Source organism: Platichthys flesus, chromosome 19 (assembly GCF_949316205.1).
Source record: "Platichthys flesus chromosome 19, fPlaFle2.1, whole genome shotgun sequence".
Taxonomy (NCBI): domain Eukaryota; kingdom Metazoa; phylum Chordata; class Actinopteri; order Pleuronectiformes; family Pleuronectidae; genus Platichthys; species Platichthys flesus.
The window spans coordinates 18,882,331-19,170,688 of NC_084963.1; the positions used below are offsets into that span (position 1 = coordinate 18,882,331).

The 288,358-nt window shown below is 41.2% G+C and overlaps 11 protein-coding genes across 20 annotated transcripts; 5 read left to right on the forward strand and 6 right to left on the reverse strand.

The window, feature by feature from the left end:
* Positions 1-6,623: 6,623 nt before the first annotated feature.
* LOC133975440 (unconventional myosin-XVIIIb-like) lies at positions 6,624-54,163 on the reverse strand. 6 transcript variants are annotated; one of them, XM_062413386.1, is made up of 44 exons: positions 54,008-54,162; positions 49,923-50,108; positions 44,523-44,666; positions 42,814-43,206; positions 42,333-42,396; positions 41,384-41,496; positions 40,228-40,395; positions 39,345-39,555; positions 39,122-39,264; positions 38,939-39,039; positions 38,464-38,527; positions 37,561-37,705; positions 36,505-36,675; positions 35,744-35,834; positions 34,344-34,536; positions 33,745-33,825; positions 32,981-33,101; positions 32,719-32,866; positions 30,905-31,088; positions 30,683-30,818; positions 28,497-28,606; positions 28,329-28,394; positions 28,113-28,241; positions 27,200-27,343; positions 26,945-27,034; positions 26,713-26,832; positions 26,438-26,543; positions 25,260-25,384; positions 25,012-25,166; positions 24,062-24,185; positions 20,310-20,510; positions 20,117-20,227; positions 18,664-18,768; positions 18,018-18,179; positions 17,811-17,924; positions 17,398-17,514; positions 16,619-16,702; positions 16,241-16,378; positions 15,968-16,153; positions 10,963-11,096; positions 10,126-10,167; positions 8,858-9,013; positions 7,525-8,486; positions 6,624-6,823 (listed from the first exon to the last, which is right to left on the reverse strand). In XM_062413386.1, exons 2-43 carry the CDS (start codon positions 49,959-49,961, stop codon positions 7,547-7,549), a joined length of 6,369 nt encoding a protein of 2,122 aa, XP_062269370.1. In that variant the 5' UTR covers positions 49,962-50,108; positions 54,008-54,162; the 3' UTR covers positions 6,624-6,823; positions 7,525-7,546. The 6 variants fall into 6 exon arrangements, with proteins under 6 accessions (XP_062269370.1, XP_062269369.1, XP_062269372.1 ...); XM_062413385.1 differs by having other exon boundaries at positions 6,624-6,846; XM_062413388.1 differs by having other exon boundaries at positions 6,624-6,846; positions 49,919-50,108; positions 54,008-54,161.
* A 3,870-nt stretch (positions 54,164-58,033) lies between these two features.
* On the reverse strand, positions 58,034-118,255 carry grk3 (G protein-coupled receptor kinase 3). The gene is made up of 21 exons (XM_062412445.1): positions 116,121-118,255; positions 102,504-102,580; positions 87,904-87,977; positions 87,644-87,745; positions 85,973-86,047; positions 84,212-84,273; positions 84,063-84,114; positions 82,698-82,789; positions 82,496-82,595; positions 81,880-81,958; positions 80,441-80,571; positions 79,167-79,261; positions 77,724-77,831; positions 73,506-73,572; positions 69,595-69,695; positions 68,961-69,027; positions 66,876-66,971; positions 64,191-64,353; positions 63,966-64,102; positions 61,935-62,048; positions 58,034-61,844 (listed from the first exon to the last, which is right to left on the reverse strand). The coding sequence occupies exons 1-21, from the start codon at positions 116,231-116,233 to the stop codon at positions 61,683-61,685; spliced, it is 2,067 nt and encodes a 688-aa protein (XP_062268429.1). The 5' UTR covers positions 116,234-118,255; the 3' UTR covers positions 58,034-61,682.
* Positions 118,256-119,863: 1,608 nt separating this feature from the next.
* On the reverse strand, positions 119,864-122,157 carry cryba4 (crystallin, beta A4). The gene is made up of 6 exons (XM_062413013.1): positions 122,059-122,157; positions 121,405-121,448; positions 120,857-120,975; positions 120,585-120,726; positions 120,282-120,424; positions 119,864-120,113 (listed from the first exon to the last, which is right to left on the reverse strand). The coding sequence occupies exons 2-6, from the start codon at positions 121,441-121,443 to the stop codon at positions 119,966-119,968; spliced, it is 591 nt and encodes a 196-aa protein (XP_062268997.1). The 5' UTR covers positions 121,444-121,448; positions 122,059-122,157; the 3' UTR covers positions 119,864-119,965.
* Positions 122,158-125,498: 3,341 nt separating this feature from the next.
* On the forward strand, positions 125,499-129,872 carry crybb1 (crystallin, beta B1). Its single transcript, XM_062412910.1, has 6 exons — positions 125,499-125,658; positions 126,022-126,165; positions 127,206-127,324; positions 127,491-127,623; positions 128,169-128,311; positions 129,487-129,872. Exons 1-6 carry the CDS (start codon positions 125,548-125,550, stop codon positions 129,662-129,664), a joined length of 828 nt encoding a protein of 275 aa, XP_062268894.1. The 5' UTR covers positions 125,499-125,547; the 3' UTR covers positions 129,665-129,872.
* Positions 129,873-130,886: 1,014 nt separating this feature from the next.
* Positions 130,887-145,207, forward strand: acads (acyl-CoA dehydrogenase short chain). Its single transcript, XM_062412909.1, has 10 exons — positions 130,887-131,006; positions 139,267-139,427; positions 139,744-139,893; positions 139,984-140,095; positions 140,972-141,123; positions 141,228-141,398; positions 142,782-142,919; positions 143,387-143,482; positions 143,567-143,623; positions 143,715-145,207. The coding sequence occupies exons 1-10, from the start codon at positions 130,979-130,981 to the stop codon at positions 143,865-143,867; spliced, it is 1,218 nt and encodes a 405-aa protein (XP_062268893.1). The 5' UTR covers positions 130,887-130,978; the 3' UTR covers positions 143,868-145,207.
* Positions 145,208-147,123: 1,916 nt separating this feature from the next.
* On the reverse strand, positions 147,124-148,398 carry cldn5b (claudin 5b). Its single transcript, XM_062413506.1, has one exon. It carries the CDS (start codon positions 148,248-148,250, stop codon positions 147,603-147,605), a length of 648 nt encoding a protein of 215 aa, XP_062269490.1. The 5' UTR covers positions 148,251-148,398; the 3' UTR covers positions 147,124-147,602.
* An 11,645-nt stretch (positions 148,399-160,043) lies between these two features.
* septin5b (septin 5b) lies at positions 160,044-175,634 on the forward strand. The gene is made up of 12 exons (XM_062413471.1): positions 160,044-161,854; positions 162,025-162,035; positions 164,731-164,821; positions 166,183-166,269; positions 166,402-166,525; positions 169,506-169,640; positions 169,731-169,848; positions 171,030-171,131; positions 171,451-171,547; positions 171,664-171,799; positions 173,641-173,743; positions 173,921-175,634. The coding sequence occupies exons 1-12, from the start codon at positions 161,812-161,814 to the stop codon at positions 173,981-173,983; spliced, it is 1,110 nt and encodes a 369-aa protein (XP_062269455.1). The 5' UTR covers positions 160,044-161,811; the 3' UTR covers positions 173,984-175,634.
* A 2,392-nt stretch (positions 175,635-178,026) lies between these two features.
* mctp1b (multiple C2 domains, transmembrane 1b) lies at positions 178,027-209,540 on the forward strand. Of its 4 annotated transcripts, none has more exons than XM_062413413.1 (21): positions 178,027-178,693; positions 194,900-195,020; positions 195,104-195,246; positions 195,375-195,454; positions 196,662-196,785; positions 198,606-198,644; positions 199,252-199,416; positions 199,525-199,655; positions 200,098-200,284; positions 200,369-200,462; positions 200,572-200,674; positions 201,286-201,388; positions 202,027-202,128; positions 203,729-203,803; positions 204,737-204,856; positions 205,160-205,270; positions 206,064-206,117; positions 206,200-206,309; positions 206,635-206,744; positions 206,830-206,927; positions 207,451-209,540. In XM_062413413.1, exons 1-21 carry the CDS (start codon positions 178,172-178,174, stop codon positions 207,520-207,522), a joined length of 2,664 nt encoding a protein of 887 aa, XP_062269397.1. In that variant the 5' UTR covers positions 178,027-178,171; the 3' UTR covers positions 207,523-209,540. The 4 variants fall into 4 exon arrangements, with proteins under 4 accessions (XP_062269397.1, XP_062269398.1, XP_062269399.1 ...); XM_062413416.1 differs by lacking the exon at positions 178,027-178,693 and adding an exon at positions 194,737-194,823; XM_062413414.1 differs by lacking the exon at positions 198,606-198,644 and having other exon boundaries at positions 178,028-178,693; positions 199,249-199,416.
* Positions 209,541-217,339: 7,799 nt separating this feature from the next.
* LOC133975277 (arrestin domain-containing protein 3-like) lies at positions 217,340-227,597 on the forward strand. The gene is made up of 8 exons (XM_062413186.1): positions 217,340-218,009; positions 221,580-221,661; positions 223,149-223,296; positions 224,222-224,324; positions 224,443-224,699; positions 225,292-225,445; positions 225,522-225,676; positions 226,400-227,597. The coding sequence occupies exons 1-8, from the start codon at positions 217,730-217,732 to the stop codon at positions 226,475-226,477; spliced, it is 1,257 nt and encodes a 418-aa protein (XP_062269170.1). The 5' UTR covers positions 217,340-217,729; the 3' UTR covers positions 226,478-227,597.
* Positions 227,598-235,927: 8,330 nt separating this feature from the next.
* On the reverse strand, positions 235,928-269,711 carry LOC133974882 (myocyte-specific enhancer factor 2C-like). 2 transcript variants are annotated; one of them, XM_062412691.1, is made up of 11 exons: positions 269,498-269,711; positions 266,200-266,308; positions 256,909-257,082; positions 248,198-248,401; positions 242,705-242,848; positions 242,425-242,614; positions 242,286-242,330; positions 241,953-242,119; positions 240,736-240,865; positions 240,521-240,644; positions 235,928-239,721 (listed from the first exon to the last, which is right to left on the reverse strand). In XM_062412691.1, the coding sequence occupies exons 3-11, from the start codon at positions 256,960-256,962 to the stop codon at positions 239,373-239,375; spliced, it is 1,407 nt and encodes a 468-aa protein (XP_062268675.1). In that variant the 5' UTR covers positions 256,963-257,082; positions 266,200-266,308; positions 269,498-269,711; the 3' UTR covers positions 235,928-239,372. The 2 variants fall into 2 exon arrangements, with proteins under 2 accessions (XP_062268675.1, XP_062268674.1); XM_062412690.1 differs by having other exon boundaries at positions 242,425-242,617.
* Positions 269,712-282,063: 12,352 nt separating this feature from the next.
* On the reverse strand, positions 282,064-285,978 carry cetn3 (centrin 3). The gene is made up of 5 exons (XM_062413543.1): positions 285,822-285,978; positions 285,152-285,287; positions 283,345-283,459; positions 283,023-283,214; positions 282,064-282,594 (listed from the first exon to the last, which is right to left on the reverse strand). The coding sequence occupies exons 1-5, from the start codon at positions 285,836-285,838 to the stop codon at positions 282,551-282,553; spliced, it is 504 nt and encodes a 167-aa protein (XP_062269527.1). The 5' UTR covers positions 285,839-285,978; the 3' UTR covers positions 282,064-282,550.
* Positions 285,979-288,358: the final 2,380 nt, after the last annotated feature.

Here is a 288,358-nt window from a genome sequence, read left to right on the forward strand (position 1 = left end):
AGTCGTTAAAGACTCTACAGCTTGTCCAAAATGCTGCAGCACGTGTCCTGACGAGAACAAAGAGAAGAGAGCACATTTCTCCAATATTAGCATCGCTACACTGGCTTCCAGTTAAATCTAGAATAGAATTTAAAATTCTCCTCCTCACCTTCAAGGCCCTTAATAATATAGCGCCTTTATACCTTAAAGAGCTGTTAATACCTTATAAACCCACTAGAGCACTCCGCTCCCAGAATTCAAGCCTACTTGTCGTCCCTAAATTCTCTAAAAGTAGAGTAGGAGCCAGAGCTTTTAGCCATCAAGCCCCTCGGCTGTGGAATAATCTACCACTTTCAGTTCGGGAGGCAGACACCATCTGTTCGTTTAAAAGTAGGCTCAAAACCTTCCTTTTTGATAAAGCTTATAGTTAGAGCTAATTAGTGCGCCAGAACGTTACTTGTTCTATTTTATGACACATGACACACGGAGCTTCTCTTTCCAGCTTCTCCTTCCTCTTCTCCATCCCTATCCCCCTTCCCCGGAATCCCTTTGCTTTATCACCCGCAGATCCAGGGCCTCTGTGGCCGCACCATGGATTACGGTTTGTGGATCGCGCACCGGGGGTCGCGGTGTTGGATCCAGTGTGGCGGATTCTGAGTCATGTGGGCTGATCGTGGTGCTGGTGGCGGACCCTGTGTCGCGTTGGCATTGGGCACGGGCGGTGGACCAGGACCGCAGTGGTGGCTTGTGATGGGTCCTCCTGGTGGGCGGCGGTGGACGGTGACTGAGGACTGAAGTGGCGTCTGGTCTGGATGGTGGATCGTGGTCTAGATGGTTGCTGAGCATGGACTGTGCTTCATCAATGCTGCTAGAGACTTTGATTATTGATGATGTTCTCCTGCACGTGGCATCTATTGCACTTCTGTCCGTCCTGGGAGAGGGATCCCTCACATGTGGCTCTCTCTGAGGTTTCTACATATTTTTACCCTGTTAAAAGGGTTTTTTGTAGTTTTTCCTTACTCTTGCTGAGGGTTAAGGACAGAGGATGTCACACCCTGTTAAAGCCCTATGAGATGAATTGTAATTTGTGAATATGGGCTATACAAATAAAATTTGATTGATTGATTGATTGATGTCATGTCCTCTGTGTGTGGACAGAAAACCACCCACTACTCAGGGAACTCAGTCTGTTGCCGATAGGATCTACCTGACAGTTATCATTCCCTCCACAAAAGGCCTATGGGATGTTCCCAGCTTGTAAATCGATATGACGCTTACCTATTCTACAAAAGCCTTTATTCTTAGAAAATCTATTATGGTTAGGAGGAGCTAGAGTATCAACACAATGAGGCGGCAAAGACGGACAGGTGAGGAGATTGTGGTTTTTGTGTTCACTTAGATGACTTAATGGGCCTGACAACTACCGTGGTCTCATTTAGCCACTTATTAGCAACCGCAACGCATGCTGAGTGGGGTATTTAGATATGTAAACTAAAATAAAATAAAATGCAAGCTTGTTAAACTGACCGTATTTCAGGCAACTAAATAGGAATATATTCAACAAGAATGTCTCTCAGTATATTGCATACCTTGTCGAAACCCCAGGTTCCCTGATATTTCTATTCATCAAGATCCAAGAAGAAAGTTAAAAAAGGCCCTAAATGCCCCCGGATCCGGATCTGCAGCAAAGTCAATGTGTCCTTCGTTTCCCATGTTCCATCCTTCGACCGATTTCAGTGCAAATCCATTTAGTTGTTATGTGAGATCTTGCTTACAAACAAAAAAAGTGAATTTCAAGATGCAAATCTGTATTGGTTCAATCAATGTGACTAGCCTGACCCATAAAATACATTATCAGTGACAAAGGTAGTTTTAAAATAATATTACAATGGTCATGTCTTTTTTGTCCACCTAAAATGTTAATGACATTTTCCAACATGTGATTGTATGATGGAAAATCCTTATTAAAGTGGAAACACTGTGGCGATATTTGAAAGACAAAACAGCAGAACTATAAAAAGGTATCCGCAGCATTATTGCAATAGACCAAGTGGAAACCAAATAAGAAAAGCAACTGTTTCTAAATTCATTATAGAAGTAAAAATCTTAAGATACATGATTTTAAGATCTTTGTTTCAGAGACTTTTGGTTTTAGCTGTGCTGCTGCTCTCATACATGTTCTGCCTGCTGCAGATGGTTGTTATTGGACTTTCTTTAATTGTTACCTCTAGCTGAACTGTGGCTCTGCAACAGATGGGAATACATATATATACAACCAATAGGAAGTATATCCAATAATGCACTGACAGTCGTGGCTCTGTCCAGTCGGAAATCACGAGCAACTGGCCATGCTCATAAGGTTATACGGTCAGGTCTCATTTAGTGTAAATGCATCTATGCATTCATGAGCTGCCATGTACATGATACGTTTGGTTTAAAAGTGGTTAAGTGCAGCCACTTGACCATGTGAGCTTATGGGTGCCCTATATATGGCAAATTGACTCCTCTTGTTTTATTTTTCCTGTACTATGCTGCTCTTGATTCCCTGCTCTCTCTCCCTTCTGGGCTTAAACTCTGTTCTATCAGTAAAGGCTTAAGCGGCAAATAAAATAAAATATATTGTAAAGGAAGTTAACTCCCAAGCACACCACATATACGCAACAGCAACATGAATGCTGCAGAGGTAAACAATGTAGCAGATTGGTATCAAAGGCATAATGTCTGAAAGGAAAAGACGAAACTGTAGGAAAACAACATTTTCCTCAGAAGTGTGAATATAAAAAGACGAGTAACAATATATGAACTCGTCCAATGAATTTTCATGGCAGCAAACACATTGCAACTCATCAACTCTAAGGTCTCGTAAATTCTGAGCTACAAGGTTGTCATCAGCACATTGGGTGGGGGGTGGTTTTATGAACTCTTCACCACCCTATATAAAGGCAGCAGTTGACTGGATGACGTTTGGAAGCTTTTCACCTGAGTGAAACCTGAGTGACTTAATCCTTAGAATGGCTGCAAGGTGAGGTTGAAGAAAGTGGATAACACGCTGTCCTGGCCTCTCTTTATCAGCTGTGTCCTTGATCAAGGCACCATCTCCTTCACCTCTCCAGCTGCAGTGTCCTGCGTTACACTCAACAGCTGCCCACAGAGAAGAATATGCAAAACACAGAGCTGCTACAAAATAGAACAATGTTCAAAAGTCTCTCTGGAAAAGAAATTGCTGAAAGATAAATGCAATAAATGAAGCGTTGGCAAAAGTCACATAAGAAAGATGTTTTTTTCCCTCTCTCACTCTGCCTCTATTCCTCTGTGAGGGACATTCTGCTGTTTCCTCCTTTTCCAATTTTCTCTCTCACAGTTACATACCACGCTTTCCAAGCTGCGTGAGGCTCTACAGTCACAATTTCAACATTATCTTTTCTCAAGACAATCCCTCCATGGATGGTGTTCTTTAAATATCATTGCATTTCTGTCATTCTGCATTTTAGATTCGCTGTTGCACAACCGATCATCTACAGTCAACAACCACCTGCTGGCTAGACTCAGTGGGATCCTGTCCTATATCCCCTCTTCATATGGACTTCTCGACGGTGGAGGAATCGCCAAAATCTTGTTGCTAACCTCAATAAAGCAGTTCTAAGTAGACTTGCAGTTCTCTGCAGTCAAAGTCCACTGGGTAATGTCAATGCTGGGCTTTGGTGTTTTGAGCTTATTAACTTGAGTATGTCCTACAAGTTTGCTGACTGATTAATCAGATCAGACAGGAATGAAATTCCGGAGAGGGGAACAGATTCAGAGGGAGAATGAAAGGCCGAAATACTCTCAAATTCTATTTTTATTTGTGTAGCACATATTGACACATTTTTCATTTGTCCAACAGAGATAAAGGGAGCAGTAATTACAGTTGTAATCATAGAGGTATTGTCAATAATGGTAGAATATGTGAAGAGGTTATAATATTTATTTAAGCAATCAAATTGTAATCATAACCAGATGCCACCACGAGCCACCATCCACCGCCACCATCTAAAATCAACTGCCACCATGATCACTATCCACGATCCTGTAAACTATTAATGTCGCTATCCACCATCCACCTTCACGATACCATCATGATCATGGTCCACGATCCACCATCATAGTCATCATTAAGTGACTTCTTAATTTAGTTATCATGCTACCATTTGCTTATTAGTAAGGGGGATCACCAAAGTCATTAGAATGAATTGACTTTCTTTTGTACTCTCTGTTTCTTTATTTTAACATGGCTTACTTTGTGTGTCTGGTTGGTTTACTTCCAGTTGAGTCTGCCACATTTGTGCTCAACCCTAATGCCTTTCACCACTGTCTAATATCCCTGCCTCTCTTGTGTATTTAGTTTGGGGAGAATGTGTCTCAGGAGGTAAAGCAGGTTGTCCACTAGTCAGAGACGGTTTAATTCCTGGTTCGTGCAGTCCACCAACCTGTCAGTGTGTGAATGAAAGACAAAGCACCAGGTTAATGTGATCTTTGTACCTTGTGCGTCTGCCCATTTCCTTGTGTATTTTTGTGTTGTTGATTGTATGCCTGCCTGTCAACTGGAGCTTCCTCTTTTCATTGCATTTCACCACTGCACCCTCCTGCCTTAGTGATTAGTCTGTGTTTGGCTCCTTTTATTTTAAGTCATAAGACAGGGAAACATAAAAGGGATAGTTCACCCAAAATGAAAATGTGCTCATTGTCTACTCACCACTTTGCTGATGGAAGTGTGGGTCAAAACATAACGTGTCTTCATACTGCTCCTGTGTTGTCATCAAAGTGTCTCTAAGCCCCAACATTCAAATTCAACTTGAAACTGGGTCTTTTACACATGTTTTTAGCCTAAATGTCATCTGTTATCCTAGTTACTGCTGCAGTTAACTCGAAAACTCGCCATAGCTGAAGTTAAAGAAATGGTCACCATTTTCTTCAATTGGATTGGATTTGGCCGCAAGGCTGTGTAGCCCAGAAAATCAATGTTTTGTGGACTCAAGCACTTCACCCACCCCTCCGTCAGCATAGTGGTGAATACATCCCTTTAATGTCTTTACAAAGAAGTTGTAAATGCTGTGAGCTTTGACCTCCTGGTGGTGATAGAGGAAAAGTTGATGGGGGCATCAAAGTCATTAGGATTGATCATCTGGGCACGATGCGTGTTTCTAGAAAACAACATGGCAATAAAAGTAATTTGCCATTAGTGAAAACATGGATGGTGGTAGCGAGGTTAAAGATACCAAGAGTATCTGTAAAAGGATCGACATGGGTAATGGTAAATGGTCTGTATTTACATATAGCTTTTGTCTTGATGAGCACTCAACAGTGTTGTGCAAGTTCACACCTCTCATGAACTAGTTCAAAGTTCAGTTCACACAAGTAAATATGAATAGTTCACGTTCATAGTTCACCATTTAAATTCTGAACTAGTTCATAGTTCAGTTCATTTCATAGTTTAAGGTGGAAAGTGAGCCATTTTTGTAAGAGGCCAGAGCTGGTGTGTTGCTGGTATGGCCTGCCCCTTTAAGGAAAGTTTGTAGTGTGTGACGTAGTGCACCTGGGTATTGTGGGAAGAGACGTTAAAAGTGTGTTTATAACGAGAAGTGACGGACCACCTAGAGGTGATGCGAGTGTTGCTCCTGCTGTATATCAGATAAATAAAGTGGCCGCATTCCAAGTAAAGAAACATCTCCTCCTCCTTATTCACGGAGCGGTCCGGACGGCTGGTTACCGGCCAGACAGCGAGCCAAGATAACCCGTGAGCCGAACTCCAGACTACGGCTCGGAGCCGAGACACTGGCCAGAGAAGAAAACACTTGAACTACGTTGCTTGTTTGGTGTGCATGTGCATGTGTGTGTGCGATGAATCATGGGTAACGCAGTGCCAAGTCGAGTTACTTGGTTCAGGTTAGGCTACATCGCGGACATTTCACGGGCACTGAGCAACGACATGGTGCAAGCATTCGATTTAGACAGCGTCTCTCCTTAGGAGATGGAAAACATTCTGTAACGTTTTAGGTAGACCTCAGATAATATTGTAACGGACTGGTAGTTAGGTTTATGTTCTGTTTGACTGCTATGTGTTTGTTATGACTTATGTTCAGCTAACTACACCATGTCAATAAGTATTGGGATTTCCAGAGGGTCAGTGATTCAATCGGGGTGGGGTAAGTGACAGTTCTAGACCAATGGCTGGAGAGTTACCTGGCATGACAGGCTCTCATTGGCTGATGAGTTGGCATGTCAAGGGGGAATGAGGAAGGGGAGTGAAGAACAGAGTGGTGGATGATAGGAGTGTCGGAGTTACAACAATAAGTGTGTCGTGTTCGCTGGACTTTAATAAAGTTACACATAAAGAGAGAAGTTTTCTGTTGTCTATAAGCGAGGACGCTGAAATATGAACGTGTTCACCGTTCAAATTCATTATTTGTAATTGAGTTGCGTTCAGTTCATCGTTCTCATAAAAGTGAACGTGTTCAATGAACGCGGTCTTTTGCGTTCGTTCATGCACAACACTGGCACTCAAAGCACTTTATAGTGCACTTTCTTGCCATTCACCCATTCACACACACATTCATACAGTGCATCTCTGAGCTTCACTTTTTAGATGCGGAAGAATACACAAAACCTTTTCTTCATGTTTTTTTTATTCACATACAAACACTATCTGAAAAATACACTTGATTGAGTGCATGTGGATTGAACAAATGTATTTTCAGGTCATTTACAGAGTCAAAAGAAACATCCTTGTCGACTCATGGAGCATTTCGTTCAGCCTTGATTGCAGCAGCTCCCGCAGTCTTCGGTTTTCTTTCTGTAGAGCTCACAGCTGGACGTGGACACACAAGGAGGCTGACGGTTAGAACAGGAAAGAGGACGTGTGAGATGGGTTTTTCACAGTATTTGTATATGCAGCCAGATATGCAGGTCTGGGCTTGTATTTACAGAATGCCTCCACTGAAATTTGAACAGGGACTAAAAATATCCCAGATGTACCTCAGATTTGTATGAATCACGCTACACCTACTCTCAGCACCTGCTCTCATTTGTATAAACCAACGTCAATGCTTTCAGACACTCGGAGCTGTACCAAGAAATAATGACAGCTTCCTGTAGCTTTTCTCAGAGGCTTCAGCTGCATCTGTTTTCTGATAATATTTTATCTCTGATCTTTTTCTTTATCGGAGCATCAAATTATAAATTTTACATGTTTTACAAATCAGTGCTAAAGAGTGGGTGCATGGTCACGATGATATGAGCTCCAATGTCAGCTTTCTGACTTTAAGTAATATGATATATTTACGACAAATGTCTAAATAAAATCTCAATGCAATCCATCAAATAACTGCGCCGATCTGAACCAAACTGATGGACTGATAATAAGCAGTAAAAGCATACAGAGAGTCTTATGTTATGATGCTTTCAGGAAACACTTCGTGAACCAAACAAAGCCTGTAATTTGGATGTTATAACCATGTTTGGCTTAAGATGCTTTCAAGTTCAGTAACTTTATGTATTGTGTCTACACACCTGAGACCACAGCTCTTCTGCTTCAATCAATCTCCTTCTTTAGGTATCTCTTCATGACTGAGGCCACGTCACCCCCCTCACTGCCCTCTGCCTCCAGTCTTTCGCCGTGCGGTTTTTCAAACCTGTGTCTTGGTCCCCCACCCTGGGAACTTCCGCCTGAGCTGGAGGAATCCGTTTCAGAGCTTTTCCTGCTGCGGGTTGAAGGAGGCAGCTCTCCGAAGTGGACGCTCAGCGCCCTCCTACCTCCTCTAACGGAGCTCGCCAGGCTGCTGGTTGACTGAGCTCTCCGAATGGCAGGCAGGAAGTCGGATGCTGCATCGTCACCCATCAGACGACGGTTTTGGAAGACCATGGGTTCCGACCCCAGCGAGGCCTCACCTCCGTCCTCTGTGACGAGACTCCCCAGCATGCACCGCCTTGGTGGCTGCGGGGAGCATTGGATGGAGGTCGTCACAGAGCGAAGGGAGTTGTCTGGGTCCTCCTCAGGGATGGACAAGGGGGGGGGTTGATGGCGAGCGGCGCGGGAGGAAGACAAAGTGGAGAGGTGAGGCAGTGAGGGAAGTGAAGTGAGGGAATCGCTTGAGTTGAAGCGAGAGAGCCTGGCTCCAGCTGTAGAAGCGCCGACAGATGCCTGAGAGACAGTGATGGAGCGAGAACTGGCAGCGCGTTGCAGAAGTGGGGAAGGTGGTTTGAGGATGCTGGGTCCAGGTCTGTGCTCCTGGAGGTCATCGGGACCAAGAGAGAGGGCTGAAGCCCTACGTCTGAGAGTCGAGGCTCCGGTTGTTTGATAAATCGGCAGAGAGATGGCACTGCTTGTTCCATCGCCTGCATCGCCGCCCGCTCTGCGCTTTCTAAGTCCATCCAGCAGTTCTGACAGGGCGGAAGAAGAAGGGGCTCGGCTGAGACTTTTGGTACCAACTTCTCCAGCCTCAGAGCCTTCGTCTTCGGGATCCTCGCATGAACTTTAGAGGAATAAAAGAGACACTTTAAATGTAAGTCCATGGTTGCAGCTCCTATGACTACTTTAAGGAATGCAGCTAACAATTATTTTCCTTACTTACGTTATTTGCTTAAGTCGTTAAGTCTATGAAATTCTCTTCAATATGCTTTTTTCACTGATAAACAATCCACAACCATAATATATCTAATTTACTGTGCTACACGACAAAAAGCAAGTCACCATATTTTACAGGCTGGAACCACACAATGTTTGCCATTTCACCTGAAACAATTGTTAAATCATCAAAAGAGTGATTAGTTCTGTTTTGACCATCCTATAATCTTCGTAGCTCTTTAAACATGTGTGCATGTGGAGACTGGATATCGGGCCCACCGAAAGCTGTACGTGCTCATGGTGTCAGCAACAGAGTGACGGCTGCTGTAGGAAGAGCCAGCACCACGGGATGCTCCTCTTGGAACGCCTAACCAGCCACGAATCCCCTCACCAACATCCTCCGTCCCGATAGAACCAACACTGGACACTGAGTCACTACAGAAGAAGGAAGATCCACAAACTTTAGCTGCAATGGTTAAAGCTACTTTCAGGTTCCATTCCACTCTGGTTTGAGTATTATATCAGCATGAAGACACTTAAAACTTGCACAATATAGACAATCCATCACTGAGCAGCACATACGTGCGGTTTGATGTTATATACATTAAACTGCAGGTTAATTCCTTTTCGATCAGTTGTATGTTAGCCAACTTGTTCTTATTGGTGTGTTCAAGAGCTAATGGCATAACAGGCAAGTGGAGATGATGAGGATTAGAATTAAAGATGTTTTATTATTGTCTAAAACGTTTGCTTTTTTGAAAAGCCACCAGTGGTCGATGGACTGTTTGTAGCCATGCAGGCAGCCATTTTCACTTGTGCTTTTATTCACAACCACTTTAATTAACTTTTAATCATCACTGATATCTGTGAGTGATGAGATCAGGTAAGAGTCTGACAGGTGAGGAGAAATGAACGGTCAGAGGATCACACAGGTTGGTTGTTTTATTTGGAGGGAAAACTGCACGCTGCAACCGTCCTTCACAGATCAAGTCCTTGACCTGCAGTAGTCAACTTTTCGCTGTGTGCACTAATGCCACATTCACATGATGTGGGAATGAGAGTAGATTTGAGTTTTTAAGATTTTCAACACATAAATGTCAGATCGAAATTCAATCACCCGGTTGTAATCGTGGCCGGGATATTGACTATTAAGTAACTAGTGATTACTTGAAATCTGATGACACAAACCTATTATAACCTGTGAACCTTGTAAACCAACGGAGTGGTTTATTGAATGTGATCTGGGTAAACTCTCAACCAGATAATCTGATGATCTCCTTGATCCATAAACCTTGTTAGAAATGTTACTGTGTATCCAGATCTCAGCAATTACTTTGAGTGAGTACGATGTCATTACTAATGATGGGAAACACTAAAAATATTGCATAAAACTATTCATTAACATGTCAACTTCTGTTTCATATTTAAAAAGGTCTGATGTGATGCTCACACACCTGCACAGTAACATATAGTGTAAAGTCAGAAAGGTAAAGCCACACAAAGACACACACACCACAGACCTGTGTGCACATGCACAAGGTTCTTACAGTTCCTTCGTTCGAGTGAGGGACTCCACAGCAGTTTGAGTGCTGGAGTAAAGGGCAGAGCGGTGAAAGGTTTAGTTTCAAAGATGGAAGAAGAACTCAGATCCTTCAATTAAAAGAACTGAAACTACTCCATTTAAAGTAAGAGCAAGCATTGGACATAGTACTTAGAGTGCATTACTATGTATTTGTCTGTTTCACACACACACACACACACACACACACACACACACACACACACACACACACACACACATTACTGATGCACAAAGCATTTTACTGTTGTAGTTAGTAGTAGTAAGTGATTGTCTACCACTACGTTATGACTGAAACTGCAGATTGTTTTCATTATGGATTAATGTGCTGATTATTTTCTCAATAATCAGATTGCACAAGAAAATAGTTAGACCCAAAGTGAAAACTTTACTGCCCAACATCAATCCCTCAAAACTTTAGATTTAAAAAGTTTGGCACGAAATTGTTGTATTTAAAAAACTTTGAAATATTACATGAAAAATGTGTTTTTAAGTTAGTTGATTAGGTATCTGTCAGTGGACTAATTGTCCGAGACCTACTTGTATGTATTGTACTGTTGTGTAATATCATCTATAATAAAGCCACATATTGTATAAGCTCCCTTATAGCTTTTATATACTAAAATATGAAATTGTGAAGTAGCAAGACACAAAGCTGCTAGATGAATGTGGTGGAATAGAAAGATATAAAAAAGGGTTAGGGTTAACCTTCACCTTCAATTTGTACAGTTGAGTAAATGTAGCATTTAGACATAAAGACATGTTAATTGTGGCAGAGAACAGAAGCCTTGCTGCAGTCAAATACCTTTCAGTGTCACTCATATCGCTCGACTCCACCTCCTCCAGAGCAGCCTGCAGATCCACGATGCGGCGGATGGACGTCTCGAGGTCGGCCTGTAACACCTGTCTGACCGCGGACAGCTCCTCCACTTGCATTTCCTGTAAGCAAACATTAAGAGATTATAGGATGCATGTCGATGCGAGGACAAACAACACGCTCACCTTCAGCGCCTTTGTGTTCTCATCCCCCCCCGCCAGCCCACAAGAACCCAGAGGCCCAATCCTCCACAGCAATTACCTGCATTCTTGCCCATATTACCTCATCAGTCAAACACTGAATGCCCAGTGCCACGTCCTCTCTCAGAACCAGCCTGTGGTGTTGATGTGTACCACTCGAGTTATTTAGAGGAGAATTGTTTTGTACGCACACTAACACTGGGAGAATAGAGTGATTTATTAGGTCATCTTGTTTGTTGTTGCTCCTGTCTCTCTCACACATGCCTGCACAGACAAAAACTCACACCCACAGACACACTTGTCTAAAGGTCAGTTATGGGGATTGTCATTGACATAAAACAATTCATAGCCCCTTACCCAGACGCTAACCTCCACCTGGTTCTAACCTCGCGGCAAAAACCATGTGTTAACCGCTGAACAACCCTGTGAACAACGATGGATTCCAACCAATATATGTCCACACAACCATAGAAAGCCCTGCGCAAACACAGACACAGACACAGACACACAGACACACACACGCACACACACATGCTTCTAGGCTTGCTTCTAGGCTTTCAAAGTTATTGGCTTTGTTGGCTCTGAGGCGGCGGGTGTGGGTGCAGTGGTTGTCATAGTGACACATACAGTAAGCATGTATCAGTGTGTCTGTGTATGTGTGTGTGTGTGTGTGTGTGTGTGTGTGCCCATAACCTTGAGAAGACAATGAGGATTAATCACAGTCAGAGAGGAAGCAGGATGAGCGAGAGATGACGTTAAGAAGGTGGGGGAGGTGGGTTGAGGAGGACTGTGTGTGTGTGTGTGTGTGTGTGTGTGTGTGTGTGTGTGTGTGTGTGTGTGATGTTTTGTGCTAATAGCTGAATAATTATTGAAGCTTTTACTCCTCAGCTCAGAGGTCACTAAGAAATCTGCAGTGAGCAATATGAAGGTGGATGAGTCTGTAACTGAGCACAACTGGCATCTTCAGAGAGTGTGTGATAATGTATTGAACTATTTGTGTTTTAATGTGTAAAAAATATTCTTACAGTCTACAAGTACACAGTAGCTCTGATCATGATTATTTCAGATTCTGTTGTTGTGGTAGAAGTAAGACTAAATAAAAAAAATATCAGGTTTTTATTGATTTTTAACAAAGGGAAATTGTGTTTTAATATACTGGGTCCTTTTGACCATTTATGATATTATTGGGCTCTCTTGAGAGAATTATGTTGAGATCTGGGAAAAAGAAGATTTCAGAACATTGTAAATTAGGAACTAACCAAAATCTTATCTAAACAACCTACTTCTGATGTAAAACTTAAAGTGAGTGATGCTAAAATGTTATTTATGGTTCAGTACAGAAGCAAGAGACTGCTTTGTAAACTGCGATGGACAGAACATACAGCTCTTATCAAAACCAGCTCTGACAAAGTGATTTCTAAAAGGTCAGTGGAAGACGAAGTATTCAGATCCATTACAAATAAATAAATAAAAACAATGAAAAACACTACACAATTTCATATCTTACAGGCTATCTTCAGGCCCAACAGTCCCCCTATGAAACCACATTTAAAATTCACTACATCTAGATTTTTATTCTGATCATTAAATTGTCATGTATCCATGAATACCCCAGTGCCATACATAGTCCCCTAATCATGCCTGATATTCATCAAGATCCATGAATTGCTAATAAATAAAAAAGCCCAATGTTGAAGAAAGTGAAAAAAACTCCTGGATCGTCTCCTTGATCTGGATCAACAGCAAAATCGTATAGATTCTTCCTTTAGCTCATGTCCCACCTTACCACAAACGACATGGCAATTGGTTGAGTACTTAATTAATTAATAATCCTGCCAACTAACAAACAAACAAAGCAGACATAACCTCCTTCGCGTAGGTAAATATCACTGTTGGTATGGCGATGTCTAGTTACCAGTGTCAAAAACTGAGCAGAGAAAAGCAGATTTGACATCTCGGTGTTATAGAAAATTTGAATAATCTTCATTTCTTAAGTTCTTTCAGATGTGCACAGATCCTCAGTTATCCAGATCATGGCTTTCCAGAAGGCGATGAGTCGAGGGCAGTTCTTTTTACTGGGAACAACACATGTCTTTGCTCACTTAATTAAAAACAGGAATGATACTCAAAGAATAACTTATAACATATAAAAAAAAATATTTAGCCAGTTTCTTGGAGAGTGTTGTATCTTTTCTTTCTTATTCTCCTACTCTATGTACTACAATACACATGTTCAATATATTGCACATAAACCTATATTACCGAGAATGATATGTGATATTTCTCATGTTTGATATGTACTTGAGAGGTGATGGGCCTGAATGTGGTGATGTGTTTGGTAGTTGTCCTACGTCGCACTATAACAGAGGTTCAAAGATAGTTGTCACAGTTTTGTTGCGAACACAGATAGACTGGGACCAAATTTTGACAGTGTTGGGAATTTAGGAATGATGCACTAATCTATGCAACACTGGCACAAAACCCAAATGGTGCTGCTATGTGTCTGCTGCCCGAAGGATACTAAGAATGGAGCTCATGTGGTAGAAATGGAGCCTGTTCATTGGTGCTCTGCTAAGGCTTTAAGTGGGCAGAAGAGTTTGTATAAAGAATTAGAGAACATTAGCAGAGGGCATAGTAGTGGATGACTGGGTCGAACACAGAGGACTGGGGTTGGAATTATACTGCTTGACTTTGTTAACTTATTATTTTGAAAATGTTCACTCTAATTATTTTCACTTGATTGGGTTCAGGCAACAAAGCTAGCTGGTAACGTTGCAGAAGCCCATGTGATCTATCCTGTGAGTGTCCTGTATTAACTTTGTGTATAACAAATCAAATTGTGATCATTTGCATACATATTAGGTTGACTCTCACCGTGTCAACAACCTCTGCTCCCCTACGTCATTGTTTACCACGATACTAAGGTCAACACTACAAGGTCAATACTTAATTTAAGACAATTACATACAGTTAAGTGCATTATTGATATTAAATTGCTTTATATATATACACAACACCGATGACCTCTTAAAAGTTAATTGATTATAGTTTAGGATAGAGAATACAATTATTTATGATGTTAAGCACCTGTGTCGTTGTAAAAAGTCAGATTCTGTCTCATCCGAGTAAATACAAGAAAATCAGTTCCCTCACATCTCTGTATCAGCTCATTTTATAGTTCTGTCAAGGTCAGACTGCTGAGAGAGCTACTCCATGATTATCCAGCATGTTTTATAACCAAATCATGCAAGACATCACAGTTCAAAAAGAATGATTACTTCCCTCCTCCTGCTGCCATGAACAAACTTAGCTTGATCAGTATCAAAAGCGATGTTTTCTCATCTTCCAGGTAGTATACCAGAGGTTGTTTAAGTTAATGAGAACAGCAGATGTGTGACTGCTTTGGAAGTGCACTATAGTTTCTGTCCTAGCCTGGAGGACGTGTTTTTTTTCTTGCCAGAGATTTTAAGTACCAGCATTACTAAATTATTGTCTCACAGCTTGTATATGAGTAACGCCTGTTGGGGTTTATATTTAGTTGCCTCGGTGGTGCCCAGGTATTGTGGGGGCGATCTGTCTGCATGTGAATTCCAAAGACGTGGGGTGGTGAGGAACTATTCGGCTCATGGAATTCTCTCGATTCGTGGACAAGGAGCCTCTGGTTGTGTGTGTGCGCGATGAAGCACTTGTTATCTACTATTGATGTATTTTTCTTACAAATATCTGTAAAACACTAAGATCTCAAAGTTTTCAACATTCACCACAGTAAAGATAATGATTATAGATTAGTTTTTAGCATTTATACAGATCTGTATCATGTTCTGTCCCACTCAATGTTACCTAACCAAAAATATACACATAAAACAAGGCACTGTGAGTCTGAATTCAATATTGATTGGTCAGTATGTGTGCTAATCGATTTATGTTTGACTAGGCTGTTGCTAACCTGAGTGATCGGAAAGCATTATGCTATGATGCAGGAGGTTTGGATTTATATAACCTGTCAGTATGCTATTTTGCATTCAACGCGTCTATGAAGCCCTTCATAGAAGTGCTGAAATCATTTCTGCCCCTCCTGATGGAAAAAAATTGTGCGCGTGCCAAATAAATGTGCTTGGGTTTGACACAAATATATATTTCACCATGCTTTTTCAGGTTACACACAAACCATTGTATTAGAGGGAGGCTGAATGTTTGAACAACATGGCAGGCCATACAATGACTGTTGAGGTATTTTAACCCCTTTCATGGCATAAGAGGAAAAGGTCAGAACAGGCAGATTATGGCATTAGGATTCATCTTCAATAGACCTTGAATATGTGTGGCAAATTCAATGATGGAATGCAATACTCCACTATTAAACTCAACTGTCAATGTCATGATGGAGCCACAGGAAAAGTCATGGTACCACCAAGGTCAGTATAGGATTCATCCACTGGTGAACAGTGAGTAGTCCATATAAAAGTCGTTGTTTAGGAACCAACGTGTACTGAAACTGAAAAATATAAATAAAACCAACAATGATTATAACTATCACCATATTTTTCTTCATGGTTAGAGAAAATCCTCATCCTTCTTCAGTTAAACAAACCATTTCAAAAACCCATGATCTGAAAAGTGCTTCATCATGAAGCTGAAATCAAAATTGATGCTTTGTGTACATGTGGGGCACCACTAAAAACCTCAGTGGAGGAGTGCAAGCCAGACCAGATAGGAACAGCAACATCTGTGGTGATCTATGGTCGGATTTGACTGTGGTGAAACTGAATGCAGTAGTGGTTTGAGCATCTTACCATCTCCATGCGTCTGCGGCTGCTGTCCTCCTCCCTCTGGCTCAGATCTTCCATCTCCAGCCTCATGTCGTGTAGGCGCTGCTGGTAGTATCGAGCGTTCTCCCTCTCCCGAGCTTCAGCCTGAGCACTTTGCTCCAGCTCCTCTCCCAGACGCACCACACTGTCCCTCAACCGCAACACCAGCACCTGCAGCATAGAATTGAGTCAGGCTTTAAACATCAAACACATTGTTACAATTGAATTTGTTGTAATGGGGTAGGAATATGGTCTGACCTCAAACCTCTTGACCTGCCCTCTCTGAAACTCCAGTTTATTCTCCAGGTCACATACACGTGCCTCCTGTTTACTGACGATGCTACGCCCCACAGTGGATGACTCCAAGAACTGCACCCTCGACACTGACTGCTGGAGCTGCATCACAAGGAGGTGGAGAGAGAAAGGAGTGAGCCAAAAACATTTAAAGCAAATTATGCAGCCACAGATCAGAGAGTGTGGCAGTTCTCCATCTGAAGCTTGCAGTTTTATTTAGACCTGCAACAAAGAGATGAAATGATCCAGACGTTCATGGCCATCCCGTATTATCCAGCTTCAATAGCACATATGATTCACAAATCTCTACAGCAGCATACATTTTCTGATTGCCAAACAAACCTCTTCCTGGAGAGAGTGTCTTTGTTTCTTCACCTCCTCTAGTTCAGCTTGCAGCTCTCTGATCTGAGAGATGTCACTGGAGGACTGAACAAGAGAGTGTGAGAGAGATTGATCAGTGATCAATGAAGGCAGACAGACTAACTGTGAACCGTGCACAAAGACTACGTCACACTGCAAGCATAAGTAATCAATTCAGATTTGTTTCTAGATCAGATTTCGTTTTTTATGTAGCACATTATCTTTTCAAATCTGGCCAATATCAGAGTCCATGGTGAACTGGTCATGGTACTGATGTGACCCGCATGCGGAGAAGAATAACTGCAGCACACTGTAACTGAAGCAAACAGGAGAAGAAGTTGGTATTAAACATGGAGGCCACATAGTGTTTACGGTTTCATTTTCCAGATGAAGCAGGCAAATGTGGAAGCAGATGAAGAGTAGACTAATGAAGAGAAGGAGAGCAGAAAGTTCAGAGGTGTGTGAGTGGTGGGATTGTGACGTGAATGGCTTCAATTAAACAAATTGCTCAAAAATGTCTGGATGTCGAGGGCTACATTCATCTGTCGGCGCCTCTCCACAAGACTTTGCCTGCGCATAATCACGAGGAATGACGATCTAAAGTGACATAACAGTTGCAATGAATTCTGATACAGGTCCCATGGCTGTTCAGACTGAGGTTGCATTTTAAAAATCTGATCTGTATTTGCCTTAAAAAAGCAACATATGAAAGTGGCCCAAATCTGATTTGATTTCATTAACAATCCAATTCAAAGCACAACCTGTGCAATGAGCGCTTTGTGCTTCTTCATGAGTTCATTGAGGTCTTCCTGGTCCTCCTCAATCCTCTTCAGCAGGTCCACCTTCTCATGCTGCAGCATGGTCAACTGCTCGTCCACCTGGACATACACAGACAGGAGGCGCTGAGGTTATAAGCCTTAAAGTAAACCTGCATTTATCAGAGCTTCACTTTGATCAAATCACAATAAGAATATGCATTTTGTTTGTTTTAACCTCGGCTATCCATATCATATCAATTGTAATTTTAAATTACTCTTTTAAAGGGCTATATAGATATTGCTATTAATATTATTATAAGATAAAGTTTTTGGTTCATATGTCATTATGTTAGCAGATCCCATGTTCATTAAACAGAATAATGGAAACATCAAATCATTGTCACGGCCACACTCACCATGCTCTTCTGTTTGCAGATATTTTCCAGTTCAATCTGAGTGTTCTCCAGCTCCTGGGAGAGAGAGGTCTGAAGGCTCTCGGCCTCGAGACGTCTCGCTTCACTCTCCTCCAGCTAATTGGATATAGAGAGAGAGAGAGAGTGAGTGGGAAGGGGAGGTAAGCTGCACACTCAGGTGATTGTACAGTTTATCACGGTTAGGTGTACCTGACAGTGGAGGCGCTCTATCTGCTCCTTGCTGCCATTGGGGACGTTGTGTCCGGCACTGTCGACAGTGGCAAGAAGCAGCTGAGTGTCAGCCAAAAGGGCGTGCGTCCTCTTCAGGTCTCTCCTCAGCTTCTTCTCCACATCGAAGTCTCTGTGTCCCACCTGCAGGATGAGAGAGAGCTCAGACTCATCCCTCCGTAAAAAAGATTACCCTAAAAAGGTTCTGTGTCATACCTGGTAAAAAATGTAATCACACTCTTCAATCTTAATGGCTAAAAATACTTCAACCTGAGCTACTTGCCAGCTCCTGCACAGATCACTTATCAGCAGCTCAATTACATCCTCATAATGAGAAAGAGAGGATCGCCTCTTGGCTGCATATGCTTGTTTTGTGGTGCCTGTAATGTCGGCATCACACAGTCATCAGCTAGAGAACGTTAACCCACAATGTTAATCATCTGTGATGTTCCAAATTTGGGTGGACAATCTTTCTGTCAGAATAAACTTCCCACACATTAAACCCAAAGGAGATAGAGATATAAAGTATATGTGATGCAGTTTAAATATTTCTGCAATATGAGATTTTACATGAGCAGCTCAGTGTGTGTGTGCATGTGAGTGTGTGTGTGAGTGTGCGTGGGAGTACCTGGTCACACAGAGTTGCAATCAGTCCTTCCAAGTCGTGCTTCTCATGAATCACCATCTGTTTCTCCTCATACTCCTGCTCTAACTGCATCTCCAGCTGCCTCAGCTTCACACACCGCATACACATACAACAAAAAAACATAATGAATGACCAGTCTGAATTAGTTTTTATCGTCCCCGGCAGAAAATGTTCCCTGCAGCCCGATGCATAATGATAGACATAAAAACATCATCATGTGTGGAAGGGTATAAACATAAACAGCACAAAATAACGGAGGAGTTTGGTGCTTTAAACTTTCTGCCAGAGGGATGAAGTTCTTCATCAAGGACACCAAGAGGACACACCATTGAGTGTGACCTTCCTTCCAACCAGCAGGTCAAATACTATGTCCACTAACTTTCCACATTTCTAATATGTAAATCATATTCTGTGCTTTGCCACATCAGGAAACTCTAGATTGTTCTAGAAGCCTGTTACTCTTTGGATCTGGCATCAAGTAGTGACACAGACACTTATTTCATATTTCATTCACTATCATATTAGACTGACTGACTTGACTGAATTAAATTAAACCAACATTTTGCTAAAGTCAAAAAATCAGCCACAGTTTTTGTGGGGTGGGGTTAAAAGGGGGTTAAATCTTTATGTTCCATCATTGATGTAAAAGTAAGAAGTAAGGCTAATTCAGATTAGTAATTTTAATTATAAAAAGGCACAACTCCACTACCTGATTTACATACACAGTGAGGTTTCTTCAACAAATTCGAAGCCACTTTATGTTTTACTCTGGGGGAGCTTAAGCTATAATATCAAAAGCCACTACTTTCATGCTTGATTAACTGTAACCATGTCTTACTTGAGAAAGTAAATGATCACATATGGATCGACTGACCCTGTTTTATATGGGGGGGGGGGGGGGGGGATAAAATCTTGAAAAAGATGACGGCTACTCAACCTCTACCAGGTTCAGTCACTTTTCTACTATTACAGATTTAGAAATTATTACTGATGGATTACAATACAAGCAGCATAATAGTAAAAGCATTCTAATCACCATTAGAGCAACTTAATTTAATTCTCATAATTTCAGCTGTTAAACAAATGTATAGTCAAAGGCTTGTTTCCCTCTTAATTGTGGAATAGAAGAATACATTGGAATAATAGTGAAATATTACAGTATATAATGGTGGACTACAAGTGGCCTCTAGCTTAACTTTGTTCTACAGTACAGTACTTATATAAATGTACGTTTACATTACAGACCGCTGGTTTAAAGCTAAATGCATGTTAGAATACATAGTTCACCCCAAACTGACATTAGCAAGTCAGATACCATGCTTGATAAAACAACTGCAGACTTTATAGACTGAGAGGGGACCAGTAATCTCTGTAGGGCAGTAAGATATGAATGGTGGTGCGATGTCATGACATGATTGGATTGTGCCACACCCACCCGTCTCTGAGAGGACTTGTGCACATCCTCTAGCTCCTCCTCTTTATCTTCCTGCTCTTTCTGATGCATCTGCTTCATCCTCTCCATCTCCATCTCAAACCGCATGTGGATCTACCAGAGAAAAGAGAGAGGAGGTGAGAATGGTAGCGCTTGGTGAATAGATCTGAGTGTGTCTCAGTGCCCTGTACGGCACCTGCTGCTGCTGTCGTATGTTGCCGGTGAGCTTGGTGACTTCCTCCGTCCTCTCGCTGGCCTGGCTCTCCAGGAGTCTGAGCTGTTTCTTGAGGTCAGGCAGTGAATCTGAGGCCAGGTCCACGGGCAGGCTGAGGTCACGGATCTGGGCGCACAGCTCCTCCTTCTGCTTCTGCAGACGACCCACCTCTGACTGGCTCTCCTGCACACACCCACACACAGGCAGAGCCTTGTGTTAGTGGCATATAAATGTTATGCTCATCCTTCAACTTAGAAAATTCTCTTTTTGTCCGGTGGTTACATCAGCGTCTCCAGAGCCAGTGAAGGTTAAATGACCTAATCTTGCTTAAATTGCTTTGGCAGGTTTTGGCCACATGGGAGATGAAACTGAAACTTGCTCCAAGACAGACATGAAAACAACTTTAAAAGAATTACAGCACAGTTTATTGTGGAAATAATCTGGTTTTTAACTGGACAACAAATACTGCCATTATTTAACAGAAGATTGTTGCACACTCATTTATTGGAGAGTGACTCTGTAGTATAATTTGTATTAACACAGGCTAATTATAATGACTAATTATAATGATAGTAGGGTGCTTGTAATAAAGATTTCCATATGGCCTCGGTTTGTGCCTTGTATGTATACAAGCAAACATTTGAGATGTTGTGGTAACCATCAGCTTGTTAAACCCTGTTAACTCTGACTGTCTCTGACGTCAACTCCCTATCTACTCCTTACAATACGATATTAATACTTCGCCATTTCTGAGTGACTGAATATTTGTTTGTAAATTTATCCACATGTCTACATGAATTTATCCAAGTGTCCAAAATCTCACTTTATTGCTCAATATTGAGGTTAGCACTATGAGTCTATTGTACATTGCATTCACTATATATTTGAATGAATGAGTGAATATTGGGCTGGTTTCCGACACAGCCGCTGTAACTTGAGAAATGGATTCAACGTGTTTTTTACTGAGACATTTTCATGCAGAGGGTTGGACACATCTTTATGAAAACACACTGAGCCCAATCAAATACAAGTTTTTTTTTGTTGCAAAAGTTACATTCTTACTTTCAAATATACCTATTATTCCATCTGGGACAGCTTGGAATTTAATTACATACATTCAACGATAAAAACTAAATGTTTTTCACTTTTATTTTCTTGTCTGAGTGCTTATTCCTTTTCTGTCTCTTTTACCAATCGTTGTTTCCACTTGTTCATATTTGCTTAATCTTACTTGCTTGACGTTTCATTACATTCTTATTGTTTCCATAAGTCCCTGTGGCTTCCTTCGTTCCTCGCACATTCAGTGTTTGTATTTATGTGTGTTTCCATACAGATGTTTTTATTTTGATGTGGACCAGTGAGGAGACTGAAACCTTCCTTGAATTATTACAAGAAAGAAACGAAGTGTGATCTCCATCTTCGAGTTTTCATCACTTTAATACGGTCATGGTGTTCCTTCCTTTGACCTTTGATCGACGCTTCTTTAATTCATATAATCTTTTTGCACCCTCCCCTTCTGCAGTAGCACGATGGCACTAAGAGACACAAACACCTACTTCTTATCTCAAAGATAAGACGATTGGAAATATGAAGTGTTGTTTTCTTTACCCTAGAATGGATCCTTTATATTTAAATACTTTATATTTACATCAGGAGCAGTCCTCTCTATGTTTTTTTTTACAGTAGCCCAAATCTTTTGAGTTTCTAAGACAAATTAAGGCGACCTCAAGTTTTAGCAGCAATATGCCACTTCCCCACTAGACTTTACTACATTCTACACACTGAAACTTAAAAAAATACAGGAATGTTTACTATTTTTATTCTGGATTGCCTGTAGAATATCAGATTAACCTTCAGTTTGGGTAAGTCATGTTTTAAATGCACTGTGGAGTGCACACAGCTCCCCTAACATGACTCATCAATCTACAGTGAAATCTGCATCATTTAACTGCAGCAACAGCATGTCATGAATCAACTGTGACAACCATCATTTCCACAATAGGTGATTTGCTCTTTTCCATTTTAACTTGATGAATGACATTTGACATTAAAGCCCCCTATTGTAACATCAGTGCGTTTCTTTGTTAATGTCAGCTGTTTGTTCCAACAACAGGATCACATTCTGACACACAAATAGCTCATTGTGTCATTATGCTATTAACACCAGTGCACTACAGCAGTGAATAGTGTGAAGTAGTTTTCATTGTGAACTCGTTATTCATCAACCAAACCTACAGTTTGTGACAATGGAAGATGAGTCCACACATGGTCCATGCTGTTTCCGAGGCACATTTCCTGGATGAGTTTGCATAAACTAACACATTGATACGGTGGCCCTGAGAGCTCAACGAACAGCAACTTAAGAAAACACATGCAAGTTGACAAAACACATTCAAGTTGACAAAACACAAGCAAAGTAAGAAAACATCTTCATCAATTTCACAACACAACACATTACAGAAACGCGCTGCAAATAGACACATGCGCTGCAAATAGACGAACGCCCAGCAAATAGAGGCGACAACACAACAGAAGTGTTTCCAGAGGACAGCTAAAAGGGATAGACACAGGAGACACTAAAACGTCCAATACACCATACAATTTCGGTTCCGCACAGGCGTCAACAACCCGCGGCTCTGGAGCCGAATGCGGCTCTTCAGCCACTCTGCAGTTGCTGTACTGTACAGTGTTGTGCATATGTTTCGCCAACGCTGAACTTAACGAATCAGTTTTCATATTATTAACGTGATCGTAACGATGAACGTGATTGAACGTCACGTTACTTTTTTTAATCATCATCGTATCAGGCCCTCATGAAATACCAGGAGGGGGCGTGGGTGTGTGTTGTGTGTGTATGTGTGTGTGTGGGTGTGTGTGTGTGTGGGTGTGTGTGTGTGTGTGTGTAGCGAGCTGACCGGTCTCGGGTCTCGGGGCACGGACCCCGCCCACTCGCTCAGAAGAGGGGGCAAAATGTCTCTTCTGATAGTAATGGTTTCCTCCCCCTACTCACTATGGACAATACATGGCTTCACAAACAGGGGCTTGCTTGTTAGCGCTGTTTATTCAGTTTAAGAAGAGAAGACGGCATGTCTCTAGATCGGACCATCTTCAGAGCTCACTGTGGCTCTCTCCGAGCAAGTGGGCGGGGTCGGAGCCCCGGTGCGCTGGCCACACACACACACCCACGCCCGCTCCTGGTATTTACATGAGGGCCTGATATGATGATGATTTAAAAAATTAACGTGATGTTCAATCACGTTCATCGTTACGTTCACGTTAATAATATGAAAACTGATTCGTTAAGTTCAGCGATCGGGAAACATATGCACAACACTGTACTGTACAGCCACTGCAGAGGGACTGAAGAGTCGCGTTCGGCTCCAGAGCCGCGGGTTGCCGACCCCTGTGCAGAACCGAAATTGTATGGTGTATTGGACGTTTTAGTGTCTCCTGTCGCAGCGTTGTCCATCCCTTTTAGCTGTCCTCTGGAAACACTTCCGTTGTGTTGTCGCCTCTATTTGCTGCCCGTTCGTCTATTTGCAGCGTGTGTGTCTATTTGCTGCGCGTTTCTGTAATGTGTTGTGTTGTGTTGTGAAATTGATGAAGATGTTTTCTTACTTTGCTTGTCTTTTGTCAACTTGCATGTGTTTTGTCAACTTGCATGTGTTTTCTTAAGTTGCTGTTCGTTGAGCTCTCAGGGCCACCGTACATAGAAAATACTGATGAATACAAACCTGCAAGTTGCGGCGCAGAGTGTATATTTCAGAGCCCAGAGCGGCGTTTTCCTGACAGGCTTTGTCCTTCTGCTCTCTCTCGTTGTCAGCTTCCTTCAGAGCCTGAGTCAACTCATTGTCAAACCTGAAAAAATACAATGAAACAGCAAGGCCAGCCGGATGCTTTAGGTGAAACATTGTATGTAAAACAGGAAAAATACTGCAGATTTCTTTTTCAACAGGCCAAAAGTAAACATGGACCCTCTGAGAATAAAATTGCACATTCAGATTTTCATAAGCTCCTTCATCCTGGTCATCGGCAGTGCAGTTGTTTGCAGAACAAAACAACATTGGAGGGACGATGCATATTTTTCACATAATTTGCAGAGAAATGTGTTCTCCATTCCACACGTTTGTGGTCAATATGAAGAAAATCAGCGCTGGAGATACCTTTCCAAGTAATGCTCCCATGCTGAGAATCTGTCCATGCGTCATCGAAGACAGTGCCCTCTCTGTTTTTCTCTCTCTCTCTTTAAGCTGCTAAAAGCTGCACTATGTTCACCAGCTGCTCCCTGACTGTGTCTATCTGCTGCTTGCTACTGAGCAGGTAATGGACAGAGGCGTCTTACAGTTGTTTACTCTGAGTAGTTGAAAACAAGTCTGTGAGTGCAGTGACAGTGAAACCAGAGCAGTAAACAGAAAAACAACGAGCTGAAACCCACTGTGAAGTTCTGTGAAACGAAGGTTTTGATATTTAATACATATAAATATTCAAAGATAATGCATATTGTACACTAACATTTTCTGGCCAGTTCAATTTCATATCACTGTGTAGATATTTGTGACAATTTTAACTAATCTCATCATCAAACATTTAAACCTTTTGACTTCACAAGTGCGTACGAGGCAGGATGAGATGATAAAGCAATTAAAATGACGTGACACTTCAAAAGGAACAGGTGGACACACACCTTCTCTGTTTGCGGTCCAGCTCATGCATGCGACTCTGCAAGCTGTCAGTGAGGACTCGGGCATCCTGAAGGTCAGAGGTCACGCGGCGACAGTGACGTTTCAGTTCAGTCCCACTCCTCCTGGACTGTTCCAGCTGGGCCTGCAGTGTTGCCACCTACACACACACACGTAGATACACAGGGCCATTCTCTTCAGATATTTAATCTTCCATCCACGTTGCCTTGCACGTCAGAGTGTCCTGCCTCACCTTGGTATCGAGCTGCTGTCGCGTCTGTCTCTCAGTCTCCAGTTTTTCCTCCGTCTGCTTCAGTCGTCTGCGGACAAACTCAACCTCGGTCTGGCAGCACTCCAGCTGCATGGCCAGCTCACTTTCTGTGTGTGGGGGGGTAAGGATGTGATTCTGTCAGGGGTGATGGTGAAGGTCACATTTAATCAGGTGAGACTTCTGTTTGTTTTCTTGCAGCTAAGCTGTTGAAGATGTAATTAATTCAACAATGTCAGCTGATTTGGTAGTGTCAAAAAACGAATTTTAACTCTGATCAGTGTGGGTGTATCACTTGTAAATTGTTCCTAATCACTATGCAAATAAGGAAACCATCTCTTCCTCCTCTGCCATTTACTCATGTAGCTTGTGAAAACAAAACAGGTCAATCACCACATCACATTTTGGACGCTTTTCTTGGCCTTTTTATCCCTCCCTTTAGTGGACAGGACAGCTGGGGCTCAGGAGTTATAGCGGGTCATCCACTAAAGAGAAGGTTGGCAGTTCATACCCCGTTTCCACGTGCCGAAGTGTCCTTGGGCAAGACACTGAATCCCAAATTGTGATCGATGTTTGATAGAGAAAGCGCTGCACAGAGATGCACCGTGTGGCAAAACTGTAGTGTAAAGAGCTGTGAATGGACATTATGACTAGAAAAGCTCTATATAAATACAGAGAATTTACATTTTCACATTAAGTCATTATAATTATTTAACTATTATAAGATTGAATAAAGTCCAGAAATAACTTAACAGTAACTACAAGGTAAGGTACAGCTGATTAAAAACACATTTAAGTTTAAGTTAATAGCTTCAACTTTAAAATGTATTTAAAACATTCAAAACACTCTTATGCCGCTGATAGGTTTATATCTGCTCTATTATCAGTCAACACTGCAGAAGCTTTTATATTACATGAACACTGAGCTCAAGAACCAGTGATACACAGGTTTGTGCAGATTTGCAAGCAAATCTAAACCCATGAGTTCCTGCACGAAGTTGGTTGTAGACATTTTTGTTGACAAATGCCAATTACATTTTTAATTTCTCTAACCCTCTCCACAATCCCTCCATGTTCCCCCTGGCAATTGCAGAAGCAGCAGACAGGTTTAGTTTTCTATGTTCTCTCCTTCTTGTGCAGTCAGAGTGAGTATAGTTCTTTACCTGTCGCTGCTCCTCTGTGACTGTCAGCGTTCTGAACTTTCTGTTTCTCCTCTTCCAGCTGCTTCTCCAGTGTGTCCATGGTGACTTTACATTGGTCTACACGAGCCTGATGTTTGAAGGGAAAGACATGTTTGAGAGTGAAGATGATGTAATAGTGTCGAGTGAGTAACAGACGTGTATGCAAACAAGCAATGCAGCAACTTAAGGCAGGGGGTTAAAAGGGAGGACACAAATAGTACTTTATGAGTAATAGATTACTTTCTCAGCCTATCTACCTGCAGCTCCTTGTTTTCTCGGCTGAGACGAAGTCTTTCTGACCTCTCAACATCCAGAGCCTGTCCCACCGCATCGCCACGGAAACGCTCGTCACTTAACTCAGACGTCACAGCTGTAATCTGCACACATGGATCGGACAGCATGATTGTGTGTTTGTGTGTGTTTGTGTGTGTGTGTGTGTGTGTTTGTGTGTGCGTGTGTGTGTGTGTTGGTGTTTGCTGCAACATAAACCTTGGTCTCCAGGCTGTCTGCAATCTGCCTCAGCTCGTTCCTCTCCTTCTCTGATTTCTCCAGACGCCGTCTCACAGCTGAAACCTCATCCTGACAAAAAGCAGAAGAGCTTCTCACAGCAACTGACGACACATACTGTATCTACAACTAATCATCACCTGGCAGTGTGCAATATCTGACAGTGTTTATGCACAATGCATGATGATGATGATGATGATGTTCTTGTGTGTGTGTGTGTGTGTTTTCTGGTTGTACCTCTTTGACCCTCATCCTCTCATTGTCCATGTTGACATCGAGCAGAGGACGAATTCGACAGAAAAGTTTCCACCAGCTCCACGTGGACACGACCCTCAGCACCCGCAGGTTCCTCTGCAGACAGCTGACCGCCATCTGGTGCACCTGGACACACACACACAGACACACAGACACACACACACACACACACGCACACACGCACACACACACACGCACACACACACACACACACACACACACACACAAACACACACACACACACACACAATATAAAATAATCCTAGTGATGTTTTGTGTGTTTCATCTAAATTGTACAAATTGTTGTTTTTTCTTAACCTTAGAATGGGCCTTTTATATTTAAATTTGTGTCACAAACTGACATTTGTTCCAAACAAAACAGCTTGAAATTGGTTGAAACTCTATGGAGTTCTGAAACTCTGTTGGGTACCGAAACCTTTAATTGTGCATTGACATACTGTTTCACATGTGCATTAAGAAGACGTGGCTACACGTATCAAGTCAGCCCTGGTCACATTCAAGATTCACCCTTGAGGTAAAACAGCAACATGATGCAGTCTGGTTAAATAGAATTGTGTGTTATTTTATTGAGTTTTAGAAATAAAGCAACATGTCACAAATCCTTTGTTTTTAGCTAACCATTGCAGGGTTGCGACTTACTGGAGGTCAGTTATCAATGAGATCGCATCACTCTGAGAGAGAGGGAGTGTGTGTGCGTGTGTAACAGAGAGAGAAAGATAGGGTGTGGACAAAATATAAACATATATATATATGCATATATATGTAATTTCAATTATAGAGCTGTCCTTGCCATGATTATGAGGAAGGATTGGAGAGAAGGGGGTCTGTGTCCATCCCCCCCGACATCCTCCCCTGCGTACAGAGCGACACTAACCTTGAGTTTGCGGTATTTTTGGCGGGCCAGGTGTCCCGAACAGGAAGCCTGTAGATTCAACAACCAGCCGGTGACCTGCTGGTCCCTCTGCTGCTCCAGGTAACGCAGCACACCTCGCTTCATGAACACCTGAGGAGCAGGAAGAAGATCCATGAGTCATATTAGCTGCACGCATGTTCCGCTGTCTTGATTAAACATGGTCAAACTTGTGCTCACCCTACTAGCCCCCACGACTGTGCTCTTTCTTTCCAGATCCAACTCCACCAGCAGCTCCTCCACCGCCTGAGATGCAGAGAGGGAGAAGAACAACTTATTGATTTCTGATGAAGATAGCAGACATGGTTGTTGTGTTAACGTGCGAGGTGCCGTGATTTGCCATCTGACCTTTCTCTCATCATGGCTGACAAACATTGAAGCATAACGTTTCATAATTGGGGGAGACAGTGCCTGGAAATGGCACCTGAAGTCACTCAGAGTCATGTGGTCTGGATAACCTTTTGAAGAGAAGCAGACAGAGAATGAAATCAAGAATTTAAATCCAGAATTTTTTTTTAGCCTATAGATCTTGGAAGGGTTGAAAAGTGTGTGGATGATAAAACCGGCTGCTCTGTGGGATGAATCTTTTTTTCTATACCTGCAGAATCAGTAGCAGCACTAAAAAACTAATTAAGAGAAGATTTACTGAACTTGAACAAAGCAATAAGGAGACACTGGGTATAAATAAAGAAACACAGGGGATACAAATTATTATTGTAAGACACAAACACAACCTCTTGTGTTTGTTCGACACAAACTGTGCAGGTTGCTGTGATACAGTTCACACTGCGACTTTGGAGAGAGGACCGAACTGAATTTTGAAAATGAATTCATGACCAATAAAAAAAGACATTTAACATACAGAACTTTGTGGTACGACCAGTATATTATAGTGGTTTCAGTAGGCAATCTGTTACACAACTATAATTGTTGTAACTATAATTGTTATAACTATTGTCTTGTCATTGTCAAAAGTCTCTCGATCAAAACGAAAAGAAAAGACAGAGTTTGGTGACATAGCTCAGGGAGAAGAGTTGGTCATCCTCAAACTAGAAGGTTGTCCAGTCCTCATACGTCCTTGGACGAATGGATAAATGTGGCATGGCCTGTAAAGCGCTTTGAGTTGTTTACAAAAAGTTTTATAAATACAGTCCATTTACTATTATCTTCACCAGCATTGTCTTCACCGCAGACTGTTTGGTTGAAAGGGCCGCGTGCTGAGCAGCCACTAACCTTTACTTTTCTTCTACCTCAAAATCCATTTCACTACATATAAAAGCAGAAATACTTTGGCCTGCAGAGTCATATTAGTACAGGTCAAATGAATATTGTATGACTCCTGACTATCACCGGGTAATGTCTGACTATGCATCAACAGACTAAAGACAACCTGAGTTTAAAACACGGTTATCTTCACAAAGCAGCATCTGCACAAAATAGATACAAACCACATCCATACAAGAACTGCTCCCTGATCAGTACTACGCTTGAAACCTCAATGCAATTATCTATTACTGTTAATCTGTGGTTCACTGGCTCCTGTTTTCTCATCTATACGGTGCCAGTCCAGATTAGAAAAGAGTTCATTGGGGAAATGTGGAGCATTGACCTAAACGGCTAAAACTGCTCAGTTGGAAGTTAATCCCAGAGGTAGAGTGTGGGCTGCTTCGGCTTCTTAGGTTAATGAGTCTGAGTTTGTTTTTTATATTTACAATCAAACATCTTATGAATATATATTTTTTTTAGGACAAAGGTTTGTGCAAGAGTCTTTGCCTGGTAGACTTCCTTTATTTAAAATAAAGTATATACAAAATAACTGTAATCTTGTAGTCATTTTAACAATTTCTCAATGCATGTATATAGACCTATACCAATCATATAATCTTCATGTTGTACATTAAATATCTCTTTATTTATCATATTCATCAGTATTTAAATAGATATATATGGTATATAAGTAAATATAATATAACATTTGAGTTTAACTGTCTTCTCAATCATTCAGTAACTGTTTACACAAAGTCACAGATATCATATGGTTAGTTATTGCTATTAACCAATGCATTAATGAACAGTAAAATAGCATGTGCTTACAACAGCATTATGAACGCCTTGGAGAATAATTGCACATAATAAGTGGTTCATCCTCTCAACTGGATATCATGTAATATCTATTGTTTCCTTCCTGTGACGAGAAAAGATGACAGAGATGTTCTTACAGGGGATTTGAAAAATAGCACATTGTGTTTGGCAGCCATAACCAAAAGCGTATCCATATATCTAAATGAATATGTTTAACATATTGAGTGTGAAGGCTACCCAGCAGACTAAAGAAATTACATTAAGGAGATAAGTTACGCTAAATCAACAACACAAAGCATTAATCCAGGAGCATGACTTATTAAATCCTGCACAAACCTTTTTATTCTGGGACACCTCTGGGATTCTGCACATTGTAGTGCGTTTTGAACACTTATTGATTATCTGTATCCTGCTTAGAACTGCAAAACAAGCTCCCCAGTGTGACCTCTGACCTGTGCGGTAGAGTTGCAGGGCCTGCAGGATCTGTGTGGAGTGCAGTTGTACTCTCAGAGCTGGGACATCTGTATTTGCACTCACACACTGCAGGAACACCGGCCTGGCTCGACGAATCAGGTTCACCAGAGCATCCTGTCGGGAGGGGCCAGGGACAGACTGAATGCACAGAAACTTTGGAAATGTTCTGAAGGACAGTATGCATGCAGTGGTGCACTTACTGCCTGTAGTTTCACTGCAATACACTGGGAGTGCCGTCGTATGGCTGCCATTCCCCCGCTGAACGTCTTCCTAATGGTGCCGTTCCTCTGCAGAGAGCGCTGGCTGCCGCCCTCCAATCCCCCCAGACCTCGACACAGAGGGGTAAAAGAGGTCCTGGGGGTAAACATGGCTTTCACCACCCCTCTGCAGAAAAATAGAGAGAGGAGTTGGCTGTCACATTTGTTTTACAGTCAACAGATGCAGTAATCACATTAGTTACTGCTAGGGTTGCAAAATTCCGGGAATATTAAAAGTTGGATACTTTCCATGGGAATTAACGGGAATATACAGGAATAAACTGTAAATGTTGTGGGTAATTTACACTAAATGTATTTACCTTGTCATATAAAGGCATAAATATAAACATTTTGTTTTGTCATAGGCTGATTTGAGCCCTGAGGAAACTTTGGGCATTTGACTATATGCTTCTGGATTCTCAACATAGGTTTTTGCAAAGTAGTTGCAAATGTACACAGCCTTTCCTCCTACATTGGCTGGGGTGAAATGTCTCTACAATTGAGATAGTGCACATGGCATTGTACTGTAGAATAAGATAGTTAGTTAGCCAAACTATTGTAATCGTCTGTTAAAATATTTTACAATTGATGGATAAATCAATGGAAATAGGCTAGATGAACAGAGGAACAACCCTCTATCAGCATGCTAATATATTGTCCCCAGTAATATCATCGAAACTTACCTGACTTGTCCTGCACACTACAGCAGGCCTCAATAGCCCTGCTGTAGTGTACAGGATGCTGGCAATTATCTGTGCATGTGATGGAGTGCAGGGTTTAAATTCAACGTGCAGTGTGTGCTACATTCCATACATCTTTAAAATAGAGTTTTGAATGATGTTTTTATTGCTCAGCGTTGAATTTGCATAGTTTTATTTTTTTCAAAATTCCCAAAATTCCCGAACTTAACTTCCAATGGAAAGTTTCCGGAAATTTAAAGGAAATTGTCCGCCCCCTTGCAACCCTAGTTACTGCACACATTGTGTTCAGAGCTGTCTACAACTGAACCTGCCGACCGACGCCTATTCATTTATTTTGATATATGTATTACTTCTGGTTTTGTTGCGGTAGCAGTGTTATTTGTTAAATGTTTGTGGAGAGTGTTTTAAACTGGATCACAATCTGAATCTACAAGTGTATTTACAATTTCAACAGCAGAACACAGTGAATGTGTTTTGAGATGGACAACGTGTACTGAGATGTGTAATTGTGTGCAGATTAGCAGGAGGAGAAACATTTTCATACACATCATTCACACCTTTCACTTGCCCCGGGTGACATTAACATCTAATCACGTCTATTCGCGTCTTTCACATCCTGAATAATTTCCTTTGTGTCTGGTGTGAACACAGCATAGTCCAGTGATTGTTGCCAGTACATCTGTGGGTACAGTGCTCACATAGCTTATTTGGTAATATGATGCCAGTTTGATCAAATGTGAAGAAATCTGGGCTAAAAAATGGGGCTCAAGTTGTAGCATACCCTGAAGGCCTGAATAGCAACAAATACTTAAAATCCCCTAAAGCATGATGGGAACTCAAGCCTTAAGATTTCCAGACATGGTACTTAACAGTACATACAACTAAAATAAAACAGGCTTGTCCAGATACTCTTACACATACTGTGTGACAGTGACCCCAGCCTTCTGGGTGAAATGCAAATCTTTCCGGTTGCAGGAGTCAACTATGAGACGTTCACTTAGACGTGACATGAGCGTGATTCAGCGTTCTGCATCCTGGACCTTCAGACAGACTCACATGGTGGAGTTTTGCAGCAGACAGATGGCGTTGAGAGCAGATGGGTTGTTATGGATCAGACCGAACCATCCAGTCAGGTCATAGCGGACCGGGTCAAAGCCCATCAGGTGGTTCACCTCACACTGCAGCGGCTGCTCACACTGACGCACTGCATGGGTATACACATTCTCATCATCCAATGCCGTATTGACACTTTGACTTACTCCTACACACACTGGGAGAGACTCTGTGCTTGTGATGTGTTTCTAGTTTTTCTTCTTACCAGTGTTGCTGTAATACTGGCAGACTCTCTCCAAGGCATTGTTCTCACTGGGGGCTGGTGTCACCATCTCCTCATCCAGAACCCATAAAAGACCTCTAGGGTCTCCATCTGCCGCCCGGACCTTAAAAACACAGACACAGACACACACACACACACACACACACACACACACACACACACACACACACACACACACACACACACACACACACACACACACACACACACACACACACACACACACACACACACACACACACACACACACACACACACACACACACACACACACACACACAAGCTTTCATTGATATCTCCCTTCTCAGAAAGAATGTCTTCATCTTTCCAACTCCACAAACTTGACAAACATCCTTAAAACAGGATCATGTTGAAAAATCTTTCAAAAATCATTGTTATTTCATCAGACAGCACAACCGAGCAAACAAACCTTCACCTACCATATTATTTGGGCTATCCCAGCCAAGGTTTACTCAAACAGTCCAATAACGCAAATTTTCCTCAAGCGATTTACAATCTGTACAGTACAAAACACATTCTATACCATGACTTTTAATTTGGATGAGAAGGAATGAAATGACCAAAAATAGTTTTCCCATGACCGACAGATAGGTGCAACAGTAACAACACCAAAACATTATATATGGATTGGAAATAAAATAGAAAATACAAACAAAATCCGGATAAGATTATGAAGCTATAACTCTCATTGCCATGTTGATGTGTGCTCAGTGTTAGCTGTGTACCTGTGGAGGCAACTGGTCGATGGCACACACTGCCTCAGAGGGGGTGCTCTCTGGACACTCAAACTCCACTGGAATCCTCTCCTGTAACAGACAGCAACATTTTTATTACTATACCATTCAATGGCCAATCTTGTCTTGAACTGGTTTAAAATTCCCTGTTCAATAAAGTTGCTATGAAACACATTTACAAAAGTAATTATTTACTCTTCCTGCATTTCTTTAGGATACTTGATGATTCCACTTCCCTCAACTACATATTGTACCTTTTACACCACTATATTTGAGAGCTGTAATTCCTTTTTACTTTCAGATTTGTATTTATTTATTGTTTGTTGTATTGTTATAGATTAAACTACTCAATACAATGTTGGGTGAGAAGTCCAAATTCGACCAGCAGCCACTTTAAAATGCTGCTATCCAATTGCTATCCAATTCATATACACAATCAATAATATAACAACAGTATTATGTCGTATTCCTTAGTTTTTTTTGTGTGTGATTTGAAAACACGTATTTGCCAAATTGTACCTGAGAGAAATGAAACGAAAAGACAAGCAAACATGTAAATTTGGATAATTGGGAGTGTATGCGTCCATGACCTGTGCGTATCTCTCCTGTGTGTGTCTGAAGGTGTGTGTGTGGTAATGCTCCAGCAGCCTCTCCTGCAGGTAGTTGTGGCAGAACTCAGACCAGCCGGCCCCTCGCTCCTCTGCAGAGTATCTCGGGTTTCTCATGCCCGGCGTGTCCACCACCATCATTGAGGCTAACGTCAGCTGCTGACCCCTCAGAGCCCTGCCAACAAAACACATATCCCGTGTCACAAACAGTGTGCTGTGCATATAGGCGCGCTGCTTTATGCTATCCGATGTCGATGGTTAAGCTGAATAGAAAACACATGAATGTCTCCAAGAGGATAACATCATCTGAATCAACACACACAACTACCTTGTAGTGGTCTGTGAAATAGAAATGTGGCCAGAGACCGAGGTCCCAATCATCTTATATACAAATGCAACATGAGCCCAGGGAAATATCAGTATTGTCCTCTTTTGTCCATATGTATTAAGTTTAAGGCCATACAACATTTAGTTTACACCTTTGATTATTATGTTGGTGGTTCTGAATAAAAACTTTCACTAAATACAATTCTTCTGTTAGTTGTAAAGTCCATATTTTAAGCTCAATCAAGAACTAATCTGAATATAATATAAAACATATATATACACACACACACCCTCACAGACAGTGCAAACCAGATTTCTTCTGGAAAAAAGAACTGAAACAAACCTTAAAAGTAGTACAACATGAGAATGTTCAATAAAGACATCACATTTTTTAACCTTCATTCTACCTCTCATTTGGGCATTCCTCTTCATAATGCCATGTCAATCTAATTATTTGTATTAAAGAAGGGATCCTATTCATTTTGTTCATCCTTTTATTTTTCTTTACTTTTTGTTGCTTTGCAATGGCATAATGTATTTTTTCACTCACATATGTGTTGGTCATCTATATAGTCAATATATACAAATTTAAATTGAGGGCACCTGCTTGGCTGGTATGTCTGCTCTTGTTTTAAAGTTGCTCTGTAATTGTGTCTTTCACACTCTTTGAAATAGGCTTTTTCACTTTATTGTGATGAGAAGATTGATACCATTCTCCTGTGTTTGTATAGATATGATGATTCTGCAGCAGCCAGTTAGTTTAAATATCATACCTTAGCTTGGCTTTCTGCTGAAAACTGAAAGCAGGCTAACTCAGGTAACCTGGCTTGGATCAAATCATTGATTCAAACTAATATATTTACTGTCTGATAATGTTGCATTTAATATTAGCAGGTTTATAATAAGGGCAGCCATGGCTCAACAGGTAGAGTGGGTCATCCAGTTACCAGAGCGTCAATGGTTCGGCTGTATAATACATAACAGCACAGCACATAGATGCACTGCAAAACCATTTAGCATTTCTTGTGCAGTCAGTTTGAGATGTGTCCATGTACCTGTTGATGAGTGAGACTATGGCAGTGAAGAGTTCTTCATAGAGTCCTGCAGCCATTCCTTCAACACACTGAGCAGCTGTCATCTTGGGGCCTGCAAAGAACCGAGGGGGTGAACACATTTGTTATGATGGTTTCCTCATTCTGTGTGTGTTTCTTTTAATGAACATGATTACAGACGGTAAAGCCTTATTTGCTGCACTTAACATTCAACTGTGACCCAGTGACATTCCTTGACAACTCTAGTTGGCGAAAAATTCATTAGAGATATCCATGGGCTGGCAGGTGATCCTAATGGCTTTCTAAAAATACTACATTTCAGTTCATGCATTTTAGGATAGCTAAATAAATAAATGAATAAGCATTTCAAACTTAAAATAAAATAGTAATTCTTTATTTAACTGGCATATAATTAGTCATTGACTTCCTAAATACTTTCCTAAAAACAACTGTAGTTGTTGAACTGTAATTTAATACATTAGCAGAGTATCCTGGAGAAACTTTACACTAAATCCACTTTTCAGTTATCAAATCAAAATATGAAGGGTACAGCACTGCTAGTGCCTCGCGAGTGGGGTCTCCTCTCTCCTTTTTCCTCATGCTAACAATTGTGTTATTCATTATGTGTCATTGTGCAGGATCCCAGAGTCATTATCCTCAGTCTGATCTATTTAACGTAAGTTCTCGGAAGGACTCCCTCAACCTCTGGCCTACCCTGGTTTTGCCTCCCAAAAGTTGGCCCCTTCAGTGAGTGTGTATCTCACCCTCGTCTGAATCGGCAGCAGCGTTTCTCTCTCTGCTGCCCCCGGTGGCTCTCTGCAGCAGCTGTCGGAGGTGATGTTTGAACACGGCCGTGTGCAGCTCCTCGCCCTCACAGCCCAGAACGCTGCTGGCTGCCTGAGCGCTGTCGAAACTCACAAATTGTCTCCTGCCCACTGTGCAAACAAAAGGAGAACACAGAGAGAAGACACAATGATGACAAAGTCCACAGAGGGAGGAGATTAGTGGCATTAGTGACGTTTAGGAGCATTTTAGTGCATTTTAATTACAGCTAATGGATGGATGAAACTGTTGACATATTTTGATTTGAAACTTGTGGAGCATAATACATATTTGAGCAGTTTACAGGATTTAAAAACTTTAATGAAATGGAGTTTTGCATAAGTGATGATCTTTTAATGTTGGCAACATGTTGGCTATTTCATGTGAGAGACGTCTCCATGAATGTCTCTGTCTGAGTTTAAAATGGTTCAGATGAAAACGGGTGATGCTGTGTATTTCAGGATTCAGCAAAACATTTATGTCCTGTTGTGTGTTTGATCACAGCCCACCCGCTCACTTCTAATCTGATTGTATCATAATCGGATTTTGTGTGTGTGTGTGTGTGTGTGTGTGTGTGTGTGTGTGTGGTCAAAGTATTACTCGATTTTATGGGGGTCTCAATCTGTTTAGACGGTGACATTACGGGGGAAATGTCTTCCATGGTGAAAAAAGGTGTTGAGGGTTGCATTAGGGTTGACCATTTTGTGAGACTCTAAAATAGTCTATATCAGCTATGAACAAGAGTCTGTAACGACACCTTGATTGTAAAATCTCTAAAGACGCCAGATGCCACAAACTGGTTGGGTTGACGATGGGATTTGCACTTATTTACACTTTTAAAGTTAAAAGAAGGTGAAGGTGTAGAGTATAGTTTGATATTGACGATGGCTAGTGAATGTCCTCAAAAGTGTAGAAGCACAAACATGTGTGTGCCATGCAGACTCTCAGCCACTGAGTAGGTGGGGATGAGGAAGATGATGACGATGAACGAGTGATACCTTTACAGGCCCCGGCAACTCCCAGATGATAGATAGAAGCCAGAACGTGCCATATTGCCTTCTGCTCGCTGGCGGTGAAGCCCAGTGTTTCCATGGAAATCAGCAGCTTGGTGAAGGCAACAGACGCACGCTGTTTCTCCTCAACCTGAGAGCAGGCAGGGAGGGAGAGAGGGTTGGTGTGTCTACTCTGGGAACATTTGCCACGTAATGAAGTGGAAGAACAGCTGAATCATGTCTCATCTTCACAGCCCAAGTCTCTTCAAGTGGTTCATTTCCTCTGCATCATTTGACCTCTTCACCTTTTGACTCACCCTTAAGTGAGCGCTGTGGCCATAGTGAGGGTGTAAACAGTTTGAAAGTCTAATTGTGAAACTTAGATAGATATAATATATATTTAGCAAGTCATGCCAGTGCATTATTTAAAGAGATGCTATATGAAGAGGTGAAGTCGATTTCAAACATTTTTGGGCCCAGGAGATGGTGTTCATAATTCCTGCAATGTGACTGGCTGGCAAAGGGGTAGAGCTGCAACGGCTGTGACTCTAGTCTCCATTAATTGGGTTTCTTTCTGCCAGCTACATTATGTGACTGATCACAGCTTCAAAATCCTGCGAAGATCTCTCAATGGTTTCCAGATCTTTTCACCCAGCTCTCCATTCTTTCCACACAAGTACACCTACAGAAGAAACACTGTGCCACCAATGACCTCTGCCTGGAAATCCAGTTATAGTCCCGTACATGGAAAACCATGTACGGGAGGCAGAATGGACAAAAGGTCTCTCAAACCAAATCCTGCTTGGCGTCACCAGCTGCGTTTCTTGTAAGTCTTTCCCTCCACCTCCTCATACTCACATAACCCCCCCCCCACACACACACACACACACATACTTGCACTTACTGTACCTTGGTGGGATTCACAATGCCAAAAGAGTTGGATTCTGGGAGCTGGTGCAGCTGCAGTTCTGTCCTAATGAAGAATTAACAACAGCGTTAACAACAGTTAATATGATAACAAAGACAATATATCTGTGCCAGAAGTACAGATAGATGGATAGATGGATGGATGGATAAATGGATAGACAGACAGACAGACAGACAGACAGACAGACAGACAGACAGACAGACAGACAGACAGACAGACAGACAGACAGACAGACAGACAGACAGACAGACAGATAGACAGATAGATAGATAGATAGATAGATAGATAGATAGATAGATAGATAGATAGATAGATAGATAGATAGATAGATAGATAGATAGATAGATAGATAGATAGATAGATAGATAGATAGATAGATAGATAGATAGATAGATAGATAGATAGATAGATAGATAGATAGATAGATAGACAGATACATGATACAATAAAGATTACCTCATCTCTGTGCTGTGTCCTGCCAGCATCTGAGAGAAGACCAGGAAGTTACTTTCTCCTGCAACTTTCTGACAAACTCTCCATTTGTCCAGCATCATAGTCTGATGGGGAAGGAGGGGAGAGGGTGAGAAAGTGTGTGTGTGTGTGTGTGTGTGTGTGTATGTGTGTGTGTGTGATGCATGCCTGCAGGTGTCCAGCAGCAGCCTGTCCAGCGTGGTTAAAGTCCAACGAGAAGACTGTGGCGAATCTCGATGAAGCATCACTGTGCTGGGAGCTCACACAACCAAAAGACCTCAGGACTGTGAACATAGCCTGCACGCGCTCCACTAGAGTTAGAGAAAGGAAAGGAATGAACCATCTGTATAGTACGGACTTGAACCCTCATCCCTACAGCTGCTGTGCTCACCACTGAGGTTCTCTCCAGTGGTGCCGGATTGTTTGAGGAGAGCATTTGTGAAGGCCTGGCACACCGTGGTCTTTCCTGTGCCGCTGCGTCCCACCGCGCACACGCTGTGGTCTCTACGGCTGCCCACCATGGACACATATACTCGCTTGACCAAGGCCGCCAGAGCAGGAGGAGCATCCCACACTGTATCACCTCGCCGGGACTTTGGGGTCTGACACAAGATAGAGGGAGAAGAAAGAAGGAATGAATATGGTTAAGAGTCGTAAAAACAACCAGATGATTCATTGATTCAGTGACTAATGACTTGATTGACAGACAGTTTTCTATCTGTTAACTGAATATCTTTGGGGTTTTTAACTGCTGTTAGAGGGGAAAAAATTTATCAGAGGAATCTGGGAAGGTAGGCTGGACAATTCATTAAGTAATTCAGTAATATGGACCAGTTACACACCATCAGTTAATGAAGATAGTTTGTTTTTTGTTAAGGGAGTATTAACCCATTCTGAATAACTGTCAAATATTTAACATTTGTAAATGACAAATAAATTATTAGCTGGTTTAATTCTGTATAAACATTCTTTTAGATTTTAGAACATATTTTGAAACAGCTACAAATGTTTTAGCATTCAAAACAAGCTGGTGTTCGTGACATTTTAGTGTTGATGTTGTTTGAGAATTAATGGTTTAGTGCTCAGCAACTTCTTTTTAAGCTAAATGTTAAACATTGTCATCTAGTTTGATGATAAAATTAATATTAACAGGGATTCGTAACAGTTGTTCAGACCCAACAATACATTTTGTAAACAAATAAATGAACAGATTAATCCAAACCCTGATGAGAAGATCAATGATCCAGTATGAAAGGGTGGACGTCTGCCCTCACCTTGCTGTGGGCCTGTAGCGGAGGCCAGAAGTTGACCAGGTTGGGTCCTGCTTGTGTGAGCGGCATGTTGGCTTTAGCGCGACTGGACAGCGTGTGAAGAACTGAACATTCATTCACACACTGCAGGTCGCTCAGATCCTCACACAGATCCAGCTCTGATGGATTACACTGCACAGGGGGAGGAACGGTCAGTCCATAAAGCTGTTCAGGGTTCACCCCATGTATACTTAACCATATATAAAAACACAGGTAGGTGTTAACACAAACCTGTGATCTGACCCTCTGAAAAGCGTTTCATCTTTATAACACAAATCCTGCTGGGTGCGTAGAGTCAGATTTACCAGGCATTGACAAATGAAAAGACACTTCCCAGATGCATCATTGATCCAGTGTAGCGTCCAGTGTTTTAAGAACTATTAATTCAAGTCAGACTGAAGTGAAAGATACAAATAAAAATGCTTCCCTTTAAGTTCCAGATTTATTTTTTTAATTTTTTTCAGGGTAAGACAACAGAACATTACACGGCACATTTTTTCTCTCCATTTCATCCAATTTCCTCTTTGTTAGTCCCTGTTTATATATTTACATATTGTCTCTGCTCACCGTCAGTCCAAAGCTTTTTCACTCTCAACTTAGCTCTTCTTGGAGGTCCATTTAAAAAGTTTGATGAATTCTGCATTTGGTTGATTCAACCTCTTCAGCTTCAGTTTGGTAATTTTCTTTTACAACTTGTTGTCCTGCAATGCTGTACAAAATGTCTGCCACCATCACATGGTTTATACGCGCCACTTTCTGGTAGAGTGGTGTGTGGAAGTCAGGTACGGTTGTATAGGGAATGACAACGTCAAGGAAGTGGTGGAGCCCTGGACTTTCACCCACCTGACTCTCATTCTTAGACTATTACCTTTTGTTTTTATTATATATATATATATTCTCGGGTTAGGCTAAAATAACAACATCCAGGTCTTCTCCCATGTGATATTTTGAGGTGGTCCAGAATAGACCACAACCCCAGGTGTAAATCGTAGAGGTGAATGCAAATCGCATTGTAGGACATCTGGATTTTCACAAACTTTGTTGTAGTGCAACATTAAATCGATTTTCCTTGAAAAGAAAACAGACAGAAAAAAATTTAGAAGAAAAAGAACCAAAGTACCTTCTCGATTTCAAGCTCTGTCACGTCATGCTGCGATCCATCTGTCAGCAGGCGGACCCTCACTCGGCCCTCTGGAAGTTCAGGTGTGCCTTCATCTGGTTTTAGCTGAGTGGCTGAAATGAGAGAACGGTAATCAAACTCGTTTATCAATGCATCCACTGTCAACAAGCATTTATATGTGTCTCTAAACATAGCCTGAGCCCTGCGTATAATATTATTATTATTATAGAGTCAGGGGTCAGGGGATACAGTATGTTGAGATACGAAGATCTAATGGGATAGTGTTTTGCACTGCAGTTATTAGATGGATGTGAGAGTACTGGATAAAATCTACAGATGGATATGGAACAGATCCCGGCACATATGGTCCACAGCAGCACGGGGAGATACACAATGACTTTGCTGCAGCTCATTTGTAACACGATACAAAGGTAATGTAACAGACGAGAAGATTACAAGAGATTTTGTTAAGATAAGCGGAGTCATCTACTAATCCTGACCAAATTATATCCTATTCACACTCACACAGAGCAAAGCTGTGACAATAAGTTAACTTACAGAAAATAACCTAACTCTAACCCCCATTATCAGTGTAATTTTGTTTCTGTGTTAAATAAACATAAATATAGTTAGATAAGCTATGTTGGTAATCAATTTAATGTTTAAGGATTTAGTTAATGTCTTGTATTCTGTTTTTCTGGGTTTTTCATTCTGTGGTGGATTTTGTGTTGATGTGTTTGTGTTGACAATGTTTGACCTTTTCAGAAATTTTCTGAAATGCTCATTTACACTTTCATAACCAGCCCCTTAGACAGCTGTGATTCTGTCATCTTTATTTTCATATTTGCCCCTCAATCATGGATTGAGGGGCGGGATCTGACGTTATAGTGCTAGTCCGAACCATAGAAGGATCGATAGATCGATAGATAACGTTGATTTTGTATCTCACCAAGCGTGTACCCATCCTTTTGGACACACCACACAGTTCCAGCTTCATACCACACGTCTTTGACCTGAGAGAGAAATATGGACACAGCAGTGAGGCAACAAGGACACAGAATACCTCTAACAAATCCTCTGTGGTTCCTGTTACATGAGTTGTACGACAGAGTCTGAGCCACTTCAATAATCTGACATATCCAGTTTTTAAATAAACTTTAAATGTATGTGTAACCTCTAATTAAATATCCAAACCCAACTAAATCTTTGTTTTGTATGTTGTTGGGTTGCCGCAAATATTACAAATCCAAACGTGGATTAATCTGCCAATGAAATATCCAACACAAGGGCTTTACTCATCCAGTAAATTGAATTTCATTATTAATTTCCCAAAATGTATTTTATTTTATTCATTTGATATAATTAAACATTGAGTGAATAATAACTCCAGGATTAGTCTATATTATAAATGATGAAAGGTACATACATACCTCTCTTTTGTGCTCTGTCAAAGCTGTGTCTGCTTGCCTTCCCTCCGGCTCCAGCCTCTCCTCCATCCCCTGTTCCCTCTCCACCTGCTTCACCTCGGCTGTCCTCTCCTTCTTCTGCTCGGCCTGTGGGGTCTTCTTAATCTTCTTCTCTATCCTCATATCCGGCTGCTGCTTTGACGGCTCTGGCATCGCCTCCAGTTTGGTTTTCTGTTGACCATCAGGTTCGGGAGTGAAGATGTGTTTCTGAGTCGGGGACTTGCCATCCGACGGACATCCTTGTCTGTTGTTGCTGATGAGTTGTTCGGCTCGGAGCGCCATCTCAGCCTCAAGGATCGGAGGAGTCTGATCTGGGACGAGGAACTGTTGCACAAGGTTGTCGCTCAACTTTTTGGGCTACAGGGGTAAAAATGAAGACTCAGAATCAACCTTCAATGAAGTTGATGGAGAGATTTGAGCTAGCTCTGTCAAAAAGCAACAACTTCCAGATACCTGCACTTATTATAATGTTGTATCTTGATTTGCAATTACAAAATTCATAATTTAAAGTACCAATCATGTTTTCAGAAATGGCAGGGGCCTTGGACATTTTCCATTGAATTTCAATTTAATATATCATAATTTCTGTTCACTATGGATAACTGCATTACATTACCTGTCTGCTAGCTTGCTCAATTGTTAGCCTCTGTGCTTCTCGACACTAAAAGTAACATTGATCAAATTGTTCCATGTTGCTGTTTCAGCTGTGGTGTACTCACTGCTGTAACTACTTAAACAAGCCCAATGTGTGACTTCTCCATATAAAGTCTATGATGCTTCCCATATACTGTAGGTACGACTAGTTCATGAGAGTTAGGGTTAGGGTAAGGGTTCCATACGAGGGGGGCTGTCCAGGCTGTACCCCACACCTCCCCATTAAAGGAATAACGGTAAAGATGAAGGATAGATGTTCAACATGGTTTTATAGGGCCAACAGAAACATTAAGCTACTCCAACAGTGTTTTTAAGGTTATTTAACATAGTATATATTTGGCAGCTAACACACTACAAGGGATGGTATGTCCCATATCTGAATGTTTGGAAATCTGGTTAAAAAAACAAACAGCTAGCAAACAAATGTGGGTGAGTCAGCAATTCTAGCCTTCTTAGGGCCTGAACAAAAGTAAAGGGAAAACAAAATGTTCCCATCTGTAAAATGTAAAATGTACTAAAACAAATGTGGGCCTCTTTTGGCAAAAATACAGAGCTCTAAGCAAGTTGTAATTTGGATGTGACCCAAAAACGGCTCATGAGGTAATTGGTGATTATGGCCAAAATAGCACCAAACAAATTCGGGCCACCTTAGGTTGAAGTGTGGTTTATTGCTGTGGCTTATTTGTGGCCCAGATCTGGCAAACAGGAGCGAACCACCCTATTGCCTTCATTTCATGTGCTATGTGGGCCGGATTTAGGATATGCGGAATGTGGGGTGTGGGCTAAATGTGGTGGTTGGGGAGAGGGGATTTGTTATCTTTGGTCAGAGCCACTCTAGCTATTTTCCCTACAGTCATTATGCTAAGCTAAGCTGGCTGTCTCCATTCTTGAAAGGTATCAATCTTATAGTCTAATAATGCTTCGCAACTGAGCAAATAAGCACATTGACCAAAATGTCAGGTTATATTTTTACGAAGCTCAGAGCTGATGTGAAGGAAAACAAAAGAGGAGCCACTCACGGCTCTGTCGTCTTTGACCTCTGGCTCCTTGTATTTGGTCTCCTTCTCTGAATCCCTGACCAGCTGTTTGAGGAATCCGCCCGGCAGCGCTGACAGAGGTGGTGGAGGGACGGCCACGGCCACCGGCTCGTTCTCCTCCTTTATCTGTGGTTTAAACGATGGGTGAATGCAATTAGACAGGATCATTGTGGGATCTGAATACACACATTAGAGTTACTGCTCTGGTATGCATCATTGCAGGTGGATGTGGTTGTATTTTTCCAGGTTTGGATTTATTTGTCTTTGAGATTTCTGGCTCTGGAAATTAAACATGTGTAGCCATGCTCCCAGGTGATATCAAATATTTATTTATTGAATCATTATGTACATCCATGAACCTACCTGCACGGCTAAATGAGATGAACTCTTAGGTCCATTCTGCACATTCACCAAATACACGTGTCAATCTGAGACTCTATTATCAGAATGCTCAGCTAGAAACAGGCAGGTCGCTCAAAATATTTTTTCCATTGTCAAAGACTGAGTTGGTGTCTTCAGCTATATTTGAGTAGATCTTAATGTGGTTTCCATCATGTGCGCTCTCAGCTTTAGGAGGAACTATGAGTAAGTGGCTATGACGCGAATCATTAGGGAACCAGACGTGCCAAACTAGAAAGGTGGCCAGAGGCCTGACATTTAACTAATAGTTATCAGCGGCTGACACAATAGGGAACAGAATAAAGGTCAGCAGGACAGCTGTTTCACATTCTTTGACAAGCTACAATATGCAATCAGGAGAAAACCTGGAGACGAATCAGCCTGAGTCATGCCTAATTATAACATTTTGACTGTTGGAGGGTGATGTTGCCTTAACACAGACCTTAACACAGACATGAGCAGGCTGTGAACTAAACTCCACAACAGGATTTGTTTGCATACTCATATGTCTCAGGAGTAGTTCAAAACACGGATGAAGGAATTAGTCGTACTTTTTAATTTGAGTAAAGATTTAAGTAAACTGAAAAATAAATTTGTTCTGTCTTTTTTTTTTTACGTTTACCATTATCCAATGAATGTCGCATTATTTCAGGTAGTTAATACTTCATTGGGGAATTGTTGTAAAACCTTTCCAGTAGAACAGCTGTACTTGTATTTTGTACGGTGGTGGTTCTACATGGAATTGCGCCCCAGGCGAGACCGAAAAAAATCAATGCACACAATTAAGCACAACATAGTATAAGGTACAAATGCCCCAAAAAATTTAAAATAAAAAGTGAATGCAATTCGCTTCCGTATTCTTCTGTTGATTCCTTTTTTTATCTTGGCATTGAAATAGGCCATCACTTCTTAAAATAATTGATTTTGTCCTGCATTGTTAAATGTTAGAATATCAAATTTATTCAAAAGGCTGTTATGTGGGGTGGAACTTCTAGCTCTAGGTCCAACCCTCCTCCTTTGATGTGTGCCGCAGGATGATGTACGCTTCAGGATGAAGTGTGCTGCAGGACGATGTGCACCGCGGGATGATGTGCGCCAATCGTGCGGTGATGATATGCGCCGCCGGATGATGTGCGCTGCACGATGATGTGCGGTGATGATGTGCGCAGCAAAATGATGTGCTTCTAGTGCTAGGTCCAATCCTCCTCCTTTGATGTGCGCGGCAGGATGATGTGCGCCGCAAGATGATGTGCGTTGCACGATGATGTGCGCTGCAGGATGATGCTTGCGCAAGACGATGTGCGCCGCAGGAAGATGTGCGCCGCAGGAAGATGTGCGCTGCAGGACGAAGTGTGCCTCAAGATGATGTGCACCGAAGGACGATGTGCGCTGCAGGACGATGTGTGCTGCAGGACAAAGTGTGCCGCACGATGATGTGCACCGATGGATGATGTGCACCGAAGGATGATGTGCGCCAAGACGATGTGCGCCGATGTGCGCCCAATGATGATGTGCACTGCAGGATGACGTGCACCACGGCGCCTCAAGACGATGGGTGCCTCAAAGGCGATGTGCGCAGTCGTGCGCCACAGGATGATGTGCGCTGCAGGATGATATGCGCTGCAGGATGATGTGCGTAGCAGGATGGTGTGCGCCACATGATGATGTGCTCAACAGTACACCGGGGGGCTGTGTGGCCTAGTGGTTAGAGTAATGGTTCTTCAACAAGAAGGTTGCCGGATCAAACCCCACTCTCTCCCATCTGCATGCCGAAGTGTCCTTGGCAAGATACTGAACCCCTAAATGGCCCCTCATGAATGTTGAGTGTACTAATTGTAAGTCGCTTTGGACAAAAGCGTCAGCCAAATGACATGTAATGTGATGTAATGTAAAGTATGATGTACGATCATGTATGATCATGTACGATCATGTATGATCATGTATGATCATGTACGATCATGTATGATCATGTACGATCATGTATGATCATGTACGATCATGTACGATCATGTACGATCATGTATGATCGTGCGCTGCACGATGACATGCGCCGCAGGATGATGTGCGCAGTCATCCGCCCCAGGATGATGTGCGCTGCAAGACGATGTGGGCCCCAGGATGATGTGCGCCGCACTATTAAGTGGGGTCTACGTCCAACCCTCCTCCTTTATACAGGCTTGGGTTCCACACTAGAGGTCTGGAAATGTCTCGATACTTAGATGCATCACGATGTGGACTCTGCATCGATGAAGAGACTGAACTTAATGATTCATTAGGTGCTGAGGACGTTGCTCAGTCGTGCCAGTGACAGTGAAATCAATTTTTTTTTTTTTTTTAAGTGCTTGCGCAGTCCCCCATGTGACATGAGAAGGTGCCCGGTTTGCCCGTGCCCAAAACCGCTACTGATATTGTACACACATTTTTTGTATTACGATCTAAAAACTCTTTACAGATGTAAAAGTATGGATATTTAATGCAACAAACAGTTTTCGTTTCAATGTCACAAGGTTAGAATGTATCGGGGTGAAGGATGAACCGTTTAAAATACAAAGATATTCAGACTTGCTGTCACAGAAAAGCAGAAAATCTTCATTTGGGGTGTAGAATAAGAGCCTATTACATTGGGCTTGCAATGATAAATAATTAATAATCAAGTTGTGATGCTGATGATTTTTTTTCAATAGAGAAATCAAAAAATATTGTGGCACATCAAGATATTAAGACAGTTATACCAGTTACTTAAATTTTGTTTTTATATAAAAGAAAACATCTAATGTGCTAAAGGTAAACCTTTATTAGAATTGTAGTTTTTTCTTCTTCAATAAATAATTTAACGACATATGAAAATATGAAACTATATAAAGTAATAATGTTAAATGAGAAAGACAAACCACCAGAAGAAGTCCATAACACCAAGCCAATCATGTTGTTGAACATTGGATGTAACTACTATGTTTTAAACCGTATTTTGGGGGGAATTCCCAAAACCTTTTGAGTGGTTTTGAGTGGTAATTCTATTCATGCACAACAGACAGTACAGTAATAGCACCGTACTGTACCCATGGAGCCTCACAAGCGGCAAGAGCAGCCTGTAAAGCCTGAAACATGCTTCTGGGTTTTCACGGGCCCGTAAGCGCAAGAGCCCTTCCGGGTCCCTTACGTGCTTATGTATCCCTCCTTACGTGCTGACGGGTGTCGACCCCCTTTTCTAAAATTTACGGCAAAGCTCCGCAAGCTCACTCAGCAGGCTGTGATTGGTCTGCTCTACATCCCTTCTGGAGCTGCATTTCCGGTTTCATGCCCCCATAATACCGGCAGAAATCACGGAAGATTTAGAAGAACGAATATGGACCAAATATAAGAGCACTTGGCATAAGATATCCGATAGTATGATCACTTGTATAACCTGTCACTGACTGGCGGATTTGTCCGCCAGAAAAAGGCTACGAGGAGCCGCAGTGGCTATGTAAATAAACAATCGACGAAGAAGAAAGAAGGCGTCTCTAAGGTCGTCTTCGACAAAAAGCTTTACTCCGCCTAGTGTTCTGGCGCGGAATGGCTTTGTAAGACGAGCAACGGTTGGGGAAGCATGAACGAAAACGAGTCTTGCGCCACAGCGGCGTGAAAAGACGCAGACGCAGTGCAGAAGCATGTTTCAGGCTTAAGGCCAGAAGAGCAGCCCCTGCTCCTGAAGCAGCTACAACAGTGAAATGCTGCTGACGCATCAACAGTGTTGGTAGTAACGCAGTACAAAGTGACGCGTTACTGCAATTCCACTACTTTTAGCGGTAACAAGCATGTAACGAGGTATTTTTTAAAATCAAGTAACGCAGTTACAATTACTGAAATTTAAATGAGTTTGTTACTCGCGTTAAGTCGATCGCGATCTACCGGTCGACCGCGAAGGAAGTGTGGGTCGATCGCACTGGACAAGAGGCAGTCATGAGGACGCTCCGGCGCACGTAACAGTTCTTTTTCTTTATTTCTCATATCTCTGTATCGCTCACGGCGGAATTCCATCCCGATGCGCACACACACAGGTGAGCACACTCCCACCAGCGGACAGAGAGCTTCCGCGGCCCCCACCTCACCCAAAAAAAGCTGTAAACCTAGGGGAAACACTGACAGCGTTGGCGTGTCTATTACATCTGTCCGCTCCGTGAGAGCTACAGGCAGTTACGCAAGGTGAGCCTGATTCTCTCTCCAAAGAGGAAATAGGCTCTCAGATCATAAGTTTGAGAAGCTTCTCCTCACTTGTATTTCATTGGGCCTAATGTGGTAAAAAAAAACACTGTTAAATGACTGAGACAGTTATTTTGTATTAGGTTAAGTATTAAAAGGGATTTTTGTACTACTGCTTTATTTGAAGGCCTGTTGCCCTGTTGATTACAAAAAATATGTTTATTGTGTTTAACTGTTCAGTACTATTCATATTCATTACATTTAAAAGCAGACATAAAAGTAACTTAAAAGTTACTTTCCTTGGTAACTAATTACTTTTGATATGCAGTAACTGGTGAAGTAATTCAATTACTTTAAAAGAAGTAACTAGTAACTGTAACTAATTACTAATTTTCAGTAACTTGCCCAACACTGCGCCCAACACTGCGCATCAATGATGCAGGATGGACATCTATTATTGACAATCAGGAGACTTATTACTTGCTATACCTTAAGTTTTCTGGACTTTTAAATGTAATGCAGTATTTTAACATGTTGTATTGGGGCTTTCGCTTAATTAAAGGATCTTGTGTTTCCTTCTCCTCTGTTGATTAATGCACTTCTCATTAGTGACTTCTCATTAGTGCATTCAATATCTATGACTACGACCGTTCTACCCTTCAGCCACAGTCGATGATGTCATGATCATTCAGGGTTAGAGTCCACTCACAACAAAATCAAAGCTACATTCTACATGCGCCACACACAAAGAGTCAGTAGTACATGTTGAAAAAACACCACATGCAACAAATCTGCACCTCCCTTCTTCTCCCACAGTTTTAAACGTGAAGACAGGGCCATGGCTGAACAGGGGGTGGGATGGTGGAGGGTAGCTCAGGGTTGGGTGTGCAGGGGGTGGGGATCACAGGGATGTCAGCCAGCTGGGATCTCAGATCGGCGTTGGAAATGGTGGTGGTGTGTGTGTGTGCACAGAGAAAGACACAAAACCTGACAAAGGGGAGAGATGGTTGAAAGTGAAGAAAGGGACAGATAGATAGACATATGAAGCCCCCCTCTCTCTTTCTCTTACTCCAGCAGCCAGTTAAATGATGAAAAGTGTCAGATCTGCCTTTCAACTTGGAGATTGTAAGAAAAAAACTCACAAAGACAATATTATTGCGTAAGATCACATCAGTCAGGGAGAAGCCGAGTTATCAAACCCACACGTCCTGGTAATTTACAGTTTCCCATACTGAGACGTGTCGCTGCTACGTTCGGTCTGTTGAGGCATCAGTGTCTTCTAAGAAACTGTCTCCTCATCCCTCAGTTAAGAGGTTGAGAGACTCTATTGTCACATGCTGACATTTCCTTTGTTTTTCTTTTTGTTTTGATGTCATCGGTAACAGTTTTGTGAGCTGTGGCTCCACAATGTTACACAGGAAGCTTCCAATGTAAATCATGATTAAATTGGGTTCTGATAAAGAATAAAAACACAAAAATACATTGTCAGGATGTAGCTTTTAGCTGCATGAATCTATATCTCAATTAACAGTTGATCGTTAATGTTAGGCGATATTTCCATCCAAACATAGCACAATATATCAAATATAATCAAAGAAATTCCTACAATTTTAGTTAATGGGATAGTTCACCCAAAACTTAAGACTCACTCATTATCTACACAGCAGTGTGCAGATGGAGGGGTGGGTGAATGTTTTTTTGGGGTGAACTATCCCTTTATGTTTGTTTGGATCTTCTACTGCAGTGGTTCTCAACCTTTTTTCAGTGACGTACCCCCTTCGAAGAAAAAATTCTGCCGAGTACCCCCTAACCAGCGCAAAGCATTTTTGGTTGAAAGAAAGATGTAATGTGATTTATTAAGCCTTGTAACTAGACACATTCAAATTTAAAACTCCATCAATGTCCATAACATTGCTCATTTGTAGTGGTCTCTCTTGAACTATTTCGAAATAAAAAGATATAAAAATAACTGAAGACTTTTATTATTATCTCAATATTAATAAAGATTTGTGCACCTCAAAATAATCAACTTAAAGTGACCTCTTTTGGGATCATAATAAAGATGTGTTCTCAAACTGAACTCATGAACTTAATTATAGCAATTATAACACTTCTTCCCAAAAAATAAATCATTAACTTAGTTTTAAATAAAAGATTAGCTCAAAACATTTTTTTTTAATATTTATCATCTTAAAATATCTTCTTTAAGGATCGAAAAGAATACTGACAGGTAGCTTGTTTCCGTTTGCTTTGGGGAGGCTTTTCGCATCGTGTCTTGAGATGACCTGAATTCAGAAAGTCCTCTTAAAAAACTCAGGTGGCTTACCAACATGACTTTCATGTTTTGTCTGGAGAGACCGCTGAAGATGTGGTGGCTTAATGCCACTGTTGGCTAATCTCTCCCCACAGAAAAAACAAAAAGGGTAAATAACCCAATCTATGTTATTGTTAATATTATTGAAGTGTCTTTCTGTTATTTTATTCTGAAATATTTGCTCGCTTTAAGGCCATACAATTTCATTTCCGCTTTTGTATTACATGCTTTTATTTTGAAAGGGTACCGGTAGAGACGCGGATTTCTTGTTATGAATCATTAACTTCACAACGGAAAACTTTTACGTTTTAGCGCCCCTCCGAAGAGGCACAAGATCTCACGGTGTTGTTTAGGGAAGGCTCTCTTCTCTGGTTTCGCCTTCTTTGGCGCTTTACCCTCCGTGTCTCAGCAGCATTGCTGCTGCACTTCAACTCGACTCCATTGTTGAAGTTTTCAAGGCAGGTGATGACAGGTGGCGTGTGCCAGGTTAGGTCAAACCATCGGTATGGGGGAGACTCTGTTTTTTTAGGATAATTAAATTGAAAAGCCTACTGAATATAAAATTTAGTTCATGAACTTACACTTATATATGATTGAATATTTGTTAAATAACAATTTCTCAAGGATTTTTGAATGGATGCTAATTTTAAATATATATATAAAAAATATCTCAAGTACCCCCTGGAGTACCTTCAAGTACCCCCAGGGGTACGCGTACCCCCATTTGAGAATCACTGTTCTACTGTAACATGAATGAGATGACAGTTGGATAAACAGCTAGGGTGAATGATTCTATAGTTGCTGCCACCACACCACTGAAGAAGAAGAGGACACAATTACATCAAAGGTCTCCATGCTCAGAGGGTGGAAAACTGTGTGGGAAACTTGGTTGAAATGTGACATTGGAACATTATCAGTTTTTGGTTACACTCCGGTTGCCGCACACATTTGTTTTTCGACTACAAATTGTAAAAATGTGTACTTTACCTGCTCAGCAGCAAACAGCATAGACACACAGTTAAAGACCAGCTGGTGAACAAAGTGGGGCATGAAGCAGGCATAGAGCCAGATACTTCCCTTTGGAGGAGGTGGAGACCAAACACAGAGATACAAACGGAGGAATACTGGACTTAATTGATCCATCCTGACCACTGCCTGTCTAATTCAATCTGTGGGACGAGTGTCTGAACATATAGTCACAAAGGGCCTGTCGCTTATTGTTAGATTAGGCTGTTTTTGTACATTGTGACATGATGTGGTGTGTCTAGGTGACACACACTACGGGCAAGGGGCAAAGTCAAGTAAGATAGCCACGCCCGTGGGTAAGACGCATTTCAGACTTAATCATTTAATTTAGACCGAAGTCTAAACGATACATCTCCCCCTCTTTGAAGATACACGATGAACAGCAGTGAGGTTACTGAACTGAACTGCTCCGCTTACAACAAAGAATCCCGGCAAGGTTGCCTACAGACCACTGCTTTTAGCCTGAAACAGTGAGCTTTTAATTTATACGCTAAAGCGTTTTTAATTACCATTGGATCAATGGCATTATCATTGTGCTATACCATAACTCCACAGTATGGAGGGAAGGCAGGAAAATTAGTCCTGAGCATTTACCCGGTAATTTGATTCAACTGCATTAGCATGGATGTTATTTGGATATTATATGTTTGTCAAATAGTTGCAGGCAATAGAACTGGTTTATTTCAGATCTCAACATTGTTATTGGGGCTGCTGTAGCTGTAGGGTAGAGTGGCAGTATAATTATTTTTCGCCTAGGGTGGCGGAATTGCATGGGCCAGTCCTGATTGTGGTGTTCCCCAGAGGTCTATTCCTGGCCTTTTTCTTTTCAATTTATACTTAACAATTATGTTAAGTTAACTGGACTAATAAAAACATGACTTTGTGCTTTCATTGTGCACAAAAGTCGATCTTCATTCTGCGATAAACTTTTCCAATTATTTTTGTAACAAAGCATATATTGTTGTTATATTGTATTTACAATCTTGTTGTGTTTTGTTAAAATAATTGTAATCTGCACATAAAACACAATGATTTTTGTTAAATGTCACAATTATGACACCCTGTAGATCACACAATACACCAAGCAGCACATAAGGTGGCTGGTTGTGTCAGTGCCTGTAAACAACTTGATGACTTCTTTGAGAGACACTGAGGCAACAACAACAACAACAACAAGAACAAAATATTATATTAAGTTGAATCTTCATCCATCAGGTTTATACTTTTCCCAACTCAGTTGAAACTCTGAATCAAACCCAAATAGTTTGATTACAGTACCTGAATGACAAACAGTACTTGTTTAATAGGCCACTGTAGATCCCACACAGGAATAGACATATTCACAACTTTCCTGGGACACTTCATAGTAAAAATCTAAAGACGGTGTTATATTCTGTCTTAGGTCAATGTCATATCACACCCGTTAATGTTCCACACAGGCCCAGTCAGGCCCCTCTGTCCGACAAGTCATCTATAAATAAAACGTGGAGATGGTCATTAAAATCTCTCTGGACCGTAACAACACACAGAAGACAAAACAGCCTACCTTCAACAATGGCAAAGAAATGGCCCAAAGATCCTGGAGGGTAACTGCAAATCCTATGAGGCCAAGTGAGAGTCCCACTGTCACACAAACACCACCACTGATTCACACGCCGGGCAAGACAGACTGAGTGGGGCATGGAGCAATAGTCAGAAATAGAGTGACACACGGGGCTCTGCAGCCACACACACTGATAAGCAACAGGACATGGTTGACAGACGATTCCTCTATAAATATCTGCAGGCACGGGGGGGGGGGGGGTGAGAAGTCCCTGTTTGGAGACCTGGTGAGACCTGGTGGACACTGACTGAGAAGTGAGACCCATCAAGGAAACATGAAACAATCCATATTTCCGACAAAGACCTTGTTTTTAACATTATCTCAAACTTGTTTCCTGACGTGTGTGAATGTAGGGGGGGTGGGGTGGGGTGACGTTTGGGGTTGACAGCAGACACCGGCTGTTCCCCAACAGAGGACACAAGTGCACATGTGCGGATCTGCACCGCGTCAGCTGTCCAGTTTGATGGACAGCTCCAGCTGGGAGAGAAGGGGGAGGAGGAGGAGGAGCCTCCTTGTGTCTGTGAGGACCGGGGGAAATCACAGAGTGATAGAAATGTTTGTCAGGGCCCAGCGCAGCTCTCATATCTCAACAACTAGTGTACGGATTGTCATGAAATCTGCTTCAGATATTTATGGCACTCATCTGTTTAATCCCACTGACTTTGGTGAAACTCTGACTGTAGCGCCACCAGCAGGTAACCTCTTCATTGTGTCCTGGGTTCACGTTGACGTTGATCTTTTTCTGATCGGTTCATCTTTGAGTCAAACTGAGCAATATTGCCAGTTGTGGAGACAGTCCTTCAGGGTGTTGCAGAGATATTGTGCTCATGAGAATGGACGGACGGAAGGAGAAATAACAAAAAAGTGGATGAACAACCAGAAGAGAAAAGAAAAGCTCTTTTGTCTGTCGCGGGTTCAGGAGTGGATGCTACATCATAATGCTGTAAATCATAATACAAGGCTTCAACTGAATATGATGACCTCAAAGTTCAGCAGTGTTATAGCCTAATCGCTACTTTAGCTAATGACGACTCAGTTGACTGCAAAGCTTAAAGTTTCCTCTGTTTATCTGAAAAGCGAAATATATAAAGACGAATAATCTCAGAAAGACCTACCATTTTAGTCTGTAGCATTATTTATCAATGCATCTTAAAGGGAGAGTGCCCTTGGGCGAGAGTATGTGTGGTTTTCCAGCTCGAACGTGCCCTGAAAGGTTATCAGGGGACTTAAATGCTTAAAAGATGGTGTAAATGACGTAGTTTTGAGTCGAATATGAATGTCGACACCTTTATGATACCACACGAGGTGTATGGAGGCATGTTGTGTTTTTTTTTTTATTTGAAGAAGGAGCCCTGTTTACTTGAATTATCCCTGAAAAGTGTTTTATGGAATCAAACACTTCACCCACCCCTCCATCAGCATAGTGGTGTATAGGTAAAGAGTACATTTAAATTGTTCAGTGAAATATCCCTATAAGCTATTTCAATACATGGTATGTATTCTTCTTTTATTTGTTTCTATTATTTTACACACTTGAATAGATCTTCTTTTTTAGCTTTTTTTATAATGTTTTGTGGTTTCTGATTTATGATAGCTTTTCTTCCTGTTTTATTTACACAATCATTCATTCTCTGTGGGGCTGTCTGTGTGTGTGTGTGTGTGTGGGGGGGGGGGGGGGGGGTGTTCATCTCATTAACTTACCTGCATTTACTGCTGAAGATACACCAGGAGGGGTCACTGCTGCACTTAAAGTCTTGTTTAGTGTTGCAATGGGACCAAACGTCAATAAGCTATAGACTAATAGAGTCTACCTGGTGCAAGACAAACACAATCAACTTAACAAACCAATCAATTTGAAGTCAGATAAACACTGTTTTTGGTAGATGAAGCTTGTTTGTTATTTTCCAAGTGAAAGAGGTCAAAAGCTAAATTCTATTTTTCTCATGTAACATTTTTCTAGGCGTCATCTCAGAGTGACCCAGCTCAGCATCTCCACAGAGCTGTGGGTCTCTTCTGACATTGGTTCTCATTTTTTTTTAGCTTTAACTATTAGTTCAGCCTCAGTGTTTACAGATGCAGCAGGGAGCTATTTACATCAAACAAGGTGAACACAATCCACACAGTTCACTAGCTCTCTTCTTTCCTGTGGCAAACAGCAACAACACAGAGACTGACGGGCCTGAATATTAAAAAAAATCATATCTGAAAATAAACATACTAGAGACAAATGTAGCTTTGAGTCAGACACAGTGAGCCAGTGGATCTGTGGTTGTTTGGGCTTGTGGTGCCTGTACTGGACAGAATGGCTGGTTCCCCCCGATTGGGGCCCCAGGGGTCCAACGCAAGTGCAGTTAAGCTCCTGCTGACACCCCCACCTACAACGAGTATATGCCTTGTTCAAGGTAAGTCCCCATTAAAGGTTCAGTATATTGGATTTAGTGACATCTAACACAACGGACAGTGGCCTCCAAGTCAAATTAAAGTATGTAAGACCCTCTGTAGAGCCTGTGCTTGTTTTGACCATTCAGGGCTACTGTAGCAACATGGTGGACTCATTCTGAGGCTGCCAAAATACAACATTTCCTTAGTTTCAGGTTTTTATACACATTATATTACATGTCTACTGATAGAGGAGAGATTAATCCTATTCACTGATGCGTTAAGTCCAGTGCAACCAGTGGCCAGAATAAGGTGTCGATCTTGCAATCCTATGCACAAAAATAATTAATAGGCACATTTATGATAATTTTGAAGCTGAACCAAAAGGCCAAACGGAGTGCAAAGCTCTAAGGATGATTCAACGAGCCAAGAGAATAATGTGACCCACATCCACACTGCATTCAGCACTAGTCCTGAGCAGCTTCTGTGTGCTCACACTAAAAAAGTGACAGAATGAGGAATTCTCAGACATGAAATCTATCATATGATATGGCTGAAAGCTCTAGAAAAAGCAAGGAAGTGGACCTTGAGTAGGGAATCTTTTGTCAAAGTTGTTCACGCTATTAGAAGTCCAGCGCTTTTTCCACATCACACTCTTCACTGCGGATGGAGTTACCCTGCAGTAGTGATGGATGCTGACGTACGTGTTGAGTAGATATTTTGTTTTCATATACAGTTTTGTAAGTATTTTCTTCCTCTCTTTTTTACTTCTAGTACATCCTATGCATGATATGACTGAAGGCTACAGACAGCAAGTAATTGAACCAAAAATAAAGTTTTACTGAGCTGCAGCGCCCTCTGCAGCCACTAGAGGTGAATCATTCTGTGCTGCGCCTGGCTGGAGCAGTTCAGTGGTTTTCATGCTCACCGGCTTGTTGTCTTTTTGACTCATTGACATATCAACATTACTCTTAAACTTGCCAGTACGTTTTAGACACTGCCTCTCACTCAGTAAAGCTGTTTTCAGGGTCCAGAGCTTCTCCTCTGGTTTGCCTTTCACACATGAACAATAAAGGAGCGTATAGGCGAGGGGTGACGTCTGGATAGAGGACGCAGGAGATACCGTACAAATTCCACCGTGTAGATCACATGCTATTTCTTTTACAGCAAATTGAGACCACTATCAGCCCTTACTCAAAATTGACATATTCATCTACTTCTTTGCCGTGTACTACACCTCTTTGTTATTGTGAGGTAATGGTTTTGTTTTTGCTTCTTTCAGTTTTGTGTGTCGTTTGTTTGAAACATCATCTTAGCACCCACTCTGTCCCGAACATCTGACTCTTACATGTGAGAGCAACCAGTCTCCCTGTTACAGCTCAGTGTGATAGCCACAGGATGTAGAAGATGTTATTCTAAAGTAAAATTTTTATATAAAGCTGCTATAAATTGAGATCGTTTTGGTCAAGCTAGTTGAGGTCAAACATGAACTTTTGAGCAATTCGAAAATCATAATAATTGAAAAAAATCTGGCCATAATATGCCCCAGATAAAACGTAGATACACAGCAAAGCAAATGTGACAGAAGGCAACACGGAAAAAGTATTTTTATTCATGAACTGTTTTTACAAGCAGTCCAACACGCAACTTCCTATCTGTCGCAAAAAAAAAAAAATTATGAAATCAAATAAATTTACTAATAATCATTGAATAATATTCTCAATTATATATCAGTATTATCATAACCTTAATGGTAATAATAACAACCCAAAGCCAGTAGTATTTGTGTTTGTCTGTGGCATACGAAAAACAAAACAAAGAGTTTCTGATGGGCGCAAATCAGAGGATTTCTAGAGCGAGCTCTCGGCAGAGAGCTCCAACATGTGGAGGAGAGAGAGCGCCCCACACACTCAATAAATATGAAAGAGCAAAGAGTCCGGTATTCAAACAAAAATAATCATCTGGAACTCGCAGGTACAATATCTAAAGTCTTTATGTGCAAGATTCAAGCTGAAGTCTTCACCACAAACAATTATACTCACATCAAAAAAAAAAAAAAAAAACGACCTCCCCTGAACAAGTTCATTTTGTTTTCTACATTAAATCTTTTAAATAAACCTAGAGCATTTTGTCATTTCATATACACATATATTTATATATACTTTGATTTTTTTTCACCTATATGCCAACCTTTTTAAATTGACTTGTGTGTGTTAGCGTGTGCTGAGAATCTGTGTATGACAAGAAAAAAAAACAAAAAAAAACACCGGATGTACATATAAGCGATTATGACGCACAGGTATGCTCTTACACTCACATGTTATACATACAGTGTGAAAGAAAACTCTTCAGGAGGAAGTTGGGAGTAGAGCTGGACAATGTGTGTGTTGTGTTGTGTGAGCGTGTCCCAATGGCAACATGGTAGAAAGCCAAAAAGCGTACAAACACAAAAAAAACACTCTTCTCCAGATAATGTTTGGTCACAGTTTTGTACCCTTCAAAAATCCCACCGCAAAGTTTATGTGTGTGTGTGTATTTATGTGTTTTTAATTTTTTACTTTTCATCTACACCTCTGCCATGTCTATTGTGAGAAGGGTCAAAAGTTGAGAAAACAAGGCTTCCCATTGGTTCCACTCAATCAGCAACAGTTATTTGGCACATTTAACAACTATTAAGTAACACATTGGGCTAAAAAGGTGCAACAACATACATTTCAATGAAAACAATAAAAACCATTTTGGTTTACAAAAATAAAAGACACCTTGAGAGGTGACAACATTTCTCTATAAGATCTCCCCCTGACTGGTAAATGCTACAAAGAAAAAAATGTAATAATCACAATGCACCCTTAATCAACCCTTTTCCTACTGCAGGTCATACATCACAGCTGTGGAAATGCATGGACATTACAGACAAGGACACTGTACTGCATGAAGACAAATTATAACCCTGAAATTTATAAAGACACTAGTTCCTGTTCCCACTGCTCTGCTGTGTGTTCTTCAGCACTACGATTGTGCGCGTTGCTGCCCTCCGCCTACAAACTTCAATGAGGTCGACGACAATGCGGGTGATACCATGAAAGCTCCCGATAATTAGAAGGATCATAGAGAAAGACAGAGGAAAAGTCCAGCCTGAAACACTGCTGCTGTTGATGTGTCACACTAACATGCATCCGTTATGGTCAGAGCTGCGATTTAAGCTCTTTGCAACAGCGAAGTCACGTCGACTTTTGTTTCTGAGTCACACAGCAGGAGCTTTACCTTCACCTTCACCTTCACCTTCCTGGCTATAGAGAAACACTGGTGTGGTGGATGCTCCCTTTTCTTAGAATATGGACCGTAAACTCCAGATTTTATGCCTTTTTTGTCACATGTGATTGTAAACATTATTTCTGGGGATTTATGAATACATCTCACCAGATTGTGAGGTATTATAACAGGAATTTGCTAGTTAATAGAACCATTAAATATAGATATAGAAAAGGAAGGGCAGATTAATTCACAGACCAGCTCAATATGTTTCTTGATATTTTCCCTCTGCTCTTAACATGTAGAAGGACAAGCGACTAGCTGCTGTCCACAGGCATTTAGGGAAAATGTAGGCCAATTCGACCAATACAGGAATATATGAAGATGAGGCAGGTTGAAGGAATCGGCGCATGAACTAGCTATCAAGAAAAGAAGAAAAAAAAAAAAAAAAAAAAAAAAGCAACAACCTGAAATGCCGCTAACATCATTGTGTTTGGTCTGTTTGAAGGTGGATTACTCCTTTAATTAGTTTCAGATCTTCCTCTTTATTTCCCTCGCTGCAACCACACCTTCAGTTACTTCCACTTGCCGCTGAGATGGAGATACAAGGCGCACGCTGCTGTACACCAACACAGAGCGTGTTGTTTGACCCTAAAGAGGATTTCCCCTCCTCATATTCAAACACACACAATCCAACTGAGCTAATGCAGCCACGCCAGTGACTGAAAGCTGTCACGCTTCTGCCTGTTCCCAACCTCCCTCCCCCGCCCAACCTCCCCCTCCCAGGAAGAAAAAAAGCCTCTTCCTCTTCCCTAAAAGGCAGGACAGATTCACAAACAGGCAGACACAGAAGTCCCCGATAATGCAAACACATTAGACTAGAACACTGGAGATGCACAGAGAAAGGGTTGTTTATATACACTCTTCCTCTCTTCCTCCGCCCCTCCCTCCCCTACATTCGCTATCATCTCTTTCTCTGCAAGTGTACCCTTCATACACAATAGTTATACCGTTCGCTGTGGTTACCAATTCCCATGTATACCAGTCTTCATGGTTCCCATAGCAACCGGCTGCAGTTTGTCAGCCAATGAAATATCAGTCTCTATGGTAACTGGCTGTACAAGAGCCACTCTGAAAGAGTCTGTGGTCCTTGTACTTCCGGTTTTCTGCACTGGAATGATCAACCATCCCCACTACTGCAGAAAACCCCCCTCCTCTGTGTGTCTGGGCATCTGCCACAGAGCAGGTCCTTCTGGGTGCTCAGTTGACTCAAGTAAATATTGATGTTGGCACTTTATGCACTTAATGTAATAATGCAGAGAGAAATGGTTAGAGGGAGGGGTGAGAAGAACCAGTGGAGCAGCCTTTATCTCTCTTTCGCAGAAATACATCCCCCAGTAAAGCCTGGTCTCATCTCATCTGAGCGACAGTAATCAGAGCTTTAGCTCCTTGGGTTTTTCGAGGAGTCTGCCAGGCTACTGGTTACGAATTCACCTGATTCAAACATAGCAAGGTGGGTAGTGGTGGGGGGACAAGGGGAGGGGAGTGATAAAGGGAAAGAGAGGAGCGTTACATCCACTTTAATGCAAAGATTCTTCATGTGCAGAGTCCTCCTTAATGTCGTCTCTCTCCTTGCCTGGTCCTTTCTTCCTCTCCATGACTGGCAAGGTCCCATGGCGGAAAAAAAACTATATCGTGCTCATGATTGGTCATCATGTTGAAAGTGTGTGTTCTGCAAGAGGCTGGTGGGCATGCTCCGCTGACACACTGCGAGGCGTCGTGGGCGATCGGTGGGAAGGCGTCAGAGCAAATGTTATGTGGCTGATGAGGAGGGGGGAAGGGAGGGAGGTGGAATGCAGTGTGTTTGTGTGAAAGTGTGTGTGTGTTCTGTGTATTTATATATATATATATGTGTGTGTGTGTGTGTGTGTGTGTGTGTGTGTGTGTGTGTATATATATATGTATATGTGTATATGTGTGTGTGTATTCACAGGCCATTGCTATTGCGGTGCGTGAGGGGAGGTTTGGAGAGCTCCACCACTCCGGCCCGCCCTTTCCCGATGACTTTTGGGGCACGACGCAGCAGCTTCTGGGCTTCTGTGAACGCTTCAGTCAGCTCTTTCTTCCACTGCACAAACTCGGGATCACTCTGCACACAGAACAAAGATAAAATCAAATCAAGGGATCAGCTCTCTGTCTTCATCCTGTCGACGCGGTTGGAATATAAAAGCAGTCCTACCTCACACTGCAGGACAAACTGCTTCCCTCCTTTGATGCGCAGCAGGATACATTTCTTGTCTTTAATCTGCGTTTCCTCCACCGTCACTATCTGCTCCATTGTCAGCAGGTTTTGCTGTAAACAAAATTGGCCAATATGAAATTAGCTGTGTAAAAAGCACAGAGAGGAACACAGATAATGATGCATTAGGGCCGCAGCTGAGAGACTACAGTTGCACAGTTGGCTTCCAGTTGGGTGAAAGGCAAAAACAAGTTCGCTAATATCCTGGAACAATAATAATATCACAAAAATGTAACACACAGGCTACAGCCACACACTAATGCATCTTGGTAAGAAACAGCCTTTTCAAACCACAACGGTCTCTTTCCATATGAGAGTTTTAGCTCTGTATCAGTTATAACTCCTGTCCGTATGTCACATGACCATTCATGTACACTGGGTCTGTGCGTGAAGATGTAAACAGGAAGCAGATTGTCTACTCTGCAGTCTGTTGCTAAGTTACAGAAAATTGTAGAAATGAGGAACAGGGATTTCATTTTTTGGACCAACGACGAGGTGGAACTGTTATCGACAGTTAATGTGAACAACACTTTGCCTTCACTGCTGGTGAAGCTGTGACCCTATAGGACCAATCAGGAAGCGAATACAGGCCACTGTGTCATTCTTTCCATTGGTGACTATCCAGACTAAAATGCATAGCCGGAGTTTCAAACTAAAATTGGCAGGCCATTCAACGTTATCCTTTTCAGGCATTTGAAAAACTCCACAGTAGTGTGGAGAAAGTAAGCGAACCAAAGCAACAGTGATGACTTTTAAAGCTAAAATGTAGTAGTGTGGATGTAGCCAGTCACAGCTTTAGACCTGTGCAATACAAAAGACCTGCATGGTCTCAATTACATTCTTAGAGTTTAAAATGCTGTTGACCCCAGTCAATGCTGTTGACTGGGGTCGGTGGTTTTGGAGCCTGGACCGGTACCGACTGGGTGGGGCTGAGTGACGAATCCGAACCCATATGACTCACACGGGGGGAGGAAGTACGAAACAAACCGTTTCAATAACATATTTCTTAGAATGGACTGAGTGACTGCGCATTGACTGTTTTCATACTTTGAAGGTCCCTGCTGACCACCTTCAAGTAACTGCGGATAGTAAAAGCCCAGAAAATGTATTTTACGGTATATGGGCCCTTTAAAGTAAAACGTTCTACCGGGTAATTAAGTTCAATTTATTTTCAAGGACAGTAAAAATCCTTCCTTGGATTAATAATAACATCTGTGCAGCAGTTTAACTTATGACAAGACATAAAACTCATGACCTGGATCCATCAACCAAAGTGAACGTGGACTATCAGGATTAGTTAAGCTGTTTGAAAATGCCCTCACATGTGAAGTCAGTGGTCCTGCACATACTCTAGGTACATATGTCCACAGGTTTTTACATAAATATCAGATCTATTTCTACATGAAACTATCTGTATTTGTCAAACTTGAAAAGTGGCATGTGACCTAATATGAATCTTTGAGCAGTGACATTAAAAATCCATTCCGTGTGAAATTCTAAACCAATGTCAAAGATACTGAGTTGATTCTTGTGTTAGTTGGGGTTCAGGGGTTAAATACAGGTTCTAAAAACCAGCTCTGCACCAAACAGAGGTCCAGCACTCGACCGCCTCTCAGGGTGGCTCTCCTTTTAGTTCAGCTACTCGCAGCAGTTAGATGAGGGCATAAAAACTGAAACTCTCTATTGAGTCTGAAGCAGATAGGTGGACTATAATCTACAGTGGGGACTCTGGGGACACAGAAGGGGCCAGGACTGGTTGTTTAACACTCACCCCGTCTCTCTGCATTTTAAAATGATTTAGCCAGTTGCCCTTCAAGTGTGGAGACAGACAGACAACATTCATACACAAACAGAAAAATTTGCAGTAACACAACGTCATTGCTTCAGGACAGACAGACAGACATCGAGCTCGCACACAAGAACGTGGACGTGGACATGTGAGGAAACGTATGTGCTATGAGATACACTCACCCGCGACTCGCCCTCCCCCCTCCACTCCACACGATTGGGGAAGAGATAGAAGTATCGACGCTGCCACTGAGTTAGGAACGGGTTCCCCAGCTTCAACATGTAGCCATGCATTATGCAATCTTTACCCAGGGCGTAGTCTGCACAGATACACACGGTCAGAACTTCTGCTGGTGGGTTTGTGTGTTAAAATATGTCAACTTGTCATTTCCTGCCAATAATAATTACCCTCCTCGTGGCCCAGCTGCTTGTTCTTAGCCCTCTTGCGAGCCTCGCTCTTGTCTGTGTCCGAGTTGACGGCCTCGTAGACCGTCTCTGCCACCTCCTGCTGCCAGCGCTCCGAAATGACCAGAGGAAAGTTCTTGTACAGCTCCTGGTCACTGTCCAGCAACTGGAGCACAAACAGAGAGGAACAGAGAGCAGGACGTTCAATGGTGTCTGAACTCTGAGGATTTAATAGTCGCCTGGTAATAGATACAGAGCTCATTTATAAAGTTTACAGGAAGTAAATGACATCAGTTTATCACATTTTCTACTTTTTAAAATGAATGGAATTAAAATAAGTATTTCATTATATATTTTATATATGTAAATATGTTAATGTTCAGTTAATATCAGTTGGCTTCTGGGGTTTAATGTACTTCTTTTCAAATAAAAAACATTCAACTGTGGATTTCCTCTTATATTTATACGTGAAAACATTATACGGATATCATTGTGGTTATCTGACTTTGGCAGGAAATTCAAAATCAAAAACAAACAAGCAAAACCTTGAAACACTTTTAACATATATTTGTTATATTTTTAGATTAGACATAGTCTTGTCATGTGAAAGAGTCAACACTGAGTAAACAGATTCATTACCTGCTGCTTGGAGCTGACATTTCTTGACAATTCACTACCTTCATGAAGGCTAAGGTATTTTATTCTGCTCATCTATATCACTCAAATATTAAAAGCACCTCTCAGTATAACACTTGTTCAAAGATGCTGCTGTAAACTTTAACTGTCTCTTTAAGAAACTCCGTGCTCTTCTTACACTTTCACACAGAAACAGTCATTTGGTTCTGACTGGATTAACATCAAGGGACCAGAGCTGTGCACTTTCCCTCCTCCGTCTTGATGCTCTCGTACTACAATGCAGTTATGTGTGTCATTGCTGCAATGTTAAAGACGTACGCTATCCAGGGACACTTCAACAGGCACGTTTGCCTTTTATTTCCCTGCAATGTGGTGTCAGAGGAAGAATAACTGAAATTGCAGCCACATTAATGTAAATGAGGGAGGAAGACAAACCCAGGGAAGTAACAACTACATACACGATGTCGTGAATTGATTAATTTCAAACCATCCGTTGCTTCAAAATCTAAAGCAAGAGTGAAAGGATCAAGAGCTCATCAACATCCTGTGAGTCAGGAAGGTAAAGTCAGTTCACTGACGGCTGTCGGAATGACATCTTTGCGAAATGCTTGCACATGCAGGGGATCAGAAAACAAACCAGGAAGTACTTGCAGTCTTGGGTTGTTGTAACAGCTTCTATAGCTCCCACAGGAGAGCCAGCAGGCTGCAGCGTTTTCTGTGGTAACCGTTAAAAGGTTTATTCTAAAGAGTATGGACAGCCTGTTTCTTAGGAAAGGAAGCAGCTCAATGATCTGGTTTCCTGTCTTTCTTTGGATAATGGAAAACACTGACATGATTCATAATATAAATCTGGTGCGAGGCTTAACGGTGGTGAACAGTGTGTATAAGAGTTTCTGAATGGATGATAATTTTTGAAAGAAAAAAAGAAAAATCACAAACCTAAAAATTATATTTATCACTGAGCAGCTTTGTCTGTTCACACTGTGGGCCTTAACTAGGTACATTTCTATTATTGAGGAATCTGCTGATTATTTCAGTGAAACCTACCCCTATACTTACCTGTGGTGATGTATTTAAATGTTTTGTTTCATATTTGTTTCATATTATCAGATTTGCAATTTATGAAAATTGTATTATACAAAGAAAAGCAGCAAAGCCTGAGAGGCTGTAAAATGTTGTATCTGTATACTGTTGGCTATCAGTCTGGCTACAGCCCAAAGCAAGAAAACTAAATAGCAAGAATTACAGTTTGAACTAGAAACTCTGATAACAGTGCTGTGATAAAAGCGAGGAATAAATGTCAGTTTGGCTGCTCTCCAGTTCCGGAGCTCTCTCAATAGTCTGACTGGCCATCAGCCACGTTGAAGGGCTGCTTTCCTGACTTTGACTTTCCACATTTACTCAGGTTTTTCCACAACCTGCCATGTCCACTACATTGGCAGAGCCGTCAATGGCTACTGCAGAACTCTTCTTGTTTCTATAGTGAACTTGCACGCATACTTAATTGAGCCTCAAGTTTCCTGCCCGGTGTCAGACAGAATTGCACAAATTGAGGCTAATAGGGAACCAATCCAAATGCAGATGGTGGAATTATTCTATATTATCTTATTATTATAACATTGCTTAAATCATCATTTAAAAGGGTTAGGGTCACCTGTAAGAGCTGGCTTGGTCTGCATTTGTGTTTTTACTCTACTTATTCTCACCTGTAGTTAATGTGTTGCATTTACTAAAGAGCTGATGGATGTGTACAAAAGCATGGTGTGTACAGCTTGTGGAAATCAGAGGGTGAGTAAGCTAAAGTCCTTTTTCTGGTTTCCATCAAGTTACTTAATTTCTAGAAACAAAAAATGTCCATATTTACATTATTTGTATCAGTGGTGACTTGTTTTCTCATGCTGCTGAGCAAACACCCTTTATTATTTGAGCAATAAATGCTCAGAGGGATACAGGACACATCTGTTTACAGTGATGGGACACACACAGAATCCATCTGTGGAGGAAGAGAAGTGGGTAGAAAATGTAACACTGGGATGTGTGAGAGTGTTTTACCTTGATGCCCTTGGTATCCTCTTCATCAAAAGAGCCTATGTCAAAAGCATCTGCGGCGTTCACCTCACCCCTCGGGGGGATTAGCGGGGGAGAGTACTGGAGGCAGAGGGAGAGAACAGAGACATGATATTCAGAGCGGGACAATCTAAGAAGACGTGGCAGGAGGACAAACAGGAGAGTGTGAGCAACACAAGCAGACAACAGTTCCACAGCAGTGCTTCCCTGAAGTGGTGAGGTAACCATAGCAACAGTAACTGTATGGACTGATCACTAGTGTAGCGCTGTACAGAGTTGCACTAAAAATGAAACCATTACTTGACCTAATGCAGCACAGATACAGCACAATTCAGCATCTTATTACCCAGGGTCGATGTTTACCATAAACTATTTTCTTTAAAAGACCTTGATATCAATATTTTCATGTTCTGCTTTTTATGAGTCATTACAGGCAGTTTCTGTTTATTTCTGTACAGTAAAAGGGCAAAATCAAGGTGAGGACTTGGAAAAACCAGAGTTTTTTTAAAACCAAACATAAAGTCTGCATTAATTTAGGTAAAACAAAATTGTCCGGACCAGAATATTTAACCACTTACTATGGCTTTCTATTTGATGGTGACAACAGCATGAAGCGACTGAGTAACCCCTGCTCTTCAGTTAGTCACATCTTACAGAGCCATCTGCCCTGCAAACCTTTATCTCAACCCCACTGCTGCTGCTCCCTGTCGCACCAGATAAATCAGGTAAATATGGCGGCTGCGTGACAGCAGTCCTCTCATTGGTAGCCAGATGAAATACAAGTTACTGAATATAGCTCCAGTGATACATTTACTTGAGATAAGAAACATCCAAGCAGTTATAGAGAAGAACAGGATTATGACCATGTATTAATTTATTAGTGGCATGTTTGCCCTTTGTGAAATCAATGCATGAAATTTGAATCCAAACTATAAGTCAAAATCAATGATGTAGGCTCCAGTGGCTTTGTTCAGTGCATTTAAATCTGAGTATTATTAATCCACTTTAGTAGGAGGAAGGTCTGAAAGGTCTAAACTACTGTGCCTAGCATTGCTAATGCAAGGATAAAAACATGAATGCAGATTTGATGATATGATGGGATAAACCTGTAATTGAAGGCTGTACTTACCTGTTTACATACCATATAAAATGCAACCAGAAAGATACAACTCTACAGCAGATATTTAAAAATGTTGAAATTTTGGATCTAATTCCATGTATTTAATCTGTGTAAGTGCAACAGACTGTACTTTGTACTGTAGTGGGACTGATGTTATTCTCTTCAGTAACAGGAGAAAGTCCACAACTAGAGCATCACACTGAGGCACAGGAGGAATTTCAGTGTGACACTACTGATAGAGCGATTGAGGCTGTTTACTGTCTTCAGTTCTGGTTCCACACACAACAAATCTGACTTCAACTGCTCTACAGTGTTGTTGAATTTATCATGAACAAATTATGTGTTTGACCAAACTTGTTTGTTCTTCTTTAAAATTTAACATTTGTGCAAAACACATTCATTAAATGTTTGGAATATTTATATTGAAAAAGGGGTACAAAGCATGTAGAGCAATTAGGTGTCAGTTCTCATTTGTTCAAACATCCATTGCACATTTGGACACAACTAGAATACCAGTCAGAAGAGTGCATACTTTCATTTTGTACCAATTGCACAAAATTATATTTATCTAAGTATCCTAAATGTGCCTAATTCTTTCCATCCATCAAGTAATTACTTGCTGGAAAATCAGTTAAAATATCAATAAATGTCAACGCAAAAGAAAGTGACACAAATATTAGGTCCGTCCCCTGATCTAGATCCACACCAACATTTTATGGGATCATCCCTGACCCTCATTCCACAAGTCTGTGGTAATCCATCCACTTGTTTTTACGATATCCTGCTAATAAACAAACACTGATAAAAATCATAACCTCCTAGGTGGGGGTAAAACAAATTCGACTGGATTCAGTCACAATATCGCCGCAATGAAGATTCTCACTGTGGAATAAACCCCTGGAGCACAAAGATCAAAAGATGATGAAAAGAAGAAAATGAAGCTCACTCACCTTCTGGAGGTACACCTGCTGCCAGTCAATGCCTTTGAAAAACTGATGCTCCTTCACCTCAGGGGCTCTGCATGTGTACATGTGTGATAGAGAGAAAGAGAGGGAGGGGGTTCAAAAATGTACATTAAAATGTGTACACTAGGTGGCAGTGTTTACCACATGACTTCCCCTCTGACAAATAGTAAATGGTTTTGTGTTTATATAGCGCTTTTCTCGTCTTGCCCAAGGACACTTAGGCATGCAGATGGGTCAGACTGGGGATCGAACTGCCGACCTTCAGGTTGGAGGATGATCACTTTACCCCTCAGCCACTCACACTCCTGCTATTTACCCAAATACCCAGTGCAGACAGTGATCCATCTCTCCGGTTTAGTCCTACGCTGATGCGAAATGACAGCGCTGATGAAATTAGATATGAGCTTGTCTTCTATAGGATGACTTGATGTCTTGTCTCTAGCTGATTTCACTGGGCTGTAAACCACACCACCCCACTGTTTTTGGCCTTAATGAGCACATCAAACTAAATCTGTCTGATTGATGAATTCATTCCCACCCCCGTGGATATGAACGCTGAGATGTGACCGGGCTTAATGTGAACTTTATCCTTGTGTGTGTGTTTGAGTGTGTGTCGTACCCTCGGCCCTGGCAGCCGAGCCTCTTGGACACATCCCTCTGCAGCAGCCCCTCCAGCAAATCTTTGAGCTCTGCAGTGAAAGAGTCTGGCAGCTCCACATTCTGTAGGAGAAAGAGGGAGAAATGAAGAGGGGGAGAGATTGAAAGTGAGGAATAGGGAGTTTGAAAATAGATCTATAGAAACATCTTTTGCATCTATTAATATGGATGGCACAGGCTTTCTTTCACACCCTGTCTACCATCAGTTAAAATACCTGTATGTGAAAGTATTAAAGAAGGCTCATGTTTATGGGATTTAATAATTATCTATACATATTGATTGTGCAGCATGAAGAGCTTATGTAAATAGATTTAGTTACACTACAACAATTGTCTGCAATGAAAATCTGATATATCATCAACATGAAATAACGTCACATTGAGTCTATGAGTAAGGTATGATTCTGAATTGCTGAGCGTATTAATAAGCAGGACAAAAGTACAATCTACAACACTGGCAAGCACCCCTCTCTCTCATCTCAGGCAGTGTATTTTCTTAAAGGGATAGTTCAACCAGAAATGAAACTTTTTGTACTCAGCCCTGTACCGATGGGGGGGTGGGTGAAGTGTATGAGTTCACAAAACACATGCCTCTATATTAAGTGTGTGGTGTCAACCAAGTGTCCGGAAGCCCCATACATTTATATTCGACTCGAAACAAGGTAATTTAAGTCTAAAAGTTCAACAGAAGTGGCTAAACTACCGGATGTTAGCATTTCCGACAGTCCCTGAATCCACCTCGTCTGAAGCTATGGGCAGACATGTAGTCTTAAAATACAGTGTACATGACCTCGTTTCGAGTCGAATATGAATGTTGGGGCATCCAGAGACTTGGATGACAAAACACAAGCAGTATGGAGGCATTTTATGTTTTTTTTCTACTGTTTTATTTCGTCTGAGGAAGGACTCGTCATTGACATTTATCGGATTGGATTCTTCTCGAACAAATTTTACCCCAGAGACTCCAGAAGTGTTTTGGCATAGGCGTAGGGGTTAGGAGATAATGAGTGAATTTTTCATTTTTGGATTAACTATCCCTTTAACCTCCCTCCCTCCCTCAGCTCTCCAGTAACCCCTGGTAAGACAATTCACAGTCAGAAAAACTCTAGTACAGCACTAGGCCGCCTCCACCCTTTTATTTCATTCTATTTTATTTTTTTCGCTGACAGACTTTACACAGCAGTTGGCGGAGATGTCTCAGAGTTCAGATGTGCCATCTATCAGGATCTGCTCCATCCCTCCTCCTATCCATCTCTTCCTGTCCTTCAGCTCAGTTCTCAGCCTTTTCACTTCTGTCTGCTTCTATCTTGTTTATGTAATGAGACAATTCATCATGTTTAATAAACAGTAAGACATAAAGAGCAGTATTTTTAGCCTGGTCGGGGCTTGATCATTGTAACTGTCTCTCTCCCTCACATATGCACACACGCTGACAAGGATTAAGGGGATAAATCAGAGTAAGTGGCTGGATTAAAATCATAATCTGAATTTACTGTGATATGAAAGATCATACTTTCTCTGTCTGGAGGTTCTGCTGAACCTGCTCCTGTATGTGCATGTGTGTTAGTGTGTTTGTGGATGGGGGCGCAGGGTGCAGCTATCCCCTCTCAGTTGTTCCATGTCCTGACGAAACCCATTAACGGTCACAGATTCTTGACACCGTCCACTGTAATGGACGAGTGCTGCTGGCGCGCAGAGTGAAGAGGAGCAAAGCTGTGGTGAAAATTCACTGTTCAGTTTGTGTTTGTGAATGTGTCTGTGCTCCAACATGAGTCGCCTTTTCACAACTCCAGCTTGGATTTGAAGAGGAAAGAAATGGGGTGGGCGAGAGCAGATATGTCACTGGGTGGGCTCAATGAATACTATTCATCCCATGTGTTTGCCCAATCTGACCAATGACATTAAGAATCTCAACAGTATATTCTTTAAACAGAGATAAGGAGCTAAACGCAGTTTGTACTGGAGTACTGTCATCTTCTAATAAGAAAACAAAGACACACACAAACTTTTTTCCCCCCTGATCCAAGTTTTTTAAAAATGACTCTCTTCCCATAACCATTCTGACCCCATACTTAACTGACCTTACTTAAATGACGATTATATTAAGTGTTACTTAAACACAGTTGGTGTAGACTTATTAATCTCACACACTATATTTATACAAACTTCTTGTTTCAAATACTGAAGTTTCTGCTTCAAAAACATAAAGTCTTTGAGTTTCATTTATTGATGTGATAGTAATGAGAGTTCAGTTTGGAGAATATCTCCCATACTCGACACTAAGATGTCTCACTATGCTGGATTTGTTGGAGCTGCAAAAGCACTTGCACACAGTGTTGTTACAGAGTGACAGTTCTCCTCTTGCAAACTATCTTTGACAAGTCCTTAGAGTAATTTGCGGAGAGACACAAAATCCGACAACATACGAGTTAAACTCAGACCTGTCGACAGCTTACTAAGTTAGAGATGTGAGGCAGTAGTTCCGTGTTTGTTTGTTTTTTACACAGCACTGTTAATGCTCTCTGATGATCAATTCCGCGGGAGCGCAGTTAACCTGAACATTGGCTGACAGCCCCAGATAATCACATCCAAGAGTCAACAAATTGCTGCAAATGTTTGCTCATAATTAGGGCTTGGTATGGAACTTCTTCGGTATATGGACTGACGTGTCTGTGGCATCGGGTGTTGATCTACACGTTTTCTCAGCCCAAGTTGATAAACGTTGCATATGTACCTCGTAGGCAAAACATTGAGAGTAAATTTGCCATCATTCATTACTATGTATGATTTTATATTTGGAAAAAAGAGGCTATGAAAAACACTTGCCACAGTTTACTTTAAATCATTCAGTAAAGAAAGTGGTGAATCTGGATGAATCCTTTTGCTCAGCTTTTTGCAAAGGGCGTGTTGTAATTAAAACCTATAAAGCCACTTTATCTGGACATGCTTCAACACAATAATTAACAATGTTAATTCTTCCACAAATTCTATTCTTCCTGTCAGACACTTTACTGAAACGTCACATCTCCTTGTTTGTGGCGTGCTGCCCCAAGGTCTCCCCATCACATTTAAGTATGTTGCATACGAGACCAGTTTATAACACCAAATTTATAAACTGAGACTGCACAGTAAAGCTGAAACATCCTAGTAAACGATCAAGGCACATTTCTGAGCGGATGGGGACTTGAAACTTAATTAAAAACACACAAAGTCAAAACTGATGAGAACAAATTCATTATGCAGCCACTTTATTCGTTCTTTTTTAAACAATGCCTGGACCACAGTTCCCTGACTCCCTGAGCAAACCGGTGCTGAATGTGGCTACAAATCCGTTTGACCCAGGGAGTGTACTTTAGCTGTTCCAGCTTGGCTGATAGATCAGTTTATCTAAGCCGAGTATCTGTCATATGCTTCATCTCCTGTGTCTTCCCATGACACAGGAAAGTAAACAGACGGCCGGGTGTTGAATGGTAGCAGGCAGACACACTAAAGGATGACCCAAAAATGTGCACAACAATGGCATTCATCTCTGTCAAAGGATGTGAAGCTCGAACGGATAAAGAGTGCCACCAGAATGTGGCTCACACTGACACAACTGTGTCTGGTAAGTAGCGTGCATTAGGTATCCTTATAGTGTTTGTTCACACACAATACAGTATGCATAAGGATTTAACATCTGTGTGCATTTTGTATTACTGTAAAGTAAACAAAGGCCAAACCCATATGTTCAGGGCTAAGTAAAGACTCTTATGTGCTTTAAAGTGTGTTTACTCATAGACTCCTTGCAACAGATGTATCCGCCATTGTGTACACCTTGTGTCAGTGCTGTACCACTGACTCGTAGCAAACATGTTGCATGTAGATGTGTCTTACCATGGTGAGGGTCATGCGGTCAATCTCATGCTTGTCTTTGGTCTTGTGCTGTCTGAATGGACTGTGCCTGAGCAGGAGAGGGAGGAGAGAGAAATAGACAGATATTGACACTCGACCACACACTGTAGATGATGGGGAAGGGGAGGGTGAGGATGAGGTGAGGTGAAGAAGGAAATTATGAGGAGGGATGGGAGCTGGACGTGCAGCACAGCAAGAGGAAATTTAAATCACCCACTCGCTGCAATCAGCCAATTAGCCATCTAAGGGTCAAAATGCTGACTGGGAGCTTAGAGGGCAGATTTGGGAAACTGCAGAAACCGCTTTTAATTTAGAGTCCAACAAAATTGGGAGGGATTTGTCTCTTCACTGCTCAATGCTCATCTACTCTGCAGGTTGAGTAGTTGCCTCATATTCAACATGACAGTCTGTACACATGTTGTCACCACGACTGCGTCACAACTGTGCAAGATGCATTCACAACATTTAAAGGTGTGTTATTGAAAACCCACTGAAGATGGTTGTGGTCCAAACCAATAATACCAAGTACTGATGTAGTGATGACCACCAAGTACTTGTGTAATGATGCATTGAGTACTGAAGAGTACTCCTACGTTGGTGCATGGGTTGATGGCATCACAGCTGGTGTGGTCCCAGCGCCAGATCTAGGATTTTTCTAAATCAGGGGCGATTAAGAGTCACAATATACACAGAATAATAGTATGTCTAACATCTAAAATGTTAACTTTTTTCAGGACATTTAGTAATTCAAAAAGCTTAGAAAATCTAAATTCTTCAAAAATGTTCATATTTATAGATACTATTATAAAGTAAGTGACACGTTAATTTAATAAAAAACACTACTGAAAGGAAAGGGACATACAATCATATTTAGCTGGGACACTGCCCCACCTGTGCCTACTTTTATTATAAAGCCCAAGGAGATGTATCACTAACTGAATCAAAGTCTGACAGAAGTGTAAAGTTGCCATGAAGTATATTAGTCTTGAACCAGGTTTCAAGGAGCCTCTTTTCCACTTTTCCCTGAATGGAGCTTGGGAAGTTACATTGAAAAGTCTTCCTTTGTGTTTGAATATGACTCAGTTTTGGCTCCAGGGAGGTTCAAAATTAATGTAATGTGAAGGTTTTAAAATAAATGAATTGCCTCCATGAGCTGTGTCAAAGCCACCGATTCAGCTCTAATTATAATAATAATAATATTTTAACAACAGATATTCAGTTGATTTTTACCAAGATTTACCAACGTGGCATGAATCGGATGGCCTGCAACAATACCAACATGTCACATTTTATTATTCTCATATTAAGGGTTATAACCCTAACCCTATCCTTTCAAGGCTGTAGTCATGAAGTGAACATTGGTGGGGGAACAACATCTCAAACTCATTATTAACCCACCTATGATAAAGCAACTGCAAACCAGCACTAACACCAGCCTGGAACTGGAACCTTGTTCACGTTGGTGGAAAAGGGATATTGGACAAACCCCATGCAGCGCTGCTAGGTACAGTATACGAGCTGCACTACACCATCATTATTTAGCTTGTTGTCATAACATAACAGTTTAACTATTGTTATTTATCAGCCAGTTTACTATTCAGTTCATTGGGGGGACAATTTGACCATATTTAAACATGGGGGGAGGGCTGCATGACTACAGCCCTTTCTTTTAGCTTTCACAGCACATTAGCACTTCCTGCATGTGTGCTCCAGGATTGTGTTGTAATTTTTTGTCTAAATGCTGAAAAATCGATTTCAGGAGCAGAGCAGCGACATTGGAGATTTTTTTACAGGCAATCAAGAGAAGACTCCTTCAGGGGCCCATATATAACAAATGTATGAGCCTCTGCATCCAAGACACAGAGAGAACCATACGCCGCTCTAAAGCGGGAGACGGTAGTTAAGTTGATCAATACATCAAAATCCCAACTTGAGGGTTGTAATCAGACAAATTATTCCAGGATCCATATAGTTGTGTGTGATAAAGCATGGAGAGTTTAAAGAGTATTCAAAGGTTTCTGACTGGAATGTTGAGTTTTGTTGATAAAGATTCATTTTCAAGCAGTTACTCCAACAGGCCATCATACTCAGATTCATGAGGGAGCAAAATATCAGACCTATCAGATCCTTTTGATGGGTAAATCTTTTTTTATTTCACCATATTGGAAGGTGCCACATCTCATTGCTGAGGAGATGCATATTTTTTTTAATTATTTATTATAATATATATTATAATACCCATTATATATTGTATTATACTATATTATTGGTTATATGTAACTTATTTATCTTGTTAAATTTGAATGTTATTGTTATCATTATTGTTCTTTATTTAATTATTTTGTTGTTTTGGTAATATAAATTATTCCTATTATATTATATTATTACTACCACAGTACAGTACAACACCACATCCTTTCGTCTTTCTACTCCACATCACTCTACTTCAGACCACAACTTGTCCAAGCCAATTAAATATGGACATATTCTAAGGACCTATGCAGACATCGCTCGCTCACATTGCAAGCACACACACTCACACAGCACACGCATGTTTCCATTTCACAAAAGAAAATTGTTGTGAATTGTGAACTTGGATCGGAAAATTGTGTCAATTGTTTTACAGACCTCCAAAATAGCCGATATGCAGTGTATGGAAAAATTACCTGCGTTGTTTGGACAAGCTCAGTTCTGCAGCCTACTCGATCTCACAACGGGCATTGGTGTGTTAGAAAGCAGGCTCAAACTCATGGGTGCTAGTGCCTGTTGCACTGTAAGGAATCATTTCAAAGTGACACAGAGACATTGGAATAGCTGAATTTCCTGGAGTAAAGGACTAAAATTACTAAAATTAAGCTCGTCATTGTGAACCTTTCTTGCTCTTCTGTGACAGGTTAGGTTAGAGGTTCAAATGTGAGGAAGCTACTCACTGCTTGTTACCATTACATCTGCATCTAACAATCCAGATCAAGTGTCAGTACTAATTTAGGGTTATTCTGCTATGCACATTCTGTGGAATGTTTTGATTCTAACAGTACAACACAATTAGTTGACTGTGTATCTGTTAACTTAACATTGTAACAGTCTGTCATAGATTTATGGTGCATTTTTCAAACAGATTTCTTGATTTAGTCTTTAATCATATACTGGTCCATATACCACCTTAGAACAAAAAATGTCCTGCAGCCAAACCTACTTGCCAACCCCTGATATACATAATACTATACTATGATGTACGTATTATTATAACATGACATCAATTAACCATTTTTAAATGTCACAGTTATCACCAACACTGGTGCAAGACCACACCACTACTTGATTTGTGGATGGTAAAATGTGTGTGCACAGATCACCTGATACGCTCGAAGGGAACCAGTTACGTTTGTGTGTGGCATTTATCGACTCTTCACCTGCTCTTCACTTCTCCAACTCCACACGGATCCACAAATGTATGCTGCCTTTAAGTGCTGGTGGATACCTGGGATATCTGTACTTTCAGTAAATTCATGTGTAATTCAAAAGTGGCAAAGATAATATAAAAAAGAAAAGGATAGATAATTACCCCTGGAATGGACGTTTATAAACTACAAGCCTTTATATGTAAATATGTTTAGATATATACATATGGTTTAAATGAGCTTATGCTTGGTCATGGTGTGCGTAGAAAACCTGAGCCTAACCTATAACCACTGTTTGTGTCGGAGTCTGTTGTACAGTCAAAGTGCGTCTTCCTGCCGTTAGAATTGTGTTGAAACAAACCAACCTTTCAGTGAAGACCAAAACAGTGTTCAAACATCAATGGAAAGACACGTCACATGCTTTTTCTCCTTGCTCAGACCTGCCAACAAGCCTTCTCTCTCTATCTCTCACTCTCTCTCTCTGAAACCCCCCCCCCTTTTACCTGATTTCTGACCTACTGGGCTTGGACCTCTGGCATTTACACACTCGAGATCAAACAAGCACACACATACACACACAGACTCACACAAAGTCAACATCAAACACACACCAAACAGACGACGAGCGGGCGAGAGATGCAGAGAGCAGGGAGAGCAGATTCAAAGAGTTCTACTCATAGTGGCAGAAGAGGTTTGAAAGCTGTACATGAAGTCAGGATGTGGTGGGAGTAAAGAGCAGAGAGTAGAAACAGAAGATGAAAGATGAAAGGAGAGCAGAGAGAGAAGATGCAATATTTACCCTCGGAGGAGTTTGAAGAGCATGCAGCCTAAGGAGAACCAGTCGGCGCTGCTGTCGTACGCCGTCCCCTTCTGAAGAACCTCTGGAGCCATGTAACCATGAGTACCGCTGCAGCAAACACACAACAGGTTCATGTCAAACACACGCTCATTACTTTTTACAACTGCGAGAGCAGAATCACACACGACAGTCTCATTTAGACAGACTTCATATTAGAGGGGAAGGAGGGTGGTAATCAAACATTTCCCCGGCCCCTCGTAATGAAAGTTGTTGTTGTGGATGGTGTTTCTGCTACCGGCAAATTACGGCAGCTGGATTTGTGAGACACCACAATTTGCAGGAAAGCATGTAACCATCGACCCACAAGCTTTTCACTCAACTAAAATAGAAGTGTATGATCTGGAAACTGGGAAAGGAGAAAAAATGTAGTAAAAAAAGTGCTGTCAAAGCAGAAGCTACTTCTTTTTCCTAACAAAATGGTTGAACACACATGATGACGCAATGAGTGCTGAGCCAACATTAATCACTTGATCTGGCCAAAGAAATACCACTTCTTTTTTTTGGTTTGGTTTAGAACTACTTTATTGTAGATGTGTCTTACCGACTTTAAAGTATATTATAATCATAAATCATTAAGTGTATTTCTTATCTAGGGTAAGCTGAATTTGTGGTATTCTAACAATATAAAACTAACCCGAACAAACTTTTTTTAGGGATAAAATTCTCATTTTCTTTGTAACCCTAAAGCCTCTCCATGCCCTCCTACATCAGGCTTCTTTGAGAAGGTGGGAGCCGATCAGTCAGGCATTGGTTTATGGTGACTTCTAAAATTGCTATTACTTGCTGAGAAATATCTGTGACCTTGTCACGGACACGGTTAGTCACAAACTTTGGGTCATTGTTTTCATGAGATAAGAGAATGATAAGATTGTTTGAAGATTAGAGCTCCCTGCTTGACTATTAATCACTTCATGTCAAGGAGTTGACTTTTGATGTGTATCAGATCAGAAACCCTACTGTTTTGTACGGGCTAACAGAACAGTTGTGAAAGATCTATGCGGTTTGAAAAATGATATTCTACTTCTCCCACTGCACTCTACTGAGCAGATAGAAACAGTGCCATGTATAATATTTATTAATTTGGATTTATAACCAAAACAGGCATATGTGGTTTAGAAGTCATTAAAATCACTGACTGGTGCAGGTATTTTTAAATCATCCCGCCGAGAGATAGAAATCCTGTGAGAATGTTTTTCAACTCAAGCTTTTATCCAGTTGTATTTCCGTTAACCACTCACTATGCTGTCTTTGTTGGTTTTTACTTAGCCAAAAAAGTCTCCATATCACCGCAGTGTGTGATTTCAAATAAGATTGTGTCATTCTGGATTCACTAACATTCCCACCTTGAACCTTTTGTTTAACAGAAGCTTCAGGAGCACTTACACACTGGCGTGGGGTTTCCTCTTGGAGAAGTCGCAGGCCAGGCCGAGGTCGGAGATACGAACATGGCCGTGTTCATCCAGTAGAATATTGGCTGGCTGGGAGAGGGGACAAAGACACATTGTCACAGAGGGACTGACAGGGTGATAGCGATGGAGAAAGCAAGAGAAAAGATCTCAGGGATAGAAAACAATGTTTGAGTCACAATTTAAGTTACAATTTCCGCTCAACAGGAGAAAAGTCTGTGTGGATACAAGTAATAAAGGAAAGCCCCCCTTTCCTGGTTATCCTCTGCTGTTTGGCAAAACTGTGCCTCACTCACTCTCCTTCCAACACTCAGTCTCTTAATATTATCTGCATTGTTCTGCACTGTTTATTAAAGCCCTAAAACTGTTCCCTGACTTCCAGCAAAATATATCTATTATTATGGCAACTAGTCTAAACAGGGGACTTGGAGGAAAAACAGAGGACAGTTGAAAACATGGCTGATCTAAATCTATGGCTTTGAAACAGTACGTGTGGGGGGTGTCGGGGGGCAGGATCAGTGGACTGGGATGTTCAGAGTTATACTCCATTTAACTTGTCATGCTTCTCTCCGTCATGATTTACAACATTCTCTATAACACAACTACGACATAGCATCTCTCCTGAGCAGGGCTGCAACTGATGATCGCTCTCAGCTCCAAGTCCATAGGTTCCTACTGCAGATGTAAATGTTCTAAACAGGAGCTCAATGTAGTTATTGGCAAACAGTCATAACTGATTAGTTAATTTATTTGGAAATTATCATCAATCTACTAAGTCTTAGTTTAAAGATGTATTGTGTGCATGTGTCTGTGTCAGCATCAACAGTGAATGGGGGGCGAGAGAGAAAACATGGGCAAGAAGAGTAGTCAGGAGGAACTGAATTTATTAATGGGCACACGTGTATATATATTTATATTTATATATATATATATATGTCTATATATATATATATATAAATATAAATATATATATATAGAGTTGAATGAATTCTTGAGGAGGTAGACCATAATAAAGCATAACAGCTAAATAAAATGTCTATCGCCACCAAAGATTGGCCTAAAAAAAGCACAAAACAATACAACAACAACCAAAGATGGACCAAGCCAAGCCAGATATATTCATCCATCTAGACCCTTGTCCCTGTGGTGAAAACAGTTACTGATTTACTGCAAAATGTCATAACTCAGGGGGAACGTTCCTGCAATAAAAATATAGCTTCATAAAAAAGACAATAAGAGTGAGAGATTTACCTTCAGGTCTCTGTAGACAACGAATCGGTTGTGCATGTGTTCAAGACCCAGGATGATTTCAGCCGCGTAGAAACGCATCTCTTTCTCACTGAACACGCCGTGCTGAGACAGATGGTAGTGCAGGTCGCCCCCTAAACACAAACACAGGCAGGAAGAGAGTCATACACAAGAAGGTGCGTGAGCATGACCTCATAACAACTCATGTCCCAATCGATATCTGTCAATAAGTTGTGGTAATCTTCACAGGGGAGAATGTTAGAACCACTCAGAAGCCATCTATGACTCTTCTCTCCAACCCAAGGGTCTCAGCTTTAACATGTATCGACTTACTGTACTCGTAGCACGACTGCACACTGAAAGATGTTGAGCTTAGACTTGAGGTGAGTCATGCTTTGATATCGAGACTGTCTAGGAACGCTGAGTGGAGCCTCTGATGAAGCGAAGAAGCTGTTGGGTCAGCGACAAGATGAGTAATCCAATCTTTCCTTTTCATTTTTTTGGGGCATTTGTGTCTTTACTTGACAGGAACAGTGAGGACAGACAGGAAATGGGGAAAAGAGAGAGGGGGAATCATAGATATATATAAAGTCTAGATGTCTCGGCCAACAGAGTCGAACGTCCGCATATGGCGGCCATCTTGCCACAGGCAGCTCACCCACCCATAACATTGTGTTGTAGTGGTACGTACTTTTTAAATAACCAGAACTTGCTAAATTCTCAACCGATTTTTAAACGGTCGGTTTGTTACAAAAGTCAGAGATGTAGTTATGACACTGCATACTTATGAATAATAATGTTATTTTCTAAAAAATAGAATAATGTTCTGTATAGGTACAAGATTTCCCTTTACAAATATACATCAAGATTGTTTTTTAATTTTTTTAATTTAGAAAGTACATGTACCACTACTAACACAATGTTATGGGTGGGCGAGCTGCCTGTGGCAAGATGGCCGCCATGTGCGGAAGTTTGACTCCGTTGACCGGATACGCGGATGAGACATCTAGCCTTTATATATATATATATCTATGGGGGGAATGACATGCAGTAAGAGCACTGGTCAAACCAGGCATCTGTGTCTGTGACGTTAGAGCCCTCACCGTTCCACTGTCAGATCATCCAGTGATTAAAACTCAGTCACAGAACAGACTGGGTGGGGCCAGAGTTTAATGAAGACACGTGCATGTGTTCCTGTACTCATACCTTGTGAGGACCACTTTAAGCATAGACCCTACAGAGTGAGGATATTTTGGCCTGTCCTCACTTCTTCACGGGGTTGCTTGAGGTGTAAAGGGGTTTTAGGGTTAGAATAAGGTTTAGATTAAGGCCTTTAGTCTAGAGGGTTAGGGTAAGTGGCTAGGGAATTATTTATGCCAATGAGTATCCTCACTAAGCCAGATGTACAAAACTTGCATTTGTGTGTGTGTGTGTCACCTTACCGTTCATGAGGTCCAGGATGAAGCACAGCTTGTCAGGGGTGTGAAAGGCGTACGTCATACATACGATGAATGGGCAGTCCTAAGGACAAACGGAGAGTCAGGAGTAAAGTGAGAAACTGTCTTTCTGCCCTTGCTTCTCTGCAGCAGGTGGATGTGCAATGAACATGAGTTTGAAACGAGGAAGCTTCTAGTTTGGGTTGTAACAGCGATTTGCAAATCCATCACTGACTTTGTTTGTGTGTGACGTCCTCTGAAAGTTCTTTATTCAAATGAACTAGTTTCCTTCTTATTTACTAAACAGGGTGGCCCTGAGCATTCAGTATTTATGGTGGGTGATCCATTAACCAAAAGGTCAGTGGTTTATATCATGTCTCCCCACTCTGTATGCAGTGCAACATCGGTAAGATGTTGCAGGTGTCATCAGTTAAGGGGTAAAGTATGATAGAGAAAGTGCTGTATTGTATGAATGTGCGTGGGGTATATAATTGATATTTGTTAATGTATAGGCATACCTGTCTAATAAATTCAGAGTGGTTAGAGTAAAGAAATCTAGATGTGTAGAATAATTGAGCAGCATGGCAAGGGAACTATTCAAACACTGTAATGCATCACTCACCCCTGTGCTGACTAATGACAGCATGATTCTCTCATTGAGCGCTAGAGTCTCCCCCTGCTTCATCTTGATCCTCTTCTTGTCCAAACACTTCATGGCATACCTGACATTAGAATGACAAAACAGCCACAGCATGATTGTGTGTTTTTCGCCTCCAGGCTGTATTTCACCCTTATCCATCGACCGTGCTTGCAGCATTTCTTACATCTTCCCCGTGTCGGCCTTCCTGCAGCCGTACACCTCTCCGAAGCCACCTCTGCCGATGATCCGATGCACACTGAAGTCATTCATGGTCAGCTGAAGGAGGAGAGAGTGGACATGTGAGTCTACTGTGGGGGTAGCTGATAAATCAATCAATAATGACCCAGAATTTAAAAAAGTCAGAAATATTGCAGGGTGGTTGTATTCGCCAAGCAGCACAGTTTCCATCTATATAAACAAAATTTCAAGATGCATCATATGAGTTCACCATGACCTTTGGCCATCAAAATCGAATCATTTAATCCTTGATCTGAGTGAACATTTGTGCCAAATTTAAAAGATTGCCCATGAGTTGATCCAGAGATAGAGTATACCATTCGGGAAATGGCAATCATGTGCTCGAGGTCAAAGTGACCTTGAGCTTTTGACCTAGACCACCAAAATCGAATTACATTGCCTCAAGCACTCACCTTGAACTTGACCTTGGATCTCTGACCTCTAGCTACCAAAATCAAATCAGTCAATTCTAGAGTCAAAGTGAAGGTTTCTAACCTGAAATGCATCTTGGAGGGTGCAATTTACGTCCACCTCAGAGAACCAGATATTTTGTGATATTTTTGTTGTCTTTTTACTTCTGGAATGACTAGTGTCTGAAGTGCATCCTATCATTTGAGAACTCTATTGTCAGCTATTCATAAATGAGTGTGTGTTATGTCATTAATGTTCTGGCTTCATGTAGCTACCTTTGCATCCTTACTTATGACATTTAAAATGTCCAGAGCAAAGCCTGTACTCTTCCCGCCAATGAGCACCATCATATTTCTGTGTGAGCTCTTTGTATCACAGGAGAAAATAAATAAACACTTAGGTGTGGTGACTTGATACGTGTGACTTGCTGGAGCACACATTGTTGAGTCAGTAAGGTTGCCCAGTGAATGAGTAACCTGGCAGCCAATGTGATGTAATGTTTACACCTCTTGGTGGAATAATATTAAGTCAGTGTGAATGTGAAATGGACTGGAACTAAAAGATGGCAGTGAGTTTTTTGCTTCTTTCTGGTCTGGAGCAGAAATGGTTTTAAGGGGGTGGGAAATAAGTGAGATTGTGCAAAGCTAATGATGAGTTAAAAAAACCCAAGAGCATGAAGCAAACTTTAGTTTTAAAATGGGCATGATTATCCCACCGAATATAATTGAGTGAGTATCTGTGTTGCATGTTATCAGTCACATATAAATATCTGTCCTGTGTTAAATACCTGTGGACATACTGGCAAAGCCTTAGTCACAACATTTTTTGTTTTCTTCTTCTCTTTTGGACAACATTAATCAAAACTACAGGTGTGAAAGCAGCAGTCAAAGCTTGTACTCACGTGAATGTTGAGCTCTACATTCTTCCACTGGCAAAAGCGAGTAAACTTATCACTAAGGGAAAAAAAGGAAAGGCAATAAAAATGTGAATATACTGTGATGTGTTGAAAGAACGGTGAAAGTTCCTCCACCTCTGAAGGCACTGTCTTACCTCTCAATGAACTTCTGGAAGATATTCCCTCTCAGGCTGTCACAGATCTCCACTATGTATGGCTGCAGGGGGGGGGGGACAGACAGATAAACAAAAGCTCAGCTCCAGTGTTTCTCTGCAGCGTTTCGTCTGCTCAGGCGCCTCAGTAACTATGAGATCAAATATATTTACAAATGTATGTGAATAAATCTTCTTTTCATTGTTATGATGACTGAGTCGGACTCAAGGTGTCGGCCTCTGACAAATTTTCTGGGGTTTGACCTTGTTAAACGTCTGCTGTTAAGCTAACTCCTTTCACAGAAACTCTCACTGAACAGACACAGACACAGACAATAATATGTAATGAACTTGAGAATAAGCGGTGTAAATATACTGTTGATAGAGCTGGAAAACATAACTGCATACTAGGAATTAGTTCTGGGCGAAAGGAGTGATTTTCTTAATATAAGAAACATTTCCTCCAGAAGGAAATGAGAAACTGACAAACTGTCGACAGAGCACGTTGCTAGACAATGTGTCTGCAGCCAATCACGTCACAGAAGAAAGGCACACACAAACACGCCACATGCTGCCGTGTTGGTATTAAGAGCTGAACAGTAAAGCAGCAGAGAAGACGAAGACCTGCTTTGGGTAAATGAGGTAACAAAACGTCAGTGGTGTGGAGATACCTTGTATACTTAAAGCTCCATGTAGAAACACTGCAGACAGGGCCAGGTCACCAAGAGACATGCCACTGAAACTGTTGTATTACCTCTTGTATTAGATGTATCACATTTTTCCTCCACTTTATTATTTTACTTTACAAAATCATGTTTATGTGTCTTCAGATGATCATATCTTCTTCATGCTGTGCATTAGTGGTTCTATTTGTCTTACGTAATGTACTTTTAAGTGCCTTGTTGTTGAAAAGCACTGTACAAATTAACTTGCTATGCAGAGCACAACCACTTACAGTCTCATCACCAGCAATTAGACCCAGCCCCTGGGCTCAAGATGCACTGCAGCAATAAACTTTTATTCTCTACTCCAAAACATACATTTGCTGATACCCTAAATAACAAATGGAAGATGAAACTCATCAATTTATTGTTCCAAGATATAAATTTCACACTGCAGGATTTACTAGAATTTATACTGAACGGTTTTGGTTACGTAAACAGATTTTCTTTTGTAGGTGCAATGTCCACTAATAAGGAATTTAAAGGTAAAAGAAACTAAAAGAAAATATGATACTAAAATTGATTGATGTGAAGATTGTGATGAAAACAATTCGTCCCATTGTCGGGCCGTGACACAAATATGGTATTTTGACAAAGCACAGAAACAGAAGTGTAAAAATAAACCCTGCAAAGTGTGTGTCTGTAATTTACACCCTCAATTGAGCTGAGGCGGTAAAAACCATAAAACCATCACTTGAATTAGTCATAGTCAGTCAGAACAAGGCCCCTGACACAAACCATTTGTTGTGCTGAGATTGTTTTCAGTGCCGTTTTATTTTGAATATAACGTTTTCCATGTGAGAAACTTCATAGAAAAAGCTCAGTTGTAGACAACAACACTTGAACGGCAGCTGAACTCCGTTAAAAGTTCATGTCACCATGTATTATGTCACAATGTCTGCTTTGAAACAGAACTTATATTTTGTCTCTTTTAAAATCAAAAAATACATCAAACAAGCAATCATAGTTTCTGTATTTGTTGTTGTGCAATCTGAATCTAAAACCACAGTGACAGAAAAAAAGTTTAATTTAAGGTTTCTACCTGGAAGAGAGTTGGGGGAACCTGTTTCTTTGCCAAGTGACTCTGCACATGGTCCACTGCTTTCTTAGAGAACGGCTGAAAAATAGAGTGGGAAAGAAAAGGAAGGGTCATTTAAAGAAATACAGCTTCACAAGTGATTTCAGGTCTGTTTTTTTCTGTTTAATGTAACACAAAAAGAGAGGCCTCTGTCAAGAAGGACCAATATCTGTGTGTGTTGGTGTGTGTTTGTGTGCACACATGAGTGGGGGTTGTTCAATAACTTCCTGCCATTAGCAGCATGCACTAACTTAGCTTTACAAGAAAAAAAGGGTGGTTTGTGATTTGCATGGACTACTTCAGACGCTTCTGTGAAATGCGAGGTTAACGCTCTGTGTTCCAATACATGACATTCAAATAGTAAATTAAAAATAACTCTTAAATAACTTTTTTTTTAACCATCTATAGTGTTTATCATGTGCTAAGGTATATGTGATCCAGGTGATGCATGCAAGCTCTTTTTCCGACACTGAATTTGTACCACCGCTGACTTAATCCACCTGAGAGATAGCTTTCTGTCACAAAGACAGAGTTTGGTTGTGGTTGAAATTCTTCTCGGTGCTCTATTCAGACATGACAGCACATTTACAGATAGAACCACAATGCTCAGCAGAGATATTTGGCACCTGAGAGCGAGGAGTTGAGAAGTTATGATGTGTGAAGGAGAAAGAGTCTTTCTGTTCTCACACAGGCAAACGTACTTTGCCTTTACTGTTTCGATGAACCACCATGTATGTGAAGGATCGAATCACTATCTTACAACAGAACCATCTACTGCCTGCTTCGTTACCGTCTGTGAGAGTGTTAGCATAAAACGACATGTTAAGTTGGGACTCTCCATGAATTCATTTTTGTTCACATGCTCAATGTAGGCACTTCTCTGCATATTCATCAGTTCACCCCTGATGAGAGTTGGGAGACCTCAGCTGCCCTGCGAGGAGAAACATCTTCATTACCATGTAGACTCATCTGACAAAAGATGATTCTTCAAGCTTTATTAAACTGATTTTAATGTGGTTGTGCATAAGATGATGTATAGTGTTTCCACTACACACATCTTTACCACATTACTACTGCTGAAATGTCATGAATTACATGACTCTGAAGAACGTATATAATCAAATCGAAACGACTGTTACAGGAAGTGGAGTCACGTTGCAACACCCAGCCCAGACCAAGGGGGGGATGAGAAGCGTGGTAGATCCAACATACAACATAGATTATTATTATTTAGAAATATTTACTGATTGCCTGTGTACTGTGTATTTTGCTTGAATATGATGTGCTGGCTTGAATGTGTGTGTTTGTTTTTTTGAGAAAGTGTAGAGGGTTTATTGTGTCTGGTAGCTGTTCCCATCTCTTCGAGACGGGTTGCATTCATCCATGAGCTGTGAGCAACTCAACCAAAGAAGGATTTCTACCAAGAAGTAGAGCTGGCAAATGACATATAGTGAATCTACAACCATTCTGATGATCAATCATTTGTCAAATTTCAAAGGAAACATTGCTTGATTCCAGCATTAACCAACGGCAGACAGAAAAACCCCATCCCACGGCGTGTGTTCAGTGTCCACATGTGCACTTGACCCAGAGTGCATTAGTGACGCAGCATGGATCTGAGGCTGTTGTCCTTACATGTGAACAGGACAGGAGCTCCTTCATGATATAGCCATCGTAAATCTGCCGGCTGCGGCTCAACCTCTCCTCCTCCGAGTCCAGCTTCTCGTAGTCCTTAATCTGAAAGAGACACATGGGGTCATCTTAAAAGTTCGCAACAAAACAACGCAAAGCACTTCCTGGGTGAGCTAAATCGGAATGAGTGGATTACAGGCATAATCTCTCATCCATCCCATGAAGCCTTCTAATCTTGCACACACGGGATACTTTAGACTTACTTCTTCGTAGAACTTGAGCTGTGGCACGGCCTCGTCAATCTCATTCAAGCAGAAGTCCTTGAAGAGTAAGAAGCCTGAAGGACAAAAGAGAAACGGTGAGGACAGATGACTTACACACTGCCTGCTGGTTCCACTTAATTTGTGATTATAGTATTCCACAATAAAATATCATCAATTAGAAAGAAAATAACAAAAGTTACACTGTAATAAATGTCAGAAGATTCTTTATAGACTTTCATGTATTGTGTCCCAGTTCCACATTACACACATTAACTTGTTTGAGCTCTTAATATTAGCAACAACAAGTGAGAATTATGGAATCAGTCTCAACTATTGCTTGCACACTTACTATGTGGATGTATGTGTGTGCGTGTGTGTGTATGCAATAGCCTTATTGTAGCTGTGGAATTGAATTTGATATTGACAAATTCAGCATCACTGGCACTACAACATTTCTGATGTTGTGACGTCTCTAACCTCTCTAATGAGTTCAACAGACGAACACACACAAACACACACTCTGAAGTTAAAAGCTGTAACACCACATAAACACGAAAAAAGGGCAGCTCAATTTACTGTATTAGCCTTAATAACGGATTAAGGTTGTCTTGGTTTTAATAGGGCTCCTACTGACACAAACACACGCACTCATAATAACAGAAAATGGCACCAGGCACTCTAACACACCAACAATGGAAAAAATCGCATGATAGGTCACAAATCCATGCTCAATGAAACATTATCTGAGGAAGAGGAGGGCGGGACAGCAGGGAATAAAAATGCATCCATGCTGCCTGCAGAGATGAGACACACAGTTGCCATGGTAATTGCTTTTGTGACTACTGGCTATAAGCTACTGGCCAAGAGGACATCCCCTGACACCTATTTAGTGCCTGAAACATTTTTCCTCATATTTACATGTGGCGACAAGAAAGATCAAGGGGACCGAGACAAGAGACACGGGAGCGTTGAGCTTAGCAGCCGCATGCAGACTGTACGTTGCTGAGACACAGTGGCCTCTCTTGTTTTCATGGAATACTCCGCTCTGTGGCTTTACCTGATTAATATCAGGTATTAGCAAAAATAGACGGCTAACAAGATCTCTCTTGACACCGATCACAGCGTCAGTCCCGCTAACCTTCCTGACGGCCCGAGCAGACATCGTGTTGCAAATGCAGCAGGTCAGACTTGATCTGACCAAATCATTTCATATTGCTCGCTGTCCCCTGAATCGTATTGAATTGTGGCAGATTTTGTGATAGCAATATTTGATCATTGTCCAAAGAATCTATTACATATTGTGATGAAACTTGTTTTAATCTACTTAACATTAAATTATAATTACTGTCCGATGTTTGTGGTATTTGTGTTACCAAAAAGAAAGTGTGATATTATCTGTGCCGTAACAGCTCACACAGTAACGTTTACTGTTACTAAAGTATATTTCAGTTTCTTCAACTACGCCAACCTTTTCAACTTGAGTTGAGCTTCTTTCGATGAAATTTTGCAAAATCTTCAAAATCTTCAAAAAACAACTTCTCAAAACTACATTGGTGAAATCAAACAGCATCGTCATTCAAAAGTCACATTTGACAGCGATTGAAAGACCTTTACTTTGTCAACTCATTAACTCAATTCATTGACATAACTTAGCTAACACTAACAAGGTAATCATTACAAAAGGTGATACTTGCTGTTGATTGACAAAAAAGCAATCTGCAGGTATTTTGATAATCAATAAGCTTCAGGGAAAAATGCTGAAAATGTTACTGTACAAGCTTCTAAATTGTGAGAATTTCCTGCTTTTCAATAGTAAACCGAAAATGAGACCTAACTATTAATCAGTCAAAATTTGTCAGAAATTAAACTAACTGTTCGTTGAGGCCTTAATAACAGCAACAGAGAAATGAATAGGCTTTGAGCGGCATGTACTTTAACCTATGTGAAACATTTAAACGGTTAACATGGAAGGACTGTTCGAGTCCGTATCAACAGAAGTGCTGCCACAATTAGGCGATCAAGTATTGTTACTTTAATAGTCAATGAGGTAAAGATGTAAACTTACTCTTTATCTCAGTCTTATGTGATGGTAAGTTCAGTATGTTTTATAATATGGGCAGTTCAAAGAACCAAAAACCTTGAGGTGTCGCCCCCTCTGACTTCATGGAACTGTTACAGACTGTTCTTACTGTTTTCTAACAAAACAATTAATAGATTAATCCAAAGATTATTGCAACATGATGGAAATAATCCCTGCTTGCATGCCTAATCTAAAGCAAATTGAAACAGAAGCACGTTAAGAGTTTCTTTTAAAATGTGAGCAAATGTAGAAATATAGAAAATAAACTCTTTATTTGTATGAAAGGAAAAAAGTTCTAAAACGGATTCTTTCTGCAGCCAAGGCAAACAAAGTCGCTGCAACCCTCTGAGAATGTATAATAGTTGAATTACATGACATACAGCCTCTTAGCTTTGAAGAAGTGGCTTTTACCTCAATTTTACTCGGCTCACTGATTCAGTTTTAAGTTGCACAAGCTATTTGTTTTGGGCCTTGCGCCTGCTATCGTAAATTATCACGTCTTCCCCTCTGCTTTATCGCTACTCCAGACTTGATGCATCATTTCCCCTCCGCTCCAACTACACTAAAAGGCTTATACAAATCAACGGGCTCAAATGCATCCACACATATGTACACAGTTGAGTGCACTGGGCATCCTTGTTTGCAGAATGGGTGCTACTGAGATCCCCCCCCCTCCCAAAAAACACACACACAGGTTTCAAACAGCAAGGACAGAACATGTGAGCTAGGAATTAAGAGAGGGACAGAGGGGGAAACGAAAGATCTTACAGCACAGAGATTCAAGGATTAACCTTAATCACTGAACACTTCAACACTACCCAGCTAATTCAACAAATGGTCTCTTCCAGAGACGACAGACACGCACACACCTAGCTCAAACCAGACATGAGTTCCTCTGAGCTTTGTCTCATTAGTGAGATCACCTGAAATGCCTAAATATAGCGAAATGGCTGGTTCGGACAACTGCCTCTGTCTTCAATCATCGCAGGCAGCATTAGGCCTCACCATGGAGCAGGTATGACTGCTGGAGAAAGGATGGAATTCAAACTACAGCCAAAATGTTGACTTGGTCACATTTCTTTGGATGTTGGCATTTTTATTTAAAACAAGACAAATCATTAATCAAAGAAGTTTGTGTTAAATCGTGGATTAATCTAGTCTGGCCCAAATGGTCCACTTTTAAGAAATTAAGCTTAAATATCCAGGTTATGAAGTCTGCCATCGTGTCCTGAAGACGACATTTGAAGCCAGAGTCTGTGTAGTCTCACCGACACACACACGCGAGTCAGTCTCATCTGTCAATCATGACATTCAACCCTGAATGAAGGCCCTTTGGCTTCACTTTCATTAATCTTTGTATACTGTCTAGGGTCTGGCTATCAGAAATGATGATGCAGTTATCCACATTAGATTCCAGTCAAAACGTGACGTCACGTGCTGAATGCAAAGTGTTGCTAACATTTACCGACTGTAGCAGCTCTACCTTTGTCAAAGAAAAGACTTCCCAACTCTTACTTTTCACCATCGCTGCTTTTTTTGTAATGTTTTCTGTAACTAAGCAACCAACTGCATAGTAGACAATCTGCTTCATGTTTGTATTGACAAGCACATTGACAAGTGTACATGAATGGTCATTTGATATGTGGTTTCAGTGTGTTAGTATATGGACTGAGATTATGTATGTAGCCTGAGTGTAAGGTTGACATGGAACAGTCACCTCCTATACTTTAATGAGAACAATGCTCTGATGCAGCAGTGGTACCGATGTAGAGGCTTCAACCTCTGCATCGGTAGTGATGTTGGGCAGGAAGGCTGAACCTTTACTTGAATGGCAGGATAAACGACAGTTGTGACATTCAGTCTCATAACGTACTGCTAGTTTGATTATCTATCAAATAATTTTTGTCAATGGCATAATTTCAGCCTTTAAATCACTTTTGTTGTAGTTTGACATAGAACTGCAGATTTAATTGTTAGTCGTATACAACAAAAACCTTCACACAATCACTTCAGCCTCTGTGAATTTGTGATGGATATTTTAGAATTCGCAGACTCATTGATACTGAAAGTGTTGTTATGAATCTGTTTTGTGTCGGATAAACAGTCCCTTATAGTTTCTAAACCAAATCAAAATGGCAAGAATCTGTCAGTAATTAAGCAGACAGTAGAAAAGTAGATAACAATCAAAACCGGCAGATCTTACAAGGAACCCGAGCCTCAGATGTTTTCAGAGAAATGTGTCCACACCATCAGACTTATGAGTCTTTCACAAATGATCTTTGCTTGATCTTCTCATTTCCTCCCACGATGTGATCTTAATTTTGATCTTTCAGGAAGTACACACCAAACCATTTTCTCACCACTGGTTCATTTACTCTGATGTACCACATGTAAATGTTGAGTCAACATCAGCTCTAATACAAATGAGAATGTGGTCGACACGTTAAACCTACTTGTTTCTTTCAGTAATACATTTTCACTCGAATTCACAACAATTGTAAAGGTTCTTTGAAAATGAAAATGTTCATTTTGTTACAATTAAATGTATGTAAAGGAGGGAAAATAAGATTTTATCTTATTCAAGGCTAATGTGAAACTTGCCTGTGTTGCATTATACATACAATGACCTTTACTGGTGGAAAAGAGCCAGCACCGAGTCGACCACAGTGTGTTTGTGTGGGAGTGTGTGTGCATGTACTGCACAATGTGAGGGATATTCATTCAAGCACAACATCAGGATAAGCAAACAATGTTAAGTATTCTCCCAATCTCGCTGCTTTCTTGCTCTGCCCTCTTACAGCAGTAACCCATGAGCAGAGGGTGAAGACCCACACTGCCAGGTGGAAAGAGGCTAATCGCCACAATCTATTTGATTCAAGCTTGAAATAGGGTGGATTCCAGATACAACACTAGCACACTTTCATAAATAAACCCAATATACAATTTAAACATACAGGGGATTCTTGTTTGCCATTGCTTTTGTCCTTTCAACCTCAAGACTGAATCATTTACTTTACAGTGTAGTTATTGCTCATCTAAGCCAGAAACATATTGTTATTTTAGGAATGAGCTAGACTACTTAGGTGTGCCTTTATTTGGCCACTCAGCAGTGCTTTACATGTTCCAGGAAAGTTCACACCCTCTGTGTTTATTTATTTGTCTACCATGAAAATTTTGGACCCAGATATGGATGAATACATGGCAGTTTTTTCATTTTATTTAAGATTATATGTTTTTTTGTCAATTTCTTGGAGAATAATTCATGGTTCTTGATGAGAAAAACATCAGACATGTGTAGGGTACTGGCATCTATGAGTGTCTGCAATTTGGTGCACATCCAAATAAAAACTGGGATCCCGTAGCTTCATAAGAGGACTGTCGGACAATGGCAGAGGTGTGGATTCTACTAGCTGGAAGCCAAAACTGCACCATTTATCACAAATACAAATCATAACTACATTTCGGTCTTCTACTGGTTCATGAATGGAGAACATTTTGCTTCTGTCAGACATAAAATTAGGACATTTCATCAATTGCAGGAAGTTGTCAGGTGAAACCATCAGTCACATAACAGATATTTTTGAGGTATCTCCTTTGTACCATGTTTATGCTGATTCCATAGAGGTGAACGAACCACTGTCGGTAAATATGCAACAGGGGAAAAAACAACACTCAGAAACGTCTTGGGGTTCAGAGGGCTGATACCTGAGAACCAGAGCATATATAAATTAAGCTCACAGTAAATGTGTATTCCCCGAGGTCTGTTATCTGCTGACTAAAGAGCTGGACTAACTAGATCTCTGAATAATGATAAAACCTGTTGCCACAGCCTGAACATGAGGTCTGAGCTGAGGTAAAAAACAAATTCTCATCAAATATTTATCCGAAGAGATTTAGCCTAAGCAAACACAATGTTATAATGTTTGGAAAAATGTTAATGTAAGGGCTGAAAGCATCAATTATTTTCAATACGAATTCACCTGCAGACTTTTTTTTAATCTTTAGTGAATGAAAAATCCTAGAAAACATCTCAACTTTGCAAATGTAGAGCAAAGTTTTAAATTTGAATAGATTGAGAATGAAAACAGACTGAGTCAGACTGAATTCTACTCAACTAATCAATGACTAATCATTTTCGCTGTAAGCCCGGTGTGACAGACAATATCAGATGTCTCAGACAAGTAAAACTAACATTAAACATCACGTTCAGTTTGCAGTTGACCAGGCTTCTGCACTTCACACGGGAGAACAGGAACACATGTTCCAGGGTATTAGCAAACACTAATTAAAAGGACAGAGAACCTGTAGCAGGCTAATTTCCCAGTTACATTGTTTATGACTCTACAATCGCATTACCGGTCCAGGTTTGAAGTCCTTAACTAAAGAAAATGACTGAAACTAAACAGTGAAAGTCCTTTTAATGAGGCAGGTGCGAAGCTTTCCCGACAGCTCCTAACTCCTTCGCCCCGGGACTGTTTGCAAAACTTAAAACAAATTTCAAAGCGGATGTCTCGTCCTGGAACAACTTTGACTGTTTACAAAGACTGCTGAATTGAATATGCTAAACAAGATCAGGGCTTTCATCATGTGAACACGCTGCACTTGCATGAAACTAATGCAACTAGTTTGCATCAAATTATGGACACATGGAGATTTTAGTCTGAGAGGTGAGAACACCCTCAAAGGGCTCATTCTAGGGTAAAAAAGATGAAACGCACTAGTGAAAACATCACTCGGGTTATTTTATATTCAGCTTCTGCCAATAGATCCCATTCATCTAAGTCTTACACACTTAACCTTTAGGTATTGCTTAGTGTGTTGTGATCAATATTATGATTTATTGAATTTGTGTTTACACTCTACAGACTAAGTGTATCTTGAGTCATAGTTCTAAAAGTTGTGCATCACACCTCCCGTCACCCTTGTTGAGTTTTGATTCAGCAGTATTATTACTATAAACCTTGTGACCCAGCTTATGAAGTATGCCATCGTGTCCTGAGGACGAAAAGTAATTGTGATCCTTTATAGTTTTCTTTCCGATCTCAACCATGCATTAGTTTGGGCAAACAGAAACCGACTATAAGAGGTAGTGTAAACAATGTTCAGTGACATAAAACTTCACTGTTTATGTGCATCAATTAATCGTGAGAACACACATTTTGGAGCCAAATTAGACTGCAGTCATTTGTGCATTGCAATAAATAATATACTCTAAAACTGGTAGTTACTTCAATAATAGATTACCTATCAATTTCAGTCAGTTTATCAACAATGATTTATTATAATATTGACAGAAACAGGCCATTTTTGAGTTGACAAAACCATCTCACCAACAGATCCAGCTACTTCTGGGTCTGTTGTTCTCGATATTATCAGTGTTTCCTCAGTCAGAAATGAACTGGCAGGACAGAAGTTTGGGTTTGAGCAAATCTCATATCTGATTTCCACCAGGTCTGCTTTGACACGATCGTTTATAAACTGTAGTCAGTTTGTTATATATTTTTACAAGAGAGGTATCTTACAAGTTTTGGTATAGACTGTAGTCTTGAGACTGAGATGTGTCTTCCAGACATCTGTTATTCTATGTCATGCCCCTGCCCCCCCCAGCACTTCTTTGCACAAAGTTGTGCTGATGATCTCTCTTTTCATTAAAACCTGCATGGGAACACAGCCATGTTGTATATAAACTGTCTCAGAAATAATCAACGGACAAAAACACATCAGTGACAGAACCTGGAGGTGTAACACATGTTACAGAAAAGAAAATCAACAATACCTAACAGTGTTGTATATCTTACAGGTATGGACACTACTGCATCACTGTGTATTTTAAGTATTTGTTGTTTAAACTCTGATCTTTTTTTATTTTACAAAGCTTTATGGGCTGTACTTTGGGAAAGACAGATGTTCTACAACGAAGTTTATGATTGTTATTATGATTACATGAATATAAATTAATTGTAAGCTAAAGACAAAACCCACATGTTAATCAAATTAATGGATGTTGTCGGCCAGAGTAAATAGCGCTTTAGAAACACTGCAGCAGTACAGGTATAGTTGCTGTTTTGTGAAAATACAGGATCTTCTGATTTTAGTACTTGTTGGGATTAATAATAAAAATAAATAAAACATCATGGTTTCATCACTGCACTGTGACTGCTACTGCGATCAGATTGATCTGATGTGAGGATGGTGTCAATCATTAGGACGAATAAATGGACAGACGTGAGAGGGACTGGAGGCGTGGGCAGTCTGTTGACATACACAACCTGGCCTCTTGGAAAACACTGCATTCTGAGGGAAAAAGGAGAGATGGTCCTTAGGATTTCCATTTATCGCTCCCCCTTAAAAGACAACCTGTCCATTTCCTCCCTCCGATTCTCATCACCTATTTTATTCCTCCTTTAATCAATTTCATTTCTCCATGTCGACAAGCAAATGCAGCAGTTCTGGTCAGGTTCCCATGGCAACCACAGTTACTAGGCAACACACAACTCTCCATCATCCATTCCAGAAGTCTGACAGATGGAGAGAGAGAATGCCAAGGCAGAGTGAGAGAAAGACAAGAGATGGTGAAACTAGGAAAGAATGAAGAAGAACGGAAACAGAGAAAGAGATTTGCGAGAGAGGCAGAGATGATAAGATAAAAGACATTGGTTTCAATGAGCTAATCAATGACCCTCTCATCTATGCATCCAACACATTTTTCGACATTTTCCTTTTTTACAATGGTCGCTTGTTTCTGAACAAAGTTTTTAATGAATGCCTGCTATGACCCACTGTTATCTCTGTCTGACCGAGAACCGGCCTGATGACTTGATCCTTACATGATTTCAAAATGATTTCATGCATCTGCAAATAATATCACAATGAAATGAAATAATTTGTTATATTCAGTTGACCTTTTGTAAAATCCCATTCAACAATTTAAGGGACAATCAAGTTATAAAAAAAGCTGAAAAAACTGTAGTGGTTTATCAAGGTTATGCCGAGGCCACTTGCCAGCGATCAACATAATTGTAAATTGTAAATTCTTTTATTGACAACTTAAAATATAAAGGTATGCAGGTCAGCATTATTAAAGCCCACATAATACATCAGGTGGTGGTCATCACCAGAGGTCTCAGAACCATAATTAGAGACATAGCTCTTCTGCCTGACAATGAAAACATACACTCCTTGGCAGAAGTACAAATAAAATGACTTTGCTTATAGTCAGGTCACTTTAAAAGTGAATGTCGTGGTGCATTACTGTTTTAAGCATGATTCATGACTTTTTTTTTGGCCCGAGTGGGGGCAGTGGAACAAGCTCAAATCATAACAGTGACATGTTACCACCCCCGATAAGGCTACGGCATACTTGTTGGTTAACACTATTCAAACATCCAGCAGACAAGGTGAAAGATGTAAAAACACTTTGTCTATCACTACGGGTAATCTCTTTCACTTTATATGATCCATTGTTGATGTAACATATTGATTAGTGCAGCTTTGAGGCGTTAGGATGAAAAGTGTGACTCATTCGAATAAAGAAAACTGAATCCCTGATGGTCATCCTACCTGAAAGGGATTTTGTCTGAGGAATCTACTCATAGCCTGACAGGTGGATCTCCTCTACACAGCTTTCGTCGGCTTTGTGAAAAGATCTAAAAAAATAGGCCACTGACTCTCAGCCACTCAAGCAGCACAATTCATTGCCAAAGACACTGAAGTGCACTCTCTGGATGGAAATTTAGAAGTGGAACAAATAACCGTTTATGCGCAAATTTGTCAGACTTGATTCATTCCAACTAACACACTTGCAGAAAAGACTAAATGCAAAAGACTTTTTCTCTACCTTTGAGGAAGATAATCATTCCAGCAGCACTTCTTTCTGACCTTGGTTGTCATGACAGTCTACAAGGCCTGTTGAGCTCAAGGACAAAGCATGCTATGAGCAAACACATTGCTGAGCTTCGTCAACTGTTTATTGAAACTGACTTCCACTTCTGAAGCTAAATCCTCAGTGTATGACAGGTCCAGAAACCGATTCAACGTGACGGAGATATAATGTAGACAAAGCCACAGGAGCTGTATCAGCCCATATATCCCTGTACAGATCCAGCTGTATGAAATGCACATAATCTGTGACTCGGGTCAATATCCACTTAAATGCAATATGAACTAAAATTCCACAATAGCTCTAAAGATGACCATAAACTTAACAATTTGAATGCGGAATTTAGAGTTTAACATAAAGCTTCTTTCAGTCATGCATGATGACGGCAATTCTAAAACGCGGCTGTCGCAAAAATGAAAACAACTTAAAGACAACTAATATCTGCCAGTGAACAGAGATGAAGATGTCAAGAAAGTTTGTGTTGATAAGGTGCCATAAACATGATCATGTGATCCCGGCAGCAGAGTTAATATGTCACATCCTGCTTCATTTTGCTGCAACTGACTGCTCCACCACTCGCCTTAATAACACAGAGGATTTTTTGCTTTTGTTAATGTGTCTGTGGAGAAAACCTCCCGCCATGTTGTGCATGTGTGAAAGGCAAACTGTAAGACTTTAAGTTTTGTCCTATTGTGTCCCATTTGGAAATGTTGATCGGTCTGTAAAATGTTGCATGGGCAGGTTGTGTTCATGTGGTTTTTACACTTAAAAACAGTTATCAGATGGGTCGACAGTTGTCTGTATTTACTAAGATGCAAAATTGCCATTCAAATGTGTACAGAATGCAGGCTCTCTGTCGCTCTCTCCGCCGCCCAACGACAATATTTCTTGAAGCCGCACTGGCTAATGCAACACTGTCTGTGGTCGGAAGCTCACTCATTTCTCTCTGTTGTTCCGTTAATGGACCAAGCGAGAAAAGCACGTCGAACCAGTAGAGCAGGACGGAGGCTCGAGTCGCAATATTCAGCTGCTGGCCCTTTCTTTCCAAAAAATGCCCTAATTACAATACAATTACACAGGAGCTGAGAAAGTAATTAATACATGTAAATAGAGGTTATTAATTAATAATTAAGCAAATGACAGAATTTAAAGAAATTAAAGCAATAATGTAGATCATATTAAATAGTTAATAAACAGTATACACAGTGTATGTAACAGTTAAAGCTCAACTTAAAAAACAGTCACAGTAACAAAAAGTACAATGATAGCTGGAGCAAGCTTGCTTATTAACAGAAGCTCTGTGAGTTGGCAGACAAATCCTTCGCTATCTTAGTCCTTCAAAAACAATGGCCAGTTAAAAGAGTGGTACATATGCTCAGGATGACTAGTCACTGTATGACTAAAGGCTAAAAGGTTAACATCATCACCGGTTTACCAAGTAGAAGACATGGCAATAAAGACACAACATTTTTCTGGAATTGTGCAGACAATTCTATCTGTTTTCTTTATTTACTAGCCAATGATAGACTGGGTTTTCTTTCTTAGTTGCCTCTCAAAAGACTAATCAGAAAATGATTCCTCCGAAGAGTTCAGATTCAATGGTCATTAATAATTGTCAAATTCTTATACATAATATTGATGAAAATGCCTCATTAGCAATGTTTGTGTAATTTAAAAAAAGGTCTGTACAGTAAAAAGACAACAGAAAGCTAAAACCACCTTATAAACTCATAAACTTATAGAAATTCATTTTAAATTGACCAAGGCAATTTCCTGTATGTGCTAATATACATGGCAATAAAATTAATTCTGATTCTGTACAGACAACCACAGAGTTGAATGCTCCATACAAAAGCTAACACAGCCTGGATGTTGACGGAAAAGTGACAGATACCTTGGTCACTATGTATTGATCAGAGCAAAATCATTATTGTTATTGATCAAACATTAATGGATAACAATAAACTTTATCCCAGGAATTAGGAAGGAGACAACAGTTTCTTGATTACCATGTCCCAGTCCCAGGAGCAGGGGTGCACTGATTGGTCTGGTAATGAATGTTTTCTAGGCAGACAAGCTAATGAGACCTGAGACTTGGACTAATGACCAGCAGAAACCCGGGGGCCTGCTCAGGCACTCAGAAGGTGATATTAGATGAGGAGGGAGAACAGAAGAGCAAAGCAATGGTGCGGTCGCAGAGAAAAGCTGTGCGAAGGTGAGAAGATACAGGATTTGATCTCTGCTTTTCTTTTTTTCCTTTGTTACACATATTTGTGGCCCTAGTCCTATGAACAACTAAGTGCAACACTGTGGATGCCTTCCACAAGAGAGCACAATGTCCGCAGTTATACCCATGTTTAAATGAGTTCAGGGCAAGTAATCAATACTTGAATTGTTACTACTATTACAAACAACGATGTGCAGATTTATCGATCATCTATCAGTAGGGGTCGCTCTAGTGATTTCCCCTATGCACCAATCATAAGCTGTAGTGACCCTTTGGTCCAAATACTGCAATTTAAAAAAAATTCCTAAATAAATCAATAACAAGCATTATTATCCAGCATTTCATTTAAATATGTTTTGTATTGTATGCAAAACCAAAATCTTGGGGGAAACAACAGGTTAATCTTTTCTAACATAAACCGTTAATAATTTGTTTGTCAATAATCATCTCACCATAGCTCCAGATTTGATCAAACATTGTAGAAATGACACATTAAAAGAATAGTGTGATTAGTCCTCTACGTATTGTGGACAATGAACATATATCATATGGCATCAAGTTTTGCAATATTAATGGAAAACTAAGTATTTAGTTTCACAATGATGGGTAGCATGATGCATGTTGTAATGATGTATAGCACATCCACACACATAAAAAGAAGTAGAAAAGAGGAAAGGAAGCGATGATACTGAACATAAAGAGACAAAATATAGAGAGCAATGACTGTGACAGCGGGAGGACTGAAGACAAAGAGGAGGAGGCGGGGAATTAACGCGGCCTATTCTCACAAGGGGCCTGATAACTAGAACAGTAAGTAAACCAAGCAGAAGCCTGCAGGGCAGCTGTGGTCCCCTGGTACACCCCAACTTCTGGCACAAAGCCTGTCTGCTCAGAATGGAAACACTCGGAGGAGTCGGCACAGAGGCGCTGTTACCGTCTGGAGGGCAGGAGGAAGACATGACGCTCTGAGCTCTGATGCACAGAGCTGCTGCATCAACAGTGCTAACACGGAATACAAACAGAGCCGCCACATGATCACAGCCAAGGACTCTGCCTGGAGAGGCAACAGCAGGTATCTGTATGAAAGGTTACTGAGCAACCACCACCATACTGATGCTCAAAAACCCTGACATTCAGGAGAAAGTGAGAAAAGACTTTTCATCCAATGTCGTCTGTGACTCTGAAGCAACAATAAAGATAAAGAAAATACTGAGTCTGGTTAAAACTTTAGTGGCTGATTGGGATGAAGGCTTTTGTCCAGTTGGCTTTGTGGGTATAGATGGCAGGACCAGCAGCATGGGAATAATCCCACTGAGACAAATAGCAACAGAGTTAACACCGAACCTCTGACAACAAGCGATCAATGTGGCAGAGCTAACAGCAATAGACAACGTTGCACTGTATTTGCACAGTTCAGGTTCCATTTAGCAGCAATACTGGCATTTACAAAACCACATAGCACTTGATTCTGGGACTGAAGAGAACAGTATCATATCAGAAGATACTTTTTTACTCATTTGGATTATGCTTTCATTCAAAAAAATGCAAAACAAATAGTATCCTAGTTGAGACATTCACTCTTTTGTGCACTGACTGAATTATTGGTGGCAGCAACAGCCTACAGATGACATGAACAGCAGAAGATACAAAACGCTGATTATAAGTCTGACACATGAGAAAGTTAAAGACTGTTTATCTATTTAACAGACTATTTGATGCAACAATTGAGGGGCGTGATTCAGATCTTGGATGTTTATCTACAAAAAAAGCGTGCATAGAGCACATAATCAAACATCAACCATGTTTCAGTTCAGCCTTTTGACAATTATTGCTAGTTTGTTACAAATAATACAATTTGGAAAATGACTGACATTTAAAAAGACTAGAGCTATGGCAGCAGCTCTGCAAGGCTGCAAATGAATGTGTGCACAGACTTTCAAAACAATCCATCAAGTATTTGAACATTTAAAATCTAAAAGAATATAAGAGAAATCAATAAAGCCAGAACAAGACCAAGAAATATTGGCTTGTTTAAGATAAATCAGTACATGTGTTGGATGAGGAGTAAGACGGAAATTGGTACAGTTTCAGGTCATTTAGAAAATGAGTAACTGTTATATATTTTTCCAACACACATTCCTTAGACTTTTATGTTATGAATACTCATTATATTTCCCAATCTGTATTGGGAAATATAATCCCTAGTCAAAAAAGAAAAAAGTTGGATGATACTTAAAATATTAATATCAGCAATAATGTTATTACTACATTAGAATTAACTGTAGAACACAGATATCGAACTTGCTTTACTCTCAAACACTACAGCCCTGGAAAATGCAAGAAGGACACCTGGGCAGATTTCTACAGCATTTCCTTAAATCCTTTAATGTTATAAAAGAAATGTTGACACTTACCAATTTTCTGGTTGAAGATTTTGTCAAATGTCAGTTCATCTCTCTCCTCCAGGTACTTCTGCATCACACTGCGAATACTGTGTACACAGATTGGTGGGTGTGGGGAGAGAGACATGGATTAATACACACCATAATCAACAGCTCACATGAAGTCAGGTACAATTAGCAAATCTAAAAAAAATGTCAGAGGCCAGTCCCGTCCTCCTCCACCTCCTGAGTGTGTGATCCTGGCCTCGGTTTAGGACTCGCCCTGCCACCTGTCCCCTGACAGAGTCCAATTGTGTCAAGGAAAGAGGATGACACATGGGAGGCTGTGGGGAACCTGGAGAGATACATGCTACCCTGGGAACAGGTGTTAATGAGAGTGGGGAGAATGAATCAATTAGCACCCCCTCCATGGGCTCATTAACACCACACCAGGACCCAGTATACATGAGTGGTGGGTGCCCAGGGTTCACCTACAAACACCTCTGCAGGATCACACTGAATATGTGCAAGCAAAAAGCAGCCCTGGCTTCTTGTGGCTACGCCATTTTATTTCCAGTATTTACATTTTGATAGATCTCACTCCCATGTCCATATGCCCGCGTGGCTAGGTACTATTGTTTATCGTTGCAACAGGAGCCATATAACTTTACTAGGTTAAGTCCAAATTAAGCGCAAATGAAAGCAGAGAGGTATCTACTGAAAAAGATGTTAGCAACTTCACTGAGCACTGATGCCGTCTTGAGTGTGTGAAAGAGAACTTCTTACACTACGGCATGAGGCTTTAATGCACAAATGTTCTTAACTCCAAAGCAGCACAAGTCATAACAACACCCTTATGATCCATCAGTGGCCAATACTGAGCATTTTGAAATTCAAATGGAATTTCTCTTTGTGCAGTTGCTCAGTTATAAAAACAATGGGTCTCAATGGACTTCAACAGTCTTTAATGTGTCATAAAACTACTCTCTGTTCTGCACGCCTCATAATGAGCTGATCAGCAACCCATACTGAGCATTTTGATCTACCAAAGCGTGAGATGGAAATATTTTGCGTCTCGGGATTATCTATTTACTGCAGGCTGTGGCTGAGGGCTACAACTGTCGTCCTCCAACCTGAAGATTATGGGGTCAAACGATCTCCAAACTACTTTTTTTTTTTTAAAGGTTGGCACTCACTCTCAAGCAGCTGTAAAGTGAAGGACGCCATTTGTGTGTATGGTGACCGGCGGTTTTAAAAAACAGCGCAAGTGGAAAATGGCAGAGGGAGGGCAGCCCCGTTCGAGCGACAAAAAGGGTAGAAAGGGTTCTCTTGTATGGGAACACTTCGGATTCGAAGGATCAGACGAGGAGCAGCACCGCCCATTCTCTAGTGCACAGCCGCCTGGCTGTTCACACCGGACCCACATTTCTCAGCGCCGGTCTGCCCGCAATTCTCCGCTTGTTGTTGTATCTAACCCGTTCAATGCCGGGTTCGGGGGTAAATGATGATTTTCCTCATAGCCCCTCATAGCCCCCGCCGGAAGTGACTGGTACTTCCGGTTACAATAATTTAAAGAACAAGGGCACATATTAATAATGGTTTGAATAATGGTGATTTCGATATTGTCCAAAATAATCGTGAATATGATTTTTTCCATAACCGAGCAGCCCTTCCATTTACCATTTATCGATGTGAAAAGTCAGTCGACAAATTATGAATGATCTATATCAAAAGTCTAGGTAACAAAACAAGGATTGTTTCATAGGTAAAACTTCCAAACAATTTTGATGATACACAGGCTTAGAAGTGGGACAATGCACAACGGTAAATGGTCTGTACTTATATAGCACTTTCTGGTCTTGATGACACATCAAAGCGCTTTACTTTACATGTTTGCCATTCACCCATTCATACAGTGCATCTCTAGTGTGCGCTTTTCTAAGGACCATTTGGGGTTCAGTATCTTGCCCAAGGACATTTCGGACTGCAGATGGGGAAGACTGGGATAAAGCCACCGACCTTTTGGTTGGAGGACTCCTGCTCAGCCCCTCAGCCACAGCCAGCCCAAGTCATTGCCACAGTTCTCCCTGGATTTCTGGAAATGCACTATACAACTGAACTGTGCTGGAACCTGCTCTACGACCCATGTCACTGCAACAATCTGAGCTGCAGCTAGCAATAATAGACACCAAGCTTGTTACTACTGCAGTTTGGCCACCTTGGCAGAGCCCCTGAAGAAACCAAAGAGGACATTGTCAGACAAAACAAATTAGAGAGTATAAGAGTGATCACTGGACAATATTTTATCATGTTCTAGAGGCTAAAGGATGCAGGACAGTAACTTTAGCTTGTTTGCTATGTCTTGTGCTGTTGTGCTTGCTTGACATTGGGCTGTGTAGGTGAAGTCGACTCTATTAAATAATCAGAAGCCATGTAATCCCATCACGATAAGGTTTAGCGGTCAAGATAGCCAAACCCTTCAATGTGATTTAATACAAACTTGCTCAGACACTGATAACTACATCAACACCTAGTTTGCTGTGTTGGATTGTTAACTTTTATGCTAATGTTCTACTTCGAGTTGAGAGCAGTTCTCTATCAGCTTGTCAAAAATGCAAAAGCTGTGTGCATGGTGAGGCTCAGACCGCAATTCTAATTTATGACAGTGAATTAGGCATCTAATCTGTAGGGGGAGGCCAAGTACAGCCAAGAACGAATCTTGCAATGTGTTTCTTTAAAACAGAAGTCTGTAAACTGTGGGTAACATATTTTCTTCTATTTGCTTTATAATATAAGGAATGAGCATCAGACCAATGCTCTTACTGCAGTTGGTTTTGTGAAGGCAACCCTAACCTGTCCCCATGCATGCTGACTTCTATGGGAGGTGGAATGAACAGTAGATGAGACATTTCTGCAGTTACAGGAACAAGAACCAAGGAAGTAAACACTTCCTCTTTTAGTTAGCAGAGGCCCTTTTGTTTGCTTCACTGAATCATTCACGGCAGACTGTGGATGATTTAAATGAAACCTCACCACTTACTGCTAATATTTACTGTTGAAGTCGTGCTTTATTAGGCAAAGATTACGTGTCATGAGAGGCAAAATGTATGGTTTTTGAGGTTAGGTGAATAGAGGATATCTGCCGAACCTAAATCATGTTTGTCGTACAGATGTTGATGATGTTTGTGATTAAAAAAACAGCTTCCCTAAAACTATTTTTAAATCATCTACTAGAGAACACTCAAATTTCCGCGGACTCTATTCAGCCAGTACCCTTGTAAAATAAAGACTGCAGAAAGTCAGGAAGAGCCGATGCAAGAACACAGCAGGAGATCCTGCGCAGGATTCACCACAAACGAGTGGTGATGTTTCTAACGTGCGACAGAATCAAAAAGCGTAAAAACGAAAATGTCTCAAGAAGAAAAAGCAGTGACATTGATTCATGTAGAAGACAACGATGATTAAAGAGAGCTTTGGTGCTCAGGCCTGACACTGGTGTCGATGTGCTTTAAACAAAAACATGTGATCTACGCAGAAGAGTAAATAGATTGTCCTGCTCCTGCCTGTTGCACCACTCCTCACCTTAAAGCTGCGGGCATGTATGAGAGGCAAATTGCGTAGAAAGTCCGGACCCAATTCTCCAGACATCTTCCAGAGATTATTTCCGAAAAACAGGTTTAGAGTTCTATCATCATCCTAATATAACCACTTCTCATTCAAAAATACAACAATCGTGTTACTGTGAAAGACTAAAAGACCTTGATGTGTCCTTGCTCTTCACCAAAGCAAACCTTAGTCCGTAACAACACCAGCATTACACACCACCATCAGCTTACGGGAGCAGATGACCGCAGCAGAACAGAAACAAAGGGGCTCCTGCTGTGACAATGCAGTGTGAGTGACAGGATGACTGCTGGGATATAGTGGTAAATAAGGCAATATTATCCACAGGGCATTGCCGTGATGCTGACAGCTTATGAGTGGTGGACTTGTCACAAGAGTCTGAATTTTGCTTGTATGTATTTGCTACATTATGAATCAGCCTGGAGTCTCACAGAAAGATGGGCGAGATTAAACAATAATCAACACAGTGCAAAGTGGCTTATGAAATTATCCAAATATTTAAAATGTTACATTCACCAACGGGTTGTGCGATGCTATGTTCTAGCATTGTGGACTCGGTGCAACACGGTTAACTGCAGAGAGCTCCAGTTATTCTTTTCAGCTTAGTCCTGATTTCTATGTCCTGTTCCCCAACCCTGTTTCCAGTCTATTGATAACATATCACCAAAGAAGGTAGCGCCCCTCTGCAAGCTACCCTCACCCTAAACTAATATCACCATACATTGATCAACTAAACAGACATTTTGATTCATGTTGGTTCTGGTGATTCCTCACCTTTTCAGAAGAAAACTGAACACTTCTGTCCTTCTGGTATGACTAAAGAATCTGTGAGATATCTCTGATGTTGTTTTGTACTTCACAATATCGAAAATGGATAATTCCTGGTTTTGAAAATATGCTGCTTTCCATAGTCCTATTAGCCTGAAGTTGTCAGACTCACAATTCTAGTCAGAATGTGAGTCTGAGACCGCTCCATTGGGCTGTGATTATGGGGTGTGTTTCAACTGACCAGGAAATAAAATTCCTCTTCGCTTAATTGGATAGACCTACAACCAATCAGAGCAACGTAGTATGTGATGTATGTTAAGCAACGCATTGTGAGTTATTTACTAACGCCAGGTTCACACCGGACGCTGAGGCGATGCCGAAGCGACGCTTCAGCACAGCGCCAAGCCTTAAATAACAGCTGGCTCCCATCTACTCCCATGTTAAAACTTTGTGCGGGTCACACCGGAGGCTGAAGCACAGCACTGCGCCACGGCTGCCTCGCGCCGTGCAGCGATCGTTTCGGCGTCGAGTCTATTTTTTGCGCTTGCCGCGAGTGTATCGCACCAGGAAACACACTGAAAAATGATCTTAAACTATATTGATGACATATTTTATATGATATAAATGATCAAGTATGCACCCCATACTTTGAAGTCCCCTTCTGTTGTCCTGGAGTTTTAATTTGACCAAATGTGCCCCTCTGCCCATCCACTACAGCCACACAAGCAGTGATACAGATAAAAAGAGAGAGAGAGGGGGTTACGTATTCTCCACATAGGCTTGAGTGGAGAATACGTAATTTACCCCCGACACCCGACATTTAACGGAGCAAACAGCGAAGTTCTTCAACATAGATGACATTAAATTAATAATTGAAGTGGAGAAGTACAGTGAGTTGTATGATCCTCGGAACATGAAGAAAGACAAATGTTGGGACGCTGTTGCTTAATGTTGGAGCAACAAGTAAGTATATGCTTTTATACTACTGGATCAACGGGTGATATTATTAGCGCTGCCCAGCGGTTGAGCGTCGCTTCAGTGTCCGGTGTGAACAGCCAAGCGCCGGCGCGATAGGGATTAGCGCGGTGCTTTGGCGTCGCCTCCACGTTCTCTGTTCCTCTTTCAAAATGAATGCGCTTGCCAATCAAACTTCCACTATTATAATAAGCCAAAAGGTACTAAAAGCCTCGTCTACCCTCTTACTGTGGCCCTTTTTTTTAAACCAAAAGCAAGACCCTTCCAATGTTATCTGACCTTTTTAGGTGTCTCCCTAAACACACGTGATAATTGGTTGATTTATAGACATTCTCTAGAGTGAATTTAATCTTTTTGAGTTTTGGGCTGTCAATACGCCAAAAAGAAACACAGATTTGAACACTAGAACTTGGGTTCTAAATTCAAGAAAATAATCAGGGATACAAATAATTCAGAATATATTAAATATCAGGTAGTTGCAACTCTGCAAAGCATTTGAAAAAATATTGATCTTTACACAGCACTTGTTTTGATAACATAATAATAGTAATAATAATTATGAAATTGTTGGCAGTGTAGTCAAGGCCTCTGGAAAAGTAATCTCAGCGTACATTAACTTAAGTGACACTAGTCTCAACAACACTGAGCACTAGGTGGGCAAAGTCGGATTCGAAACCCACCTGTTCTATGTGTATGTGCACCACAGTGCTCTGGACTCAGTTAAGTCACTGTCAGTGCAGCAGTAAAAGCTCAGGATATACACTGTGTGGAGGATCCAAACATGGTGAACTGATAACGTCTCTCTTATCCTCCTCTGATTAGTTTCGTTTTAAGTCTTCCTTTAAGAAGAAAGCCAAGTTTCAAAGCATCAGCGCCAATGTGTGTAAATGAACAAACACCCAGCTTCCATTAGGTGCTGATCTCCACTACTAACGATGGTAACAGCTTTGTGTCGGTGACCCTTGCTGCAGCAAGTATGCAGATGTGTAAATATTTAACACATGAACAGGATGTCACTGGCATTTCTATAGCTCGGTCTGTGGGCATGTGCTTGAACTGTGATGATAGCGAACCACAAGATGATAGCTGATGGCCTATGTCCTGACCGGATAATTCAAAAAAATTGGTCTCTAGTTGTCATTTTTTATTTATTTATATATATATAGTTAATAATACCATGTGATAAAAACACATCCAGAGCAGTGGGAAACAACACCTATTTCAGCTCATTCAAGCATGTTATTATTCTCTTTACCAGTAAGAATAGTTAGACTTTGGAACCTGTTTTTCTGGCTCCTGTTCCAATGGAACATGTGTAGGATTCTGAGGGAGCCGCCTACAAGACAAAGAAATAGTTTCTCCTCAATTCACTAAGAACTAAAATGTTTCTGATATATTAGTTTTATTTTCAGTTGAGATAACTTTATAACAGTTAAAACTCAATGCCCTGTTAGAGTACAACATTTTGGTACTAAAAAAAGCGGAAGCTCTTAGATAAACAATGTTAACTCTGTGTTGGCTAAAAAGTAGGAGTGGTGACAATGTTGCTTTGAGGATTTAGCACCTTGTGTGGTTTTAACACCACAGCACCATCCGAATGCAATCTTCTCCATTATGCTTTTCCTCTTAAGGTGAAATGTAATTTCGATCCGTTATTGTTATCTGACAAGACCCTCTGATGTGCAATCTCCAACAAAATCATGTGCACTTTAACACAGGTTGATACTAGTGCTGTCAAATGATTAAAATAATTAATCACAATTAATCGCATATATATGTCATAAATATACCTTAGTTTATTTGTTTTTCTATAATTTTTGTTTTTCTTTTAATGCTCTTATCAACGTGGAAAGGTGGATTGGCTTGCTTTACGCAAATGTTTTATTTTATTGAAAAACAACATAGGCCAAACAGGGCGGTACAAAATAAAATTACAAAGTGCACATTTCAGGTAAGCAAGGACTATAGTCCAGTTAAACCATGGCTTATATTTTTTCAAGTTTGCTGTGAACATAGCAGTCAGGCCTTTTATTTGAGAAACAATGAACCGTAACAGTTAGGTTACCAATAAAAGGTAAGCCTACTACTTCTTTGCTTTCAGCCAGCTACTCAAACAGACAAGCAATAAAATAACAGACAAACAAAATACACAGGCAAGTGTCGGCCTACTTTGAAATAAATTAAACACAGAACTTTGTAGGGCTATTTGAGTCCTCCCCATATTTGTGGAAAATGTATGAAATAAGAAGTACCCCATTTTGAAATAAATAAAAACGTCTAGCTGCAGCCTAATAGCTTAAAAATATATATTTTAGTTGTCGAAATAATGAAACAAAAAAGCGAGAGCAGGACCGGTCAAGCTCGGTAGAAACCAACTGCAGCTTCTGCTCTGATCATGAAGCTGAGGCGCTGATCTCTGAACAGCTGAGACCAGAGAAACTCTGTGTTTTCACTGTTTCCATAGTTAAGAAGCAGTCAGTCACTGAGCGACTGCTTCACGTGAACGAGCTCTGATCTCACTGTGTCTCTCTGAGTGAATGAGCGGGGGCGGGGGGCAGGGGGCGGGGAGCAAACACACACACACGCACACACGCACGCTCCTGGTACTTCATGACGGCCTGATACGATGATGTTTAAAAAAATATATTGTGACTTAGTCAACCACCAACATTTTCGTCTCGACTCATCAATGAAAGTTAAAATAGATTTAGTCATAGTTTTTATTTTCAAAGATCCGTTTTTTTTTGCGTGAGAAATTGGATGTGTGGTGTGAGTGCATGTGAAAACATGCAAAAGCGTGGATCACACGGCAAAAGTGTGAGAGTTGGCAGCTCTGCGTTAATCTCGCAAGAAAAAAATTGACGTTGTTAAAATGGGTTTGCGTTAACGTCGTTAATAACACGTTTAACTGATAGCACTAGTTAATACCTTAAAACTTGAATCTGACACTTCAATCTAGTTTCTGATCCGAGTTCTGTAGAGCCAGGGGGGACAAAAATCGACAAACACTTCACTAAAATACTGAGGAGTTAACTGAAACTGTAGACAAAAAGGATCTATGAGTTTTCAGAAACCCATAATGAGTAGCAGGAGAGACAATGGTGCACTGGAAAATTGTCTGCTAAGACTGAGTGTAACACTCCTTTAAGTGTTTGAGGAAGAATTGTCCTGGAGGGGTCAAATGGGCCCATTAGCCCTTTACAATTGAGTCACTGCCAGATCCAAGAGGGACATAAACAAAACTGTATAACTACTAGGAGGACACAAACTACTGTGCGAACTCTGAGGGCGAATTCCACTTTCTCAGCAGCGTTTACCGACCAAGTCAATCTGTGACGGAAGCTGGAGTGCATTCATGCACCTGCAACAGATTCTGAGTGAAAGGTGCACAGACTAAAGAGTTAAAGAAAAGTGTCTCAGGGAGAGAGGGCCTAAAGCCATATTATTTTAGCTTTTTCAATGCAAATATTTTCTGGGCCATATTGACGGACTACTTACTCTACTAACATTTTAGTGATCCGCTAAAGTTTCATGATGAGCCAAAATATCTTTACATTTTATGTGTTTCAGATTGATCAATTTATTTGTCGCCGACACCAAAATATTTACACAAACGATCAAATGTTGAATTTCTATTTCTGTTTTCACTATTTGAACTTGAGCTTTAAAATTTTCTTCATTTTAAAGCTTCATAACGAGTAAAGGCCAATGTATGCTTCTCCGAGTCCGTTACAGACGGACGGATCGGACGGACACTTTTTGATTTATAGTTCTCTGTTGCTGAAAACAATTGGGTGCCAGAACAGTAGGTGGTGCAACGGAAGACGAGCTTAGAGAAGCCTACCTCATGAGTTCTCAGAAGAAGTCCACGTTCATTATTTACCTGCTCCCGGTAACTCAATAAAATAAAGTGACACCCAGCGGGTCACAATGCTTATGTTATCGCTTCTTAGCGCAGCGGTTCCCCGCCTTGTTTCCGAACTGGGTCGCTAATTCAACAGCTTGAAGCTACACGGGGATAGCTAGCTTCCCCCCCTGCTTCCACAAACAGTCAGCAGGGATTCCCGATACTAACTACTACCAAGTATTTGCTTCTAACCTGTCGGTGTTCTCATGATTGCCTTGAAAGTCGTGACAACATGTTCTTTCACAGTTACCACCGCAGTTAGCATGGTTGCTAGGACGCTAGCGCTGTTATGAAAGCTCATTATAACCATATGTGACCGTACACACATGCCGTCAGGGCTCTAACCAGCCACCGTCAGCCGGACAACTCCACTGGCTTAACACACTTGTCACATTAATCTTAGAATCGTAGTTGTGTTTGGGTTTATTGTGAACAGAAAAGATGTGCTTATTTGCATATAGAGTGAGGAAGTGTGATCCAACACAAATGGTCACAGAGGACACATGTGGAGATGCATTATAATGCCAGGTGTGATTGGATCACCGAAGACTAATGTAAAACCAGGTCTGAACAGGGCCATAGACGTCAAATTGTTTGGTTGTTTATTTTCTTTGCCACGTTTCAATTTATTTTGAATTTCAAACATAAAGTGACCGCCCCGCAGAGAACACAGACACTATAAAACAGCCAACAAGTTAAGCCAACTCCAGCTGATAAAATCTAAAAATAAGAAGGCTGCTAAAAGCATCTATTCTGCTCTTGATTTCATGGCGTTGTCTGGGGGCAGGGAGGGTGTAGTGACAGGGCGTCTGATCCTTTTACAGGGTCAATATCACAAAGGCGTACTCTGGCTCAGAGCCTGTAGTTCTGAGTCTTTACTACTACAACCACCAGAGTCTGATTGTTTCCTTGTATCTCCACCTCCCGGATAACTTGGTTGGGTCTACCCCATACCCCTCATCTCAACTGCCTCCAGTGTTGCTGTCAAAATCTCACCTCTCTGCCAGAGGACATTGCCTAGGCCTGCTGAGAATGTGGCAGCACCACACTATCTCCCAAGTGCCACATTTAACTGCCCCCCACATGCATGCAGCTGAATGCTTCACACATGCTTTACTGCAACTGCTAAGCCTGTGCATACATAAACGTCTGAAGGTGATCACACAATCCCCACAGCCCTTTAGTTTTGCTATTTTTAGGAACTAGTTACACCAAAACCATACATATACACCCTTTTCCCTCTCACTCCTCTCTTGTGTTGTCTCTATCACACTAATATTTTACATACGATTTAATCCAGTTATGTCTGACACTTTATTGTAATAATAATAACAATGACCTAACTGACATGTTTTGGATAAGTTTTCATATTACTGCATGTTTATTAATGCCTTTATAAGTCTGTTAGCTGAGGCTTTTATCTCTGCAGCTGCTGCAAATAATAAAGTCAACATGAAACCTCTTGATAAACACACACATTCATAAAATCAGTGCACTTGCTGGTTTGGTTCATATAGAAACACCTCTGGCTGGTGCAGACAACAACAGAAACTAAGTGTGTGCAGGTATCGCAGTTTACCTCTTATTCTCTGGTTGATGAGGTGCTAATCAGTCAAATGATCTGGTGTCATCCTAAATCTCAGCGGCACACGGTTGCCAATCCTTGGATTAACTTCTCACGTCAATGTTTTGCAATGTGGATTCTAGACTGAACATCTCATGAGCAGCCATGAACTCAATTAGAAGTTCACAGTGACACTGTCAGACAAGCTGATCCTGAAAACCTTCTCACTGGCTACAAACACACAACCTAAACTTTATACTAACAACTCAACAGTGTATATGAAGAAGTGGCCCTTCAACAGCACTACTCTATACATCCACACAACAACTAACTGCCAATCAATAAGGTGTCTTCTGTCACCTAGGGAGTTGGATTTCATACAGATTTATAGATTTAATAAAAGTAATTTCTACAATTGCTCCAGATAATCCAATCAAATAAGGGTCTTAGATTTGAATGCTTCTTCATTTATAGAACATTGTGACAATCTGTAATTTCCTAGGCTCCATCCACATAGTTTTTTCCCCAGATGTATTATGCCTGGTGTCCGCACTACTCCAGACTGTTCAGACACCTAAAACCGAGAACTTTGGAAATTATTCTTGCCCCAGTTTAGTTTGAAAACTCTGGGGGATGTGTTTTAGACTGGAGAAGGAGAAACGGAAACTCAGTCACCCGCATTGGCTTCCTGAATGGGTCTCATCAATCCGCAACTAAGCAACCAGTTCCAGGTGGAAAATCTGCTTCTGGTTTACACCAGCATGCACGTGACCAGTGTATATGAATGACCGTGCATCTTCAAGTGTTGGCTAAACTGGGATAATTCCTGACACAGAGCTCTTCTGGAGAGAGATCATTACCATTAAGAAAAAAAGCTGAATATTACACATTTCCCCAAATGCCATATAGTGACCAGCATGCAGGTGCAGCTGTGAATTAGTGAGAAACTGAGACTTAAAGCAAACTTTGAAGCGTGCAGGGGTTAGTGATTTCAAAACATGCATCAGTGGAGTTCTCCTTTAAAAAGCTAAATTAATAACTATAGTAGTTATCCTTTAGAGTCCATTTGTTTAAAGCAATGAACCAGACACAACAGTACAACCCTGACTGTCACTGGTGGGCCAAAAAAAATCCCCATTAGAACTTGGTTGTTTAATTTTGTGTCTGTGCTGAACGCTCAGGCATGATCATATTTACTGCAAACTTCAGGAACATCAGTGACTGTAACGCTGTGTTGCAACTGTGGTGTTATGCAAGATTAACACAACTTTGTTTTTACAAATATTTAATGTGACAGAATGTACACTGTAATGGGTTGGTTTCTTTTCAGCAAAGCTTTGAGTTCTGCAAGCTCATTTTAATATTATACAGATATGAGCTGAAACCAATCCAAACCTGAAGGAGAGAATCCAACATTTATCAACTTGCAACAACTCAAATAAGGTTGGCAGTAATGTAACGGGGGAAAGTCATGTTGAGAAATATTTTTTAACAGATAACGAGTCATACATGTATCAGTAATAAAACCATCATGTCCCAGAGTGAGCAGTTTGGTGTTAACCTTTCTCAGTATTGATGTTTAAGATATATCTCAATTGCCAGAAGAGAGAATTCATTAGAAACCCTGCCAAGTAAGCAGGGCTTTCCAGTTTTTTATGAAACATTAATGTATAGATGAGTGGTAGAGGGTGACAGATTGTATCATATCTTTGACTCCGACAATTGATATGGACTGGCACATTTAAAGAATACTAACCCATTTCAGTTGGGAAAAAATCAACAGGCTATGTATTCAGTACTGTGTCTGTCCCTGTCAGGATCATTGCTTTCGCCTGATCTGCCGAGACAAGTCATTAAGGACTGAAATAGCTGACCTCCAAAGATCAGCTTTGAATAGAAACTGCATCTAACCTGTAAATTCACAGTGTACAGCCACTATATTTGCATATGTGCGCAGTGCAAGTGCCATAACTTACAATGTCCCACATGTGAACACCTCCCCTTCCAGCAACTTGCGTGCCACAAGCCTACAACCTGGCCTATAGGGACATCTTCAAGCCCCTGACAAGCTGCAGTAGCAGAGACAAAACGATCATGTAGCTGGTGGAGGGATGAGTTGCGGTTGGTGGGGGGTGTATTATGTATAGCCGATTTTAGCTGTAGTCTGCTCTGATGGCCTGGTCGCACTGGGCGCCTGCAGACAGCACAAGTGAGCTGGGGTTTCCGGATCAAGAGCTGCATATGCTGATAGTGAAACTGCACCAAAGGGCTGGGAAGGTACACAGCACCACAGATGAGACTGAGCAGTCTCAAGTATGTGGCACATGCTACACCAGACTCATCTGTGATCAGACTGTCAGTCTAGCAGGGCTGGCAGCAGCTGAGGGACGTTTGACAGGACACTTGTGCACCAGGATATCAGGGATTGGAAATAATCAACACGTGATGGTAGTGTTTGAAAAAATACCATCACAGAGATTGTGTGTGTGTGGCTGCATCACGACCTGTTATAGCGGCCTCCATTAAGATACACTGGAATTCCCGAGAGGTTAACATAAGACTAACTTCTGGCTACGGTATAGAAGTATATGTTGGAGATGACGTGCTGATTGAACCGCTGCGTGGGTGTCTTGGTGACATTGTAAAGCTCCACGGTCTTATTTCACTTTAAGTCACAGGTTTGAGAGGAAGCGAGACTCCATCTCCCTACATGGCTGCATAGCGTGCACACACAACAGAGATCCATCAATCTGACAAGCAAACAAACACAAGCCCGGGCCGCAGCACCACAGCTCTTGGTAAATGTGCTTACCTGGGCTCGGGCAGGATGATCTTCTTGCTCGCCCGGGCCGCCGGTGTAGACTTGCTCTTCTCCATCGCCATCAAATAACTGACATCGGCGAGTACCGCTTCGAGGTCCGCCATCTTTCGACCCTGGTACGACCACAGCTGATACAAGAACCGGAGATGCGGATGGGTTTGGTATCAGGGAATAACAAAATTGGGTCCGGCGCCAGATGTGACCAACATCAAGGGCCGAGGTGCGTGACGGCGGGGCGGACAATCGACTGGAACCGCGTCGCTGTCTCCGGCTGCGGTGTGTTCACCTCGCCTCAAACTGCCATCGTTGCAAAAGAAAAGGGGAAATTCAGGGAGAGAGACATTGGGTGACAGGTTAGGTGAGAAACGACAGTCACGGGGCCCGCCTGATCACCTTTCTTGTAATCCCATTTAGTGCAGAATGGGAGTCAAAAAATGCATGCGGGCTTCTGGGGGGTGGCAAACAATGCAAGGAAAAGCTGATGAGATCTGTATGTGAGGCCAGCTCCTCCTCGCTTTTTAGTAATCTGCCTCGCAGCGAGGGGAAGGTGCACCAGATGTCGGCTCTGGGGACAGCTGTCAGATCCCACGGGTCACTGGGGACTCCTCTGGTCCTCCTCACGGAAATGTGTCCACACGGCGGGTCTGTCCCCAGTGCAGCATGTGTTTTCTGGGATTTTCCCTTAAAGTGTAAACACACGCCGACAGAGGAAAAAAAAACACTTAGCTCCTTCCGTGTCTGGAAACCAACAAAAAGCTGTCTTACGTTGGTTAGAACAACACGTGTGGTCGGGTCTTTTCTCTTGGTCTCAGAGAGGTGGCAAAATGAAGGGGGCTCAGGTGGGGGGGGACAGTGGACGACAGGTTGAAGTGTCCACCGCCGAGGTCCTGGATGTATCTCGGCTTGTGCGCACATACAAACAAGAAAACACGCAAGTCTCTCAGGCGCGTTTTGGCACAACTATAACCACAGGTTGGAAATGGGTCGGGACTCTGGGTCTACATCCCCCCGCAAGAAAGACTCCACACACCGCGGTCGTGTTTGTGTTGCCGTCGTTGTTGCTGGCTTCCTGTGTAGGCTGCAATGTTCCTGCTTATCACCTCATCAATCTCTCTCTGTCTGCCGCTCACACACACACACATGCACTAAAAATGTCGCCCGAGAAAGACGCGTTTAGACACTCATAGGGGTTTAGCACCCAATCCAGCCCAAACAGGTGGGCGTCATCAACTAACCCCCTGCCAAATCCTCAACGCCAGAGAGCTAGCTCGCTTTAGCCCGCTTGCAATGTCGATATTTGGGTTCGTCTGCTAGTTAGCTTCCGCGCTAGCTAGCAAAAAACCGATACCTGCTAACCAGTAGGCTAACTACCGAGCAGCATGTATGGAGGTGAATCTCACTATGCACCCAGGTTGGGTTCCTCCAGCTCGGCGGACACGTTAAATGTCCCGGTTGTCAGCAGCAAACGCGGTGAGCAGCTGGCACCAACGGCTAGAACTGCCTCGGCTTCAGGCAGCGATGTGCTTGACAAGCTAACCGCTGCGGGGATTGGGGAAGTCTTGCAGCGTCCCCGGAAAGAACAGTCATCGAGGGTTCACTCGAGTCCAAAACAACACGATGGCACAGAATAATCCATGGCAGCTTGTTGTGTTACCCCGAGCATTGGGGGGGACCCTCCTCACCTGGAGACCCAGCACAGAGCTACTGACTGTGCGCCGATAGTGACGCTGGTAGCTGGCCGTGGAGGAAGGGGCGGAGGAGGGGGAGGGAGAGCTGCTTGGAGATGGTGCTCCGCTGGAGCAGCGGTGGCTGCGCTGCCCGTAGACCGAGAACTTTGCCCCGGCGCTGTAAACTTGTCGAGGATCAGGTGATACTCCAGGCCTCGGGTTGGCAACACAGAGGCGCCCGACAGAGTCCACCGTCGCTCCCGTCAGAGGCGCAGATCTCCGGCACGATACGAGTCGATTGGGTCCTGGCCAACCAGGCTCTCCGTGCTGGGGAAGTCCACGCTCGGCCAAGTAGCTGTCCGTCCGTCGGTCGTGAGTGCCGAACGTCTCTGTCCGCCGCAGCCGATCAAGCTGCTGGTTCCCCTGCCCCGGTGTGGCACATGTGTCAGTGAACCCACAGCCTGGGTTATTTGTCCTGTGTTTTTTCTATTAGCACAGTGGCACTGCTCTGTGGTTCAACTTCCTCCCACTGCGGCGGGGAGAGGCTTGTAAAACACGGAGCGGCTCAGCGTGCACTGGGCCTGGGCCACACTGGGTGTCGACAGAGGGGGGAAATAACATTGTTTTTTAAGTCTTTATTTATTTTTTTACGTTTGTGTCAAAACAGCATCGTCAACCAAACCACACACGTGACTCTTGCGCAGTTATTGCTGTGATCGCAGCTTCATCTCCAGGATTGTCCATATTTGGAGCATATTTGTCAGTGGAGATTTATGACTGAGCGTTTCACTGGGAAAAGCATCTGTTTACAGGATATTTCACGGATGATGGAGGGGGCGCTTTTAAAGATTTGAATTGGATAAGTGCTACAGCCTCGCATACAAACAGGCTTTAATAATAATGTCCCTCCGCCCCAAGCCTGTGGCACATAGGTCGCTGTTCACATTGCATCTGAGTGGTCACGCAGCAGCAGCGGCCTCTCATAATGCATGGTACCGCTTTGTCAGTGGTTTTCTGTTGATGCTCCGGTGAACCGACTTTGTAGTGTCTGATGGAAGCGCAGCGCCGCTTCCTGGCCATCAGCGGTACTGCTCCTCATGCACTGCAGTGCACAGGCCTGCACATGTGGCTGTGGGGGGCAAACAGGCCTCTGGGCTAAATTTGGTCCTTCAACAAAAAAGTTTAAGATCGTTTGGGAGGTTTTTACTTTATAATTTGCATCAAAGCTTTTGCATTATTTATCATTTTCAAATTCACTAATGTGTGTGAAAATGCCAATAAATATGATAATGTGACATAAAGTAAAAACTTTTTTTTTAGTTCTGGGTTTTTGTTTACCAGATTATTACTAGATTCACTTAAAATTAATCTTAGGACAAAAATACAATAAGACATGAAATATCTGCAGAATTTACCACACCTATTATTATTATTGTATTTATTATAAGGGCTGGTCTCCAGTTCAAACATGAAGCTAAAGTACCAAATTGTAGCTTGTAGATAATTAGCATCTGTAGTCATTTTGTAGGTCAGAACAGTTGAAGTATGAAGTGATGTTTACGACTGTTCAGTCCCGCAAAAAAACTGCAACATTTGGCAATTTTTACCGTCCACAGATGTTCTTTTAAATCAACAGCCCAAAACCCAAAGATGTTTACTTTCCTTTACATTTTTCATACAATATCTGTATTTTTAGTTTATATTAGTATTATATTTTTAACAATATTAATAACAAAATATACTATCAAAAGTAAAAAGGTACTTGTTTCGCTAGAGAAGTGGCTGTTGACATTGTTATTGGATGAAAACAGCTTATTTTTGCCGGAGCTTATTTTATTTCCTTTTTCTTTTGGACCAGACATTTGGATCTGGAACAATGTGATTACGTACGCTGATTGTATTTTGCATGTACATGCCAACATGCCACACAGAGTAATTTTGGATTATCCCGTTTATCAAAACTCTCACTGAACTTTTGGGTTTATCTACCTAATTTACCTATAAATCCATGTATCCATCCATCCATTCATCCATCAGATGATAAGCAAATACATAGGGGGAAGCCAGTAGGGTTTAAGAAATACATTTTATTCAGCACTAGGTAGCAGCAGGGGTAAAAGGTGAAGGGTCAGATGGGAAGGGGGGGTCTGGGGAGTTTGGAGTAAGTTGTTACTGCTGAATGCGGCGGATGGACTGGATCTGAGGGGTCTGGCAGTGGGAGCCAAACTCCCTGAAGTGTTTGTACTCCCCACAGTGACGATCACACTCCATGATATACTGGTATCCACGATAGCCAGGGTACTGGTAGCACACAAATCTGTTGAGAAAGAACAACGCACATGAAATGCTGCAAAAGTAGACTGTTGTGAGAATATTTTTTCCGAACTGCTAAAGAGGCTGAAAAAATACAATTTAATGGTGAAGTATGAAATAAAAAAAAAGGTGAAATGTAGGAGGAGTTATGTGGCAGCTGGAGGACACTCACGCTCCAGACTGGATCCTGAGAGAGCCAACTTCGTTGTTGCACCAGCCCATGGCCTGGAGGGAGGGGTAATCGTCGCTAAGCTCACCCTTGCGGCCCAGGAAGTTCTCACGCTCGTAGATAGTCATACGACACTCTCTGTGGTTCTGGAGGGCAAAAGAGAGAACAACAAAGCATAAAAGATGTTTTTCCAGTCAGTCAAGTCTAACGCAACCATCTGACAAACACAAAGGTTTCACAGACACGGTAGATATGTTGACATTTCTGAGTGAAATGGAAGGGGGAGAAAACAACTCCTGAACTTACAGCACAGGCAATTGGTCTGAAGGAGGTCAGTCTCTCAATGTGATAGGCATTGCTACCGCCGAAAGCATCACACTGGGGGTACTCTCCCCTCTCCAGGACAAACTGCTGTCCCTGGTAGGAGGCGTGCTCATAACCCACCCAGCTGGGGGAGAAAAAGTTCAGAATTATTACCTTCTCATTTCAGTTTTATGACAGCTGCAGTGTGGCATTCTCCTGCTCCTCTCTTCAAATCTAAAAGCTTTTTTTCAGAATGTGAATATCTTTTTACTCACGCTCCACTCTCCACTCTGAGGGAGCGCACGGTCTCAAAGCCAAACTCCATCACGTTGCAGCACTCGGAGGTGAACTCATGGCGACGGCCCTGGAAGCACTCCTCGTCGAAGACAATGATCTGACGGGGACAAATCAGGAGATGTTAAGGCAGCTGATATATGATGAATGAGTATGGATGCATCAGCACATTAAAACACAAAGAGATAGCTTATTGTGTAGGAAACAAACTCAACAGCAACTTTTAGAAGCTTAAAATTATGTTAGGTTTGTTTGTTAAATGCACCAAATGGGATGCATTTAAAATCATGATAGAGACAGTTAAAGGTACATTTATATGATATATTGTATTTCTAGTTTCTAGTCTACATATATTCAGATCCCTGCTTGGAAAGAAATGGTAGCTCCCCTCAAGGAGCTGGTGATAAATTGTGTGTCTTTTCATCCGAGACATTTAGAAGCAGTCGGTGGCATCCCGGGGAAAACATGTAGGTTGAAAGGACCTCTATTGAGGTGATGTATGAATCTGTTCCTCCGTCTGCAGACTCACCTTCCAGTGGCCGGAGAACTTGGTGCAATGGTGAGTCATCTTGTCTGGAACAAGGAAATAAAGACAAATGTAAGATTGTTGAAAGGGACATAGTGCACTTCCAGAAATCCCAATGACTAGAGGGCACAGCCTGTGCAAACACTGTCTGAGAGGTCTGTTAACATGCACTTATTTCTGAAAAAGCCTATACACAAAAGTTTGGCTGACAAAGAATCCAATTGCACTCAAATCTAAAAACCGGACAGAAGCAACTATTGAAAGTGTTATTCTGTGAAAATAACAAGCCTGGACTGCTATACAACATGTGAAATGACCTACGCATAGCATCAGAAACTATTTTTTAAGGCTGAATAGCAGCAGTAAAAAAAGTGACCTGAATACTAGAATCAGCCTGAATGCATCATCCCTGAATTGAAAGCATCTATTTAAAGTAACAAATATGAAGAAGGTCAAAGAAGCCAGAGGCTTCACCAATTCTATCTCTTTATCTAACTTTCTGACCATTTCTTTTCCATCATCACCATTTATCCGGCCCACCAGGTACAGTGAAGGCCGTCGGTGTTGGGCTGTTTGTATATGTGAATTTATGGGGCTGATGTACCCTGGCTATGCTGCCCTGAGCTGCCCTGTTCCGGGTAAAGGACAGGGACTCACCTTGCTTTGATGCCCTTGGGATGTCCTGCCGTGAGAGTGAGAGTAGACACGCGCCCCCACCCTTTTAAAGCCTCCCCTGGCAAGGGGCCATGCTGAAAGCCCCGGCTCAGCAGCAGGGAGGGGCTTGTCTTTGTCCCCCCCGACAAAAGCATGGTTAATCTGTGGAGGGGCAGAAGTGCAGACACCACATTATCACCCTGTGCAGTGGACATGGGTACAAGGGAATATGAGACATAGGATGATAAAAAAAATAAGGACATAAGATGTGAGGGAGCGGAGGAGGGAGATAACTTTAACAGGATACTTTTTTACGCTTTATTACTCAATAATTATTTTGCGATTATACATTAATCCATGGGTCATTTCCTGTCTCAATGTTAGACAAAATCTCAAACTGCTTGTTTTGTTTGAACAACAGTCCAAAACCAAAACCTACATGTATAAGAAAGAAAAAACCTCAACTCCTCACATTCATCAAGCTGGAAACAGGAAATGTTTGGTAATTTTAGGCAATAACAACAAATTATTTGATAATACATTTTCAGTCAGTCAATCAATTGAAATACTTCCCCTGTCACACATGTTAGTACATTAACACTCACTTTGATGACTCTGTGATATGCTGTAACCCAAAAGTATAAAACCTTAGAGAGTTTCTGTTCTCTCACATAATCTGAACTGCAGAATATGAGAAATGTTTATGAGAGTCCTACCAGGAATATCTGGTAGAATTGTGTTAGCAGTTTAATAACATTTTATTACATCCAGATTTCAAAATTGAAGTCACGCCTTGTTATAAAAGATAAATGTCAGCTTTGTTTAAACATGTTTAACCAAGAGGTTGTCAAGTATAGAACAATATATCCTCTGATGCTAATCAACACTGTGTGTGTGTGTGTGTGTGTGTGTGTGTGTGTGTGTGTGTGTGTGTGTGTGTGTGAGTGAGTGAGTTAGTGAGAGACGGTTCACATACTCAACAACTTGTAAATAAGAGAGCCGAGGCACTTGGTAACAGGACATTCTGAACAGCAGCCCTACCTTCTGTGAGCCTACAGGAATTTAATTTAAGTGCACGACCTGTATTTCAGTCACTTCTAGATATAACCACGTCACATTCCTTTAAACCATAACAGGCACATTTACTTAATCATTGTATAAGGGTCTGTGTGAAATTCCGCTTTCATCAGACCGAACCGAAAAGAGGAACATTAAAGATTTAACAGCAAAGAGATAAGTTAAAGAGATGGCAAAAAATGTTACATCTGGAGAAGCCTTAAGAGGTCCTGACGAGGAGTCATTCTAAAATCTCAGGTCACATAGTCACAGGGTGTTAGAAATCAATAGGTTTCTTCCAGAGTAAAATGTGTGCAGTAGATTTTGTGTCGATGTAAGTAGATGCATTGGCCACAAGGTCAATAGGTTTCAAAATCAATGGCTGTCCTCCTGTTGCATGTGCACAAATTTCCTTTGTATTCAATAGATTTCTGCTGATAACTGACTTATTTCATTGTACCGAATAATATCTAATGCTGACAAATGTAAAAAAGGTCTCTCAATTTAAGGATGATTCTGATCATATACTTAACTTTGAGTATCAATCCACCTCTAAAAATAGTCCTCAATCAATTCACTTAACTTCACTTCCTCCCCTTTAGCCTATATTGATAATGTTTTGTCTTCTGTAGGAACCGGTTGCAATATAAAAAGTGTGAATTGATGAATTGTTATTCATTGTTATTATTTTTATGGCAGCTTTGTTGACAATAAGAACACCAGCCTTGTGTTAACAAAGACTTAATTATTTCATATAAATGGTTTGAATCTGTTTACAAAGATTTGGAATCTAACGCAGCACAGATAACCATGTTTTAGAACTTGATACTTGCTTCATTCTTTTGCCATCACCATCAAAAGCGTACAGAGGTTTGATACCCAGCCAAATAGGAAGCAGACAGATTACCAGTTTAATTCCCACATAATCTGAAAATATCAAACACAATTTAATCCTGTTTCCATAGTAGAAATCACATCCTCTAAAGTGACATAATCCAGAAATAATCCAGCTGTAATCTAAAATTAATTATCACTTTCAACCACCAACTTTCACCTCTAAAGATTACAGACTACAAATACTTACATGTTTAAATTACAATTTACTCAAATAGTGATAAAAACTATTGAGCTGCTCCCCCCGCGACCCGACCCCGGATAAGCGGATGAAAATGAGATGAGAGATGAGTGATAAAAACAGCTGGCTTCAACTATCACAGTGAATTGGCAAGTGTTTGATATAGTTGGCGACACTGCACAGAAATGGACCAAACTATTTCATCTTGAACAACAAATTGTTGTTTTTTACCCAATTTCTGGCTGAGAATAATCACCTTTAATGGTCATACCACATTTCCAGTGGAATTGCAGCAACCAGTGTATCACTCTTGAATTGATGACCAATACAATTCCTGAGTTGAGATAAACTTGAATAATGCTAATTTTGCACTGCTAACCTGTAGTTAATCGTAATGTAAATACATTAAACCTAGGACACGTTAGTGTTATGGTTAGAGGGTAAACCTCGCCTCTAGCCCAATGTCAGCTGGGATTGGCTCCAGCCCCCTGTGACCCTCAAAGGTCAAGCACTATGGATAATGGATGGATGAATAGTGCTAACTAGCTATCACCTTACCGCTCACAGCGCTATAACAAACTAGTCCTGGTATATCTAGAGAGGATATCCACAAAAATATTTTTCTAACGTTTGGACAGAGTTAGCAATTGCTTTTTGTTTCTAGTGTTTATGCTAAGTTAGGCTATCTGTCTGCTGACTCCAGCCTAGACACAAACATGCGATATTAAGCGTCTGCTCTCACCCTCATTAGGCAAGGAAACAGTAAATATGTTTGTCATGAGTTTTCCCAACCTTTGGGTTGATTAATATAAGCAACATATAATAAATAATTGCATTATGTGGTATCCTTCCTTATAATAACAGAACATTTTCCTTATTATTATATTTTCTAATATATATATGTATATATTAGAAAATATATACATCTATATATACACACCTATTTTCTAATACATATATATATATATATATATATTAGAAAATAGGTGTGTAAAAAGGCCTCTTTCATTTCATTTCATGTGGCATGTCAAAATCAATAAGAGGAATAGATCATTTGAAAGAATGATTTTAATGATTTTTTTTAGCTGGAGAATATGCTATATTTGTGTGTGCCTGTTTATGTGATTGAGAGGGGTCCCCTCTTTGTGCCCCCAGAACCTTTGCATTCCTCTTCTCTACATGTATCTAGCTTACAGCCCCACCAGTCCAACACATGTAAAAAATGCCTTGGTCAGTGCTTTCCTTTGATAGTAAAACGCTTACAGGCAGGCCAGTGGGGCCGGTGGCGTTTCTAGGCTATGGGATGACCTGGTGGCTTTGGCACAGGCCAACTGTGATGACGAGAGGCTTTCTTTTGTGCTATGAGCTTCTACGTTTGGCCTTTGCCAGAGTATAAAAGCTTGGGTCGAGCGCTGAGGGGACCAGCACGAGCCAGCCTCCCTCACACGGCACTGCAAGCTATACTAACGCAGGTAAGGAAACACAGACACAGACATACACACCAGGGGGGCAGCCATACATCATCCAGAGCTAGGGCCCACTCCCTGCCCACCACACCCAGGCAAACCACCCTCAGCCTGGGGAAAGACCCTAACAGAAATCCAGGGCCTAAATGAGCCTTCCACATAAACGGCAGTCTTGTGCTTTAGTCCAAATCCCCAAAACATACCTACCTACCACCCCCTGACAAAGTTTACACCTCGACTAAAGCCACATTGAACCCTGAATTCTACTTCACTTCACCTTCCCTTTCATTATCTCATCTATGATCCTTTCACTCCATTTACACCTATAATTCTGTTCATCCCCTTGTCTTCCTCCATCCTTTCACCCAGACTCTCCTGAAGCCCCTCACCATGTCTCAGACTGCCAAGTCCGCCTCCAGCCAGGGCACAGATGCCAAGGACAAGGGAGCCCCAGCTCCAGCTGCTTCCAGCAAGGCCACCAAGACCGGAGAGCCTGGCATGGGATCTTTCAGAGTGAGTCACAGCTGTGTTAGACAGACGCACACACAACATTTCTACAGAATACTCAATGTCAGGTTCAGTGCAACAAAATTACAATGAAAACCTATTTTCAGGCGTTAAGATGTTCCATGGGATTTCCCTATTTATATTGCCATGGAATTCAGTTAGAGGTGCTAACAGCATTTGAAAAACTGAACAATGTCTGTTTCTAGAAATATGTTTCTAGAAATCTTATCCCATTGCCAATGTTTTTCTAATTTGGCAACTTAAAAAAACTAATGGCAATAATTGCAACCACTCTGTAAATGGGACAAAAAAAAATGTCTTTGAGAATCGAGTAGACAGACACTTTAAAGGGATTTGTTTCTGTGCAAGGTTTTATTTAACTTTGTTCAGGATTAGATTACATCTGGTGAAAATAGCAGGGGTGAAATAAGTACTGTAGCAATATCCCTTGTGTGAAAATACACAGCTATATATATATATATATATGTATATTTTTTTTTAATTATTATTATTTTTTATTTGATTGCATTAACATAGAAGTGGAATTTTCATGTTGTGGTTGGCGACAGTGGCGCTAATATGACACTTATTTATACACACTTAGTGTGTGATATTTTATACATTATAACATTCCTATAGTATAACATCAATATCTGTGGGTAAAATCTTAATCTGCAAAGTAACCAGTGACTCTAGCTCTCAAATTAACATGGTTGACTAAAAAACATTCTGAAAGGTGATTGAAATTAAAGTCCATGAGTAAATTATGATGCTGATGCCTCATACATTAGTAACTGAACATATTGGAGACCTGTGCATACTTTTCATGCTCGGACAGAATAAAGTCACCTTTAATGCCAGTCTCAGTCTGTGTGACAGGTGCTGTTGCCAAACAAAAGTCAGTTATTTCTAGGGTTTTACAGATTGATATTAGAATTCATGATTAGCTGATTACTTAGATCGAGAAGATTCAGATGGGTCTCACAAAGGATATGATGATTATTGTTGTATCTGTTTTTGTAACTTGTAATATTTACTGTGCTCAGGTCATGCTGTTCGACCAGGAGAACTTCCAGGGCAGGATGATCGAGGTCCAGAATGAGTGCATGAACGTGTGTGACCGTGGCTTGGATAGAGTGCGTAGTATCATTGTGGAGTGTGGCCCGTAAGTGGATGGACACACATTTGGACAAACATGATTTAACCCACAGTCTGATACTGTCTTTATATGTATTTTCTCTAGTCACTTTATATTACCTCTCCTCTAATTCTTCTCTCCTGTCTTCTCCCCCCTTGTGCCCCCCCTGTGCCCGGCGGCCCCCCTTCTCCAGCTTTGTTGCCTTTGAGCAGACTAACTTCCGTGGGGAGATGTTCATCCTGGAGAAGGGAGAGTATCCTCGCTGGGATACCTGGAGCAACTCCTACCGCAGTGACTGCCTCATGTCCCTCAGGCCCATCCGCATGGTATGTGTAACAGTGTATATACTAGCCTCATCCTTCACTTAATATATTGTAAGCATATAGTACTACATTTCTTTAAAAGAACAGAAAAGGTAAGACTATCCATTTCTAGCCTTGCTACTGACTTGATGAAGCTGAAATTAACCACTGATATAGCTACCAATTATTTTCTTTATGGATTCAAAGATTTAGCTTTTTTGATATCCTACCGATACAGTAATTTAGCAGTGAATTGTTCCACCTCCAAAGACTCTCTTAGATCCTAAGTACTAAAGTTGAAAGGTCAATACTAAATCCAAAGGGTTCATCCTCTGTCTGATGGCCTTTAAAAAAATGTTTAACTCCGTTTGGGTATTAATAGTGAGGGGTAGCTGACAGGGGGTGCCAGATGAAATGTGAAAGTCACCTGAGACATTAAGTTTTATCATCAGCAGTCTGTACCACATTTCATTGCAAAAAAACAAACAGGAATATGACTGATGCATGTGTAGTTAATGTTACTTTAACAGCATCTGTTAATTTGCCAACACCTCATTTCATCCCTACAGGACAGCTTGGAGCACAAGATCTGCCTGTATGAGCTCTCCGACTTCAAGGGCAACAAGATGGAGATCCAGGAGGATGATGTGCCTACCCTCTGGGCGCATGGCTTCTGCGACAGAGTGGGCAGCGTGAGGGTGCCCGGAGGAGCGTGAGTAGATTCAGACTCACGTTTCAGTAGTTAACTGCTGGGTTTCTATATGAATAGATTTGATCAAGAGTCAGTAGGCATTTCTAAAACAATATGACAATGAGAAAAGACTTATCATACAGCCTGGGAGAACAACCTCCTTTTCTATATATAACTAAGGTGGAGGCTCTGTATTGCAAATAGACATAGACATAGTTTCAGAAGGGAACTGCAGGCTTCTTTACACTACAATGTAGCTGTTCATAAACAGTAGTGTGACATGTCATCATAAGGCTTAAAGCTAACTTGTCTTTTTGACAAATGCATATTTGTGGCCTAGTTGTTTGTCCTCATATTATTATGACGAAAGTCTCACAGTGAAATACACATGTTTCTAACTGTTCAACCTTGCTTTTTAAGAGCCACTTAAATTTCATCTGTGGCTCAATTAACCCTAGAACCTCCTCAAGAACCATTATAAGCTCTCCACTGTCCTGAATGATCACTACAAGTCTTAAAAAAGCCCTTAACCTCTTCAGTGACTCCTAAAATACCTTTAGAATTTCTATGGGAATGTTGGAATCTCTCAGTGACTAAAATCTCTAGATTTCTAAACTCTCTAAAGCACAATACAGCATCATTCAGGAACCTTCCCAGTTATTCATCCGGTAAAAACATTACTAGAACCCCTCAATTCCCCTTCTCAACACTAGATAAAAATACCACACATACCAAAATAAATGTATAGGGACCAGTGGAACCTTCCATGTGACAACTACAACATGTTACAGGATCAATAGAACCTCTTATCTAGAATTTAAATGACAATTCAACAACCTAGAATACTTCTAACAGCTAGTTGAATTTATCTAATAACCTATTGAGTCACCGTTAAATGCCTGAAATTATTGACCTCCAAATGGACCCACAGAGTATTAATCACTTTTTTAGATCTGCTTGAAGGACAATCATCAGTGTATTCCTGTATTAAGAAATTAATTTTGTTATCACATCATTCAGTTTTAGCAATAATATATATATATTAACACCATATAAACATTGTATACTAACACAATAGGATCAAAATGATATTAATGTTACAAGTGAGTTATGTTAAACTACAAAACTTTTAGAGAATTAGATACCTTTTACAGTGAGTCAGTATTAACTCTCCCCACTCGCTCCATGTCTCTCAGGTGGGTGGGCTACCAGTACCCTGGATACAGAGGCTACCAGTACCTGTTTGAGTGTGGTGACTACAGACACTACAACGACTTCTGCGCCTTCCAGCCCCAGATCCAGTCCATGCGTCGTATCAGGGACATGCAGTTCCACCAGAGAGGATGCTTCACCTTCACCTCTGCCAGCAAGTGAATGACACCTGCTGGCTGGCGGGTGCTGTTGTAGCCATTACAGCCCTATCGCTTATATCTCCAAACACCGGCTTTCGCCAATCCTTTCCTGAATCTCCACCATCAACGCTCCATCCCAAAGGAAAGACAGAATGAGAGCGAATACACTGGACAACCTTAACTGACTTTTTATGGTGCTAAAAAATAAACATGTTGTGAAAAACCTGAAACCTCCCTGGTTGGATTACCTTTATTCATTCCACAGAAAAATTACTCTTTTTAGGTGGTTTGTTAAGAGTTTACATTTTGAATTTATTGTATCTCCTAGGGCTATATCGCTATAATAATATAATTTAATCAATTGAATATAATTTACCAGACTATTGCACTGCTAATAATGACTACATACTGTTTTTAAATGTTTTCCTTTGACAAGATTATCATTGAGGCTTATGTTGTTTACATTTATACCAAAAAGACAATTTGACAGTAACCGTCTATTAACTATGAACATAAATGTTTCCAAATCTCACAGTGAAATACACTAATAAGCAAATTTGACTGATCATATTTCAGTTTCCAAAACCTCAACAAAACCCTTGTAAGATCTATAATCTCCGTTGACCAATATAACTTATTTGATAACTTCAGGAACCTCCTTGGTGACTTTTTGAAACTTTTAAAGGCCACAAACTCCCTAAAGGACCCCTGAAACCCCTTTAATAGAAACAAAAACCTCCTCACCGACCACAATGCACCCCAGAATGACCGCTACAGTTCATTAAAGGATCACAGAACCTCTTCAAAATCCATAAAAGCTCCTCACCTCCCTCTTGAAGCTCTTAAGGAACCAAAAAGACCCCTATATGGGTCCCATAGAACCCCCTCAACTGCAACTATAACTTATGAGTAGAACCAAGTCTTTAATACATTCACAAACAATAGTAAATCATATACATTGGATAGGGAAGTTACATTAAGGCCTTTTATGCATTTTTAAGTCTACAAACGTCCATCATCACAAGTCTGATGTGTCCTTCTTCTGGTGTCAATTTGGGGCACATGTTGCCTTCCGGGCTCCTTGAATGCTCCTTGAAAATGCTTGGCAGCTGTTTTATAATTCCATGGCTGTGTACTTTAGGACAAATAAATGTGTCAGGATCACAAGTGAGCAAGAAGCAAATACACTTTAGAACAGTTATTTGAATAGTCTGGACCATTCAGGTTGAATACGATGTCAAAGTTGACAGTTACAAATTCCGTCAGGCCCTGAAGGCAGCAGTTTGGTAAGCTCCTGGGGAGACAGCGGTTAGTGTCGTTCATCCAGGAAGGAAACATGGCCGCACTTATCAAAGCAAGGAAAGGTGAGTACACGAAACGCGCTGAGCAACGAGAGGTTCGAATGAGAAACACGGACGCGGGGTACACGGCTAGCCTCATATTAGCTTTACACGAGCACTGGGATACTACCGAGCTACAATTAGCTTAGCCTGCTATGAAGCCAGTGTTTGCCCTAAGGACATTTGAATTCAACACCAGATAAACACCGGTTTGTCAAGAAAATGTGAACCAGCTTTAGTCAAGTGACGCAAGTAACGGAGTGACACATTAAATCACGTTATTTAGCTGTTAGCTCCATGACTAAATACAGTTAGCTGACGAGGTGCTAACCTGAAATAGTTATTTGCTGATGTTCAGTGTCGTGGCTGCTGCTCACCAAGCAGGTCACCTGCTATCAGTGTTTCTCTGACGGGTTTCGAACATGTTCTTAACTCTGACACCGACACGAAGGTGACTGATGTGGACGATGACCCTTCACCTAAATAGCATACTGGCCAACTACTGAGCTGGTGCTGCCTTCACTGACAGACAGAGGGACTTGACTACCACGGTGTTGTCTTATGCTGTAAATGCCTTTTTTAATTTACATTTAATAATTTATTGCACAGATGGGACCAGATCATAGTTCTTGTATACATTGAATACATTTTCTTTTTGACTCATTTCAAACAAATGATTTTGCTTAAAATCTTACCCCTAAATAGGATTATTCCCTAGGAAATCAGTAAAATGTTCTTTTAAAAACCGAATGCAAAGACAGGGATAAATCAAAATCTAAATTAACCTCCATTCATTTGAATGGGTCTCCCCAATTTATTAATGTTTATATTTTATTATTTTATTTATTCATTCACAGCCTCCTTCTTTGGTGCATGATATGGCAAGAAGACAGAAGAATCGCATGCTCATAAGTAAAGCCGACACTGACAGTATTGTGCGGACCAAGTGTCAGACTGTCCTGCAATTTCAAATTCTCAGTTGCTAATTTTTCAGGAATAATCTCAGTTGTTTGTCTGTCTATCCTATTATCTGGGAACTCATGAAGCGACGAACATATTCTTAATACGTGTACAAATGAGAGAAGTAAATCCTTAAAGCACTGTTGTAATATGCCTTAATTTTAATGGCTATGTTGTGATGACTATATATTTACATAACTCAAAGAAGCTCATGGGTCCAAGGAAGACAATCGGTGCAGTACTGCCTGTTCCATAACTTTTCATGAAGTGAGTGCATAGGACATTTTGGCAGGCCAGGCCCACCCATCCATGCAACAAATGTCATACTTAAGCTATTGGAATCCTGACACATGCTGCGAGATTGTCTCCCAAAAGAAACACATTTTTAGTCCAGTGCCCAAACATAAGCTCACTGACAGAGTCTCTGAGTTTCAGCAGACGATACTGAACTAATTTTAGGAGTCTGACCTCGGATGCCATATTTATTACACATGCACTGAAATATCTAAAAGATTGGTTGAAAATATTGTTACTCAACACAAAGCTGCATCGAATATATTGAATATTCTCACAGCTTGAAGTGAAACTAGTCTTACACAACCAGCTGTTAGGAGATAAAATATTAGATCAATTCGTTTTTTTTTTTTACTGAATTCTCATTTACATTTGATGTTCAGTTCAGGATAAGTACTTTTGTCAAATGTTGTCCTAGAATCTCTCCGGGCATCTGTGCTTTTCATTGATTATTGGGGAAAAAGGGAAATGTATGAGTTGTATTTCCCACGTGTGTTTTAATTGAAATGTGAGGGCAGCTGCATGCAAGACATAAAAACACCCAAATTAAATTTAAAACATTTTATTCCATTAGTCGACAACATAGTACAAACCCCAAACAGAGGACAGACATGATGTCACCCAGTGAAAATTATACAGAGTAGGAGCAGGGGTTGCAGTGGGGGGTTTCTGTCCATTTACCTCTTCCCTTTCTCTGTGATAAAGTCCAGCTGGTTATAGTAGGTGTCCATCACTTCCTTTGACATCACCATCTCCAGGTCCTGCTGGATCAGCTGGAGGAGCAGACAGAGGCTCTCAAGAGACGGCCCGTCTCCTTTCTGCAACAGCCTCCTAATGCAGCAGTGCATGGCTTTCTCAGACAGTACCTTGGAGAGGAACAGCTCCCCAATAAACCTGAGCATATAGAGGAAGTGATCGGAAGGTTTGGCGGTCTGTTGCTCTTCCCTCAGCTGGTCGAGGACCCTCGCGTCCTGGACTGGCTTCAGGCAGGACCCACTCTTTTGATAAATGCCCTCCTTGTCCAAGTTCTTCCTGAACTCTGCCTGGCAGTGTTTAACCAGCAGAGACCTGAAGGAGACACTGGCTGACCAGTCGGACAGGGATTGGACTTCCACCTGAAGAGGAGAAAACCATAAAGAAATATTAACACTAATGTAACTCCCAGTACAGAGACAGCCTTGGCAAAAGTCACTAATGACCCTTTAATAGCCTCACATCAGGGACTTGTGTCTGTCCTCGTTCTGTTAGGTCTCAGTGCAGCATTCAACACATTTGACCATCAAATTTTATTACAAAGACTCAAACAGTTAATTAACATTAATGGAACCGCCCTTAACTGGTTTAAATTGTATTTTTCTGATCGCTCCCAATTTGTGCAAATTAATGATGAGTCATCTGTGCGCACCAAAGTCAACCATGGTGTACCACAGGGCTCTGTGCTCGGCCCAATTTTATTCTCATTATATATGCTTCCACTAGGAAACATTATCAGGACACACTCGGTAAATTTCCACTGCTATGCGGATGACACCCAGTTATACTTGTCAATAAAACCTGAACAAAGTTATCAATTAACTAAACTTTGAACATGTCTCAAGAACATAAAAACCTGGATGACCTGCAATTTTCTCTTATTAAACTCAGACAAAACAGAGGTTATAATTCTTGGCCCCAAACACCTTAGAGATACATTTTCGCACCTCGACATCTTGAAGGAGTCGAGGTGCGGTCTGCTATGGCCAACACGAGCATCACGGATTGCCGGGCACTGGCTGAGGAAGCTGACAAGTTTTTCCTGGTAGGGCAGCAGAGCTGCGCGGCGGCTAAGGACTCACCCAGTGACGGTCCATGGCGCCAGGGGGACGCGGCCGTGGTCAGCGCCGCAGCGGTAAAGCGGCAACTAACTCTGTTGCCGCTTTAACGTTCATTAGTGTAACCGTCTTTGGTGAATTCTGTATCATCACCTGTCCCCTACAATCTAATGATATAGCTACGCTAGACAACATTGCCCTTGCTTCCAATGAAACAGTCAGGAACTTGGGAGTGCTCTTCGATCCTGATTTATCCTTTAATAGTCACTTAAAACAAATGGATCCAGTGTGGCAGATTCTGAGTCATGTGGGCTGATCGTGGTGCTGGTGGCGGACCCTGTGTCGCTTTGGCATTGGGCACGGGCGGCGGCAGTGGACGGTGACTGAGGACTGGAGTGGCGTCTGGTCTGAATGGTGGATCGTGGTCCTACTGGTTGCTGACCATGGACTGTGATTGCAGCAGGACTGCTTGGCATGTCATGATCTGGGGTGCTTTTTCCTTCAATGGAACAATGGAGCTCCAGGTTGTGCAGGGGCGTCAAACAGCAGCTGGCTATGTGGAGATGTTGCAGCGGGCATCCCTCATGACTGAGGGCCCTCGTCTGTGTGGTAACGACTGGGTGTTTCAGCAGGACAACTCACAATGCCCGTCTGACCAAGACTTTTTTCCAGGAGAATAACATCACTCTTTTGGACCATCCTGCGTGTTCCCCTGATCTTAATCTAATTGAGAACATTTGGGGATGGATGGCAAGGGAAGTTTACAAAACTGGATTTCAGTTCCAGACAGTGGATGCCCTTCGTGGAGCAAATTCATGCAATTTTTTAACTGGTCTTAAGATTTTGATCAGGAGTGTATATCAGGCCTCTGGTAGAGGATCTCAAGGCATTTAGGGGATAGAAGATACAAACATATAAGATGGAGATCAGGCCATGAAGAGCCTTAAAAGTGACCCCTAAAATCTATAAATCCATTCTCAAACATACTGGGAGCTAATATATAGAGGCGAAACTGGAGTGATGTGATCACATCTCTTGATTCTTGTTAAAAGCCCGGCAGAGAAAAATAAGAACAAGACAAAAAAATGTTTAATTGAGTGTGAGCTCAGGTTTGATAAACCATGTGGGGTCCTTATGATTAGGACTATAAATTACAACACTGAGAAGGTTTCAGAATTGAGAAAACAATCAGTCACTTCAGCTTGTTAAATTATGTTTTAAGATGTGTAACACGCCTCTCCTGGAACCGTCACCTTATCGTGGTGGAGAGGTTTGCGTGTCCCTATGAACCTGAGGGCTGTGTTGTCTGGAGCCTTGTGCTCCTGGTAGGGTCTCTCATGGCAGAGTGGTCTCAGGTGAGGGGCCAGACTAAGAATGGTTAAAAAAACCTCAATGAATAACGAAAAAAGAGGAGATGTGACCCGGCCCGGAGGAAGCCCGGGGCCCCCGTCTGGAGCTAGGCCCAGACGGAGGGCTCGATGGCGAGCGCCTGGTGGCCGGGTTTGCCACGGAGCCCGGTCGGGCATAGCCCGAACAAACTACGTGGCACCCCCCCTCTCTTCATCCCATGGGCCCACCACCTGTGGGAAGACCCGTTGGGGTCGGGTGCGCAGCCACATGGGTGGCAGCGAAGGTCAGGGGTCTCGACGGACCAGACACGGGCGGCAGAAGCTGGCTCTGGGGACGTGGAATGTCACCTCGCTGTGGGGAAAGGAACCGGAGCTTGTGAGGGAGGTGGAGCGCTATCAGTTAGATCTGGTGGGGCTTACCTCCACGCACAGTCTCAGCTCTGGTACCGTACTCCTGGATAAGGGTTGGACTCTATTCTTCTCCGGAGTTGCAGAGGGCGTGAGGCGCCGGGCGGGTGTGGGGATACTCATAAATCCCCGGCTGAGCGCCGCGGTGTTGGAGTTTACCCCGGTAGACGTGAGGGTCGCCTAAGGGTTGTAGGGGGGAAAACTCTGACTGTTGTTTGTGCGTATGCACCAAACAGCAGCTCAGAGTACTCGGCCTTCTTGGAGACCCTGAATGGAGTCCTGTATGGGGCTCCAGTAGGGGACTCCGTAGTTCTGCTGGGTGACTTCAACGCCCACGTGGGCAACGATGGAGACACCTGGAGAGGCGTGGTGGGGAGGAACGGCCTCCCTGATCTAAACCCGAGCGGTCGTTTGTTATTGGACTTCTGTGCTAGTCATGGATTATCCATAACAAACACCATGTTCGAACATAAGGGTGCTCATAAGTGGACCTGGTACCAGAGTACCCTAGGCCGAAGATCAATGATCGATTTTGTGATTGTGTCATCTGATCTGAGGCCGCATTTTTTGGACACTCGGGTAAAGAGAGGGGCGGAACTGTCAACCGACCACCATCTGGTTGTGAGTTGGATCAGGGAATGGGGGAAATTTCCGGATAGACCTGGTAAGCCCAAACGAGTAGTGCGGGTGAACTGGGAACGTCTGGAGGAGGCCCCCGTCCTAGGTATCTTCAACTCACACCTCCGGTGGAGTTTTTCTGGCATTCCTGTGGAGGTTGGGGGCATTGAGCCAGAGTGGGCGGTGTTCAAAGCCTCCATTGCTGAAGCTGCGGTGGCTAGCTGTGGCCTCAGGGTCTTAGGCTCCTCAAGGGGCAGTAACCCTCGGACACCGTGGTGGACACCGGTGGTCAGGGAAGCCGTCCGAATGAAGAAGGAGGCCTTCCGGGATATGATATCCTGGAGGACTCCGGACTCGGTTGCAGGGTACCGACAGGCCCGAAGGGCTGCAGCTGCTGCTGTGTCGGAGGCTAAGCAGCGGGTGTGGGAGAAGTTCGGAGAGGCCATGGAGAAGGACTTTCGGTCGGCACGAAAGTGTTTATGGAAGACTATCCGACACCTCAGGAGGGGGAAACGGGGAACCATCCAAGCTGTGTACAGCAAGGATGGGACTCTGTTGACTTCAACTGAGGAGGTCGTCGGACGTTGGAAGGAACACTTTGAGGAACTCCTGAATCCGAATAACACGCCCTCTATGTTGGAGGCAGAGCTCGAGGTTGATGGTGTTCCGTCGTCAATTTCCCTGGTGGAGGTCACTGAGGTAGTCAAACATCTCCGCAGTGGCAAAGCCCCAGGGATTGATGAGATCCAGCCAGAAATGCTAAAGGCTCTGGGTGTTGAGGGGCTGTCATGGTTGACACGCCTATTCAACATCGCGTGGGAGTCAGGTACAGTGCCAAAGGAGTGGCAAACCGGGGTGGTGGTTCCCCTGTTCAAAAAGGGGGACCAGAGAGTGTGTACCAATTACCGGGGTATCACACTTCTCAGCCTCCCTGGTAAAATCTACTCCAAGGTGCTGGAAAGGAGGGTTTGGCCGATCGTCGAACCTCAGATTGAAGAGGAACAATGCGGTTTTCGCCCCGGACGTGGAACTACAGACCAGCTCTTCACTCTCGCAAGGATCCTGGAGGGGGCCTGGGAGTATGCCCATCCGGTCCACTTGTGTTTTGTGGATCTGGAGAAGGCGTATGACCGGGTCCCCCGGGAGAAACTGTGGGAGGTGCTGCGGGAGTATGGGGTAAGGGGGTCTCTCCTCAGGGCCATCCAATCTCTGTACTCCCAAAGCGAGAGCTGTGTTCGGGTCCTCGGCAGCCAGTCAGTTTCGTTCTCAGTGGGTGCTGGTCTCCGCCAGGGCTGCGCCTTGTCACCAATCCTGTTTGTGATATACATGGACAGGATATCGAGGCGTAGTCGTGGTGGGGAGGGGTTGCAGTTCGGTGGTCTGAGGATCTCGTCACTGCTTTTTGCGGATGATGTGGTCCTCATTGGATCATCGGCTCGTGACCTTCAGCACTCACTGGATCGGCTGGCGGCCGAGTGTGAAGCGGCTGGGATGAGGATCAGCACCGCTAAATCTGAGGCCATGACTCTTAGCAGGAAACCGATGGATTGCTTACTCCGGGTAGGAAATGAGTCCTTAGCCCAAGTGAAGGAGTTCAAGTACCTCGGGGTCTTGTTCGCGAGTGAGGGTAATATGGAGCGTGAGATTGGCTGGAGAATCGGAGCAGCGGGGGCGGTATTGCGTTCGCTTTACCGCACCGTTGTAACGAAAAGAGAGCTGAGCCGCAAGGCAAAGCTCTCGATCTACCGGTCGATCTTCGTTCCTATCCTCACCTATGGTCATGAGGGCTGGGTGATGACCGAAAGGACGAGATCGCGGGTACAAGCGGCCGAGATGAGTTTTCTCAGAAGGGTGGCTGGCGTCTCCCTTAGGGATAGGGTGAGAAGCTCAGTCATCCGTGAGGAACTCGGATTAGAGCCGCTGCTCCTTTACTTAGAAAGGAGTCAGCTGAGGTGGTTCGGGCATCTGGTAAGGATGCCCACTGGGCGCCTCCCTTGGGAGGTTTTTCAGGCACGTCCAATGGGGAGGAGACCTCGGGGAAGACCCAGGACTAGGTGGAGAGATTATATCTCAACAGTGGCCTGGGAACGCCTCGGGATCCCCCCGTCAGAGCTGGTCAATGTGGCCCGGGAAAGGGAAGTCTGGGGCCCCCCTGCTTGAGCTGCTCCCCCCGCGACCCGACCCCGGATAAGCGGATGACGATGAGGATGAGGATGAGGATGTGTAACACCATATCCCCTTCATTACATGTGAAGGAAACTTGATGTATGTTCAGGAGACAGCACAATATGTCAAGCGAGTTTAATCAGGGTCACTTAAAGGCATCCTGATTCATAAGCTATGGTGCTATTTGACGCTTAACGTTTCGGTAAAACGTGCCTCCAGAGCATGCACAGCTAGTTTTGATCTCTGGGTCTTCAGGTACAAATTTGAAGACATCTATCAAGATTTATAAAGATTAGAGATAGATATTCAAAGTCCCGACCTTTGTGAAGATATTTCATAGGGTATTGGCAAGTGTTTTTCCATCCATCTTTCTCATTTATATATAGCATGTCTCAGTCCACCAGTCTGCATTTAAGGTTTAGTCAAAATCAAAATGGTTTTATTCATTTGATTGTATTAGGCAGAATAATCCAATCCAATGCTGCGACCTTGATCTCTGACATAAAAAACAGGATTCTTAAGACTGCTTGGATTCACAGTTTCAGATTTGTGAAACTTTAATTTTATTTCTGAAAAAACATAGTTTAATAGTAAAATGCTGTATATCACTCCATTAGAATAACCCACATCCAAGGTTATATGCAGTTTTGAAACCTTTGTTTTTTTTCTCTCCCTCAGCTCTAGGCTTGTGTCTCAGAGGCTGTCGAAGTCTGTCTCAACTAGCAGAGTTACCAGAGACTCATCAGATGCTGAGGCAGACCTGCAGAGACTATGCTGACAGAGAACTGATACCCATCGCCGCCAAACTCGACAAAGAGCACAGTTACCCTGCCCAACAGGTACACGCTCATACAGTAGACAGAGTCTGATGCCTTTATTAACCCATTTGGTTATTACAATTCAGTGTTTTGCAAAAACCAGTGTAGAAGAGAAGGCCACTTGAAAATTGCCAAAATTTATATTTTTATAATTGCAATATGAAATGGCTGTGTGAATGGTGTCTCTGGTAGCGATTAATTATTATCTGAATGTGCCACTGTCCAAAGTCAGTCAGAGAGCAGCTGGTCAACATAGTGGAGCATTTACCAGCTAGAGAGCCAGGTATCTCCCTCAGGAGATGGTATCAAGTATGTCAACGTTCTTGCAATTGTCCAGATTCAAGAGTTGGGGGCGATGGGGGTGATGGCCATGGAGGTACCAGAGGAGCTGGGTGGTGCAGGGATGGACTACCTGGCCTACAGTCTGGCTATGGAGGAGATCAGTCGAGGCTGCGCCAGCACCGGAGTTGTGGTCTCCGTAAACAATGTGAGTACAGTCTGTCGGCATAGAGGAACTTTGAGTAAAAGCATATATGGCTGTGCAGAAGAGTGAACCTGAATCTGATTCTCTTCTCAGTCTCTGTACATCGGACCAATATTGAAGTTTGGTACAGAGGAACAGAAAAAGCAATGGATCACACCGTTCACCACCGGAGAGAAAGTGGGCTGTTTCGCACTCAGTGAGCCAGGTAAAAACCTATAACCACACAAACATATTATACATCTGTATGTGCATTAATAAACTGCTTTCAAATGGGCTGGCAAGCTCTGCTGCAATACCAGCTGTTAGCAGATGCTGTAGGAAGTCTTGTTTGAAACACAACAGGGAAGGACACAATGCTGATTCTTAAGCACTTATACCAACAATCTGACAAAACTCACTGTTAGAAAGACTTTTGAGATGTTAGGTGTTGAAATGTAGGTCGAAGTTGAGCTGCTGTTGTTAACATCTCAGTGTGAACAAAGGGTGACAGCATTGGATTTAGTCTCTGTTTTAAAAAGCCATCATGCTCCCTCTTTCAGGGATAAACTCTTTCATTAAAAAATATTGCCTCCAGCGCAGCATCACTCGTACTTGTTGTAGATTGTCCAAGTCTACGGAGCCCTACTGGAGAGGTGAACAACAGCCTTCAGAATAAAGTCCCTCATGTGGTGTTGGGATGGCATTACTGGAGAGATCTGTCCATAGCTGAAAAACTGTTTTTCTGAAGATTTGTGTAGACGTACACGCAGGCATAGGAGATGTATGTGTTTTAGAGCGGGGAGCGGGGAGCGGGGAAGATGTACACTGAAGCAACCGAGCAAAACACTACTTAAGAGAATCTGAAATATCATTGTGAGAAGTACAAATAGCTGAGCCAGTAAGGTGTATATGCTGGGTTCATACTTTGTCTTTACACCAACACGACTTCTCCTTCAAACACCGGCATGTTTTTCAGGCAGGTTGTTGAGAACATCTCCTCACTCTGAGTTTGTTTGTCTCTTCAGTGATCCCACACTGACTCCATAACGCCTCTTCCTAGCATCTCCTACTTTAAATAAGACATATTCAATTAATATTGCAGGTAATGGCAGTGATGCAGGTGCTGCCTCCACTATGGCTCATCAGGAGGGAGATGAGTGGGTGCTCAACGGAACCAAGGCCTGGATCACCAACAGCTGGGACGCCTCTGCCACAGTCGTGTTCGCCACCACTGACAAGAAACTCAAACACAAGGCACGATGCGGCACATTTTAATGTTCAGAGCAAAGAGCTGAAGAGTTGTGTTTCAACTGAGCAGTATAGCTGTCCCACGGGTAATAACTGCTTTTTGTGTGCAGGGTATCAGTGCCTTCCTGATCCCTATGCCACACCCTGGGCTTTCTCTAGGAAAGAAGGAAGATAAGTTGGGCATCAAAGCCTCATCCACTGCTAACATCATCCTTGAGGACTGCAGGATACCGCTGGGCAACATGCTGGGTCCTCGCGGTGCTGGATTTAAGATCGCCATGGTATTTACTAGTATTTACTTCACTGTTGCACAGAAACTGCATTTACATAGAGCCTGTTATACCACTATTATTCCATAATTAAATGAGTATCTGATTAATAATGTCTCTGTAAACATCCTCAAAGAAGATCCGACCTTTGCCAGAACTGTTAAAGGGGACATATTATGAAAATTCCACTTTTGTAGTGCTTTTACACGTTAATTTTGGTATCTGGCATGTCTACCGTCCCAAAAACTCTGGAAAAAAACAACTCCCGCGATTTGTTGTGGTTCCTCTATGTCAGAAAGGATACGCTAGAGTGCATAGAATGGGATTACGACCGAAATAAACGTCATAGTCACACCATGCCCATGTAGGGAGTCTCACTACATGGCCTTGGACAAGCGAGTCAGACATTTAAGTAGCCGCATAAACAAGGTACCCCCGGGACACCTCTAAACGTTGACTCAACAGTGACGAAGGATGCTGCTGCTGCGCCAGCTCAAGCTCCCACTGCTCCCTTTGCGGGGCTGCGCTGGGGAGCTGGGGCTCTCGCAGCCAGGCTCACCGGGGCTGAGGGGGGCGGGGCACTCAAAACAGGTCAATCTGAGGAGGGCTGTTTTAGACAGTGTAAAAAGGTGCTGTTTTAAATGATCCTTTAGGTATTTTGACCAAAATATGTTAGACATTTCATTAAGACTCCAAGGAACAATATCAACTGCGGTAAAATGGGCATAATATGTCCCCTTTAATCCAATGAAAAGGTGTTATGTAACAAGTTCGTGAATATCTACTTCAATCTTTCTCTACACAATTGTGTCACCATGTGTCAAGTCTGTATGAGATTAAGCAGATGACCCTTGCAAAACTTGCAGGTGAATAAAACTAATTTCCTGTGAAAAGTATATATAGCATGTAGGGTAGCTTTATGTTGGACAATTCAGAGCATTTTCATGTGGAAAAAACACTTGCCAAAACATAATGAGAATACAGCTGCAGAAAGAATCAGAACTGTGTTAGAAGCTGACTTCTTATTGTTAATGACAGGCCTTTTTCAAATTTCTCAACATATTTAAACCATATTTTGATTTTAAAATCCTCTTTGTTAACTCCTAAACTTTTCTTTGGCTAATTTACACCAGTCTTTGCCCTATTCCTGCTAAAATCAGTTACATTACTGACAGTAATGTCATGTAACGCGTTCTCTTTGTGAATGTGAGAGCTATTAGAGAACGGTTAATTCCATTAGTCCTCAATGTTTAATGTCTGCCCTTTATTAGTGACTGTGACTTGAAACTGAACTCACAAACACACCATCTATATGTGACACTTCTTTATTAAAACGTAGCCATACTGAAGCGTCCCTGCAGGAGCGGTGATTTCACGTCTGTGTCTGTGTCACAGCAAACGCTGGACAGTGGAAGGATCGGTATCGCAGCTCAGGCTCTGGGTATCGCTCAGGCTTCTCTCGACTGTGCTGCAGATTATGCACAGAAACGCACTGCATTCGGAGCCCCCATCAGCAAGCTGCAGTCGATACAGGTAACACCACCACCAATCTGTTCACTTATTCTAAACTACAGAATTACCAGCTTTAAAGAAAACAATTAGTTACTCCTTTGTAGCTTTAATAACTGTAAGTTTGTGCTGAGATCTGGGAACATGGTAACTAAGCTAGGGAAATCAACACAATCGAGCTGCAAATGTCCGACAGACGCTCTGCAGTCTACCGCCCTGTTGTACATGTGTGAAAGACAAATTGTGGGTAAACTCTGTAGCCAATTTGTCCGTATTTGACCCAGAGGTCGTGTCTGGAAACGGCTTCAGATACAAGGCAACAGCTAATCCGAGATGATCTAAGATACCATGTTATACATAAAGATCAGAAAGTAAACACATCTGAAGGGTCTGCAATAATCCACAAAGGTTTAGGCAGGAATTCAATTTTTTAAATGCTGGAACCATCAATATCTGCTCTTTATAATTTTTTTATCAAATAATCTGTTTAGTTCAAACTGGCTGACATGGCTGTGGCAGTAGAGAGCTCTCGTCTGCTCACATGGAAAGCTGCTCTTCTTCGGGATTCAAAGAAACCCTTCACTAAGGTACTCAGACGCCTCTGACACCACACATTTGACTTTGTTTCAGTCCAGCACACAGTAAATGACCCTCTGCTTTACTTCCTGCAGGAAGCAGCTATGGCCAAACTGTCAGCATCTGAAGCTGCAACGATGTGCTCACATCAGGTAAGAAATCTAAGCCATGAGTTCTGTGTCACGATACTTAAAAATCCCTGCAGACAACTGTCTTACATTGTCTATTTGCACTTCAAATCAGGCGATCCAGGTTCTAGGTGGGATGGGTTACGTTGAGGACATGCCTGCAGAGAGGCACTACCGTGACGCTCGCATTACTGAGATCTACGAAGGCACCAGTGAGATCCAGAGACTGGTTATCGCCAGCCAGTTACTGAAGGAATATGAGTCATAGACACACTTCTGTAAGCGCCTTTGGTTTAATATTGAGATTTAATCCCAGAACTGGAATCAGACAAGTAAACCCAGAGACACGGAATCATCCAGAAACAAATGGAAGCCAGTGTGTTAAGCTCTTTAATACTGTATCAGTGTTAGATCAGAGACTACAGTACATAACTTTATAGGAGGTTTATTTGATTTTACATATCCGTTATCTCCATTGTGTCATATCCAAGGGAATTCAGGAATAATTTTAAAGTGGCAATCTAACAGATTTGAGTCCTAGTTGGTTTAGTGACCAGCTATTAACATTTTGATAAAGAAGTCACTCATCAACTTAAAATAATGAATTTATGTCACTGTAACTTAACAGACATGTATTTACATGAACGTTTTAGGGATTGCCACTTTAAAAACTGAATGAAAAACAAGTTACCTCAACTGCCTTAAAGAGGATACAAGTGCTTTGCCTTTTTAAAGGGTCAGTTCACTCATATTTCATATTTTGTCACATTGATCGCATGTTTTAGAAATTTCTTTCACTCAACTGCACAAGCAAAAGTAACACAACTAATTAGATGTACTTTATCATTCAGTCAACATCAGCTAAGTTAATCACTGATGTTGTGCACATTGCTGCACATGGTCATCATTAAATGAATGGAACTGGCAGCAGAAAGACTAAGGAAACATGTTACCTGTTATCATGTGCTTGATGTCCCAGTCACTGATGAAGACCATCAGATGTTGCTGGGCTCTTAATCGTAACTCAATCAAATGTGAATCTACGACATCAGTTCTGATGAACACGTCGACAGGTCCATCTGAGGTCTCAGCCCCTTAGAACCACATGGATCTGTAAGCACCTCCACTCACCACAGTAGTCATGAATGTCAAAACAGACTTCTAAGCTCACCTAGTTTTAACAGAAATTTGAACTGACCCTTTTTTAAATCTACATGAGGCTTCATTTTGCCTAGACATCTTTGTCTGCTCTATGCTTTCTAAGTTTAACCACCAGGGGGCAATGCTGTGTATTCATGTTTCTTGACCCACTTCTGCTTCAACCTTAATCACAACTCACTGCAAACCAATCAAATGTAACCATTTCCTCTCATTTTACATGACAGCTTTTCTGATTTACATTTGTGGATGGCAGTTAGAGCAGATATTTGAATGATAATGTGAACGTCTGCCTCAACATTCAAACAAATACATCTTTGAGCTTGTTAGAGGCTGTGTCATGAATTGTATCTGCTGATTTCACAGACCTCTTGTTCCTCTGTGACATATGTGTACATATTTTATTGTAATTTATTATGTGCAAATGATAATAAAAACTAAATTACAATACTTGGTAGATGCAGCTGATGGATTTCATTACAGTGCAGTAGTAAATGTGATGGAAGCTTAGGATTGACTTGAGTATTTCATTTTCCTGTTTATCTACCTCACTATATTGAATGTACTTCTCACAGTTGCACAACAGCAGTGTTTCCACAAACTGAAATGTGTATGTGCATCGCTGCCTTATTCGGACACAAAATGTCACCACCACACCTCAATGTATGTTAAGTACAAGTTTATTTTATCATAAAATGGTCCAAATTAATGAAAACACAAAATGTATGTAAAAAGTGATGTGATGTCATATTTTCTGCTAAAAAGCAGATAACATAAAACATTAAAGACTTGTGAATGGTTCAATCACTGGTTTACACTCCCTCCCTGGGTAGATCCACTTACTGCCTGCACCGTGCTCTCCATCCGTCAGCCTCGAAAGAGAATGTTCAATTTTAACGGAAGACATGTTGAGGTTAAGTTCAAAGCTAGGGTAATGGTTAGGATTAGGCAAGTAGTAACGATGGTTTAATCCAGGTTCAACTCATTCAAACCAGACTTCAGTTTCAGTCTGGTTTTCCTCTTACTGGGGGATTTCCTTTCATGTGAAATTGCTTTCTGTGCGCCCCCCACCGCCCCATCCCGGCCATTCAGTGTTATGTGTGCACACTGCCGTGTTGTTAGCATGTTTGTGTGTATGTGCACATGCACACTTTTCTTTTTGTTTGTCCATGTGAGGTCACTGATTGCTCGTCTGTGGCCCAGATCCAGGCCAAGCTTCCTGACGTTGGAGTTGCACCCAGCTGATTGTGCTGATCCTGGTGATTGTCCGCTGGGTGCATTGTTCAAACCGGGTCCGGGTGCTCCTGCACAGGTCGTTTACCGCAAAGTCAGGGTGTGCGAGCCAGGGTCTTTAGTATTTTGACGTCATTTTCTGACTGGTTGGTTTCCTTTATTTGACACACAAACAAGTGCACAGGCTTACACACCCAGCCTCCTGAAAACCTTTCTCAGGTGATCCAAGACCCTTTTATAGAAGTGAAACTGATGTTGGATTCACATTTTGGCTTTTGTAGTGGCACTAAAATCGGGGCTGCATAAAGAATCACTATTTTTGGGTTAGGGATCAGGGAAGGTATTGGCATATCCTGCCAGACCACATCCTTTGACCAGTGGAGGGGAGCTTTTAGCAGCTAAAGAGCCAGGTGTTTCCCTCTGGAGTGGTGGAGACCAAACACAGAGATCAAAAAGAGGGAAAACCCTTACATCACTCACACAAATAGTGATGTTGCTCTTCACTATGGGATGCTGAAAGATGAGACTGTTATTTTTATAAGTGGATATGTCAAAATACACATACACATGCTAAATCTATTTAGTAACGGATGTAATAAAGTTTATCACAGACCTATGAAGGGTCGCACAATCTGATGATGTTTTCAAGTTAAATAACAGTATTTCCATCTGTGATGGATCACAGCGGACATTAAGGCTAATAGTGTGGACTGCTTGAAGGCATTTTCAGTTTTTGTTCTGTTACGTCTGCTACGTTTGAAGAGGTGATCCCCCATTTGCTTCAATTGTATTGGATTTGGCTGCAACACTGTTTACGCATGAAACTACCAAAGTGTTTCGTGGAATCGACGGTTCACCATACCCTCCATCAGCATAGTGGTGAACAGACTGAGTGAATTTACATTTTTTAATGAACTATCCCATTAGATGGATGGGATCATTATTAAAGTTTCAGGGTAGAATTAATTAATTACCAAAACTTTAAACCACATCGGTTGCAGCACAAAATAAACCTAATGAGGCTTTAGAGATAACTATAATATGTTTATGAAAATTATGACTGCATAAATCACATCTACCTTTAAAATAAAATAAAAACATTGGCCTACATCTGATAATGAATAACAAGGAAAGACAGTTACATGTTTTTATTAGAAAATGTGTCTATTGAGAGACTTGAAAAAAGACATGAAGGTCAAAACACTGTACATGTATTCAAATGCAAATTCCCTCCTCTGATCACAACATGAGTGCACGTCGGTCTGATGGGCTCCACTGTCTGCTGCATGTTCACTGTGGGAACTGAGCAAACTTAGTCCAGAAGAAGATATTCAGCTGAGGGTCCACACTTGACCCAACCTGCACCCTGACCTGATTAAAGCACTCGCAGCACCAACAACTTCTGCTGCATGAAAACCCCCCCAGAGAAATTACATTCAGATCATGCATAGTACAAGAGTTACAGTCACAATGTGCTTCAACGTCTGTTGAGCATCACTTGGGCGTCACCAGGTATGACCCTGCTCTTTGGCACATATCACCTCGGACTTTAACAGCAGAAATGTCCCAGCTCAGCCCGAAAACGAAAGGTCCCCAATGTGAAACTTCGACTCTACACATAATGCTTCTTGTCAAAGTCGCTGTTCACTGTGATGGTCTTGGTGGGGGCGTATTTGATGGGATACGCGCCCCTCACCGCCTGAGAGAAGGAGCAGCAGAGCAGGGTCCCGCCGAGCAGCAGCAGCGCGGTGGCCGCCCAGCCGATGTAGATCGCCGCCCCGATCTCCCGCTTCTTGGACGGAGGCACCTGCGGGTCGTAGAAGTCCACTATGATGCTGTTGGCCATCCAGCAGAGCGGCACCAGCACAAACAGGCCGCTGAGGATGTAGAGGACCCCCCCGGTGTTCACCACTTTTGCCTTCACGGTCTCTTCCCTGATGCAGTTGGTACACTGCGCCCCGGCCACCGTCACCGTGAGGGCGATCACCGCCAGCACTGCCGAGATGACCGTCAGCGCCCGCGCCGTCTGCAGGTCCTGCGTCAGGGACAGGACCGAGTCGTGGACTTTGCACTGCATCTGCCCGGTGCTCTGGACCACGCAGGACATCCACAGGCCGTCCCAGATGGTCTGGGCCACCACGATGTTCGAGTCGATGAAAGCGGTCACCTTCCACATCGGCAGCCCGCAGGCGACCATAACCAGCAGGGTGCCCGTGAGGCACAGCGCCAGGCCGACGAACTCCAAGCACGCAGCAAGCATGGCTGTGCCTTTCCAACTCCCTGACGCACTGCTGAGACAGGTGAGGTGACAGGGTCGTGTCGGTGGTCTCTCCTCTCAGCTGGAGGGTCTTGGTGCCTCTGGTCACTGAGTTGGCGCGCAGACTCTGAGCCTTTTCATTTATGGAACCATCACACTGACGCTGCCGCTGCAGCAACTCCGGCAAAACACCTCTCACAAACTTTGGGCCAATCAACAGTAACAGCATCTGTGTCTCAGCCAATGAGGGCTGAAGCGGCAGCGTGCTACACGCGCGGGCGTGCGCGTGAACGCACTGATGCGTGTGAGACTATTTATTTACCATCGGAGCAGCAGATGTGTTGGGTCTTCCTGTGATTCGGTGTGCAGGAGGAGACGCAAAGCAGAGCAGCTGACATGCAAGCAGAAATGTGCAGTTTATCAGGATTTCCAAGTTAGTGTTCGGGCTCATAATAATAAACCATTCTGCTTGAAATAACACTTTACAGACACCTTGATGTACACCGCAAATAATCAATATTTGGGGGAAATGGGCATATCCTCCCAAAGCACATCCTTTGGAGCAGTGGAGTGAATCTTCTATAGAGCAGCTAGAGCCAGATGTTTCCCTCTGGATGTGGAGGAGGCCAAACACTGAGATAAAAGAGAGGGAATACAAAAACATCACTCCAGACGGAAAGTCATATTACTTTAACTGCTTGATGTGCAAAAATGAGACTGATAACACATCAACTTCATTTAGTTAATAAGTCAAAGTGATGTTGTATTTATTCACAGCTTGTTTCTACAAACAGTGAATGCAGCTTTAACACATTTATTTCAACTGTCCAACTCAAAATGTATAATAATATCATAATAATAATAACAATAATAATTACAGTTATTATAATAATAGCAACATTCTTATTAGTATTATTGTTATTATTTATAATAAAGAATCAAGGAACTATCAGTCTGATTAGAGTTTTATAAAATGGAATTTTAAGTTTCTCCCAAAAACCCACTGAATGGATCAGTTCAGAGATCAGTTTAAACCCATGTACTCATCCCTTCACCTTTTTGGAAACTTTGTTCACTACATTAGTTGAAGATTTCCCCACATTTAGAGTGAAGACAACCCTCATGAAACTGAGCCACTGATCCTTCAACACTGAGACCACACAAGCATAATTTTTTTTATATTTTTGACCCAAGTCTTTGGCATGTGACAAACAGAGAGGGGCACGCAGGATGCACTGTGTGTGGAGGACAAGGCGACCATGTTGAAATGCTCCATTGTGTTCTGACTGTTGATGAGAAGTGCCCTCGACTCCCCTTTTGTTTTTGTGATTTAAGTGGACTCACCACAGAGACGTATGGCTGCAGTCCATCTAACATACACATCCTAATTGAATGCAGCGTCAACAGAGTGATGAGAGACGCTGAGCTGCCAGAATCAGAGCATGCTGGGCTGTAACCGCTCAAACGTTAAATGAAATCTAACCCAAATTTGACTCCTGGCTCTCAGCTTTGTTGGAATGTAAACAACTTTTAATTTTAGGCCCATGATCCTCACGTACAACATCTGCGAACCATGAATGGCTGTTTTAAGTTCAGTTTCAACATCTAAATGAGTTCATATGAAACCTAGTCAGCTGCATGGATTTGCTTTATTGTGAAAGTGTATGACACTAACTTTGACCCTTTCACCTCCGCTAAGATGAGTGTCACTACTCAGGAAACCAAATGGATCACAAAGTAGTGAATATGTTCTCAGTGACTTGCGGATAGTTTGATAGCCACAAAGTATAGGCATGTGGCTGCTGAGGGAGCACACAACTCAACCACCAAAAAGGGGAGACAAGGAGGCCATAGCCAGAAATAGGTTTATCCTTGTGGCTGTGTATGTAGCATATGTATTAAATCACATTTGTGATTGATTTGGAGATAATTGAAGAAAGCGAGCTGGGAGATTTGAGGGTGCAGGTCGGTTTCCAAAAACTGACCTGTGAAGGAATTAGACAAAATACTAAATACTCTTTTCAGTTGAAAGTAGCACAGTACAATACCACAGACAACGCCAGAAGAAGATTTGGCACCGGTTTTTCTTTTTTTACTTTTCTAAATTGTTATTCTAAATTTGATTCAATGACGTACAGACTTCCTCCGGGTTCCTCTTCATCATCTAATTGAGATGAAACTGGTCAGTTTGAGAATAGCATCCTGTGCAGAGGTTAATGTCACGTGTGGTTGTGACCAGTTGTGTTTACTGCAGACAAACTGGTGCGTGTAGATAAAAAGCCGGACCACACCTGCTCTAATTACTCTACTAATGTGGAAGATGCCCAATCTCAGTCTTTCAGCTTTAGTCATGAAGCTGCTCTATAAAGAGAGTGAGGGGCTGAGTCAGACCACTGGTATCAGGCCCTGGAGGTGGGGGTGGGGGTTGCCTGCTGACTGACCCACTGGGATGCCATAGCATATAAACACAAACAGGGTGGAGGAAGAGCTGGCTGCTGAGATAAAGTCTCACATAACCACAACAGGAGCAAACTTGTGCTCAATAGTAAATATTTGTTCTTGCACATACTGAAAATAACTCTGCATGGTGTGTGTGGGTTTTTTGTTTTGACCTGGCTGCATGTAGTTTCCTGCTGACTTGATAATATTACACCAAACTGATGATTTTCAGATTTCGGACAGAGGTAGCAGGTGTCGGTGCACGATGGACGTCAGCATGCTGACAAACAACATTCCTGCAACAAAACACAATCAGCTCTGAGTCTGGAAAGCTCATTATTTCACACACACACACACACACACACACGCACGTGCACATGAAGGCGAATAAGTCATTTTATCACGTAGTAGGTGAGTGGGTCAAAAAAACAGTTTTCCTGTTGGCTGGATAACACGAATCCAACAATCTTAATTACAGTCAAGACTGTGGTCGCTGCCAGTGCTGTGTGTGTGTGTGTGTGTGAGTGTGTGTGTGTGTGTGTGTGTGTGTGTGTGTGTGTGTGTGTGTGTACATGGTTTGATGCATGTTCTCAGTGGGCCAGATGCTTCCTCCTCTGTTTCTATGGCAGATTGTTTACTTCCAGCTCATTGTGTCAGTGCTGATATAGAAACACTTAGATTGACTGTCGCCAGAGTGAACTATAACTTTGTAAAGATTAGTTTAACTAAATCAACCAAACTTAAACATAACTTAAATAAACTTACTCAACCTAACTCCAGTTCCACCCTCACTCAGCTCAACTAAGCTCAAGAAAACTCTACTTCCCTTTACTAAAATCAGCTAATAGCAAACATTTGTTAAAGCAGGAGCAGGGATATACTTTATTCTTTTTATTCCAGACAACTATTTATTGATTCATTTTGGGACGTGAAGAGGATTTTAGCAAATAAGATAAAAAGTGTTTCAGAGACAAATGATCAACCCTACTTTTAACTCAGCTCGACACAAACTTCATTTCATCTTTCGTGCAACGCAGTCAATCTCAGACCTAGCTTCACTTCCCTGTTTAAATTAGACCAAGATCAACACAGCTCCAGTTTCACTAAGCTCCCCTTGCACTCAGTGAAGTACGGCGAAAGCTTGTGTGTCTGTGAAAGTGAAGGTGGATTTTGGAGCATATTAAGTCTTAAAATATGGTGTTAACAACTCCAAAAAACACTTCACCCACCCCTCCATCAGCATAGTGATGAGTAGACAATGACTGAATTAACATTTTTCTGTGAACTATACATTTAAAAGTACTTTATGACCATTTCTTCTTCTTCTGTCAGTCAGCGTGGCAAAGCACAACCAAGACCGACAGCTGCTGCGTGGATCTCTGGTGACGTGGGGGCAGTGGGTGGGAGGTCTGAGATGCAGCAGTGTTAGGATGTCCTGTCTCTTATCACTTCCCTTCCACTCCATTGTTTCTGCAAGCCACTGGGAACATTCTCCTCAACATCAACTGTTTTTATTATCCACAATGAAATGTCACCTGCACTGGATGTTTGGCACTTTGAGAGGTGTGCGGCCTTGGCATGATGTTGTGTTTTGCGCTTGTCCGCTACCAATATCTGGCACAAGGGTCAGCCGGCGTCTTTAATATTAGCTAGTAATCAATCATGGATGCTGTCTTGTCAGTGACCAACAGAAGTTTGAGACCACACACTCTAAGTGCTCAATACATATTAAGGTTTGTGAGTCAACAGACAGGGTGCTCAAAGTGACTCACCCCGTCTGTCTATCTTTTCACAGGAGATGACAGTACTACTTCAGTATTATTTTGTGTGTGTGTCGCACTGCTGTCACTCACTGAAACAGCAAAACCATTAAAGTTTGGAACAGCAGCATAAGATCATCATTACAGATATTGATACATTTTATTGTTGACCTGTTTCCACAAATACATCATTTTAACACAAACTCAAAATCAGTCTACATGAAATAAAAAAAGCTTCATGATCCCAGTTATGAATCTGGTCTCTTCCAAAAGAAAACTGTTCATTTACAACCAAAATGTTTGAATGAGTCGATGAGATACTGAACCAAAGGCACAAGTATTGTTGAAATGGAAATTATTTATTTTTATTCGGTATAAGAATTTGAATACTATGTAGTCAGATCTTTGGTTAGAAAAAAACTTTGGAGCAAAAGCCACATGTCTCATCCAGTTCATTCCTAAATCCTAAAAACTTAAACTTAAGCATACCGCCTACAGTCCGCTCAACTCAATTAAAGCCTCATATCTAAGGCCACAGAACTACTCTATCTCAGGTTTCTAGCTCTATTTGTTACGTACAGCAACTGAAAAACCTAACCGCCTGTGAAACCACATTTAGAGATCTGGATTTTCATTTTGATATGCACCAAATTGCACACCATGTATTTCAGTTCCATAAACCGGATTAACATGCAGATTCTTTCATCAAGATCTGTGAATTATATCCTGGAAAATTGGCTTCTCTCGTGCAAAGTAAAAGAAAGTGAAAGAAGAAATGGGGTATCTGGCCCTTTATCCAGATCTACCCCAGCAGATTGGGTGGATTCTTTCTCGGTTCATGTCCCATCTTTCCAGGAGTTCTGGGAATAGATTTTGTAGTATTTGCGTAATCCTGCTCACAAACACACAAATGGACAGAGGTGAAAACACAACCTCCTTAGCAGGGGTAACAACAAATGTCGGTCATATGACGTAAGGTTGTAACTGCCTTGTGCATTGAGGATAAGTACGTCCACAGCTGCTGTGAACAAACTACTTTATACACTAGTTTAATGTGTACTTAACACCGCAGTGAACGGAGTTGACAAGGTATAAGCATTTCATGCAGAATGGAATATGCTGTACTGTACTGTCAGATAATTTAATCCATCCACCACATTATATATAGACTGCACATATATATTTATGTCTATTATTATATGATAAAGTAGGTGTAATGTCAGCAACTGCAGAATCAGCTCCACGTAAGTTCACAGGAAGCTGCAGTCGTAACATGAAAGACGAAGGTGTCAGCAGCCAATTTGTCATAATAGAGCTCATTGAGAATTATGACTTGACTGTTGACTCAGAGTGGAGGAAATCCCAGCACTAGAGAGTCATCAACGTGCCATGATGAGAGGTAAACGTGCTGTGTTACTGGGCTGCGATGTCCGCTGAGCCTCCTCCTCCTCTAGTGACTAATTCCACCTGTTCTATCAAACAGCGGACATGAGTTGGTCACTCAGCTCTCAGAGCGTCATCACAGCACAGTCGTCCTGTGTCAGTTCAGCTCCACACTTGAAAAGCTTCTCTTCATTTTCCTGTTAAGTCATTATTGTTCAGTTAAACCTTGAATGTAATTTAACGCATAACTTCCGAAAATAGGGAGAAAGAAGAAAATAAGAAGCATCAAAGACTCCTGTTATGAAGCTGAAACGAGATAATTATTTCTGTTTTATCTTGTAATGTAATGTCATTTATTTTCTTTACACTGATGGTAATTCATGTTAAAAACAATTGACTTTTTCACATCGCAGCCGACATATAAACTTCTTCAATGTGGTAAACTTCTGAATGGATTTCACTTCAAGTCCCTAGCACATGATAATTATAATGTTTATGACAAAAGTGATGAAGCAGATATACTTTTTATTTTCTTCTGATGCCACTTTATACTTAAATTTTACCCTCCAAATTCACAATGCAACGATTTACTGATTTTCTTGAATAATTTAAATAATAGAATTAGTTTTAAATGTTTGGCTGAACACTGCTACTGACAAAACAGGCACAGGGGGCGTTTTTCTGCACTGAGCTTTATTCACATACTTTTATTTAAGTACCATTTTGAATGTACGTCTTTTCATAGTACTTATAATGGAGTAAAGTAAAGGATGTGAGTACTGCGTCTGCATCAGCGTTAATAAACCCACACCACAAGGTCAGTGTTCATGTAAAGCATCTTTCCAGCATGATGATGGATGTGCGATGACTCTGATCTGCTGCTGCAGGGAGATGTGCTGTCACTGAGACACACTTTACAGACATGTCACTGAACATGGAGGTCAATGAGCTCTTCAATATGACCCCTCCAGGCTGTGGTCCATCGATGTTGCCCCAACACATGTCCCAGCAGTCCTGTTCATATGTGACCTCAAAATGCTGAAAGAATAATCAGGTTATTGGTCTGTGCTTCATTCAGCCTTCTTACGGCTGTATTTCTGAACTAAATATTTCAAAGTTCCTGTTTCCTTTTCACATTCACTGTTGGTTTCATTGAAACATGACCCCAATTCTTTTAAAGATACGATATGCAACTTTTCAACATTAAAAAGTCAAAAAAGAACTTGACTTCTGTTACTTATTTTGTCTCGAGAAATAAAAGAAATATTTTAATTTGCCGCCTTTCAGTGGCATCATGTTCCCTTTGTGCATGTGACAGCCTAGTGTTTGCTTAACAGAAGTCTAAATGGACATTTTATCCAGTTTCAAGTCACATTTTCACACTAAAAGCATGAAGAATTTAGTCGTTGGACGTCTGGATCAAAAGCTATAAGACAAACATTCTGAGCAAATGTTAGAATAAGGCTGTCTGGCTGAAGGGTAGAGCGGTCGTCCTCCAACCAGAAGGTTCGTTCCCAGTCTTCCCCATCTGCACACCAAAGTGTCCTTGGGCAATAAGCTGAACCCTGAAAACTGTACTGTAAAGTGCTTTGAGTGTTCATCATCAGACTAAAAAACAATTTACCATTATGTCATTCAGAATAGATCAACACAACAATGGAAGTCTAATAAAATATTTACTGTGCTCAGGACAGACTGTACTCCCTGGTCCAAACATGGACTCTCACATACAGTGGAGAGTGCGAGCAAAGATATTGTGGGAGGGAAATTTGAGTCAGAAAAACTGAAACCAGCCAAAGGAATTAAACAACACATTTTTCAGAAGCAGCTTTCAAGCCTACACAGAGTTTTTCCAAGAGGCTATTCCTTTAATCCTCAGCAGTCCCGTCTCCTGTCACCCAGCTACATCGGCAATTCGGCATGGACATGTTTTGATTTCCGGAGTTGATTTTCCCGCCTTATCAGTGCCATCAGCTCATTTCCTGTGTGTAACAGCCACCATTTCCCGTCTCTGTGGAGCACAATCAGGGAGATAACCCAACGGCCAAACTAAATCTCCTTCTTTTCTGTGTGTTTCTCTTTCTATTCCTGGCCTCTGCATGTCTCTGTCCTCATCAACTCTTTATCTCTGTCTCTTTAGTGTTTAAGTACTATATAAAGACCTGGAAGTCACCAAATGTTGGTCTGACAAATAAAAAATCAGGTTTAATCTCATTCACTGTGTGTGTTTTCTTGGCATTTTGACCTTTATTTTGTTTTTTAGATGGACCAAGGAATGACACAATTGACTCAAAGTGGATCAGCATGAACCTTAATTCTTTGATCCATTTCTTTCCTGGAATTCCTGTGTTTTTACTAAGTATTGTTTTAACACAAGTAAAAACAAAGTTTTCCTCCTGCTTCTATCTCTGCCGTTACCCCTTTCGGGTTCCATTGTTCCTCTGCAGTGAAAAAGAGTGAAGGCTGGCTCAGAACAATGAGCACTTCCTCCTATGCGGTGGCGTATTCGACAGCAACCAAGGAATCAACGTCGGGCACATGTGATGGGCTATTGTCCGCCACTGAGCTCCAGGCCTTCCTGCGTTAGCCTGTTTCCGAGCTGAAGTCACTGTGTGACCCTGAGCTGCATCTCTGTCTCTGGGCAGGAAACGCTCATATTATTGCACACTGATGTTCTCACATGGGCACGGTACACACAAGCATGTTTCTCACACACATGCCCACCTCCTAGAAAAGACATTGTGTGGGTAATGTGATCTTTCTCTAACCCTTACCCAGGGCTGTGAGAGTCATAACAGAAGCACAAAACATGATGGAGTCAATACAGGTGGAGATTTGACATTATCAGTTAACTTTTAATACTGATTTGTTCAGAATAAAGTATTTGTCACATATCAAAGTTTTACTTTTATTTAACAGAAAACATGAGGACACAAGATCCAGTGTCCAACAACAAACACAACTCAAAAATGTTGAAGACAACATCAAAATTGTCATCATTGTGATTGATGATGTTACTTTGTAGGGGGGGGGGGGGGGGGGGGGTCTCTGGCTCATGCTGCTGTAACTGAGCTTTGCCAGAAGTGGGGGCACCGGAGAAGCATGCAGAAACTATTAGAAATACATAAAGAGTCAGACCAGCGTTAATCTTGTTTGTGCACAGAGGTCACTGTGATCCTGTTGGCCCTGAGATCAGAGCCAATGTGTTTTGGGTGATAGTGGGAGGGGAGGTTCTTTCATTTTCTGATATCCCCCCCCCCCCCCCCCCCCCCACCCCCACCCCACACACACACACACACCCAGACCCAGCACCACCCATGTAACCAGCACAGGAAACAGTGAGTTATGGCACCCTGCTCCTGCCTCCACTCCCACGCTCTCATCATTGTTTCCCCGCTGTCTCCTCCTCCCCCAGGTAGCTGTCAGCGCAGCGGGACAAGTCTCTGGACTGTAGCGTCTCACCAAGTGCGTTCTGCAGGAATCCCTCACTGTCACTGACCGCTGGGACACGTCTTCTGACACCGAGCTGTATTTGATTCATGAAGCAGGGAAAAGACCAGCATGTCTGACTGTGAGGCAGCGGTTGGCTGTGTGTTTACTCTTTCATTAAATGGTCCATTTAGATTTTTTGGAGATAAAAAAATGGTATTTACAGATGGACATTTGTTTGTTATTTTGTGAATCGAGGAACGTGTCAGTGAAGGACCTGTTTCTTACTGGTGTTTAAATGAAGGTTAAGAGGAGGGGGAAAAAGCAATTCGGGAGTAACAGGCGAGAGGCGGGGTACACCCTTGACAGGTCGCCAGTCTATCTTAGAGCTGAGTGCGCCCCAGGATGATGCGTGCTGCAGGGCAATGTGCGCCCCAAGATGATGTGAGCTGCAGGATTATGTGCGCCCCAGGACAATGTGCGCCGCACGATGATGTGCAGTGATGATGTGTGCAGCAGGATGAAGTGCGCCGCAGGACGATGTGCACAGCAGGATGTGCACAGCAGGATGAAGTGTGCCACACGATGATGATGTGCGCAGAATGATTTGCGCCGCATGATGATGTGCACTGCAGGATGAAGTGCGCCGCATGATGATGTGTGCCGAAGGATGAAGTACGCTGCAGCCGATGTGCGCCCCATGATAATGTGTGCTGCAGGATGATGTGCGCTGCAGGATGATGTGCGCTGCATGATGATGTGCGTTGTAGGATGATGTACGCTGCAGGATGATGTGTGGTGATGATGATATGTGCCGCAGGATGATGTGCGGCGCACAATGATGTGTGGTGATGAAGTGCGCTGCAGGATGATGTGCGGTGATGATGATATGCGCCGCAGGATGAAGTGCGCTGCATGATGTGCACGGAAGGATGAAGTGCGCCTCAGGACTATGTGTGCCACAGGATGATGTGCCCAGCACGATGATGTGCTGTGATGATGTACTCAGCAGGATGAAGTAGGCTGCACGATGATGTGCCGCAGGATGATGTGCGCTGCACGATGATGTGTTCCGCACAATGATGTGCGGTGATGATGTGCGCAGCAGGATGATGTGCGCTGCAGGATGATGTGCACCGCAGGATGAAGTGCGCCACATGATGATGTGCACAGCAGGATGATGTGCGCTGCAGGATGAAGTGCGCTGCAGGATGATGTGCACCGCAGGATGAAGTCCGCCACATGATGATGTGCGCAGCAGGATGATGTGCGCTGCAGGATGAAGTGCGCAGCAGGATGATGTGCGCTGCACGATGATGTGTGTTGCAGGATGATCTGCGCTGCAGGATGATGTGTGGGGATGATGATATGTGCCGCATGATGATGTGCGCCGCAGGATGATGTACACTGCAGAATGAATTGCGCTGCAGAATGAATTGCGCTGCAGAATGAAGTGCGCTTCAGGATGATGTGCGCAAGATGATGTGCGGTGATGATGATATGTGCGCAGGATGATGTGCTCTGCACGATGATGTGCTGTGATGATGATATGTGCTGCACGATGATGTGCCGCACGGTGATGTGCGCTGCACGATGATGTGTTCCGCACAATGATGTGCGGTGATGATGTGCGCAGAAGGATGATGTGCGCTGCAGGATGAAGTGCGCCACACGATGATGTGCGCTGAAGGATGAAGTGCGCAAGATGATGTGCGGTGATGATGATATGTGCGCAGGATGATGTGCGCTGCACGATGATGTGCGGTGATGATGATATGTGCTGCAGGATGATGTGCGCTGCAGGATGATGTACGCTGCACAATGATGTGCAGTGATGATGACATGTCCTGCAGGATGATGTGCGCTGCAGGATGAAGTGTGCCGCAGGATGATGTGCGCCAAAGGATGATGTGCGCCAAAGGATCATGTGTACTGCAGGATGAAGTGCGCCGCAGGATGATGTGCACTGCTGGATGAAGTGCGCTGCAGGATGATGTGCGCACGATGATGTGCGGTGAGGATGATATGCGCGCAGGATAATGTGCGCAGCACGATGATGTGCGGTGATGATGATATGCGCTGAATGATGAATTGCACCGCAGGATGATGTTCGCTGTAGGAGAATGTGCGCTGCAGGATGATGTGCGCCGCACAAGAGGGTCTTGTTGAAGGTTAAGGGCAGAGGATGTCACACCTTGTTAAAGCCCTATGAGACAAATTGTGATTTGTGAATATGGGCTATACAAAATAAAATTTGATTGATTGATAAGAGAAAAGCTCTGAAACAGCCTCTAACTTAGCATCGGGTCAGGTAGTGCTTAGGACAAGTTCACAATGTTCCTATAGTCAGGTGTAAATCATGGTTTCCATACGAACACTGCTGCATTCAAACTCACTACAAATTAAAAATATACATAGAATTAAACATTTGAAATGATCTTTGCACAGAAGAAAGACTACAGATGCAGGAAAATGACTGTGAAAAGGAGAGAGAACTGTCACCGCTCCTCCAGCCACCTATTTGTTTGTTTACCTATCCTATAAAACCCTTATGGCTGTTCTTAACTTGCAGATTGAGTTACTACAGCCTCTGATTCATTGCTAGGACAAGTGCTCTGCTAGAAGTAAGATATATATAATGTTATGGTGAGAAACCCATATTAACAAAGCAAGTCACACAGACCATTGTAGGTGTTTCATTTAAAGAAACTGCAAATGATGCTGCAGTGTCAGTGATGGCTGTTGGAACAAAGACTTGCAAAGTCTGCAGATGTAAACCTCATGGAGCTCGTTTGAAATATCTCCCATCATCAAGGAGGTTACCTTCACCTCTTTCTTTGTGTTTTGTTGGTATGTTTCTATCTAAGCAAGATCAAACAAAAAAACTGAACCAATGTCCATGAAACTTGGTGGAATGAGCCATGTGTGTGTTGGTGAAAAAGTGAGTGTTCATTTAAATCAGGGGCTGGATGCAGGATTTATTTTTTAGCTCCTTTGTAATTTTTTAGCCTTTTAACATTCAGGGACATTCAATCGTGCACATGTGAATAAAACATAGAAATAATGGGGGCATTATAAAACTGTGTGATATTTCATTTAATAAGATTTTTACAATTTTACAAAATGGACCCAGATACCTCTGATTTAAGCTGGCATGGCACTGGAGGGATCAGCACATACTTGCATTTACAGTGATCCTGTCCAATGGTCTGGACTAGGGTAACCAATACTCTCTACAGGAGATAATAAACATGTATATCCCCAGATACCCTGTAGTCTGAATATAGAGAATTAGAATAGAAAAAAGTCTGAAGATCCATACAATGTATTGTTGCTCAAGCCTTCTTCTCTGTTAGGAGGGGTGCCCCATGACCACATTTTTAGAGATTTTATAAAATGATAACCTGATTAGATTATGTTTGTATGTGGTAAACCTGGAGTACCTTACCTAATATTGAGTAGGACTTGATGAGGTCAGATAATATTTGACCTTGATTCAACTGCGTGGGTCTTTTGTTATTGTCAGTGGGGTTTTTGTATTGTGGAAATTATAAAAAGGAAAGAAATTGAATTTTACATTGAATATAATTGCATCAAAGTGTAAAATGCTATGGGCTGTCTTTACCATACACTTTGTGCCTAATGTTTAAAAAGTTCTGTTTTGTTCCTGATAACGCAGTGGGCCAGAGGACTTTAACGGGATAGTTCACCCCAAAATGAAAATTCACTCATTATCTACCAACTACTATGATGATGGAGGTTTTGATGAAGTGTTTGAGTCTGCAAAACACTTTTGGAGTTACAGGGGTGAACAGTTTTGTAGCCTAATCCAAAACAATTGAAGTAACTGGTGACTGATTCGTCAAACCTAGAAAACGAACAAACAGAAAAACACATAAAATGCTTCCATCCGTTGGCTCACCCAAGTGTCTGTAAACCCCAACATTAAAATTTGACTTGAACAGGCGTTGATTACACTGTGTTTTTAGCCTGAATCTGCTCTGATATAATCCACATTCATATGTGGATCACATTGGACATTTAAGCTAAGAACGTGGTTGTTTTTTACGTTTGAGAATAAGTCCACAGTCACTTCAATTGTATTTTATATATACATTAAATACCACTTAAACTCTTAATGAGTTTTGTGGACTCAAACCCTTTACCAATCCCTCCATTGGCTTAATGATGAGTTGATAATGAGGGACTTTTCATTTTTGGTCGAACTATCCCTTTAGGCTGTTCAATGCTCTGTGATTGATCTCGCAGGAACAGAGTCACACTGCCACCCCCTGGAGATGCATGTGAACTGCAACCACTTTGTCTGCGCACGACCAGTAGACCAGTGAAGGCACACGACAACACACAGTGTAAAATGATGGATGCGGAGATTTTGGTGTGCGTGTGTTATAGATGAACTCCCGCAGGTCTAATTGCCGCTGTTGGACGCACATCTTGCTGCTGCAGTGGTGATACCCCGTGCAGACGTCGTTTAAGGGACCAGACCACAGCCGCCCCTCATCCAGATTCCTCCTCCACGGAGCGTGTCCAACATGACGGCCAACAGCCGCTTCAGGAGCCGTGCGCCCCGGTCAGGTGAGCACCTGCAGGTCACTACTCACCGCCAGCAATTCACATTCATCAAGGATCGGTCGATGACTGTCCAGAAACCCACACTGTGCTTTTATTCCCTCCGGACATTCTCCTGCATGTGGCTGGCACCCGCTGCCCAAACGCAACGACGTGTCCCTGGAATCTGTCCTCAGATGATGGAGAGGTAAGAGAAACACAGGGGACAAAGGTGTGTGGGCGTGTGTGACACAGTGTGTTTATGTGTCTGCTGTTGTGAGGATATTGTCTGGTCCTCAAACCCTCAAAGGACACTTGGTTTTATGATAGGGTTACAATTAGCTTTCGTTCACGGTAAGGTTTGGGTCTAGGTGTTTAGTTGTGATGGTGAGGTAAGGGTATGGGGCCAGCAGGGAATGCTTTGTGTCAATGAGGATCCTCAGAACTAAAGAAAGACTAACATGTAAGAATGTGTGTAAGTGTGACTGTGTGTTCCAAATATTGCTCATGATGTGAGGACTTACATCTGTTTACACGGTCACTTTATAGGGGAATTGTCTTCCTTATAGGAACAAAAATAATGTCCCCATAACATAGATTTTTACATTTTAAGATGGAAACTGAAGGTTGGGTTTAGATTTAAGTTGAGGGTTAGGTTGGGGTATAAGATAAGGTAGGTAGTAACAACCAAGGAGTAGTGTAAGTCAATGTAATGTCCTATGAAGTCATAGGGACTTACTACGTGTGTATTTAGAATCTTAGCTTTGTTGCACTTTGTGAACAAATCAGAATGTTGCCTTGCCTTGCCACATGATATAGTACTGTACAATGTCACTATTTCAGTTTTCATGGACCAAATCTGAAGTTGTTCATATCTTGTCCTCACGCTCACTTACCCAAGTCCATTTCCATAACTTCATAACATCTGTCCAACATCTGTAAACGTGAATCTGCAGCTGATGATGAGCAGGACAGTCATGGAGTCAGTTGACCAATGAGTCGCCTTTAAGCAATAATAAAAGCCAGTATTCTGTGAAAACAGCATATAACAGTATAAGGTGGTTAGACATGCAACTATCGTTATTCATTATCACTACCAATCAATTCATTGTTTAGGTGATTAAATACTCACATTTGAAAAGCTGGAATCAAATGACTAAAGACACTATTGTCTGACAGTTTAAAGACAGACTATTGATCTATAGATGTTTTTTCATAACATCTTAAATAAAGTTGAATGCAGGACATTCATTTCACCATGCACTAATTCAACCATTCTCTGATATGATACGGAATGAATGATTATTTTTAATCATTCATGTTATATGTTATAAACTCCTAAATTACATGTTCAAACATAATTTTGTCCAACTAACAGCAGGACATGTAAAAAAACAACCTTCAGTTTAAAGTTGGATACAACAAATATCCACATGGAAGAAGCTTTTGCATCAAGAAATCATGTGAGACAACATGGAATACAATGATTTATTCCACTTTTAAAACTACTTAATATCAGGAATTAGGCTGTATGTTGACATGTGTATCAGACTTCAGGGGGTCATATGATCTCCCAGTGCATGAACCATCTCCTTCTTTACAAGCTCCAGTGTGAATATCTTTATTTTCATATTTTCTGCATAGCTCCCAAAATCCCTGGAGCAGTTTTCCTCTCATGATTATTTTTGCAATTGTCCTGCTTCACAGTTCAGTGTTTTCATGTCGTCTTGGACAGCAGCTCTGATTCTGAGTCAGACCAGTGTGGTGTTATCCAGCAGTCTGGATATGTGTATTTCTTTGAAATGTGTGTAGGTGTGAAATGCATCCACAGACAAAATGTCAATATGGAAGCGTTACTGAAACCAAGGAGACAGAAACACACAGAGAACACGCCTCCCCCCTCTCGGACACACATCCCCATATACACAGTTCCTCAGTCGCTCCCTAACAAGTCAAGCTAATGCTCTCTACATTAGATTTGACATTAAAAGCTGGTTGTATCCACAAGTAGAGAAATCTAGTGCATGATGGGGTGAAGCTGTACTTCTCTCTGACCAGTCTGCTTATTCCACATCATACACCATCTGCCTCCTTCAGAGCTGTTTTTTTCCTGTTCCAGTCGTTGTCTCAGCGTTTCTCCAGAAGTCGTCAAATTCAAATCATGACTTTTTGATATCATATAAAGTACATTATTTAACTTTATATCAACTGTTTGTATTTGTCAGTGTTTAACATGATCTGGACCTATGTATGGATCACTGAACAGGCCTGCAGGGCAGAGGCCCGAGGGGAGAAGGGGAGGCCCTGGTCCACAGCCTCAAAGGGACTGTTTCTTGTTTGAAAATGACAGAACTGAGGTTAAGGACTACAAAGAGATTTTCAACTAGAAGGTCCCTCAGTAGTTTGCACATCTGCAAAGGCCCAACGGTCTTAAATTCAAACCGCACCACACAACACAGTTGTAAATAAAATTCAAGACTTTTTCATATATCAATATAAAACCAAATTTCATGAGTTTTAAGAGCTGCACATACCCTGTTTAACCTTATTCTTCCTCATCTCTCTAAGTATTCAGATTCACATATACTGTATATCGTTGCTGTGTTGGTCCCCACCCCCCTCCTCTAGTGCCAGTGGCGGCCTGCCTCTCTACATTATGAATACTTGCTGTGCCCCAGGGCATGCTCCCAGTCGCTCCACCACATTCTCTTTGCCACTTCAATAAAACATGAAGATAATCATGGGAGTGTCCTACTAACACAGTTGCTGTACCACAAAGGAGTAGATCTGACCCAGCATCCTGTGTGTCAGCCATCATCATCAGTATACATTTACTTACCGCTGCTGAGCCAGAGTCACTGCCACTGATTTAAGACTGCATTTCTGTCTCCATGTGACTCAAGGAAAAGGACTATGTTGGATTTGCGACGCTGCCCAACCAGGTGCACAGGAAGTCTGTGAAAAAAGGATTTGACTTCACCCTCATGGTGGCAGGTGAGAAGTGATGTCATACCATTTCTTACTTGTGGCTTGTGATGGGTCCTCCTGGTGGGCGGCGGTGGACGGTGACTGAGGACTGGAGTGGCGTCTGGTCTGGATGGTGGATCGTGGTCTAGATGGTTGCTGAGCATGGACTGTGCTTGCAGCGGGACTGTCATGTTGGGGTTGTCCTTCGGGATGTCTACCCTCATCAATGCTGCTAGAGACTTTGTTTATTGATGATGTTCTCCTGCACGTGGCATCTATTGCACTTCTGTCCGTCCTGGGAGAGGGATCCCTCACATGTGTCTCTCTCTGAGGTTTCTACATATTTTTACCCTGTTTAAAGGGTTTTTTGTAGTTTTTCCTTACTCTTGCTGAGGGTTAAGGACAGAGGATGTCTCACCCTGTTAAAGCCCTATGAGATGAATTGTAATTTGTGAATATGGGCTATACAAATAAAATTTGATTGATTGATTGACTTGTATCTGACTCATTACCTGCCCTGGACTGCATAAGGAAAGGAAAATCACATTTATTTGTACAGCACAGTTATTTTAAAATCATCTGTGTCTTCTATGTGTATGGAACCACTTTTTTATGCTGAGTTATTTGTATTAATGTGTGTTCGAATTGTGATCATCCTTCATTTGCGTGCAGTGTTTTCTGCAGGGGGTCTGCTGCTGTGTTCTCATGTGGGGCCATTTGCAAACGGCCATTTGCCTTCTCACATACAGCTCCTTGATAATGTCTGGACATTCTCCAGAGTTTATTGCATGTCTGATAGCAGTTTCAGATGAGATATATAACTGCATGATTGGACCCAGTGATAGAAGAAGTCATTACCTGTGTCCAGTAGCTGAAGCGATCATGACTGAATATTGCCATGGAGATGTCTTCAGGCCCCAGGTTCCTGTATTGAGGCAAAGTTGCTGCCACTTGGCTGTCAGACACAGAATGCCCATTTCGCTTATCTATTTTACCTTGTAACTGTTTGTATTTGTTTGATCATGCACTTCAATAGTTTATTCAGCTTTGTCCATTAATCCATACATTTAATTATCTCTTTGCTGCTAACGCTGTCATCTGTATATTCAGTACTTTTATACAATTATGATTAATTGATTTACTTTTGTGAAGGGAGGTTAAATTGACTTACTCAAAATACTCATCCGATTTGGCTGTTTATTTTCTTCCTTAAATATGTACCTTTATATATTGTGTCAATCAAACTCATACCTTTGTTTATTTTGTGTTTTCTCTCGGTTTTTGGAAGTAAAAAGAAAACATCAAATGAAAATTAACAAGTAAAGATGAGTTCCCATAAAACTGTTCTTAAGCACGGTACTTCACCTCTGTGTGTATGTGTCTTACAGGTGAATCTGGTCTTGGTAAATCAACCCTGGTGAACAGCTTGTTCCTCACTGATCTGCATAAGGACAGAAAACTACTCAATGCTGAGGGTGAGTCACTGTCCAATCAGACGTTCCCATATTATATCTATATCTATGTTTTTGTCTCCAGCCCAGATAAACTGAAGAGGCCGGTGCAGGAGATGGACTTTGTTGAATGTCTCCTTGTGTTTGATGTTTCAGAGCGCATCAGTCAGACAGTTGAGATCACGAAGCACACGGTGGACATCGAAGAGAAGGGGGTGAAGTTGAAACTAACTATTGTGGACACCCCAGGTTTTGGGGACGCTGTCAATAACACAGAGTGGTAGGTATTGACTGTGTATCCAAAGATTTGGATAACTATCAATTAACATGGATTTCTGAGATTGTATGATAAATAATACTGTTAGCTTTCTCTGGCTTTAAGTTAAAGATTCAGTGTGTAGAATTTAGTGATATCTAGTGGTGAAGCCGCTTGTTGCAGCTAAATCCCCCTCACCCCACCCTCCCCTTTCAAACATGAGAGAGAACCTGTGGTAACCGTCAGTTGTTATAAAAACTCAAAAGGTCTTTAGTTTGTCTGTAAAAAACATGGCGGCCTTCGTAGGGAAGACCTGCTACTGATGTTAATATAATGTATTTCAATATAAAGGCCCCATTCTAGGGAAAGCAACAATTCGTACAATTTAGACCCAGATGTGAACGCTGCCATCTTGCACCGTTGAAGGCATTTGGAGCCATGGTCTCTGCAGTAGGGGTCATTTAGATGGAGCCATCCTGATGTTTTTCATCCTCTTTAACATCAAAACCAAACCTACTGGAAAAATTACAACTTAGACAAAATGTGTCAGATAGGAACGATCTAAAATGACCAAAACTATCTCTGAAAAAAATTTATGTAACTCGTATTTGCCTTATTAGCTGCTCCATGTCAGTGTTAATTTTGGCAGCTATTTTTGATTTAGTCTTAGTCTTAGTCTTTTGACGAAAATGCATTTTAGTTTTAGTCACATTTAGTCATTTTTATCCTTCTTAGTTTTAGTCTAGTTTTCGTCGACTAAAACAAATTCCATTTTAGTCTAGTTTTAGACGACAAAAACAAATTCAATTTTAGTCTAGTTTTAGTCACATTTAATAGCCACATTAAATTCCTTTTCTATAAAAACATATAGCTGGAGTCTAATAGCTAAAAAATATATATTTAATTTTAAATGTGAAAACAAAAAGGGAGAGCAGGTCAGACTGGAGGCAGACACAGAAACTTCAGCTTGGTACAAACCAACTGCAGCTTCTGCTCTGATCAAGAAGCTGAGGTGCTGATCTCTGATCAGCTGAGACCAGAGAAACTCTGTGTTTTCACTGTTTCTATAGTTAAGAAGCAGTCAGTCACTGAGGCTTCCTCACGTGTTCTAGCTCTGATCTTGTGTCTCTGAGCGAGTGCGCGGGGCGGGGGGCGGAGCCTCGGGACGGGTGAGCTCTCTGGGAGCGCACAGACACACACACACAAACACAGACTCACACAGACACACTCACTCGCCCGCTCCTGATACTTCATGACGGCCTGATACGATGATGTTAAAAAAATGATTGTGACTTAGTCAATCACCAACATTTTCGTCTCGTCTCGTCAACGAAAGTTAAAAATAGATTTAGTCATAGTTTTTTTTTTCAAAGATCCATTTTCGTTACGTCTTCGTCTCGTCTTCGTCATGGAAAAAGGGTCGTTAACGAATATATTTCGTCATTGTTTTCGTCAACGAAATTAACACCGCTCCATGTCCTGCCCACTAACATGAGGGATGCTGGATTCATTACCTATAGTGCAGCCAGACACCAGGGAGCGATGGCGTCTTCACTTCTAGATAGCAGTCATATATAGTCTGTCGTAGTGAAAGCTGTGAGCCATCTGGTAATGGTCGTTAAACTGCAGAAATGGATCCTCTGTTTGTCCAGTCAAACAGCAAATAGACCTGAAGTGGCACATCATGAGTGGAGTGAGATATGAATTGAAGGAGGACAGTAAAAACAAAAGGGCATTAGAGGAGAAGAAGTGTGAAAGGGGGACTGAATGGAGAGTGGTAAAGAAGGATGGCAAAGGGGGAGAAATGACAGTTCACCTATGATCAGTTACGTGCGCTCAGTTTAACTGTGCATATCATCTGGTTAACCTTGGTACCATATATGGGTGAACTATATTCTTGGTGCATTAGAAAGTAAACTGGAACTTCAAAGGAAGGGTTTGTGTATATGTTACTGTTAGAAAGTTTTTTACCATCTGCCCGTTCATGAAATAGAATGTAACCTCTATATGTTGGAGGCCTCGTTTTTGTTCTGTGTCTGTTTTATTATTTACAGAGCAAATTCAATGAAGTGTTGCATGACTGAATCTTGGGGATTTAATGTCCCCATGTCCCCTGGAGACTTACGTTTTATTTGCTTATGAATGCTTGCACGGCCGACCAGCGTTTCCTGTGAGAGCTCTGCAGCTTCACCACAACCTGCCAGAAAAGCTCTCTTCTTAAAGCTTTTATTTTGTATCATTCTGTGAGGGATTGTGCATTTTGTTCCATCCGCCACGTTCAATCCATTTGTTTATCCACATTTACACTATTGATTATATTTCGACGTAGATTATTAGGATTATTAGGACGTAGATTATATGTCACGGCCTCACTGCCCTGTTGAATTGATCTGCTATTGCTGCTGTTTAATGTCCACAAACCAGCGACAGCCGTCACTGGAAGCTTTATTTTTACAGGTCGGCCGTCAATCCGTCTCATTCCAGTGAACGCCTTGAAGGAATGTCTTTAAATTTGGTTGATTTTATTTTCATTGTCAAAGACCACTGACACCTCATAACAGGTGTTTTTGGCCGGGACTCAAGAATCAACAGATTACTTTTTCTAAGAGGATAAAATAATGAATTGATGACATTTTATGTTGAAAGGTTCAAAGGTCAACTTTACTGTAGCATCATAATGTTCTGTAAAAACATTCCGGGAGTTGCATCGGGGAGTTGCATTTGCTGTTGCTAATATTTTACTCTGCATTGTATTTCATAAAGCTGTTCTGTTCACTCACTGACGTCATCAGATAAATGCATTGGAGTAAAAAGTTTCTAGTTTTTAAATGTTTCTATCAAGCATAGAATTAAAGTACTTAAGAAAACTCCAAGCTCCTCAAATCTGTGCTGCAATACTTGAATAGACCTACTGTCCTACACTGTGTTGATCGATCTTTGTCTTAACTATTACTCAAAAAGTTTGCTGTGTTGACATAAAAAAACGCATGTTTGTGTTTGGTAGCTGGAGGCCTGTCACGGACTACATCAATCTGCAGTTTGAACAGTACTTCCGGGATGAGAGCGGACTCAACAGGAAAAACATCCAGGACAACAGGGTGCACTGCTGCCTGTATTTCATTCCTCCGTTTGGACACGGGTAATATACACACTGGCATGTGAACACAATGTATCTACTGTTTGACATGCATGCATTAAAATACTCAGTATAGATCATGTCCTCCTGCAGGCTTCGTCCAGTTGATGTAGAGTTCATGAAGGCCCTGCAGGACAAGGTTAATGTGGTTCCTCTTATCGCTAAGGCAGACTGTCTCACTCCCAGTGAGATAAAGAAACTCAAAGAGCAGGTCAGACCACACATGATTCATAACTCCCTCCATCATCCCATCCTTTTCTGTTATGTACAAATTAAACAATACTATAACCCATTTATCAACAGAAATTTCTATTAAAATAATAAATAGTCATCAGCGAAAAGAAATGCTGCATAAACAGCTTTAATTGTCTCTCATTGGTGGAGAGGGTCAAACTGGTGGTTACATATTGGTACTAGAATGGCGCCATAAGAGTGCATACATTTTGCCAAAGCTAATACACTGAAAAGAATGGGAAACAAAATTCCCGGATCAGTTATTTGGATCCTCACGAAAATTAAATGGGTTATTTCGAGACCAATCCATACAACATCCTTCTACCAAGTTACTTGATAATCCATCCAGTGGTTTTTGTGTAATCCTGACAAGAAAAAAAAAAAAAACCTCCTTGCTGGAGGTAACAACTATATTGCTTGTTGAATAACAGTTTATCTACTAGTACCTCTGCACTGTGGAGACACAATGTGCTCATTAGTTAGCTTTAAAGATATTAAGTCTCACTCCCTCCTCTAATGCTAAGGTAGACTCACTGTTTACCTGGGCTAGCTCTATGTCAAAATTACATACGTATACATTTTTTCCCTTACATGGCCTTAACATGGCTTGTACATAATTCACAACTCTGCCTGGTTAAGAATGTGCAAATAAACAAATATGCAAATTGGGAAAAACACTGAGCTGAGATGCTAAAACCATCTGTAGCACTGGTGCCAAGTGCAGATTCCGGTGATAAACTCTGCTCCCCATATACCTCTTCTCATGCTTATCATGTGATTTAGAGTATCCATTCTCAGCCTGCTCTCAGAAAGAAGTGAGAACAAACAAATAACCCATCACATGGAGCTACTCCCACATTATGCTGCCAAAACTAAAATAGTTGTCTATGCCAAAGCTTAAATGTGAATCATAAGCATATGATTTCATACACAGTATATTGATCTTTTGAGCTGCTTTGGTCAAATACATGGAAACTAGATGGGAGATCCATTGTCAGCTTGTTTTAGTGGTGAAATATCTTACCTGGAGCTTTAAAGCTTTTATATAGGGCAGCCACAAACTAGCACTCAGTGGGAGGATGTGTGCGCGTGTGTGTCAGTGTGTGTGTGTGTTCCTATTGTCCAACATATCTTTGATGTGTGTTTGCTTTGTCCTAGTTGAGAGAGGAGATAGGTTGGTATGGGATAAAGGTCTACCGGTTCCCTGACTGCGACTCTGATGAAGATGAGGGGTTCAAGCAGCAAGATAAAGAGCTGAAGGTGAGTCCAAAACATGTTTCTCATCTGCAGCACAACACTTAAGCAGGCATTCTTTTCTCCTCCACTACCATATCTGGCAGCTCTTGTTATAAGTGTGAGATGCCTGTGCAGGATACTAAAGGACAATACCCAGAATAGCAATATCCATTTCGTCATGTTAATTTCCTTCTTCTGTTTCCTTCTGCTTTCTAAGATTTGACTTAGTGCTAGAATTGATCTATTTCAATCTTAATGCTGGGTAAGCGTATTCGCCGATTGCTAGTTTTCTTTGAGTAAAGTCTCCAGGAACATGTCAACATGCATTGTTTTTGTGTTGCAGGAGAGCACTCCGTTTGCAGTGATCGGCAGCAACACTGTGGTAGAGGCCCGAGGTCAGAGGGTGAGAGGGAGGCTCTACCCCTGGGGCATCGTGGAGGGTAAGAATCTCTCAACTGGACTTTAGTGTTTGTCCCCACCCCTCTGCACAAGGCCTGACGTCTCAGTTACCATGACAACATTTGTTTGTATTAAGTCTATCTTTTCCTGTGTGCAGTGGAGAACCCGTCCCACTGCGACTTTGTGAAGCTCAGGACCATGCTCATCCGAACCCACATGCACGACCTGAAGGACATCACCAATGACTGCCACTACGAGAACTACAGAGCTCAGTGCATCCAGACCATGACCAGGTGTGTGTTTATATAAATGACTGATGTTTGTCTAAAACTCCCATTACTTTACTTTAGTTGCCCTTTTTCCCTCTCATTTCCTTTTCATGCTTATGTTCATTTTTGCAGGGACAGTGAACCATTCAAAATAATTAACTGGTAGACAAAACAAAACAAAACCCCGGACATTACACAGTATACAATGAGCACAATTCATAGAAGCACATCAGTATGGGATCGATAAACTCCATGTCAGAAATATAATATAATCATTGGTTATTTCTGTAGAAATAACAGCTGTTGAGCAGATTGAGCCCACTCTCATCCTTCTTGGATCTGTTTGAGTGTCCTCCACCTCTGATATCACGACAGTTCCTTCCTGACCTGCCTAAGCTGTTTTTTGAGAACTTTTGTTTGCGGCTAAATTTGGCCGAACTGGGAGTCGAAACAGGAGCATTTCTTGCTGTGAGGTGACAGTGACCCTGCGAAATAATTTAACAAATAAATGTATTCACTTTTTGTGGTGTGATAAACTGCACCACAAAATGTCTCTGAGTATAAATTAAAAAAAAATTTGGCTCTTGGTACCTAACTAGTTAGAAGAAAGCATGTCAGGCGGCATAGTGAAACCTGTGTGTGAGGATGATGGGTTTGTATTGCAAAACTGCAAAATTCACCTTTAAAGAATAGTTCATCCAAAAATGATAATTCACTCATTATCTACTCACCACTATGCCAATGGAGGGTTGGGTGAAGTGTTTGAGTCTACAAAACACTGCTGGAGTTTCATGGGTAAACAGTGTATTTGCCAAATCCAATACAATTAAAGATATTAGGAGCTTATCTTCAGACGCTGATGAGAATAATGGTAACTAGTTTACTATTAGCATACAGTTCCTGTACCTGAATGTGAAAGACGGTGTTATGAACACTGTTGTGTCACCACTTTTCACAATTTGTCTTATTTAAGGTTTATTTCTGTAGAGGGCTCCATCATTAGAGTCGTGGAACCCAGCAACTATTGTCAAGAAGTGGGTGATTGGTCGTAGGATGGAAGGAGACGGAAGAGAAAGGGACAGGAAAGACAGGATGAGTCCTAGTTGGAACAATTAATTAATAAGACATCTGGAATAGCACTCAGTTGAGCGCTTACCCTCTCCAAGGCCCAACTGTGCCCTTAAATTCAAGTTCGATGTCATACATCAAGATCTACCCAATATACATATTTTGAGAAATTCACAAAAAGCAACAGAAAAAGCCCTATCTTGAAATATTAAAGGCATCGCTCATTTCAAGTTAATGGCTTCTTTGCCCACAGACAGCAATGAAAACATAACCCCCTTGGTAAAGGCAACACAAATAACCTGGTCTTATTTGGAAGCGAATGACAAATTAAATGACAGTATAGCTAATATGTGTATGTTTAATAATTTGACAGTAATATGTAAGCTAGCGCTCCCCCTCCTTTCAATTTCAATCCAAATTATGAATGAGTTGTCATTCGTTTCTGTTTGTTTGGTTGGTTCGGTTTGTATACATATATATCTATGTCATCTGTTTGCTCTCTCTGTAACTGCTGTAGAGCCAACTGGTGGCCATACTTATTTCTTAATAGGTTTATTTGCTTTCTGTTTGGGTGTTTTGCCTCTATGAAGGTGGGAAATGGAAGAAGACTGGTTTCTACAACGAATATTTTTTATTTTTTACATGTATGGTCTGATTTTAAGAATTTCTCTATGGAATAGCCCCCAGAGCCAAGTCTTTTGTCACTGCTATTTGAGCATTCCAGACTCTGAACACTCACAGTTTCATGAGCCAGTGTTGTGCTGCAGCCATGCCTCATGTTATCTGTTGTTTAACAGTAAAATGAATGCAGACAAGCGGGTGCAGAGCCCCATCCCGATCCTGCCGCTGCCCACACCAGATGGGGAGACAGAGAAAATCATAAAAAACAAAGATGACGAGGTGAGTGGAAAATTAATCCTGTATGACGCCTTTTTATACCTCAAACAATGAATAATACATGTCAGCAGGTATTACATAACCAAGATGTTGATGTGAATTGATGACCCATGTGTGTAAACTGTCTCTCATCCACTGCTGCTCCCTTGTCCCTTGTCACCATGTCATCGGCCTCTGCAGCTGAAGAGGATGCAGCAGATGCTCCAGAAGATGCAGCAGCAGATGCATGAGCAGGACCTGTGACCTCTAACCTTTTATTTCGGAGACAAACCAAGAGGGTCAAACACAGCAACGATTGGTACTTTCCCCAATGCTGTCTCTTCAGAGGACGAAATTAGGAAATGTTTTTATGATAACATTCAATATTTTATCTGATATTCAAATCACTAGTCACCAATAAACTGTAGAGGAATGACAGCATGCTGGCAGATGTATTTTAATTTTAATTAAAAAGGTTTGGCATGATAGAACCTTACAGAACAGTCTTTAGCTAAGTGAGTTACGTTAGGCAATAGAGTTGTTTGTACTTTGTTACGTTTAGATCACAGTAGATTCCCAAGTACTTTAAAAACTTAATGAGATGAATGCAGCACACCCTCAATGCTAATCCTCCAAATACTGTTTAAAATCTTTAACCATGAATCTGATCAAACCAAATTGTATTTCAATGTACAATCAGAACTGTTATCATCAAAGATGCAAAGCTCTTGCAAAATCAATCCCACATGCAAAGTACTAATTCAATTGTGAGAGCACTTTTTTGTTGAGTCCGGCCGCATGATATACAGAATTACATCATCAACATTATCAATAATTCTCCATCTGCCATGAGCGGTTATAGATATTATCACATGTATGTCAATCATAGACTGCATGTAGAAAGACACGTATCCAATCCTCTCACTATCCAGAAAAGAGTTGAAATTGTCTAGGATACTGCTGCCGTGTTGCGCATTTGAGCCAGACTCTGTAAAGTAGTGATCGTGGGATGAAGCCTTGGTAGCGAGGAACCACCAATTCGGTGACTTCACCAATGTGTGGGTCTCAGCTGTCAACCATGACGTTTCACCTGCTTTTACAGTATCAAATAGCTACCTGAATAAAATAAACACTACACTAAGTAGAGCACATACATGCCAAGGCCCAACAATCCCAATCAAGCAGCAGCAAATTTTCACACACTCATAGATTGCTATCATTCATTGATAATATTTCATAAATTATAAGACAATAAATATGTTGAAAAAAAAACTACCTCACAAAGTTACAGAAAGTAAAATGAATTCCTGCATCCAACCCCTGATCTGTATCCTTGCCTGACCCATACAACATCCTTCCAACAAGTTTAGTGTTTTTGTTTAATCTTTCTTACAAACAAACATACAGGGGTGAAAACACAACCTCCCTGGCGGAGATAATTATTACCAAACTTACAAGAAATACATAATACAACACCTAAATAAGGACTTCATAAAATTACATAAACAATCTTTGTGTTGATTTTATGTTGATAGTAATTATAACTTTTGTTTATATAGCACTTTCAAACTAAAACGGGGTAAGTGAGGGTTAAAAAATAAAACATTTGATTTTATATGCTAGTGAGTAAATGTATGGATTGACTTAACTGATGTCGATGATTCTGTGTTGTTTCATATTTTTCAAAAAACAAAACTGTCCTAAATGTATGTATTTGTACAATTTTTTTAAACTGCAATTTATGACAGTTTTATTTAGAAGGACTTGAGGGTTGTCTCAAAGCCACTGCAGCCAAATTAAAGACAGCTTAATCAGCAACATAACCTCCTTCATTTGATAGTTTATAGTCACCTTTGTTTTAAGGAATGTGTAATGTTAATTCTGTTAATGAACAAAAAGCTGCATTGAAAATTGATTTTGTCTCAATTATTTATTTGGGTTTTTTGGGGCAAATCGTGTAAAGCACCGAGCCTACAGCCATGCTAGCAGCTCTGTGAGACTGTAACCAAGCAAAGTCTTAAAGCTAAATACTCAATTCAACATGCTATGTTGCTCGACACCAATGGCAATACTAACATCCAGATGCACATTTAAAGCTGCGTTTGTGCACAATGTTGGCAGGATTGGAAGAACAACATGGTTAGCAATAATGCTAATCTTGTAGTCATGTCAGATAAACAGCTCAATTTGTACGAGTAATTTTACTAGTCATCATAGGTTTACCAGTCAACTTAAACCCTATCTGGTCGCTTGTAAGTTCCATTCCTAGGGTAAAATTGTTTGTTTATTGTTATTGTTGAATACGTACACACACACGTATTTTGCTGTACACATCTTGTAGGTTTTATGTTTATAAGTAAGTATATTTTCGAACACTTTAATGTTCATGTATTCTCTTTTGTAAATCAACACTTTAACGTTTGTCTTTTCTATATTGGCATAACAAGAAAACATTTTCTAATTAACCAGAACAAAATAATTATTTCATGAGACATGTGTGTAGAAGAGGGACAACAGGATCGCGAAAAAAACAAGAAAAATCCTGCAGACTTTCTGACTTGCAATGTTAATGCTTTTTTTCATGTCCTAGACATCAGGCAAATGTTAAATAGGTGTGGCTTTAAACCTGTGACCAATCACATCATCACAAATACAAAATGATTTGAGCTGTACATGTCACACCACGGTCACAACTTGTGATGAAATCATATATACTGAGGTAGTTTATATCTCCATCTCATTGAGATGACATTCAAAGAACATGGAGTTGATCTAATGAAAGCCCGCAAAAGGCATTGCACACTGCGACAAGGATAAACGCTGCACTTCCTGCATCTGTCATACACCGCTGGACCAAGCTCACTAATCACTCATTACGGTCCACCCCATCAAGTTAGACCCCATGGTGAAAACGAGAATGACCCGAGCTTCTTTGTGTAAATGGGACACCTGAGTTCCCATTTAAAAAGGGTACACAGTTTGATACAGATCTCATTCATGGTGTCAGCTCATATAGGGCTGTGACTCACAGTACAGTGACTCTGTGGCTTAATTTTGAGCTCAGATGTATGCAGACATCCACCTGGACACACACACTCATACACTCATCGTAATAAAATAGTAACTTGTATCAGACGATACAGACAGACAATTGGATTGCGCATCAGAGGTCGCAACGGTGGATCGAGTTTGCCGGATTCTTTATCGTGCGGGCTGATCGTAGTGGTAATGGAGGATCCTGTGTCGCGTTGGCATCATATATTGGTGGTGGACCACGACCGAGGTCGGTGGCTGATGATGGATTCTAATAAGCAGCAGTGGACAAAGACTGTGGACTACATTGGATCCGATCTTGATGATGGATCATCATCTTGCTGGCTGCTGACCATAGACTATGATTGCAGCAGGACTGCTTGACATATAGTATTGAAGTTATCCTTCAAGATGTTTACCCTCATCAATGCTGCTAAAAACTTTAATCTTGATGATGTTTTCCTACACCTGACATCTATTGCACATCTGTTCGTCCTGGGAGAGGGATCCCTCACATGTGTCTCTCTCTGAGGTTTCTACGTATTTTTACCCTGTATAAAGGTTTTTTAGTAGTTTTTCCTTACTCTTGCTGAGGGTTAAGGACAGAGGATGTCACACCATGTTAAAGCCCTATGAGACGAATTGTGATTTATGAATATGGGCTATGTAAATAAATTTGATTGATTGATTGACAATTAAAGTATTCTGTTTCAAAAGTATAGTTCACCGACAATGAAAATTCACTCATTATCTACTCACCACTACGGCGAAGGAGGGGTGGGTGAAGTGATCGAGTCCACAAAATACTTTAGGAGTTTCAGAGGCAAACAGTGTTGCAGCCAAATCCAATACAATTGAACTAACTGGTGACTAATTGTTCAAATGTAAAAAAAAAAAATAAAGACTCAAAAACTTCACCCACTCCTCCAACGGCATAGTGGTGAGTATATAATGCGTGAATTCGTTTTTTCGGTGAACAACCCCTTTAAAACGTTTTCAGTTTATACAATGGAAACATTCAACCATTGACTTGAGGGGTTAATTGGAGTAAAGCTTACATAGGTGGAGGAAATTGTATTTGTTAAAGGAATTCACTTTCATATTAATATATAGGTGTGGTGAAGATATTTGTATCGATATCTAGTTGGGATGATGCTATTTATGTTTAGTTTTGATGATGATATTCCTGTTTTGTTGTGATAATGATATGGTGAAGTGTAAATTCAGTCAGCTTGTTGTTCACTGATGTGACAGAGAAGAAATCCAATAGTCTGTCTGGAGTTGTAAATCTAAAAGAGGGCTGGCCCCGGACCCCCAGCGCTGCAGCCGAACAGGGAAATAGACAGCTTACATAAGTCGCTGGATCCACAGCCTCCACATCGGCGTGACAGCCCGACTGAGCTCCGAGCAGAGGCGGGAATGGAGCGGGGAGACGGGGACGAGGATGAGAGGAGCTCGTCCCAGCAGAACTCGCTGTGGAAGCAGTTCCAGGCCAAAGCCAAGCCGCTGCTCAGCCCCAAGCTGGGCGTCAGAGACCCGGAGAACAAGAGGGAGCGAGGCATGTGGATGTTCAAGATGATAAAGCGGAAGGAAAATGTCGCCCACGACCGGGAGATCTCCTCCTCACAGCCCGACCTGCTCTTCTCCTCCCCGGGGGACGTGGACGCCACAGAGGCTCAGCTCCAGGGAGAAGCGGCGGCGAGCGGCTCCGGATCCGTGTGGGAGAAGCTGCCGTCGTCCTCCCAGCACAAGTCCGCCTCCCCGGACAAGCCCACGGTGGCTCAGCTGGTGCAGTCCCACCACAAGAGCTCCTCTTTGGGGTCTGCATGTCTGGAAAAGCTGTCAGAGCCACCGGCCAGCGGCAGCGCGGACAGCGGGGGCGAGGCGGCAACAGCTGCTGCAGCCACGGAGCCACCGCTTGAGAGCAGGGATGAGCAGCCGGTGAGTCAAATATGGTGGTTTGGCCTTTTAGCACTACAACGTTTTTGATCGGCTACTGTATTACTGTTAAATTGATGTTAGCACATTTAGATCAGTTTGTGTGTTGTAGCTGTAGACGTGACCCGCGTGTAAAACACGTGTTATTTAAATTGATGAATGGATCTATACATGTATTAATAATCAATAACATGAAGCAATGTGTTTACATGAAAAAACTAAGTATTTGTAGTATTTTGTTGACTTTTTGATTTTATTTGGTGTAAATTTTTGGTAAAACACGTGTTATATAAATCGATGGATGGATATACATTCATGGATAATCAATATCATGAAGCAATTTGTTTATATGCAAACATTTGTGAACAATTAATCTGCCTCCTCCAACACAAGGCGATGCATCACAAATAGTTTGTTGTGTTTTATCAACAATTCAAAACCCAAAGATTTTCACAGAGTGACATATCCAGTGAGAAGCTCCAACCTGACAGTCTTTGGCATCTGATGTCAATCAATCATTGTAAAGCTGCATTTAGTGTTTTTAGTATCAAACATTCACTGAGTGTGTTTGATACTAAAAAAGAGGATTTTGTGTTTTTCTCATGTGATTATAATAGAATATTTAGATTTGACTGTTCTAGTGTTTACACTGTAGGGGTCAATATGTATTCAACGGCTTGCAGTAAAAACCTTAGGTCAGGTGGTTTGTCATTTGCCTAGAATAACACACATTGTCTCAATCAGCTTTACTGGGCCACATCAACAGCCTCTCAGACCCGGCCCGAGTTGTTTTGTGTACACAAAGGGCCTCAGAAGGCAAATAAGAGAAACCACGTGTTGCAGCTGGACACACAGGAGGGAAAACATTTTTCTCAAAAAATTAAAAAAAGGCATTAACAATTTCTATTTCCACAAAGCCCAAAATTAAATTAAACAAGTAAACAGGGTTAGGGGTTGGATATTTAAATGGAAATAAAAAAAAGGATGAAAAGTGTGAAACATAGTTCAACACCTGAATGGATAAATCAGCTGAATTCACACCTCTCTAAACCATGTCAACACACACTGAACATTCTCATCTTCATGTTGCTGGACTGTTGGATTAGACTAATTCAATTTTTATCTAAGTGGGCCTAATAAACTGGAAATTGTGTGTACTGTATATGCACAATATAGTGACAGAACTGTTTGGGTGGCTACGAGGTGCTGACTCTGTACATGTGATGTGGAGTTGGGGTACTGCACATTTCAGCAGAAACATAATCTGAGTTTGCAGAATATGCAAAATGGTCATAAAATAAGTTGTGGGGAGCAATGCCAAACAGAGAAAACAAGCTAAGTCCCTAAACTAACAACTCACTAAAGTAAACAGCCTTACTGCTAGTTTAGGTTTGAGCTGCATCAACACCTTCCAGCACTGCAAACTGTTAAATTCCATAGGAAACAGTAGTTATCCATACTTGTAGAACAGGAGCCGTCCTGCTCTCGTCATGGAGTCTCTGAGGTTATTCAACAGGAATGCCTTTTATCTGAAACAACCACTTTAGGCGGTGGTGGCATGGTGGAGCAGTGGGTTGTGCTGTCGCCTCATAGCAGGCCAAAGACATCGGTGTTAGGGTAATTAAAGACTCCAGGCAAAGTTAGGCCGTTTTATTCACAAAGCACCTTTCATACACAGAGGCAGATTCAAGGTGTTGTACAGGGACATTGAAAACAACACAAAGACCAAATTAACAGAAATCTATTTAAAATCAGAAAAACTCACTGGAAACATTTTTAGAGAAAATTTAAAAAAGCTCAAAAAATAAGAGATAAATTGACTAAAAGAGGTTAGGTATATATAACGTTAAGTTAAAGCAGTAAAATAATAAAAGAGATACAAATATGTGAAAATGATGGCCCTAGATTTCTCAAATACTTTAGTTAAAGGCTCTTGTGACCGAAGACAAATTCCATCTGGATTTGAAAGCAGCAATGAAGGTGGCATTCCTAAAACCAGGCATTTGACCGTATGGTGTGAATATGAGTGTGCATGGTTGCTCTGTGTTTGCCCTGTGATGTGCTGGTGACCTGTCCAGGGTGTACCCCACCTCTTGCCCGGTGCCAGCTGGGATTGGCTGCGGCTCACCCCTCAAAGGATAAGCCATAGAGATGATGGATGGATCTTAGGATGGCATGAATTGAGGTGTGGTAAAGAGAGATAGTAAGGCCTTTTTCACAGAAGCCACTTTGACATGGTAAACACAGTTGTAAACAAAGACTTAATAGAATAGAACTGGAGAAAATATTATCAGTGAATATAGCATGTACCCTAAACGTTAGAGCATTTTCTTCAAATAAGATTCAATAGGTATATTGTGTGATGTTTTATGATGTTTTTTGTGCTTTATGACTCAATGGACCTGAACCATCATTCAGATAAGATAATGTACATTTATTGGTCCCACATACATGCACACACACACACACACACAACATGCAAATGGGGGGATATTTGTTCTCTGCTTTTGTTCCATCTGGTGAACACAGGAGGACACACAGAGCAGTGGGCAGCCATGCACAGCACCCGGGGAGCAGGTGTTGGGGGAGTAAGGTGCCTTGCTCAGGAGCACTTAGACAGTGGGGTGGGGTAGGCACTTAGACAGTGGGGAACAGATCCAGGTGTTGTCCATCCAGGTATGTTTTTGTGTTGTCACTCCGTGGAGTCGAACCAGAGACCACCGTTGGTGGTTCCATAGTCCAACTTTCTGCCACTAGACCACCGCCTCTCCCGATTGTTAGTTACACCTGTTTTTTTCCTATTAAGAGCAGTGTAAAATGTCAGTGGCAAGAATGGTCATTGTGGACAGACAGAGAGAGGTTTGTGCTGGAATCTGAGCTCCTGAGTGGTGAACAGGCTGGAGCTTTAACAATAAAGCAATAATTATAGATGCTCAGTAAATACATTAAAGTCTTAACACAGGGAATTGAATTTTCTTATTCCTTTGGTTAAGAAGAATTTGTTGCTGTGACAAAGTCTGATTGAAAAGGGTCATGAAAATTACTAGACCCCAAATAATCCAAGAGTTGGATAGACATGTGGAGTTTGCAGAAGAAAGATGCACTTTGGAGTTGTATAGGATGCTTATAAATCTTTCCATTTCATAATTATGCTACAGTGTATTTTTGTTGATTTATGGAGTTCTACCTCTGGGGGAAGGTTTTAACAGCCATGTGCTTTTTTATTGGCACATGGTTCGCTATAGCTGCACCTCCTCACTTGCCAGTGATGAATTTCCCTGAGAGGCTAGGCAATAGGGGGAAGCTATTTCCTTCAGCTTAGGTAAACCACTATCACATCTGCCAACCAGAAAATAATTTATGGGAATTTAAGTCTGAACTTTCATTGTGACACATATTTTTATTTGTTAAAATCCTTTACCCCTTAACTGGGGTAAAATGAGACACAAGACCACTTTTTAAAAAACAATCATATTTTCACTTCCCTTTGTCCTGAAGACATTCTGATCATTTCCATTGAAACATCCTGAATCAATGGGAAATGTGTGAATTTTACTGATATATCATTTTAGCTCGCCTAGAGGGGAGCATATGTAAAAAATGTCTCACATTACCCGCTCTCCCCTACAAGATACAACATGCTTGACATACAATACACCTACTCACATACTCTTCCACTCCTGACAAAAAGTCCTCAATTAATTTGTCATTGCTGGTCCCTTCATCTCAATCAGACATTTCCCTATGTATAAATACTTTAAACATTTACACATGTTTCATTATGTTACAAACTGTTCCCTCTTATCAATGTTACTCTTAGTTACACACAGCATCTATTGCACTCCTGTCTGTCCTGGGAGATGGATCCCTCACATGTGGCTCTCTGAGGTTTCTATGTTTTTTTTTACCCTGTTAATAGTTTTTAAATCTCGTTGAGGTTTAAGGGCAGAGGATGTCACACATTGTTAAAGTCGTATGAGACAAATTGTGGTTTGTGAATATGGGCTGTACAAATAAAATTAGGTTGGAAGTCTCACTGACAGGGTTTTTAAGCAAACATCACTTACTCTGCAGAGATTGGATATTTAAGACCCGACGAAGAGATAGAACCCGGTTGTGAATGTCCTCTAACTGCGGTGTTAAGATTTATTTTCTTTCTTTGGTTATCATTGCTGTCTGTGCAGCATCGCGGGTAACACCATCTTTTGAAACACAGAGGTTAATTTCTAAAGAGCTTTTATGTATGGTTAAAATATGTGTGTGTCGGGGGTCTTGCTTCTTTCTTTCAGCTGGTAGGAGGAGACAAGAGAAACTATTTCACTGCCTGTCTGGGGAACCTTGTTTGTCCTCTCTGAAGTTATGTGTCTGGTCTCTACCTGTACTAACCTGCACGGATCACATGTCAGACATCAGGGAAGCATAGCTGCAAGATTTAGCATTTTGCAGTCTGTTTTGTGAATCAATCATTCAACACAAAAATATGTGTGAATTTAACTGACCTGGGAATGATGTTATTGAATAGTGTGAACTGCGGTTTCTCAGGGCTTTATTTATGAGCATGCTGAGTGATTGGCTCCTGAAAATTAGCCACTTTTGTTGAGTTTTCACCGTGGAGAGTGGAGGACTGAGGGTAACAAAACACTTGTGTGCTTTCCAGTAATAGTAAATGTTGTCTTTGCACAAAACAAAACGTTATACTGACAGGAACTCTTTTTCTCTGAGTGTGTGCAGTCAAATGAGTGTGAAATTCAGTCAGCTAATTAGACTGTTTGTTATATGTTCTGGTCAAAGAGTGTTACCAGTGTTTCTTCAGGGTATGTTTTCAGTAACTGTATGTTAAGTTACCTATTTTTGCAGTGCCACAAACATCAAATAGATTTTTTAAGGTTAAGGGAACTTTTTTTCTTTGTGCTTTATTCCCATTCCAGGTTTTTCTTGCAAATATATCGTCAAAGTTACTTAACACTGAAGCCCATTTACGACATGACCTGTGGGTAAAGTCCAGAGAATTGTCTGGAGAAAGAACACAGATAACCGGAGCCTCTCACTCGGACATTTGCATTGACACATTGTGGCATGGTGAATGGGTATAAAATACTAAAGAAACGCAAAGAAAAATGAAAATTCTCATCATGGGTAAACAGTGTTTTAGCCAAGGTGACCTCTTTTTTAGACATAATAAAATAACAAAAAAAAAACACAACATGCCTCCATATTGCTCATGTGGTGTCATCCAAGTGTCCGTAACACTGTGTTTTACGCCTAAAGTCCACTATCGGAAGTGGTGGTAGCGGACACTTGGTTGGGAGTGTGTGCGGTGTTCGAGGTGCCCGAGGGTACGTGAACGTCCTCCAAGGAGGCTTACAGAAGACATTTAGTCTTGAAACATGTTGTAAATGACACCATTTTGAGTCGAATATGAAAGTTTTTTCTGTTGTCTGAAGTAGAGGTCCCAATTTATTTAAGTCTTACTGGAATCAGCTGCAAAGCTGTTAACCCCTGCGACTCCAGAAGTGTTTTGTGGACTCAAACCCTTCACCCACCCCTCCATCTGTTTAGTGGTGAGTAGATAGTAAGTGAATTTTAATTTTTTTCGTGAACTATCCCTTTAAGGGTCTGCCATTCGTTTCTGGTGCAAGTGACATAATTTTACTTGTTTTAATTTCTGAACCAGGAACACTCAAAAGTGTCCTTAAATTTCACTATAGTTTGTCATATCATTTCAGATAAAACAATCAGACCGCAGGGTTGGTGTTGGTAGCTATTTTTTGCATCTGTGACACTCTACATCAGGGGTGTCCAAACTTTGTATCCCGAGGGCCACATAGAGAAAAATATTTGAAGGGCTGGGCCACTCACGCCGCCACGCCCTGCCCTGGAGGTGACTGTTGACAGTGCGCCTCAATCGTGTTGCTCAGGGCGGGGGCGTGGCGGCTTTCTGAGGGACAGCAGGCAGGTCAGGGGTGAGTTGGGCGCCACCAAGTGTCTAAACTGAGAAGTACAATTAAGTGGGCCATATTCCAGTACATTACAATTCATTTAGCTGCCGCTTTTATCCAAAGCGATTTACAATCAGTGCATTCAAGGGTACCCGAGGGTACAAACCCAGGACGACAGGTATCAAGAAAGTACAATTTCTTAAAAAATAGAGCAAAACTACAAAGTGCTATGAGGTAAGTGCCAATTAAGTGCTACTAAATTGTTAGTTTAAAATGGATGGCGGGCCGCAGATGGTCCTCGGGCCGTAGTTTGGACACCCCTGCTCAACATTATTAACCAGATCCATTACTGTTGCGGTTTAAGGTTACAAAGCCAACTTCTGCTGTGAGATTTGATAGTTGCATGAGAGAGAGCCAGCTTACATCAGCTGGGACGAGCTAATTGCTCGTGCTGTAAGAATGAGTTAGTAAATACAATTTGAAAACAACTTAAATTGAATGCGTATTGTACAAGTAAAAATTATTAGATAAATAAATTATGTCTAATATTATTGAACAGGGTTTTTTGTCTCAGGATGGTGGAGGGGGCCGTATTAACAATTCCAACACCAGTAGTTGCCTAATATAAGCTTTTTACTTTTTTAAATTGTAATTAGAATTCAGAAATCATAAACGTGTTCATTTGTGAATATTATCTTGCTGTGAACAAAACTTGCAAGTATCATAAGCTTTAGTTTGTGCAGATTAAACAAACAGGAAATAACTAGAGGTGCTGGTGGGTAGATTCTGTTACATATGGACGGACAGTTCTTTCCACATTTTCCAGTCCTTATGTTAAGCTAACTTGTGACTACGCAGCAAGAAACAGAAAAAGTATATTTCTAAAATGTAGAACACTTGTTTTAAAGAAGACTAACTTGGCCCCTCATTTACGGCCCTCGCTTCTGTATTATTTTCACTTTCGCACATTGGTTCTAAATATCTTTCTAAAACAGTTTTATTTTCTATTACAGTTTTTCTCCATTGCTTTGGCTCATTTCACGAAACAGAAATGACATTCTTAAAACAACACGTGTAAACCTCCAAACCACTGGGCACTTGTTCACAACAGATTGGAATATCTCATTCCTTTAATCAAATTGCAATTGTATTAGCACATCCTTGCAATGACAAGTACAATTTCCAACAGCTTCCACAAATTTCAAATGATTTAGCCCACCTTTGCAAACAGTTAGGTACAATTGCCTTCAGTTAGCCCAATTACCAATTGAATATATATTGTTGATCAAAACTGACGCTTCTCAGTCAAGTGGTCGTTCTCTGCAGAACATGTTGGCATAATTTCATTGTTTACATCATCACCTGCACAATAGTTCACTCCACTGTCAAAATCGTACAGGCACATAATACCATGAAAAACATCATGGTATATACTGTAATAAGGATTTCTTTGATCATCGGCTTAATTTTCAGGTGCAACTAGAACTTTAGTAATCAAGGTTGAGTTTCACACATCTGATCACCAATCACAAAGTAAGTTTACAGTTCTTCTCAATTGCTTTGGCATATTTCACGAAACAGAAATGACATTCTCAGAGCTCTAAGTGCAATTGGCAAAATAGCCCATATGGTTCAGCACAACTACATACGTCACCTTCAAAAGGTCCTATCTCACTATACCAAATTTTAGTTTTGATGTGCTTATTGTTTGACAGTATATTGTGCTGTACACACTTTCTGTTACTGTAACCATGATGTATGGCAATTACTGTAACAATTTCCATGGCAGTATGAGTTCAATAAACATATTTTATGTGAAACCTTGAATAAATCTTTTTTCTGTTTGATACACATAATATTCTGGAAAGAAAACATCTACTGTAACCATTCAGTGACCATTCAAGGACTGAGCCAAGATTGAAATGTGCACATGAGGGATATTTCTATGGTCCACTGCCATACTGACAAAAAATCAAAACATTTTGACCTGTAGTGTTTAAACAATGCCAAAGGGACTTTTCATTTTGGGGGCACTGACTATTTGTATGAGAAAAGGATTTAGTTTTGACTGATGAGTTGGCTGTTTTGGAAGAGATCTGACCTTTTGCAGGTGTGCTATGGAGATTTGCTGAACCATCTATGTTATTTTGAGAGATGAGCCACAGCAGTCGAGAAGGAAATTTTCATTTTGGGGGCACTGACTATTTATATGAGAAAATGATTTGGTTTTGAAACTGGAGTTAACTGTTTTGGATGAGATATGACCTTTTGAAGGTGATCTATGTAGTTGTGCCGAACCATATGGGCTATTTTGCCAATTGCACTTGGAGCTCTGAGAATGTCATTTCTGTTTCGTGAAATGAGCCAAAGCAATGGAGAAAAACTGTAAATGGACAAATTTGTATGATTTGATATATGGTATCATTATGTTTAGTTTTCTTTATTTCTTTACACAAAAGTAAAGTTACTTGAAATTTTTATTTGACTTAAGTTATGTCACTAGACTGAAGTTAAGTTATGTCACTAGACTGAACATTTCTTCCTAGTGTGCCGTTTAGTGTAGTCAGGCTTGCTCCATTGGTTAAGGATAAAAGTTAAGCCAACCAGCTCAGTTCCTCCTCTTCCTCCCGCCCTCTCACTTGTTCCTCCTCCTTTCATTCAGCTCTAACACGGACAGTACAACACCTTCTCCTTCTCTGCTGGGTCTGCTTTCTTTGGAGATACTTCCTGAGGTCAAAGGAGATTATTTTGCGTTTTATCTGGACCTACTGTTGTTCCTCTGCCATGTCTCCCACATAGTCGCACTTTTTAAAAATAGTCCCATCTCACCGCTCTCCTCATCACACCACCTCAACCTGACTGTATTATCCCCCTGCTCGACCCTGGATCTCCTTCTGGGTCAGGCCCCGGTGGCAGAGTCCCGCCTAGCGATTCGAGGGTTACTTCGTCAAGGCTCTTGTAATGACTCCTTTTCTCTCGTGTCAACATGTGGACGACTTCTGTCGGTGAGCTCATCATTAAACTACAAGCATATTGAATATTTGTATGTTTATATATACGTCTTTTGCAGTTAAGTAATTTCAGTTATTAAGGCATGTTATAAAATGACTAATTAAAGTACTGTACAAGTTAACCTCAGCTTATTTTTATATATACTTTTTGGTTCAGAGCTCAACTGAAACAAGCAGGAATAGTTTGAATCAACCTAACTTAAAGCAACCGAAATTTTAATGGAAGCAGAATCCTGACGAGCTGAAAGTATTGGGAGAGGGTTTAAAGTGTTTTGACTGCATGGAAATTATTTTTAACACTGCTTAATGCTAGTGACTCACTAGCAGTTCTTAGGTTACAAATGGCTATTACAAGGCTTAAATTGCACCTATAATTCATCGATAATCAAAATAGTAATTAATAGGTGACTACAAAAGTCGTATCATACCATCACACAATTGCACACTTCAGTGTTTTTACTCTTCCTGATTGTAAAAGACAAAAAATCTTTGCAAACTAGTCTTGCTGTGGTATAGCTTTGAGCCAATCTTCATGTTTGTCCCAATGATAAACATCATGCGTCTAACTGACATTTGAGGGCCTTCCATGGTGAGCTACTGACTAGTGGGTCTTGTTATAAGTTAGCCGTGTTGTGGAGTCTCCTACAGCCGGTCATAGAGTTTAAAGGGGTTCTCAACAAATGTTTGTTAATTAAATCAGCCTTTATTGGGGGCCTCCTCTCGGCTCGCAAAGGATGAAAACACGTCCTTAATTTGTTACTGATAAGGATATTGATCATTTTGAAAAACAATTTCGTGATATTTGTTTTATTTTTGCATACGATAATCAACCATACTGTTGTGGCCCTATTTCCTTTTCTTTGTGAATGAAGGTTGGTAAGATTTTTTGCGAGAGTGACATCCTATTATTAGACAACAAACCCAAATTATTTATCATAAATCCAAACAACTCTGAATACCAACAGTGTAGATTGCATTGACTTCCATTGTTCAGATCAGATAGTAGCACCATACTTGCTTCTGCATTTTATGTTATTGATGCACAATAAGCTCTAGTCTGTATGTGTGTCCAGACTCTGTGAGTGTGAATATAAGTAGTTCAACTCACACTGTCATGCTTGTGCAGGTTATCACATCTCACACGTTTCTGCAGTTTATTTGTTGGCGTCCTGAATGTGTGAGAATGTATTAAATTGTACCTTTGTAAAATGCATGTTACACTTGTGCTTGGAAGGAGACTGTTGGGAGCTTCTGGGCTTTTATTTACTGTATTGATCGCTGCTGTCTGTATTGGCAGCAGTATTGATGTTAATAGGCCCCTGAGGTTTGACCATCATGTCATGGTGATAAATGTTACTCTCAGCTATCCTTAGTGCATTGACTTTTTTTCCTCTCCCTCTCAAGGGTAATTTTCACAGGTTTATGTTCTTCTTAAGAGACAGTGTCACAATTTTCATTTAGAGTGTGAAGGATCACAGAACAGGTACACCAGGCTCAAACCTGAGGGCCAAATGAGTCAGGGTAATATTTCTTATTTAATATTCAATCAAATTACCACAAAGAGACATAAACAAATCCTAAACACATATTTACTAGAAAAAGCAAAATGATGACTTAAGACCACAAAAAAGCACAAAGGGAATATAAAATAGTGTGAAAAATGACAACAAAAAGACACTAGAAGAAGACAAAAGAACAAATAATAAATGCTTATAAAAAGATTTGCAAAATAAAGGAAGATTAAAAAAACTTGATTATGAAAAAGCCATAAATCAACAGCAGAAACAAAAAACAACCTCATAGAGAGTCAAGACACAAGTTGACATGAATGTCGGGGAGAGCGTGGCCTATGGGATAGAGCGGGTGCTCTGCATCAAGAAGGTCGCCGGTTCGAATCCCACTCTATCCCATCTGCATGCCTAAGTGTCCTTGGCAAGATACTGAACCCCTAGATGGCCCCTCATAAAATGATGAGTGTTCTAAAAATGTAAGTCGCTTTGGACAAAAGCGTCAGCTAAATGACATGTATATATATGTATATGTCAACAACCAGACCATTTTCTTCCAAGAAATTTCAAGTCATACTAGAATAAATAGATATAGTTGGAAGAAAATGTATTGCTGCTTCCTTTGTCATATAAAACTGTGTATATCATATGGAGGATCTCTGGAGACTTTGGTCTGGATTTTCTCCGCGGTTTTCCTTTCACACATGCACAAGGCAAAGGGGGATTCTCTGCTCACACGTTTTCACAACAACAACAAATAATTCGCAAAATTCAGGTTTGGGGTTGGTAATAAAATGGAAAACCTTCGGTTTTTTGTCTGAACAAAAGAACATTTTAAGTAAGCTACCCTGATCTAACATTCATACTGTATTTTTCCAGAGTCAATCAATGAATTCAAAATCTGAAAGACTTTATTTGTACACTACATACACAAAGCGCTTTATAGAATCAAAACAATACCTCCCACACCCCATCCATGCACAAAACAAAAAAATAACAACAGGAAGTGAGCGGATGCTATCGTGAATCTCATGTTTCCAATGAGGAAACACCAAAGACAGGATATATATAAAATAATAAAAGAAAATAGATGCTTCTAAGTAAAACCAGAAACAAAACGTAGGTTATGATAAAAAAAAACTTCCAGAAAATAAAATATTAAATGGCTACACCAGTAAATAATCCATTGTTTAAATAAATTAAACATACAGCATGCATAAACAAAAGTCTATTAAAAGTCAAACTAAAAAGATATTTCTTGAGTTTGCATTTAGGTTATTTAGGAATCCCTGCAGCCCTCTCTTGATGAAATATGTATCTGACATTAGAGCTGGAGCTTCTGAATCTGACCCACTTTATTTTCATTCGATGTTGAAAATGAAATCTACGATGCTTAATTCATCCAGATTGTGACTCCTGATCAGGCAAAGAGAAGGTGTGAGACTTGTTGGAAATGCATTAACTAATTTCACTCATGGTTGTTGAGTGGTGCCACAGAGTGGGAATAAGGATTAGTTGTGGCCTGAATCCTGATACACCTAAGACTAAAGCCTGAGCTTCATGCGCTGAGTGTGTAGACAAAAATACATACACAGCCCGAAAATAGGTGAGCATCAGTATAGCTGATGGGATTGTAGGTGATCTGACGCTGTCTCCTGCTTTGTGCCGTGCTGTCTGAAGACTAATCCCTCTCTAAGCAGCAGGTTAATTCCAACAACCTGGTCACTCCCTGAGTCATCGTGGGACCAGGTTTGTGGCTGCTGCACACTTGTTTCCCTCATTCATACCCACCAAGGTGATTGGATGTAAGTGTGAGTTACGACATGCTGCTGCTGCGCCATGATGATGCCGCAAAACTCGTCAGCAGTTGTAATGAGATGCAAAGTGGAAACCTCCGGGGCTACCTGAGACCGGATCCTGTAATGTAAACACGCTCTGCTGCCATCTTCGATGACAGAGATCTATAACAATCAATCAAATGAAGTGTAATGAGTATGGAGTTGCTTATAGTGACAAATCCACAGAGAATTATCATCTCTGCAGCTCCTCTAAGCGTTATAGAGATTCTAGCCTCTTTTGGCTCATTGTTTTGAATATCCGCTCATATCTCTGTCCCCGACCTGCTCAGCAGCAAAACGCAGACAGACACAGTCAGTAAGCAACTGGTGAACGTAGTGGATTATTTGGCTAATGATTAGGTATGCATATTAGGAGGTGGTGGAGAGCAAACACAGATATAAAAGAGAGGGAACACTGGATTTAAAGGGATAGTTCATGAAATATGAAAATTCACTCATTATCTACTCACCAATATGCTGATGGAGCGATGGGTAAAGGTTTGCATCCACAGAACACTTTTGGAGTATGAGGGGTAAACCTTGTTTTAGCACAATCCAATAAAGGTCAATGGCGACCAAGACTTCATACACAATAAAACAATAGAAGAAACTGAAAATGCCTCCATACTGCTTGTGTGGTGTCATCCAAGTGTCCGCAAGCCCTGGCATTCATATTCGAAGATCATTTTCACAATGATTTAATGTCTCTGATATCTTCCTACCAGGTGCATTCACCGACCCTCGGACACAATTTTGTGTTCCTGCATCTGCTAGCGTAACCTCTTCCTGTGGACTTTAAGGCTTCAAACTCAGTATGGAGTTATATTATGTTTCTTCTGTTGTTTTATTACGTCCCGTTTACTTCAATGCTATTGGATTCTGCTGCAACAAAGTTTACCCCTGAAACTCCAGAAGTGCTGGAGTGCGGACTCAAACACTTCAACCACCCCTCCGTTAGCATAGTAGATAATGAGTGAATTTTCATTTTTTGGTGAACCATCCCTTTAAAAGGAATGATCACGTTGCTGTGTCTGTCAAATGGTTAAATTAATCCAAACAAGTTTATAAGGTAATAATATTCCAAAGTTTTCATCTGGGTAACGTTGACCTTGTACCCATCCTCTATTTTTAAAGCTGCAGCCTGTTATCTCCGTATTTAACATCATCTAGTCTGAACTGGACTTACCCCACCTGCTACATAAGTTTTCAACAGCCTTCCTACCACGATACCATCTCCACACAGTCAGCCAGACACTCTCAGCCTCCTCATGTTTCACAGGATGGTCTCACTTATTTTATTATGCTGTTTTCAGTTAGTGCCCAGTGGAATATCCGTAGCTTGCTTAATGCCAGAGCAGCACTTGGCACAGTTCAAAAGCCTCAGGAAACAAGTATGTGTTTCATAATGGGAGTAATTCTGTGGGTGGTGCTGTGTGTGCTCACAGAGCAGCTCCACACAGTGATATGAAGTAAGTTTAAAAGTTTTATAGCGACAGATGGAGGTGAGAGAACACATTAGCGTTCAGACATTTTACAAAGACAACAGAAACACCTTCTGCTTGAAGGGAAAGAAAGAATATTACTCAGATCAGATCATTTGATTGTTTGCTTGATTTGTATATTTCTTCATGTTCCACTTCAAACCAATCAGATGCTGCATGAAATTTGTTCTCTGGCACCAAAAACCTGTAACATAAGTTGTCATAACAGAGATTCAAAGTGATGGAAAGTTAGGAAGTGGAGTTAAACAATAATTTTTAAAGATACTTCCACAAATCTTCTTGCCTGGGTCTAAGAATTTATTTTATCCTTCAGTTGCACATTATTGCAGATTTATTTGGCGACTCAAAACCATTTGGCTTTCATATTTTTTGGTATTATAATAAGTGGAGAAAAAGTCAAAAATTATCCAGGAATGATTTTGTATCAGATGTGAAAGAATGTGAATTACACTTAGCCCTAGCTGTTGTCCTTTATGTTAAAGTTGCATTGAGGTAACTCAATAAACCTGAATATGGGATAAATCCAGAGTTTTTGGTTTTCAAACTCTTTTTATATAGCACCTTCCATGCAGGTTAGTGCAGCTCAAAATGATGGACAATATAATAATAATTAAAAAAAACGCACACCGTTAAATAGAGATTAAATAAATTAATAGATAGAAATAAATGTCTGAATTGTGGTCAAATTGTGTGGAATAAAGACTTTATTCATAAAATAAAATATGATGAATGAAAACAATTTTTTTTAAGTTAAATAAAAGTTAATATAAAAGAAGTATAGTAAGAATAAGTAAAAGTAGTTCATAACAACAGCAAATAGTCAATAAAAAATGTCTGAAAGACCATTCTTAGTCAAATGTAGGAATGAACTGAATGAAGTAATGAAATTATCCTGCAGGTTATCAATCATCTGTTGTCAATTTATGAAGTTTATCAGAGGAAGTTCCACAAACCGTTCATTAAGTGATATAAGTGCTTTAAAATGTAGAACTCATTAATAATCAGACAAAAGAACGAATGCATTTGAATGGACACGTAACTGTATATTACCTCCAGTGGTTATCACTATATTCACATGTTGGCAATGCAGAGATCAAGAGTCAGTTTTGCCATAAAGTCAAATCATTTTTTAAATCATGTATTAAGTGTAATACACACAGTCCGCTGAGACCTTTTTTCATATCCAACAGCCATATAGTGTGGTCCGAATGTATTATCACATTATAGAAGTATTGATCAGAGCATTTCTCTAAGTGGTTGAGTGTTGACAGGATGCTACATTCCCTGCAGAGTAGTTTTCTGAAAATGTATTTATATGCTGAGATTAATTAGGATCGTTGTTACATATGGGCTGAAACTTTTTTTTTATAAATTGGAAAGACACAGAAAAATGAAAAATCTGTTTTGCTGAACTTCCCATCATGAAATATGAAAAGCGTCCTTTTGTCCCTTGAACATCGCTCTAAAATTGTTGCTTATTATTATTATGATTATAATCCTCATTGTTCATGTTATCGTTCAGATTTTCTTCTTATTCTTGGAAAGTAAAAAAAGCTATATCTGTCACTTACAGTAAGTTAGTAATGGGATAGAGCTTCATGTGGACATTTTCATGTCTCTGTGTGTAGATGTCTTTTTACATCTCTTTGTAGAAGAGAACTCCATTGTTGTCGTGTGTTTTTGTATTTATCTTGTGTCTCTTTGTGTCATTATCATCTTGCATCTGAACTTGCTTTGCATCTCTGTTACTTTATTTTCTGTCTCTATTTAGACGTTTATTTTCTCATTGTAGTAATTTTGCGTTTCTTTGTGGTTGTTTTATTACTCTTTCTACATGTCAGCGTTGCTGTCTTGTGTCTCTTAGTAGTTGTTTTATCTCTTGTTGATGATTTTTTTTATGCACTTATCTCCTAGTGATTTTTTTGAATCACTTGCTATTCTTTGTGTTTCCCTTTGTGATCATGTTGCATCTCCTTCTGTGGTTGTATAAATGATCAGGTGTTTCAGATCAGTATTGCTCCATATTGTAGGCATATGCTGTTAATCCATCTGCCGTGTGTCTCTCTGTTGAGTTTCCGCATTGCAACAGCTGAAACGCTGTTGCTGCAGTGAAAGTGAGGGTTGTACTTTGGAAAGTACTCAACAACGCTGTGGTCGGATGGGAGGAAACTGCTCTTGTGTAATTTCCTGTTAGTGGTCACCCCTGGGACAAGTTACTGAGTTGAATTAGACATTTCAGTCAGTGTAAGCTGTGGGCAAATGTGGATGCAACAATACAACTTCGCTCCGCTTCAGACGGCTTAAAACCATTTTCTTGTTTTTCTAACAAATATCAGTAAGTTCACTTTGTGGCTGTTGGAGATTCATTACTGTTTGTACTGTTTGTGATTTATGCATCCATTTTTTAACAGGGTATTGCTGCTCCGTGCTCCGCAGGGGCCAATCCTGAGCGACTCACCACCAGCTCAGGGATGTTCAAGCTGGAGATTGAACTCAAGAGAGGCCACAACCTGGCCGTACGAGACCGAGGAGGTAAGCTGAAATCTTGTTTGTTGATTACCTTTCTTCCACATCTTGCTTTTTTAGCTCAGTTACAGCTTTGTTTGTCTTCTTAGGCAGCAGTGATCCATATGTCAAGATCAAACTCGGTAATAAAGATGTGTTCAGGAGCAAAACCATCCACAAAAACCTCAACCCAGTGTGGGATGAGAGGACGACTGTAATAATGGAAGGTCTGAGTGAACCTTTGCATGTGAAGGTAAAGGCTTGGATGATGCATACACACACAAACACACACACACACACACACATACCCATAAAGCTTCTCCTTATGCATTGTTAATGAACATTAAAGTCAGTGGAGAATTTTGTGTTGCTTCTCTGCAGGTGTTTGACTATGACTTTGCCTTTCAAGATGACTTCATGGGTTCAGCTTACCTCAACGTGGAGTCTCTGGAGCAGCAGAGGTATAATATGTGACCCTGATTACATTAATGCTAACCTTTGCTATCATCTTTGCGTCCCCTCCCAGTTGGATTTTCCTTTTCAAACTGAAGTATCCTTTTCAATTCTGTTACGTTGCTGTGTCAGTCAAAAGGGGTTTTCACACCTGAAAAGTCTGGACCAAGGTCCGAACCAAGGTTCACATCATTGTTACGTTGTTTACATTTGTTCTGGTTAGTTTTGCCTTCATTTTGTTATGGGTAGCCAACTAAATAATTTGATATGACATACCTCCTATCATCAACAGCTCTATGGCCTACATCTGCCTTTATTTGACATTGATTGATTTGTAGATGGGCCTGGGTTTGACATCTGTTGAAAGGAGAATATGAACAAATCTGTTCACCTATGTTTCTTTTTCTTCTATTGTTTCATTACCCAACTTCCTGAAATTAGTCAGAAAGCCTGAACTATCCCCAAAGATATTTCACAATGTTCTTGGCCTGACCAAAGTTCAATCTGGAACAACACCTTTTACACCCGTTATTTTAGTTTGGACTGGACTGAAAAGTCTGAAGATCCGGACTATAGTGTCTTGCTGTAAAATGTGGTCTCATTGCTCAATGCTGTAGTTTTGGGATTGTTTTTTCAATGCGGTTTCATGGCAACCCAACACAGTAAGGTTGGGCAACTGGACAAATATATTTGCAAAAAAATGTTTTATTTCATTTTATGTTGACAATTCAATGGTATGCCTCTTATTGGTGGCTAGTTGGTTACATAGGTTACATATTGAACCATCAATACTCCACAGATCACAATAAGCTGGTCCAGTCAGCCGCACACACTGAGTCTGGTTCTGCCAGAGGTTTCTTCCAGTTAACGAGGGAGTTGTTCCTCTCCACAGTTGCCAAAGTGCTGCTCATTGTAGGAACTGTTTGGTTTCTCTACAAACTTAAGGTCTCAACCTTATTATGTTATGTGTTGGTTCTTAAATTGGACTGAACAGGTCTTTTTTTTATCTTTTTTTATAAGCCATGGACTTTTGTCTGAAGCACTTTGTAACCTTGTTTAGATAAAATATTGAATTGTTTGCTCTGAACAGAATATAGTGTTATTTAACGTTTAACTTATTTATTCTCATCTTACACCAAAGTGTCTGAGCGTTGAACTCCTTCTTTAACAGGGTAGGGAGTATAGTTTATCATGAATCATATCTGTGTGCTACAGGTCGATACCTGTAACTCTGGTGCTGAAGGACCCACAGTATCCCGATCAGGATCTGGGCACCGTGGAGCTCGCTGTCACCCTGACGCCTAAAGACAGTCCCATAGAGGAGCGACGAGACTCAATGGTAGGAATATATATTGTATTATGTGCTTAGCTGGGTTTTATCACACAGTAACCTCACTATAGTGTTGAACTAAACTACCACATCAAAACCCTTTAGAGGAGGTCGTCCAAGGTGATCCAACCTCAATCTAGCCTAACTACCAAGTGTACACACACAAACACATGCAGTGGTTGACGCAGTACTGCTGAAGACTCAGCTTTAACTTTATGTTTGACTCTTGTAATGTGGCTGTCCTCATGAAATGCCGAATACTGCATGACCACATCAAACTTCTACAGTATATTATAGTTCATTCCATCTTACAACTAATTTAAATTTGAAAGATGCAACTGATGAAGCTGCATTTGGTCTTACAAAAAATTATGCTGCTTGAAGACGTTACCTTTCACATGCAAAATCTTCCTTTGTAAAGTAACTTCTTATTCTGTCAAATATTTGCAGTTGTGTAAAAAGTAAAGCATTTCCGTAAAAAAAAGGGTTTACTAAATAAGAAGTATACTTAGTACAGTACTTGAGTAAATGTTCAAATTACATTCTACCTCCATGTTGCATGAAAACAGACACTATGAGTCTGTAAGGACCTTAGTTTTTTCAGGCAATAAAAATTTTCATTTTTTCCTGCAGCAGAGAGAGGTTAAGACGTATCGGTGGAGGCCTTATGTGAATAAAGTGAGTGTAGTGGCGATTAGGCTCTTAGTGACTTCCTATAGCTGCGTCCTGACTGACCCCTCCCTGCTTTACCCCTCAGCCTAGTGAAGAGCTTTTTCCCGTAGAGAGAAAATGTGCTTATTGCTATCTAATTGAAACAGTCTCATTTATCAAGTTCGGTTAATCTTTACATCTTCCTATGTTTAGTATTAGTTAGTTTTCTGATTGGACCTGAGCAGCCTCAGGTCCTGCGATTGCCCAAAGTTGAAGGAGTTACATTCACTCTCATTTGGCTTGAGCCCCACAACCTGAAGTATATATATTTAGACAGAAATTAACCAAATACCATTTAAAAACACAATTTCGTGTGAATGCTCACAGGTGCTTACGGTATATACTCGATGCATTGTACGAGTAGAATACTATTATCTAATTAAATTATGTTTAACATTTTTACATAGGCTTTTTTTCTGAGGATGTTGTGTTGCTTCTATACCATACAGATTAATCAGGTTAAAGTGTATGTAGTAAGATTTAGGATATTTAACATCTTTTAATACCAGGATTTTTTATCATAGCAGCTTTAAACTTGATATATTAAGGAGTGATTACATTTCAAAGTTTGTGTTTTTACTTTCTACAAATATCTTTTGTCCTTAATTGGTATCAGAGAGAGCTGGTTTCCATGTGTCCCCAGCACTAAGATTAAACACAGCCTGTCCCATTCATTTTTTATTCAGTATATAAATTAATCATATGACCAATCTTGTCTGTGCTGCACCTCCAGTCAGAGAGGAGGAGAGACATAAACAGAAATGACAGAGAGCGACGTAGGGATGAAGACCAGGTAGCTTCAAAAACAAGAGAGCTTGTTCTCTTTAAAGTCCCATTCAAACTAATGAGCCACCAGTGAGGCTATAATGATGAATATTCAGTTGGTAGAGAGGATTCTTCAGTGTTACAATCTGATGCTTTATTTATGGAGCGTGAATCCTGCTCATCACTCGATTTAGCTCCTTATATTGTACTACAGAATTTTAAAGAAAGAGAATGCTGACTTTTCTCTTGTTTCCATGTTGTACCACAAATATTTGTAGCCCTCTAGCTGAACCATTAGAATTTTCCCACCCTACAGGAGTTAGTTGAAATAATATATGTTAATGTATATTCAGACTATGCTGCTCAGGAAGTCCTGGAAACGATCCACTAAGGTAAGTCGTCATCATTCTTGTAAGCGGCCGTAGCTTTTTACCACCTGCCCTGAAGTGTTCATGCCCATCACTTATGGGCATGTCAATGTTAGTTGTTTTTGTGTGCAGAACTCTAGAGCCTTGTTTGACTGTTTGTTTGTTTTGTTTTACCATGTTGCACTGTACAATTCATCAACATGTGTATTGATCCCTAAGTATGAATTGTTTTTGCCGCTACCATTTCCCTCCACTGCCCGGAACCAGGGCCCTGTTCTTCAAAGTTTGCACAAAATGTTAACATGATTATCATACAGTCTATAAATGAAGCTCGAGGATAAATCTATAGTTATAGAGTTAGTTTGTGTGTGCATGCAAAGCCTGATATTGTCAAGAGATATTGATGTTAGTGTCTAAATTCGGGACTATCTGGCAACAGTTCCGGATAAATTTAAAGCCACAATTACAGATCTGAAAATCTTCACCTTTCAAATCAAGCTGACACATGAAGAGCATGGTCCAGCATGCTGACTTTCTTTCCTGTTAAGTTATATATATATATATATATTAAGTCAAAAATTAATTTTGTGTTGGTGTTTGGTTGTGTGTGTTTGTGTGTGCGGACCAGCAGCAGCAGTCAATGCGTCTCTCAGAGATGCATCGGAAATCACAACTCTGGCGAGGGATTGTCAGCATTTCTTTAATCGAAGGTCGGAACCTGACTCCCATGGACCCCAATGGCCTGAGTGACCCATACGTCAAGTTCAGACTGGGGCACCAAAAGTACAGGAGCAAGGTTTGTCCACTGTGATCTCTGTGGTGCTTTTTTTATTTTTATAATTTGAGCACATCCTTACCTTTTTTGTCTGTTGCTTTGTGTGTGCGTGTGTGTGTGTGTGTTTAGTGTGTGCCAAAGACCCTGAGTCCGCAGTGGAGGGAGCAGTTTGATATGCATCTGTTTGACGAGAAAGGAGGAGTGTTGGAGATCACTGTGTGGGACAGGGACACCGGCAGGAGAGATGACTTCATTGGACGGTCAGTCTTGCTTTCTGTATCAGTGCTCTGCTCCACTAATGTGAGTCCACAGGTGACGGAGCACTGCTCTTTAAAACATTTATGTATCAGTCTTACAAAATGTCTGTAGGATTCTCCCAATTAAAACTAATTCTACTTAATCAATTTATTAATAAAAGTTTTCTGACCTTTTTTGTTAAATTTCTGTAATTATTAGTTATAATATTATTAGTGAATTATAATATTCGTTAATACTTTCTCTGGTGAATTTACATTAGTTATTCAATAGTATGATAACACAGCTATATGTATACGTAGTTGCATTAGCTGTTTTCCTTCCTGGTTTGTTAAATGCATTCTGAGGTCGTTTTCCCCTCTCTGCTACATCCTCCTCTTGTCCCTGTTATGTTATTTCTTGCCTATACTTTTAATCTGAAATTATGAGATTGTGTTTGTTACCCAGCTGCCAGCTGGACCTCTCTGCTCTGGCTAAAGAGCAAACCCATCACCTGGAGGTGCCACTGGAAGAGTCCCGGGGCCACATTGTGCTGCTGGTCACGCTTACCGCCTCGGCCCACGTCTCCATCTCTGACTTGTCCGTCGCACCGCTGGACGACCCACAGGAACACAGGGAGATACTCGAACGATACGTAGGCAGCATTCAAATGTCTCATGATTAAAACATCATGAAAGATGTCAGAGTGTGACATTTAGTGCCTTCTTTCCTTCTCCAGGGTTTGCGGCAGTCCTTCTCTAACTTGAAAGATGTTGGTTTAGTGCAGATCAAGGTGATGAGAGCAGAAGGTCTCATGGCTGCAGATGTAACTGGTAAACATGTTGCCTCCTCTCATTCATGAACATAGGTATAATTGCTCAAAATGTACTTTAAAGTGCTACAATACTGCCACACTAAATATTATACTCATTGTTTCCGCAGGTAAGAGTGACCCTTTCTGTGTGCTGGAGCTGAATAACGACAGACTACAGACACACACTGTTTACAAGAACCTAAATCCAGAGTGGAATAAAGTCTTCACCTTGTGAGTGACCATCAGTTGGCTGTTTCTATTAACCTGTTACCAGACAACCCTGTGTTTTTGCATAAGCCCTGAAATGACATACCTACAGAAGCACAAAAATTAGAGATAGGGAACAGGGATACAGAATTCATTTGAAATGTAGATCCGATTTAAAGGTCCAAGACTTAGGTGAAAGGAATCTATTGGCAGGAATTGAATATGAAATGGTTCTATTGATGTTTCACTGGTCTAAACTGTATGAATTGTTGTTTTCTTTAAAACATTTTTTTTTTAATTTCTTTATATTTAAATACTTAATATTAACACAGGGAGCGGGTCCTTTCTAAGGATAGTGCCTTTTTTTTTACAGTAGCCCAGACTGGACAAACTAAACACCTTTTTAGTTGTTATGACAACTGAAGGTTTCCACAGGTTCTCTTTCTTGTTTGGAAGGGGAGGGTGAGGGGAGGGGTATTCAGCTGCAACTTCACCACTAGATGTCTCTACACTGAGTCTTTAAATAAAGGAATGAACAGGAAAAAAATGGTTTTAGTGGATGTTAACAATTCCTAGTTTAGTGTGATGCATCATTTATCTGCTTAACCTTCATTATTTCTCTGTCTATTCCTCAGTAATGTGAAAGACATTCACTCATTGTTGGAGCTGACAGTGTTTGATGAGGACAGAGACAGGAGCGCTGACTTCCTGGGAAAAGTTGCCATTCCCTTATTGCATGTGAGTGCAAGAGACACAGGATATCTTAGTACATCTGTGTAAAAACTAACAAAAATGCAAATATATTAGTGTCCAACGATTCATTTAAAAGCTTTAATCACTAACTTTTCCACATTAAAATATCCCAAAATGACTAGACCTCTGTGTTATATACTGCATGTTGTTGAGTTGTCTGTTCTTAGAATATTTTCTCCAAAGCTAGAGAAATATGCAATTTTAATCAAGTTATAATTTGGTTGCCTGTCAGTGTATATCTGTTTTGTGCATGTGTCAATTTTGTATTTGTATGGTAGAAGAGATTTTAAGAAAAAAAAAAAAACACCCAAAAAATGTATTTTAAGTCTCATGAATTCACTTTTATTTTAGATATTTGATCACTATTATTATCACTATAACATGTGATATGTTATGTTATTTTTTATTTAATTAATGTTTTTTTCTTCATGATAACTGTTAAATTCAGGCACATCATGTGAAACAGCAATAAAATGTTTCTAAATACTTCAGTTAATACTAATCTTTAACAGACCTGTTGTTTGTTTCTCTGAGCATAAAATACAATATCTCCCAAAACGTAGTTTGAAACAGTGAAGAGAGTCAGGTGAAACTATTTAACACTTTAAGTTTATTTTTGTCAGATACGAAACGGTGAGCCCAAGAGCTACACATTAAAGAATAAGGAGCTGACGGGTCCAACCAAAGGAGTCATCTACCTAGTGATCGATGTCGTCTACAACACTGTGAGTGTCAGTCTGTGCTGTGCATGAGGCCTGAGACCTGGTATTAACATGTGTCTCAGGTGATCCCATCACAAGTGGACAGCTCTAGGTTCAGTTTTCTTTAGAACCTCTTAGATTTTAAATCCCATCACTCAGAAGTGGGCTGGACGCATGTGTCCACATTCTTTAAGCTGTGTCAATGCAAATGTGTTCAGTCCACATTTTAAGGTCGACCTAGTCAGCTGTCGAACTCTGAACCACTACAGTTTCATAGTGAAACAAAGATATTTGTATTTATTTGTGACTACTGCCACATTATTAACACTGTCTGCCACTAAATGTGATCATGGGTCGTCCACTTACCAGAAGATCGGCTGTCCGATCCATGTCTCCTGTTTCCCTGTGATGAAGTGTCCTTGGGCAATAACCTGAATACTGAAATGCTGACGGCTGTGCCAGCATTGCATGAATGATGTATGATAGAGTGCTTCTCATAGATGCACTGTGTGAATAGGTGGATGGCAAAACTGTTCTGTAAAGTGCTTTGATTGGTCATCAAGACTGTAAAAGCTATATATGATCTCTATACAGACCATTTACAGACCATAAGAGGTCACTGGAGACCCATGCAGAGACACATTCTAATGTCGGGCGTGAACTGACCAACTCAGAGCTATCTACTTGTGACCAGGTCACCAGAGACACATGTTGATACCAGGTCTGAAGAACTCTCTGGCTCGATCTCTATCAGACATGTTGACATGTCTGTGCTGAGTCTTTGTTGACGTCAAAGTTTCTCTGAACAAGTGTATTATTGAGCACAAATGTCTGAGTGAAAGCCTCCGGAGTTTCTGAAGATATTAATTTCCTGACCCTTTTTGAGTGGTCATCAAGATTAGAAAAGTGCTATATAAATACAGACCATTTACCATTTACACATTGAAGACACAGAGGAAGATGTCAGGAGAGTTTGTGGTGATAAGTGGCAATGTGCTATAAACAAAAACAAAAAATGATCTCTGCCGTGAAGATAATATGTCAGGTCCTGCCTTTGCCTGCTGCACCACCACCTGAATCCTGCGGACGATTTGTTGCTGTTGTGAACTTGTCTGAGGGAAGAATCCCGCACGTTTTTCATTAATGAAAGGAAGGCTCTTGAGAAAGCCAGCACCCAGTTTACCAGAGTTATGAACTAAAACAAAACTGTCATGTCAAAACAACACACAAGACATGATGTGCAAATGTCACTATATTTTTTTGCTTATAAGTTACTGCTGGTTTAGTGAGTTTTTCCTGATTAGATTTAGTTGATTAGCAGCCAAAGTCACTGTGACTTCACTGAACAAGCTTCTGGCCTCAGGAACGACTGGAGGAAATCCCTGCAGAGTCACAAATGTTCGCTCTGACTCATTTATAAATGCTTTTGGCCAAGATTTCACAAATGTCTAAAAGCTCAAAATAATAATGTGATGACATTTTATATCCAAAAGGTAATAAGGTTGAACTTAACTGTGACATCATGTTTCAGGGTCATCACTAGGACTTGTTCAGTTGGTGGAGGTGTACAGCCTGAACTCATCGACTTGACCTGCTCTGACAGTGTGTTTTTATTTGTCCTCAGGTCAAAGCTGCTTTGAAGACTGTGGTCCCTGCAGAACCGAAATATATCGAGGAAGAACCAAAAGTCTCCAAACAGGTACATCCATACTGCTTGTATTATTATGATCAAATGAGTGAAGAAGTCACGATGAGACTTTTCTTTACAGATGACTGACAAGCTAATAATGACACAAATATAAATAATTAAAAGAATGGGAGATAACAGATAAAATATCAGAAGCGATAAAAAAGACAAACAAACTAATTTAAAAACAAGACTTGAGGGCCAGTGTATAGCTCACCTGGTAGAGCTTCTGCCCCAACGAGGCCCGAGTTCCGAACTGTTGCCATTTCTGCAATGTACTACCCCACTTTCTCTCTGTCTGCCTTTCACAGCTTTGCTCTTCTTCTTATCAATTAAAGGCAATGAAAGACATCCAAAATATACTTAAAATATACGTGCAGGACACAGAGTCATGTGCTGAGCTGTCATAAGATGTCAGCTTCTGATCTGGTTAATAGGTGCTCCTTAGTCACTAACCAATCACAGCGCATTCTCTCAACAAAGCGCACCTTTAAATACAACTTCTTCCTCACTGATACCCGCTCGGCTACACTGCCACTCACACCATGTTGCCAGCATCTTACCTCCTCCACCCCAGCCCCATGCTTTTAGTACTGAGTCCAAACATGGCTGTGGTAAAAGTGAGGTGTAAAAGTGTTCCTTACTGAACTATATTGTTACAAGGCCATAACATGTTGAATGTTATCAAGTTCTGCCTCAAAGGGTTTAAAAGCTTTAATAGAAAATAAATGGCTTTAATTCACAAGTTCATAAGTTTTTTTTAGATATCTAGATGTATCTGGTTTATATACTCACTGTTATTGTTGCAATAGGGGGTCATTCACTATTTGGATTTTGAGATTTCTTGAAAGTAAAAAAGTATAGAATATTTTCTGAATTATATTTGAGGCACTGCTAAATATAACAGTCTAAAACTACAGAAATATGGCCTTTGTCTCTTTTCAGTTGCTCCAGCAGAATTTCAATCGCGTGAAGCGGTTCATCATGGTCCTGATCAGCTACGGGACGTACATCAACAGCTGCTTCGAGTGGGAGTCTGCACCAAGGAGCATCATCTCCTTTTTGGTATGAAAGTACACTGATACTGATTCACTTACACTTGTTGGGTACTTCTAATGACCTTGATTTGTGTCTCCTCATTTTCCTGTGTCAGGGTTAGTGCATTGTAATTACATACCAGAAAAGAGGTTTTGAAGACCTTTTCAGCCATTGTTACCTGTCAACATAACTTTTTATGAGAAAAAATCTAAATCATGAGAGTTCATTTGACATTTACACCTGTGTCGAACTGACACACAGGTGAGGGGAACTCTGGGAAAGTCAAGGGAATTGAGAAACACCCAATATCACATTTTCCTTTTTTCCCAGCTATTTGTGGTGGTTGTGTGGAACTTTGAGCTGTACATGGTGCCACTGGCCTTGCTGCTGCTGCTGGTCTGGAACTACATCTTTTCCTCAAGCAGGGAAACAGGCGACATGGTGAGAAATCAAAGAAAATAGAACCGACTTGAGTGTCTCTCTCTTTTGGTGATTTCTGTATTGAATTAGAGACGAAAATATCAGCTCATCAATTGAAAACCAGTATTCGTATTTGTGACTTCCTGACTTCTTGGATAACAAAAAAGAATTCAATTAATTAATAAATGATGTACAGAAAAATATTCTTATACACCTTCAGACTCACAGCTGTATGAAATGAGTAAAAAGAAAGAACAGAAAAGAGAAGGGGCAAAAGGAAGAGAAAAGGAAAAATGTGGAGAACAAGATAAGCCACCCTGAAAGGATAGAGACTTGCACAATATATGTCAAGTTAAAAAGTGTATACGTTAAAATTATAAAATAAATCAAACAATATCTCAGATTTCCTGCCTTTAAATCTAAAATACAAATATGAGGCAATGGCTGTTGTGTAAATAAAATTCTCAATACCAAAAACTATTCAAATATAAAGACTAAAATAATTGTAATGTTATCTTTTTTGCATACACTGTACTGTGTTTTAAATAAATAATTGCATATGTTTTATTGTTATACAAGTATGTAGCATTTGCTCTTTGAATGAACTAAGTAAATAGTTATGAAAGAGTGCCCCAATAAAATAAAATCACAAAGAGGGTGTTGTCCAACAGAGGGCAGTGTAGCCTATCAGTCACATTGAAATATTTGAAGATATTATCCAGATATATGTTATACAGTATATCACAATTATCTATCATTAAATCAAAAAGCGACATCACCAATCAAGTGTATTTATTCATTATTCCCTTTTCAGTCAATGGAGGCCATGTTTGAATGGGAGGATGAAGAGGAGGATAAAGAAGACAAGGTATGTCATAATAAAGCAGATGTACACTCATGTCAGACTTAATTTAATGGAAAACGACTGACGTTTACCTTGTTGGTATCAGGACTCAGAGCCCAAGGGCTTCATGGATAAACTATATGCCATCCAGGACGTGTTCATCAGTGTGCAGAATGCTCTGGATGAGGCGGCGTCTTATGGAGAGAGGATAAAGAAGTGGGTAAAATAGCAGTCCATGATGGTGAATCCAGTACTATAGTGTTTCCTTAAGTGAAAAAGCAACTTAAGGAAGTTAAACAATGAGCACACAGTTTTAGAAAAAATGAAATCAACAGCAAATCACGACAACAATTGGAAAACGTACAGCAGCAATTCACAAAACACAACACATAAAACATTACAACAAATAAATACACAACCAAAAATGGGATAACACAACAAATAAACACAAATAAAAAAACAGAACAATATTAGCAAAAACACAACAACAAATAAGTGAAAAAACACCAATTACAACCTTGTGTTTGTTCTTCCACTGCAGCACTTTTAACTGGACAGTGCCTTTTCTAAGCTGGTTGGCGATCACTGCCTTTTGTTTGGCCACAGTTCTTCTCTACCTCCTACCTCTTCGATACCTTGTGCTCGCATGGGGTGAGTCCAGACTTCACACCAGTAGTGTTTACCAGTGTAGACATGATGCACTTGTACTGAAAAATTGTTTCTGATTTTCCTGCAGGTGTGAATAAATTCACCAAGAAGCTTCGTAATCCGTACTTGATTGACAACAATGAGGTTCTTGACTTCCTCTCCAGAGTCCCCTCCGATGTTCAAGTGGTGAGTAACTTGTGGGACATATAGATGTAGCAGTTTGTGAAATATGTGAAACCCTACAGAGCAGTTCCCTAAGTGCCAATGGTGACATTCACTCGATTACTTCTACTTACTATTTTATACTTTACCTCCACTCCACAGAAGAAGAGATTAGATTTATTAGCTTTAGTCGCTAGTTACTTAGAAATTTTCTATTTTATACACTCTAGGATATAACAATCTTTCCAACCTTTTTTCCTCCTGATATCATACAAAAAGCAGTGTGCATTCAAACAGCAGTGTACTGTATTCTTATTATTTAAAATCACAGCAAAAATCTAATTCTGAAAACACAAAACAGATTTGTCAACTTCAGGTTTTTCTTGTCATCTGCTATGAATCATATTTATTGGTGGTCCCAGGCTATACGAAAAACTGTGAATCAAACCAGCTCTACCTTCACAATAGCAAGAGGCTCACACACTGATTCTTCAGTATGCACTATTAAAAAATGTCATATATAATAACTATGTGTGTTGATGGACAGATGCAGTATCGTGAGCTAAGGGTCGACCCTGGACAAAGCCCCAACAAACGTAGGAGGACCAACCTGAGCTAACCGTCACATCCACGTAGCATCTGTCCTCCTCAATGCTGGAAAACTCCCCTGTAAACAGTGTAAACTATGTTATTTACATATCTATATATTATATTTTGTTAATGAAAAGTGTTGTTATGTTTTGTTAGTGTGGAAAGAAACTGATTTATTTTCTAAGTTTTGATCTAAGTCTTGAAGAGAGATGCTTTGAGAAAACCAGGCATGTTTTTTACCCCCTTTAATTTGTTGTAATAATATAAACCTGACGTTATGTGTGGTAATAATTTATGTTATGAATATACATGCATATATGAAGATGTGCTGCTGTTGCATGGAATCAATGCATCTCAGGTTTAAGTTGTGTTTTTACCTTTTGTCTTTTTAACTCTATTTATTTTTCAGTGTTATTTTAAAAACAGAGCTGCATGTTATTACTGCCACTGTTATTCCATTTATGACAGTATATACACATAAACCCATATATTTAACTCAGTAAATAACTCCTCACATGAAACACAAGGTCTGATTTGGTCAAATCCACACAACAACATTGATCGTAAAAGTGCAAACTGTAAATTATCCCTGTCTACAGGATTCGGTGCTAACTTTGCCCATTTAACCCAAACACTGTAACATCATTTTCTTCTAGGTGATGTTGCAGTGAAAGGGACATTCCACCATTTTTGGGGTTCCAGTTTAGGAGTGCTACTCTGCGATTTAAAATCCTTCTCTCTTTTGGGTCAGGCAGCTCCATCGACAGCTGTGAGATCACATGATGCAAAATAACTCAAAGTCACTCAAGTGCTGTACTTAAGTGCAAATTTAAAGTACTTGTACTGAGTGTTTCCATTTAAACCACTTGCAGATTCAGATTAATAATGCCAAATATATATGTATATAAAAACAGAGAAATTATGGTGTATTTTTTTATTATGCTGGGTTAAGATGAAGCTTGACTAATCCCCCTATTTGACCCACTTTACACAGCTGCAACATTAAAGTAACAATTGTAAAAATACATTATTCTGAAATGGCATTTTCCCATTCACCCATTCACACCCACATTAATACAGTTCATCCATATGCAGCACTTTGTCTGTCACACATCTCTCACACTGCTGGCACAGCGGGCACGGTCCAGTGACTCACTCCTGAGTCAAGGTTGCTTCAACATAAAATAATAAAAAATTTCAGCCAACGTCTTCCATTACAACCCAGACCAGATTGCTATGCACATACAAGGAGGGTTTTGCATACATAAGCAGTATACCCATAGTAAATCAACAGGGGATCAACCACCGCAGGGATCAGAGTTTCATATTGAGTTCAGAGGAAAGTTACTAGAGCCAATTATGGTTTTGATTGATTTCCTGTTTACTGTTTTTGCAGTGATGCACACATCCTACCTTTCCATCAATGCATATGGCGTCATCATTGTTGTATATGTCTGATTATATAGAGCTTTTCTAGCTGTTTTACAGTAGAGCTTTTTGTCATTCACCCATTGACACAAATATTCATATTGTGCATCTATAGGCTTGGTAGGACCCTTTTCTAACCTATTGAAGTATATATCTTGGTTTGATTTGCTTTTATGTTGACAGTTTAAATCATATGTAGGATTTATTCAGTCATTCAGAAAATTCAGTTTTTCCAGGAAATAACTTAAAGATATAGAATTATGTTTATTTTCTTTATCAACATTTTCTTTTTGCGTAATTCTCACATCTGCCACGTTATTTTCACTTTCCATTGTTTCCTATTTTGCTTTGGGCCAAATGTTTGATTAGTGTGACTGTGTGTTGGTGTGAAGTGTTCGGGACAATCACAACAGCTAGTGTCAGTTGTGTTCCCATCCGGACGGTTTTGGGAATTGATCTCCTGCATGTCTGTGTATGCTATCATTTGTGTGTGTCAAAGTGTTTATGCATGACCAAACAGAAACTATATGCAAGTGCATTTATGGATGCTGAATGTGAAGTGCATCTAATATGTGTGTTGCTTGTATGTGACGTCCAGGTCCACCTGAGCTTCCAGGTGAGGAGCTGTTGTGCTGTTTCCTCTCTGCAAAAAATCCTCTCTCCTGCCATGTTGCACACACTATGTTTACAATGGGAATCTGCTGCTGTTGACGAATTACTGGGATTGTAATGAAGGACCAGCTGTAAGAACTGTGTAGCATTTATCTCAGAAAATATATTTCTACACATCAACGCCGCTCCGTGTTTGATTTTATTATTATGAATCCTAATGTCTGAGTAAATACATGTTCTTGCCACTCTCTCTTTCATCAGCTTGTAACTTTCCAATTTAATTCTCTAATTCATTCTTGTAAAACCCTGGTCGGATTGACTTCCAAGGTCCCGGAGCAAAGATGTGTTGTTGGGCCCCTTTGACCACATTATCTAACAGCTTCATTATTTTATATCCAGAAACCAACCAGTGGACCACAACTGAGATAATTTGTGGATAAACAGAAAATATGTTGAGGATAGTTCTTGATTCAGAATCCCTGATAAACGCCTGGGTAGAGAAATGATAGAAACAATCAAAATAAACAAACATCCACTATTCTCCTCCTTCTCCAGACACCTACTCCATTTACACAGTGGCTGACGTTGAGGCTGGCGGAATAAACGCTGATTAAATGTCCAGTTCAACTGAGTTGGACACTTGTGTCCAGAAATACTGCAAATATCTGGAAGCGTTCAGGGTTGCAGTGCATGTGTGAGAGCAGGTTTTTAAAAAGGGAAAACAAAAAACAAGAGCAGTTAAAACATTTATATATGGTTGGTCCAGGAATGGGCCTGTGAAATTGAAGAATCTGCATGTGTTCTGTTTTTATTCCTCTTTGCCAACAACAGCCAGTGGAGGGAGGCATTCGGGTTGCCTGTCCAATTCTTTTAAAAGCCATATTTCCAGATCACCTGGTGGGAATCCTTTTACATTTGGTTAAAGCATTCTTTTGGACTCAAGGATTAACAAATTTGATGTTGGTGTCCAAAATTCAAGGTTACAATGGCCTCACAAGTTATGTTAGTTTTTCTTGAAAATTATATCTTAATATCACACATTTTTGTATAAAAATGTACTTGGATTCCCAGAGGATTTGATTAGATTTTGTTGGTTGAAGGTCAAAAGTTCAAAATAACATGACGTCACACTGTAGTGAATTTGATATGTTAGGAATTTCCAAGGGGAATATCATTACCAATAATTGGGTGGCCAAAGGTAAAAAAGAAAGTTTCCTTGTGAATGCATTATGTTAAGAATGCCTTGAGATGATCATTGTAAATTTGACACAGATATTCACTTAGACTCACAGATGAACTGATTAGATTTCCGTGGTGAAAGACCAATGGTCGCGATGACTTTATATGAGTAATATATATATACTTCAGACTAAGAGTGAGAACCTTGGTCTTAGCTCATTTATGAAAACACACAAAAACCATCTCCTGCTGCTGACAGTGTTATCAGCTGGGGTCCGTTTAAATTGGAGTTCCTGTGGCAGAAAGGCAGTCCTTCTTTGGACAAACACCCGAAACCAAGGTAAAGAGTATTGGAGCAGCCACCAGAATTACAAGGGGGAAAAATAATAGTAAAAAAAATATTCTTAATTTTAAGAAGAAGGAAGAAGAAGAAGTGAAACTAACACCCAAACTCAGAATAATCAGGGCATTAAAATTATAATAGATACATCAAATTTGTTTGTATATAGATGCAAAAATAGAATCAAACAATGGCTTGCTGTGTTTATGATGCATTTTTATTCTTCTCCTCCTAACCTTTATATTTTGCTGCCCCATTGTGACCAGCAGAGGACCTTATATATAGATTGGTTTTATGGAAAGGTGACAGGTTAGATATAAAGCCTGGTTTTAACCTTTAATACAAAGTTCACATTCTTACAGCATAAACGGATTACCTGCATATCAGAAGCGGCTCTAAAATAATCCGATCAAATGTGAATCAGAGGAGACGACACAATACCAGGTCGTGTTAAACATACAGATATTATCTAGTATTTGTCCTCCAGGTCTGTGTATCTGTCCATGTCTTTGTGTCCTAAATCTATTCACCGATGATTTGAAAAAATCAAATCACATTAATGTGTTTACTTCGGTCTCTTCTTTTGTTTCTTTGATTATAGTTGCTATTTACATTAGGCCACGTTAATATGTGCTGAATGAGCTGTTTAAATGTTGTAAACACGCACCTACACATGAATGTTCAGATAAGTGTCAATGGATCACTGTGATATTTAAAAAACGTTACTATTATTACTGCCTTGCCGTTTTAGTTACCTACATTTTTCCCTGAAACACTCTTAGTTTATTGAAATTCCCTAAAGACGGACATGTTGAATAGGCCAAAGACATGTTATGTGAGACCACCTTGACCTTGACCTTTGACCACCCAAATCTAACCGGTAATCAGTAAGTGAATTTTTTTGCCAAGTTTGATAACACGTTCATGAGGTAAAAGCCTATTTTATGTGAGGCCACAGTGACCTTGATCTTTAACCTTTGACGACCAAATGTCATCAAATTCCCTACAGATGTTCTTGATGTATCACGCTCACAAAAGCATGAGGTCACCATGATCTTGACCTTCACCCTTTGACCACCAACATCTAATCCCTTCATCTTTGATTCAAGTGAATGTTAAGTTGAGTAGTTAATGTTAAGTTTTAGTAGCTTCTGTAATGGAATTTGACTTCAGATGATAAATCTGGTGACATTTTACATTCAAATCCAATGAAAAGACAGAAACCAACACCAGCAAATATGTTTGATTATCTTCTCTGGGTCCAGAACCAATTTGGCTGCGGTAACATTAAAGTATATCTTATCTCATAATGTGTTAACTTGTCTGTTTACACTTTCTGACTCCGCTCAGTCTGTGGCTCTCAGCTCCAAGCACAGACATCTCCTTATACAAGACGTTCATTCAAACTCAGCAGGATGGTGTGTTTGTGAGACCGATACAAAAGAACCTGCAGAGTGTGTGCTCACGGTGATAAAGGAACATGTCACCCATGCAACAGTGTGGCTCGATGTGACATTGACATTTCAACTTAAGGTGGCCAGTGTTCTCATGTTTGTTATCAAAAAGGATATTTATGTCTTTACACACACTCACCAGATTATAATGAATGAAAACACCGATTTTCTCCAGCATCAGTGTTTAGTGTTTTAGTATCAGGGGCTTGTGCTGAGAAGCGAATCAGGTGAAAGCCACAAACTGATGAGAAGGCTACAAGTGTGCTGCCTCCATTGAACTGTCTCTCTCTGGTAAACCAAAGTTTTTTCATTGAATTTAAAAGAAAATACTTCTCGTTACCCAAACCACTTTACATTTTTTTTGTCATTAACCCATTCAGACACACATTCATACAGTGCATCAATGGGCAGCACTTTTTCAATGAGAACCGTCAAGTTGTGAAGAGCAATTTGGGGTTCAGTATCTTGCCCAACGACACTTCGGGATGCAGATGGGGAAGACTGGGATGGAACCACCAGCCATCTGGTTAGAAGACCCCAGAGCCACATTGTGTTACTTGTTTTTAAGTGATTGAAAAATGTCTCTAGATTTAAAAAGCCAAAAGTCTGCAGTAAAGAGAGCTCCTCTTCCCCACATAATACTGGTGTGGACAAAACATCCTGGTAATCAGGACGTCATGTGACATATCAATGTCCCACATTTACATTACGTGTGTGGCCCCTAACAAAGCCAGGTGAAGCTGACCAGAGGAAAACGTCTGCAGTTGACCAATGTCAACAGAGTGGACCAGTTGGCCAATCAGAGGGGAATGGGCTTTATCGAGAGGGGGGGCTTAAAGAGACAGGAGCTAAAAACAAGCATCAAAAACTTAAAATAAGAAGTGGTAGCGATGGACAGATGAAAAGAGATGAAACTTGAAGCATTCAAACCTTTTCAAATATTAGCAATAGTACATGTTATGAAACTGAATATGAGCGTACTTATGTCACGCCCAACCTGAGGAGCACAACAGAGAGATGGTTTCTCTCTTTCCCCACTCCAAATGATATCGAATGCAACAACAATTTATTGTGCAACAAAAAGTATTTATTTTACAACTTAAGCAGAAGAAAGGTGTCAGGGTGAGAACAGCCAAAACAACAAACGAAACAATCTGTAACCAATCCCTAATAAATAATCCATTAATCCAGTTCACTCTGAAATCCACAAAATAGCTACTAAACAACAAGTCGTGGTCGGGCTGGCAGTTCAGGAGTGAGAGAGATGGCCCCAGCAGGTGTCATTTTTTAAGGTTGGTGCCGTCCGGTCCAATCTATTACGGCCACCTAACTCAAAGCAGCCCCTAGAAGAGAACAGAGGACGGGTAAACTGCACCACCCTCTGTTGGGGAGGAACAGCAACAAAATACATGTGGATTTAAAAGTTATGACATTAAGTATTGTCCATTAAATTGACATTATACAGCTGAGGCTCATTCAGACATTATCCAGAGTTTTTACTAGGGGGGTAGCAGGAGAAACTTTAGAGGAGGTCACAAGCCTCTGACTTGGCCATTATGTTCTCGCATACAGCCCCTCAGCAGAATGTCAGGGGATTATCTGCAGTTCAAATGAAAGTCTGAAAGCAGCTTATGTGACACAAATAAGAACGTTTTGGGACACAGGCCAAAGGTCTTGAGGCAAAGGGTTTCAGTAAAACTTTTAACAGCCCATAACAAATTCATAGTTATAGTAATTTTCGTGTACTTCCCGGTCAGTGAAGGATGTGGTTCATAGACACTGGCATATCTTGACATCTGATCTTAAAGCAATGCTAGGCAACTTTTTACTGAAGAAAAGCATTTTTCAAAATGAGTTGTGCTGTTCAGAATGCGACCCAGCAGGTTCCAGAGTAATGCTCAACTGTGACAGAGTTCAAAATAATTAAAAGTCATTGAAAACTGCATTTATCTCTAACATTCAGCCAGGAATATTTCAAATATGAGGAATTCTGAACAGAGTTTGTTACAGTAAATTTGTTTTAGCAGGATCTAGGTATCATGGGTAATATACAGTTGGGTTTCTGTTCAGTGAGTGGGACTATGCAGTCAGAGCTCCACTCATTGATAGGCTTTTTTTTTCCAATCATGGAAACCACCTAATCTCACAGGCATGACGCTCAATACAATGAGTCACAGTTAGTGTCTGCAGAGGGCGCTGTTGCCCAGTAAAAGTTACATTGCTTTAATATTGAAAAAGCCTCAGGTAACCTTTTAGAATTTGCCATAAGAGGGCGTCTGGCTGATATGACAAGAACGCACATACATTTGTATTTTGCCTCTGCTCCAGTGATTATTTTTTCAGGTTGTTTATCTGTATGTCACATTCTCATCAACGTGCAATCTCCAACGCTTTGACAGAAATTGTTAACATTTGACACAAACCTGATTAGAATTAGGTGGTCAAATGTCATATTCACTCATATTCACTCTTCACTCTGACTATATTCAGCAAAACGCCATTCCTTAAGTAGCTTCGCTGCATACCTTATGTGAATGTTTCAGAGATACCATCCTTCAACTGGCCCAGGCAGATGGCCGCCCACACTGAGTTTGGTTCTGGAGGTTACTTCCTTTGACAATTTTAAGGGGTTTGATTATCTAAGCATGCGTGATTAATATTATGAAGGATAAACCAATTGGGAATGGGTCAAAACATCTCTGCTGTGAGAATACGGCCCAGCTGTTTACCATTCTCAGGTGTTACATGTGTCAAATGTCTTGATTCTGATCTCTTGACCTTTTATGTTTTAGCAGAAAGGAAGAGCTTCGACTGTAATTTATTGTACCCTCTGCTCCAAAAGAGGTGCGTGTTGTATTTAATAGTTTGATATCTGCTGTCTGGGATCACCTTCCCCTGTATTTTAGCAAATATTTGAATGGGTTTCGTAATCTCACGTGTGCAGAACTGACTTGAAACTACAGTAGCCTGACAAACGTTCAACTCTGTTTGCTAAGCAGATAGAGGGGATTGTGCTTCAATGTGTGATATAACATATGTTTTTATGAGTAGTCATTAAAACATGTTAGGACAATTTTTCATAGTCAAGACTTATCCGGTTTGTTTGTCCAGTCTTTCATGTGAATTTATTTTCTAGTGAATTATTCAAAATTACCTTATTAGTACATCAGGTAAGCTATAAATGACATGAATGAGTTAAATGTGAAATCTGTAGAAGTTTTGATGGTTTCAGGTGCTCAAATATGGGTCTCACTTTGTAAAATGTCCTGTAGATTGTGTGACCTGATAATGGGTTATACTTCAAACAGCGTTAGCAAGCACAGGCTGAGAAGGAGATGGAACAAGCAAAAGACAAGCAAGATCAATGTCTCAGTTGAAATCTTAACTCCTCTTAAACCCTCTTTACACCAACATTAGTGTGTGTTTCAGGGGTGTGTTTCACCTTTTGGGGTGACTGGCTCTTTTTTCCCCTCTGCCAGTAGATATGTTTGCCATGTCATTCTTTTTTTGATGTTTCATGTTCAATGTTACGAACATGCCTAAAAACAGGGTTAGTAAACAGCAGAAAGCCATTCACTGCGTTTCAGCATTTACTTTTATTTGAGTCACAGACTCAGTAGAGTGGGGACTGACAGATTGTGTTCAGAAGTTACAAAGTCCTTAGAGATGGAGCCTTCGCTGCCTCCGGGAGTCTCCTCAGGACATTGAACCATGAAAAGGCAAAAATGTACACGTCCACTCATGTTTCCGCTACTGGATATCAGAGATGAAGCTGTGACTTGATCCGGGAATAACTGAGGACAAGAGACACAAGCTGGTGGATTGATGCAGAGTGAGTGTTTTGAGACTTTAGATACTTGGGCAATGGCACTGTGGTGGTAATTCTTTGACTGTGCCAGTGATTACTAAAATTGTGAATCTAATGTTTCACGGTGGTGAATTCTAATTACAAGAAACCTGAATTTCTCTTTTATTCTGTTCTCTCAGCTCTGTGTCCTCTTCATCTCTGTACATGATCTAAGCCACAAGTAAGCCATAGCAATACCGCATGTCAATCAAAGGTGGGCCAAAATTGTTCTATGCTGTTTGGCCCATATTCGCCACATTTGTTTGAGGATATTTTGGCAATATTTGCTATTTTATAAGTGGGTAAATTAAGGGTGAAATTCTATTTGTCTCAGCCACCAAAAGGAAGTGCCTGTGGCCAACATCTGTGTACCTGGGTGTGGTCCCTGGAGATGTGCCTTGTCTGAGAAGTGTCGTGCTGGAGGAGGATTTACCACAACCTGGCAAACCAACCGTTGCTATCAATGACTTGCAATTGATCTTTAAAACATCTGTAAATAATATATTATCAAGTAATAAAAACATCAGTTATAGCTAACCTAAACACGACCTCATCAGAGAGCAACTGTTCCACTCTCATCAACAATATTTCTCATTTCAACTTCAGATTACGTCCAAACTTTCTCTTGGATTCAAGGTTGTACCGATGGTCAAGGTCACTGTCACCTCTTATGGCACTTTTATGGCCTTAACGCAAGAATCTTTATACTTATACACATGCTATCTTTATTATGTAAGTCTATGGATATAATTATATGAATATTAAATGGTTTGTTGGCAGAGGCAGACAACAGTGAGCAGGTAATTTATTGCTGAGGTTCAAGAGTCGTAGTCTGAAGTGTTTCCAATTACAGTAGTACCTCAGTGCGACGTATTTCATGAAAAGTTTATTCACTGCATTAGTAGATACTTATGATGTTGAAGTTTGTCAACTACACACATGAAGTTCTCCTGAAAAAAAACAGGAAATGTTTCCAGATAAAGTGCAGACACGTTGCAGCTCTGACTCTGAATGTCAATGTCGAAGCCACAGGCTGCAGCTCAGCTCAGTTGGGTGTGAGCAGGCCAACCGGTGGGTGCGCACATGCTCAGTGAGGTTATTTTTACGCACAGAGGCTTTAAGAGCGCAGCGGCTGGAGGCAGACGGCAGCAGAGAGAGCGGAGAGGCGCACAGACGGAGCAAGGAGGAGAGCAGAGCCACCCATCAGCTGTGCGTCTCAGCCAGATGTACCAGCACCGACGTGGCCGCGGACCCAGCTCTGTGCTGGGCACCCAGAGCTAGGGCGCATGTGTTGGTGCCGCACGGCTCTGCACACGACCTCTCCTTCATAGACTCTTACGTTTAGATTGACACCGTGTTGTCTTTATTAGTCATAATGGTGCTGGGCAAAGTGCGGGCCTTGGCGATCTACTTTGACAGTTTGAATGAGAACAACCTGCCGGCGTTCTCCGGTGGAGAGCTGGTGTCAGGGAGGGTGGTCGTGGAGGTCACCGGGGATGTGCGGGTGAAGAGTCTGGACATAAACGCGAGAGGAGTCGCCAAGGTCCGGTGGACAGAGTCGAGGAACGCCGGAGCCAACACGGCGTACACTCAGAACTACACAGAGGAGGTGGAGTACTTACACCACTACGACACCTTGATAGGAGAGGAGAGAGGTAAGCAGTTAGTTCAGTCTCACTGTCACACACACCGCTGCCGATGCCGCTGCTGCCGCTAGTGATGCGGGACAGCTCCTCACGCTGATCACGCAAACTTTTCTGTCTGTGATTGAAAAGTTAGTGAACGCAGAGGGCGCAGTCATGTGGCAAAACAAAGCAGAGACCCAAAACTTCCATTGCATCAACAGCGAGCAGGCTCCGCGGTGCTGATGCAACAGCTGATGGTGATACCGGGCGCCTGTCCTCACTCTGAACCAACACATGCATTATTCAGCCCGAGCGTTTGTTAAGCACAGACCCTCCGCAGCAGCAGCAGTTTGTTGTGCACTAGTCTGCACCCTGCCGTCTCACTGCGTCTCAATCCAAAAGTTGCATCCCATGCGTAAAAGAAGAAATCCACCCAAAATCTAAACAAACGAATGTGCGTTCTTTTTAATGTTTGGCGCAATATAAATGCAAACTGATGCAGAATCTACACTTTACTGATAATATCCTGATGGAGGCGATAGCTCAGGCAACTCCCTTTGTTAGAAGCGGTTCAAACCTGTTCAGAAACTGCCAGAGAGGGAGGGAGCGGAGGAGGGAGGGAGGGGAGGAGGGAGGACCAGGCTGACTGTGTGTGCGTGTGTGTGTTTGTGTGTGAGTGAGTCTGTGCGTGTAATGATAAGTCAGCTGCTATCCTCCTCACACTTCCTACCTGTGTACCTGTGTTACTCTTGTAAAACCTGATGCACAAGACTGTGATGGAAACATCATGTAAATAAAAGATCCCTGCAGGGATGTGATACATCATTAGCTTGTGGCTCAGACTGTCACCTCCTCACCAGACTCACACTAACAGCAGCAGGTCATTTGAGATGTCACACTGAGAGACACATGACCAAAACAGCACCACCATCAACATCATGGAGGATGCGGCGTCACCAACAACCACTTGTCTCTGAGAGGGACTTTGTTTGGCTCCACAGCTACAGCCTATTTGTTTTAAAGTAAGGATTCTGGGATCAAAGGTCAAGATGAAACAAGATGGTGTAGAAACATATTGCTGCTTCTCATTCAGGCAGGAATGTGTCAATTATTATGACTCAATAACAGCAAGTTGGGTCAATTTGGCAGCTGTTTCTGAAGCTTTCGGTCAAATCACATGATCATCCTCAGCAGATGAGAGTTTGCCCACTTGTATTAATATTGTTTACGTTCAAACACAGTTTTCATGCTTCAGCTATCTTCATTCTTGAATGACTTTATTCAAGCCAGGCTGATGCATCAGCCAGTGTTAGGTGAACACAGGTACATTTGTCGGCTTATGAATAGGTAAACTGCAGAGGAGACAAGTCAAACTAGTTTGAAATGCATCAGCTTTGATGCAAATCATTGCTTATCCTGGTCACAGTTTTAAAAAGCAAATCTAAATTATGTGTATCAGCAATTATATGTAAGTTTAAAATATATCCCAAAAACAATTATTGTATTATATGATATATTATATTAGTACAAGCATAAGAGATCATGTATACATCAGGCTACAGTCTTGCATTACAGCTTTTTTTTTACCATCAATTAATTTCATTTACGGTTTCAACTAATAATTTACTCCATAAAAATGTAATAAAATACAATACAATAATCACTTGATAAAAGTCTAACAACATCATGTTTTGTTTTGTCCGGCCATCAAACACCAGCAAAATATTCAGTTTATTATAAACCGAGATGCTAGAGACACTAAGTAGAATTTCACTGTCTTCACCAAATATCAACTATGTTAATAAAACACGTGTATAATCCATGACACTTAATCTCCATGTGCTGAGAAACCTCATTAGATCTGACTGAAAGCTCAACAAACAGCTGCCAAAAGGACTCTTTGTTTTTAATGGAACTGCTGTGAAGTTACTGTGTTTACTGTGATGCTGACTTTTGACTGTAACTGGATTTGTTGTTGTTCCCTTGTTGTTGATGAATAAATGGTCTGAATGCTGCCCATTTCTTTCTTCTGTCTTCATTTCTCTCATTCGAGTCTTTGCGTGAGAACAGTACCTGGAGTTTACTGATAGTGTACACCACCCTTCCTCACTTGCAGCCCCCCCATGCCACACACCACATGGCTGTGCTAATGTGGGCAGGGGCTTGTCAGGGCTGTACCAACTGGAGCTTAGTCAGTAATTCATGTCAGACTCCCCTCCAATGGGAGCCTGAGTTGTAATGCATGCGTTGGAGTTTCCAGCTGAAGGAAGCTGCTCATTCTGGTTCATACCGGTCTACTCCTGCTTTGCTCTGTGTTGCCGGTGACTTGTCGGGGGCGCACGCTCATGCATGCACGAAAACACACACACACACACACACACACACACACACACACACACACACACACACACACACACACACATGCATGCAAGCTGTTTATGACAGCTCTCACGCCAAACACATAGGAACAGAGTGTGAGACAGACACAAACAGCAGAGATGCAGGGTGAAACAGAGCGAGTGCTGAGGTGGCAGGAAGCTGCAGTTCAGCAGGGCTGAGTGCAGACACTTAGAGAATTTCAGATACAAACAACAACAGAAGAAATGAGGAAGTGAACCGAGGCCATGTTCTTTCTCCTACAGGGTGCGTTGCTCTTTACAGCGCCTATTATTAGTCCTCATGTACTGTGTTTCCTCCTGAAATTCAGCAGACAAATTAATTGAACCTGAGATGTTTATACGACTAATCGTCTTCCACCAAATCCTTACTGCAACTGGATTATTTAGTCTGTAAATGGCATAAGTTGTGTTCAGGTTAAAGCTCAACTGACCAGACTGCGCCTAAACATGGGGTCGAACACAGGAGAAACATGTTCAAGCTGTGCAATTTGAAATGATACTACATCAGACCCTTCTCATATTTCATTTGAACGACAATTTTACTTTTAGAGTTCCACAGGTCACAATGTTCAAGACTGTCAACTTGCAAAAGGCCACATTGGTCATTTGTGGCGCAGCGGTTTACAACCTATAGTTACGTTTCATTGTTGGGTGACATCTAGTGGCTGTCGCAATTATGACAAGAGCAAAGGAGGAAGACCTATAAAGTCTAACAAAGCATTTTTGTGCCTAAATGTAAGCCGTGCTTTATCGTTTGATTAGTTTGATCTTGTAACCATGGATGAAGGCGTGATCGTCAGTCGTATCTGTTGGCCTGCTGAGAGCCCACACCCCAAGATATATATTTGAATGTCATATTAAAAAGGGGAAATTATCACGTTTTCTTTATGAAGGACACATTTTTTGGACACTACAAATAAATTAAACAAAATGAATCATAGCTATTAATCAGTTCTAACTCAGCATGAAATAGTGAACTTTAAATGAATTAGCTGGTGACATTTAACTATGGACTGGTTTTGTGATTCATTTTTCTCTGCTGATAGAATTCACATATTTCTGCTTGCTATGCTTTCGGAAATATGTGACTCCCCTGAGGTGAAGTGGGGAGTTCAGTCCACTGTGGAATAGATCTCCAGTCTGTGGTGTGGGCTGGGTGCAGAGTACAGGTGTATATGGACACATGTCCTTTGTCTTTCAGATGAAGATTGTCCAGAGGAAGGTCTGACTGTTCTGCATGCCGGCCTCCACGAGTTTGCTTTCAGCTTCAACCTGCCTCAGATGTGAGTAGTGACCAAGTGGGGGAGAGCGGGGTAATGTGGGACATCGGGTAATGGGAGACACCCCCTGTATCTAGGCAACGGAACACATTTGTGGTCATTTGACCATTATGTTTTCAAGCCCCTCCCATCCCCCCCTTGTCATGAAGGAGAAGTTGGTGCTGCTGCTGTGGAAAGTTTGTTTTTTCACAAAAATTTGTTTTTTGCATGTAAAAGTAAATTTTCTTGCTTTGAACTTAATCAACGGTTGTGTCAAAACAAATTGAATCAGGTAGAAAAACTTATATCATACATGTTGGTGAACTTCCAACATATAAACCCATGTGATTGATGCTAGCTGAACATTAGCCTGAATTGCTAAGAGATGTTGTTTTTTCTAAAACGGTGGCTGTTATATAACACAAAAATATGTTTAAGACTAAACTTAAATTGTGCTTCATGGTGGGGTAAAGTGGGACACTGTCACACTTTACCCCACCATGAAGCACAATTTAAGTTTAGTCTTAAACATATTTTTGTGTTATATAACATTATATATGTTTTATTTTTAATGTCATAAACATTGTAGAAAAGCCATCATGCCAAGAAACTATACACCAGGAAGACAACCTGGGGCCAAACACCCCTCGGAGAGATGGAGAGTGTAGCCGCTGAGGTCCTGCAAGGAAAGAAGTCCTTAAGAAAAGCTGGAAGGGATAGAAATATTGATAAGACAACCCTCAAAATTCAATTCATAAAGAAAACAGAGAAAGGGAAGGTAAAATCAGTAGCCTGGGGTGCAGTAGCTGAGGTAAAGAGAATATTCACAGATGAGATGGAGGAGGAGCTTGCCAAACACTTGAAACAACTAGCTGACACGTTCCATGGCCTTGCTCCAGTTAAGTGCCGTGAACTGGCATTTGAATACGCAGAGAAAAACAATATCCCTCTCCCTGCCAATCGGACAGAGAAACAATGTGCCGGTAAGCTAGGTTGTGCAAGAGATCACATGAATCATAATAATCATAAGTAGCTTGTAGCTGGGGTAAAGTGGGACAGAAGACCACTTTTTTAAAAACAATCATATTTTCTGATCATTTCCATTGCTAGGAAACATCCTGAATTAATGGGAAATGTGTAAATTTGACTGATATATCATTTGGCTCGCCTAAAGGGGAGCAAATGTAAAAAAATTCTCACATTACCCTGCTCTCCCCTACCATAGGATTTTGAGACCCTTTAAAATGATCTACAGTAGTTACTGTTTTGTTCATTATTTTTAGTATTATTACTACTGACATAATCTACTTACATATATCTTCCGAATACTTTTCAGATAATACCTCTGTGCTTTTACTAAATTTGATTGCAGGGCTTTAACTTGTAGTGGAGCAGTCTATGCTGTGTTGGTATTTTAAGTTAAAGGATCTGTACTGGATGTACTAAAAGTAAATGACAGTATAGCCTCACTTCCTCATACTCCTTCTTCCCTCTGCATCCCCATCTTTCAGGGCTCTGGCCACGTCTTTTGAAGGGAAGCACGGCAGTGTGAGGTACTGGGTGAAAGCTGAACTGCACCGTCCATGGCTGCTCCCTGTGAAAGTCAAGAAAGAGTTCATTGTGTTTGAACACATCGACATCAACACACCACTGCTGCTGGTAGGCACATTGTACCCGCTTTGGGTATTTTAAAGGAACAATTTGACATTTTGGGAAAATATTGGTTAAGGGGACATATGAAGCTACGTCTTAGCTGGTTTGCTCTGGAGCAGAGGAAGGTTATGAAACGCCCTTATCCTCATGCTCCAGTTTCTTCTTCTGCGGTTCCAGAGTCATGACTTGCCTGTTCCATTGTGTTTCATTTCATTCTGGACTGTTGCTGGGAAAAAACGAGACATCAAAATTTATCATATAATGAAACTCTGATGGACAAAGATATTCATAGCTCTTTCACACATTCAGAGTGCAGGGGGGAATTGAGGTTCAGTGTCTTGCCCAAGGACACATTGACATCCAGACACAAGTAGTTGGGGATTGAACAACAGACCCTCTGAATGATGGACAGCTGAGCTCTTTAGCCACAGCCGACCACTGTGTTGGCTGCTGGTTGTTGACTTAAATCTGTTGTACTTGCTTTTGTGTTATTGTTATTGGGGGTGGCTGTGGCTGAGGGGTAGAGTGGTCGTCATCAAACCTGAAGGTAGGCAATTCGATCCCCAGTTTGACCCATCTGCATGCCGAAGTGTCCTTAGGCAAGATGCTGAACCCGAATGGCCCCCCAGAGAATAACAAAGTGCTACGAATAGATGCACTGTATGAATGTGTGTGTGAATGGGTGAATGTTGAACTGTACTGTAAAGCGCTTTGAGTGGTCATCAAGACTAGAGAAGCGCTATATAAATACAAAATCATTTACCATTTACCATTTACCGTTGAAAAACTGTCTGCAGCTCCATATTTGCCATCCAGACAAGAGTGGCCTCAAATCTCTCATCTAACACTATAAACCATCATAAATGAAGGGATGGAAATAATGTTCCTCATCTTTCACCAACAGTTAAACCTAATAGTTCTATCTGAACAGGCTCCTCAAGCTGGAACAAAGGAGAAGACTCTGTGCTGCTGGTTCTGTGCTTCAGGCCCGATCTCCCTAAGTGCCAAGATTGAGCGAAAGGGCTACACACCAGGTGAGAGAAACCTCCTCCTAACTTCTCCACTCCTCCTTCTTCTCTTTCTGCCTGTGAGATTTCACTTATGTCGCTTCTCTCTCAGTCTGACAGACTGATCTGTTGTCTTCTCTCCAAGGCGAGTCTATCCAAATCTTTGCAGAGGTGGAGAACTGCTCATCCCGGGTTGTGGTGCCCAAGGCTGCACTGTACCAGACCCAGACCTTCTACGCCAAGGGCAAGGGCAAGCAGATCCAGCAGCTGGTGTCCAATCTGCGAGGAGACCCCCTGCTGCAGGGGAAGAGCCAGAGCTGGGAGGGAAAACTGCTCAAAATACCTCCGGTGTCCCCCTCCATCCTGGACTGTCCTATCATCAGAGTGGAGTACGCCCTTGTGGTGAGACTACATCTTCCCTTTCCAGTCAGAAAATTAGCCATAAGTGATCCATTATTCTTCATGAAAACTAGCTTTTTTAAATCAATAATAATACAGTTACCCACAATAATGTATAACCTGTTGATAACATACTAATTATATACAAATAAAGTGTTAATATCTGACAGTAATTTACTTACCTAAATAGTATTTTACAGAGTCATTCTACAAATAATATGCTAAGAACATGCTAATTATCAGTTAATAAAAACCAAACTAAAACCAATATGTATAATGCAAATAAAATTATAATTATTATAATAGTTGCTGAGAAAACATTAGAGAATCTCCTATTCTTTCCTGCTTCCGCTTCCATCTAACTGCAAACACCAAAAAACATATTATTAGCAGTGTGATGTTATTATTATATCGTCATATTTCTTCTAAATGTTACCTGAAGACAGGTTGTATGAAGAGGTCATGCCTCTAAAAAAACAATTAAATACTTTGTGGGCTGTATTCCATAGATGAACAAGTAGAACTGGTTTCAACCGCAACAAGTTGTTTTTTGTTCTTTTACAACTTCTACCCAACACACTCCCTCTGCCTGCAGGTTTATGTGGACGTCCCCGGCGGCTTGAACTTGTCCCTCTCGCTGCCGCTGGTGATTGGGACCATACCTCTCCACGCCAGCAGCACCCGCACTTCCAGCATCAGCAGCAACTGCAGCACTTTGACATGGCTGGGCCTGTCGCAGACACCTGAGGGTGAGTATTGCAAACACAGAAATACATGTGCAAACAGTAAAGATCCCTTACACTTGTGTTTTTTTTTCTACTGCAGCACCACCCAGCTACAGCGATCTGTCAATATCAGAGTCCCACAGGCGAGATTGTCTGCAGGGCTGTGATAGGTCTGACGGGGAGGGAGAGGTCCAGGGATCTCTGCTAACTTATATCACAGAGTTCAGATATCTTCCCCCGCCAGTCTACTCTGAGGTACATGTCACACACACACACACACACACACACACACACGCACACACACACACACACACACATCCAAACATACACGCACACAGAAAGTCAAGAGTGATCTGGCCAAGGGCAGCATGAAAACATGTTGCAACAGTAAAACCAAACAAAATATGATAATAAATCCTGAAACAGTGCCAGAGAGTTGAAAGGGAGATAAAGTACTGTAAGAGGTGAATTATTCTCGCAGGAAACAATTGGAAATATCTGCTAGTAGCTAATTCCAATTTTGAACATAACACAAATTCGGACAAATATAGGCTAAAAGTCATGGTAGCAGCAAAAAGTGATGGATTTACAGTTAAATCGTATTGTAAATGTAGAGAGTGAATGGTTTAAACAAAGAGATGTAGCATCAAGAGATGTCTCACAGGTTTCTCTTCAATCTGCTACATCTGCTTGGCTTTAAGACGCATAATTCATCTTGATATAAAATATTAGCAAAGGCTGAATGAACTTCAGCTTATTTTCAGGTTGCAGCTAAAGTTAATGAGTACTTATCAAGCTGCCATGCAATTCAAGCTTTTGTTGTAGTAATTTGAGCTTTCTAATATGATCAGACAATGGAAATAAACACTGAACTTCTAATATTTAGAATTAAATTTTATCTCACCATTTATTTCAGACCTTGTGTTTTTGCCCAACAGCAGCTTTTAAAAACGCATGTGTCTCTGTAACACACCCCAGGTTGACCCTAACCCAGACCCTGTGGAGGTGTGTGGGGCCATGGATGTCAGGAGACCTGACATGTGTCCATCCCGCTGAGGAGAGCTCTGAAGCTCAGAAGGCTTCTGCCCAAACAAGACACCGCCACCCTCAGCTCACAGCCAGCTTCTCGCCAGATTATATACCACGTCAATGAAGCTGTTTCCTCCCTGACACGGGAATGTCAGCTGAGAGAGTATTAGGTGACCACTGACGAATGGACCAGTAATTTTGAGCCTTCCGCTCCATCCTGTGCTCAAGTCGAGGCAAAAAAAGCTCCGTCTGACAACACTGTATATGTCTGTCAGAGTAAGCCTCCTTCTGCCTCACGGTGAATTTTGCACATAACCGAAAAGACTGTTTTTCTATCACAGGCCTATATGCTACAGTAGAATCTGTCCACAGGTCTAAACGACAGTGTTCTCCTTGAACTAAAGGGCACATTTAAAAGAGGACAAAAGCTTTTTTCAGTCAAAGGATAGTTTGAGCTTATGACTGTGGCCTGAAGGCGTCACAAACCAGACTTCAGGTGGAAATCGTTGCTTCTTGAGAACAAATCTGAAACTCATCAAGAGATTTCAACAAATAAAAAGCGGAGGCCGAGAAAATAAGACAGGGGATGTTACCATTGATAAGTTGCAGAAATGCATCAAGTAAACGACCACCTCGAGCAATTCAAATAAAGCTCAAATTGTGTGTGAAAGTGTGTAAATGAGAGAGTGTGTGTGTGAGTGTGTGTGTGCGTGTGTGTGCTGGTCTTAATGTCCAGGTTAAACAGATACAGGCCCGAGACAAAAGCACAACTCTGACCAACCACGATAAAATACCACAAGTTGCCTGTAGGTTTCTGCTCTGAGCTAAAGCTTCTCTCTTGCTGTTGATTTTTTGCAAACATGGATGCTAAGAAGCTTAGGGCTCGCAAAGACAATGGCAAAGTTTAAAAGATAAATGTTTACAAATGAATATATCAAATTGAGAATGTTGTTCAAACATGACTTCTTCCATCTGAAATTTTTAACTACCAAGTGCAATATATTTTTGTATTTGTGTTTTTTTGCACTAGTTTTTCATATACTCTATTGCGTTTTATTCCATTTCTGTGCATTATATATTATCGTCGGGATCATATTGCTGCCATGATCAACTTTTGATAAAATAAAGGGTTTATTTTATAAAATAATGAGCTGCTTCGCAAATTTTTTAATCTTCTGTGCATCAGACAGTGGAAGTGTCTGGATGATGATCTACAGTGTGAACAACCCAGTCTCATGAGGATACAGCAAACCAGATGTAGGGCAGAGCTCACGTGAGCTCCTGACCCAATTCTTGACTGCAGACTGGCGAACACCATGGAAGGAAAAAAACTAACAGAGATTTTAGAGTAATGCTATTTTCACTCAGGCTGTTTCATAACCTACAGTATACAGGCTTCCAGTAGTAATGTTAGATAAAGGCCTCAGTTGCGGACTAACGGACGGACGGATCGGACGGACCCTTTTTGATTTATAGTTCTACGAGCCTTTTTGTTGTGAAAACAATTCACCGCCAGAACAGTAGATGGCGCAACTGAAGTAGAGCTTAGAGAAGCCTACCTCATGATGTATATAGAAGAAGTCCACGCTGGTTTATTTACGTCCTCCCGGCTCCTCACACACAGTGAACGATGGCAACTAACAGAAAAAGGATGTTGATGACGCGACAGTTTTTGCTGAAATAAAGTGACACCCAGCGGGTCAAAATGCTTATGTTATCGTGTCTTAACGCAGCGGTTCCCCGGTCTTGTTTCCAAACTGCGTTGCTAATTCAACAGCTGCAACAGCTTGAAGCTACACGGAGGCAGCTAGCTTTCCCACAGCTTCCACACACAGTCAGCACGGACACCCGATACTAACTACTACCAAGTGTTTGCTTCTAACCTGACGGTGTTTGAGAAACAGTGTCATGAGCCGTGGGATTAAAGTCAGCGGGTTTTTGCGCTGTTCCCACCGCAGTTAGCATGGTGGCTAGCCCGCTATCCCCGTTATGAAAGTTCGTTATAACCATATGTGACCGTACACACATGCCGTAAGTGCTCTGACCAGCCACCGTCAGCCGGACAACGCCGCTGGCTTAACACACTTGTCACATTAATCATAGAGTCGTAGTTGTGATTTTGGTTTATTGTGATGTAAGGAATGGAACAGATAGTTTCCATTCCGAAATGCTGGCGTTAGCGGACCAATCACAGCCAAGGGCTATCCGTGGGCTCTCCGCCATTTCGACGTGTAGTTAGAAAAATGAGAGCTGCACGAAAAGCTCTCCGATGAGCCGCTGAGAGGCACGGAGAGGGCGTTCCACGTTGGAGAAGGCGGTCCTATCTGTCCGTGTCCGTCAAAACGTAGAAGCATACATATTGGCCCGGTAGGCCATCGCCTCTAAAGGCAGCCACCAGGCTGCCACTGTCTCCTCTGGTACTTGTGGTACCCAGAGGCTCAACCCTAATACCACCTTAACAAAATGTCCCCTTCTTCAACACTTTGAGTGATGAAAACACATGGACTGCCATGAAAAATGGAGAAGACTTCGGCTCTGCCCAAAACAAAATCCACCTACGAGCAGTTTTAAAGCTCCCTGAGGGAGTGTTTAATCCCTAAAAACAGCAATTCACACTTTTATTGTCAGTTTGGATTTATAATCCCCCTTTTTGTACGGATTAAACAAACAACATAATGCGTGTCAATCTGTGAGTTTTGGAGATACTGGTAGGTGGAGTTTGTTTCCTGTAGGCCACTGCTGTTCCCAGACTTTACACTAAGCTAAATGCTAACCTTCTCGTGGCTCAAGTTTCATATTAAGCGCACAGACATTACTTTGTTGTATACTTCTCGTTCAATGGTATGTGAGAATGCATATAGTCCAAGAATGCAAGACAAGAAGCTAACTGCTGAGTAATACTTAAGTCATTCAGGTCCATTAAAGTTAAAAATAACACAATGGCCAAAACTATAACCAATGCTTTTCGTGTTGTGGATCTGTATCTGATGGAGAGTAAACATTCTGTTTGCAAGTACATCCTCGCAGCGTGAACAGAACACTTTTATGTCAAGTCTAGTCTTCTTGTTTTTGTTGTTGTTGACTTTTTTGGGCCCTGTGAAGTGAGAAAAAATGTCTTAGTGCAGCTTTGTCGTCTCCATGGGAGACAAATGCTAAAGCCCCTATCACATTTTGTCTCATGTGTTTTTACATTATTAGAATTAGGTCCTTCTTATTGCTAATTTGTGATTTTAATGGGAGAGGAGGCTGTACCATTTTAGAAGTAGAAATGTCCCCTTGTATCAGAACACTACTTAATATATTGATTTCGATCTCAGAAATGCTTGTTTCATAGATTCAGGATGGCCAATCACAGTGGCTCTCTCGTTTAGCAGCTGGAATACACCTGTTGGTATTTAAGCAGGGGGCAGTCATCAGCACCCACATCCTGCTTGGAATCAGTGAGAGCTCATGTCATTAAACCACTACAAATGAGGTTAAGGTGATGAAAGAGTTGCAGTTCAATCAAATTTATTTGTATAGCCCATATTCACAAATTACAATTCATCTCATAGGGCTTTAACAGGGTGTGACATCCTCTGTCCTTAACCCTCAGCAAGAGTAAGGAAAAACTACAAAAAACCCTTTTTAACAGGGTAAAAATATGTAGAAACCTCAGAGAGAGCCACATGTGAGGGATCCCTCTCCCAGGACGGACAGAAGTGCAATAGATGCCACGTGCAGGAGAACATCATCAATAATCAAAGTCTCTAGCAGCATTGATGAAGCACAGTCCATGCTCAGCAACCATCTAGACCACGATCCACCATCCAGACCAGACGCCACTTCAGTCCTCAGTCACCGTCCACCGCCGCCCACCAGGAGGACCCATCACAAGCCACCACTGCGGTCCTGGTCCACCGCCCGTGCCCAATGCCAACGCGACACAGGGTCCGCCACCAGCACCACGATCAGCCCACATGACTCAGAATCCGCCACACTGGATCCAACACCGCGACCCCCGGTGCGCGATCCACAAACCGTAATCCATGGTGCGGCCACAGAGGCCCTGGATCTGCGGGTGATAAAGCAAAGGGATTCCGGGGAAGGGGGATAGGGATGGAGAAGAGGAAGGAGAAGCTGGAAAGAGAAGCTCCGTGTGTCATGTGTCATAAAATAGAACAAGTAACGTTCTGGCGCACTAATTAGCTCTAACTATAAGCTTTATCAAAAAGGAAGGTTTTGAGCCTACTTTTAAACGAACAGATGGTGACTGCCTCCCGAACTGAAAGTGGTAGATTATTCCACAGCCGAGGGGCTTGATGGCTAAAAGCTCTGGCTCCTACTCTACTTTTAGAGAATTTAGGGACGACAAGTAGGCTTGAATTCTGGGAGCGGAGTGCTCTAGTGGGTTTATAAGGTATTAACAGCTCTTTAAGGTATAAAGGCGCTATATTATTAAGGGCCTTGAAGGTGAGGAGGAGAATTTTAAATTCTATTCTAGATTTAACTGGAAGCCAGTTGAAGCTCAATCGAGGACAGATCCAGTTTTCTAATTGCTCCACACCTACCTGATGTTTTCTTTTTTTCATGGTTTATGAACATTAGCGTTTCATCACCGAGAAAAACGGGTTTGTGAAACCTTGGCTTTTATTTCCAGGGTTGATTGACAACAGGTGCACTGAGTTAGGTATTCAGCCTTGGCGGAGGAAAGGTAAGGTAAGTCCTCCATTCTCATTCAGCCACTGCACATCAATGCATGTAAGGACACAAACCAGCACCTTGTTGTCTTAAGAGTTTTACCTCAACTCACGATTGCGTAATGCTCTGAAGACACATGTGCACTTGCCGAGAACAAAAACCTCCAGTATGCATGCACACAATGGTGAGAGGTCACATGGATAATGTTTTGGCTTCTAATATACAGGCAGCCTCTGCATGGCTGATAAACAGAAACTGGTTTGAGCTGGATGAAGACACTCAGGCTCAGACAGACACACAAAGAGACAGACTGGCAGCACATTCTTTAAATGGCTCATATTCATAAAGTTTCTGGTACAATGTTGCTCCTGGTGATGACGTTGTTAGAATTATTACATTTCCTAGGAAGTTCCCTTCACAGTTCAGACTAGTTCTGGTAAAAATAGAAGTGATTCACGAGACATGTCAGCCCCTAAGAAAGCTGCTTAGGTGAAGAACAGTTGGTAGTAGGACTTTCTGAAGCAGAGGACTGTTAACTATTACTAAGTTAACTTTAGTAAGTCAACTGTACATTTGTTAAGTGAGTTAACTATCAGTAAGTAAGATAACTGTTACTAAATTAACTTTAGTGATCAATTTAACTTTAGTAAGTTAACTGTTTGCTACTTAAGTAAGTTTGTTAACTGTCAGTAAGTTACCTTAAGTAAGAAAGTTAACTTTAGTAAGTAAGCTAACTGTTAGTAAGTTAACTGTTAGTAAGGTAGCTTTGGTAAGTAGGTTAAATTAACTTGACATAATTTGGAGACAGATTCTCCACAGCAGTGATGGTGGAGGGGAGTATCCACTAATGGACCAGCAGCGAGACAATCTCAGCTGCCGATCCTGAAGCTTGGTTAGTGTAGTGTTCAATGATGTAACGTGGCCTTTGAAGGATACACAATATAAAAATGAACAACGCCGCGTAATAGAAAAAGGTTCTGCACCCCTTTAAGAAATGCATCACCAAGCCATACCACACGCTCAACACCTCTTCATTGTAATTAACGTTTCAGTCCTAAAACCCTCCAAAGCTTGGATCCATTCATGGTATGGCTCCGCGTATTCTCTGAATATTTGTGAATACAGCCACTGGCCATGAGAGATAAAACCTTATTTTACTGTCACTGCTGACTCAGGACGGTGTTGAGTCTTTTGTTTTGTACTAGAGTTACTGGATTGCCTGTCACTTGATCCTCTAGAACAATGTTCTGTGTATGTATATATATATATATGTCATGTTTACTAAAGTCATAGTGCACTAGTTGGTTTTGCTTGTTTGTTCAAGCTGCATGCGAATCAGACATGCCCGTGAACATTCATCAGACATGCACACACCACAAACAAGGTACTTCGCAGGCATCTGGGCTGACGTCCAACTCACAGGGCGTCCTTGATGACTTCTAAACACAGCTCAGCATTGGCCACTGTGTAAGGATCCGCTCTTTCTTATAAAACAAAATAAAAATAACCTTATTTTCAGAATGTTGAACCCATGCATGGGTAAAAAATGGAAACGCACACACACATCTCATTAATTAAGTTATTGAGCACAGTTGCTCAAATTAATTTGCTCTGTGCTCACATATGGCTTAAAGTGTTCATATGACAGCTGGCCAACAATCTATGGCCATTACCTAGACTGCCAAAAATAAACACCAGCCACCAGCATCTGTCCCGAAGCTGAGACACTGAACTTATGAGCGGTGTGTGCTCTAAAACTCTGCTTTTAGACTGTTAGTCCGAGGTCAGCAGTGAGTCGACACAACAGTGTGGATAAACTGTGGAGACGTTTTCATTGGGTGTGACACGACATGCTTTCATTCAGGGTTGCAGAGCAGCTCAATGCATCACATGACCGTTGCTATAATTCTATATTAGTTTTTAACATGAATAAGCAGATAATAAAAAATACGTAAGTGCTGTTTTATCGCAAGTCAGTTTAGTATTTAATTTGCTCTGTCTATGTTCTAAAAAGCAGTCCTCTCCTCAGTCCTCATGTTAGTTATCCCAGACACCTGTGAAGATAAGACTAGTGGAAGCGTGAACAAATTTCACATCAGGCTGCTTTCTTCTTCTATCTTATTTTTAATTGTTTTTTAACTAAAATGAGAGGAGGGTGGGACTGACTGGACAGAACAAGCCCACATCACTGTGGACGCTGGATACACATCTCTACACCAGGCGCACATGTCAGGTTTTAAATAAGATGAGATGCAATGTGGACACGAGACAGGCTGTAAACGGAGTGGTCGTTTTAAGGAAGCCTCCTAAAAGTTCTGAGAGTTTAGAGGTTAAGTCTGAATGGAGAAATGTGTGAGGACTAAACTTTGAATAAGTTAGAGAATCTGTATGAAGCCCACAGTGTGAATATCTTCACTTACCGCTCACTATTTTATCAGATGGATTAAGGGCCCAGTCATACCTGTGCAAATACAAGTACGGGGGTCAAAGTTAACCAAAGTTGAGCTCCAGGCGAAGACACATTGTGATCTCCATCTTCACAGGAACAACATATTTTATTCACTTCCTTACTTTTACAGATATTGACAATTACTATATAAAACCACCTTTTAATGATGACAGATTTTACTAAAGACCTGAAATCATTGGCTTATCAACTGAAAATGATCAGGAATTTATTTCATTTGTCGAATGACAGTTTGAATCTATTTTTTAACATCGTCACAAGCATTTTGTGTGTGAGGTTTTGCTGCCTTTCTCAGTGATGGTTTAGCTTATTGTGAAGGAAACTTTACAGAACAAAATGATTGATGGAGACCAGAATTGTCAGATAAAGTGAAACTCTATATAATTATTAGTTTCAAACCTATTGAATTTATATATTTTAACTCTTTCAGCTGTACATGAATAAGAAGAAAGTGATGAGGAGTCTGTGCTGCCCCCTGGCTGTTGGGACGTATAAAGTCCCAGAAGTAGGAGGGGAGGTGACTCCTAAGTCGCTGCAGTGTTAACACTTGACAGAGTCAGCATCAGTGTGTGTCCACTAAAGCTGAGTTAGTCATTTAGACACATTGTCACTGGGTTTAACAATGAATGTCGTGATTATAATAGTTATCTGTGGTTCACTAGTTCATATCTGATACTGGTTATGAAAACATAACAGTCCCTCATTCTCATGTATAGGACTGGTTCATTTGTAATGCACTTCACTTGGTTGTATTTTGCATTTGACCTCTTCTATGGACTACACAAGGTTAATTTTTCACAAAAAACATGACACATTTTCTAAAATGATGCCAGAATAAAAAGAATATTTCTACTGATGCTATATACTTTTTGAAAAATGTACATTTAGACATCCATCCTTGAATTCACAATTGAGTGATACGCTCTAAATTATATCATTATTATATTTTGCGATAGTTTGACACATTGTGAATAAAAAAAACTTTGTCCCATGAGATGTTCTCTGCGATGTAGAGAAACCCTGTGTTCTTCTCTTTCATAATATTTTAAGGTCCAGTGTTTAGGATTTAACATTCATGAAGTTTTCAGTATGGTATAATCATTTGAATTTACATCTACATTAGGAGCAGGTCTTCCTCCACAGGGTCTGCCATGTTTCAACATTATGTTTCTACAGTAGGTCAGAATGGCAGAATGACACAAGTAGGTTTCTTCTTCCCTTAGAGCAAACCGAGAATGAGCATATTTAATGATAATATGAACTTATAATTGTTTAGTGCCTTACAAGGGACAGAAGGTATCTTTAAATATTTATGAGGACAAAACAGTGCACAGAAATGGAAGGGATTTTTGGACACAATTCATTGTGTCCTATGGAGAGGCGGTGGTCTAGTGGCAGAAAGTTGGACTATGGGCAGAGAAGGTCTCTGGTTCGTCTCTGGTTCGACTCCACGGAGAGACAACAAAAGACGAACCTGGATTGATCTGTCCAAAAATCCCTACCCTGTCTAGTGCCCCTGAGCAAGGCACCTTACTCCCCCAACATCTGCTCCCCGAGCGCCGTACATGGTCGCTCACTGCTCTGTGTGTCCTGCACCAGATGGGTCAAAAGCAGAGATTAAATTTCCCTACCTGCATGAGTGTGCCTTTGCATGTCTGTGCATGTGTTTGGGATGAATAAACGGATCTTAATCTTAATCTAATTTGGTAAGGTAATTTCAAGTTTTGAGTTGTTTTTGGAATTGGTAAATGCTTTTACTTCGGGGCAATTCGAGGATCAGCCTCTTGCACAAAGACACTTCGGCATGCAGATGGGGAAGACTGGGATCGAACTGCCTTCTGGTTGGAGGACCTCAGCCACAGGGGTAGAGCCATCCCCATTGCAAATCTCAATTGGCAGAGCATTCTAGAGGGTGGGGGCTGAATGTCTGCAAACTGGTGTTGGGAATGGTGAGCAGACTCCAGCTGAAGGATCAGACAATCCAGAGTTGCTGAGTCTGACAGTGGATTGGTATAGCTGTGAGTATTTCAACCTGGAACCTGGAAGTATTACTTCAAATTTCCATACTGTCAGGAACTTAAAAAAAATAAATAAGGTTTGAACTGCGTCAACTCATAGAATCAAACACTTTCAGTATATTTTGAGGTGATGTATATGTTCATGTCAATAAATTAAAAAATAAAACACATTAAGTTCTTGTCATTTACATATTTTTAATATATATTTATTTGTGTTTTCCTGCTGAAAAATCTCTGGCATGAAATAAAAACTAATGTGCAGTAGAAAGTGAGGAAGCAATGATAACAAACCACACAGAGACATTTGTAACAGAGCCTGTATATTTAAAGTTTTATTTTTCCTGCAAAATACAAATACAACAATTTTCTGAGTGAGGGAACCACTGTACATGATCTGCGACAACAGAGGTGCACTGTATTTCTCTTCTGAGAATCAATGTCTCCAAGTGGCGACAAAGGCCAGCTTATGCCGCTAACGATCTCTTAGAGTATTTTACTTGCAGTTACTCAAGAACTTGTGCGTGTAAAGAAGGGGAAATGCAGCCCAGGGTGTACATTTAAAGTACAGAGGACATTCAGTGACATCACCAAATAAAAGTAACTTCAAATCATATCATTAGGGTTTTTTAAGCACGGATTTGACAAAGTCCAGGCAGTTACGGATTAAAGAAATCAAACCAAAAACACATACAGGGAATTTCACACTTTGGTTAGTTTACAATCGCTCTACGTGCTCCTCCACCCATCCACTCAACCTGAAGCCTGAGGACGAGCTCCTGGCCCTGTCCCTCAATGAGCTAGGTTAGGCTAAGTCAGGTGTGGTGCAGTAATAAGGAAGCCGACCAACCCAAAGACTCCAGTCATCATAGAAGAAAAGGAGTGCAGGAGGAAATACATCTGGGCTCTGCCCTTGTTTTTTAATTTTTTTTTTTTTTTAAACAGCATCATAAAGTAGTTTGTAACTCAACAGCAGCGTCTTTCAAACTAGAACAGCTTAAGGGATTTGAATGAGTGAATTTAGCCACTGGATTTACATTAAACTGAGTACGTGGAGTGCAGAGTGCAGGGTTGAGGGTTTGTGCTCCAAAATATACAGCTCTTAAACCAAAAGATTCAAATGTGAACAACCCTTAGCCACTTCCGTCACTTTAAAAGTACAAAAATGTGGATATCAGAGCCTAAACTACTGTTCATCCTGCTGCGACTGGTGTCAGACCATGTTGAGGTACAAGGCACAGATTATTGATATATGTCATTTCAACATGCAGTGGTGTAAGTAACTGTTTACTCATGTCTGACAATACAGAACTTATTCTTGAGTAGGATTTTAAAAACATGACTCCTGTTGCACTGGTGTTTTTACTTGAGTATCTCTTCCACCACTGCAGATGTAATGGTGACGTGTAGAAGGGCAGATTGTCTTCTGTGCTCTGTGAGATGATGTTGGCTCTGACACCAGCTCCACAGCGGATTTTAAAGGGGATCTTTACTTCACTTTACAACTAACTTAAAATCTCCCAGTATCTTTGTTAGAAATTGTTTGCACCTGTTCTTCAAGTTGGTATATTGTTATCAAATTAAATAAAGCTGCACAAATACAAAAATATCAATTCGATGTAAGGAAGGAAGCTCTCTTTTTAAAACCAACACAATAAAGTTTGTGCAGTGTAACAGCGTTGTCGAGTTGTATATGGCTTTTAGTGTGACTAAAAAGAGGTTAAACTTCCTCTCTGTGAAATTCACCACTCCAGTCATTACATAAACCAACAGACGCTGTTGATTTTTAATGAACATTATGCAGGTTGTGGTGTATGGAAGCAAGAGAAGCCATATACATTTTCTAGACAAATGATTACCAAATTGTGACCTGTAACCACTATAGAATACTTACAATTTTAATTCCATTTCATTAAATATTCAGATCGGTCAAAGAAAATTTTAAATGTTATCTTCAATTTTAGCATTTGCAGAGCTGAGAAGATTTGGTCAATTAGTCAATTTGAGTTAGTTTTAAAATTTAATTTCAGATGCAGATTATGAAACAATGTGAATTCATACAGATCATTTAAATGCAATTCAATTTGATAACTTTATGATTACTTATCTTCGATTACTTAACAAACATCTTAAAATGTAACTTCCCTTTTTTCAATCCTGACCACTTTTATTTTGTTTTGAAGTTCTAAATCTCTGATTATTCATTGGTGTATTTAGTTAGTAAAAAATGTCCTATTTCTCCTTCACAGCATGTGAGCCAGATCTGAAGTGCAAATACATATATTTTAAAATGAACAAGTAAGTATTAAGTAGTGGTTACTTTTCAGTTCCTCGGTAAGATTCAATTTTGCTTTTGATTCCATACGTTTTTTTTTTGGATTGCATCGACCAAAATCCTAAAAAAAAATATCCCCTTTTTTTTCTAACAGTGCTCTGAAAACTACTTACTAACTCTGATTTGTCTCTTCACATCAAAGCTTCCTTTCTATGCAACCTGCTGCAAATAAGTTTCTTATCATCCTCAGTCAACATTTCTCTTACACCTCTACATTTCTCCACCTCCCTTTCTCTCGTACTGTACCTACTCAAGCTCTCTCTTTCTACCTCTTTTATTTGCCAGAATTTACCTTCCATACTTTTTAGAAATGTTTCTTTAGGTTTCTGTGTGTGCACAAATGTTGAACCTGCAACACGGCATGTTAGCGGTGGTGACGCAAAGCGCTTCACCTCAGCACGCCTGCTCTCATGGCTCCAATGATCCACATCTCATTAAGTAGATTCACCGTTCAGAGTACCAGACTTATTCACTTTACCTTTGTTAGTTTGCATACATGTGCACATCTGTGAATGTGCATTAAACTGACTTGCTATTTACTTTACTACCCCCCCCCCCCACACACCTGACCCCCAAACACACACAAAGCCAACATTGCATATATACCATCAGCCCTTCCCGCCAAATCAGTACATGTTGGTGTAAAATGACATCCTGCATCACACTGTTTGTGTAAAGCATGTGAGAAATAGTCTGTAGAACAGCCACACTAACAGACTGTGTCAAAAACCTCTAAGGAGAAATTACCCACTTTGCTTTAAATTAAATTCAGTGTATTTATACCGATTACTCATTCTCTTCAATGCACTAAAGCAGGCAAACGTCGCTATTCCTTAACAGGCCCTGCATAATAAGCATCACATTAATCATGGCCTTAAAGTGGTTTACTAATAGGTTTAGTTATTTGGAATACAAATCATGATCTGCATCTGTTGATGTTTGACTTTTTGTGTTTGTATCTCGTATTCTTGGATTAATGCACATTTCCAAAACATAATTCATTTGTCGGGCTGTGGATGTTATAAAATTCTTTTTTTCATTATTTCTATCATTGCACTAAAATCCCTAAAATTTCACCCTTTAACTCCACTAAGAACAGTCCCCTTAACCTTCCTTTTAGATGAGATGTTTTTGACACAGCTTTCAAAGTATAAAAACCATATCTTACAAGTTCTGTTCACCAGTTGTGATCATCCAGGAGTCATGGCTCTAGTGTACAAGTCTAGCTACAGAACAAGTTGTTAATACAGCAGAGCATCACTGTAAGACTGTCTGACTCTGCCCCCCCCCCCCTTACATACATCTTACCATTACACATATAGCACACCCACTCGGTACAATAAGAATTTGATTATAATAATAATAATAACACTATAAGGTAACTTTACTAACATCCCTTCCCCTCTGGTTGTAGACCGGCCCCAATCATGTCGCCCAGCCCTCTGATAGCCTCATCCGTTTGACTGAGGGGCTGTGGCGCTCCTCCTGACTGGACAGAGGTCGGAGTAGGAAGCCATCACTGCCGTGATAATCCTCACGCTCCTCGCTGCCTTCATACGAGCTCCCACAGCTGGATGCGCTGTCACCGGGGGAGTGGCCCGATTCGTTGGGACCCCTGCCAGAGGTAGAGTATCCAGCCGTGGTCACGCCTCCTCCGAGTCCTGTGCCGACCATGGCAACACTCCGGTCTCTGGGAGGAGAAGCTGGCTCACACTTGATGTGTAGGTTCTGATGACCTGAGGTGAGGTTTAGGTTGGAGTTCTGACACAAGTTTCTGCAGGACAAGAGAGTTATTTTTAATTATTCTGTTGCATGTTTAAATCATCTATCCCAAACAGAACCAGCTGAATATAAACTCACACTTTATGGGTCACACCCTGAATGAAAACTCAATAACAACTCCTGCAAATTTCTTGTGATTTTTATCGAAGTACATGTTCTCCCTCCTCATCCTCCCACTCACCTGCTACACTGCCCCCACTGCTAATAAAAAAATCCTAGCGGTAAGACTGCATCTATTTATTTTTTATCAAAATATTATATTAATAATAGAAGCACATCTAAACACATTCAAAGTATTATTATTTTATGAATCAATACACTTTAATAACTAAACAATTCCTGAATAATCATGGGCATTACATTGAGCTTTGAGTAACCCCACAATAGAGATATAGTAATCTTGGGTTAACCATATGGAATTTAAACAAACTCCATTGCTAAACTTAACAACTTTGAACCTGTACATATAGTTGTTTCCTATTCAAACTACTGAAATTTAAAGACTATAATAACATTAAATTGCACAAATCATGTATGACTTATATTCCCTTTTAAGTATTCTATTTATGTGTGTAGACCAGGTTCAAGTACAATGATTTAAAAACAAATATGAAATGCTATGATCACAATACTTTTGATGTAAAGATTTTATAGAAATAGATTAAGTTACTGAATGCATTGAATTATTTTCTGCCATGTGGTTTTTGTCATCTATCTTTTCCTTTTTATCTGAAAATATTTGTTTAATACTTTTTGTACCATAACATGTTATTTTAATCAGAAGCCCTTACCCCATGTGTCCAAGTGCTGGATGCTGCAGGTTCTGTATCTGCTGATGCTGCCAGCTTGTCATGGATCCAAGACCAGAACCACAAAATCCAGACAGAGAGGAAAGGTCAGTTCCGAGAGAGAACTCTGAAGAAAACACAAAGAAATCTCCCCTCAGTAAATGACAAGAGGCTATATGTGGCCTCTGTCTGTGGCAGTATGGTTCTGTAGTAATCACCTGTGCCATAAGAAGAGCTGAGTGTTGATGGATATCCGCCCATCCCCTGTCCAGGAAGAGTCTGAGCAGAGATGGACACTGCAGGAGTCGACAGCGTCTGAGCAGTCTGAGAGTGAATTATTCTCTGGCTCTGCACAAACAATGGAAATGAATCTGTGAAACTTGAATCATTGAACACAAAAACACACAAAACAATGGACAAAACAATAAATGTTACAGTTCAGATAAGCTTCAGAGTCATTTAATTTGAGTGGTTTCAGTAAAGTTTATTAGTCAGGGTCACTCTGCCCGTAAATTTCACTTGTGGAGCAATATACTCACTTACCGCTGCTACAAACTGTGACTGCGATCCACAGACCAAACTGCAATCTTCACAGTGGAAAAGCCTGCAGTTTCCAATACCCAAAAAGGTGCAGCTGGTCAGGAGTTTTTAGCTTCAATGTCCAAAACATGCTGCTCTCCCCTCAGCTTGGTCAACCAGACACAGTCACAGCCGCAAAAATAATATATGAAACAGCTGGAAGTCAAGCTAGCTTCCACAGACAACACTCTGCTGCCAAAGAGCATAAATTACTAAATTAATTCAAATCAGATCCTTCAGCATTGAACGCTCTTCTGAGATCAGATGTACAGAGAGGAATCGCTTGCCCTGATAGAACGCCAGACGTAAACAGTTTGTACTGATTCAAACCTACAGTTGTCTCATTGCATCTAATGAAAATAGTCTAAAAACATTGAGCATTATCTTTTCTTTTTAACACAGGTACTACGTTTGGTTTCTTTTTAATACTGGGAACTGAGATCTAGATTTTTCAAGGGGGAAATAGCCATGAGGATTTTGAGTATGTGTCGGTCATTTTCAGGGAGGGAGAGAGGGAGGGTGGGTGACGTATACAGTGATCAATCACGAACATTGTTCAGATTTCCGCAGGAAAAATATTACCTTTTTTTCACTGTCAGTGAAAAATCTCAATCTGCCCTGTGATGTACTGACCCCCAAACAACCACAGACTCAGAGCTTTTGTCTTTTGTAATGTTCCCTTACATGGTACTTACCAACATGAGGTCAAAGCCCTCACACTTGAAGGGCAGCATTAAAGCACAAACTCAAATTTATTCCATGCATTATAATAGTGTGCATTTTGCACTGAAATGAACAGAGTTAAAATAAAATGAATTTAAGTGAACAGGGGTGGAATGGAGAAGAAAGCACTCACGACAGATGGCATGTTGTTGCATTTGTTGGAGGGCGGCATCAGCGTTCGGAGTTCAGGCTTACGGCTCATGCTCATCGAAGGAGGGCTTTTATTCTGCATGTTTTTGGAGACTCCTCCTGAGGACAGCAGCCCTGGGGAGGTGCAGTGGTTGCTGTAGCTGCCATTTCCTAATGAGACACACAAATTAATGGCGTTTTAATTTCAATCCATTGATAAATTATCCTTGATCTGAATGTGTGTACACGCTTTATCCTTAATTTAACAATTTAACTGGACACAAGTCCTCTGAAACTTATCTAGTGACTATGGAATATGATGCAGTTCCAGTCTTACCCACACTGGAGACCACACTGCTCGTCAGCTCTGAGCCCATCAGTCCTACATAGATAAAAAAAACACACATGTGGTCAGACATCCAGGGGTCAAGAGAAGGGATTCTTTACTTAGGATTGTGTAGTTATCTCATACATACCTGCATTTCCAGTGCTAGAGGGCCGCTGAGGGGACATGCTGTTTCTCTGTAGGGAGGGGTGTGTGTGTGACATGGGCAGCAGATTGTGGTTATCTAGACCACCTCCTATGCTTGGGTGGGAGTACATCAGTCCGCTGGCATTACTGCCTGGGATGGACACTCCCATGTCATAGTTGGAGGGAGGCAGACCCTGCTGTGCAATTAAATTCAACAGTTAACATTATTGAGAAGAAACAAAGACACTGCTTAGATGGAAATATAGGGAATAATGAGAACTTACACAGATTCTCTGTCTGTTGATCATTAGGTCGATGTCATCATTGATTTTGCGGTATTTATCGTCTGACTCTGGGCTCTGACCAGCAGAGTCATCTGCTTCAATGTCGGGACTGTCGCAGCCGTTTAAACCCTTTTTACGCAGTGTCTGGTTAGAAGGGGTAAAAAAATACATGAAATGTAAAATCATAGAGATGACCACTGTATTTCACTGGTCAACAGGTGGCAGTAATGTTCCAAGATCAGTCATGGATCACATCAAGAGACATCAAGTCTTTGAAAAACTGAAAAGTACTTCCTCAGTATCAGGTGCGGATTTAAGGTTACATATGATTAAGGTTTTTGGTCTGTTAACTGCACTTTGCATTATGATAATTGTTAAAATAAAATCAATGTATCCATAGATTTCTTCTTTATTTCTTGTGTATGTATGCTGCACAAATGTGAACCTATCCTTTCAACTAAATATGCTGTAGTGCATATTTCTACCACAAGATAGCACCATAAGAGAAGGTATCACTTCAGTTTGCGTCATCCTCATCATCATCATCATCAAATAACTTTTTGAGCCAGACAAGCTTAGAATAAAGAGAAAGAACATCAGACATAACACACATCGGAAACATTATAAAAACCTCCTGATATGTCTGAATTTCACTTCAGTTCATGTGTGGATTTGGCAAACATGTATGTGACTCAAACGTCAGTAGGTTTCATGTAAGCATTGTAAAATCTCTCCTCTAACGCAGGTATCAGATGATGATAACGCTGGTTGTGCTTACATATGTGTGTGTGTGTGTGTGTGTGTGTGTGTGTGTATGTGGTTTGGCTCTCAGTGGCCTTGCTTCAGCACTTCACAGCCCATTAGTCCAGTCTGTCACTGGACACTGGAAGACTGTGGCGCGCACGCAAGCACACACACACACACACAAACACACACAGGACTCAGCGGTTGGCCCAGTGCAGCTATCCCACTCATCCCAGTCATGTCCACCTGTTTTGCTTTAGAGGATTTGGGGTGAGAGGAGGGGGAGGAGGAGGGTGCGGCAGCTACCACCAATGCTAGTGTGGCTACTAGAGGGATGGCCGTAGAAGGCTATTTTTTACTCATGTGGGTTTCTCGTCGCTCCCATCCCTCCCTCACAATCTGTCAAATCTGGCTCTTCTACTAAAACATAAAACCGACTCCTCTAGCCTACTTTTCCCTCTTCAAACACGAACACTGTACACAGTGTCACTATTGCACACCCACTCTTTCCTCTTTCAATAAAGAAAAGAAAACAAGCACTCAAATTGGTTACGTTAACAAAGTACATACCTTAGAGTAAAAATACTAAATTACATACAAAACTGTGTTTAAAATTTGACTTGAAGTTCAGAAACATTAAACAAAATGTATCACAGTAAAAGCACTGGACATGAGCTGACATTGTTGAATCATTAATCCTGAATCCTTAATGCTTCAGCAGCATTTTACAGCTTTTTACTGTGTGAAAATATGGAATCATTGCAACCTTTAATGGTTGCTAAAGGAACACATATTTAGACCTCTAGTAAAGGTAGCAATAGCAATAAAGTTACAACATTTTCTTATACCTGTAAATAAGTATTTGTACTTTATGCTACTTTATACTGTACTTACTTTATACAACGCTGCACTACATTTAAAGTGATAGAGAAGCATCAAATGCTACGAAATGAAAGAACAAGCCCTTAAGTCCTGTACTTGACTAAATATTCTAAGTTACTCTACACCACTGGTATGGAATGGGTGTGTCAGGGTGTGTATGGTGGCAGGTGGTTTGAACAGCTCTATGGAGGCACTGGAGACAGACAGGGAGGATGCCATAATACCATTCCAGCCTGCCCCCATAACTGCCCCCCCCCCACACACACACACACTCCTCTTCCTCTTCCCACATCCATCTACACCTCCAGCCGCACTACTTTTCTTTTCCATAGATTTCTTCTTTATTTTTTCTTTTCTCAATTTCAGTTGCTCCCACTGCTCTCTCTATTTCGTGGGTGGTCTTCTCCTCCTGCTTCTCCACTTCCACATCAAATTATGTTCTGAGTGCATGTGTGCACAAGCGTATGTGTGTGCGTATGTGCCTGCGTGCGGCAGGGAACATGACGTGCAATTTTTACACCGTCCCACTATAACTGCTAAGCCAGATTTAGAGCAGCACATATTTATAGTAATAGCCCTACATTAAAGGCATAAGAAATACCATTTACAGTTGATTATAGTTTACATCCAAATTAACTGAAAACATCACTCATAATTTATCAGAAATAGAGCTGAAATTATAAGAAGATATTCCAAGTAAAAATAGTTCATAAATTGACAGCAACATCAATCTGAGTTTCTCAGAAGGACATACCAGTGTACTTAACTCTTGTGCAGTGTTCAATACAACAGTGATTCATTTGAATAAGCTCTGAGGAGCTGAAAAGGTAGAACCATATTATCATATCCATTCAACACGCAAGCAAACAGTTATAAATAGTCAAATCAGTTTGTGAGAATTCTGTGCCTTTCATTCATTCATTCGTTAATTTAGCCCGTCCATCACTTTGGGTTTATACTGAAATATCTATTAAATAATTATGTACTGACATTAGTGGTCACCAGAGGGAACCAAATAATGAATTAAATCAAATGAATTGATGCATCTCCAATGGTTCTGAAAGCACCAACCTGCCCCCAACTGTATCAACATCTGATCTAAAAGTGTGAAAATATGGTTATAACATTTTTACTTTAGTTTCCTCTTTATTATTCTCAGGTATGTTCAGTTCTGAAATATCCACCTACTTATTTCAGAGGGGAATATTGTATTTTTACAGCGCTAGACTGATAGAAGTTACTTTTAAATGAAAGCATGTACATTAAAAATGTAAAACAACACTCTCTTAAAGAGTCAGTCACACACAATCTACTGCTAAACAAGGTACTTTTACATTTATCGTTATTTTTACTTTTTGAACCTCTGACTTGCATTGGAGCTTTACACTTGGAATTACCATAATCACTGACATATATCTACAGGAATTATACACATCCTTGAGCAGGATATCTAAGCAACAATCTTATTAGATGGAGTATATGAGCACTGGACACAAACAGCTTCTTAGCTCCACAAATACAAAGTGGACTGGTCACAAGGGGAAAAGGAAGTAGGGGACCGAAGACATGGTGGGTCAGCTTTAAGTTACTTCTCTTCCTTTTCTCTATTTCCCTCCTGTGGCTCACACAGTTACGCACACACTCAGTCATTCACAGGCAAACCACAGTCGCACACACTCACAGCCCGTCATGGCTATTCTTAGCTGTGTTCTGCGCTATTTTTAGACCACTACCGGTTTCCAGCCATTTAGCAGGGAGGGATCACAGCCAACACAAAGGAACTGGACTTGGTCTGTGAGCACATGCAAGCATTGGCGTGTGCTTCAGTGTGTGCGCATGTGCATGCTCAGATTTATTGAAAACTTCATCTGTTTCTAATCTAAAACAACATGGAGCCACAGAGAGCGAAAGAGAGAGAGAGAGAGGGAGAGAGAGAGAGAGAGAGATAGAGAGCACAGTGGGCCAAAAAGTAAGCTTGATCGAGTAAAAGTGAAGAATGCAGAACTCCTCCGATTTATAAATAGCAGCAAAGTTCCCAGGCTAAATGAACACAATACAATAAGCTGATAGTTGTCTGACTTGCACTCTTCAAACACACACACATACACACACACATACACAAGAAAGGCGCATGCCACCCCCCACACAAGGAAAAAAAGAGATGACCAAAACAAAGGAGCCTCTCTTCTACTGAATTCCTGTCTGGCAGATAGTGTATTTCATTGGAGCAGAGCCTTTTCATAGCTGCAGTATGTTGGCCTACTGTCATTGAACCACGCACTCCAACCTCCCCTTCTTTTCTGTTGCAATTATAACTCATAGATTAATCAGCTAAATGCTCTAAGTCATGGGAGCATAATGGTGAACAGAATATCTTTAGGTTTTGGAGCATCAACTTGAGTAAAATTGTATTTGAACTCCCCTATGGCATTTAAAAAATGGTTTACAACACAGGACATTTTTAAATGTTTACTTTACTGCTGTCCACACTGGCTTTGTGAGGCCACCGTGACGTCGCCCTTTGGTCTTTGACCACCAAAATCGAATTAGTTAATCTGTCAGTGTAAGTGAACATGTGTACCGTATTTGAAAGGATTTCCTTAAATAATTCCAGAGATTTTGGATCCCTAATGCAAACACAATGAGCTTTGTTAGGGCATAGTGACCTTGACCTTCAACTACAACAATTTACTCAGTTTCACTGCACGTTTGCACCACACTAGTATTAACTTTGTCTCTCGATGTTAGCCATTAGGAGTGTTTTGGAGAAAAGAGTGTGCCATACTCAGAGCCCGCAGCAGTCTCTAAATTAGGAAGGCATGTTGGGGAAAAAGTCCAGGAAAAATATCTATACAGACCCAAACCATTTAAAATCTCACTGTTATCAATAGCAAGGGTTTACTTAATTGAAACCACGAGACAGAGCAGGAATAAAAACTCCTTCTAACTTCCCAGTGTTGAAGCAACAGACTCTTGCCTCCTCTCTGACTTTTGACAGCTTCGGTTTAACCTTGGTGACATGGTGTGCTTAGCCAATATCCACACTGTGTATGTATGTGTGCATTTGCATGTGCCATACACTTGCCATTGTGTTGTCCTAACACTATTACATAAGTTGAAGCAGAACAAGGTTAAATCTAGTACAAACTGTTTTGCTATGTTCTCGTACAATGCTCTCTCTCTCTCTCTCTCTCTCTCTCTCTCTCTCTCTCTCTCTCCCTCCCTCCCTCCCTCCCTCCCCCCCTCACACACACAAACACATATAGACGTTCGCACTAATGCAAACACAGGGAAATTAAGTTTTGTGTTCTGTGTCGCAGACAAGCATCTGCAACACAGTCCCTCCAGTCGTTTCCAGCCTGGTCATATTTATTATGATTTATTATTTATTATATTAGGATTATTCTGAAGAATTGTATTAATTTACTCAGTTGTTGAATCTACAACAGACATTTTCATATTGTGAGGCTCCTTCACAGATTGTTTTTAGCTTTAGTCTTTCTGTGGAAATCGCTATGATTGTTATCAATGGTCAAAAAGCATCTATAAACCAAACCGAATTTCATAGAGAAACAAATGCTTCTTATATCGGTAGAGCTGTCACCTCTCAGTTTTCATCCTTATCATAGTGATCCAGTTATATTTGTCTGTAAGTTTACAATGATATTAAAAACATTAGAAATGCCTTTTACAACTAATAAGATTGCTCTTGATTTTTTTTCTGTCAATGAGCTAACTGATAGATCTAGTGTCAGTAAATATTAATGTGTGTGTGTGTGTGTGTGTTTGTATGTGTTTGTGTGTGTGTGTGTGTGTGTGTGTGTGTGTGTGTGTGTGTGTGTGTGTGTGTGTGTTTGTGTTTCTTACATCCACAATATCCGAGTTGGTCCTGCTCTCGTGGGGCTCGTTGTATTCTGTGTATTTGAGCAGAACTTTGTCCATGTCGGTGCTGGCGTACTGAAACAACTTGTTGGTGCTGTTGAAGATGATGAGTGCAATCTCACAGTCGCACAACACGCTCAGTTCATATGCTTTCTTCATTAGACCAAACTTGCGCTTGGTGAATGTGACCTGGAGGAAGAGAGCAGGTAAAGAGGAAGAGGAAATGTTGTCAGTCATTCATGGCTGTAGTTTTACTGATCATGGTTGGTGGATCTTCAGTTAATTTTGAGGCATTATTGCTTGTTAACAGAATTGATTTGAAGTAGGAACTGTGAGAACTTAAGTCATTGTCTGACTTTTTATCTGATGCTATTATCAGGTCAAAGTTGATTTGTAAAATAATAATCCAAGTGACCATTACTGTCATTACAATATGAGCTGATGTGTAGTGTAATCATAGTCATTTCTAAATAATCTACATATTTTCATCTGGAATCAAAATTATAACAGTCTTTCATTATACATAATGAAATGTATAATGAATACATTAAGTTTGATCAACCCTTAATTGCTGCACCTTTCTGGCTTGGGTTGTGTAATTTCAAATGATCAATCAAAGCTAGGTTCTACATCCACAGACAGAGCTATGAATATAACATCAAACATAGTTACAGAGCAGCTTAAACTCGTACTGGTATGTTCCTTCAAAGATAAATTCAGACTCCTCCTTGTCATAGTTTACACACAAACACTCACATAATGCTCTACCATCATACAGTCCACAGAAGGACTGTGACGGGATCAGTGCTGCTCTGCTACTGGGGTCAGGAAGCATATGTGCCTGCATTTCCTGTCATAACAGGAAAAGAGGAACCACTCCCCCAGACAGGACTTAGTCTGTGTGTGCGTGCGTGAGTGCACACTTGCGTATGTGTGTGTGTGTGTGTTTACACTAGTGCATACAATTGTGTGACAATCCCAACGAACAAAACTCCCTTTGACAGTATGCTCTTATTAATCAGGTGTAATATTATTTGAATAGAGCTAGCGGGTCTTACCTGTTGAATACAGGCTCACATACAGCCCCTCTGACTGAGTGTCAGACAGCTTGTGAGGATCATGTGACATGATATCACCAGTTTGAGGAACTGTAGTGCGTCTGTAGTGGCTGGTATTGTGTTTTTGAGTGTGACGAAGGAAGAGACAGTGAATGAATGAGTGTCTTCTACCAGATCTATTTATAAGGAGGCTTTAAAAAAAGTTCTAAGTTCTAAGCTTAAAAGTCTTCTGATATCATCCGTTGAGGTGCATTCGGGACATCAGAAATCTTTACATCAGCTAGCATTGCCAAACATTTAGGCTTAAAACACAGAGTAAATGACCTTGTTTTGAGTTTTTTTTTGGGTGAACTATCCCTTTAACAGCATCACTTCTAAAGAAGATAGGTTGAAAGAAAAAGTGTTCTCTCACAGGTTGTTGTTTTGCTGATCACTTTTATTACCGGTGAGATTACTGTGATTACCGAAATAACCTTCCTCAGGGCCCCTTTGCACAAACCTTTACTTGGTCAGACAGCTCTTTTGGATCCAGAGAATTAACATATGAACTTTTTACCCCCAGGAATCAAATTCATGTCAAAGATTATGTAGACTTAACTGAACCAGCTTTTAAAGAGGATTCAGTCATGTCATGAAAGATCTGGTGCTGGTCATTTCATGCTGCTTTTATTGGACTGTTGCTTCAAGTATCGTTTGTGTATTGTTTACATCTTGTGCTGTTTTTAATGTACTTTCTTGTTGAGTCTTTACATTGAATCGTGCACTACTAAATGTAGTTAATTGTTGAGTTCTATGTAGGACTGAGATTAAAAACTGGTTTACACTATAACTGTAACACTCAGCAGTACAGTTTTTTTTTTTTTTCTAGATGGATGAAAGTTCAAATAAAGTATTTTTACTGTGACACTAATGGCGTAATTCACGTCGGCAGCAACGACTCCCGGCTTCGTATGTCGGAGGTCACTAAATTGAATGTTGAGTCGGTGCGTGCTTTTGCTAAAACGATGTCGGACACAGTAGTTGTTTTCACTGGCCCGCTCCCTAATACAACAGGTGATGACATGTTTAGCCGCATGTTGTCTTTTAACCGCTGGCTGTCGAGGTGGTGTCCTGTAAACGGCGTGGGCTTTATAGATAATTGGCTAACTTTTTTGAGAAAACCTGGTCTTGTTAGGAGAGACGGCGTTCATCCCACTTGGGATGGAGCAGCTCTCTTATCTAGGAATATTACTAAGTCTATAACATGACAACCCATAGTTGGGACCAGGAAGCAGAGCTGCAGTGCTAAACACTTCTCTGCGCTCCCTCTGAATCAGTCACAAAACCCCATAGAGATTATGTCTGTTCACCGTCCGGTTAAATTATTGAAATTAAACAATAATAGAGCGAGAACTCCACACAAAAATTGAATACAAATTAAAACAACCTCTGAAACAATACAGGAAACCCAGACTTTTAAATGTGGTCTTTTAAACATTAGATCACTGGAAAAAAAGGCTCTTTTAGTTAATGAAATAGTCTCTGATTACAACATAGATTTATTGTCCCTCACTGAGACGTGGCTGCATCCTGATGATTATGTCAGTCATATCAATTCACAGGTTCCTAGAGAAATTGGGCGAGGAGGTGGAGTTGCAACTATTTTTAACTCCAGTCTATCAATTAATCCTAAACCTAAACTCAGCTACAAGTCATTTGAATGTCTGGTTCTTAGTCTTCCACGCCAATCCAGGAACCACCAACAGCCAATCATATTTGCCGTAGTTTACCGTGCTCCCAGGGCTTATACTGAATTTTTAAAGGAATTCCCTGAGTTTTTATCAAACTTAGTCCTAAAGACCGATAAAATTATTATTGTTGGTGACTTTAATATTCATGTTGATAATAATAAAGATTGCCTTAGCGTAGCATTTATTTCAATACTAGACTCTATTGGTTTCAGTCAGTGTGTGCACAAACCTACTCATTGTGGTAACCACACACTTGACCTTGTATTATCGTACGGTGTCGCAATTGAAAATTTAACAGTACTTCCGCGCAATCCAGTTCTATCAGACCATAATTTAATAACCTTTGATTTTTCAATAACTGAATATATGCCACTAATAAAAAATTAATTTTCTAGATGTCTACCTGATAGTGCTGTAGCTAAATTTAAGGAAATAATCCCAATTACATTTAAACTCGTATTAGCAGTAGATATAAACAACAAATTCTTTAAAACCCTGAGCTCCATTGAGATCGACCACCTCGTCGATAGCTCTGCAGACTCATTACGATTAACATTAGACTCAATAGCGCCTCTAAAAAAGACAAATGTCAAACATAGTAAATTAGCTCCGTGGTATAATTCCCAGACAAATGAGTTAAAACAATTATCAAGAAAACTAGAAAGGAAGTGGCGCTACAATGTTGAAAACCTCATAGACTGGAAGAATAGTGTTAAAGAATATAAAAAGGCTCTCCACAAAGCAAGAGCCGCCTATTATTCAAAACTAATAGAAGAGAATAAAAACAACCCCAGGTTTCTCTTCAGCACTGTAGCCAGGCTGACAGAGAGTCACACCTCCACAGAACCCAGTATTCCTCGATCCCTAAATAGCAATATCTTTATGACCTTTTTTAATGATAAAATTCAAACTATTAGAAATAAAATCAACCATCTCCTGCCCTCAATTGGCACTAATACCCTCCCAACAACAGAGATCTCAGTAACGGCTGCGAATCCTACCCATTACTTAGACAGCTTCTCTCTGATCACCCATGATCAGTTTACCAAATTAATCTCAGGTTCTAAACCAACAACCTGTATCTTAGATCCCATTCCTACCAAATTACTTAAAGAAATTCTGCCCCTAATTGATAGTTCGTTACTTAACATTATCAATCTGTCATTATCATCAGGTTATGTACCACAGTCTTTTAAAATAGCTGTCATCAAACCCCTACTCAAAAAACCCACCCTAGACCCAGAGGTTTTAGCCAATTACAGACCAATATCTAACCTCTCCTTCATTTCTAAAATCTTAGAAAAAGTGGTAGCCAATAGCTGTGTGAGTTTCTCCAGGTAAATAATATATATGAAGACTTTCAATCGGGGTTTAGAGCCAATCACAGTACAGAGAAAGCCTTGGCAAAAGTCACTAATGACCTTTTAATAGCCTCAGATCAGGGACTTGTGTCTGTCCTCGTTCTGTTGATCTCAGTGCAGCATTCGACACAATTGACCATCAAATTTTATTACAAAGACTAAAACAGTTAATTAACATTAATGGAACCGCCCTTAACTGGTTTAAATCGTATTTTTCTGATCGCTCCCAATTTGTGCAAATTAATGATGAGTCATCTGTGCGCACCAAAGTTAATCATGGTGTTCCACAGGGCTCTGTGCTCGGCCCAATTTTATTCTCATTATATATGCTTCCACTAGGAAACATTATCAGGACACACTCTGTAAATTTCCACTGCTATGAGGATGACACCCAGTTATATTTGTCAATAAAACCTGAACAAAGTAATCAATTAACTAAACTTCGAGCATGTCTCAAGGACATAAAAACCTGGATGACCCGCAATTTTCTCTTATTAAACTCAGACAAAACAGAGGTTATAATACTTGTCCCCAAACACCTTAGAGATGCATTATCTAATGATATAGCTGCGCTAGACGACATTGCCCTTGCTTCCAATGAAACAGTCAGGAACTTGGGAGTGATCTTCGATCCTGATTTATCCTTTAATAGTCACTTAAAACAAATTTCTAGGACCGCTTTTTTCCACTTGCGTAATATTTCAAAAATTAGACATGTCCTTTCACAAAAAGATGCAGAAAAACTAGTCCACGCCTTTGTTACATCGAGACTGGACTATTGTAATTCATTATTATCAGGCTCCAGCAGGAAGTCGTTAAAGACTCTACAGCTTGTCCAAAATGCTGAAGCACGTGTCCTGAAGAGAACAAAGAGAAGAGAGCACATTTCTCCAATATTAGCATCGCTACACTGGCTTCCAGTTAAATCTAGAATAGAATTTAAAATTCTCCTCCTCACCTTCAAGGCCCTTAATAATATAGCGCCTTTATACCTTAAAGAGCTGTTAATACCTTATAAACCCACTAGAGCACTCCGCTCCCAGAATTCAAGCCTACTTGTCGTCCCTAAATTCTCTAAAAGTAGAGTAGGAGCCAGAGCTTTTAGCCATCAAGCCCCTTGGCTGTGGAATAATCTACCACTTTCAGTTCGGGAGGCAGTCACCATCTGTTCGTTTAAAAGTAGGCTCAAAACCTTCCTTTTTGATAAAGCTTATAGTTAGAGCTAATTAGTGCGCCAGAACGTTACTTGTTCTATTTTATGACACATGACACACGGAGCTTCTCTTTCCAGCTTCTATTTCCTCTTCTCCATCCCTATCCCCCTTCCCCGGAATCCCTTTGCTTTATCACCCGCAGATCCAGGGGCTCTGTGGCCGCACCATGGATTACGGTTTGTGGATCGCGCACCGGGGGTCGCGGTGTTGGATCCAGTGTGGCGGATTCTGAGTCATGTGGGCTGATCGTGGTGCTGGTGGCGGACCCTGTGTCGCGTTTCCATTGGGCACGGGTGGTGGACCAGGACAGCTGTGGTGGCTTGTGATGGGTCCTCCTGGTGGGCGGCGGTGGACGGTGACTGAGGACTGAAGTGGCGTCTGGTCTGGATGGTGGATCGTGGTCTAGATGGTTGCTGAGCATGGACTGTGCTTCATCAATGCTGCCAGAGACTTTGATTATTGATGATGTTCTCCTGCACGTGGCATCTATTGCACTTCTGTCCGTCCTGGGAGAGGGATCCCTCACATGTGGCTCTCTCTGAGGTTTCTACATATTTTTACCCTGTTAAAAGGGTGTTTTGTAGTTTTTCCTTACTCTTGCTGAGGGTTAAGGACAGAGGATGTCACACCCTGTTAAAGCCCTATGAGATGAATTGTAATTTGTGAATATGGGCTATACAAATAAAATTTGATTGATTGATATGAAAATGTCATCCTCAGTGTTGTGAACATGTCATAGGGCCATCCTCAAATGAAGCTAGCGTAAGTTCAGGCAGGTAGACTTAACCTGCAGACGATCAGCTGATCAGGGGCATTCCTATACATAGGAACGCCCAATGGAGGACTTAACCTGCCTAGTGATCAGCTGATTGGGCGTGTGCATTATTACATTACATTACATTACATTTCATTTAGCTGACGCTTTTATCCAAAGCGACTTACAATAAGTGCATTCAAACCCGAGGGTACATACCAAGGACGACAAGAATCAAGAAAATACAATTTCTTCAAATAAAGCAAAACTACAAAGTGCTATAAGTAAGTGCCATTTAAGTGCTAGTAAAGTGTTAGTTTCAAAAAGTTGTTAGTGTTTTTTTTTTTTTTTTTTTTTTTTTTTTCATTCAAGGTAAAGTCGGAAGAGGTATGTTTTTAGTTTTCGGCGGAAGATGTGAGGACTTTCTGATGTCCGGATGTCAATGGGGAGCTCATTCCACCATTTAGGAGCCAGGACGGAAAACAGTCGTGTTTTTGATGATTGTTTAGCTCGCAGTGAGGGAGCAACGAGCTGATTGGCCGAAGCAGAGCGGAGTGAACGGGGTGGGGTGTAACGTTTGACCATGTCCTGGATGTAGACTGGACCGGATCCGTTCACAGCATGGTACGCAAGTACTAGTGTTTTGAACCGGATGCGAGCAGCCACTGGTAACCAGTGAAGGGAGCGGAGGAGAGGAGTAGTGTGAGTGAATTTAGGTTGGTTAAAAACCAGTCGAGCTGCTGCATTCTGGATGAGCTGCAAAGGTCGGATGGCAGTAGCAGGTAGACCTGCCAGGAGCGAGTTACAGTAATCTAGACGTGAGATGATCAAAGCCTGGACCAGAACCTGCACCGCCTTCTGAGTGAGAAGGGGGCGTATTCTCCTGATGTTGTACAGCATGAATCTACAGGACCGTGTTGTTGCAGAAATGTTGGCAGTAAGGGAGAGTTGGCTGTCGAGTGTTACGCCCAGGTTCCTAGCCGTCGGAGTGGGGGTTAACACAGAGTTGTCAAAGTTAATAGTCAGGTCGTGGATGGGAGAGTCTTTCCCTGGAAGGAAAAGAAGTTCAGTTTTGTCAAGGTTAATCTTCAGGTGGTGTTGAGACATCCACTGAGAGATGTCGGTCAGACAGGCAGTGATTCGTGCTGCTACCTGTGTTTCTGATCGGGGAAAAGACAGGATTAGTTGGGTGTCATCAGCATAGCTATGGTAGGAAAAGCCATGTGAGTGAATGACAGAGCCGAGGGAGTTGGTGTACAAAGAGAAGAGGAGAGGACCTAGGACAGAACCTTGAGGGACCCTAGTAGTGAGGGGACAAGGTTCAGACACAGACCCTCTCCAAGTTACCCTATAAGTGCGTTCATTGAGGTAGGAAGAGAGCAGGGAGAGAGCAGAGCCTGAGACACCGAGGTCCTGAAGGGAGGAAATAAGGATCTGGTGGTTCACTGTGTCGAATGCAGCAGAGAGGTCTAGAAGGATGAGGACAGAGGAGAGAGAGGCTGCTCTAGCAGTGTGAAGCTGCTGAGAGACAGCAAGGAGGGCAGTCTCAGTTGAGTGACCTGCCTTGAAACCAGACTGGTGAGGGTCAAGAAGATTATTGTGGTTAAGATAGGAGGAAAGTTGATTAAAGATAGCACGCTCAAGAATTTTGGAAACAAAGGGAAGGAGAGAGACAGGTCTGTAGTTATTTACTTCAGACGGGTCCAGGGTGGGTTTCTTCAGGAGAGGATTTACTCTTGCCTCCTTCAGAAAATTAGGAAAACAGCCAGTTGACAGGGAAGTGTTGATTAGATGGGTAAGAAAAGGATTAGATGGGTAAGAAAAGGAAGAAGGTCCAATCAGGTCGGGCGCGGGCTCTGTCAGCCAGTCAGTTAGCAGCCGCCAAACTGACTGGCGGCTGCCAGGAAAGGGACTTTAAAAGTCCCTTTCCTCTCTTCCTCAGCCTGCCATCATTCAGCGTCTCACGAAACCCCTCCTCCACCCCATTCTCCTCCCGGCTCGAAGGACATTCACCTCATCCGGACCCGACCTCAACGGTTCGCGGATTACGCCAACGGATCAAGGATCATAGCAGCGCCCAATCATGGTGGCAGCTGATCGCGGACAAAGAATATTCAAAACTGCCTATCAAGATACGACTACTATTGGCATTCATTGCACTTCTGTCCATCCTGGAAGAGGGATCCCTTGCATGCGTCTCTTCCTGAGGTTTCTACTTTTTTCCTGTCAAGGTTTTGTAGTTTTTCCTTACCCTTGTGATGGTTGAGGGCAGAGGATGCCACACTAGCAAGTTCAATAGGACTACGAGCATAAGATTTGCATTCCAAACTTGCATTAGACGATAAAGACGTTTTCCTGTTCGATGCTCTGCTACATCCCCTTCTAAATCTTGATGACATCTCACAGGGGTCTAAAATGCCAAAGACTGTTTAACATTCTCATTTCTGTGCGTGTAAAAAGAAAATAAATAAAATCTGTTAATTGGAAATCAAGTCTCTCCTGATTGAACTGACTGCTGCCGTGCCCAAGATTTTAAATTACTGTCACATCTGAAAGGTGAAATCCTTCTGTATGCTTACATGTCGGTTCCGTTCATCCATTATCCGGGCTATCTGAATCTTTTTTCTCCCCATCTTCGTTATTTATCCTGTTGCTTTTCGTCTTATACAGAAACGTCTCCTTCTCTGGTTCCTTTGTTTGACTCACAGGTCCTCAAGGTTTCTCACTATCAATTCCAAACTGCTGGCTGGGTCCTGTGGAAAATGAAACAACATATTCATTATGGTAAAAAAAAAAATGAGAAAATGCATCAAACCCAATCCAGAGGATAAACCAGTTTTACATTTCAGTCACATCAGAAGACATGCCGTGTAAACATCTAACCATTTCCAGGGCAGTAAAACCAACAAAAGACTTCAAAACAAAACTCAGACAGAAACATGTATGAACACTGTATCTAATTACCAAAAAGGGATTGCGTGTGGGTAGTATTGCATGCTGAGAAGCAATGTTCACCCGCCATGCAAGCACAGACAGGCAATATATTGTCTGTTTGCATACCCGTCCATTTACTGCTGCTGTATCCCCCTGACACACCCAAAAAAAACAGCTTCCTCAGGGGGTTAATGTACGCACAGGAGGAAGTGAAACAACCCTGCATGTCAGAATGCGAATAATAAAGAGTGATGAGTTGGGATGGATCATGTGCTGTGTAAAAACACCTGGAAGTTTGGAAAAAAGACATTTAAGGACACCAACTCTGAGTGGAGCTGAGATGGGACACACCTCTGTGAAGTGATGGGATGAGAATCACGTCGACAATGATGATAATGACACTCAACAGTACATTTTATACAAAATTAATGTTATATAATGTTCGTCACTAAAACAAGAAATGAAAATTATAAAAAAAGATACTAGAGGTTAATTTTGTTATACGAGGAAGCAAAACACCATGTGTCTTTTTAAGGAGAGTATTTGTACAATCACCCCAAAACAGGACAGAGTGGAGGAAGAGACAATATAGTGTGTATTTTAATTTAGAAAATTCTCAAATGCAGCAGTGTGAATTGATCTATTACAATTTGCATCACAGGGCTTAACAAGGTGCAACCCCTCTGCTATTAACCCACAATAAAAGTACCAAAATAAAATTTGGGTGGCAAAACAAAGACTTCAGAGAGAACTACAAGCCTCTCCAAGGCCAGACAGACAGGCAATAGATGTTGTATGTGACAAAGCACATGAGCAAAATAACAATATTTACAACATTATGGAGAAAATACATTGTCTAACATAAAAGAAGAGGTGTAACAATGTTTAAAGTATTTATACAGAAGAAAAAGTCCCACAGAGATGAAAAGAGCAGCAATCACAAATGTAACAATTGTGCATTGACAGTAATATGTGCAGTATTTTGAGAGGCATTTTGTATATCTAAGCAATCCACTCTATTTTCAGTTTTGACGTGCAGAGAAAAAAAAGTTTGAGTTCGTAGCAAGGTTGTTTTCAGCCAATTGCTAACCTTTAATAGCTGTCACCTGTTTTTCAATTAAAAAATAACCATGTGCGAATAGGGTCTAAAATCATGCTAAGCTAACAAATCTTTTCTACAGGTACTTAAGCAAGTTGGATACACATTGGGCTAGACTGCAGCCATATAAGAATTGCAACCTCAAATAGGGTAATAAACATGTTTGAATACTGTATGACAAAGCAGGTGGTGACTGACCCACACGTTTTTCCATCTGGGCTTACCACACTTGCTGCTGAAACTGCTCAGTCCAAGCAACCAGTACAAACCCTGATACTCGACTGCGGCTGATAACAGCTCTTGTACAGACTCGTTTCCCTCGGTGCTTCCTGTACATGCCAAACCTCAGGCTGTATGCCAAAAACAACTAAACTAAAAAGGTGGGATTATGGCTCTCTGGGCTGCGTCCAACTGCCTACACAAGTGTCATTCAGATATGCTTCTTTTATACTTTTAAGGGTGGGTGAAAAACGTGCATGTCTCCTCTTAAGCACTGCAGTGTCACCTTTGGCAAACCAAAATATCGGAAAACAAATCTGGGAAAGGAAAAGCAATTTCAGTAAGAGTGTGAAGAAATAAACCATTAAATCTGTTAGACCTGATAAATACAACAACTTTAAATTTATCAATGTAATGGGACATCTGCTAGAAGTGGGAAATTATGTTTAATACTGTTAAGAAAGACATGTGCAGGACTATCAGCACTTGTGTGTGTGTGTGTGTGTGTGCCATGTAACCCGTGTCTCACTCCTAAAGTGGAGATTAAGAGCTTGAGCTGAGTCAACTAGATGTTCACACACGCTGAGACAGAAGCACACAACACAAACACACACGACAGGTTTTCTTGGCAGGCCTCTGCCGTCATCACAGCAGGGCAAAGTAAAAAAAGGCGTGCTCATTTTTGGGAGGTTCCAGCCCTCAGCCACACGGGGGTGACACGATGAATCAAATTGGGATTTGTGAAGGCGTAAGAAGGTGGTGAAGGTTTGCTCTCTCAACAAAAGGAAGAAATTGAATGCTGGTTATCCTTTTATGTCAATAAAAGTCTTCAAAGGTTGCAATTTTTGCTTTATGTCACTCTTAATTACTATCATCATCATCATTATTTATTGTATTACGATTTTAACAGGCAAGGGCGGCAAAAAACTGATTTTCATGATTCATTGTTTCAATAAATGTCTAATAAATCTTCCTCACGGTTTTGATCACCTGCACCCGATCAGAATCCTGGAACACTTTAGTTGATGCTGAACAAATCTGTTACTGAGACATCAACGCAGCAGCTATGGCAACTTAACTGACACCTTATTTTTCACATTCACATACTGGTTTTAAAGGATTATATTTATAACCTTAATTATCGGGATATGACAAAGAGTTACAGAGGCAGTCCACTCTTAGTTGTACTACAGTGTAATGGGTGATGGCGGGCTATTAGGGCTATTGTGTCTGAACATAGAAGCGCTGATCAGTGCAGATATATTTACATCACCACATCCTAATTTTCCTCTGCCATACGAGCAGACGTATAGAAAACGCTGCTTTTAAAATAAGCAGAATGAGGAGGACAAGCACTACTGAGTTCAGTCAAGAACAGATCAGTAAGTTCGGTTGGATTTGGGCTGATAGTATAAGATGCCCAGATCAGCCTCGATAGACTGTTCAATATGATCGACTTTGGAAATCTCTATTTATGGTTAGCACTTCTGTATTCTGCATCATGTAACATCAGGATCTGTGCACAGGACCGGGATGATGTAACCTTCGAGCATCATTACCAGTGACGAGAGTTGGGTCTACGTCTATGACCCAGACACCGAACAGCAATCTTCTTTTGCATTGGATGACATGTTCCTTCTTTGCCATGCACATGGTTCCTATACTTTGTTATTAGGAAGTCAATAAGAAACTGAAGAGTTTAATTGGATACTCAACTATTATCTTTGTGTATAATTGTTTTAGCTATCAATCACAAAAGGTAAATTGCTCAGTTTCATGCTTCTGATTTGTATGTGATTATAAATTAAATCCTTATTGGTCAGGCAACTTGTAAGGGACACTTTTGTGAGTTGATGATTCCAACAAATCAATCATTAATGTCAATCTGTACGTTGTGAATTTCCCTTCTCCTCAATTATTTTTCCATCCACATCTTCGACATGAGGAATGTGTGAATATGATCTGAGAGCTTCTGTCACCAGAAGGTAATTGATGTGTTTTGCCAAAACAAACCACTCTTATTAAGTGGAGAGATGTGATACTATCAAAATCGTGTGGAGCGAGCAGGAACATGCCAGCCTGAAAGCGTTACATGAATATCTAGAGCCTTAGTCACAACGGCTGTGAGCCTACCTCTCTTCAGGAAAACAGCACAAGGACCAACACGGTTTAAATTTAGAGCGCTCACAGACAACAGCACACTCAGCATGTTGTAGTAAAGGAGAGGTTTAGGCCAAACGGAGACGTTAAGGGAAACATTGCATTTAACTGTCAAAATCAGTGAGTGGGTGTATGTGTGTGTACTGTAACTGTAGATGTGATTTAATGTAGAGTTTGATCTTTTCCAGGATGAAAGCATACCCCCCCCCACACACACACAAACTGTCCTGCTATTTTTAGTCTCCGTGTAAAACAGATGGACTCCAAAAATAAAAGAATGAACTTTTTACCCCAAATAACAATACAACTGGTTTCTGGTTCACAGACAGAGGGAGCGACTGTTGAGCGGAGGAAAAGATGGAAATCAGCCATCTCAAGACGTCCTTAACTGCTCCCTCTTTCTTTCTCTCGGACTTGCCAATTATTTTCCAACATGCTGAACCTCAGCGAGAGGCCAAGTTTGACTGTGTGTGTGTCAGTAGAGTAGTACTTAGATCTTTTATTTAAGTAAAAGTGCCAAAAACAAACTGTAATAGTACTCTCATACATTTAAAATCTAAATCAAATTCTTTGTTAATATCATGTACAACATGTACTCAACACTTTTAAAGTAAAAGTATTAAATGAAGAATGAATTATAAGCAGCATGAACTCTTATTGAGAGCTAGTTTTGAATTTGTTTGTGTAGGACAGAAACTATTTCAATCTTCATAATGATTCACTTAACTGTAATTTATAACATGTAAAGAGCCACAAAACCTCACATGTTGAAGATAAATGCCTAAGATGTTTGATGTTCTTACACGAAAAACTACTTTAACAAGTAATCAGTTACCCAAAGAGTTACTGACTAGAGTTTAACTAATGAGTACAGCTGTATTTAAGTAAATTTACTCAGTTTGGTTGAGGGTCAGCAATGTGTCCTCACAGCTGAGAGAAACAGCTAGCAGGGGACATGTGGCAGTGGTATTCTTTGGTAGGAGACTTGTGGGTCTCTATGTCACACAGTGGCAGAAAGCCAGGGAGGGTGGGGAGGGTGGAGGATGAGGGGCAGGGGGAGTAAGGCTCTCCTGCCTGGGGCTGACAGACAGGAGGTGGAAGGACTGCTGTGTGATTCACTCCATCACTGCCTCCAACTGAGCACGGGACTTTGAGGGAGTTTGATATTTAGTCTTATCTACCGGCAACTGCACTTAAACATCAATACAAAAACAAGGAAAGCTGAGCTGACAAATACAAATTATTATATAACTATCGGTGTAATTTGATGGTTCCAGGTCAGTCTCACCACTCTTACAGAAATGCAGAACGGGTTCTGACAAGGCCACTGTCCACTACCTAATCAACATCAAACAGACACACAGTCAAAGAGGAGCAGCTTAACATAGTGGAGCATTAAGCAGCTAAGGAGACATACTTTTCCCTCTGGATATGGGGGGAACCAAACAGAGATAAAACTGAAGAAATACTTGACTATTTTGTTGACTCAGGTTACCTCAAAACTATTACATTTTTGTTGTAACGATCTCCATCCAAACAAGCGTTTTAAGCATACACAAGAGATAATCCCTTGCAATACAAACACACCGGAAAATACATATCACATGGCCATTCACTGGGCATGTGCATGCTAATTTAAAGAGAAAGCAGATGGTCTCTTCTGCATTTGGCTGTTAAGTTACAGAAAACCCTACTAGTGGAAAGTCAATAGTGAAAAGAAACAAGCAATCTATTTTCCTTGACTGATGATGAGGTGGCACTGTCACTGTTAGCTGAGACTTTACATCAACACTGGCCCATATGGTTAAAAATTATACAAGATAATTTTCATTCAGTCAATATCGAGAATTAGCATGATCAATTTTACATTATTCTATCTTTTAAGTTTAAGGACAGAGTTTTGCTTTCCTAGACAGGAAAACATTGTTACAATCAAATATGTTCTAATCACTGTGTTTGCACAATGCATAAGCTGTAATGGATATATATTGAACTTTTATAATATTGCTATTGATATTTAGAAATATATTGCGATATTTAGTGCTATTGTTTCATGGTAGTATGGTAGTTGTGTTATTATTACTGATAAGAACCAATCAGGAATCGATTGCAGGTGACTGCTTCACATTTTAATTTCCAATCCTTTCACTTTTCGTTGCTTGAAGACTCTAGAGTAGCGTGCATGCCAGGCCTGAATGTATGAAAATTGTGATTTAAAGCTGGAACAATGTAGTGTGTATGGAGCCTCAGGTGACATTTATCAGGAATTTATCATTTATCTTATGATAACAAGCTTCATATTCCATACATGAATTAGTGCCTAATGCAGTCACAACCACAATGAACAGCAAGAGGTGGGAGAAATTTGGGGACTTGCAGAGACTTGAAACCTACTTTAAGAAAGTAATCCATCAAATTGATAATTTTTTTTGTGGTTGTGTAATGTTGCAGGTGCAAATATGGATGTTGTTGGAAACTCTGCCTGTGGTGTGTCAAGGAAACTCTGAGCCTCACATTTTTTAAATGTACTTGAAATAAAAAAAATAAACAATCTTCGTGGCGAAGACATTTTTTTGACTGCTTGGTGTGCAAATGTAACTTTTTGTCACCATAGCACATAAAAAGATTGTTTTTAATAGAAGATTGGCAAATCTTAGATGTGGTGTGGGATCCCTGAACAGACCTTTTCCAAATGGATTATGAGGGAAAACTTTTTAATTTTTTTTCCAATCAATCAGTCAATCTCAAGACATTGAAAAGCAGCTTGGGCCCTTACACAAACAAAAACACATGCACCTACACAATACACGTGCCAAGTGTGAAGCTGAGAGATTAACATTTCTCGACGTGTGCCATATACAGACCGAGATGACGGATATAGATAAAGAGAGAGATAGATAAAAATATCTATTTGTTTACATGTTAGGAATATTTAAGTCAACTCTGATGTTGTCGCACACATAAAAGAATAATCTATGTCTCTTCCACATAGTGAGGCACATACATCATTCATTTAACACTGGTATTGGTTCAGTACTCGGCTTGTATTTGGCCAATACCAAAATCAGTTTGAGGGAAAAAGTCCTTTTAGTGTGTCCTTAATATTCAGTTCCTTTGATGTAAGAATTGAAAAATGTGTCAGAACCTCAAACTGGAGGAGCTGGAATGCTGTCAGCTGTTTCACCACATGATAATCACTGAAGCCCTCAGTAACATACAGTAACATACAGTACAGTTTTCGGACTGCCAGCGGGTATTTAGTGTACAGTACATAAGTTCTACTCTGTTCATGCCCCCCAGACTGGAGGCTACAGCCCTATACATTATGCTGTAAAGTGCCTGTATTACTGTGAAGTGGAGCATGAAGTGTATTAAATGGAGAAGAGTCAAGTCTGTGACAATTGAACGTCTGCACTTATAGATTATGCACCTGGAAACACAGAATTCCCCCAGGGCAAAATTAAGTGCCGTTCAAGTCAGCACGCCTACTGAATAAAGGAGAACAGTGGATTTACAAACATCAGCGTGATCAGATAACTGCAAGTTAAAAAGTGCAATATTTGGATGTGTGATAAGAGGCAGAGAAACGTGATATCAAGTGTCTCATCAACTTTCACAAAACAAAAACTGGGTGAATTACTGCTCAAAGTCCCTTGTAGGGTCTCAGATGCAGACACAGGTAACCTGATCTAATACATGTGGTCTGGTTAGGGACACCCCTCTATAAGCAATGAATGAGTCACTTAGTGGCACAAACACCACATGTTCATCATGAGTGACTGATCTCACTCTGCACTGTCTATGGGACACAGCCTCTCTCCTGACAGTATCTGACAGGATTGTCTGGGTGGATTTTAACTAAATATTACACAAATTAGAAGCTAGGATAATAAGGTGTTCACTCTTTTACCTCTTATTCCTACTGCAAAACCCTTTGAATAGTTTTAAGTAGCCAGTTGGAACTGATGAAAGTCTTTGTTCAAATGATTAAATTAAAAGAGCATTAGTAGTACTATAACTATTATCAGCAGAATGCATTATGCTTTAAGTTTTGAAAAGAGGAGTAAACCAGATTAGTTCAATCATTCTTCAAGTAACAAGACTCAACAGAGATTTAGACAGAATGCAGTGCGGCATTCAAACGTCATATCAGGGTTGCATTGGCAGGGCCGTGTTGCTTCAGGTACCAACCAGAAGATCTAAGTTCAGTCTGAATAACTGCTGGGGGCTTGTGTGATTGGGATCAACTGGTTGAGGAGGTGGACATAAAAAGCATGATTTCAAAGTTTCTCAAAGTAAAAGATGCATCTTCTGATGCAGGAAGGCAAGATTGCCAACCTGGAACCCCCCCCCCCCCAGGGGCCCCTAAAGCAGCAGCTTTTCACTGTCAATGTCAGTGATATGTCCCCCAACCTCTGCAAGATGTGGCCCCTGGTCTTGCATATCATTGGACCCTGTACTGTTTTCAATTTAAGTTGAATTCTTTTGATTGTAGCCAACAGTTTTGTTTTATCCAATTCCTAGTTTTTTTTCCCCCCTCTGGTATTTCTGTATTATTGTACCACTGAACTGTGAGACTGAAACCAATCTATTGATTGTTCAGTGTATTAAATATCAGAAAATAATCAAATGCCCATCCATGTTTCCTGAAACCAAATTGCTCCGGTCAGTTTAACCAAGAGGCAAAAATTCATTCAAAACAGTCATAGGAAAAGTGAAGAAGATCTTGACATGTGAGAAGCTGCTTAAATGTTACGCTTAAGATGGATCAGTTATTAAAACTGCCACCATGTCAGCTCTTGAGTTCAGAGATCATGAAGGAAACAGAGTTTATGAAGGCCTGAAGAGAAATAGGAATGTGTTTGTGTTTAAAGACGGTGGTTCTTCCCGCCGGGCTGCAGGTAAACACCGTGTGGATGAGTGAGTGTGAACTACAGGCTGCGTGTCAAGGTTTCCATCTCTTACCAGGTGTCGCCGAAGAAAAGTAACGCACCCGTGCATTCGGTCCTCATGAGGCAGAACAAATTCCGACTGATTCCTCTGGTCTCTGCCCCGGGAAGAGGGGTGGAGGGAGGGCGGATAACCGAGCTGCAACTCCGGGGCTCCACACTCAACACATACAAGACAATACAGCCGAATGCAGTGCACGCAGATGGGGGAGTTTAAGTTCTCCGGACTGGAAGACGCGGGGAGCGGGTGAGAGGAGAAAAGGAGAAGAGGAGAAGACGAGAACAGCCGCGGACCTAAGGGACCGCTTCTGGGTTGTTTATCAGTCAAGTGGCTGCATGCGCTCTCTCTCTCTCTCTCTCTCTCTCTCTCTCTCTCTCTCTCTCTCTCTCTCTCTCTATCTCTATCTCTCTCTCTCTCTCTCTCTCTATCTCTCTCTCTCTCTCTCTCACACACACCCGCACACACACACACACACGCTACACTTCAACAGGGACACACGGGGGCTCACCTCTCTCAGTCCCGCGTGTGTTCCGTGACTTTCTCCGGTGTCTCTCCGTCCTGCGGTTCACTCCATCAGCGAGTCTCCTCCTGAGCGCGCGCCTCTGCTCCACGAGCACCTGTGCGTCAGGAGGCAGAAACAGACGCACACGCACACGTAAGAAATAACGTCTAAGCTGCCAGACACAGGGAGAGGACGCATTCCAGAGACAGAGCAGTGGCGCTGAGAAACACGTGAGATACTGAGTGTCTGTTGTTCACAGGAACTCGTATTCTCAACAGGTTTATTTACTCTGCTTCTTGTTTGTTCGAGGTGTCAGCTGTGTCCCTGCTCAGGGCCACTGCTGCCCCTCAGCGGCAACAATCACCACTGCACCTTCTCTCGTCGCATCTCTGTTCACATGTTGCTTTCAAAGTGTCACGAACACGTTTAAATTGGTGTATAAGAGAGTTGTAGTAATGAAACCGTAACCCGTAACATGGCAAATGATTACACATCACCCATGTTGCACAGGGTTACAAGACTTTACAAAAATTGTAATCTCATTTGTTCACGAATGTGAGAAGCACTATCAAATTCTGATTCAATTATGTGTTTTCAAGACGGAGTTATTGAGTCATTTGAAGAGTTATTGAAATAAAAACAAAAAAAACTAATTTTTGAGTTTATCAACTCATAAACAACAAGCCCCAACTAGACACTCTTTTATTTTTCTATGCAAACAGGGGGAAGTGGAGGCAGTCTATGGAAATATGATGTCTTAGAGGTAATCATTCAAATACAGAGGAAGTGTGACAATATGATGATTCATGTGGAGTGTTGTTTGTGTCAGCATTGTGAATATAAGTCCAGTATTCCTTCTCTTTTAGTGCTGTTTTTGGTTTCCACCAAATCCTGGGGCTGATATTGGCTCTGTAGCTGCCAAATGCTTCAATAAGTTCTCCAGCTGTTCTCTGTTTGTATCTATCAGCTGTTAGCATTTTATTTCCTCTGAACAAATCTTTAATAATAAAAAAGCATATTAATGGCTTGTAAACTCATCCAACCCTGGTAAAATAATAAGTGTGTAATAACACAATAATTACAACTGTAGAAGGCAATTAAAAAGTAAGAACTTTTGTGAAACATTGCCTCACGTCACCATTTTCATTTTCATTCTAGCCCAAAATGCAATCACATTTACAGTTCTGATGAAAAACTGTTCAGATGGTCGTTGTGTACCATATATATGGTATATACTGTATGTATATACTATTATTCTGCATATATAAAACACTGTCCGTTCATACATTTAGATTTTAAATATAAATAACAAAATAATTTAATGAACCTAATATGATTATCTTACTGCAGCTACAATACCTAAAACATCTACCGAAGGTCAAGCTGGTGTTAAGACAAATATAAATTTGAAATATGCAAACAGAATTTGATTTATAAACATTCAGCGAAACACAAACAAACACACACACACATGCACGCACACAAACATATGCAGATAAAAAATTAAACCAAACCTTGTTCTGTTTTAAACCATCTCCTCTAGCTTATTTTCAGGAAATGAAGGCTTTGACAGTTTTTGGCAGCACCCGTTGTATCTCGAAATTAATTAATTTATCAGCCTCATTTGTTCTCTATTCAAAGAGCATACGTTTTGACAACCAAGTTATGTAGGAAAATCTGTCCATTAAGAAATAGAACACCTTCAGTAAATCAGAATCAAAATCTCAGATCTATAGATTAGCACACACATGCAAACACAGATTTGTTTATATTGCTTGATATTCATTTTTATTAAGTATTTAACATACTGCAGTTGATTGCTATGCTGTCAACTGAAATATTTTTGAATACACATTTTTCAGTGTGCTTCAACATTTCAGCATAGAAGCACAACTTCTAAAAACACCTTATTGACCCAATTATAATTTCGGTGACTTTAAGAAGCCATACAACAACTGTAAAAGGTAAACACATGCACCTACTAATAGCTGATCTCTACTCTCAGCTGCTAGGTACTGCCAATACAAAAATTGTATTGTTGTTGTCATCAATAACACAATGACAATAAATGAAGAGGCAACATTTTATGCATTACCAATCAATTTTGTTATGTTAACAATGGATGTAAGAAGTTTTGTTAAAGTGAAAAACACACTGAGATCTTTCATCAGTGTGGCAAGAACCTTCAGGAGCGTTTTAGCACCTTTCAGGTCTGTGTTTTGATAAATAATCTGGGCTGATATACAATGCATTCCATTCAAAGCAAAAATCGTGTGATAATTCAGCCTTGTTATGCATTGCTTTTGAGGATAAGATGCACTTAGTCTGCCACATGATGAAAATAAACCATCTGTGGAGTCTGTATAAAGGTGATCAGGCTTTAATAAAACCAGATTTACTAAACAAGATATGAGAACAGTAACACCTCTGACTAACATCATGGTGGTGTTCATTTCACAATGAAGTTCTATATCAATAGGATTCTATGAATCACCAATCAAAATGGGAACAACTGGTCTTACTGGTGTAACGTCTACTCGGAGTCAGTCTCGCCGATGACTTCTTGAACCTGGTGTAAATTAGTCATCGGCCAGACTGCATTGTGTTCAAATGGATGACCAGGAAGTCAAGCGTAAACAATCCAAAACACGGCGCATAATCTAAAGCATCAGGCTGACTTGTCACCTTTGGAAAATGGATTTAGTATATTTTGGTAAAAAAATTGAGTTAAAATGATTTGAGGTCCAGCTAATTCCAACTTTTTGTGTTTAATTACAGCCCATTTAGTACAATAAGGCAACCAGTCAGAGTGGACTGTTTGTACTGTAGCTGACATAGTCATTAAGGAGATAACCTGAAATGTTATTCCCCCTGCAGCCAGTTGATTCGATGAAAAGTGGGTACAATGTCAGTCGCAAAGGACTCCATAGATGAAGCCACTGTCCACTTCCTGCTCCGCAGAAACACAGAGTCAGATAGCAGCTGGTGAACTCAGTGGAACATTTAGCAGCTAAAGAGACCGATATTAGGTGGTGGAGAACAAAAACAGAGATAAAATAATTTTGGACATCAACTTTCAGTGCCAAGAAACATGAATTAAAATGATTGCTAATGCTGATTAATGTTTGCTGTGTAAGTATATAAGCAATTGCTTCCAGTAATTTGGCATTCAGTTTCTGTCTTCATCCCCAACTTCAATCCAGTAATCATGTTCTTCTCTCCAACACTATGTACCAATATTCCATGGTTTTTCCAGCTACCTAAATATTTTTAATTCATGAATCATCCAACACCAACTACTCACCAGTGCTTTTAGTTCTGTCTTCACCTGGAAGGTTCCCAAGCAGCTCCAGCTGTGGGTCAGTTCAGTCAATCCCTTGTGTCAAACAAGAAAAAGATCTTTTAAAAAAGAAAAGAAAAATAAAGAAAGAGATGACATTAAGCCAGACCAGCTGGCTTAGAAAAGAGGGGGACCCAAAACTGGGGTGCGTTGGGATCTGAGCTCTCTCCGCACTCAGCAGAGGTAGTCTACTGTGATCAGAGCCTGACACTCAAACACCGCCCCCTACCACCCATCAACACAACACATGCACACACACACACACACAGACACACACACACACTCATCTCTCTTTTACACTCAGAGCCGTACACACTCATGCTCTGTGACCTCCTGAGTCCGAGCTGGCAGAGTGCATGCCTGTGGAGGAGCCTGTTCACCTGTCGGTGTCACTCACTGTATATTTAGATCTGAGGTGTCAGTGATGCTGCTTGTGTGTGTGTGTGTTGGAATATGTGTGTGTCTGAGTGTATGCATGTGTATGTGGGAGAGAAAAATGTGTTGCTGACACTCAGGGCCTCTGTGGGCCTTGGTGTAAGAGCCCAGGATTACTGCTCCCAAGACCGTGGGCTCTACACATTACACAGAGAGAGAGAGAGAGAGAGAGAGAGAGAGAGAGAGAGAGAGAGATCAAACCTGTGAGCATGTCCTAGATATCAGCACACCGAGCATCTGCTTGGCTGAGGATTACTCTCAGCTGTCCACTCCTGTCACCTCTGAGCAGAGGGAGGAAAAGGAGGCTGGCAGGCTGAGCTGCTACGTTGATGATCCATGAATCTACCAGATATCAGCATAGAAGTATGCCTGAATCAGACCAAAGATTAGTCAATAAGTCAAGAACTGATGGTCATCTTCACAGATCCTAGTCAGATTCAACCGATCGTAATAAAAATGTCTGTTATTTTGTTAAATAAATCTGATGATAAATTAAATTCCCATATCTTTATATTTTTGATCGGTAGCCTATATTTCTTACTTCACGGCGCAATTCTGTCTCAAACCGTGAACGACATTTTGACGAGAATTTTATTGATATACAGCATAGAGGAAGTGAGTCTGCCCCTACAACCAAAACAGGAAGGTGATAGCTCTATGTTTCGCCAGGTAGTTATTGATAGTTTTCCCCAAGTAGTGGAAATGGCTGATGGTAGATCAAGATTCAAGATTTTTAAGATTCAAGATTTTTATTTGTCAAATGCACAACAATAACATTAAGCAGTCGCTGGCAGTGAAATGCTTGAGTCTCAGGCTCTCTTCTAACAATGCTCAAGTAATTACACACTATACACACTATTCAAAACACTTATCAACTGGTACAGTTGTGGAAACTTTATCCACCGAAAGAGCCCTCTTATTGGAGGCTGAACAAAGGGAGTGACAGAACAGATGTAAAACAAGAATGAACCTCAAACACATCCTGAATGACAGGCACACAGAGACAGCTGGTAAAGAGTCTGACAGGGATGGTAAAACGTTTTCGATGTTTTACCAGTCCACCACACCAATGCAGGATTTGTTTGTTAGTTCTACAGCCAATCAAACCATGGAGAGAAGTCCAGGACAGGAGAGAGTCCACATTTCTTCATCTTAAAACAATTGTGTTTTACTCTGCCTCACAGCACAGAGGTCAGAGTTTCTAGTTCCAAATGGGGTTCTTACAGTGGTTTCCTACTCCAGTCAGTAGCTAGGCTGATAGCGGTAGCCATGTTGTGCTCCAGTCTTTGCAATAGTGGTACCAACGGTAGTAGTACAATGACAATGAATAGACTGGCCTAAGATAAGGCCGAAGCTATTTAGAATGGAGCGCTTAATATATAGTGATAAATGTTGTTAACTTGTGCATTTGGCAATTTGTAATGTATCATTTGTGAATATATCATCTTTCAGTACAATCTGTACTCCAGCATTAAACATACATCAGTGTGATAACAACTACATATATATTTGGACTTATTTGTTTGGTCCATGTCCAAAATTTAAACATGAAGGGTGCAGGATTTATAACCTGTATCGTATCAAGCCACCAGGGAGTGCTCGAGATGCTTTGGCTTCCCTTTTGGGGCGCTCTGTAGTTATCCATCTTTATAAATGGTCAGTGGTCCAGGCTGGAATGATAAAGTGGATTTTCTTCTTTTACTAACAGTAGCTTCCCAGGTACCTTCATGCTCCATACAGCAGGTCACAGAGTTTAGTGAGAAAAGGGTGATTGGATGGAAACTGTTGCAGTGTAAATGATAATTCCATCTGCAAATCAACTTTGTGCATTGCGCATTTCCTTCCTACAACACACAAAGACGCAGACGAGCATGAGGGCTTGAAGGAATGTATAAAATGCTCTGGCGTGTTCACAGCTACGTGTTTTAATTTCCCCACCATTGGTTTGCATCCATCCTTTACCTTTTCCTGGGAAAAAAACATGCTATTTATTTACCCCTCCTCCCCCAAAATGACTCCTGTCCAGCCCATTTAGACTTGAGGAGAGGGGGAGGAAATGAAAAGAGGTTGAAGTGTTTGTCCTCTCCATTACGGCCTTCATGATTCATGGCAGATTTGTCACTAAATTTCATTCTTTTTCTGGCCTGTTTACATACCCAAGCAAATCTTCAACCATCATCTGTCTGACGCCTCAGTGGCCCCACATTCTCATCACTGCTATTAACAGTTCCAATCATTGATTACAGCGGATCCTCTTTTAATGTCCCTTTGAGTGAGGAGGAGAAATTCCCAAAGTGCAGGGCTTCTAACCACCACATATTTTAAGTTACAATCCAGTTTCCTCCAATCATTTTGGAATTCTTGAATCATGCTCTTTCATAGTACCAGCCCATACACATTATATTGAGATGATGTCACATTAAAAACTAAACTCTAAAGTTTGATGAATATAATATACAAATTCTGTGGATAAAAGCCCAAATTATACAACCAAACAGTGTGTAACAAAAATGTTGTGTCTTTTTTTTGTTGTGTCTTTCATTACAGTGGGGAACTTTTCATTTCAGTAACACAAGTGACCACTGGAACAAAGCGGCAGGATGCTTTCTTTCTTAACCCTTTGACACACAAGCTATGCAAACCCCTTTTAAGGCACAACATGGGTCAAAAATGACTCGATGGAGTTTTAATTGTAAATATCTTTGCAATAAATTTATTTCATCATTCAGAATTCCAGGAATTCCTCAATTAACTTGTTTTTGCTCATCACAAATTCTTATTTTCATTTGTCCTTTTCTACTTTTTTAATAAAAATACTTTTTGTATCACTACACTTCTAAGGCCCAACATGGGTTGAAAATTTCACATGTTATTTCATGCATGGCTTGGCTTCTTTGCTTTCTCAATGTTGTGTATCAAAGGGTTAATACAGAATAATATGCACATTGCCTACTTATCAATCTGATAACATGGCAGGCAAGGTACTGAACCCCAAATTGACCCATGTGCATGTATAAATGGTATGAATGATGTGTGATAGAGAAAGTGCTGCATGGACGCACTGTATGAATCTTTGTGTAAATGGGTGAATGGCAAAACTGTATTGTAATTTGAGTGGTCACCATGACTAGAAAAGTACCAATCACCATTAGGTGAGAGACTGAGTATCCCCTGGATATGCCGGTCCATTACAGCTGTTTTACTCTACTACTCTTTCACATTTACAGTAAATCACAGTTTTAAGGGCAATTTAAGGGTCTGATTAACCTGCATTTGTTTGGACTGTGAGAGGAAGCAGGAGTGAATGCCCAGGAGATGTAAACGGAAAGAAGACGTTAACTTCACACAGAAAGGCCTGGTTGGTTTGAACCCAGACCCCCTCTTGCTATGAGGCAACATAGTGCTCAGCACTGCAATACTGTGCCACCATACATGTCTGATTTCTGAGAGTGTAAACGTATACACAATGCAGCACCCTAAAAAATTCTTGTTTTGGGATCCGTCTTCTATTATTGTGCTACTACAGAGCTCTTGTCAATCAGATAATCAGTTATCTGAGAAAAATCTGGAAGAATTCTCAATGTCAAGTGTTTTATAAGGGATACACTGCATACTATTCTGTTTTGGGGTAGTAGAAAAGATGGCTTCTCAAAGATGTTCTTGAACTTTTCTCACGCTAAATAGTGTCCAGGAATGTGTCCCAGTTATCTGAAGACCTGACTCTGAATATCCTGTACCTTCAGGGTGTCAGTCCTCCAGTATTTACAGGTATCTGTGTGTGCATGTAATGTGTGAGTGTGTGCTTGTGGTTGCCTATATGCATCCTGTGTAGGCAGATAGTGTAGGAGGAGTTGGATGAGGTGTCGGAGCAACATAAATAAGCAATCACAGAAGCAATAAGCCCTGTCTGAAGAGAACCAGATGTGTGCGGAGAGGGATCCTGGAAATGTTATTGCAAAGTCTCTCAAACATCCTCTTTAAATTCTCTGCAAGCTCGACACTTTTCTTTTCACTCTTCTTCGTCTGATGGCCTATTACAGGGTGAAAACAGTGCCTCACAGTGCTTTCACTCCATCTCACAAGTCTCAGACTCAAAGCTTGTTAGTGAGACAGTTTTTCATTGCAAAGGCTACAGAGTCTGTGGGAAGGGTTCTGTTGTTTCGTTGAGCTTGAGGGAAGGTCTGCTACAGTGCGGTGCAGGCTGGGTGAAGTTGGGATGCCCGAGAGATAAAGTTACTGTGAAAGCCATGAGCAGGTGTAAACTAATCCATCCTCACCCAACTGCCGGGCATAGTTCGCAATCCACAGCACGTCTCGAGGCGTTCCCTCCTCACTTCTGTGTCTACTCCCCTCGTACTTCATTTAATAATTTGTTACATAGAAATAATCACAAACAGCTCTACCTTTGTTTTATACACACAAAGAACAGATTCATGTTTATCTGAAATTATTGTTGGATGAACCAAACAAAACAATACAGGTAAATAGCATATACTGTTAAAGCATATACTTCCCCTTCCCCATCTATCCTACTGTCAACAGAACTCCCCCACTTAAAAGAGACACATCTACCATAATCTCTTTTTGGCTCCCTGTTGCTCCCTGTTATCATTGTCTATATTTGTACCTTTTAACTGTACATTTGAAAGATTTTTACAGTCACTTAAAGGGACTCTGGCTCAGAGGCCCCCTGACTTCTCAGCCACTGGAACTGTGCCCTGCAGGCCAGTTCACTGATACATCTATGATATTGACTTAGCTTTAATCATTCTTTATTGTTATATTTTTCTGATCAACATGTCAGACTCTGCTTTTAAAATATTTAATCCTTTACTGTAAATGTTGGAACTACAACTGTAATTTGAATTTTACAGTTTGATATGTCGTTAAAGCATGGAGTCCATAAACACTTTTTATACTGATAATTTTATCTTTGAATTTTCTCCTTTATGTCTCTTTCTCTAATTTTAATCTTCACTCTTCTTGTAATAATAATTCTTGTAATAATGACCATCAGCCATTTTAACCCACAGTATGCAAACTCCTTTTTAATACATTATTGTACAAAAATCTTTTAATATTTATTCTTCACTAATAATTTATCTCTTTCTATATTGTTTGGATATATGTTCACTGATTAGTGCCAAGGTGTTGTTTTTGCTGCTTTTGGACTGATAGAATCATTTGCCATTTGAAATTTGCTTTGGTTACAAATTGCATTACAGCATCACTGTAACTGGTGATTATTTCATGCATTGATGCATTAAGATGCATTTATTTATTAGTCCCAAACACATGCACAGACATGCAAAGGCACACTCTTGCAGGTAGGGAAATTTAATCTCTGCTTTTTACCCATCTGGTGCAGGACACACAGAGCAGTGAGCGACCATGTACGGCGCTCGGGGAGCAGATGTTGGGGGAGTAAGGTGCCTTGCTCAGGGGCACTAGACAGGGTAGGGAGACTCTTGGATTTTTGGACAGATCAATCCAGGTTCGTCTGTTGTTGTCTCTCCGTGGAGTCGAACCAGAGACCTTCTCTGCCCATAGTCCAAGTTTCTGCCACTAGACCACCGCCTCATCAGCGTATCTTATGTCAATTAACGTAATTATCAAGTCCATAACAGAGAAGTTAGAGAATGAGAGTGAATAACCACCTAATTTTTTGATCTATTATTGCCCTTAGACTCTGTAGAAGACGTATTAAAACAACAAAGGTCAACTTTTAAGAAGCTGGAACTTTGACTAATTGCTCCAATTTGTTTTCAAAGGTTAAGTTGAAACTTTTTTTTATAAATAACTTATAAATACATTCTATCAGTATTTTCTTGGATAATTGATTAATTGTGTCGTGGGGGGGGGGGGGGTTGGTGGTGTGGGGGGATGGAGGACTGTTTTAAGGGGACATAACATAAGTCAAAAATATTGGAGAATATTTAATGTCAATTGCTTCGTCATAAATCCTTCACTAGTTCATCAATTACAGCATCTCATCTCATCTCATTTTCATCCGCTTATCCGGGGTCGGGTCGCGGGGGGAGCAGCTCAAGCAGGGGGCCCCAGACTTCCCTTTCCCGGGCCACATTGACCAACTCTGACGGGGGGATCCCGAGGCGTTCCCAGGCCAGTGTTGAGATATAATCTCTCCACCTAGTCCTGGGTCTTCCCCGAGGTCTCCTCCCCACTGGACGTGCCTGAAACACCTCCCAAGGAAGGCGCCCAGTGGGCATCCTTACCAGATGCCCGAACCACCTCAGCTGACTCCTTTCTAAGTGAAGGAGCAGCGGCTCTAATCCGAGTTCCTCACGGATGGCTGAGCTTCTCACCCTATCCCTAAGGGAGACGCCAGCCACCCTTCTGAGAAAACTCATCTCGGCCGCTTGTACCCGTGATCTCGTCCTTTCGGTCATCACCCAGCCCTCATGACCATAGGTGAGGATAGGAACGAAGATCGCCCGGTAGATCGAGAGCTTTGCCTTGCGGCTCAGCTCTCTTTTCGTTACAACGGTGCGGTAAAGCGAACGCAATACCGCCCCCGCTGCTCCGATTCTCCGGCCAATCTCACGCTCCATAGTACCCTCACTCGCGAACAAGACCCCAAGGTACTTGAACTCCTTCACTTGGGCTAAGGACTCATTTCCTACCCGGAGTAAGCAATCCATCGGTTTCCTGCTAAGAGTCATGGCCTCAGATTTAGAGGTGCTGATCCTCATCCCAGCCGCTTCACACTCGGCCACCAGCCGATCCAGTGAGTGCTGAAGGTCACAGGCCGATGATCCAATGAGGACCACGTCATCTGCAAAAAGCAGTGACGAGATCCTCAGACCACCGAACTGCAACCCCTCCCCACCACGACTACGCCTCGATATCCTGTCCATGTATATCACAAACAGGATTGGTGACAAGGCGCAGCCCTGGCGGAGACCAGCATCCACTGAGAACGAAACTGACTGGCTGCCGAGGACGCGAACACAGCTCTCGCTTTGGGAGTACAGGGATTGGATGGCCCTGAGGATAGACCCCCTTACCCCATACTCCCGCAGCACCTCCCACAGTTTCTCCCGGGGGACCCGGTCATACGCCTTCTCCAGATCCACAAAACACATGTAGACCGGATGGGCATACTCCCAGGCCCCCTCCAGGATCCTTGCGAGAGTGAAGAGCTGGTCTGTAGTTCCACGTCCGGGGCGAAAACCGCATTGTTCCTCTTCAATCTGAGGTTCGACGATCGGCCGAACCCTCCTTTCCAGCACCTTGGAGTAGACCTTACCAGGGAGGCTGAGAAGTGTGATGTAATTGGCACACACTCTCTGGTCCCCCTTTTTGAACAGGGGAACCACCACCCCAGTTTGCCACTCCTTTGGCACTGTACCCGACTCCCACGCGATGTTGAATAGGCGTGTCAACCATGACAGCCCCTCAACACCCAGAGCCTTTAGCATTTCTGGCCGGATCTCATCAATCCCTGGGGCCTTGCCACTGCGGAGATGTTTGACCACCTCAGTGACCTCCACCAGGGAAATTGACGATGAAACACCATCAACCTCGAGCTCTGCCTCCAACATAGAGGGCGTGTTATTCGGATTCAGGAGTTCCTCAAAGTGTTCCTTCCAACGTCCGACAACCTCCTCAGTTGAGGTCAACAGAGTCCCATCCTTACTGTACACAGCTTGGATGGTTCCCCGTTTCCCCCTCCTGAGGTGCCGGATAGTCTTCCAGAAACACTTTGGTGCCGACCGAAAGTCCTTCTCCATGACCTCTCCGAACTTCTCCCACACCCGCTGCTTAGCCTCCGACACGGCAGCAGCTGCAGCCCTTCGGGCCTGTCGGTACCCTGCAACCGAGTCAGGAGTCCTCCAGGATATCATATCCCGGAAGGCCTCCTTCTTCAATCGGACGGCTTCCCTGACCACCGGTGTCCACCACGGTGTCCGAGGGTTACCGCCCCTTGAGGAGCCTAAGACCCTGAGGCCACAGCTAGCCGCCGCAGCTTCAGCAATGGAGGCTTTGAACACCGCCCACTCCGGCTCAATGCCCCCAACCTCCACAGGAATGCCAGAAAAACTCCGCCGGAGGTGTGAGTTGAAGATACCTAGGACGGGGGCCTCCTCCAGGCGTTCCCAGTTCACCCGCACTACTCGTTTGGGCTTACCAGGTCTATCCGGAAATTTCCCCCACTCCCTGATCCAACTCACAACCAGATGGTGGTCGGTTGACAGTTCCGCCCCTCTCTTTACCCGAGTGTCCAAAACATGCGGCCTCAGATCAGATGACACGATCACAAAATCGATCATTGATCTTCGGCCTAGGGTACTCTGGTACCAGGTACACTTATGAGCACCCTTATGTTCGAACATGGTGTTTGTTATGGACAATCCATGGCTAGCACAGAAGTCCAATAACAAACGACCGCTCGGGTTCAGATCAGGGAGGCCGTTCCTCCCCACCACGCCTCTCCAGGTGTCTCCATCGTTGCCCACGTGGGCGTTGAAGTCACCCAGCAGAACTACGGAGTCCCCTACTGGAGCCCCATACAGGACTCCATAAGACATTACAGCATAAGAGACCCAAATTTAGCTTTAATGATTAATCAACATGAATATTAGAATTAGATAAATTTCACATGTAAAAAAACATGATGAGATGCTTAAGATGCCATTTATTTTACAATGAGACTCAATTCATGGTGGCCATGCAGGTTGAGGTCGTTCTTTAGGGAAGAGTCAAAGGTTACGGCCCTCACCTGGACACCGGTGTCACATGTGCAGCTGACATGTGTCGTAAACACGGAGAATCACCTTTAACTTGTTTCTCGTCATCTTCAGAACCTGAGCTGACAGGAATCAAATCAGCCAGTCACAGATAGAAGTGCAGCTTAATGCCAAACTTACGGTCCCAGATCTATCAAACCTAAACGGTACAGCAGCAGCACCTCCTCAACCCTCTACCCTACCAACGCTCCCATGTTCCCTTGTCTCAGTAAGGGTCAGAGGTTAAGTGTTGTCACATGGCCCGGCATAGCTCACCTAATGACTGACAGGTGGGCACAAGAGCTGAATGACTCTAGCCATTAGACACTTGGGAGGTGCCCACTGTGCAAACATAAAAACACCTAAAACTGTTATAAAACCTTACTTTTTCGTCTAAAGTTAAATGTTATTTGTTGTATGTTTTGATGCATGTCATGAATTACAGTTCAGTTTTGACTGTTGGTCTGACGAAACCAAACATGGGAAGGGGCCACTTGGTGATGGGCTGTTTGTCACGGTTTCTCAGACAGAAAATTAAGATTAGTGTCAGTCCCACATAAAGAGTAAAAAACTACCACCTCAACCAACATTAAACGTTGCCTGGACATTAGATAGATAGATAGATAGATGGATACTTTATTAATCCCGAGGGAAATTCCGATCATCCAGTAGCTTGTACACTTAACACATCACTGACATATATACATAAATCACATAAATCACATACATCACATACGGAGAGCATATTTACAGATACAGGAATGGAATGCAATGATGTGATTGTGTCAGTGTACTATCCACTCCTGCTGGAGTGGATTGTACAAACAAATATATAAATTGTATATATATTATAAAAACAGCAGAAATATATATATATATATAAATAAATATATAAATATATAGGAATATCAATCAATCAATCAAATTTTACTTGTATAGCCCATATTCACAAGTTACAATTCGTCTCATAGGGCTTTAACTTTAATACATAAGGAATAGCATCAGTGACTTTAGGTGCCAAGTACTTTTACTTTTGATACTTGGAGTACGTTTTCCTGATAATACCTACATATACTGAATTTGCTTGTGGTTGTTTTTTAATAAGGGATCTGAATTCTTCCTCCACCACTCTATCTTAGTTTCTACAATCTGGCAGAAATAATTCATCACGATCAGATAAAGCACAAAAGTCAGTCTGGCTGTAACTGTGGCGCAGTGAAGCCATTTTGCTTCTCTCCTGGCAGCTGCAGGATATTTATTCATAGGATGTTGTGTCACAGTCTTGCCTTCACCGAATGTCTCAGTTGGAGTTGTGAGGAATAGTAAACAGTCAGATCTACACCAGTGTAGAAAACATCAGTTAATGTGCTCTCATTGTATTAACCCATCTAAATGTGGAGCCTAGCTAACCTCTGCTATTACCCCTGACCAGAGAGCAATCAGACCCTGGCGAGCTTCGCCAGACTGGTGTATTTTTAGAAATCTCATCAACACACAATGATTAGCAGCAAGTCAGTGTGTATGTACGCATCATATAGTCAAAACCACAGGGGGGCGACTTTGAGGCTGTAACTGGGGAGGAACTGGGTTGGTTTATTTCTGGAGCATGTGTTGCTCTGGTCCAGGCCGGGACCAACAGCTGAGCATGTGCCAGTGCAAGGGCAAGCCACGATGTCTGTCGCTGTAGTGATGGCCAGATGCAGGTTGTGATAATCAACATCGGTGCTGACCTTCAGTCTGAGTGCACATACTCAGTAACACAATCCCTGCAGTGTGTGTGTGAGTGTGTTTCTCAGCCTTTTATTACTGCTTAACTTTCATTTGTCTCCTTGAGAAACTTCAAAACTCTATTACACAGGAGAAAAACCACTGAGTCCTCTACTCTGTCATTGTGTGATTGGCTCAAGTCATTACCAAAGCAAATTGGGTTAGAAAACCACAGCCCTCTTAATCATCTGAGCAGCAGACGGGGGCTGAGAAAGATCAAAAGTGAGGCTGGCCAATGTTTTTCATGTTTAACCAACTTGCGACCAGAGGCCTTCATCTAAATCAATATGTAAAGGTCTGTGGGGAGACAAATGACAGGGAGCGCAGCAGGATCCGCCTAAAGGGGTTTGTGGTCAGTCAATTATTTCAACACATACATCATCGCCACATGGGATTTCTCAGTGTTGCTCTCATGTATACTGTTGGGCTTTGGGTCCATTATGGTTTCAAACATCAGCTGGTCAAGTATCTCTTTTATTGTTCCATGTTGTCACATCGTTTGCTGTTGTGAATGTTTTGAATGTACCAGTACATATTAATTTGATGCACAGCTGCTTCGGTGAGTCAGCCCAGGCTCTGGAACTTAAGTACAAATATTTACAAAGTGACTAACCCGCTGTGATTTGTGTGAGTGTTAATTACATGACTGTGCCTGAAAAGAGCAGAATATACAGCATGTTGTAGTGAAGCTGACACTCCAATGAGCTGTTCAGTGTTGAGCTTCAATGAATGACTGGCCCTCTCTGGTGGTCAATTAAGGAACATCTCAAGAATGGGTTCAATGAAGTCAATTCTGCAGGCAACCATGTAAACCTGGACAAAACATAGAAAGTCGTCCTGAAACTAAATGAAAACTCAGTCTTGACACATACATTCATCTTCCTTAGGACAAAATCTAAAATGACCACGGACACAAAACAACCACAAAGGGACACAAAACAACCACAAAAAGACACAACAACAAAGAGACAAAACAATCAAAGTGACACAACAATAAAAAAATGACACAAAACAGCCACAGAGTGAAACAAAACAATCGCAGACATAAAACAATCACAGTGACACAAAAAAACTACATAAGATATAGTATAATGTAGAATTCATATGAAGATATGAAAAAGGGGATCATTGTCTCACAATCTTTCCATTGCTTTTGATATGTGGAGTTACAAATGAACATTTACTCATAAGACTGAACTGATACACCCCAGTCCAGCCATTTCTGATCATTCATGTGAGAAGCCAGGTATCTATTGTTCAGGTCAGATCTTCATTGTTGTGGCTGCAGGCTATTGATTGTCATTTGAAGATAATTAAAGCTCCCTCATTCACAGTAAGTGTAGCTACACACACCTCTGTCCAGGCCTCTTCCTGTCTACAAATGTCACTAGATTAAAGTAGTATGGGATGAAGCGGATGTGTGAACTGAACGAAGTGACTGAGATGACTTTCAATCGTTTTTTAACGTCATTAATACACTGTGTTATTGTGTTTTGTGTTTTTTGGACTGCTTAAATATTGAAGAGAGTAGTTGTTGTTGGAAACAAACTGAAAAACATAGATAAAGGAAAAAAGACCTGCTGGCAAACCATTTTATTTTGTACAAAATAAATATCACATTCAAATATATTTGTTATGTAAACTGCACATACAACCAGTCAGAAATAGTTAGCTACAGTATGAAACCTATATTACAGAATAAACAGCACATCCATTTCTGACTGTAACGAATCAAATCCATAAAGAAAAAGGTTTGGCCTTTGATCCAAACTTTGGAGGTGAAGTTACACAACATGTAAAAGTCAAAAACATTTGAGCAAAGGTGAAAAACAGACCAGCATGACATCAACAGCTTTTTACAACAGCCTAAGCATCATATGACTCGAGCCGTGCAGTCGATGTTCAACTTGTCAGACAATCTACCTACGAGTCCATATCGACGATTGTTCACTTTCCTACTCACACACACAAACATGTTCAGTCACGTCGTTTCACTCAGATTGGAAAACCAGTCCAACAGAGCGCCGCCAGCTTACATCTGAAGCCGTCAGACACAGTCTCCTCATCAGGAGTCTCCAGTCATGATGGACAGAAACTCCTCCTGGTTTACTGGAAGACAGAAAGACAGAGAGAGAAAGTTTAGGCAGAAAATGACTTTGCACATTAATACTCAGTGAGAAGAAATTCCAAGGAAGATTCAGAGATTGCCTTGACAGTTAACCTGCACATACGTGAGAATAAAACAGTGAAAACTAAGTATGTCTAATAAATTGCCCTATTCAGTCACACACTAAACCTTAAGATGTTGAGTTTGCTTTCCGATGAGAACAAATTAATTCTGTCAATCAAGAATCAATTAATTTGTTATTGTTTCTGCTCCACTGTCATATCAAAGGTAGACAGCACCGGTTTACAGGCTCCAAATCGTACTCATTTAGCCCACGGTCCGCACACTACACATAATGATAATTGAAAATGGCTAAAGGCTCCCCATATATTTAATGTGTTGGTTTCTTTTAGTGAAAATAGTCGCTTACTCTCTCCATCGCCGTCTGTGTCAAACTCATCAATCATGCTGCGCAGCTCCTCATCACTGATGTTCTCCCCTAGTTCTCTTGCCACACGTTTCAGGTTCCTCAGATTGATCTTTCCTGATTCGTCATCATCAAATAACTTGAAGGCTTTCACAATCTCCTCCTTTGGGTCTCGTTCCAGGATGCGATCAGTCACTGTGAAAAGAGGTGTTTAGGGTTTATTGAAGCACAGAGACATGTGTTCAAACTGCGCGTCATGATTCAGCTCCCTCCCTTTCTACTGTGTCTGTCTGTAGAGTTCCATTTGAGGTGAAAGCCAACTTACCTACTTCATTGAAATCCTCAAAGGTTATTTTTCCGTTTCCCTCTCTGTCATAGTCTTTAAGAATCTTCAGAACGTCCACCTTCTTCACCTCGAAGCCGAGTGCACGCATTGCCACCTGTTAGGAATTGTCATTAACATTATGTGGCAAAACTTAAGTATTAGAACATTTATTAATTCATTAATTAATTACAATTGATACATTTACACCCTCTTTATCCATGACTGAATGTGTCTTAGCTAGGCTGAGCATTCACAACATTTCTCAAACCAACATTGTGTGCTGGAGAAGAATCTAAACATCTCAAGAGCCCTAAACTTTCGCAATGTACGCCCAATGAATATCTTTAGGTTAGGTTTTATACAATCTAAGGCAATACCCGTTTCTACGCAGTCTTACCATATTTCTCAGCAAAAGTTGCAATATTTGGTAATAACATTACTAAAACAAAATTACACTGGTGTGAACCTGGGAGTTACAGGGTTTTCCAACGTATTACCAACCACAGCTCTGACTATCTAAACTGCTGTCTTGAGGGAGAAACAGGAGGGTTTCAGCTATCAAGCCCCTATCCTGTGGAATAATCTACCACTTTCAGTTCTGGAGGCAGACAAAATCTGTACGTTTAAGAGTAGGCTTAATATCTTCCTTTTTGATAAAGCTTATAGTTAGAGCTGGTCCAGTCTTAGACCTGCTCTTAGGTATGCTGCTATAGGTCTAGAAGGTTGATAACATCAACTGGCGCTATGCATTAATTAGTGCGGCAGAACTTAACTTGTCTTATGTTCTAAAATAGGAAGCGTTTAGTTTAAAAAGGCATAGAGGTATTGATGGTTGATCTACTGAGTGGGCCACATGGTTTTCATCGTACTACCATACAAACCAGTAGCCAGTCAGATTTATATTGAGCCTCAGTGTACCTGCAAGTTTGGCCTGTATCATTGTATCATTGATTACAAGGCAAAAACACCTGATGGTGCAGAGGGAATTTATGACACATGACACAAGGAGCTTCTCTTTCCAGCTTCTCCTTCCTCATTTTCATCCCTATCACATGGAAGTAATTCATATCACATCAACACATGTTTCTGACTTGACCCCTTCCCTGGAGTCCCTGTGCCTTATCACCCACAGATCCAGGGCCACAGCTGTGACCACATCGTCATGGATTGCGATTTATAGATCGCGTGTCGGAGGTCGCGGTGGTGGATCCAGTATGGTGGATTGTATGTCGTGCCGGCTGATTGTAGTGGTAATGACGGATCCTTTGACGCGAGACAAATTGTGATTTGTGAATATGGGCTTCACAAATACAATGTCTATTGATTACCACATATTCTCAAACATCCTGCAGGTGGATTGAGCTAACTAGAGCCATATAGGCCCCATTCAAGTCTATCCTATTTATATGATGATGATGATGACGATGATGATGATGATGATCATCCAGAGATGTGAATTTGCTTTAGATGATCTTTTTCTATTTTAGTAAACGGATACTTAAAACACATCTTAACCTCTGAATATGATAAATAATTTTTATTAGCATTATTCATGATTGTCTGTTGTTTGGTAAAGCATAATGAATGAAATGTGTACTGTGATTCGGTTTCATTACTTGTTTTTGAGGGAAATTTATCCTGATTACAGTTTGAGCCAATATTGAGTTAAAAGTCAATTTTTTCGAATGCACTGATATACAGGGTCAACATTTAATGGCACTCCATGAATCTGAATGTATAACTGTCAATAGTTAGTAGAGCAGATCTCTGTCATCTATAAAATAACTAGCGGTCCTTGGCTGCTTACCTTCAGTTCGTGATAATTGATTTCTTTGTCTTTGTCGGTGTCAAACAACTCCAACACTTCTTTGATTTCATGTTTCTGGTCTTCGGTGAGCTCTCTCCTCTTCCGACATTTGGCGTTGTCTGCAGCAAGGTCAGTTCTAAATATATAAATATCCAGCGTTATAGTACAGTATAGTAAAGTACATATTCTGTGAGACAGTCTGGAGTTATTCTTATAATGCAACTATCATAACCCCATCAAAACAGCTCTAGACTAAAACCCACTAATCCTTATTTGTGTCCCTGTGTCTCCGGGTCACACAAGTAACCATCCTTTCGTCTTATAGATAAATAACAAAATAAGAGGGGAAATGCTGGAAACGTCGGGTCACTTCATACTATTAACTGAGGTTGCTTCAGCAATACAAAACGACAAATGTTTACAAGGACTGCAGCAGTAATCCCTGCAGAGCATTTACTGTAAGAGCCTCTTGAAAGGGAACCACGGAATTTAACATTAGACATGAGACCCACCACAGTAGGACTTAGTGAATATAAGTAAACAACAGCAGCTGTTTTCGAACAGCCAGACGTGCTAACGCTAGCTAACACAGAGGAGGCATACTTGTTGTCGCATTAAAGTGAGCCATGGTGGAGGAATGAAGACGGAGCACGGCAGACAGGCTGTTTACCTGACAGACAAACTCATGTTTGCTGAGCTGGAAGATGTTTGAAATGTTCACATCAAACGTTGCTGCCGCTGAAAACGACGGAGAGGACAACACTACAAATCCGTTTATCCCTGCCTTTAGACCATAGCCTCCTATTTGTCGGTGGTTGCCAAGCAGCAGCAAAGTGGTGTCGGATTGGATAGGTCACTTTTTTCCGTCCGAACTTTATTGAAAGTCAACTACAGTGAACAAAGACAAACCTGCTCTGTTGTAGATATAGACCATATATACTGAACATAACCTGAGATAAAGACCATATACTGGTGATGCCCAACGCATCATCAGTTCCTCAGTCCCCACCATTGCAGCTGTCCAGGGGAAGAGATGTCTGCGGAGAGCGCGCAGCATCGTCAAGGACAGCTCTCACCCCAGCCACAGACTGGTTTCCCTCCTCCCTTCTGGGAGGCGCTACAGGGTCCTCCGTTCCTGGACTAGCAGGATCAGGAACAGCTTCATCCCTGCAGCTGTCACCTTGCTGACCTCAGCACCGCAGTGATAGAAGTACCCCCCCCCCCCCCCCCCCCCCGCCACACACCCTCCTCCAACCACTGAACATTTGAACACTTGCACTACACTGTTACTTTTTTTTACTACTGTATTATCCTGCCTATAGTTTATTCATATTTATATATTTATCTTGCTTAAAGTTATTATATCATACAATAACTGTTAATACTGTACTACTTCAGATATATTACTTACTGCTCATAGTTCTATCATACAAAAGCTGTTAATACTGTACTATTTCCGTTATTACTGCTCATAGTTCTTAATACTGTATTATTCCATATATATTTGCTACTGTACATATCTTATTTATTTACATTTCAAATACGCACAATACTCTGCACTTTAACTCCTTTTTTTGCACTTCTGTTTTTTTGCTATTTAATACCAACTTTTTTATGTATGCACGTGTGTATCTGAATGAGTGATCAGTTATGTGATGTTTATCATTACACCCCCCATCGTTAAGTAAAGTAAAATTTAATTACTATTATGATTTCTTCAAAACTTTTGCTGCTTTACAAACGTGCATTTACCAAGAAAAGTTAAGGCTATGTGATACTGTATTTCCGTGGCCACTATTGTTTTAGAGAATAGCCTCAACATACAAGTCTGACATACACAACATAATGAACTAGCACTTTACATACCAGTATGTGTAGGTATGCGGAATCTTAAAAACTGCTTTTACTGTAGTTATATTTTAACTACTGGGCACCTATTCTATCTTTACATGGTATGTGTATGACCTGCTGACAATTTTCTGGACGTTTGGGAGGAAACCATGAAAGAATCACTGTACTCATTATGGAAATACTATAATATGAAGTTTACAAGGTAAAGTATGGTCATAAAACTTCACAAAAATCTGCACATTTCAGGGAAGACAGTGTAGTTATCTTTCAGCTACTTGGCACCTGTTATTACAGAGGGATGCAATAGAAAACACAGAGAAAGTCCTGTTTCTCCATAACCGCGGCTGCAGCAGCAACAACAACAATTATAATAATAATGAAGTTGCCTTGTCACTAACCTATTAAATTACTTATGTATCATCAAATGTAGAATTTAAACATTTCATAGACATTAAAACTGCGTAGACTGTACATTTATAACCAGCGTTGTAACAGTTCCTCTGAATCAAGGCTGTGGTATCACTGACATCTGCTGGTCATTGTTGAGCATTGCATTTGATGTGCCAAAACGAAATAATTGTCAGGTGGATATCGACCTCCTGACCCCGACTCTTGTTATCCAGATAGCTAGTGCCCAGTCAGACTGCAGAGAGATAAAGGCACCAGAAACACACTTCAGACCCTTCATGGTTTATTCAGGTAGGACTGAGTGAAACATCCAATCATCTTTCCTCCATGTTCTATGCTTGATGCATGGTCACCCTGGACTCCCACTTCTTTGTATTACTTTCCTCAATGACAAGCATAGCTAGAGCAAACCATTGCAAGTGCATCTTATTTGTAAAAACATATTAAAGCAACTTTCTTTAGACTTCTTAATTTGCTACCTTTTTTGCTACCGTTTCAAGGTTTCAGATGTTTGCACTCGTAAGAAAAACTAGGAGGAGCAGAGTGATTCTGGGAGTAGTCATAAGCTCCCCACTAATAAGTCTGCAGAGGTACAAAGCACTGTGGTATCTTGTGCTGCCTGTCAAGAGGCAGGAGATGGGGGTGGGGCATCAGAGAACAAAGGATAGAAATTCGGAAACTGGCATGGTTTTAGTCTCGTTCATATATACATGTAGTGATTAAAAATGGTTCTACTGATGACAGTTAATGTCAATTCGGTTCAACAAGTATCCAGAATAAGACGGGACGGGAGGCTGAGATATCAGAACAAAATACAATTTATTTAATAGATGCAAATGGTTTAAAACAGACTGCTCAAACAGTAAAGTGACATGTGCAAAGGTTGGAAAAGCTGGCCTGGACTTGATATAAATGACAGCTTAAAAAAGAGAGAAATTAGAGGCTCCA

Bases quoted from the DNA above. Each gene is read 5' to 3' on its own strand.
- cldn5b (XM_062413506.1), bottom strand. From the start codon at position 148,250: ATGCTTGCTGCGTGCTTGGAGTTCGTCGGCCTGGCGCTGTGCCTCACG.
- LOC133975440 (XM_062413386.1), bottom strand. From the start codon at position 49,961: ATGGCCCTGTCTTCACGTTTAAAACTGTGGGAGAAGAAG. The intron at 35,835-36,504 runs GTGAGATACACA...GGTTCTTTGCAG, and splicing joins TGCTGCCGATTCAGACGAGG to GCCCCAAGATGACAGCTGCT. The intron at 20,228-20,309 runs GTGCCGTACAGG...TTTCTCTGGTAG, and splicing joins ACATACGACAGCAGCAGCAG to ATCCACATGCGGTTTGAGAT.
- cetn3 (XM_062413543.1), bottom strand. The intron at 283,460-285,151 runs GTAAGCAGCCAA...AATTCCTAACAG, and splicing joins TCAATTATCACGAACTGAAG to GTGGCAATGCGTGCACTCGG. The intron at 283,215-283,344 runs GTAAGTTGGCTT...CTCTTTTCACAG, and splicing joins TGAGGATTTCAATGAAGTAG to TGACTGATCGCATCCTGGAA.
- cryba4 (XM_062413013.1), bottom strand. From the start codon at position 121,443: ATGACTCACCATTGCACCAAGTTCTCCGGCCACTGGAAG. The intron at 120,976-121,404 runs GTGAGTCTGCAG...TGTCCCCGTCAG, and splicing joins AGTTCTCCGGCCACTGGAAG to ATCATTGTCTTCGACGAGGA. The intron at 120,114-120,281 runs GTGAGTGTCCTC...CTTTCTCAACAG, and splicing joins CTCAGGATCCAGTCTGGAGC to ATTTGTGTGCTACCAGTACC.
- acads (XM_062412909.1), top strand. From the start codon at position 130,979: ATGGCCGCACTTATCAAAGCAAGGAAAG. The intron at 141,124-141,227 runs GCACGATGCGGC...TTTTGTGTGCAG, and splicing joins ACAAGAAACTCAAACACAAG to GGTATCAGTGCCTTCCTGAT. The intron at 141,399-142,781 runs GTATTTACTAGT...TCTGTGTCACAG, and splicing joins CTGGATTTAAGATCGCCATG to CAAACGCTGGACAGTGGAAG.
- crybb1 (XM_062412910.1), top strand. From the start codon at position 125,548: ATGAGCTTCTACGTTTGGCCTTTGCCAGAGTATAAAAGCTTGGGTCGA. The intron at 126,166-127,205 runs GTGAGTCACAGC...TACTGTGCTCAG, and splicing joins CTGGCATGGGATCTTTCAGA to GTCATGCTGTTCGACCAGGA. The intron at 127,624-128,168 runs GTATGTGTAACA...TCATCCCTACAG, and splicing joins CCCTCAGGCCCATCCGCATG to GACAGCTTGGAGCACAAGAT.
- LOC133975277 (XM_062413186.1), top strand. From the start codon at position 217,730: ATGGTGCTGGGCAAAGTGCGGGCCTTGGCGATCTACTTTGACAGTTTG. The intron at 218,010-221,579 runs GTAAGCAGTTAG...TTTGTCTTTCAG, and splicing joins CTTGATAGGAGAGGAGAGAG to ATGAAGATTGTCCAGAGGAA. The intron at 221,662-223,148 runs GTGAGTAGTGAC...CCCATCTTTCAG, and splicing joins AGCTTCAACCTGCCTCAGAT to GGCTCTGGCCACGTCTTTTG.
- LOC133974882 (XM_062412690.1), bottom strand. From the start codon at position 256,962: ATGGGGAGAAAAAAGATTCAGATAGCCCGGATAATGGATGAACGGAAC. The intron at 242,120-242,285 runs GTAAGACTGGAA...GTGTCTCATTAG, and splicing joins CAGTGTGGTCTCCAGTGTGG to GAAATGGCAGCTACAGCAAC. The intron at 240,866-241,952 runs GTGAGTGCTTTC...TTGTTTGTGCAG, and splicing joins GCAACAACATGCCATCTGTC to AGCCAGAGAATAATTCACTC.
- grk3 (XM_062412445.1), bottom strand. From the start codon at position 116,233: ATGGCGGACCTCGAAGCGGTACTCGCCGATGTCAGTTATTTGATGGCG. The intron at 84,274-85,972 runs GTAGAAACCTTA...CCCCCCCTGCAG, and splicing joins TTCCCCCAACTCTCTTCCAG to CCATACATAGTGGAGATCTG. The intron at 64,103-64,190 runs GTAATTATTATT...GTATCTGTGCAG, and splicing joins GCAGCTGGGCCACGAGGAGG to ACTACGCCCTGGGTAAAGAT.
- mctp1b (XM_062413413.1), top strand. From the start codon at position 178,172: ATGGAGCGGGGAGACGGGGACGAGGATGAGAGGAGCTCGTCCCAGCAG. The intron at 199,417-199,524 runs GTTTGTCCACTG...GTGTGTGTTTAG, and splicing joins ACCAAAAGTACAGGAGCAAG to TGTGTGCCAAAGACCCTGAG. The intron at 200,285-200,368 runs GTAGGCAGCATT...TTCCTTCTCCAG, and splicing joins GGGAGATACTCGAACGATAC to GGTTTGCGGCAGTCCTTCTC.
- septin5b (XM_062413471.1), top strand. From the start codon at position 161,812: ATGACGGCCAACAGCCGCTTCAGGAGCCGTGCGCCCCGGTCAG. The intron at 169,849-171,029 runs GTCAGACCACAC...GCTTTGTCCTAG, and splicing joins TAAAGAAACTCAAAGAGCAG to TTGAGAGAGGAGATAGGTTG. The intron at 171,800-173,640 runs GTGTGTGTTTAT...GTTGTTTAACAG, and splicing joins TGCATCCAGACCATGACCAG to TAAAATGAATGCAGACAAGC.